Consider the following 288,358-nt stretch of genomic DNA (forward strand, 5'->3'; position numbering starts at 1 on the left):
CGTAATGTTTTATATGGATAATGTTCTGAGCTCTGGTATCAACCGAAACACAAAACGTACTTTTTTTAAATGGATCCGTATACGTTTCATAACTGCAATCAGTAGCTCTTGGAGTTACAGTAACAGTGTATATCGCTTATTATTAGTATTCACGTTGAAACGTTTTGCAAAAGGGTCCCAAAAACGGGCTAAAGCTGGAACGCTGTGCGACCAGCGTCGTTTATTGCGATGTAAACAACGCTAAGCAGAGATCCCATGCCATGCTTAGTCGTTATAGGCCGATGGAGCAAGAAATGCCTACGCTACTAAGATAAAACCTCGTTTCCTATATGACGTAGATACAGGGTCACCTGCCGCTGTCGCCGAGCGGTTGTAGGCGCTTCAGTCCGGAACCGCGCTGCTGGTACGCTCGCAGGTTCGAATCCTGCCTCGGGAATGGATGTGTTTGATGTACTTAGGTTAATTAGATTTGCGTAGCTCTAAGTTCTAGGGGGCTTATGACCTAACAGTCCTATAGTGCTTAGAGTCATTTGACACAGGATCAGCTATGATGTTTGTGTATGGAACTAAGTCATTCGCTAGTTTCTGGCGTATCGAATGGGACTTAGAAAAGGTTTTTCAAATGTGCGTAGGTTTCCAGGTCTTTGTGGAAACAACTACAATTTCGTTAAACAGTATTCTATTACCATTTCGACAGCATTTGTTTGACATTAGTCTAAGTTCTCGTCGTTGGTGTACATGTCTGCTTGCAACAAATGTTGAAGCAGAAATGACCTGCCGATAGACAGCACACTTCCTGCAGTGGAAGGGCTTGATACAAAGACGTAACCTGGCATTATCGTGTTTACAACGCAATAGCCAATTTCTACCGACTTGCTTTTCAGGTTTAGAACATTTCTCGGATTATTTTGCGAAGAGTTTCAGCCTCAAAATTTACAACCATTATACCAGTGTACTAGTATTTTCAAGCGCTTTCCGATGCTTTTAAAAAAGTATGTCACTCTGTTCAAAATATAGTACTTGCTTCAGTATCTCGATATATACAAGAGTTAGGAGCATTTATTTCACACCGAAGGACGTACCTCATAGCGTACTATCAGTTGCCGAAAGCTTCCTTTCGATATGTAAAACCGTTTACGAAATAAAATTGGTGTTACGTTTTCCGTGACTCACCCTGTATAATGGCAAAGATTGTGTGTAAGAAATAGAGAACTATGTGTCCTTTTTCTGTCTCCGACTCGTAGCTGCGCATCTGCTTCAACGTAAGAGAGTAGAGTTATGACGTCCTAAGCAGTAAGAGACCCCTCATTTTTAAACAGTCTGCTCCTGAACTGACTTGTGGAAACCAAAGATCTTAATAACTACTATCAAATTTCTATATAAATCACTCCCTTCACGAAAAGGATTTACGCCTTTCATTGTTGTGCTTTGTCACATGACAATTACATCGTTTCACAATAATACCAGGACTTCCTTACTACTACTGCGGTTACAGCATGCGCAGCATGGTGGATACTGTGCTCTTTTTGTACAACATACAAAGAAAAACTGTTTGTGCCACTTTCATAAATGCAGACAATAGGAGTAACAAAAAAGCATTATAGTTAGAGAGCTGCAGTACCCAAATTGCAGTCGATGTATTTAACAATGTGGTAACTGAATATTTAAATATAAATACGCCAACTGAAGATGGTAAAAATCCCGAAACGCATATTGGTGGAAATAAAAGTAAATAAAAGCCTGACCGGTTGCGAATTTCATAAATCAATATAATCGTGAGCCACGAATTTGCAAAACCAGTAATATGGATAAAATAATGTTTTGGACACACCGCTCCATCATGGGGTAATCAGATGGAACTTAAACGCACATGAATTGCTCTTCGCCATGTCTTGGATAGTTTGAAGTAATTTTAAATGTGTTTTGTGGTAATAACAGACGAACAATTGCTAAAGATCGTATGGACGTCACGTCACCCAGTTGATGAAAAAAGAATTACCTGAACGAACATATATTTGTGGGTGTACCAAGCGTGGCCACCAGAGTATATCAGAGAAAAACCTATACAGTACGAAGTAGAAACACAGCGGAAATGCCGAGAGTACTTCTACATCTGAAGACAACAACAAACTGTCAAATCACACAAAAATACCTCGTATAATAATACTGAAGGAAGAATTCTAAGAATTGTAATAGTATTTGGTTCCGTAATATTTTTCGAGATATTAGTCAATTATGCAGAAAGTTATACAGTGACGGAAATGGGAACGTTACACTACAAACGGTACCAAACTGATTCTCCAGTATTTACATGATTTTAGGATATGTCAATTAAAATTTCATCCTTATGCAAGATTATTTTCAGCATAGAAAAAAAGCCATTCCTACAGATGAAGAATGGTGTAGATATGTGGTAGTTATTTGGTGTGTATAATAACATTACTGGAATTTTTCCGATGGACATCGCAACACATCCCCAGAATACTGGCACGTATACCTTATCGGTGTATTTGTGGTACTGTTAAAGGTCGAATCATGAGCATGAGTGATGGCACTAACATACCAACATATCGCTCCGGCACTGGGTGTAATACAATGATTGCAGGCCGGCCGCGGTGGCCTCGCGGTTCTAGGCGCGCAGTCCGGAACCGTGCGACTGCTGCGGTCGCAGGTTCGAATCCTGCCTCGGGCATGGATGTGTATGATGTCCTTAGGTTAGTTAGGTTTAAGTAGTTCTAAGTTCTAGGGGACTGATGACCACAGCTGTTAAGTCCCATAGTGCTCAGAGCCATTTGAACCATTTTTTGAATGACTGCAGAACAAAAAATGGTTCAAATGGCTCTGAGCACTATGGGACTCAACATCTTAGGTCATAAGTCTTCTAGAACTTAGAACTACTTAAACCTAACTATCCTAAGGACTTCACACACACACCCATGCCCGAGGCAGGATTCGAACCTACGACCGTAGCAGTCCCACGGTTCCGGACTGCAGCGCCAGAACCGCACGGCTACCGCGCCCGGCCAACTGCAGAACAATTAGTGACGAGCTGCGCTGAGTAAAACGGAGTAGCAAGAAGAGTAGGGACGCGTACTTCCCGAAAGGCTACTCCGTAAGATCATAGAATTGTTTAATTGGCTCATACGAACAGATGGATGACAATACCTGAAATTCGGTACAGGTAACAGGCAGTTCTCACCGTATGGAGCTGGGAAGAGAGTACTGTATCGATCTACTGGCGACCACACGTCCCTTGTACTAAAAGACTCAGAAGGTAACTCTGAACAACCCGTAAAAGTTTGTCGGTGGAATTCTGGTTTTCCCAAACACACTCGTCTCGACAAAAGCTAAATTAAAGGGAGAATCATGACCTATATTTGCTTCTACTCTCTCACCAAAATGCAAAACTCGCTAGATTAAACCGTTTCTTACAGTACTTTGTACGCCCCAGGAATCATAGATTGGGCAAAACAGAGTTTCTCTGGCCGAAGGATGAAGCTATGAATTATTGGACTGTGTCATATTAGCAGGCACGTCAAGGTGATTTTTCCCCTTTGGAATGACCATTGTGAAGTACGTTCGGCCATAAGACTGACTTCGTCTGTAGCGTCTGAGGATTATTGCCTGTATGTAGCAGTCACTCCTCCCACAGTTATTCGAGATGTTAGCCTCCACGGCAGTTGGACATTGTGTCACGCTTTGTTCCCTGTATACCTCCTTGGCTGCTTCGTGGTACGTTTGTCATTCAAACGCAGATTACCAAAGAAAGACTTAGTTAACGCCCTGACAACGACAGTGTAATTAAGACGGCACACCAACCGAAAATAACCTGAATAATATTGCGATTCTACGTGTATAAATTCAGATGATCGTTTTTAGGACTAAATCAAATTTCTCACAAAGAAAATGTTGCAGTTGCTTGAGTGGTATTTGAGAATTCAGACTGTCCCTTAAGTTTATTTTCGATGCAGACCAGAATTCCTGCTTATATAATGGACGATCAAAAACTTTCCATTTGAGGGAGCTGCTGCAGCGTTTATGCAACGTAGCGTGACTACGACGCGGGGCATATAAGCACCAACATGTAGACAAGGGATTAGTGTGGAATTCATGACCTTCTGAAGTGTGTATGGTGAATGCGGAAACGTGAGCGTTGTTATCAAATGCGTCCAAACATGATCAACGTGCCGTTATTCTTTTCTTGACTTCCCGAAGACAAACACCGGCAGATATACGTCGGGGAACAAAGAATGTGTGTGGGGCAGCGTGTTTGCCGAAAACTACCATTGTGGAATGGTGTGCCAAGTTCCGTGCACATCCTCCTATTGCAAATTTCGCAATGCGGGAGTTGCGCCAGCGCAACTGGAAGACACGCGAGCATCCGCAATATTGTCCTGATCTCTACCCATCACTCTTTCGATCCCTTAAGAAGGGCCTCTAAGGGTCGACAATTCCTCTCAGACGAGTATGTGTAGCAAGCAGTTATGGAGTTCTTCATGCAGCAACTCACAGTGCTTTACCAAACGAGTATCTGCAGCCTGATCCGTCTGTGAGATGATTGCCGCAATGCTCACTGTTTCTCATACCGATTCTGAACTGTACTGCTTTCGAACGGAAATTTTTTAATCATCCTTTATATAATACCTGCCAGTTTTGCCACATAGGGGGTTCTGTTATTTCATTCCAGTGTTTAGACAACTGATCCATATAATAGAATGAGAAAATCCGCTTCACTTGCCATAATTTATTGCGTACTGCAAGAGTGTTTCAGGTGCTACCAATTGCGAACAAGAGGAGGATCTACCAGCGTACAAGAATTATGGAGCTGACATACCAAAATGAAAGGTAACGCCGTGAAAAGTTCTGTACCCACATAATTACGGAAATATAAATGTGTGGCGTTCGATCAGTCAGTGATGCGAGGGGGTCACACCCACGACAAACAAACGCATGGGTCTGGAATAAAGAAAATGGCTCTGAGCACTATGGGACTCAACATCTGAGGTCATCAGTCCCCTAGAACTTAGAACTACTTAAACCTGACTAACCTAAGGACATCACACACATCCATGCCCACGGCAGGATTCGAACCTGCGACCGTAGCGGTCGCGCAGTTTCAGACTGAAGCGTCTAGAACCGTTCGGCCACTTCGGCCGGCTGGAATAAAGACGTAGGACCAGTAACTGCGGCGCCCGCCTCGACAGCAGTACGTGGCAGTGACTAGTGCAGCAGGCCAGGGAGCCAGGGGACCGAAATGGATAGCCGAGAAAGTACGGAAAGAGGGTCTGGCTGGTGCGTCCGATTACGTAGTGTGGTTCTCAGCATCGATACCAAACAGAAGTACGAATATAAGAATAAACACGGTAGCATACTAACACTGGTGTTCTTAAGCAATTTTGCCGGCTCTCCACCTCACTGGCTCCTACGTCAGTCGCTAGCTACCTCCCTGCTCAGCTGCACTAGTCGCTGCCGTGTAGCGCTGGCGATGCGGGCGCCGCTGTTGCTTGACCTACGCGTGATGGAGTTATTTATTTCTTTATGTGTTTTTGAGTTCATTTTTGTGCAGATCCTTCCGTCTTTGCTAGCGTCGTTGTTCAAGTCCCACGCATTTTTTTATTCAGTTAACAAGCTTCTCTCTTTCGGATGTGCGCCTGATCAAATATGTTGATCCGTGTAACATAGTCAGGTTATGAACATCTAATATCTTAATTTTAACTTGATTCACTGCTTTGAGAATATAGTGCGTACTGGAAACTTAGCTAGCGCACTATATTCTCAAAACAGTGAATTAAGTTAAAATTACGTGATTAGATGTTCATAACCTGACTATGTTACACGGATCAACATATTTGATCAGGCGCACATCCAAAACTGAGAAGCGTGTTAACTGAATAAAAAATTCTATTCAGTAGCCAATAATTTGTTATTTATTGCACGACCAGTTTAGGAGCCTAAAGCTTCATCTTCAGGTGCCACCAACTGCAAACAACAGAAGGAGCTACTAACGTACAGGATATGTGGGTCTGACATACCAAAATGAACGGTAAACCCCTCGATAATAGATGTACTCACATTATCATGGCAATATAAATACGTGGTGGTCTGGCCAGTCAGCCATGGCGAGGTAACAGCCACGTCAAATGCATGGGACTTGAACAACGACGCTATATCCGTAACACCAAAATTGCATATCACAGTATACAACGTCGAAAACAAATGAAAAATTGAAATATTTAATAGTTTCTATGGAAAATTACAAATTTTTACACTTTTAAATAATACAATTAAAGAATAAAATACAATCTGAGCCTATAAAATGAATAAAATATTTAAAATACAGATAGTGCTTAAGACATGAAAAAAACTTAAACAGGATAAGTAAAATGTGTCAGTGGTGACAAATTTTTCACGAGGGACTAACCCAGTACACTGGTGTTTGATTAAACTGTAGAGGACCAGAGATAGTACAAATGGTCGCCGAACAGTGAAAGCAAACAATTTCTGTTGAAGCCACTTTTTCTTCATTTATAATTCAATATGCTTCTTATTTGGGGTGTGACATGATCTCAGTTACTTCGAAGACATCAAGCTTGACGAGCTACAGCTACGGCCTTTTTGGAAGATATTAGTGACTACTATGACTCATAAGTTTTGGTCTGTAGTTATAATAACCGATGATCTATATATTACAAGCATTACCTGTTACTAGACCGTAAACAGCAGTGGTTCCACGTAAATGGCATAAATGTCCTTACTCCCTACCTTTTACATTTTTTAAGTTTTACATTTGTTTATCGTCTTTTAATTTTGGTTTTTCTATGAACTGCGAAAGGAGAGAGAACTGTGTTGCAGATTTAAAACATGGCCTAATTAATAATAACAAAAAAAGAATCTGACCAAAAGCAGTAGAAGTGTAAGGACAACTATGTGCGGAGTGTACAATGAATTCGCAGGAAAGACATTCAAAAACTTTGTGTTCTTGAACGAAATAAGTAATGAATCAAAATCGTATGTCCAGATTGTCTTTTGTAATAACAGTACCTAAGGATATGATAGGTAAACCACGGCTTAAATACTAAAACACATCTTTCAGAATTGGTTTTTCAGAAGCAGATCACAATAAGTTTCTATATTCTATCGTAGCTCTGCGACAAAACGACAGACATAGGCGTAACTGAGTACTGAAATGAAAGCAATTGAAGATACGTGATGCAAGAAAGTGTATGAAAGAAGAAAAGAAATTTCGACAATGAAAAAGTGTATAACGCTGATTGTTGTATCTACGTATGAGCACGACAAAAGAAAGCGTTTCAGCATTTCCCGAGTAAAAACGAGCACGACGCGCATGCACTGTACGTTACATGATGCCATGATAGTTAGTCCTCGCTAAACGAGAGGTTCTATGAGTTGTGTACACTCAAAAACAACGATGCAGTAATAATTGTTTAGTTGCAACTGTTCTAACTGGCCATGCTAGTTATCTTTGTACGCACTGATCATATCGTATTTGCTCAGCTCTCTGGGGTTCCTTACTTTTATCCAGTATGAAAAGTCAATGTAGCACACACTATGTAATGGAGCATTTAAGGCACACAACCACGTCCGAGGTGGGTCTGTAGTCCTTGACTCCTCATTACGAGTTATCGTCTTTGCCTGAGACGCCCAGGCTCGTTTTCAACCAACCTGAACAGGTTCTGCTCGGAGTGACAAAGCTGATGGTTCTCGAATGAGATCTAATCTATACATTGTTTACTAATTCCGTTATTGTGAGAGAAACTACGTCGGATTAGTTAGACTTCATACATTTGGGTAGAAACAAGAGATCTGGGGAAGGAGTGGTAGTAGAGAAGATGCCTCGACCGGGAAATGATAGTGTTCAAGTTGATGCAGGTCGTTGAAACCTAAGCTCTTAACCCTTTGTTTCCTGACGTAAGAAAAAATTTACTTTTTAACATTTTCTTTGAAGATTTTATGCTATTGTGGCCTCAAATGACGGTACGATTTTTTGTAAAATTTTATTTTATTTTTCACAAATTTTTTCTCTCCTGGTACTCAGAAGTACCGTCAGACTCCATGGACAAAATCACAACATGAGCAGAAAAATGCTCCAATTTTTATAACTTGTACTTTACTCCATATAAATATTAAATATTTTTACATTAGAAAATTAATTAACAGAAATATGATACTTCTGAATTTTTTTTTATTTTGGATGAATTTATTCTAGAGCAACTTCACAACACATAGTAACTTAGGTATACATTTTTGACAGTATATAAATATCACATATTTAGTGATACCTCACGAAATTATAGGAAACAGTTTTTTTTTATCATTGCACCACAAATACACTTTACATGTACTACATTGTGAATGTGGTCTCGACTGAATTTTATTTTTTGCACACATTTTGCATTGTCCTCTTTTACAACTGAACACTACAAAATGGTTTCCTCGGTTGCCAAGACGTACTTCCTTCGGAACAGAAAAGTTATCCTTCATTCTCTTTTGGGGAGTTACTTCATCTTTTCCAGAGTTTCTCTTTTTGAGATTTGGCGCTTGCTGTCCATTCATTAGCCCTAGTGCCACAGCACGCCTCAATTCCAGCAGTGGCAGTGCCCGATGTAGATAACTGAAAATGACGTAAGCATTGATAAAAGCAATTTCTATTGCTCCCCAGAAGAGACGGTGCCACCATTTCTTTGATCGCTTCTCAAGACCACACGTTGAACGTAATCTGTCTGCATGATCGACACCACCCATGTTTTCATTGCATCACATACAATAACTGGACGTGGTATAGTCATACTAGTTCCAACATTCTGTTTGCTTGTCACTACGCTCTGCTCAGTGCATGGAAGTTTGACGCAAAATACACTACATTATTTTCTCTCCAGTGAAATACTGTTGGGTCTAAAGATGACTCTCTGTGATTTGATTCCCCACGTTTTAGACATTTTTCTTTAGGTAAATTCCCTGACAAACCTTTCCTGTTTGTTCAAATTGTTCCACAGGCAAATGTATTTACGGATTTCTGTGTGAGAAAAAGTGGACAGAACAACTAGTGAGAGGTAACGCATTGTTGCTACAATAAAGTGTTCGCACAACCTGACGGTACTATTAAGTCCGCCTTATATTTTCCACTTTATCTCATTCACTTGTAACGTAATGCTTCAAATTATTATAAAAAAAAACAAAGAAGGTAAGTACGTACAATGGAAAACTCAACGAAAGTTTCAATAAATTGCGCACAAATTAAGGCAACATACAATCTTCTGTTTTCACAGCAGCGCGCGAAAAACAATTTCAAGCTCTGACCACCAGAGAGGTCTATGTATTGCACAATAACATCTATGAAACAGTAGAGCAGAGTTACTGTTACGTACCGACAGACTCTCAGATCACGAAACTGCTCCACGAGAAAATAATGAGAGTCAAAACTTACTGGTACTTTTAAGTACCGTCAGGCAACAAAGGGTTAAGCAGAATAGGTCAAGTAGTGTATATCTCACCGCTGCTGCACGCCTTCCTGTTCTAAATTTATACTCGTATTCGATATTCTATCGCTCTCAAAGTAAAAGGCATTTTCTTTGCTGATTTGCTAACTTACGATATAACAGGAAACACTGCTTTCAGGTTCTTTCCGTAATACTGCTTAGGATCGCTGGTAGAGTGTAGGCTGAGCCGGTCTGAAATGAAGAGATTACCGTAAGACCTGCGACCGCGCGCCCGTTTAATTAAGCGTGCCCTGACCTCCCCTCGCCCTCCTTCCACGTCAGCGCCCTCTCACTTTTTGCCTTGTTTTCCCCTGTGTCTCCGTCTTACCTACACAGAATATCCCTTACAGGTGTCCTTACAGATCAATATCGAATCACCACTTCTCCCGTTGGATACCTATGGCTTAACTAACGAAAGACCATGAGGTGGAATACAGTGGATGAGAACATACGGCAGCACATCTTGTTGAAATGATTTGTTACAGACTCTAATAGAATGAATACTTACGGGTAAAGTTACGTTCAAATCGTCGTTCGAACATCTTTATTTAGATGTCAGGACATCACTTAGTATGAGCAACACATTACCTAACCCATTACTTAAAAAATAAGACAGTTGGATCATATACAGTGTGCAAACAACTGTTAACAACGCACTTCAGTGGTGTAGAGGAAGTTGAGACGATCCATCTGATATGGGACACATGTCGTATACCAGTTCTGGAAACTACCTCCAATTGTTCTGCAAAAACCCTTAAACGTACAGTGAATGCGCGTCGTAGGGCATTTTCAATATTTCCTCGCTCTCTTCGCGCAAATTAATAGACCTAGACAAAAACGATCTAGACTTTTTGTTGGATAGTTAATGTAATTTAATTTTGTACCGGAATACGTCTTCGCTAGCGGCCACAGTTTTCGAGCTCTTGAAGACAAGCCTGCAAAAGCGGCCTCCAAACGCACCCACACCCCCACGCTGACCTCCACTCTCCCACAAAGGTCAGGATTTTTAGTATGTTGTACATTGCACGCTGTCTACCAGTGTACAAAAATTAGCGACTAAACGCATTATTTCCCATATTCGACGTTTTTTGGTCTTCACTGACTGGGCTATAACGACCCCAGCTTAGTCGTGCACTTAAAAATTGTAAAATTTTCATTCTTGTCTGTGACGTTTAGTAGCATAAAAGCAACTGTTAAACTGTTTTTTTTTCGGCTAGTCTCATTACTACGAAACTGTGCTTGTTAAGTTTGAGTTCAGATCGAATTGTAAACATAATTAGTTTTTATCTAACGTCTACAGAAGTCTTTTCCCTCATGGGAAATTTTAAATCAAAGTGTTAACGAAATACAAAACTAATTGTAAGCCTCTGTCCTAATAGCACAGTAAATGAAAGCCAAAAATGTCGAATATGGGAAATACTTCCTGTAACAGTAAATTTTTGTGTAGTGGAAGGAGGGTGTACCATGAACAACATACTAAATATTCTGACCGGTGGAGGGTGAATGTGGGGGGTGGGGATGCGTTTAAATGTCGCTTTTGTTCGTTTTTCTTGAACAGCTTGAAAACAACGGTGTTTAACGAAAACGTATTCCAGTGCAGAATTAAAATAAATTAAATTTCCTGAAAAGGAGGTTCTGCTTCCTTTTTCTCTAGGAATAATATTTTGCGTGAATACATACAGAGTGTATCGTAAATATTCGCACGACGCTCATGCGCTGTAGCTTAGGTGGTTTCTGTTGGGCAATGTCAGGTAGTGTCCGATATCAAATTGTTTGTCTTAAGTTTCACTACATCACTGTGGTAAGCTGTCAACAGTTGTTGTTTACACCATGTGTACAGGGTGATCGAGAACTCCAGCGACTAACTTTCAGAGGTGTTAGTGCAGACCAAAACAAGAAAAAGTAGCTGGTATCCACGGGTTCAGAAGTGGATGCCCTAACAGTTGTGAGCACATCGATACTGTGAACCATCTGTTCTATTGCAAGCATTTTTCTTTCCACATTTTTGGAGGTGGTACTGTCTAACAACAAGAGTGCCTAGTAAAGATGGGCTCTAAAATCCCTACCTAAGGAGCTATGAGTACTTTTTCAGTAGAAGAGATGTGTTTTACAGTAGTGATGATGAACTAGTCCTCACAGCTCTTTAAGGTGCGCATTTGGGAGCCCATATTTCCTAGGCTTTTTTTCCTGTTTTATACCATACTATCAACTCTGGAAATTTGTCCTAGTTCGCACTGTATACTGGCAAACGGTATACAGAGCTGCGTTTAATAAGGCGGTGATTTTACACACCGACTTATCACTTCTGAAATCTATCGTAGACAAGGGGGACTTGACTGAATAGTTCAGCAGCAACAATACAAGGGATCGGTATTCAAACTTCGGACACATATTTAAGTACTCTTCAAAATTACAGCACTCTGTAACATATGAATTATCAACAATGTTCTACATGAGCTGAAAACTGTTTGTGAGCAACAACATATCTAAAAAATTACATTGAAGGCTCTTCTCCAGGGAACATGTGTACCCTGTAGGAATAAAATCGAGTTAAGCGCATTATATTTGTTACAAATCACGGAAATTACTAAAGCACTAGAAGAATGCCGTTACTATAAAGAGGCTTGAGGGTTATATACATGATCGTGCCATTCAGATACATGTTAGAACTGATTTACGTGTGTTATTCTAGGTGAATCCTGAAATTGTTCCTCGCATTATGACATTGACTTTACTATTTTTTATCCACTACTACGATGAGAGAAATTAATCAAGCTTTCATGTATTATTATTATTATTATTATTATTATTATTAGATTCTATCCATCAGTGTTTCGATTCTACTGATTTTTCCAGTACACGTTTTCTGTTTATATAGTGATTTATTCTGCGTTCAACTGTAAATGGCACAAACGTAAGTCCAAGTCCTATTCCATGTACCCCTTAGTTCTCCTCTGTTATTCACATCGATGTCTCTGAGGACGTTGAGGTTGCAACGTTACGCCACAGCAAAGAAGTCTCTGTTACCAGAACTGCATCTGAAGATTACGAGTAGGAAACTCGTCAAAACGTTGCGACAGCCTGACGCCATGACTCGGGTGATAAACTGGGAAGATTCTATAAATGAGAATAAACATATTTTCTGGAGATCCTCTCTTTTTATAATTTGATTTATTTACTTCACGCCGGCCGAAGTGGCCGTGCGGTTATAAATGGTTCAAATGGCTCTGAGCACTATGGGACTCAACTGCTGTGGTCATTAGTCCCCTAGAACTTAGAACTACTTAAACCTAACTAACCTAAGGACATCACACACATCCATGCCCGAGGCAGGATTCGAACCTGCGACCGTAGCAGTCGCACGGTTCCGGACTGCGCGCCTAGAACCGGTGCGGTTATAGGCGCTGCAGTCTGGAACCGCGAGACCGCTACGGTTGCAGATTCGAATCCTGCCTCGGGCATGGATGTGCGTGATGTCCTTAGGTTGGTTAGGTTTAACTAGTTCTACGTTCTAGGGGACTAATGACCTCAGACGTTGAGTCCCATAGTGCTCAGAGCCATTTGAACCATTTACTTCACAACATATGTTAATATTCTTACGCCCTGGTAGTTCTATTGGTAAAAATTTACAGCGTAATCTACAGTGAATTCATTGGGTCATGGACACTTAAAAATATTTGAAAAGAAACTGGTAAGTAATCTTTGAAGAAGTTGAGACTTATCGCGTAAACGAAACTATTTTTAACAATGAAAACGGCTCGTCAACATATAACTGCTTTGCCTATGAACAAGCAGGTGAAGTGACTCATCACACATATTTTGCGGATTACAAATTTGCTGCTCCTTTTGATGACTGAACTTCCTCAGAGTCAGTCAGTTCTTCAGGACCCGTTGGATGTTTTACTGAAAGCTCCTATTGGAAAACAAATTATTAGAAAACTATATACCAACGATACATAAAGGTTTGCAAAGTAGTATGATTTTGTTTTGTGGGATCATGACTCTAGTGTATGTGCATCACCAAAGGATTAGTTCAACAATCACAAGATCGCCGTTGGGTATTACCTAAGATAGTATCCAAGAAGTCTTCATAATTCTACGAACAGTGCATATTCCTTATACGGAATTAATTGCGTATATTCAGTTAAGTAGGTATTGTAAACTAAACTGAAAAAAAGTAGTAAAATAGGGAGAACAAATTCTGTGTCATTTGCGAGTTCCATTAGCCATTGATCAACGACAACTCTTAGTACGAGTATTAATTTCTGTCTGGTTGTTAAAGTCGGCCGTTCTGAAATATTCTAGTGCTGTCACATCGTTAAAGGTATTTTTGTTTAATAATTTTGGTTAATCTCTTTACTTTTATCTGTGGATATAAATGCAGTGTACATTTATATTTACTTAATGTCCCTCAGCCCCCTCTCCCACCACAGGATGGCTTGCGTGTGTTGCACCACGGCGCTGCCAGGTCCAACGGAAGAGACCGGCGATCGACTGAGCAGGCAGACATCACGGCAGGCTGGCGCAAGAATCATCAGTGGTCTTGCGAAAGAAGTCGTATTCAGATTATGCAGTCACCGTTCGATTCACCGAAACAGCGAAGATGAGCTACCGTCACAGCACACCAGGACCGTTGTACCCCTCACATAGCGGAAGGAGTGTGCCACCAAGGCGACGTCATGGGTGCCCAACGACTAGGCTTCACATTCCGGTGCCATGGTAGGGAACGTCCTACCGTTTCAAACACGGCCAGGAGCCAGCTAACAGGGGCAGCCTACGTCGGTCAACATCCAGAAATGGATCATCAAACGGTCACTGGTGGACGCTGTCTTCATTCCCCGCGAGGCTGCTGACTTGTACGTTCCAGTTTGCGGATCAGCCGCTGGCCAACTTCCGTCCACTGCAGGCCGCCTACCGTGTGAGTCTGCGGTTCGTGCCAGGGCCGCTAAGCCGACTACTCGCTGTCTCCACGTGTGGGAAAACTTTGCTGCTGTTCATTTCGCTGTGCGAGCACACTCTTTGCCTGCGTTGCACTGACGGTGCCGTCCTCGCTGGTGTCCACGGTTCGACTCTGAGCGCCTCGGCGCTTCCTGCAGTGAGACAAACCTCTGCCGAGCTAATGCGGCCGACTTTGCAGAGTCTGTCCTAACGCAGCACCGACCGACTGCCTGGCAGCTAATGGGACGATGTACCGGGGAAGCGCTGATCGCATAACCTCGGCGCCTGCTAGTGAGGCGACGCCAAACGAGGACCATGACAAGAGGCCAGTCACTCGTCTCAACAAGCTTCACCGACCGAGACCAGCCTGCGCATTCCACGTGCTGAATGCCACCTGTCAACACCAAGACTGTTGTATCTTACGCTCACAATAAACTATTTTCCTGCCTGGACGTTAGACATACGTATGATACCTACCCACTACAGCGCTCCAACCTCATCCAGTGTGGAGAGGTGAAGGCCTTCCTGACAACTATTGGCTCAGCTCTAACACCCAGGAAGGTATTTGTGGTGAGTTCATACTAACTCGTCATTCTTGTAGCAGTTAAATGTACAACAGACTGCATTATAGATTAATCTGGCCTTGAAACATGATCCGATATGGCTCTGTAGTGTTAATTTCGCAACACCTCGAAAGGAAATGAAGAGGAATACTATCTACATTACTAAAATGCTATCCCGGAACCCGGTACCAGCTGCAGCGTTGCAGCATAAAAAATAGATTTTTAATGTTTTCCGTAATCACTAACTGATTTGAAAAATTTAAAATCCTGTCATTATCTGCTCATTAAGTAGTTTAACCTTATGTTAGGTGTTTAACAGAAAAAGGAAGGTATTACAGTTACAAACTGAGTGTTTGTCTTGAGGTAGTGCAACTGACGGCGTGTAAATTCCTAGATTCCATTCATTCAGTATCTGAGAATGACAGCTCTTACAAATTGCCATCAAACATTACACTTAACTTCAAACCTTTACTAAACCTTTCATCACTGAAAAAGTTTATCGCTTACAACTTCTCGCTGTCCACGTATTCGAACTTCAGCATCACGCATGTCCTTTTCATTTATTCCTTCTTACTACTAACTTCATCCACAACAAAGGTCCCAGATAGTATCCAAATGTACGACATATAGTTCAGAAGATATGACGTCATTAACATTTAGATGAGTGATGAATTAGCTTTTACTTAAAATGGAGCACAAATTCCTAGACTATATTCATAATGAGACTATTTGTGCAATAAGAACAATTAGCGACTTCCAACAACCTATGAGCATAATTTCAAACCTTTCCTAAATTTTGTCTTGCTTAAGACCTTAAACGCAAATATTTAACACATTAACCCATTTGTAAAGTAATCAAAAATTTGAAGCTGTTTGCTACATGGAAATTCGGTTCTTTAACGGGGCATTTAGCCTTGAACAAAAGTGGCTAGCTTCGAAAAGTGACGCAGTGAAGGTAAACGAGAGAAAAAACAGGAAAAAGGCAATTGCATGCGTAAATCGTCGGATAACACATAAGATATTACATTTGCTGGACAACGGAGGAAAATATAAAACTGCAGCAAATAAAGCCAGCAAAAGAGAATATAGCTGCCTTAAAAATGAGATTCTCAGCTCGTTCGAAGTGACGGATCAGTTTTAGAAACATGTATGAGTGTAGGAAAGATACAGGCTGCTTTTAACAAACTTAAGGAAATCGTTAGAGGAAAGAAAATGTATTGTATGAACATCAAGAGCTGAGATGGCAAGATAGTACTAAGCAAAGAAGAGAAGGCTAGACGTTAATTATTCGTGAGGACTTTGCACAAAATTTTCTGTCAACCGTGCATTTCTGCACCATAAGGTCACAAAAGTCAGGTCATTATTACTTGGTTCATAGAGGCTGTGGTAAAGACTGTCTGCGTCTCCACGCCACTTCAGACAGCACCAACGGTTGTAGCTGTAAGTAGTCCATTGACGCTAAAGGTTAGGCATCAGTAGGCTTTTCTGTAATAGAGCGTACAGCACACAGTGTCTACCAGTGCGTATTGATCACCCACTTGTGCACACGACAGGTAGCATAAGGGCTAATAACATCAGTTGATAGGGCTACGAGACTAATTGCAGAGAACCGTAAGAACGTAGTGATGATGATACTGTCCTGCTGGTTGTTTCTCTCTGTTACTTTTAGGAAACGGCAAACTAAATCCCGTAGGAAAGGGCAATGGCTTTTTTGCCGCAGAACTGTGAAGCGTTGTTTGTTCCCATTCATTACCATGCTTGACACACTTGATGCGCTACACTCAATTACAGACAATCAGCCCAATTCACTTCCGTGTTAAGTAACTGTTATTTGTAATGACGTCAGTCTAAATAATAGAGCATTTTTAAAGCAAATTACCTCTATTTCTATGTCATTCGCCGCCTTGTTTCGATGACAATAGCAACGATGTACATAATAGATTCACTATAAAATGAGACAGCCGTGTAGCATTCTTTCTGTGCGAAGCCTCGTGTTCAAATTCAATGTGGGTCCAAACTGTGCTGGTACTATGGACCAATTACTGTTAAATAACGCCCGTATCGTCGGAAACAAAGACTAAAAGTCTTAATTCATCTCTACTAAATGCTACACGAAGAAGGACAAGGTGTTCGTAGTTCGAATTAAGACAGAGGTCATTGTTGCAAAAAAATAAATTTATCAACTACAGGCATTAATAGAAACACAATGCTGCGAATATTGTTATTTATAACCAATCGTTCAACAAAGTATAAATATGAAGATGATTCACGACGATCCTATTCGCAAATGACAATCAAAATATGGCAAGTATAATAATCCACTTGATATATTTAAAGATAACTTGAGTCAACAAATGAGAAAGGAAATACAGATCATATTTCGAAATGTCACATCGAACTCAGTGCTTCTAAATGCAAGCAAATGTTGGAGCCTCAACCAAAAATATAAAGCAAGAATAAATAACTCACTGATGAGAGTTTTACATTCCCTAAATCAGGCGAAATATGGAATGAAAAATGAGGATAGAGAAAACAATAATATGTAGAAGAAGTATTGCTATTCACCAAAATATAACAATATGAATGGCGGCAGTATGTTCATTAGACCTCGAAGAAATTGTTCCCGCTGAGATGCTCCAAAATCTTTCTCACGCAAGAAGAGATTTACGACGTCCGTGGCAGCGATAAATTGAATAGCTTGCGCAGTCATAGGACGAGAAGTCAGTCAACAGTACTAAAGGATGATAACACTGATAATGATTTTACAATAACAAAATCTGTTCTGAAGCTACCATTGCATCGACATAGGTGGGCTCCAAATTGCGGCTAAATCCAACAGGAACTTATTGCGGAGTTGGGAAGAGTCTTGTGCAATCTAGTTTATAAATGAAGGAAAGCTAAACTAGATTACTGCAGGATCAGTGTTAAGACGAGTTTTGCAATTGTGGAATGTATTCCATATTCGATGGAAAGGTACTGAATGTTCTTATTGTCTTAAGGCAAAAGAGATGTTGAACGTTGCTGTTACTGTATGGTGTCAGTACTGGGATGGTAGCACAGGTCTCTGTATCTGTGTGTCCTGTGAGGCCTAGGCTATGAGAAAGCATGTATCCAGGCTCCAATCTACCAAAGATAATATATAATGTAATATTGCCTCGATCAGTTTGGGGAAATAAAGAAAAAAATTAAATCCTTGTGGTATGAAGGGTATTAAAGCCCCACTCTTCCCACATGCGAGTCAAATACTTCAGTCACTAGAGCACCTCGATCAGTAAAACAGGAGTCAAGTGAGGACAGAGGAATACGAGGAACTGATGTTGGAAGTTACTGAAACTTGGCAGACAGTGGGTACTAGCGACGTTGCTGAATTGCATAGTTAGTTGTGCAATATTACATAGGCTCGCAGAACAAAATCCTTAAAATAGTAAAACGTGTATACGTCTTCAGTATACAATGACTTTGTATTAATCATGATGCAGTCAGTATTCATGTCAGATGATACGTGTTTATTTGTTACTTGTATAATCTATACAAGGTAGTAACCATACTTTATTGAATGAATATGTTGAAATGTCTTCATAGACACCAGGTCACGATTCGAAAATACTACTGAATCAGTCAAAGAAGGAACTACAGATGCTCCTGGCTTCCGGGAGAGCAGGTGAAAATGAGTCTTACTCAATAAAATCAAGGTAATGTCATGTGACAAACTTTTTTGACAATACAAGTACAGGCTGTCGAGCAGCAGTTTGACAACAGAATGAATTATAAAAATGTTAGGACTCATGTATAGCTTTCATATATATCTGGACTAGGTTCTAACCAACATGACCAAGAATCACATGTCAGCATTTGCATTTAAAGTATAAATGAGGCATACTACCTGAAAAACGTGATATACTACTGGACAATAAGGCAATAAACTAAGACTCGTCGTTTGAGCTCACATAGGAAGCAATGATAAAGACGTTGCAGAAGAAGTCTGGAAAAGAAGAGAGGACATAACATTTCTTTGATGGCGTACCATTACAACTGGCGATCTACCTCGAATAGGACAAAAGATGAGTAACGATCGCATTATTTTCTAAGGAATCATCCAGCATTTACCTCAATCAGTTTAGGCAAATAACGAAAAAATTAAATCTTTGCTGTATAAAGGGTATTAAAGCTGCACTGTCCCATACGCGAGTCAAATGCTCAGTCACTATGGCACCTCGATCAGTAAAACAAGAGTGTAGTGAGGAAAGAGGAATGCGAGGAACTGATGTTGGAAGTTACTGAAACATGGCAGGCAGTGGGTACCAGCGACGTTGCTGGATTACGTAATTAAGTGTGCAACTGGTGAGGTGCAAAAGTAATATGCAGTTTAAGAAGAGCAGTGAAATGGATTCCAAAGACTTTATGAACGTGAGCTACTGAAAAACATGCCTAACAAGGGAAAAAAAAACGATGTTAACACCTGACGACGAAATCATTTAAGTTAACCCAGCAACCGGCCTCTAAAAATCGGGAATGGGAAGTGTTGAATCCGGCGAGTCAGATACGGGGACAATTTAACAACTCCAAATACCCGTGGCATCACATACATGCAGCAGGCAGGGCCACACCACAACTCACAGGAGACACGCCCTCTTCTGCCACGTCACGTCATGTCACATGGCGAGTAGCCTTTTACTGTTCGGCGCGATAAAACTGCCCACATAACTTTAATAATCCAGTGCCTTATTTACTCTATATGGTTACAACATACGCCTTGGCTGCCCTGTTGTTGGAGTATGGTGTTTGGCTGGAATTTTCATAACAGTACGACGGACTTGGGATTTATTCAAGTATATTATTCAGAATATTTCGTAGTGTTCGTTCTTTGTACGATCCCAGATAGCCAGAAGTTTATGTTGTGCACCGAAATCTTCACCTGTAACTAACTTGTCACCAGCGTTCTTGTTCAAATAAAGGTAACGGAAGCATCATTCCAACCGGAATCCTATCCATGAAACACTGTATTGTAATATGAGAAAAAATAAACTGATTTGAACACAAGATATAGAAGTTAAATGTTCATGACGGGACATCGGAACAGAGCAGTGGAAAGACAACAATAACAAAATCTGTTCTGAAGCAACCATTGTATCCACGTAGCTGGGCTCCAAAATATAGCAAAATGCAACAGGCACTTACTGGGGCGTTGGGAAGACTGTTGTGCAATCGAGTCTACAGGGTGTTACAAAAAAGTACGGCCAAACTTTCAGGAAACATTCCTCACACACAAATAAAGAAAATATGTTATTTGGACATGTGTCCGGAAACGCTTACTGTTCATGTTAGAGCTCATTTTATTACTTCTCTTCAAATCACATTAATCATGGAATGGAAACACACAGCAATAGAACGTACCAGCGTGACTTCAAACACTTTGTTACAGGAAATGTTCAACATGTCCTCCGTTAGCGAGGATACATGTATCCACCCTTCGTCACATGGAATCATTGATGCGCTGATGCAGCCCTGGAGAATGGCGTATTGTGGCACAGCCGTCCACAATACGAGCACGAAGAGTCTCTACATTTGGTACTGAAGCTGCGTACACAAGAGCTTTCAAATGCCCCCATAAATGAAAGTCAAGAGGGTTTAGGTCAGGAGAGCGTGGAAGCCATGGAATTGGTCCGCCTCTACCAATCCATCGGTCACCGAATCTGTTGTTGAGAAGCGTACGAACACTTCGACTGAAATGTACAGGAGCTCCATCGTGCATGAACCACATGCTGTGTCGTACTTGTAAAGGCACATGTTCTAGCAGCACAGGTCGAGTATCCCGTATGAAATCATGATAACGTGCTCCATTGAGCGTAGGTGGAAGAACATAGGGGCCCAATCAAGACATCACCAACAATGCCTGCCCAAACGTTCACAGAAAATCTGTGTTGATGACGTGATTGCACAATTGCGTGCGGATTCTCGTCAGCCCACACATGTTGATTGTGAAAATTTACAATTTGATGAAGCCTCATCCGTAAAGAGAACATTTCCACTGAAATGAGGATTGACACACTGTTGAATGAACCATGGAGGCCAATCAGCTGCTGATAGTGCCTGCACACGCTGTACATGGTACGGAAACAACTTGTTCTCCCGTAGCACTCTCCATACAGTGACGTGTTCAACGTTACCTTATACAGCAGCAACTTCTCTGACGCTGACATTAGGGTTGTCGTCAACTTCACGAAGAATTGCCTCGTCCATTGCAGGTGTCCTCGTCGTTCTAGGTCTTCCCCAGTCGCGAGTCATAGGCTGGAATGTTCCGTGCTCCATAAGACGCCGATCAATTGCTTCGAACGTCTTCCCGTCGGGACACCTTCGTTCTGGAAATCTGTCTCGATTCAAACGTACCGCGCCACGGCTGTTGCCCCGTGCTAATCCATACATCAGACGGGCATCTACCAACTCTGCATTTGTAAACATTGCACTGACTGCAAAACTACGTTCGTGATGAACACTAACCTGTTGATGCTACGTACTGATGTGCTTGATGCTAGTACTGTAGAGCAATGAGTCGCATGTCAACACAAGCACCGAAGTCAATTGGGCCAACTGGCGGTGAATCGAGGAAGTACACTACATACTGACGAAACTAAAATGAGCTCTAACATGGAAATTAAGCGTTTCCGGACACATGTCCACATAACATCTTCTCTTTATTTGTGTGTGAGGAATGTTTCCTGAAAGTTTGGCCGTACCTTTTTGTAACACCCTGTGCAAATGAAGGAAAGCTAAATTAGATCAGTGTTGAAATGAGTTTTGCCTTTGTGGAATGTATTCCATATTCGGAAAGGAATGAAATCAGCCGTTTCTTTATCGTATTACTCATACCAGCATCTGTATTAACCGATGTAGGGAATAAATTGCCTGAAGAGGATTTGAACCCCAATCGTCTCCACAACGATCTGAATGCTGTAAACATTGCACCATCGCACTGGTTCTGAGTTTTGACACATGTACGAGACTTCAATAAGCAACAGATTTTCATCTGGATGCGTGTTGGTTTTATTCAGGTTTCCAAGATATCATATTATTTCCCACTCTTTTGGCTCAAAATCCCATTTTTCAAAATAATCTCCATTCAATAGGACGACTTCACACTACCTTAGTGGGAGGGTCTGTATGCCCACATGACACCATCCTATTTGACGAAGTTGGAGCCAACGTCTCGCTGCATTAATAACCCCCTCATCATCCTCGCACTGCCTCCCATTGGGTCAAACAGATGGATGTCGGAAGATGCGAGATCCGGGCTGCAGAGTGAATGAAGGAGAACAGTCTAATGAAGTTACAAAGACGAGAGACGCCTCGTCCAAAGATTCACCGTGATTTTCTTCGCCACCAGGTATCCGCTGACATCCTGCAAGCGCCTATGAATATCTGCGACACTCTGGTTTTCCGCTCTCTGCTTGGAATGCACCTCCACTACAGACGCCATTTTGAAAGCTACGTGCATCGCCTCCACATGTCGGAACTTAATGGTGCCATAGGTGCTGAAGCGGGAATATTCCACGATATTCCAAAACAAATTCTACATTTTTTTCAACCGGCATTGGCTGAGAAAAGAAATGTGTTGCATCGCTTACTGAACACCACTCGTAAATTATGTGCTGGAGGGCGTTTTCTTTTCTCCAATTGATGTGCGAATGGTGCGTGGGTGGTGATAACTCATCGCTGAGTTTAAAAAATAGGTCAAATTGCTCTGAGCACTATGGGACTTAACTTCTGAGGTCATCAGTACCCTAGAACTCAGAACTACTTAAACCTAACTAACCTAAGGACATCACACACATCCATGCCCGAGGCAGGTTCAAATGGTTGAAATGGCTCTGAGCACTATGCGACTTAACTTCTCAGGTCATCAGTCGCCTAGAACTTAGAACTAATTAAACCTAACTAACCTAAGGACATCACACACATCCATGCCCGAGGCAGGATTCGAACCTGCGACCGCAGCAGTCGCGCGGTTCCGGACTGCGCGCCTAGAACCGCTAGACCACCGCGGCCGGCGTCCCGAGGCAGGATTCGAACCTGCGACCGTAGCGGTCTCGCGGTTCCAGACTGTAGCGCCTAGAACCTCTCGGTCACTCCGGCCGGCCTCGCTGAGGAGGGAAGTGTTACTTTAGAGAAACTTGACTTTATAAATATAGACACGCAGAAAAATAGAGCAAATGCATTGCATCTGTAGATCATTTGGTTGTGAGTGACTAGTCGCATTCGAGTACAGTACCATACCGTCTGACTAATGTGCTGTTCTATACTGTACATAAGAGCAGTACTCACGAAGGGGTGTCTCCCTCCATCCGACAGACATCTAGCACACAAAATAGCGGAATTGGAATGATTATATGCCGTCATCGTGGATCTTTAAGAGAATAAAAGGAGGCGTGATAGGCGAAGAAAGACGCCATGGTTTGTTGTTATTTGGAGCCATCCGCAACACACACATGGACATAGACATACAAAGAAAAGAAAAAAAATAGAGCAAATAAGTTGCATCTGTAATATATTTGGCTGTGAGTGAGTCGGTGCATTCGAGTACAGTACTATATCGTCCGACTAATGTGATGTTCTGTACCGTATATAAGAATAATACGTAGGACTGTCTCCATCCTTCCGAAAGACATCTAGCACACAATATAGAAAAATTGGGATGATAATGTGCCGTCATTGCGGATCTTCAAGAGCATTAAAGAAAGTGTAACAGGTGCAGCAGGATGGCTTGTTTGCTGTTATTACTAGAGCATCTAGACAATATTGTTACGAAATATTGGTAATATGGCTTGCATCGAAGATGTAACGCTCTTTTGAAGGATAAATTTAAATGTGCTTACATCCCCCACGTTTTGCGACGAGTTTTTCGCTATTTGCGGGTCTGTAGCACTGTCGAAAATAACGTATAAGTGGTTGAAATCGAGACTTCCGATTGGTAATATGCGTGCATAGTTGTATGTGTGTAGAGCTGTTAGCTGCTGACGGGTGCGACTCTAATGCGTAACTAGCTGACTGTTCGTCTATAAATTACGTTGTCTGGGATGCGCATTCTGTAGATGCGGGTAAGGTAAACTCTGTCAACTAACGAATAACTTATTACTGAGATAAACAAGTGCCCGATATCTACAGTTTGTAGACGTCCTGACATGGTCGTCGGGGGCATCAGAGTTGAAGGTGTAAACAAAAGTAGCAAGCTGGTAAGCAATAAGAGCATATACTTATGGGAAAAAACATCAGCGCAGCAGCAGAAATCAACTCTGTACACATGTCAGCTCCCTATTGCAGATCCCTACACAACTGAGTGGAGGTCAGATGATGGTGGAGAAGTGTGCCGTAGCAGTGCACAGAATTCTTTCCAGACTACGAGTATCCAAACTGAACCATTCGTTGAGTCTCATACAGGCACGAGACGAGTGTTGTCATACTTTCCATGATCTTGCATGCATGTAGATCATCGGGAATAGCGGAATTTTAAGGATTTTTAGTAGGCTGGTGTACAGGACACGCAAATATCCTATCATAAAATCAAAAAACGCATGGGTATGCCGGCAATATGACGATGTACATATGGAAAAATAAAAAAAATTGAAAAATAACATAAAATCGGTAAAAATCGATGAACACCTGGTATAATTACGACAACGTGATGGGAAATACGTAAAATTGAGGGAGATACGACGAAATATGTAAAACTGCGAATAAAAATAGCAAAATTACGTAACGTGTCTGGGAATAGATAAAATTAGAGAAAAAGTACCACAATGTATAGGCACACTCAAGACCGAGAAAATCTAAACAATTATGCTATGGCTGTATTCACTTTCAACTCTCCACCTCCCCCTGTAAACTATGTAGGTTTTCGTTACACATACTCCAACAAAGGCGACGTAAGTATTACACAGAGGCGCTATATTAAAGAATTCAAAACATACATATCCCAATCCGTAACTGTGTTCTCACACATGGAGTTGAATATGGATATTACCGAATTATGGCCGGCTCACACAAACAATGTCATTCCTTAAGTACTGAGGAGAAGAATCGATGCTTTTATCAGACTTAAGCCATTCCCTAGAGTGTTCTGTAGCAGAGTGGACCGATGTCTCACGTATCACTTTAAATAATGTGAGAGGGGTGTATTCGAGAGATGTGGTCGGACGAAATTGTTATATTATCCTATACATGAGCGAAACTATCTAACATCCGACCAGGACTTCTTTGTGCAAAAGGAATGCTACCAGAACTGTGGCGATTCTTCTGCAAACAGCAATAAGACGGTTACATCTCATCTGGCTACTGATCGTGCTACTTCTTCATGTGCATTTTCGTGCAGCAGGGTGCGGGTGGTACCTGAATGTAGGTTTTTCTTCGCTTCATTTTCTAGTGAGACGTAGCTGCATCCATCACAACTGATACTAGTACTAATTATAAGCACAACTGTTGCGGCATGTGTGATTGAAGGCATGTACGTTTCCGACTTAAAAGAAGTATAAATTCCATTAATTTCCTAAGAGACAGAACAGCAGTCTCCGGACCTTGTTCTAGTTAGTTTTTTTATCTTTGTAAAGTTTGTCACCAATGTGAGCGGGGAAGGAAACTTGCGTGTTGGTTGTATGTCTGATGTTAGTCAAATATATCCTGCATTAGAGTATTAAGAGCGCTGCATTCCGCACGACTAATACTTCGAAAACTGCATAGCATTAACAATATAGCATTTTAGGTGCAGAACCATGTAACCATAGGAGTGTGTGTTTATGCTCTATGCCCATTTCTCTCATGCTGGTACCTTCTTGGTGCTGACTCCAGACAGTGAAATAATGCTTCAGAATTTTTAACACGGTTGGTTTACGTGAAGTGTTTTTAACTCCATCCGTCTGGGGCGCCATCATGTATAAATCATACGTCTCTTCTTAACTGTTTGTTATATCACCGCAACACTCTGATATCTACTACACACCGATAAGAGATGCTAACCTCCTCGACACGCACACATCTAGAGATATCTTGTGCTTTTGTATGGTTGCCGTGGATAAGATTGGTGCTGCAGGGAGGATTGGTCAAGGGCAATGTGGGAGGGATGTATCAGTCTCCGACCTTATCCAACGAATGCGAAAATTCTCTGTGAGGCACATTAACACACGGAAAGATGACCAGTCGTAATAGTAAATTCTGCACTATGATCGATGCGCTGGGAATATGTAGAAAACCTAATTGCATCGGTATTGGACATTGAATTCGCAGTCTAGTAAACAGTACCTGCAAAGTAGTGGAGAGGTGATTTAGCGATCATACAGACATTGGGAAGCATTCTGCTGTGTCATTCGCTGGCGTTGAAACTACGGAACAACTGGTATACTTTGATGTATATGTTCTAATGGATGTACTGCAGAGTCATCCACCTGCATTCGAAATCTAGTATATGGTACTTGCAAAGTAGTGGAAGGGTGATTTAGCGATTATGCAGAAATTGGGAAGCATTCTGCTATGTCACCAGGTGGCATTGGAATTGCGGAACAAATGGTGAAATAGTTAAAATTGATCGCACTGTCAACTGTGGTGTGTTGCAATACGTAGTCCCATGTCAGCAGTGTTCCCATCCCGTGCGTCCACTGGTACGCTGTTGATTACTGCAAAATGATTGACAGACACCACTTGAGCCGGCCGAGCGGTTCTAGGCGCTACAGTCTGGAACGCGTGACCGCTACGGTCGCAGGTTCGAATCCTGCCTCGGCCATGGATGTGTGTGATGTCCTTAGGTTCGTTATGTTTAAGTAGTTCTAAGTTCTAGGGAACTGATGACCTTAGAAGTTAAGTCCCATAGTGCACAGAGCCATTTGAACCGTTTGAACACCACTTGGTTGAGATGGAGGGAGCCTTTGGCGGAATACTGGATATCTGCTACTTGTCATTGCGGAGGTTGGGATTAAATGTAGACGTCATCACCTTCAGACAGTTGTTTGAAAGGGTACCTCAATGCTGCAGACTCATCCTATTTCCATAAGCTGCGGTGACATCCACACGTTTTTTCTTTCACCAATAAGATAACAGTACCTCTGTTTATTTCTACTGCCAGGTGCGCGTTGCGAATGCATCTTCCAGCGATATCCACTACCCTCTTGCTGTGGAAGATGAGATTAACTGTATAGGTCATAACCTTCGAATAGCTGTTGGAAACACTTTACAATGCCGCAAACTCTTCCGGTTTCCATATGTCGCGAAAACTTCCATATTTTTGTCAATGATAAACATCACCTCTGTATTTTATTTCCTCCGACCTCTGTGTTGTGGAAACTGCATAGTATGCACCATGCAATGTTCAATTTTCTGTGAGAGCCAAAGGATCGAACCGTGTTAATAACGTTTTAGCACCTGACACAGGCCACGAAGTCATGGCAGAAAAACAAAGTGTATTGTGGTGTACAAAACTGTAGTCGTGCCCTGCTTGGATGTGTTACAGCCCAAAACATGATGTATTAGACTGCTTATGAAGGACCAATAAAAGAACTTTCTCTTGTGATTAATGGACTGCTAGATATGGTCTCCTTCCAGCACAGTCGACAAAACTTCACGCAGATCCGTGCAAGCGACTTCGAGCACTGCTCACGTGTTCCAATGCGGCGCTATATGTTTATGTAATATGCTCGATGTCAACATGCATACGGTATATGTTTTTTTCATATATCGGAAGAGAGAGATGCAGTAAAATCTTACAGGAGGTTCTATTATAAGGAGTGATAAAACTGATTAAAGTGTGGATGCTCTTAGTTCTCTCAAACTACACCAATTTTGCTCATAAGACGCACAAAACTCGGATGTATCTATTCTCATGGAATCATGACTGTTTTTATTATTATCATCACACTTGCATGTTTAGAAAAGAGGTGTTACCGTAAGTCCTGTGTTATTTCATGCTTCATATCCTCTAATTATTAAGTAGACACCACTTAAATTATAAATCTTTGTGGAACTGAGACTTTTTTTCCCGACGTGTGAGTAGATTGCGTGAAACAGGCTGTGACGGAGAAATTGGTCACAAAACTAGGACACAAGGATCTATTGTATAACAGAAAGTGTACAGACATGTCGATAGAGGGGAGTTTGTGGACCAAAAGTGTCAAATGTAAGCACGCAGACAGTAATTGGTTTTGTTGTAACCGAAGAGAGAAAGAGAGAGAGAGAGAGAAATGGTGAACTGTTGTAGGAGGCTTCATTACAAGACAGGCTCTCACTATTTGTTTCGTAAATGCCAGTCTGATATGGCTTCGCATTGGTAAAACGGCACTTGCCATAGTGTACAAAACAGCAACATCTTCTTGAATTATAGCGAGTTGTTATCGAACGTAAAAATGATTGGTTTTTTTTTGCCGACATGTGAGCGGATAGTGTGAATAATTGTATTCTCTGATGCTATTTCACATGTCTGATATGTTTTTCATACGCACTTGCGTGACAGCTTATTTACAGACAATAATTTGAATGCAGATACGCTTTCAGGTCGGTAATTTGTCCATCAAGCTGAAAGAAACTGCTCAACTTAGATGTTTATTCTCCTGAGTTTAAATTCTCGCTTATTCTTTACTCTGACGAAGTTTTCGAAATAACGAGAACATTCTGCGGCGATCAGTAGTTTTCTCAGCAAAATAGTGAAGATTTTTTCCAATTTTGTGCAGGGTGGACTTAGATAGGCCTCTGATCATTTGTAATCAGTGGTAGTGCATGTCACTGGATGTCGCAAAATAATAAGATGCGAATTGAATCTTCCAGTCAGACGTAAAAACTATACTGACTTTGGTCATAAACTAAAAGAAAATGAACTGCGCATGCTTTTGTGGAAAGAGAACATTTATTAACATCGCGATTGTGTCTTCTTTTTTGAAAGATGCTTGATTCTAAGAGTTGCGTTAATGTTAAATAAAAGTGTTCTGCATAGCAGAAAGACGGGACTATTGGAACCATTGGGATGTGCCTAGTCTGTGTGAGGTTGGTGTCACAGCTGCGCCCCCTGACCAAGGGGGTGGGGTACGGGGGCAGCGCTGCGCCGCTGTATTTTAGATGAACAAGCTGCACTTCGGGTGGCTCTCCATTTATTTCCTATTGTTTAGTTGATTATACATGCTTTTGTGTTGGCGAAGGATCATCGTACCATGCATTCAGGATCACAGCGATCTCATGCCACGCATTGCAGGCTGCTCCGACTGCTGCTGAGGAATACTCTTTCCACAGGTACAGTGGGGTCTACGGTCGTTTTAGACGAAGGGCTCTGTTTTCCAAGTTGTTGTTGCTCCATGAGGCGATCAGTCTTTCTGAGAAATACATTTAACAGATTGCAAGACGTGTCTTGTTCTTGTCTTCTGTCTCTCTGTGGCTGATTTCTGCAGACTGGAGGAAAAAAAAAAAACAGTATAGCAATTGGGCTGTGCAGCGATTCTGAAATTCACAGATAATGTCCAGAGTGAGGTGGAAGTTTAACCAATTCCTCTGAGTTGAAGAAGTGTTCATTTTTTGTATCCAGTATCAAATATTTAGGGCATATCTTAAGTTCTGAGGAAATTAAACCACTCGACGACCACGTTGAAGCAATTAATAAGTTGGCAATCCCTCGGAAATTTAAGGACCTGCTGTCGTTCCTTGACAAGGTGAACTATTATGTATCGCACGAATGTGTTAGCTCTAAGGACTTTATACAGCTCTGTGATAAGCACCCATATTGAACATGGAGTGGGGCAGTGTCAAGCCTGTTTGCAGTAGCAGCTGGCTCCTCCACAGAAGTTTCCGCCTTGACCTTAACCAGATCAGCTGTGGGACTGAGTACACATGGATTTCCCCAGTACCTTTCTTGGGGAAATGTGGTTGATACTGGTTGATACCCTGGGCAACTTCCCCTATAAAACATAGATGTCCACCACAAAAGCGAGATCCATCATCTTGAAGCTCAAGACCATACTTGGATAGAAGGTGCACCGATCATGCTGGTCTGTGATAAAGGCCCTTAGTTTGTGGCACCCGAATTCCAGGGGTTCTGTTGTGCAGTGCTATAGAGCAACTGAGCACTGTTCTTTGCGTCCAGCATCCAATTCAAAGGCAGAGCGGATGATGTGGGAATTTAAGACCCAAATAAGGAAGGCTGTGCAAAGCATGCTGGTAGAGGATGCCATTTTGCAATTCTTAGCCATGTACGGCACCACCCCGGTATATGGGCACAGTACGGCGAAGCTTCTGCGTGAACGACTACTTTGTAAGTTGTTGGATCTCTTGCTCCCTAGCTCCCAACCCCAGTTCCATTTCCAAAAGTGTGTGTTTGTTTGGGCACGCACGTTTGGGCCTCTACCGCGGTGGGCAGAACGGCTGATAATGCAACATAAGGATAGGAAACAATAAGTGTACGAGACCCAGGCACCAATTACGACCGTGATATGAACGTAGCCAGCCGTCACCTAAGGAGCCACTCCAGGGACTCAACCTATATGGACGGCGTCTGTAGAACACTAAGTGCCGACTACTCGATACGGCCCAAGCAGAGTGCGATGTATTCCTCCGGTACGCGGGTTTTGTTCTTCGAAAATCAGACACTGGAAATTAGTTCTAAAAGATGCATTCTTTATACAACCCATCTGCTCCGCATTTAGACACAACTGCTAATACGGGAACCTGGTATACGAGATTAAGGAATCTCCCGGTGTCGTTACTGTTGGGATTCTAATTACTGAAAGTACATACAGAAGGTAGTGCATGCTATGTTAAGACTGAAATATAGGTAATATTTATTAATGGGGCATCGAGAAGCAAACAGTGTGAGTAGTGAGAATGACGATACACACTAAGTACTAACACGAAAACGCCAGTTATATTTCTAATAACACTATCTGACATGGTTGTCTGAGTAAAGGGGTAAAGGGGCAGGTACTGCCCACCCCACAGATTCTAATAGGAAAGAACGAAGATTATGATGTAACATTATGTCGAAGAGGCGGGCAGTTGAATTTGTACACAAGCGCGGGAGGAAACCGATTGTTAGCTGTTCAATGGAGTAATCCTAATATTCATCCGAATCAACAGAGGGGAACTGCTGAATATCTCTATCAGGATACTCGGACAGGATGTGAACTCCAGCCTGCGAGTCTTGCGCTTAACCAATGTACCATCTCGCTTGGTGTACCTGATGCAGCAGTAAACAAAATAACACACACATCTCTGTTCATAGAGACGACGCAGATAATTCGTAGAATCAATGTCGTCATAAAAAGTGGAGGTTTCTAAAAATAATTTTAGTTCTGGATCTACAGTAACAGGGTTTTTATGCCAGATATAGTCTAATCGAAAGCGTTAGGTATATCGTAGTCTGAGAGTAATAAGTAACACATTTTTCTAACACTAGCAATTACTTTGAAGTAAAAGCTATATCGTAAATCTATCTGCTGCTGTAGATTTCACTCACCACGCGTGTAGTGAGGACTCTAATTTTAATGGAGCTGTAATAAAATCAATACTGAATAATTAGCAATGACAAAACTCGATGTCAGCCGGCCGGTGTGGCCGGGCTGTTCTAGGCGCTCCAGTCTGGAACCGCGCGACCGCTACGGTCGCAGGTTCGAATCCTGCCTCGGGCATGGATGTGTGTGATGTGCTTAGGTTAGTTAGGTTTAAGTAGTTCTAAGTTCTAGGGAACTGATGACCTCAGATGTTAAGTCCCTTAGTGCTCAGAACCATTTGAACCAACCAAAACTTGATGTTAGTTCTCAATAAGCTATTTAATTGACGTCGCATTAACAAAGCATTATTAGTTTTTCTTCCTCCATCTCATGTACTATGATTTCATTTACTGTTTTACATTACAGTATGAAATCTAAAGTTTATCAGGTGTTGGAAATCCTCTGCTTTCTGCTAACTACTTACCTTTTTAGTTCCATGTACTTTCCCTCCAGCTTTATTTTCAGTCAGTTAGTTCCGAATGATGTCAAACATAGCCATTTTCTAACAACTAATTGTATATTTAACAAAAGAACAGTAACAATAGTAGAGCCATACGATCCACTGCTGTAGGTTATCCATGCGAGCAGGCCACACAGCAACCAAATAAAAATAAATGAAACTAATCATTATTGGTGTTTTACAGGTTCCTTTACATATTTTTTATTTCCACATATGTATAAAAGACTACTAACACTTTTATACACATTAATACAAGATTAAGGCAAGCCTACTAGGAACGCGCTCAAAAATACACTCAGGAATCTTCTCATTACCTTGTATATACTCGAAGATTAAAGAAAAGAGCTATACCAACTTTCCTGCGAAGATGCAAAAAATAAATAAATAGCAAACTACAAAATGGGGAGACGTGAACGGAAAGCAATTCAAACAATATAAGGACGGAGAGGACAAGGCTCGTATTAAGGAGAATTGCCATGAACAGAGTAAGCGGGAACTAAAAATTTTATGAACATGGAAAGACTCCTATGACAACATCTATCCCAGATACTGGAGGTACATCTTAGTAACATTTCAAACTTAGAAGTCCTGTCTCGTTAAAAAGGCTTTCAGATCTTGTAGTTAACAAGTTAAATTGTGTTTTGTTAGGTAGGTATTGACGATGACATTTGACACCTAAGTAAGGGCAAGAGAAACTTCTCAAATTACTTACCTCAATATATCTGCCCTCCAATCATTATACAGTATTGAGTTTTCTGCCCAGATGACTTGTTACATTCGTACCAACAACTTCTTAACTTTTTTCCTGAGAAATGTCACATGTGTGGGAGAAGCATTTAATTAATTGTATTTTACGGAGAAACATCACTAGTTCTAGGGACGTCCCGAAAATGTATTCCACTCACAATTTAAATAACGTATTCTTGAAATAATTGAAACATATTTTCAGTATAGACCAGTTATTAACGAAACGGAAAATGCAAGTATTCAAACACGTTTTCCAAGTAAATATCTTTGAGAAAAGAAAATGGACTGCACTGTTAAAAGAACCTAAAATAACACTTTTTCACTCTACTGTTACATCTATACTTCACACGCCACCATTAAATTGTATATCAGAGGGAACGAATCCCCAGCACTACTTTGTCTGCACGTAGTAAATTAAATGAACGAGTGACGGGACATCCCCAAAAAAGTCCAGAGTTATAGCCACTATACCACAGGTACATAAGGGATGTAAAATATTAATCCTTTACACTGAGGTGCCAAATACATGGGATAGCGATATGCACATGTACTGATGGCGGTAGTGTCTTGTACACAAGGTATAAAAGGGCAGTGCATTGGCGGATCTGTCATTTGTACTCAGGTGACTCATGTGAAAAGGTTTTCCGGCATGATTATGACCACACGAAAGGAATTAAAAGACTTTGAACGCGGAATGGTAATTGGAGCTAGACGCATGGGACATTGCATTTCGGAATTCAATATTCCGAGATTCACAGTGTCATGAGCGTGCCGAGGATACCAAATTTCAGTCACTACCTCTCACTACGGACAACGCAGTGGCCGACGTCCCTCACTCCACGATCGAGAGCAGCGGCATTTCCGTAGGGTTGTCAGTGCTAACAGGCGAGCAACAATACGTGAAATAAGCGCAGAAATTAATGCGACAATGCGGCGAAACGTGGCGTTAATGGGATTTGGCGGCAGACGACCGACGCGAGGGTCTTTGCTAACAGCACATTAACATCTGCAGCGCCTTTATGCGCTCGTGACGATACCGGTTGGACCCTAGACGACTGGAAACCCGTGGCCTGGTCAGATGAGTCTCCATTTGAGTTGGTAAGAGCTGATGGCAGAGTTCGAGTGTGCCACAGACCTCACGACTCCATTGACAGAAATTGTTAATAGGGCACTGAGCAAGCTGGTGGTGGCTCCATAATGGTGTGGGCTGTGTTAACGTGGAACGGACTGGGTCGCCGGTCGCTGTGGCCGAGCGGTTCTAGGCGCTTCAGTCCTGAACCGCGCGTTTGCTACGGTCCCAGGTTCGAATCCTGCCTCGGTCATGGATGTGTCTGATGTCCTCAGGTTAGTTAGGTTTAAGTAGTTCTAAGTCTAGGGGAATGATGACGTCATATGCGAAGTCCCATAGTGCTTAGAGCCATTTTAACCATTTTGGACTGGGTCCTCCCGTCCAATTGGAAACTGTTACGTTCCGCTAAATGAAGATCATTTGCAGCCATTCATGTACTTCATGTTACCAAACATGTCACTGGGTCGCAATTGTTCCCGATCAGTTTGAAGAACATTCTGGACAATTCGACAGAATCATTTTGCCACTCAGATCTCTCGACATGAATCCCATAGAATACTTTTGTGACATAAATGAGACGTTAGTTCGTGGACAAAATCCGACACCGGCAACACTTCGGCTATTTTGGACGGCTATAGAGGCAGCATGAGCCAATATTTTTGAAGGTGACTTCCATCGACTTGTTGAGTCAGTGTTACATCGAGTTGCTGCACTACACCGGTCAAAAAGAGGTCCGACAGGATATCAGGAGGTATCCCATGACTTTTGTCATCTCAGTGTATGTCGGAGTGTATACTCCTGGAATTTTAAAAGAAAGGTTTTATTTGACTGCACTACACTTGGAAATAGTTGAATGTTTGTGCTGCTACCAAAGTTTGAATAGACAAACCAGTGACTCATCGCATGCCTAATCCTTTGTTTTCTCTGTCTGTCCTATTAAGAAGTATGGGAGGTGCTCATGATTGAAAGACTTCATTCACATAGCGGTTTAACGAAAGTTTTGAATGGCACGTGCTTGAATTACATTTCTTCTCATATACTTCCACTATGCAGGAGTTCGTTGTAAAACACACTGATTAGTCGAAACATTGTGACCTCTATCTAACGGGAAACTGAATTCCGTCTGATGTAACGGGCACATGAAATAGTAAGTAAACGAAGAAGGGGCGAATGGAGAAACGTTCTAGTGAAGATACGCGGCAGCAAATGGTGATACATAATGACATACGTGGCTCTTACAAGGGGCAGATTGTTATGGACCGGGGCCTCTGATCGAGTATCTCGCAAATGGCTAAGCTGTTCGGCTTTTCATGTTCTGCTGTTGAGAAATTATATGAAAAGTGCTTGAGGGACGTGCAACCACAACAGGCGACAAGGAGATGGATGTCCAACCATCACCACACAATGAGCAGGTCGAGAGCTTTCCTGTTCTATAAACCAGAATAGGTGGTGATCTGTCGCCGATCTGACGAGAGAATTCAATGCTGATGCAGGTACAATGGTTTTCTGGGCACATCGATCAACACACATTTCTGAACGTATGACTCCGCTGCAGACGACGCTACATGATATCACATAGACCCAATGAGAATTTCAGTTACGATTGTAGAGGGCGTGGGATCATCGAGATAGGTGTGTGGATCAATAGAAACGTGTCGTCGTGTCGGATGAAAGACGTTTCTCGTTACACCATGTCAATGGTCGAGTTCGGAAGTAGTGGAATAAAGCGAGTTCTGGCGCACTTTTGACATTAAATTGTTATGAAATTAATTGTGAAAATTAATTAACCAATGTTGTGTACATAATTCCGCGTAGTCAGCGCGTACGCAACTTCCCCACTAGAGCGTGCCCCGCTAAGCACAACAGAGCAGGCGCAGCGCTCGTCCATCTCCGCATTACGAGATGGCGCTGTCTTAGAGATGGACCAAATTCTGCTTCTGCCGATCCGCGTATTAATATGTAACGCAGCCAATGAGATTGCTGATAACGTAGAACCTTTTCTCCTCGCGGATCACACTCGCGCAGTGATACCTGAACGCGCGAGGTATTATAACCAGTGTACAGACCTCCAATTAGTCAATCTCCATTTGTCTGCACCTGTCTGTACCAGTCTACATTAGTCTGTACCAGTCTGTAGTCAAGTTTCAGTCTGAACCTAATAAGATTACCATATTCCTGCACATAGCCATGAAGAGAATTGTATAGACACTTTGTCAAGGATCAGAGATATGTGCAAATAAGGTTAACGTACCAAGACCAAAGGAACTTCAGATTGTCAATTATAAATAGCATCCAGAATCAAGTTAAGTAAGGTTTATGCTTGTTATTATTTTAATAAATGTGTGTGAAAATTAATCAAGTTCTGTTTAAAGTTGGTCACCGTCAATCTGCTACTCTAAAAGTGCAAGTGGCATTTCTATCTTCTGACCTAACGGCAGAAGATAAACACGCCACAATAAGACCACGAGACATATTGCTGACACTCACCTACTTTGCTAGAGTGACAAATCAAATAATCTGATGGTGTGTGTACCGAAGGTCTTACAGTACGCACACCACAACTGATCAATTAATTAATTAATTCTCTCACCCCTTGATGACGTCATGTGTTTTCCCTGACCGGAATATGTCCCCTTTCTCCCCCATGCCTCTGGGAAATCCCTGCCCCACTCCTCCCATCCCCCCCTTCCTCCCTCACAAAGAAAAAAAAGCTGGGAAATAAAAATTGTTATGGGACAATAGGGCATTTGAGCTACCTCCACTAAAGTAACTCCCCCTACCCCTGTGACCTCTCCCACCAGTCCACTGCCCCCCTCCCCCAATCACTGTAAATCATGGGAAACAGTCACTCTCAGGTTAGTGTACTTTATTTATTTTTAATGGGGAATGGTAATTATGTGATGGAGAGGAGGGCAGGTTATTTAATTAAGTAATTAATTAACTTACATATTTATTTGTATCTCGAATGGGCTACCTCCAGTTACCTAACTTGGAGATGTGTGTGTTGGCCTCGACATGCAGGGACTGACTGAGCTAGTTCGTACTAAGCCCACCAGATGTTGCTGTGGGTCTCTCCCACCCCTTTCCCCACTTCTATGATGTCACCCACCCCAGCCACAGTCCTTCCACTGGAAGTGATGCGGAACAGTCAGCTCCTGTCCTACTGCCAGAATGAATGGTTGGGTTATTGTGCCTTAATTATCTTTGGAGGGAAACTGAAGGAAAGATGGCTCCTAATTACACATCTATATGCATAATGCTACAGAACAAGTGCCTAAAATCTCAATATGGCTCAAAATTGACGATTTCACACAAAAGGTTTTATGCTGTCAGAAAATATTCACAATACTGCTTGAAACTATTGGCGGCCAGAGTCAGAATAAATAGGAACTCTGCATAGGACGCTGCCTTCACCTACGTGTTGAAATAAATAAATTGGCGGGAAAAAGACTCAATCTAAAACGATAAGTGAAACAGCCCCTAAACTTATACATGCATATAAATTATGGAGTGCGCTCTGCAGGATTCCTGTTAACAGAGGTCCAAGTAGCCCAGAGATGCTGCCTTCACATACATTGTGATGTTATCATGAAGATTCCATTTGAAGCAGTTTCCATAATTTAGGAGCAGGAAGAAGTAGAGAAAATGGTCAATGATGCTAACAATGCTGACTGGCTGAGAGCACAGGACGCCATGTTTCTGCCTGTCTTTTGTTTACTGTGACGGGAATAGTGTGCATGGTGCTGTTGTAGACAGATCTCAACTCTTCCAATATGCTGGTGCTCCTTTGCGTTTGTGCTGTTTAATTAACACCAGATTTCGAAATGAAGTTTCCAGTGTGGAAGTGTAGACTTAAGTTTGGTTTGAGTTCTGTAGTGAGCCGTCCGAAAATATACCAATTACACACTTTGTATTTCGCAAAGTTTAAGATACTTGCAGGTCACGCCATTGGTATGCATTACGACTTTGTGAGAGATACTATCAACGCGAAACTCAGAAAAGATTAGTTTCATTAATCAATCACGGAAAGGACGAATGCAGATGCCAAGTACAAGACAAGTACTGGTGAGGTGAGTCATGGAACAATTATTTATGCTCATCTTGGAGTGAGAACCGCGAAAGGGCACAATTTACTCTTTCAAGCTGACGCAGTAAACATTAAACAGGCCCTTACAAAGTTTAGTACCATGTGTGCTGTACGAGTACCTACTGTTCTATGATCCGGAAATATTTGTTCCAAGAGACACAGTTGTGAAAACAGCTAAAATTACCATGAAATCACATGTACCGTCTTATATAAATGTGTATGGCTTTAAAACGCCAGCAATTTATGATGCACAGCGGCGGATATGTTGTGTGTCCAGGCACCTTAGAACAGACTGCACGCGCAGGCGCCTAGCACTGGTCCCTGCTTGGTCTGATGTGGAAGGCAGACCATGCGTCCAGTATGCTACTGTAGTGAGCCGATGCTTTACGCGCCACACATATACAGTTTTTATTGTTGACGATATAGAGCAAGCTGCCTTCCGGGGCCAGCCGCTGAGGTTCAAGCAACGGCGCTCAACACAAACACTGGTGTGGAAATGTCCGAAGCCCCGTACAAATGATAATGTTAGCGCGCAATCCAATGTCGCCTATGAACCTTGCACTATCACAGATAATATCCTGTATGGTTGAAATAGGAATGAACCTATCACAGTGAAACACGGTACCCGTGGTGAAATTACGGTAATCTGTACCAGGCCACGTCACAAAAAGATCTAAAAAGGGCGCAATCGATTCTCAGAAACATAAGTTTGGTCAACGATCTCTACTTAAAAAGAAAATTCATGTATCTCGTGAAGTTGTTAAAGGAGCAGTCGACAAGCTAAAGCCGTTAGTTTAAGAAGTGATTACCAAATTGAGTAGGATGGCAATGAAGATTCTGGACCAATAATTGACTTTGACCTCATGGTCATCTATATGCAAGGGAAGGCATTGACCTTTTACCTTTGATCTTAGCGTTTACATTGGAGGCATTATGTAATCATGTCCCTCCCTACTTCTCTCCTTATCCCTCCAGCCAGTTACAACCTAGTTTTAGAATAAAACAGCCAATAAAATTCCACCATGGTGGAAACAGCCCAGTTGTGGTATATAAACCATCCTTTCTTTTCCGATCGGAACCTAGAACTTAAGCTATCTTTCAGCTGAAAGAGACCATCACAATTCAATCTTAACTTGCCTCTGCTGAAAAATGTCAGCATTATTTGTCGAAAATTATTTTTGCAGTACCTTCACATATAAAATACGTCATCAAAATACGCACATAATTAAAAATACCTAACTTGAGTAAAATGACACCAGGTCAAAAAAAAAAAAAGACACTGTCAATCGTATCTCCAGTGGTGACTACAGAAAATCGTTTCTGCACCAGCTCGCAAACTGCATCTGTAAATTTCATTGGAATCTATATATCACTCGCTATAGAACATGAGAATGAGTATAAGACATGCTCTCTAACAACAGTTAAAAACCAATATTTGCTGATGCAATGTGATTAGCAAAATATAATATGTAGTTACTGAAAATCAGTTTTACTTCTAATAATATTCCATAAAACATCAAAAAAGAGATCCAAAGATTGTATTTAATTGACAGAAGACTTATAAGTAGAAGAAAACCTATACTAAAAGAGATTGCCTACAGTAAACCTATTTTTTTAAAATAAGGAACGAAATAAAATTAACTATTGGTTATTCTCCTGTTGCTTCTTATCACTAATGGATGGCTGCACATGTAAATGTCCAAAGTTTGGTTGGTGTACCCACTTTCATAGTATAATGACCCTTTTAATTAATTATTTCGCACGTTATCGTGCTTGTCAAGTGTCAGCCCGGTATGAAGTGGATGGTGCAGTCATAGCGTTGTCAGCACACACCTCTTGACCTCCAGCAGCAGTATGGCGCGGACGGGCGCTCTTACGGAGAAGAGTGTGGGAAAGGTTTTACCACTTTCTATTTGCTTTAAATAAATATTTAATGGTATCTATTCTGTCCCAATGATGGTGGCAACAGCGTGAACGCATGGAAAGTTCCTTTGGTAGTTGTTACTGAACTTGGGCTATCAGTGTAACTTAGCAGTGTTTACATGTGACCTGCAGTGTGTGTCTTTTTACGTAATACTGACCTGTATTTCTTTAACTTCGCCCCTTTTTTCACTTGTCCACTACATGCTATTTTATGCTTGTCTAAATAGGGTTTTCCTGATAGTGACTCATAATATGTCAGACGTATTGTGCCATAAATTGTAGTAATAAAGATAAGGTCGATACAGATATAGAAGTAATCAAGTTTTTATTGAGATGGACTTACAAATCAGAATTATACCAATTAATAAGCCGTGCGGGGTAGCCTTGCCGTCTGAGGCGTTTTGTCCCGGTTCGCGCGGCTTCCCCCTGTCGGAGGCTTGAGTCCTCCCTCGGGTATGGGTGTGTGTGTGTTGTCCTTAGCATAAATTAGTTTAAGTTAGATTAAGTAATATGTAAGCCTAGGGACCGATGACCTCAGCAGTTTGGTCCCATAGGAACTTACCACACATTTCTAAATTGTCCAATTAAGACAAGATGGCCATATTGCGACGTAAATTAAAGCGGATAAGATAAGCTAATTGAGTAGGAAAGGAAATCTGGCAACCAGGTAGGAGGGCCTCATATGCCTCTGCCATTAAAATAATGCCTCATTTCCCATTTTTGAATTTCCACCACTCATACCTGATCTATTTTATCTGGAATGGAAGGGAGGGGCCGGCCGGTGTGGTCGTGAGGTTCTAGGCGCTTTAGGCTGGAACCGCGTGACCGCTACGGTCGCAGGTTCGAATCCTGCCTCGGGCATGGATGCGTGTGATGGCCTTAGGTTAGTTAGGTTTAAGTAGTTCTAAGTTCAAAGGGACTGATGACCACAGATGTTAAGTCCCATAGTGCTCAGAGATGGAGGCACGATACCTTGTCTGACCAACATTGATATGTGACTGATTGTTTGCTCATTTCAAGCGTGTGTCTTCTGACTGTGTCTCTCTGTACACTGTGAGGTTCCATCGCAAATAATTCAGGTTTATTTTAAAGGCGTTTCAATTTGTAATGGAGGGGAACGATAATATAAGAAGCTATGTTTCTTGATATGCACTAATACTTTCACTAACCTATAACAGTTCAACAGGCGTACAAGAAAAGCACGACAAATTATCGGAACCGGACTTTAATCTTCTGCACGCATGTCTGTTACATATCTGTTTTCTACGTCTGTCAGCACAATATGGGTCTTTATTGTATTTCGATAAAAATGAGGTGCGTACTAGATGTAAAATATGGAAAATACTTAAAACGGACTAAGTGAAGCTATCATGTAACGCGCGTTTACGAGGGCCATCTTTCTGATCGATTAGGCTTTTGGAGTCAGTTGCCGACATGTTTTGCTGAGCTGGTACCGGTGCTGCTCATGAAGGGTTTAGAACTTCTCGCAAGAAGGGTAAAACCTATGTTCGTCCTGGTCTGTAAATTCGTCCCTCCGATCACAGCCTATCTTCTCATTTCTGAGGCCGTTGGCGCAGTAGTGTCATGTCAGGCAACCTGAGCTGGGAAACGATATTACTTCGCTTCAGTTCGAAATACGTCGCCACTGCGTGGAAAAATTCAATTTGTTCGTGGTTTACAGAAAGGGATATGTGTGTAAATTCTATAAATGTGATTGCGTACAGCTACGACCAGAGGTGTGGAAAATAGAAAGTAATATGTACAAAGAATGAATCGACATTCTAGCTGTTACAGTCTCTGTAGATGAACTGTAGTAGTGAGACATTCTGTGTAGATACTTACGACTTATAAAGCTGTTCGAAGATTCATCACGTGTGTTTTCGTTATCATGGGGAAAAACTGGCAGCTGTCTTCATAGTTCTTTTTTTACGGTATTTGTGTAAATCACTATTCACGTTCCATAACTCTGATCGTAGGTTAATTCATTTATGAAATTCGTATTTCTATCACTATACTGGTGGACCACAATAAAATACTAATATAAACATTTGATTGTCATTTCAAACTAATTCACTGAATCTCTTGAGTCCTTCCCCCTTCACGTGATGTCTCAAATTGCTCTGAGCACTATGGGACTGCTGTGGTCATCAGTCCCCTAGAATTTAGAACCACTTAAACCTAACTAACCTAAGGACATCACACACATCCATGCCCAAGGCAGGATTCGAACTTGCGACCGTAGCGGTCGCGCGGTTCCAGACTGAAGCGACTAGAACAGCTCGCCCACTCCGGCTGGCCCAACACGTGATAAATATCTGGGTACCAAGAAATATATCGGTGAGGAATAGGCTTATACTTTAAAGGGCCTCATCAGATCTCTGTATGAATTGGCAATAGCCAAAACTAAATGTGATCACCAGTTTGGCTGCAACTGCTACACACTTGTTTATATTCTCATTGGTTTTACAAGTTCTTGGACGAACTGCTTCTAAACAATACATCAAAATTGTAATTCAGCATTCTGGGAATTGTATGTATTTCGCATCAGTTCATAAGATGAAGTTTCGGGAACAGTTCACTTACCTAAAATGGAACGCATCCATTAATCCTGATTGCTCTTATCACGCTAACTTTTTCCCTTACGGAATGCAAATGTAGTGGAGACGCACTCACGTCTCCTAGCTCGCTTTCGTCCATTTCGCTACTATCGTATGTGCCCTGTGCATACGTCTGGCAGGAAATGTATTAGCACAAACATTGCCATGCAACAGAAGCCGACAATGACGCTGCACATGTGGCTGCTTCGTGTGGCCGGTATTGCTACCGAGCAACAATTATGGCCTATTGTGTCAGTAATTTGTAATTTTTAAGGCACGTGTAACCGTACAATTCGTTTTGTGGTATCTTGTTTCAGGAAACTGAAGTATTCTTCAGAGACAAACTTAACTATTCATCACTAAAACTACAGTTATGAGTGTCAATTTCTACCATTTATCTGGAAAAGAGATCACTGATACGAGCTAGATACTCCATTCATTTGGGAAATGACCGTCGACGTGACGGTTCTTTACTGTCTTGTCACACGGCAGTGTGAAATCACTTTTCATAATCGCTGGTTGAGTGCTTGCTAACGCAAACACTCATTCCTGTAATCACAGGTAAATATTTACTTGATAAAATAGAACTATTTGTAGCACTGTTGCGTATATTTCTATGTAATGTCAACGAAACTATTCTAGCCACACGGAGCAACTCCTAACACAGCGGCTGCGCCCTTTGCGATACAACATTATTTAATACTAAAAAAGAGCTTTACTGCATTTATAGTGAGGTAGAGTGTGAATAAATGGACAAGACAATTATCTTAATCCTCTACATTTTTCACCCGGAGGCATAATTTCCCAGGAGTTTAGTTTCTGTGATACACACCAAGGAAAACAAGTCAGGTGTTTGAAGATTATGATTTCAAAATTCGTCCGAATAAGTACAATGAACTTTCCACGGAGGCTATTTTTTTGTAGACGTCTCCAAATTTTTGATGGTAATGTAGTTTTTGAAGGATAGCGCACAGGAAAATGGTTCCGTGTTGCACCCACACGCAAACGATGCACTACATTATCGTAACGCGTAGTTTCGAAAGCAATGAGACAGTCCTCGTACGTCGTGTTTCGCTCACTAGATTTTATTTACAACTCACTATTAGATTGGGTCCTAAGATCTGTTCTTTGTTAACTTAATAAACTGTTTCCTCTCTTCAATAGAAAGGAATTCCTGAAATAACTACACGCGGATTCGACAAATTTGAAACTTCTGTCATTTGGATAGATAATGACATGTTTTTTTTCAGTAACAGATTTATTCCGTGTTTAATATTCTTAATTTTGCAATTACATTAAATTCTAACAAAGGAGCTGTCACCGTAAATAATAATAACATATACCACAGTCAAAATAATAAACAAATGCCGTATCCTGCTTTATTAAGAAATGGAAGCATTTTATCCTATGGGTTAGATTCAAGCTGAGTATTGACATGGTAAGAGTCATTAAATTTTCTTTACTTAGACTACTGCAGCTACAACTCGTGTAGATAACAACAACACTGTCGCAAATTGTGGCGCATGCAGTGAGGCTTTGTGGTTACTGGCACGGTAGTTCATCCTGTGTAGTAAAAAAAATGAGTAAGTTCTCATCACGAAAACTCGAAAGGTGTCGTTCGATATTCTCAAGGAACCATTGACGACATAACAACAAAGAAACAGATCCAAAGAACGAAAGGAAAGAAAGGAAAAAAAGACCTTTAGAAATTATCCATTAGGATATCGGCGTAGTTTCCTGTCATTTTTGTAGTGACCGAAGGCGGAGGATTTTTCTCTTTGGCGGCCTCACCTCCAAGCAAGATCGCACCCGTTAGTTTCCCAGGTTGCGGCGGCTAGGTGATCGACTGGAGCTTCTAAACGGTGATGGAGAGCTTGATCGGCGTGTTGGGGAGCGTCCTCTCCACCCGCTAGCTTGCGGCGATGGTGACCTACGTCGTCCTGCACGCACATCTTCTTGTTCATCTTCGTCGTGCCGGAGTTGACGTCGCCTATGATCGGTCTGCTGCCTTCTGGCGCGGACGTCCTCAAATATCCGTCGCCTTTCTAGACAATAGCACACCACATGTCCCGGTCGTCCGCAGTGGAAACATACTGGTTGGTTATCCAGGGTCTTCCAGATGTCCATCTCCTTTGTTGCCCAAACAGCTTCCTCATGCGGCATTGTAGGAACGTAACTGCGCTTGGGTGTCGACTTTTTCACTGTTTTAAAGGGAGATGAAGGACGAGAGATTGGGTTCAATGTCTGTTCCACTTCCTCCCTTATGACATCTTGTAGCGTCTCGGTTTTCTGCTCATTGTGCAATCCAAGTGCCTTCTGAACTTCCTCTCTCACAATCCGACGAAGAACACATGTGAAATCAGTTTCTTCCTCAATCACAGACATCGATACGACGTTTAGAAGCCCTTCAAACTTCTTGGGAGTAATTCTTTTGTGATGCATTGTCTCTATATACTGGCACCATTTTATGAAGTCGTCTGCTATCGAAACCTCCTTCAGGAGTAGGGCTTGATACACGTCCTCAGCAACACCCTTCATGAGATGTGCAATCTTATCTTCCTCCTTCATTCTAGGAGCCACTATTTTACACAGCTCCAAGACGTCTTGAATTCAGAATGATACAGTTTCTCCTGGACGCTGTGCCCTGCGCTTTAATTTACCTTCGGCCTAGCACTTCTGTCGTTGTGCGTCGCCGAAATACTTGCGCAGTTCCGCCTGGAATACTTCCCAGCTTGTACACTTCTGCTCGTTGTTCTCATACCATTGCTTGGTAGTGCCATCCAAGCAGAAAAATACCTTAGCCAAACACACGGTGTCATCCCATTTGTTAAATTTGACTATACGCTCATATACCTTCAGCCACTTGTTTGAATCTTGGCCATCGTCACCAGAAAACCTGGCAGGATGTCTCGTGTGGTGGCACACAGTTGTTGTCATCGTAACGTCCTCTTCTTCTTCGGTGTCCGATAGATTGCGATCTGTTGAATATGGATCGAACTCGGGTTTCTCCCCACGTAAATGGCGGCTCTGTAGTGGCCTGATGGCAGCAACTGTGTCGTCGATAATGTGCGCTATTACAAGTTCCAATACCCAGCGCCTCCACCAGAATGATGTCACGTAGAAGAAGGTGTAATTTGATGAGTGACGAACACTTAACTTCACTTAACGAAGGTTTATTCAGCACTTGCACATACAAGACCACAGAGCGAACTGCCTCCAGCCCGAACAAAATGGCTCTGAGCACTATGGGACTTAACATCTGAGGTCATCAGTCCCCTAGAACGTATAACTACGTAAACCTAACTAACCTAAGGACATCACACACATCAATGCAGGAGGCAGGATGCGAACCTGCGAGCGTTGGCGTTAAGAGCATTTTATCAGCTTTTTAAATAGATATACTTTGCGTTTCTTTTTTATGGTTGTAGGTGTTACGGTACTTAACCTAGCAGCAACTGCTTTGTGTCGCTAATCCCTGTATTTTTCACAGTAAGCAATTGACACAAAATCCTAGGAAGTTCTGGTCTTACGTTAAATCAGTAAGTGGCTCGAAACAGCATTTCCAGACACTCCGGGATGATGATGGCATTGAAACAGAGGATGACACGCGTAAAGCTGAAATACTAAACGCCTTTTTCCAAAGCTGTTTCACAGAGGAAGACCGCACTGCAGTTCCGTCTCTAAATTCTCGCACAAACGAAAAAATGGCTGACATTGAAATAAGTGTCCAAGGAATACAAAAGCAACTGGAATCACTCAACACAGAAAAGTCCACTGGACCTGACGGGATACCAATTCGAATCTACACAGAGTACGCGAAAGATCTTGCCCCCCTTCTAACAGCCGTGTACCGCTAGTCTCTAGAGAAACTGAAGGTTCCAAATGATTGGAAAAGAGCACAGATAGTCCCAGACTTCAAGAAGGGTCATCGAGCAGATGCGCAAAACTATAGACCTATATCTCTGACGTCGTCCTGTTGTAGAATTTTAGAACATGATTTTTGCTCGAGTATCATGTCGTTTCTGGAAACCCAGAATCTACTCTGTAGGAATCAACATGGATTCCGGAAACAGCGATAGTGTGAGACCCAACTCGCTTTATTTGTTCATGAGACCAAGAAAATATCAGATACAGGCTCCCAAGTAGATGCCATTTTCCTTGACTTCCGGAAGGCCTTCGATACGGTTCCGCACTGTCGCCTGATAAACAAAGTAAGAGCCTACGGAATATCAGACCAGCTGTGTGGCTGGATTGAAGAGTTTTTAGCAAACAGAACACAGCCTGTTGTTCTCAATGGAGAGACGTTTACAGATGTTAAAGTAACCTCTGGCGAGCCGCAGGAGAGTGTTATGGGACCATTGCTTTTCACAATATATATAAATGACCTAGTAAATAGTGTCGGAAGTTCCATGCGGCTTTTCGCGGATGATGCTGTAGTATACAGAGACGTTGCAGCAATAGAAAATTGTAGCGTAATGCAGGAATATCTGCAGCGGATAGGCATTTGGTGCAGGGAGTGGCAACTGACCCTAACAAAGATAAATGTAATGTATTGCGAATACATAGAAAGAAGGATCATTTATTGTATGATTATATGATAGCGGAACAAACACTGGTAGCAGTTACTTCTGTAAAATATCTGGGAGTATGCATGCGGAACGATTTGAAGTGGAATGATAATATAAATTTAATTGTTGATAACGCGGGTGCCAGGTTGATATTCATCGGGAGAGTCCTTAGAAAATGTAGTCCATCAACAAAGGGGGTGGCTTACAAAACACTCGTTCGACCGATACTTGAGTATTGCTCATCAGTGTGGGATCCGTATCAGGTCGGGTTGACAGAGGAGATAGAGAAGATGCAAAGAAGAGCGGCGCGTTTCGTCACAGGGTTATTTGGTAAGCGTGATACCGTTACGGAGATGTTTAGCAAACTCAAGTGGCAGATTTTGCAAGAGAGGCGCTCTGCATCGCCGTGTAGCTTGCTGTCCAGGTCTCGAGAGAGTGCGTTTCTGGATGAGGTATCGAATATATTGCTTCCCCCTACTTATACCTCCCGAGGAGATCACGAATGTAAAATCAGAGAGATTCGAGCGCGCACGTAGGCTTTCCGGTAGTCGTTCTTCCCGCGAACCATACGCGACTGGAACAGAAAAGGGAAGTAATGACAGTGGCACGTAAAGTGCCCTCGACCACACACCGTTGGGTGGCTTGCTGGGTATAAATGTAGATGTACATGTATTTGTTCAGGATTATTTGCTGGAAAAAGGTCAAGTATGCTTTCGTTACCATTTACGCTTCGAGTGGGCTCATGAACTAATTGTTCAAAATAATTTTCTGAGAAAGCATTCAGTACAATTTCGGATGACGTTTTATGCCTGCCGCCAACTTTAAACGTATAATTTTTCCAGCACATCGAGGGTAGATTGAAGTCACCACCGGCTATAATTGTTTGAGCCGGGTACTTATTTGAAGTGAGACTCAAGTTTTCTTTGGACAGTTCAGCAACTATATCTTCTGAGTCGGGTGTCGGTAAAACGATCCCATTAGTAGTTTAGTCCGATTATCAGGTATAACCTCTACCCATACTCCCATACTATTTCACACGAACTGTCTACTTCAATTTCGCTAAAAGGCAAACTACCTCTGACAGAAATAAATACTTTACCACCAACTGTATTTAGTCTATCCTTTCTGAAGACTGTTAGATCGTTAGAAAAATTTCGCGTGAAGTTATTTCCGGCGTTAGCCATCTCTCTGTACCTACAACTATTTGAGCTTCAGTGCTTTCTATTTGGCCTTGGAGCTATGGTTCTTTCCCAACACAGCTACGACAATTTACAACTACAACACCAATCGTTTCTACAACTACCTTACTGTGTGTTACTTGCCCACTTTTAGACGGACGCTCCTTCTGTGGTTCCCTGAGACCCTCTAACCTAAAAAGCGCTGCTGCTGCCGCTCAGAGCAGGCAAAGCAGCAACTCAGCAACACCAGTAATGACTAAACAAAACGAGACGGCAGTACAGTAAAAATAGTCATAGAGAGAGATGGCACTAACACGGGCCACGCTCAGCTCAAAGACCATATAAAGAATTTCTCGTTACGATTGACAGAATATGAGTGTGTATGAATGGAGTGGTAGTGAAACAAGAAAGTGCTATAGTTGCTGATAATCACATTTCGTGAATTAACGGTTTTGTACATATGATTACCATTTACAAGAACAATAGTCTCTAGTTTTCGCCGTCAATTGAGTGACCAGCAATGCAGAAATTTATGCTGTCTTACATAACTGCGACTGAGGGGAGAAATACGGAACAATTGGTGTACTCAGATACCCAGAAACGATTATATATTTATCAAGTCTAACGAACAAAATGCAGCAACGCATGTGTGGACGACTTGGTTTGGGTGAAACTCAACCCTGGCAATGAAGTAGAATGCTCTGGACTGCAAGTATGTCACTGATATTGGAGTCCAGGGGGCAGTGAGCTGCTGGACAGTCTAGGATGAGGTCCAGTGACATATGAGCTCGAAGATGGTTGAAATGAAATACATGAAGGACATTCTTGACAGTGAGATGTCATCCAGAGAGGCGTTAGCTCGAGGAGGGTTGAGACGATGTGAAAGCTTGCGAAATGATGGGATAAGTTCCAGCGAGGTAGCAGCTCAAGGACAGTTGAGGCAAAGTCCAGCAAGGAGGACGCTCCAGGATGAACAATTGAGGGGTTGATGAGTGGGATGGCATAAGCCTGGAGCATGCACTTAGTAACGCATCAAGCTTATGCTTACAACGCTCAGCAGCCCCTCAATTGGAGTTCATACTTATACGCTCACCTCACTATGACTTGCCTACAACCTTGCTGGACCTCATTTCAACTGTCTGCGATGTTACGCGTCCTTGCACCTCGTCTCAACTGTCCTCAAGGCTACACTTCTCTGGATCTCCATTCACGTGAAACATTCTGTGCAATTTAGCGTGAATCTCAAAGACAAAATTAAGTTTAAATTCTCTAACTGCTCTAAATCAAAGTAGCTACAACAGACAATCCAGCATACGAAAAAAGAATAAAACTCACTACATACAAAACATTTCAAGGTTATAATAATTCACAAAACATTGTGATTAATTTTTCCGTATTGTTCCTTTTTTCTTTGCAAATGACGACTACTGAGATTTAAAACTCTTGGGCAAGTAAGTTTTTCACAAATACAGACTATGAAAAAGGAATCGAGCATAAACTATTAACTAGTATACATTGATAGAGTTTTTTGACAGTTATTGGTTCCCAGTTTATCGGTTTTTGATAGTTTATATCGAATCCCCGTGGTGTCTTACATGTAAAAAATACGGATTTCATATTAACATTCGCTCACACAAATGACGGAGGTTCTTGTAGCGAGATTCTTATTTTGACGAACACCGCAAAACAATATACTGACGCCATGACTTACACTTGCATTCCTTCTAAACAGCTCATTCATAAATAAATCTTATAAAAGTATTAAATATTAGGTAACATATACCACCAACAGATAGAACTTGAACCGGCAGGGATTCAGTATTTGGAGATTAGCGATTAACGAATAAAATTCTCTTGTGATGAAATTATGCTTGGCTTAACCGCCTGTACGTTTTATCCAAATTTACAACTAGACTAACATTCGGATGACTTGGAAGCATTGCAGTAAATATAGGGAATTTATTATGTAGACTTACGTATCGGATCATCATCTTAGCATTATTCGACAATCAACATTAGGTTCAGTATTTCATCACATTGGTGTAAATAGTATTTGCAGAGAACTTCGTACTTGATGTAACTTGTAGTGCCTTCAATAAAAGAGAATTTAGCCATCTCAGGTGAATTTACATCCATAAAACTGGTATTTTGAAACCATAAATGTACGTGGAAAATATACCTTGTTCCTACCGTTATATGCTATTACCGTAAAAGGACAGGCAATAATTTAAGTGACGTACTGTGAACCGTTCCGCAAGGTGGTAGGGGCCTATGAATGCCCTTCGCTGGGGTGTGTTTGTGTAGCGGGCTGCATTCAGCGCCCACGTCAGGCACAGCGGACAGCCGTCAGGTGCCAGGTCGCGGGAAAGCAGGCTGCCATAGGCAACACGCTTACCTCGTATCGACCCCCACAACCGACGCGGTGCGACTGAACACAACTCATTACTTAGTAAAACCACTATTCACTTTCAATGGTAAGGACGAGCTGACCTCCCCTATCATTAACAGAAGCAGAATGACGATATTGCTTCTACAACTTTTATTGTGTATTCAGCGTACCGTCTGAGTACTACAATCAATCACTCCTCCTTCCAGTTATTTTTGAATTGCGATCACTCCACACAATCGACTACAACGCTAAATTCATCAAGTGACAGAAATTCATTTCCAATATCCACATACACAAGACCTGTACCCAATGGCTCTTTACCCATGTTTCATAAATGACTGTTCCTCCTAAGCATTCCATTCCATTTTCCTTATGCGGGAACCCACATCCAGACATAACTTATGCAATATTACACCATTCCCACACCGCATCCCCGGGCTCCCGGGTTCAATTCCCGGCGGGGTCAGGGATTTTCTCTGCCTGGTGATGACTGGGTGTTGTGTGATGTCCTTAGGTTAGTTAGGTTTAAGTAGTTCTAAGTTCTAGGGGACGGATGACCATAGATGTTAAGTCCTGTAGTGCTCAGAGCCTTTTGAACTATTTGAACCACACCGCATCCAATGCATAGAACACCTTCGCCTGTCTTAGAACTCACGTAAATTGAATCCCTAATCCTCATTGTATTTCTCATTTATATGAGTACAGCCCACTTTTCATAGATCTTCAAATAATACACATACTTTTCCAAAACACTTGCAATCGTCTCCCCCTCTGAGTTTGTAAAAGAACTTCTATTATACACTCAATCTATCACTTGCACCCTACCCAGCCTTGAACGACATTCTCTCTGTATCATTTCCTGTATCCAGATACAGCCCTCCGATCATATTCTGTAAAAGTACACACCACCACAAATAGCTAAGAGAACTTCTCCCGTTCTAGAACTCCTGTAAATGTAAATCATTGCATGCCATTGTACTTCACATATATATAAACATGTGATCATCGTCCATACATCTCAAAAAACTTGACATTTCGGCTTCAAACCGTACTGTTGTTGTACGTTAAATTTTGTTTCACTGACAGAAGTGTAGAGTTTACAACACTTTTCAGCTCGCTATAGGCCATCTGAGCGTACTTCCTTTCTTATTTTTTGTTGCTTTTATTTCGTACCTTTGTCCCTTATTATTGGATATGGCATTGTAAATGTTAGAGGGTGGGCGGATGACGTTCCTGTCTCCATAAATTTTCCCCCTGGCTGGAAACTGTATACCCCGAACTGTCTGCGTGTAGTGTGATATTCACGTGAAAGTGTGCGAACATTTTATAAATGTCTGTTAACAGTGCAGCTGAAGTGAGATTTGGGTACCATCTCCGTAGGTGGGAAGCCACCTAAAAAACCACATCAGCCGGCCGGTGTGGCCGTGCGGTTTTAGGCTCGTCAGTCTGGAACCCTGAGACAGCCACGGTCGCAGGTTCGAATCCTGCCTCGGGCATGGATGTGTGTGATGTCCTTAGGTTAGTTAGGTTTAATTAGTTATAAGTTCTAGGCGACTGATGACCTCAGAAGTTAAGTCGCATAGTGCACAGAGCCATTTGAACCATTTTTGAAGCAGCATCAGTTCCGATTCGACTCGAGGCCAGAGCGCCTGTCCGAATCTCGGAAGCCGCGTGATATATGAGGTACTCTGGAGGTAAAATACTTCTCATTAAAATACTTCTCATCCGGATCTGCAGCCGGAGACTACTCGGGAGTATGATCTAATAAAAAAATCTGAAGTTCTACGGTCCGCAGTGTGGAATGGATGGTGCTGGTAGGCCAGAGAGAGAGAGAGAGAGAGAGAGAGAGAGAGAGAGAGAGAGAGAGAGAGAGAGAGAGAGGACGAAAAGAAATTGAAAGGTTGAATTTAGATATAGGGAAATTTGTGCAATGCGGTAGCAGGATGGTTCAAATGGTTCAAATGGCTCTGAGCACTACGGGACTTAACAGATGAGGTCATCAGTCTCCTAGAACCTAGAACTACTTAAACCTGACTAACCTAAGGACATCATACACACCCATGCCCGAGGCAGGATACGAGCTTACGACCGAAGCGGTCGCGCGGTTCCAGACTGAAGCGCCTTGAACCGCTCGGCTACCCTTGCCGGCTAGTAGCAGGATGGAAACCATATCTGGTTAGGTGAATACTGGGTTCTCTACATAAAATAAAATAAGTGCAACGCAGGAGTGGGTCTACGAGTGCACTTCAAAGAGTAAGATACACATTATAATGGAAGGCCAAGTAACATTTATTGAACACTGTACTGCACTTCAACGTGACACGGGTACAAGACACTATTTTTCATCATACGCACCAAGTCCCTGTAAACAGCGGTCGGAACGTTTAGCCAATCGTTCAGCACCTCGACGACAGAAATCCAATCCTTGATTAGGGAATCATTCGCGAACTGCTTTGTGAACGTCTCAATCGTTGCAAAATCTCCCTTTCCCCAGATGTTTTTTCAGCTTTCCGAAAAGAGAGTAATGGTATGATGCGAGATCTGGAGTTCCCGATCAGCATCGCACGCATCGGTGCAGCTGTGCTCAAATTATTGGCACCATTTCAGTATGACTAAACTCGACATTCCGTTTAATGTATACACCGCTAGAATTTCACGAAGAATCCTTGTGTAATTTAGCGTCTTTCCCAGAAGAAACGTATTGCCCTGCTTACTTCAAGTTTAGAGCACATTTCCATCTCACGCGCCATTTCAGTCGCACACTGTGATGCACCTGTCATCCATTTCGCAGCAGAACTATGTTTGCAGGAAACCCGGCCCGTGTACTCTCTTCTGACAACGCGCCACTCTCGTCCCGAAATTGTTTTAATGTGGGACGTCATGAGTAACTGACTCCCGGTTGCCGCTAAGTAATACAGTAGTCAACGCGTGAAGCGTTCAGTGAATTCGAAAGTAAAATTCTATGTACCGACTTGACAGAAAATTCTAGGAAGTTCTGATCTTACGTTAAATCAGTAAGTGGCTCGAAACATCATATCCACACACTCCGGGATGATGATGGCATTGAAACAGAGGATGACACACGTAAAGCTGAAATACTAAACACCTTTTTCCAAAGCTGTTTCACAGAGGAAGACCGCACTGCAGTTCCTTCTCTAAATCCTCGCGCAAACGGAAAAATGGTTAACATCGAAATAAGTGTCCAAAAAATAGAAAAGCAACTGGAATAACTAAACAGAGGAAAGTGCACTGGACCTGACGGGATACCAGTTCGTTTCTACACAGAGTACGCGAAAGAACTTTCCCCACTTCTAACAGCCGTGTACCGCAAGTCTCTAGAGGAACGGAAGGTTCCAAATGATTGGAAAAGAGCACAGGTGGTCCCAGTCTTCAAGAAGGGTCGTCGAGCAGATGCGCAAAACTATAGACCTATATCTCTGACGTAGATCTGTTGTAGAATTTTAGAACATGTTTTTTGCTTGAGTATCATGTCGTTTTTGGAAACCCAGAATCTACTCTGTAGGAATCAACATGGATTCCGGAAACAGCGATCGTGTGAGACCCAACTCGCTTTATTTGTTCATGAGACCAAGAAAATATCAGATACAGGCTCCCAAGTAGATGCCATTTTCCTTGACTTCCGGAAGGCCTTCGATACGGTTCCGCACTGTCGCCTGATAAACAAAGTAAGAGCCTACGGAATATCAGACCAGCTGTGTGGCTGGATTGAAGAGTTTATAGCAAACAGAACACAGCATGTTGTTATCAATGGAGAGCCGCCTACAGACGTTAAAGTAACCTCTGGCGTGCCACAGGGGAGTGTTATGGGACCATTGCTTTTCACAATATATATAAATGACCTAGTAGATAGTGTCGGCAGTTCCATGCGGCTTTTCGCGGATGATGCTGTAGTATACAGAGAAGTTGCAGCATTAGAAAATTGTAGCGAAATGCAGGAATATCTGCAGCGGATAGGCACTTGGTGCAGGCAGTGGCAACTGACCCTTAACATAGACAATTGTAATATATTGCGAATACATAGAAAGAAGGATCCTTTATTGTATGATTATATGATAGCGGAACAAACACTGGTAGCAGTTACTTCTGTAAATTATCTGGGAGTATGCGTGCGGAACGATTTGAAGTGGAATGATAATATAAAATTAATTGTTGATAACGCGGGTGCCAGGTTGATATTCATCGGGAGAGTCCTTAGAAAATGTAGTCCATCAAGAAAGGAGGTACTTACAAAACACTCGTTCGACCGATACTTGAGTATTGCTCATCAGTGTGGGATCCGTACCAGGTCGGGTTGACAGAGGAGATAGAGAATATGCAAAGAAGAGCGACGCGTTTCGTCACAGGGTTATTTGGTAAGCGTGATAGCGTTACCGAGATGTTTAGCAAACTGAAGTGGCAGACTCTGCAAGAGAGGCGCTCTGCAGCGCGGTGTAGCTTGCTGTCCAGGTCTTGAGAGGGTGCGTTTCTTGATGAGGTATCGAATATATTGCTTCCCCCTACTTATACCTCCCGAGGAGACCATGAACGTAAAATTAGAGAGATTCGAGCGCGCACGGAGGCTTTCAGACAGTCGTTCTTCCCGCGAACCATACGCGACTGGAACAGAAAAGGGAGGTAATGACAGTGGCACGTAAAATGCCCTCCGCCACACATCGTTGGGTGGCTTACGGAGTATAAATGTAGATGTAGATGTAGATAGCCAACAGGCACAAAAATCTACGGTCCACGTTAACAGCAAAAGTATTAAGGTCTACAATTTTGATTCCGCCGTTTTGCAATAGACGGCAATAGTGGAAATTACTGTCATACAGTAAGCTTGAGCATTTGAGAACATAACGCCATCAAAATATCAGTCGATTTTTGATTGCATCTTAAAGTTATTCTCGACTGAATGCGTCAACTTATGAGCCCAATTCTCGTCATCTGCCGGAGGTTTAATTTTCTGCTTTGAAATGAAAAAATCTGGGGCTGAGGCTCATAAAAACCTGGGTAAGACCTATGATCAGACGCCTGTTAGTGACAGAACTTTGCAGAAAATGGTTTCCATGCTTCAAGAATGGGAATTTTGACGTTGAAAACCGGCATAGTTGTGAAAGAGAGAAAGCTTTCGATGCTACTGCAACTGACGGGAACAATCACAGGAGATCGTTATCGAATGAAATTGATGTGTTTGAGCCGAACATTGAAAGACAAACGGCCACCTACAGCGATAGACTTGAAAATATGATTTTGCAGCATGACAGTGCACGACCCCATGTCGAAAACCCAGTCAAAACATACTTGGAAACGTTGAAATGGTACGTTATACCCCACCCGCTGTATTCTCCAGATATTCCTCCCTCTGACTGCCGCCTTTCTCGATTTATGACACACGACCTAGCTGACTAGCACTTGCGGTCATATGAACAAGTGCAAAATTGGATCGATTCATGGTTCCCCTCAAAAGATGCCCACTTTATACACAGCGGGATTTGTATGTTGCCCTAAGGCTAGGAGAAAGCAGTGGCCAACGATTACCAATACTTTGAATTGTAAATTTTTGGTAAGTTTTTCACAATAAAGTCTCTAACTTCGAGAAAAAAACAGCAGAAGCAAAGTTGTAGACCTTGTATATATGCCTACTAGCTCCGCAAATGATTAAGAGGTTGAGAAAGTCAATGATGAAGTAAAGGAAATAATTATGTATATGAAGGGAGACGAAAATACGGGGGAGTTTAGTCTGTAGTCGAAAGAGAGAGAGAATGTTACATTGATGTGGATCATGGACAGCAGGAAAGGAATGATGTGGTAAGTCGCCTCGTAGAATTTTAGATAGAGCACGATTTAATCGTTGGCAATAAACAGTTTATTATAATATAAGAAGTTTATGTACATGGAAGAGACCTGGAGGTACCGGAAGGCTTTATGTAGGTTTTATAATTGTAGGAGAGATTTTTATAAACCAGACTTTCAACTACAAATAATTTCTAGACGTAGATGGGTGCTCTGACCATTAATTACTGATTATGAAAATGCAATCTAGTGTTGAAGAAATGGGAAAAAGTAAGTATGTAAGGAAATGGGTTCTGGTTCAAAAAATGTTCAAATGTGTGTGAAATCTTACGGGACTTAACTGCTAAGGTCATCAGTCCCTAGGCTTACACACTACTTAACCTAAATTATCCTAGGGCAAACACAGACACCCATGCCCGGGGTAGGACTCGAACCTGCGCCCGGACCAGCCGCGGGTTCTGGTTAAGGGTAATGAACCAGAAACTTTTAAAAGTTTGAAAGAGATCATTAGACAATGAGACAGAGAATATAACACATGATGAATACGACACAAGATGAATAGGTAGCTTTACGAGATGAAATAGTGAAGACAACAGAAGAAAGAACTTCCAAGTTAGACACGGCTCAGCAAAATTTATTAGGTAGTCCCGAGATTTTAAATCTGATTGCTGAAAAGTGTATATATTTGCTGAACTTCTATATTATGACATCGAATATACATTAAAGTGTTATAGAATATTTCCTGAAAGTATTTGTTTGGAATGCAGTTTTATATTAAAGACAAAATGCACTATAAAAATATAGTAAACAGTGATACGTGAGCTTTTGAAATATTGTGGTACAGGAAAATACTGACCATTCTATTGTTAGATGAACTAACTGAATGGTTCTCAATTGTATCAGAGAGGACAGAAATATATGGCACAATTTGACTAAAAGAAGAGACGGATAGGACGATAGTGCTTGTTCTGAGGCATCATCACACTTTTGTCTATACTTTTAATGTGCTGCAGCAGAAAACACCTGATACCACAACGTATCGCCACATCGTCAGGACGAAAGGACATGTTACATGTAATAATGTAGGTGAATCTAACTCAGTTGATCAATGATGTTTTCTGCGCAGACGTTCCACTTCATGTGCCGTCTTAGAATTCTGGCTGCAAAAACAGTGCTCAGGTGACATAAATATTTAGGTGCATGTAGCGGAAATTATTTGGAAAATTGAAACATGATCGATAGATATTCAAATAAACAGGATGTGGGTAATTGTTGAATTAGTTCTGGGTGAGATTCAAACTATTATGTTCGATATTCTTCCTTCCTGGGCGGCGCACCTTTTAATGCATGATTGCATACACTGAGTGGGTGATATTTTGGATTGTTCTTTTAGTCTTTTAAGCAGTTCGGAAAAAATAAAGAATATAAATCAATCTTCTACACAATAACACATTTTCATAACGAGGTAGCTACAATTATTTTCTTGAAGATACAGGATACTTAACCAATTTTATGAAAATAGAATAGACTATGGTATGTCCTCCACACGCGTGCTAGGCAACTAAGTTAGCCATATTCCACATTAATTTATTTTTATGTAAGAAATTTATCAGGTTTAGTCCTTTTTACATTCTACGCCCGTATCTTCGTCTCCAGAACTCCTTTAGTTATACATTTTTGATAATGCTGTAAAAAAATGTTTCATAGTAAAACATTACCTAATTCTGCAACGCACACTACAATCTGTTCTGGGAATACACTCTCATTTCTTGATTCTGCTTCGTTTTTGACATTGTTTCGTGTTTTGAGGGGACGGTGCATGGATAATATAAGTAATGGTACACGCTACCCATAACTTCAAATCAACAGTGAGACAGTAGCAAACAGATGTTCTGAACGGGTAGATTCACGGCTACAATGAACACATCTAGTCCGAAATCTAATGAAATTATTCGATACTCTCTTGAAGACCCATCGTTTGTGCCGTAGTGACGTAGGTAGTGAGAGACAATGTATGTTTCTGTGATCTCACATGAGACAGAATCCCAGTGGGTGGGGGTGGAAAGCGGGGCGGAAGGACTTGATTACAGCGTGTGACAAAACAGAAATTTTATCTGATAAGAAAATAGTATTAACACCTAACTTTAAAATGAGGGAAGCCACAATCGGGATTCTGCGTGTTAAATAAAAAGACTTCCGCCAAGGGTGTTAAAGTTCTTTACTTAAAGGTAAGGAGCAGTTTTGCAGTCTTAGAATATATAGTCAGGTGATCTGTACATTAGAGGAATAACCTGTTTACTTTCTGAAAAACCGGTTTTTAAAAATCAAGTTATCATAATCACATAAGACCGCTAAGAATAGTTTACCTACATTTTCTTTTATATCTTCGTAGTATACAGGAAAAACAATTATAGCCAAGTCCCATCGTTCATTGTCAAAGCATTAAAAATCAGTAACTCACTGCAAAGCAATGGTCGAAGTAAAAATCACTGGAACCGAATAGCAGCCTGTAAAATGACGGCATGTCTCGGAAACTATGAAAAAGGGGAAAAAATCGGAAAAACAGTAGGTGCCATAAGAACATGCAATAAACAAAGCCAAATAAATGTACCCTAACGTCAAGAAGAAACCAGGTGAGAAAGCAGCAGCGCTGAATACATACCTTATCCGTAGATTGCTCAGGGAGTTAACACGGCATCAAACAGAGCTAAACCGACGGAACGCTGATATATGGCAGCGCGGGAAATGGCACACGCGCAAAGTTACAGGAGGGCCGAGAAGTGGGCACCGACGAGGACTGATAGTGTCTGTACAATGTTACTGAACTAATCCTGCAACAAGGAATATACTCACATCTAAAGGCAATGCATAAAAAATATGCTGCCAAAAGGCTTGTAAAGCGCATTTTTTTCAATGAGCGATAAATTTGCAATTCGTCCAAAATATTAAGTGTATTGCCCTTTCTTTCTTTATACAGTATCTGAGACTAGGAGGAGGATTCGTAATTGAATGCCCAGTTCCCTGTACGTAGGTGCTTAGGCAGATTTGGAGGCTGGGTTGTTAACGTGCTATTTAAAGCGTGACTAAAAATTTCTACAGGTTTGAAAGATGTATCTTGAACTACACCCACCACATGTAATTCAGTATATTCCAGGAGATTTATTTCTTACTTTCAAATCTCGACTTTTCTCTCTGTCTGAACCTCTGGCTATTATTTCTAGGAATGAAGTAGGCCGGAAATATGTTTTTAGGTCAAAATATTTACCATTCGTTCTGGAAACGTTGCCGTAGTAAGCTATTCTATGAAAAACCGTAAAATTACGGGAATTATCGCGCTTGGGGACAAGAGCAATGGAACCATCAAGCGATTCTCGGGCCCCAAAAGAAGTACGATTCCATTCTTGGTGTTTAAACGCTGCTATTAAGAATGTGAAACCGGTCGCGACCTTTCGATGAAGGGCTTTAACAGCCTGAGCAGAAGACTTTATTCAAAATAGTATCAAGCCTGCAATTGTGTAGCTAGAATCGGCGATTTCCGTTTTAGTTTCCTTTCGCACTATATTAAAACACACGTGAACTACAGAGGCAGTTGAATATAAAATTAGGATTATGCTGCAAGAGGTAATCAAGTAGTTTGATATGCAATATTCATAGCAGTACATTAGTTGACCTCAGAGCGTGTGTCAATTAATTACACAAATCAAAGCACTTACGTAATTTGCAGTCCAGATGTCGAAACACTTACCTTTCTGTGGTGTACGTCACATGGACTTCCCTGTCATCCAAAGTGGGAAGATTACGCGTGCACGTACACTGTTCAGAACAAAAAGCCACATTATGATACTGTTACAAATAGGTTTTGTTATTCTTATAAGTTAAACGATATATTTTACAATAAGCTATAAGATACATTGCCATAGATTCTACGTCGTTATTCCTGCAAAATTCAAAATATGGGGATATACTTTTTGCAGCAACCTAATTGCTAAAGAAGAAGTGAGAGAACCATAGCTTACTGGCCTCCTAATATGGGTACGTTCACCACACACGGCAAACACTGCATGGGACTTACATTATAGAGATTTAATGAGATTGTTCAAGAATACCCGAGGAATATTTTGCCTGTCGTCATGAAGAGCATCCTTCAAATTTGTAATTTGTTACGAACCGTGCTGATCTAATTGCAGTATAAGTTCTAAATAAGTTCTTGACCTATTCTATACCATTCAACTCGGTAGAGCATGCTGGTCACAGAACTCATGTGGTATACTGATCCTGTGGAACATCCTTCAAAAATTAAGTTCCACAGTATAGATTCTCAGTCTTCACAAGTGCGCATGCACTGCAGATCATGGCAGAGACGCAGAAGGAGGTCTTTGGAAGGGTTACAGGGGTGCAATTATCTACGAATAACGTCAGTAGGTTAATGATATGGTGAGCTGAGACAAGCACACGCACATACGCACATACGCGCGCACGCACACACACACACACACACACACACGCACACACACACATAGAAGCAAATTGAGACACACATGTGCACACTGAAATAAATCATGCTGACACCACATTTCTTGAGCTACTTTTGTGTGCTAACAGACAGTAGCTTAGTTGTACTAAAAGCAATTAACACTCATATGAGAAGGTACACAAATTATACGATGAAACATTATAAATTGCGAAACTGTCAGTTTTTGCGTCAGAGAGTATACTAACTCTAGTTATAGCTGCTCTAGTTATAGGTTTCTGATACTGTTCTATACTTCCCTTCTGTGTTCATTTGCAAGGACCGTCAACAGACTAACATGTAAACATCCAAAAAGAAGGCCGATCATTAAATATGTTTGCAACCGATGTAATAGTAAAGTAAGCAAGTACGTAATGTTGAACGCGTAATCGTAAACATCGTAGTGCCTTTCATTCCTCAGCAGTCGTCTGCGTGTATGACGGGCAGCACCGGTGCCGGAGCTGTAGCTTTAAATTCCCCGCTACGGTATCGAATGTTTAGTCGTATTCGTGATAAATGTGTACCGGTGTATGAGTTTTACACATTATTTGATGCAACTCATCTTCGTCATATCCAGTGATAATAAAAAAGTCATTTTTAATTATTTAATTACTACTTTTCAGGTGGAGCTGTTCTCAACTATATTCAACAGAGGAAGACGAAGAAATATTCATTTTTCAACATTTTTCACCGTAAAATAATGTGAATTAAAACAATCATTTGGTATTCCAGTAGTCGGCGATGTTAGTTTTGCAGGCGTTGACCATTAGTGAACTGAATTGGACTTATTTCTGTACAGTATTGTCGATTCCGAAAACTAGCGAGCCAACGCCACTACTCAGCTAAAGGACCTAGTATTAACGCCACAAATGAGCATAAATGTGAGGTTCATTTCTTTATTAGTTAATCCTTTCTAATGGAAAGTCAGAGTTTCTTTTTAAGGTAAAAATTTTCTAGTGTCTCACATATCATTTCCGAGGAAGCTTTCTTTACGATGGTCATTTCAAAAATTCTACATAATATAAAATTATGATTCAGTTTTTTTTTAATTTCACGAAACGACTTTCCAGGCCTTCAATCAATGTATTCTTTATTATTCTCAACAACAACGGCCCAGTGTTCCAGCAAGTCTTGTATTCCCGTTAGGACGCCAACTTTGTCGATATGCCTGAGTTCACTGCATCAGGATCCTCCACAACTGTTTGAAAACGTTTCCCTGATGATTATTTCTCGCATTTAAAATAAAACGAAATCTGACCGGTTACTGTCAGCAATTTAGTATTCACGGAGGAGGATTTCCCATCCATAGTTCGACAAAACTCTGCATTCCGAATGAGCAGTATGCGATCGTGCGTTATCGTGAGCGGAAGTGTCGGATCTTTGGCAAATGTTTCGCTGCAAGTTCGTGAAGTATTGCGCTGTTATTGTGGTCCTTTGGGGCACTCTTTCTGTTGCTGTCACTCCATTCGGTTCATGAGCCATCATCAGCTTGACTCTGGATTCTTGGCAACATAATTGAGTTGGCAGAGGACTATCAGGATTTTTCCACTGGTAGGACAGGCTCAAAAGCTCGAATCTGTGTTTCACCACTAGCAGAAATCCTGACCTTCCTCCGTCTCGCAGTCTTGAAGCAAATGTTGTGCGATTCTGTTTCGATTTGCTATTTGCTCTTCACTTCGATGATGAGGAACACATTTTGCAGCGACTTTTCTTTCCTATATTTTCTCGGCTTGATTCTTAACACCGAAAAGACAGACATATTTGCTTCATTTACAATTTTTCGCATGTTTTCGTCGATCTTCTCGCAAAATGTTCTCAATAATGACAGCGGAAGTGTGTCTTCATATCAGGTCCACGTGTAATACCAAAATGCAATTAGGACGCCCAGAAATTATAATAATGGGAAATTATGCAACGTTTTCAATTTTTTGTATGCGTTTACATAGTCTGCACGAATATAGCTGTAGTTGATGATAATGTCAATACCTCTCTAAGGCTGATCATTCCTAACATATTTGTAAAATATACGAGAGAGATACATTTTTAGAAAATTATTACGTCATTAATGATGTTCTTTAGAGTGTTTAGGCAAGTTTTGATCCCATTGTATGCACAATATTTCTGCACAGTCGCCTTATTCAGGTGCTGCGCGCTGTGTTATGCATACTCGCTCCTTAAAATCCAACCAGACTGTGAAGTATTGTTGGTGTTGCACCGCTATTTACGGTCGATTTCGACTACAGGCACCCGCTATGCCTTTTTACGCTAGCATGTTTTCCAGAGTTCACACTGTTACTTTATGAAAACCCACATTTAGTTAGCGTTTGCGTGCTTTGGTGGATGGGATCGTCCACGAGATCTTAATAAATTTAGCATCGTATCCAAAACGTTTTAATTTAAACCTATGTCCCGTTTTATTAGATTTTTCGATATCCTCATTTCGATGGACTCCTTAATTACACTGTCTCAAACAATTTGAATGTGCAACACGATATTGATCTCGTCTAATCTTATTTCCCGATTGCATCGGAGGCAGTGCTCTGTTACAGCTGAACCGCATTCTCATGGAAGGTGATGCACATCCGGCTTTCGAAGACATACCTGTAGCTCTTTTCAATATTACGAAGGAAACTGTTCTTCTTTGTTGAAGGGAGTAAACTCCACTAGATGTCATGCTTCTGTAGGGGTTTACGGATTTTTCGAAGACTGAGCCAGAATAAGATAGCTAAGTTACTCTTGGCTTCTCTTTCTATATCTCAGTCTCATCCTCTTCAATAAGCTACGTTTTTCTTGATGTGCATCCCTGCATCACATTGTACACCGGAAAGCGACGTTCACTGACATCTGTCTCCATGCCTCGTGACATCACCAACCGACCCAAGGAAAATCACAGATCTCGAACGCCGTGAGACAAGGAAAGGCTCGCTGAAGGATTACAAAACGTATTAACAGTATCCGAAGAAATGGGTACTCAGATAGACAAACTGAGGCAAAATTAATAACGCCTGACGAAGAAAGTGAGATTGACTTGTTAAAGGGTAGACCTGCCTTCGAGGCCGCTCTCGCTAACGTATGCCTGTGTCGTGGCTTACGCCTCCGAGGTAATCCGGTTCTAACCCTGGATGTGGATTAAGAGGAGGTTTACTATCTTTGGCCAGAAAAAAAGAATGTTCTTCGAGAATTTTTTTCTCTAGTCGTGTTATAGATATCAATGTCAAATTTGGTCAAAATGTTTATTGATATTTCCTCTACAAACTGGAATCTTTTCGATCGGAAATGTCAAAGAGCAAAGGCGGAAGTGCCATCGGAACGAAGCAAAATTTCGATGTAGATCTCCACGTGCGGTATGGCACAGGTTAGGCGGCTGGTCTGAAATCAAAACTGAGTTGACGTTAGCGAAGTATATAAGATTCTTTAGGAGCTGTACCTCGCTTATGTTATTTGGACGATAGGAAACAAAATGGCGGCCATTTGAAAAAAAGAAATAGGGTCGTTTTCATCGATTTTTCGACTTCGTCGCCCAAGTACAAATATATATGATTTATGGATCGGAAAAAAAGTGGTACAACTCCTAGACAATTTAGTTAGCTTCGTCGGGAACAAAGAATCATGTCAATCGGTTCTATATCTTTGAAGTTACCATACCGCGCGATAAAAGAATGTCGTTTCGAGAAAAACACGTTTCAAGTTTTGACTACATATAAATACAATATTATGCAACATACGTTCAATCTGCTATTCCGGGTCCATAAACTAGTCCTTCGTCTTCCCGATAGAGGGCGTTTTGCTCGATCTGAGCCATCCTGCGCTGCTCCAGAACCGCTCTTACCGCCGGTGACAAGCGGTTTCTGCCGGCCTGTGTGGCCGAGCGGTTCTAGGCGCTTCAGTCTGGAACCGCGTGACCGCTACGGTCGCAGATTCGAATCCTGCCTCGGGCATGGGTGTGTGTGATGTCCTTAGGTTATTTAGGTTGAAGTAGTTCTAAGTTATAGGGGACTGATGACTTCAGATGTTGAGTCCCATAGTTCTCAGAGCCATTTGAACCAACAAGCGGTTTTCGGCCGCTTGAATACGGTGGTCGTCCGAATGCTTGGCGAACTGCGTCGAATAGAGTCCCAGGGTGACGTCTATCGTTGTCATGGTCTTCAGAATTGCTGAATACCCTTCGTTGAAGCTGCTCACTGCTAGGAAGATCGCAATCTCCACAGTCTTCTCACCAAAATGGAAATGCTTGGGGGTTAACTTCCAAACACACGCGTTCAAACTTTCATTTGAATTTTGTGTGTTTCCTCCCAAGCACCGATACAATAACTCATCCTCTGAAAGAAAAAAAAAGCTGGTGCGTGAAAAAGGCCGATTTCAAGCAGGTGCATTTTTTTGTTCAACCGCCAATAAAAACATTTGCGTTCCGTATTCGGAAAAGCCGTTTCAGGGGTGGATTCTAAACACTGTTATCGATCCAAAATGCAATTAAAATAATCGATTTTTTGAACCTACCCTTAAATTTCTCTGCCATTATTTGGCCGGCAAGGTAGGGAGAAATGGTTGCCTAAATTTCTGGACCACACTTCTTCGCACCAGTGACGTGATTAAATTCTAAACCTCTTCGCATTGCTTCTTGTCAGGGGGCACATCACCCTGTCGATAGAGATCCGTCCGCCAGATGGCGACCTTCAGCTCGGCGAAACCCGTGGTGTTACTCGAGAGGAATATGCTATTGTTCCACAGGGTTTCACCATCTCGTACCATCATTGTACAACACAAAGATGGCACTACACAGTAGTCGCACCCATTACGCTCACTTACATTCTACACACAAAAAGACGACACAGCTCATATCGGCAAGGAAAGGGGCCAGTGTGTGCGGAGGAAGAACTCCCTTTCCGACAGGCGGCGGCTGGGCTGAACCCACTACCCTTGGGATATTCCAGCCACGTAAGAGTATGTTACGTTAACATTAAAAAGCAAAATTAACTAGTCCTACAAACTGATAACCTTCGACTGACGGAAGAAGCAGAAGATAAAAAGATCAACTACGTAATGCGCAACGTGTCTGTTTGATTAGCGAGAGAGCTTCGCACAAATTTTCTGCCTGCAGTGAGAGACGCTACAGAAAAGCCTTTTGAAAGGATTTATTTTTTAAATCCAAGAGAAACGCTCTGAGATAAGAAAAGAAACAAACTGCTTCGTCTGGCATTCATTTTGTGTAATGACTGCAACTTCTGCGAAATCCGGACTTGCACAGACGCAGGCATCATACATTCCAGCGGCGCAAAAGGGGAAGAAGATTAGGGTTTAACGCCCCGTCGGCGATGAGGTCATTAGAGACAGAGCAAAAACTCGAGACTGAGGGAGAATAGGAAAGAAAATCAGGTGCCTTCTTTTCAAGTGAACCATTCCGTCATTTACCTGAAGCGATTTAGGTAAACAACGGGATATCTAAATCTGGAGGGCAGGTGAGAATTAAAACCGCCATTCTTCCGAAAGCGATTCCAGCGCCTTTCAACTGCAGTACCTCGCCCGGTATTTTTGTAGTTCATGTTCTTAAAACGAATTAAGAAAGGTGGAATTCACAGGTAAGTTAGCGATGTTATTTCGCAGAAATATGATAGTCGACCTCGTTATGATCTTTAAAGAACGTTCCAAGTTCATATATATTAGTGATGCCACTTTTAATCCTGTCCTGCTTGAAAAGACTGTGAAAACTACAATGAAACAGTTAGCACCAATCGTAAATTCGTCTATGTATGTGGGAAGTGTAAATCGGCAATTAATAAACTTGCTGTCGAAAAAGGCCCAACTTTGTCTCTCCCTACAGCAGCCACATTTTGGGCGGCAGCCGGAGTATAGTCCATATAAAATTACGCGCCAGCTGTATGTGCTATCAATCAAGTACCAAGTATAGCCGTTCGCACGCGGCGCTAGAAGGAGAGCTGAGCTGGAATTCATTGTGAGCCGTATATCAGCGAGACGTATAGACATGACAGAGGCGGGCTTTTACTTGTGAATGCGGGGCCTTGGCTGCTGGTATCTGACACAGTGCCAGCCGCAGAAAGCAACGCATTGCGGACGTAGCACAGCGCCCGCACTGAACGGAGCCCAATATTTCAAGGCCCACTGAGGAAACAAAGGCAGCTTGTGCGATCACTGTAGTCTGGCGCAGCTCTGGAATTTACAGCGAAGCCCAGCCCGCGAAGTAACAGGAATCCGTTTTCCTTTCCCCGAGGTAGATTTTAAACTCTTTGATCACTGTATTTAGCATAATTAGGAAGTGAACTTGTTTCCTCAATGCATACAAAACAGTTGCATAGGCGGCATCGATATTTATAATTCGTATTTTGAAAATATTTTGAGACTTCATAAGTTTTTAGGAATCATACTAAATATCCCAGGAATCCAAAAGTAACACAAACAGCGGGAAACTAGTAACTGTTATCAGTAGCGTGATAAGACTTCACAGAAGGACACGTAATTATTATAATAACGTCAGGCATTACTGACAGAACACTCAAAATTTTATTAATCTCGTAGAAACTCTGTGTTGTTATTTAATCAAATTTTTGATGTATATAAGTAGGAAAGATGTGGACTCACTGGACAGATAAAGAGGCACTTTTATTTAATGGAAGCGTAGCCATAAACAAACCTGAAATGTTAAACTGAGACGTTACGTGTCTGAGAACAATTATGGCAATAAACTTTTCATTAATAAACAAGGTTCTATATACCAGTACCTCCATGCACTGTAAAAACCAAGTTTGTGTTTATGATTTAATCAAGCTAAACTATGGGCTTGCTAAAACAGAGTGCAATCTGAATACAACGTCCATAACGCAAAAGTGGAAGAGTGAAATAAAACTCAAAATCTCACTTTCTCTCTATCTATCTCCCTCTCGTTCATAATTGCACTGACATATATAGTGCCACTCGAACTATCAACTTTTCCGTTACTTCTTGGTTGCTAGGTACGTGCATAAACGAGCTTCTCCTCCAGCCTATGAAACCTCAATAGATATCGACCGGCCACCGTGACATTCACTGCCACTCGGCGTCACACGGTATCGAGGGAAATGTGGCCAGACCCCCCTGCCCCGGCCGTTTTGAGAACTTTCCAGACCTTTGAGACGCCACTGCTCGGTCAAGCAGTTCTTAAATTGGCATCTCGAGGCTGAGTGCACCCTTACCAGACCATCCATGGTGGAAAAATACTTGGCAGTTCCGGGAACCGAACGTGGGTCCTCCGCATGGCAACTATCTACGCTGACCAGTCAGGTATATACACTCCTGGAAATGGAAAAAAGAACACATTGACACCGGTGTGTCAGACCCACCATACTTGCTCCGGACACTGCGAGAGCGCTGTACAAGCAATGATCACACGCACGGCACAGCGGACACACCAGGCACCGCGGTGTTGCCCGTCGAATTTCGCTAGCTGCGCAGCATTTGTGCACCGCCGCCGTCAGTGTCAGCCAGTTTGCCGTGGCATACGGAGCTCCATTTTAGTCTTTAACACTGGTAGCATGCCGCGACAGCGTGGACGTGAACCGTATGTGCAGTTGACGGATTTTGAGCGAGGACGTATAGTGGGCATGCGGGAGGCCGGGTGGACGTACCGCCGAATTGCTCAACACGTGGGGCGTGAGGTCTCCACAGTACATCGATATTGTCGCCAGTGGTCGGCGGAAGGTGCACGTGCCCGTCGACCTGGGACCGGACCGCAGCGACGCACGGATGCACGCCAAGACCGTAGGATCCTACGCAGTGCCGTAGGGGACCGCACCGCCACTTCCCAGCAAATTAGGGACACTGTTGCCCCTGGGGTATCGGCGAGGATCATTCGCAACCGTCTCCATGAAGCTGGGCTACGGCCCCGCACACCGTTAGGCCGTCTTCCGCTCACACCCCAACATCGTGCAGCCCGCCTCCAGTGGTGTCGCGACAGGCGTGAATGGAGGGACGAATGGAGACGTGTCGTCTTCAGCGATGAGAGTCGCTTCTGCCTTGGTGCCAATGATGGTCGTATGCGTGTTTGGCGCCGTGCAGGTGAGCGCCACAATCAGGACTGCATACGACCGAGGCACACAGGGCCAACACCCGGCATCATGGTGTGGGGAGCGATCTCCTACACTGGCCGTACACCTCTGGTGATCGTCGAGGGGACACTGAATAGTGCACGGTACATCCAAACCGTCATCGAACCCATCGTTCTACCATTCCTAGACCGGCAAGGGAACTTGCTGTTCCAACAGGACAATGCACGTCCGCATGTATCCCGTGCCACCCAACGTGCTCTAGAAGGTGTAAGTCAACTACCCTGGCCAGCAAGATCTCCGGATCTGTCCCCCATTGAGCATGTTTGGGACTGGATGAAGCGTCGTCTCACGCGGTCTGCACGTCCAGCTCGAACGCTGGTCCAACTGAGGCGCCAGGTGGAAATGGCATGGCAAGCCGTTCCACAGGACTACATCCAGCATCTCTACGATCGTTTCCATGGGAGAATAACAGCCTGAATTGCTGCGAAAGGTGGATATACACTGTACTAGTGCCGACATTGTGCATGCTCTGTTGCCTGTGTCTATGTGCCTGTGGTTCTGTCAGTGTGATCATGTGATGTATCTGACCCCAGGAATGTGTCAATAAAGTTTCCCCTTCCTGGGACAATGAATTCACGGTGTTCGTATTTCAATTTCCAGGAGTGTATAAGAGATTAGTCTGCCAAAACTACATTTTTTTGATCAAGCAATAATTATGTATGCTGGACGTGATGTTTAGTCGACCGATCGCTGCTGGACAGACTTCTCCGTCATCGAACAGTTTTACGATGTGATAGTGAAAGGATAATAGAATCTAAGTGCCGTTTTACAATAAGAGATGCCATCCCTAGAACCCCCATGCAATGAATGGTCAGTAAAAGCTTGGCGAACAGCGTGATGAACAAGCCTGGCCCCTGGCGTATTCAGTTTTAATATAGCAAATTATGCATTTTATCTGTCTGTGTCTTACATGAGAGTGCGATAATTTAATATTTTGAAGAGCCTACAATATTTGATAATATTTTAGAGTAGTTTTAAGGTACATTGAAATGAAAATAAATGCAAGAGATTTTCAAAATAAGAGTGTGAGTCAATAAATAAGACAAAAACAGCAGAATACCGTTTATCCTTTTAATTGTCGTGACTGTACATATCTAGAAGGTGCCAGCACATGTCGCGTGGAAGGTAGCCGATACACAGTATTCCGCGGCCATTGATTAATTATCTGTGGTCGGACCTAGACGGCGAGTGTGCTGTGAGTATGTATCCGACTAAATAAGTGCCTTTGTTTCCCTTTCACACTTCGGGAGATAGTCAGAGCTTCATGTTTGTTGTAATCCAGCTTACTGCAGTGTCATTTCATATAAATGCTCCTAATAAACACATACGGTGTGAACCAGAACTCCATTAACAAACTTTCGTAGTTGGTAGAACAATAAAAAAAACTAAAAAAACATATCGGTAAAAAATGGCCTCAAAACTGAGTACCTTGAGAGCTATGAGGGGTTTTTCATCTTCACAATGTTAAAACAGATCTCTTTTTTTCTGAACAAGGGCTCATAGGAGAACGGCATTTTATTTACAACTTCCGATGTGTCGCGAAATTAAAACCACAGTGAATATCTGGTGAAGTATTGCAGAAATGTGTTGCGCAGTGTCTCTATTATGCCTGTCAATCGCATCACGTCGCACGTTTCAGTTCTGAGTGCAAGTGAACACGTAAGGATGCTTACGAAATAGTGTCTCCCAACAAGTGTGAAGTGCTGCTGGATGTTTCGCTTAATTTCATGCAGCTTACAAAACGTAACTATCATGTGTTACCTTCCACATGACAATTCTCGGCCGCATACTGCAGGTGTAACGAATACGCTCCTGAGCGTTTTCGATGGGGAGTGTTTGATCACCCTCCATACAGCCCGGACTTGGATCACTCTGATTTTCATATTGTCGCTCACATGGACCGCTGGGTATGAGACCAGCGGTTTGGCACACACATCAATCTGCAGACCAGCACAGGAAATTTTCGGAAATCACTGGCGACCGCCTTCTATGACGAAAGAACTGGAAAGCTGGTAGCATTTTACTACAAATCTCTAAGTCGAAGCGACAACCGTGTAGAGAAGTAGCTGGAAGGTGTAGCAAATTAAAGATTGTTTTATTTTCGCTGTGGTTTACATTCAGCGACCTATTGGACGTTAAATAAAGCCCTCGTATCTCTTAATGTATACATTTTAGAGCCCATTTATTAGGGTTTTACTATACAAACACGGAGACCAGAAATCACAGTCAAAATGATGACACACTAAGCCATTCCTCTTACGAAAACAATTTCGGAAGCTTGTAATGAAAATCAGAACTGGTACTGAAGACTTCCACCTCAATTTTCGTTCATTGACGACAAGGTCGTTAGATTTTGTTCCAGTTGTACTAAGACGATACAACGCATTAATATTTACTCTCCGTCGTATTAGATTGGTGCTTCTACTTAACCATTGCAATAGAAAGAGGTATAGAAATGAAGAGAGGAAAATTATTGTTCAACGTTTCGTCTGCGGCCAAATCGCTGCAAATGGAGTAGAGAAATGGGGCAGATATTCGGCCGGAGCTATTTTATATCTACTGTTCTGGTATTTACGTTATGTATTTAGGGACACCACGTAAAACCTAAGTCTCGAAAACCGGTCGAATGTTAAGCCCTACTTCTATAAAATACTATTCTGTACCTAAAGCTCAATGAACTACCTGTTACCACAGTCAAACAGAGCGATGTGGCGCAGTGGTTACGCACTGGACTCGCATTCGGGAGGACGACGGTTCAATCCCGCGTCCGGCCATCCTGATTTAGGTTTTCCGTGATTTACCTAAATCGCCCCAGGCAAATGCGGGGACGGTTCCTTTGATAGGGCACGGCCGACTTCCTTCCCCATCCTTCCCTAATCCAATAAGACCAATGACCTCGCTGTCTGGTCTCCTTCCCCAAACCAACCAACCAACCAACCACAGTCAAGGACTGGGAGAATATTTCATGGAAAATAATACATACAGCTTATGGAATTAAATATAGGTCACTTACAAGATACTTAATTCATAACATTATGCGTAACAAATAATTAGAGAGAATAATGTTCACTTGTACTATCTGTCCTACGTATTCAAGACGGTAGGTTGATGTGGTATGCCAATGATTGACTAAAACGTAAATCCGCCACCCTTCTGCGCAAAGATAGGGGTTACTGAGTACGGATTCAAAAATGGCTCTGAACACTGTGGGACTTAACATCTATGATCATCAGTCCCCTAGAACTTAGAACTACTTAAACCTAACTAACCTAAGGACATCATACAACACCCAGCCATCACGAGGCAGAGAAAATCCCTGACCACGCCGGGAATCGAACCTGGGAACCCGGGCGTGGGAAGCGAGAACGCTACCGCACGACCACGAGATGCGGGCGAGTACGGATTGTTTCAAACATTATGCCTTTACGCGTTCACTGACTGTCGATTCAGGAGGTTTGGGCACTGCACCAGCACATGGCGCATATCGTAATTTGCCTGTCATCTGTGATGAAAGAGCAAAATCCCTGTATATTCATGTATGACGAATTACGTTGCCGCCTCACGTCTGTTTTCCAAATACTTAATTCATACTGGGTTCACTGAAGAGCGGCATTTGATCTCACTGTTCATGAATCACGATCTGGTCAGCTCCAAATCTTCCAACGTACGCTACAAGGCATCATCTGAAATTTCAAAGGATTTTTGTGAGCCCTTACCCATATTACCTTATCAACCTAGTCAGATACATTCATTTTACGTTCTTTCACTGTTTGGCATGGTGTGGTATGCCTACTTCCCCTACCAATCTACTGAATTCACTATACGATCACATAAGATGCAATTCATTGTTCTAATGCATATCGCATTAGCAATTTCTACATCTGCCTGTACATATATACACTGTAAGCCACCGTACGGTGAATGGGGAGGGTGCCCACGTATCAATCCCATTCCTATTCCATTCGTAATTAGAGCGAGGCAAAACCAACTGTCTATAAGGCTCCGTGTGAGCCCTAATTTCTTTTTTCTTATCTTAGTGGTCCTTATGTGGAATATACACTGACGGCATTAGAAACGTTCTGCAGTCTTCATCAAGTGCCGAGCCTCTAAATTTCCTCAATAGTGCGTCACAGAAAGAACATTATCTTCCCTCCAGGGATTCCCATTTGAATTCACGAACCATCTCCGTAATAGCTGCATGTTAATTGAACCTACCGATAATAAAGTACAGAGTACTTACGGTAACAGCAATCGCTTCGGTGTAAACTGACTGTGGGGACGACTCCCAGGAACCGCAGTTGCCGCAGACGACCTCTCACTACAGCGCACAGCAGCAGGAGGAGTTACGAAGTCAGTACAATAACTAATGCTACATCGAGGAATATCTTGCCCGTGTTCCAACCATCCATCTCGCGACATCATGGGCGTTTTCTAAGTCTACGATTGTATGAATAACGCACCACTGTTCTCTGTTTGTTTTTTCAGAGGGCGTACCCTTATTCTGAGTGTGTTTATCCTTCGATTACACTAACTGTAAAAGAACTTCTAACTTTTTTGAGGAGTAATGTACACCTTCAAATGCGATTGGCTCCTGTGTAACTTGATGGATTGTTTAAATTTAAGAAACTGCCATTATCTGAGCTTTCACGTGTACATATTAACACAAAAGTTACAAGGATTACAGAAAAATACGGGAATCCGACGTAGAGTGTTATGTATTGTTTGAAGTCTTCAATATTTCTATGTGGTTTGATGTCATCAATTGCTTCAGTCACATTCTCTAAGTGTCATGTTATGGATTCTGAGGGGATGACGATACGATCCTGGAGAATTTCTCTTCAAGCCGTGCATTAGAGAGCGTCAACAATGGTCAGACGAACAAATAGTCGATTAACCACATCCCAGACAGATTCTATGGATATATCAAGCGGAATGGCAGATCGTGAAAGCAGTGGTACACGACAGGGTTCTCGCACGATCCTCGCTATATGAAGTCAAAAATGGTTCAAATGGCTCTGAGCACTATGGGACTTAACATCTGAGGTCACCAGTCCCCTAGAACTTAGAACTACTTACACCTAACTAACCTAAGGACATCACACACCCATGCGAGAGGCAGGATTCGAACCTGCGACCGTAGCAGTCGCGCGGTTCCAGACTGAAGCGCCTAGAACCGCTCGGCCACCGCGGCCGGCTATATGAGGTCCTCCGTTGTCGTTAAGAAATGTAACATGGCTTGTGAAATGCAGGACCATCGATTCTAAAATATCGGGACGAGATGATTGCCCTCAGTACATAGGACTTGGTGCCTCCAGTGTCACTTCAAGTCATCTCAACTGCTGTCTGCCCGCGACACCGTTCAAGAATGTCAGTTGCCATTTGTCGAATAACACGGAAGTGACTACACATGGACAGTGGAACGGATTCAACTGAAATTCGTCTGATGAGGGAATGAATCTCATGGTATTGTTGGGTGGGTGAACCTGACGGACTGTTCAGCTGCCTAATCGAAAACAGTTCGCTTTATCTCCCCTCAATGACCGTTTACACGTGTTGTATCAGAGATGTGTCCATTAACGACGTCCAATATGGAGGCGGAACGACTCGTCGACAATACCGCAATGTAGCTCTACGCATGGCACTAACGGCGTTCGCGTACCCAGCGGAGTGGAGAGCTCTATTTGTTTTGTGGACTGTTGAAGCCAAAGCCATGAAAAGCAATGGTATGCTTGTTTCTAGTACAGCCCACAACAGATGGCGCCAAGACCATCGACGCAGACAGGTCCACTACTGTAGACGAAGCTGTCCTTGTGGTCAAGTTGGCGGTCATCTTGCACTGCCGTTAAATTGCTTGGTCTAGTACCTGCGGATGATCCTCCTGTGACCCATGGTTCTACACACCCATCAGTGGAGTGACAACATTCGATGTCAAGATGTGACAAACTAGTTTATCAAACCACAAATCATTCTGCTCCGTTTGTACTACCGCTAGAGGTGACGCAGTGGTTATCACAGTGGACTCATGCTTGGGAGTACAGTGATTAGGATCTCCATTTGCCCATCCAGACTTCCGTAGATATTCTAAATAGTTAAAAAAGACAACGCAGAATTCCTCCCCTATACACCACCAAACCTAGGTCGTGTGCAGTCTTTTTCCAAATGATGACCACGCCTCTTGCCGATAGCTGACGTTGAGGAAACATGCTGGATCTTGTTTGTTTTAGGTTTTCGCTTTGTCTGACGTCTCATCTGTGAAAGACATTCCCTCTACTCTTATTGTTTTTTTCTGATCACACAATGCAGGGTGTTGCTGGGTCAATTATGGAAGCCACTTAGTCATCTAAGGAGCGGAAATGGAACACGGTTTAACTGCCAAAGCTGGCATTTTTCAGGAGAATGAGAAAACAATGTATCTCCGTTGATACAGGATGGGGCAAATAAAAGTGGCCTGGAGAGTGGATACGGTTGGACGTGAATGTATGCTTATAACATAACTCCACGACGCGCACACCACGTGTACACCCGCCACATGATCCACACCGGTCCAGAGCGTATGGCTGGCAGTGTTAGCGTGAGTGAAGTAGAGCAAAGAGGACGATGGTACTCACAGTGGAGCAGTTGGCGTTCACTGTGGAAAGTAACGTGACAACACAGTCGTGGGAACCGTATAATCAGTTGTTTGCTGAGAAGTTAACGATGTCAAAGTGCCAGCAAAGAGTTCAATGCAACGCTCAGTCCGAAAATAGCGTCAGACAGGATCTGTTTTGAACAAGTCTAGAAACATTCCGAAACGTGCCCGAGCACCAGAAAACGTGGCTGCAGTCCACCAGAAAATGCTTCATAGTCCTATCAAATCCACCCGACGCCTGTCTTAACACACCGTCATATCACATCGATCATGGAGACGAATACTCCACCTGGACCTGCACATGCATCCCTACCGAGTGTGTTTTTCATGCATTATAATCAGCAGATGCTCTTCACCACCTCCAATTTTGTGAGTGGCTATTCACCGAGGTAACAATGAATGGCTTGGTCATGGATCTGTTCTCCATTTCTGATGAAGGCTGGTTTCACCTGAGTGATTTTGTTAGCTCACAGAATCAAAGGTTCTGGGCAGCGGAGAATTCACATAATTTCCATGAAACACCATTGCATGATCAGAAGGTTGGGGTTTGGTGTGCAGTATCTGCACACCTCATTATTGGTACCATCTTCTTGCATCAGACGCTGACTTCGGCGCGTTACATTTCGAACATCTCGAAACCATTTGTGGCAGCATTAACGGAGGACGAGAAGACCTACAGGGTGGCGCAACTACTCGTGCAGCCTTCCGAACCTTGCAGCACATTTACACAAACCTCACGCCTGACACAATTGTTAGCAGATGTGCGGCTCTAGCTGGCCACCCAGGTCACCTGAGCTGTCAGTCTGCGATTACCTTGTGTGGGGAGCCCTCAATTCTAAAGTCTATCGCAACAACCCTTATAGTCTTCAAGAACAGCAGCGGAACATTTAGGATGAGAGTGCAGCAATTCTAGCACTCCAGCTTGGATCCGGATTTAGCAATTTGCTAACCAGAGCCAAAAAGTGCCCAAGAGATGAATGGTGGTCCCTTTCAACATCTGCTATAGTCAGATTAGTTTTCCTTTAGGTTCCCTTTCCTCTGCTGGGTTTCTTTACATCCTGCAACTCTGTTCTCCGAGCCACTTATATTTGCCGATCGTGTACATAACTCATCCGTATCCAAAAAACTGAGAAGTACTTTTATACCACAAAATTATGCTGCTCATCACCTAACCGCAAAAAATAATGAGACAAATTAGAAAATAAATACTTTGTTAAGAGTTTTCTAAGAGCCATACACGGAAACTCATTATATGTAAGTGCGATCAAGAAACGTTTTAGCAGTTGATTCTAGCAAAGAAGGAAAGAGCAACTAGAAGCCGTCAAGAATGCTGTTTATTTAAACAAATAGTGCTTTTACCGGTTTCGGACCGACAAGCTCATCTTCAGGCGGATGTTTACATTTGTGTAACATTCATTGTTGTTTACATCAGTTGTTGGCTGTTTTTAGCGACAAATAATGTAAAGAACAAATGTAATACAAACATGATAAGCTGTCTGAAGATGGACCTGTCAGTTCAAAACCAGTAACGACGTTGTTGATGTTGTTGTTGTGGCCTTCAGTCCGGAAACTGCTTAGACGCAGCTTTCCATGTTCTGTGCTGGTAGCCTCTTGATCGCCAAGTAACTACTGTACCCTGCAGTTATTTGAGGATGTTTACTCCATTAACTTCTTACTGTTCCTCTAAAATTCTTACTCCACACAACTCACTCCAGTAGCAAATTGACAACTCCTTGACGCCTCAGAATTTTTCCAATCAACCGATCCCTTCCTTTAGTGAAGTTACTCCACAAATTTCTTTTCTCCGCAATTCTATTCAGTACCTCGTCAATAGTTACATGATCCACCCAACTTCTTCAGCATTCTTCTGCAGCACCATATTTCAAAACCTTCGGTGATGTTATTGTCCGAATAGTACATCGTGCACGTTTCACTTCCATACAAGGCTAGACTCCAGGCAAATAACTTCAGAAAATACTTCCTCAAACGTAAATTTATATTCGACCTTTCCTTTTTTTTTTTTAGGAACATGGTTCTTGGAATTGCCTGCCACGTTTTACATCCTCTGTTCTCCGGCCATTATCAGTTATTTTAGTGCCCAAATAGCAAATTCATCTACTCCTTTTAGTGTCTCATTTCCCAATCTAACTCCTTCAGTATCATCTGGCTTCATCTGATACAGGTCATTACCCTTGTTTTGATTTTTTTCACGCTTTTCTTACATTCTCGTTTCTTAAAGACGCTGTACATTCTGTTCAACTACTCATCCAAGTGCTTTGCTGTCTCTGACAGAACTACAATGTAATCGTCAGAACTCAAAATTTTTATTTCGTTTCCATGTATTTTAATTCCTTCACCAAGTTTTTCTTTGGAATCATAGATTACTTGCTGATTGTCAGGACTGAGTAACATCGGGGACAGGCTACAACAGCGTCTCACTCCATTCTCGAGCACTGCTTCCATATAATGCACTTCGACTGCTGTCTGGTTTCTGTACTAGTTGTATATAATGTTTTGTTCCTTGTATTTTCAGCTTGCTGCCTTCATAGTTCCAAAGACTGTGCGCTAGTAACCATTGTCATACTTTTCTCTACATCCGCAAGTGCTCTAAACATAGATTTGCCTTTCCTTAATTTGTGAATGTCGCAACTGAATGCTACTATTAATTCAGCCCTAACATCCACAGTAGCAGAAAACTGTTAACCCTGCTATAGTTCCATAGTGGCGACTTAGTTACATGACTGTAAACAAACACATGTCTTGATGGGATGGTTCTATAACAAAGATATGACAACAAAATGAGAAATAACAAATAATATTTATTAAGAGTATGTTACAAAATGGTTCATAAATTTGGTGCAGTGTGATGCGTGGCTAATGATGTTCTAAACCTAATATAATGATATCGAAAAATTTTGTTGGCTCTTGACAGTCTGTGATGTCCTTCTGACTGAACGAAATTACGCAGAGGTTCTGGGTTGGTTCAAGTTCTCCACAAATAGCGACTGATAAGTCGGAAGGTAGTCGTCAGAGTACGGTATTACCATTAGGCGACAAAATACTTGTGATAGAGATATGCACATATAAAGATGCCAGTAGTATCGCGTACAAAAGGTACAAAAGGGCAGTGCATTGGCGGGGCTGTCAATTGCACTCAGGTGACTCATGTGAAAAGGTTTTCCGACATGATTATGACCACAGGAAGGAATTAACAGACCTTGAACACGGAACGGTAGTTGGATCTAGACGCATGCGACATTCCGTTTCGAAAACCGTTATGGAATTCAATATTCCGAGATTCACAAAATCAAGGGTGTGCTAAGAATGCCAAATTTCAGGCATTACGTCTCACGACGAACAACGCAGTGGCTGACGGACTTCACTTTGAAACGTTTCCTTAGAAAAATTATACATGACTGCTAAAACCGACACACACGCAATCTGACTTTCAATAATCCCTACAAGAGAATGGCCCTGACTAAATTAACCTATACGTTTCACAAATCACTTACCTCACAAAAACCTTCGTTACTCGAACTACTTAATACAGCTAGCGCCACTACTGCCAGCTAAATAAAAGATTCAAACTACTGAAGGCACTAACTACTAATAGACATAGTTAGCAAATGAGAGATTCTGATAGAGAACAAACAATGTACACTCCTGGAAATTGAAATAAGAACACCGTGAATTCATTGTCCCAGGAAGGGGAAACTTTATTGACACATTCCTGGGGTCAGATACATCACATGATCACACTGACAGAACCACAGGCACATAGACACAGGCAACAGAGCATGCACAATGTCGGCACTAGTACAGTGTATATCCACCTTTCGCAGCAATGCAGGCTGTTATTCTCCCATGGACACGATCGTAGAGATGCTGGATGTAGTCCTGTGGAACGGCTTGCCATGCCATTTCCACCTGGCGCCTCAGCTGGACCAGCGTTCGTGCTGGACGTGCAGACCGCGTGAGACGACGCTTCATCCAGTCCCAAACATGCTCAATGGGGGACAGATCCGGAGATCTTGCTGGCCAGGGTAGTTGACTTACACCTTCTAGAGCATATTGGGTGGCACGGGATACATGCGAACGTGCATTGTCCTGTTGGAATAGCAAGTTCCCTTGCCGGTCTAGGAATGGTAGAACGATGGGTTCGATGACGGTTTGGATGTACCGTGCACTATTCAGTGTCCCCTCGACGCTCACCAGAGGTGTACGGCCAGTGCAGGAGATAGCTCCCCACACCATGATGCCGGGTGTTGGCCCTGTGTGCCTCGGTCGTATGCAGTCCTGATTGTGGCGCTCACCTGCACGGCGCCAAACACGCATACGACCATCATTGGCACCAAGGCAGAAGCGACTCTCATCGCTGAAGACGACACGTCTCCATTCGTCCCTCCATTCACGCCTGTCGCGACACCACTGGAGGCGGGCTGCACGATGTTGGGGCGTGAGCGGAAGACGGCCTAACGGTGTGCGGGACCGTAGCCCAGCTTCATGTAGACGGTTGCGAATGGTCCTCGCCGATACCGCAGGGGCAACAGTGTCCCTAATTTGCTGGGAAGTGGCGGTGCGGTCCCCTACGGCACTGCGTAGGATCCTACGGTCTTGGCGTGCATCCGTGCGTCGCTGCGGTCCGGTCCCAGGTCGACGGACACGTGCACCTTCCGCCGACCACTGGCGACAACATCGATGTACTGTGGAGACCTCACGCCCCACGTGTTGAGCAATTCGGCGGTACGTCCACCCGGCCTCCCGCATGCCCACTATACGCCCTCGCTCAAAGTCCGTCAACTGCACATACGGTTCACGTCCACGCTGTCGCGGCATGCTACCAGTGTTAAAGACTGCGATGGAGCTCCGTACGCCACGGCAAACTGGCTGACACTGACGGCGGCGGTGCACAAATGCTGCGCAGCTAGCGCCATTCGACGGCCAACACCGCGTTTCCTGGTGTGTCCGCTGTGCCGTGCGTGTGATCATTGCTTGTACAGCGCTCTCGCAGTGTCCGGAGCAAGTATGGTGGGTCTGACACACCGGTGTCAATGTGTTCTTTTTTCCATTTCCAGGAGTGTATTTACCTTAATAGTGTTCAAAAGTCATTATATATATCAGTCCATGATATTCAATATTACAAATGTAGTCTTTCTGATGGACACACGTCCAGATCGTCCGCTCTCAAAATTCCGCCATCTCTCTCCCCCCATCAACCACTGCTGCGCAACGCTGCGCTCTGTTAACAGCCAACTGCCCAACACTACAATGGTGAATATTACTCCAACAATGCAAACCAACCGCAGCCTTCACACAGCACAGTCAGTGATTTTCATACAGAGTGCTACGTGGCGTTACCAATATAAAAACCTAAACAGCCTACTTACAAATTAACGACCGATAGCAGCGGCGCTTGTGTAGAGTTGTCAGTGGTAACAGACAAGCAACACTGCATTAAATAGCCTCTGTAATTAATGAGGGACGTACGACGAAGTTATACGTTAGGACAGCGCCGTGAAATCGGGCGTTAATGAGCTATGGTGCCAGACGACTGACGCCAGTGCCATTGCTAACGGCATGACATCGCCTGCAGCGGCTCTCCAGGTCTCGTGACCACATCGGTTGGACCTTAGACAACTAGAAAACCGTGACCTTGTCAGATGAGTCCCGATTTCTGTTGGCAAGAGCTGATGGTAGGGTTTGACTGTGGCGCAGACCCCATGCAGTCACGGACTCCGAGGTTCAACAACATAGTGTTAAAACTGATGGTGTATCCATAATGGTGTGGGCTGTGTTTACATGAAATGTCTTGGTACTTGTTAATATTCAGCTACTTGTAGACAATTTGCAGCCATTCATGGACTTCACGTTCCCAAACTAACGATGAAATTGTTACGGATGGTAATTCACCATGTCATTGGGACACAGTACTTTGCGAATGGTTTGAAGAAAATTCTGGACAGTTCGAGCGCATGATTGGCCCAACCACTTCATCCGACATGAATTCCATCGAGCAGTTGTGGGACGCATTCGAGAAATGAGTACGTGCACAACATCCTGCACCAGCAACACGTTCGCAATTATGGAAGGCTATAGAGGCAGTATGGTTCGGTTTTTCTCTGGAGACATCCATCGACTTGTTGAGTCCATGCCACGTCGAGTCGCCACACTACGCCGGGCAAAAGAAGTTTCGATCCGATATTAGGAGGTATCCCAGGACTTTTGTCACCGCAGTGTAAGCTGACAGCAGGCATCGAACGGTACTGTTTAGCTGCTGTTTCGTGACTACGGAAGTGTGCGCATCGTTTCGTTTTATTGGTGCCTGCCCGGCGGAAGAGTTTGCGTGTCGGCCAGTAAAAGGTGCGTGGTTGACAGCGTTCCCTATTGACTGTCCACACTACTGGCGGACGGACGCGACGTGCTGGATGAGGCAGTGCACAAACAGGAAGAGGTCTTCTTTTGTGAGTAGCACCCGGACGCACCTGCTTGGAACTGAGAGAAGCCAGGCGAGTGGTTGTGCCTGTGTGTTGGCGGCATCTTGTTGTGTATGTGTAGCTCGGTATACAACACCTAACCTATCTTATAAGATACGTCGTGGGGCTGGATTGCCTCATGTATCCCGACATTTCTTCGGAATTCAAAAAACAGGAAGCCTGGTGAGCTGTCAACAGCAGTGCTTCATCCTCAAAATCTTCCATAACATAGTTGGCCATAATGGTAGACCGGAGACGTCCTATTGCGACACCACCGAGTTGTTTAAAATACTGATTATTAAATAAGAAATATGTTTAAAAAATGCCCCAATGTCATTCTCAAACATGCTGCTGATAAGCTCTAATGAATCCTGTAGAGGCAATTTCGTAAATCTTCTGAATATGATGGTCACATTTGAGTGAGAGGTGCCCCAATTACGAAGTATGATATTTAGACAAATTAAGTAGGTGTTATGTTACTTACCATAGGGCAAAGAGGGAAAACATTTCTGTGGAAATTCGGCAGGCCTCACAGTGTTGGAGGAACTAGAGCCTGGTGGAGCAGGTCCTTGGTGGCTTTAACTGTAACAGAACTCCTCTCGTGGAGGTCTAAAGTTATTCTCCCAATCTTAACACATTCAGAGATCAACTCTAGACCTTCTCCAGATGAGTTTTATTCCGATTAACAACATCAATGGCCTGCGCAAACAGACTGTAGTCACCACGAGGCTGTACTGCCTACCAGATGAGTCTCCTCGTCGTCTGATAATGATAAACACTGGAATTCCCACCCATTTCCTGGTTAAACGTCTTATTTCGTTGTTGGGACCTCTAGTAGGCAGATGTTACCATCATATCTGGACTTTATAGGACACCCAAAGACGCGTAAACTACAACCGCCAGATATTTTGGTTAGCTTTGATGTTATATTTCTATTTAAAAAAGTATCTCTACATGACTCATTAGATCTTATCAGCAGAAAGTTTAAAAAGACATTGTGGTATTGTTTAAATATGTGCTTATCTAAAGTTATGTCTTATTCAGTAACTATTTTGAACAAGTGAATGTTGTCGCCGTGGGAAGTCCTCTGTGTCCCATGGTGCACTCCTATTTTATGGGAGATTTTGTTAAAAATACACTGCAGGTTAATAGTCTCCCACTTTCCTGCTTCTGGGGATATGTAAATTACACATTTTGGGTGTGGCCCCACGGAACTGAGTCATTACCTGTGTTACTTCAGCATCTAAACTCGCACAGTGCGCATATTCAGTTAGCCATGGGAGTGGAAATACACTCCTGGAAATTGAAATAAGAACACCGTGAATTCATTGTCCCAGGAAGGGGAAACTTTATTGACACATTCCTGGGGTCAGATACATCACATGATCACACTGACAGAACCACAGGCACACAGACACAGGCAACAGAGCATGCACAATGTCGGCACTAGTACAGTGTATATCAACCTTTCGCAGCAATGCAGGCTGCTATTCTCCCATGGAGACGATCGTAGAGATGCTGGATGTAGTCCTGTGGAACGGCTTGCCATGCCATTTCCACCTGTCGCCTCAGTTGGACCAGCGTTCGTGCTGGACGTGCAGACAGCGTGAGACGACGCTTCATCCAGTCCCAAACATGCTCAATGGGGGACAGATCCGGAGATCTTGCTGGCCAGGGTAGTTGACTTACACCTTCTAGAGCACGTTGGGTGGCACGGGATACATGCGGACGTGCATTGTCCTGTTGGAACAGCAAGTTCCCTTGCCGGTCTAGGAATGGTAGAACGATGGGTTCGATGACGGTTTGGATGTACCGTGCACTATTCAGTGTCCCCTCGACGCTCACCAGAGGTGTACGGCCAGTGTAGGAGATCGCTCCCCACACCATGATGCCGGGTGTTGGCCCTGTGTGCCTCGGTCGTATGCAGTGCTGATTGTGGCGGTCACCTGCACGGCGCCAAACACGCATACGACCATCATTGGCACCAATGCAGAAGCGACTCTTATCGCTGAAGACGACACGTCTCCATTCGTCCCTCCATTCACGCCTGTCGCGACACCACTGGAGGCGGGCTGCACGATGTTGGGGTGTGAGCGGAAGACGGCCTAACGGTGTGCGGGACCGTAGCCCAGCTTCATGGAGACGGTTGCGAATGATCCTCGCCGATACCCCACGAGCAACAGTGTCCTTAATTTGCTGGGAAGTGGCGGTGCGGTCCCCTACGGCACTGCTTAGGATCCTACGGTCTTGGCGTGCATCCGTGCGTCGCTGCGGTCCGGTCCCAGGTCGACGGGCACGTGCACCTTCTGCCGACCACTGGCGACAACATCGATGTACTGTGGAGACCTCACGCCCCACGTGTTGAGCAATTCGGCGGTACGTCCACCCGGCCTCCCGCATGCCCACTATACGCCCTCGCTCAAAGTCCGTCAACTGCACATACGGTTCACGTCCACGCTGTCGCGGCATGCTACCAGTGTTAAAGACTGCGATGGAGCTCCGTATGCCACGGCAAACTGGCTGACACTGACGGCGGCGGTGCACAAATGCTGCGCAGCTAGCGCCATTCGACGGCCAACACCGCGGTTCCTGGTGTGTCCGCTGTGCCGTGCGTGTGATCATTGCTTGTACAGCCCTTTCGCAGTGTCCGGAGCAAGTATGGTGGGTCTGACACACCGGTGTCAATGTGTTCTTTTTTCCATTTCCAGGAGTGTAGGTGGCACCTTATCATTCCTGCATGTAGTAGACCGACGGTACGCTGAAACGTAGTGTCTGCCACAAAACGACTAACACTGAGTAATGTTTGCAGGTCGCAAGCTGTCATCGCCCTGCGCAACGCGGTAGTGTCTCGCGTTCTCTGGTATACATAACGCATGTGGTCTCAGATGCCTACAGCCTGACTGGTGAACTATAAAAAACTATGAACGGTGTTCGAACAGAAATGTTATTCTGTTAGACAGATACGTATTGAGTTCCTATCAACGTGAGCTCAATGTACGGGTGTAAATGAATATGTGGAGACACACACTGCAACGGCATAATGTCTGGAAGCACATCTTCATTAATAGAAAGAATGCTCAAGAGACATGACAGCTAGTGTGTTTTCCGTTCACCATCAAAATTGAGGAATTTGTAGTGTTCGCTCTAAGACAATCTTGACCTTAAAAGACGTGGCGCGTATAGGTCTAATGCCAATGTTGGAAATCTTATAGTGGACAGACATTTCGAACCGTGTAAGAACGTTGTGTTGAACATCTTCGTCATACACCCTGGGCTGGCCAACCTGATAAATCAGCGGTACTGGAACATTGCCTGAACACGGGGTATCACATGTTTTACGAGAAGACTGTGAGGATACCATACATATCAGTACGGCAGACAGTCGTATCAACAGGGATGCAGGTTTTCAACTCAGCACTGCCTGGAATTCAACGAGGGCTGCCATTAAATAAAAACAGGAGAATGAAGAACCTCCGATTCATGACCGGACGCAGTGCATTGTTCAGGTTTAATTCAACTTGTACCCACAGCTGCGTTCGGTAGCACAGCCATTGCGTAATGCACACGCTCCAAAGAACGCTGTTCAGCTCGCCGTAGCGGCACTATGAGGACTGCTGCCATGCAACTATGAGCCCCTCCCGTCGCATGTGTATTTCTTGCTCCTGGCCTGATAAATTTCGACGGCGTCACGCTCTTATCATTAAACGCATCGTGCAGCAATAACAGCAACTGCTACCACCTGTAGTGATGTACAATGCTATCCGGCGGTAGACCTGAAAACTTTATTTGCAACAGATTAGGAAAGCCCGGAAAGTCACAACTTTTAATTTGTTCGAACCAAAGGTCTAAAAATATCGGTTTCCTAAAAATGGGAGGAAGAAAATAATGAGGCACTAGGTTTTATTCGTGAAAATACAAGTAATGAATTACATCTAAAACTGGGAGCTCCAGAGGGAATAACAACTTGGCACTACTGACCTACTGACGCATTATTGAAACACTTTTCTCGTGGTTTTGCATCTGGCTCGAGTCTAGCGTCATGCAACGAAGTTCCGAGAGCACAACAGCACTGAAAACGCGTTTTGTGAATAAGTGGCAGTTCCACTGCTTTCAACTTCGACTCTTCATTTATCGCTGATTCATTGACATGCACATCCTCTGTGTTAGAACGCATTAGCAACTTCATTTTCGGTGTTGGAAGTTCGACATACGATACTGGGTTACACTCCTTAGTCTATCGTATACTCGTTCATGACTGGCTGATTGCTATTGTTCTGCGGTAGTTAAAGGGAAGGCATATTCTCCGCACATACAACATCAGTGAGCTGTTTGTCATTTCCAGGGAAAAGGCAGACCGTCTGAGGCGCGTAGGCAGTAAGCTTGAATGTGAGGAGTACGTTAGAGAGATGGATGTGTGCGAACGCCGGCGCGGTAGCCACCTGTTGAATGCAGCGTGGCGTCCTTTGTACGGCTCACCTCACCGTATCGACAGCGCATTTTGTACTTCATGGAAACGCCTCGAACATCTCGTGTGAATAATACCAGCAAGCTTTTGTCCAAATGCGGCATTGTTTCTAGTTGCGGACATTGGATGTCGTACTGATCGAACTTCGTGATACAGCGGCTGCCAGATATGTAGCATTTCTACCTCTAACGTTACTGGAAAGGCAGTGCGTTGCGTGTCGTGTTCACGATGTAGAAAATGTTTACATAATTGTCGCACCAAAATAAATAATGATGTTACCTTACTAAGATCTCATGTTTTTCCAGAGCATTTGATGTACGAACGGACTTTAACAAAGTAAATTACAAACTATTCTGGCAGGCCAAGGAACTTTTATTGAATGTTGCCCTGCACTTTAGAGTGACACAGATACATGTCACTATTTTTTAACACAGTCACGTAATCTCTGCAAACAACATTCGGAACGTTCTAGCCATCGTTCAATTCCTTGACGACAGAAAACCGCTCATCGTCCAAGCAGTCATTCTAAAACCGCTGTGTGAACGTTCGCATTTCTGAAAAACTTCCTTCCTTCATATGTTCCTTCAGTCTAGTGAAAGGATGGAAATCACATGGTGCAACATACAACCCACGTCACCAACGTCTATGCGGCCTTGGTGAAATTTTTGGCACCACTTAACCACGGTTGGACTCGACGTTGCATTTGGTCAATGTATCGTTACAATTTCACTGTGAATCCGTGTGAAATTTAGGTGTTTTTTCTCACAAGTACGGTACTGTCACCTGAAGCCCAACTTCAGCGTACGTCTCCAGTTGCAGAGCCATTTCACTCCGACGCTGTGATGAATCTCTTACGCGTACCACAGGAGAACTGTCTATGCAGGAAACCTGTAACATGTACTCTCTTCCGACAATGCACCACTCTTATGGCGCAGTGATCATGATATTGGACGACATACGCAACTTTCTTTCTGAAATACCTTACTTATGATATATCTTATTAACGCCGCCGATGTTGGCCTCTTCTTGGGAAAGTATCAGTTCTTTATCACTTCGGGGCTCTTGACAAACTAAATCGACAGGATCCTGCACCTTCCTGCATTCCAGGTATATAAGATAATTGTTTAACATCTCCAACAGAGATGATGGGGAAGTCGAGGTGAAAAATTCTATATGGGACACTTGCGGCCTATCAGGGGAGGAACAACCTCAAACTGGCCTATAAAATTCCGTTAAGCGACAGCTCACGTGACGAGTACTTCCGTAGTGATGCTGTACACAAAACAGAGTTTTGGCCGAAAACACAATGTGATGCTAGTCCTGTGTCCATGGCAGTGGCTGGGTGCACCACTGTCAGAGTAACTCTTTCTGTTGACACTTTAAGGAAACTGGAACAATGATCACTGCGCTGACAGTTCGTGGTGGTTCAAATATCGTAGCTCTTTTCGTGTGGATATCTGTATTGCTAAAAACAGACCTATTTCCTAACACAGCATATGAGACGTGACTGTAATCCCCCACGGTCGAAGGAATAATACATGCGTTCTGTAGTGCACTCCACGCGGTACAGCTAAGACCCTGCATGCCGTCGAGTGCGCCCCTCCTGAAACCATCGATTCCTTAACTGCATGACAGTCATAGCATTCCGATTAACAGCAGCAGAAATATAACAGGAGTTCTGAAGTCTTGATAAGTCACGATCCTCCCACTCTTGAATTCTGACGGGTGTTAGACGTTTCTCATTCTTACATGAGGAATAACACGATATTCTCACAAACAGCCATCTGTCAAATAGGATTCTGAATGGGAAAGCAGCCTAATCTATCCCTATGAACGATACTTAGACGGAGTTATTGTCATCTACTTTCTGCGGTTGCCATGAAATTATAATCTTACGTTTATCCATGTGTACTCTAATTCGTTCCAGTTTGACATTTTTGCAAGCCGTCTTCATGCTGTTGCAATTTTAATTAGCAGCAGAATAAATTGTCTAGAAATTGCGGATTTTTAGGCATCTTTAAACTCAACAGTTATGTTGTAGGTATCCAGGGAGTGAACAAAAATATGGAAACACCACTAACAAAACACATTAACCTGTAGGGCAACCGCTGACATTCAAAAGAGCATCTTCTCGTAACGGTTAAATACAGGTACTGTTCGGTTTTCTAGGGATTCTTATACCATTATTACTGCAAATAAGTGACGAGTTCAGGTAACGATTTTGGAGGGGGATCGCGACCACGCACCCTTCTCTCCAAAGTACATCACAAAGGCTTAATAATATTGAAATTCGCTGACTGTGGTGGCCAGCGGAGATGCTACAATTCATTCCAATACTCAGAAAGCCAATCTTGAATGATGCGAGCTCTGTGAACAGCGGCCCTGTTGTCTTCGAACACAGGATTACCATTGGGGACCGAATACTGTACCATAGGACGGACCTGATCAGCCAGAACGGTCACATAACCAATAACCATTGGCAGTAATAAGTCCTAGCAGATTAACCATGGCCCCATGGTATACCATGATATAGTTGCCCAAACCAACAACAAAGCCTTTCCGTGTTTCACTCTTGGGGCATAAACTCTTCCAGAAATTGGAAACAATGTGGAACAAGACTCATCCCACCCAATTACACTCTTCCATTATTCTGTAGTCTAGGTTTTATGGTATTGACACCACGTCTTCCTGTTATGGGCGTTTGAATCACTGATGACCTTACATGGTCAGTCTACAGCTCTGTACTATCTTTAAGTCTCTTGTCTTCCCCATTCCTACATACATGGCATATGAGTATATCCAGATTCTGTCCCATTATGAAAATAATTTAAAATGATAACGTGGTCTAAATCCTCTTGTCTTACTCCATTCCCGATTATACTTTTGTTTTGGTCGACTGGAGTATTTAGTGAACCTATCACCCATCACTTACCAACCTGCAGGGTTCCAAGAATTCTGTTATGTGTATTATATTCCATTCTGTAATACACATAATATGCTTCATTCTGCCCCCCTCCCCCCCAATGAACCGTGGACCTTGCCGTTGGTGGGGAGCCTTGCGTGTCTCAGCGGTACATATAGCCGTACCATGGGTGCAGCCAAAACGGAGGGGTATTTGTTGAGAGGCCAGACAACCATGTGGTTCTTGAAGAGGGGAAGCAGCCTTTTCAGTAGTTGCAGGGGCAACAAAATCAAATGGCTCGGGGCACTATGGGACTTAATATCTGAGGTCATCAGTCCCCTAGAACTTAGAACTACTTAAACCTAACTAACCTAAGGACATCACACACATCAGTGCCCGAACCAGGATTCAAACCTGCGACCGTAGCAGTCACACGGTTCCGGACTGAAGCTCCTAGAACCGCTAGGTCACCACGGCCGACGCAAGGGCAACAGTCTGGATGATTGACTGACCTGGCCTTGTAACATTAACCAAAACGGCCTTGCTGTACTGGTACTGCGAACTGCAAAAAGCTAGGGGAAACTGCAGCCGTAATTTTTCCCGATGGCATGCAGCTTTACTGTATGGTTAAATGATGATGGCGTCATCTTGGGTGACATATTCCTGATGGAAAAATAGTCCCCCATTCGGATCTCTAGGCGAGGACTACTCATGAGGACGTCGTTACCAAGAAAAAATAAAACTGGTGTTCTACGGATCGGAGCGTGGAATGTCAGGTCCCTTAATCGAGAAGGTAGGTGAGAAAATTTAAAATGGAAAATGGATAGGTTAAACTTAGATATGGTGGGAATCAGCGAAGTTCGGTGTCAGGAGGAACAAGACTTCTGGTCAGGTGAATACAGGGTTGTAAATAGAAAATGAAATGGAGTAATGCAGGAATAAGTTTAATAATGAATAAAGCAACGGCAGCGCGTGTAATCTACTACGAACAGCATAGTGAACGCATTATTGTAGCCAAGATAGACACAAATCCCACGCCTACCACAGTAGTACAAGTTTACATGCCAATTAGCTCTGCAGACGACTAAGAGATTGAAGAAATGTATGATGAGCTAAAACAAATTATTCAGATAGTGAGGGGGGCACAAAAATTAAATACCCATGGGGGACTGAAATTCGGCAGTGGGAAAAGGAAGAGAAGGAAAAGTTGTAGATGAATATGGAATGGGGATAAGGAATGAAAGAGGAATCCGCCTAGTAGAATTTTGCACAGAGCCTACATTAATCATAGCTAACACTTTGTTTAAAAATCATTAAAGAAGGTTATTTACGTGGAAGAGGCCTGGAAACATTGAAAGGTTTCAGATAGATTACATAATAGTAAGACAGCGATTTAGGAACTAGGTTTTAAATTGTAAGATATTTCCAAGGGCAAATGTAGACTCAGACCATAATTTATTGGTTATGAACTGTAGACTGAAACGGAATAAACTGCGAAAAGGTGGGAATTTAAGGAGTTGGGATCTGGATAAACTGAAAGAACCAGATGTTGTAGATAGTTTCAGACAGAGTATTAGGGAACGATTGACAAGAATGGTGGAAAGAAATACAGTAGAAGAAGAATGGGTAGCTTTGAGAGAGGAAATACACTACTGGCCATTAAAATTGCTACACCACGAAGATGACGTGCTACACACGCGAAATTAAACCGACAGGAAGAAGGTACTGTGATATGCAAATGATTAGTTTTCAGAGCATTCACACAAGGCTGGCACCGGTGGCGACACCAACAACGTGCTGACTTGAGGAAAGTTGAGAACCGATTTCTCATACACAAACAGCAGTTGACCGGCGTTGCCTGGTGAAACGTTGTTGTGATGGCTCGTGTAAGGAGTAGAAATGCGTACCATCACGTTTCCGACTTTGATAAAGGTCGGATTGTAGCCTACTGCGATTGCGGTTTATCGTATCGTGACACTGCTGCACGCGTTGGTCGAGATCGAATGACTGTTAGTAGAATATGGAATCGGTGGATTCAGGAGGGTAATACGGAACGCCGTGCTGGATCCCAACGGCCTCCTATCACTAGCAGTCGAGGTGACAGGCATCTTATCCGCATGGCTGTAACGGATCGTGCAGCCACGTCTCGATCCCTGAGTCAATAGATGGGGACGTTTGCAAGACAACAATCATCTGCACGAACAGTTCGACGACGTTTGCAGCACCATGGAATTTCAGCTCGGAGACCATGGCTACTGTTACACTTGACGCTGCATCACAGACAGGAGCCCCTGCGATGGTGTACTCAACGACGAACCTGGGTGCACGAATGAAAAAACGCCATTTTTCGGATGAATCCAGGTTCTGTTTACAGCATCATGATGTTCGCATTCGTGTTTGGCAACATCGCGGTGAACGCACATTGGAAGCGTGTATTCGTCACCGCCATAATGGCGTATCACCCGTCGTGATGGTACGGGGTGCCATTGGTTACACGTCTCGGTCACCTCTTGTTCGCATTGACGGCACTTTGAACAGTGGAATTTACATTTCATATGTGTTACGCTCCGTGGCTCTACCCTTCATTCGATCCCTGCGAAACCCTACATTTCAGGAGGTTATGCACGACCGTATGTTGCCGGTCCTGTACGGGCCTTTCTGTATAAAGAAAATGTTCGACTGCTGCCCTGGCCAGCACATTCTCTAATTGTCTCACCAACTGAAAACGTCTGATCAATGGTGGCCGAGCAACTGGCTCGTCACAATACGCCAGTCGCTACTCTTGATGAAATGTGGTATCGTGTTGAAGCTGCATTGGCAGCTGTTCCTGTACACGCCATCCAAGCTCTGTTTGACTCAATGCGCAGGCGTATCAAGGTCGTTATTACGGCCAGAGGTGGTTGTTCTGGGTACTGATTTCTTAGAATCTATGCACCCAAATTGCGTGAAAATGTAATCACATGTCATTTCAAGTATAATATATTTGTCCAATGAATACGTGTTTATCATCTGCATTTTTTCTTGGTGTAGCAATTTTAATGGTCTGTAGTGTAGTAAAGGGACAGAAGATCAAATAGGTAAAAATACGAGGGCTAGTAGAAATCCTTGGATAACAGAAGAGATATTGAACTTAATTGATGAATGGAGAAAATACAAAAATGCAGTAAATGAAACAGGCAAAAAGGAATGCAGACGTCTCAAAAATTAGATCGACAGGAACTGCATAATGGATAAGCAGGGATAGCTAGAGGACAAATGTAAGGATGTAGAGGCATATATCACTAGGGGTAAGATAGATACTGCCTACAGGAAAATTAAAGAGACCTTTGAAGAAAAGAGGACCACTTGTAAGAATTTCAAGAGCTCAGATGTAAAATCAGTTCTAAGCAAACAAGGGAAAGGAGAAAGGTGGAACGTTTATATAGTGGGTTATACAAGGGTGGTGTACTTAAGAGCGATATTATGGATATGGAAGAGGACGTAGATGAAGGTGAAATTGGAGATTCGATACTGCGTGAAGAATTTGACAGTGAACTGAAAGACCTAATTCGTAACAAGGCCCCGGGAGTACACAACATTCCATTTGAACTACTCCTCACGTTGGGAGAGCCAGTCATGACAAAACTCTTCTGGTAAGCAGGATGTATAAGACAGAGGAATAGCTTTAGACTTCAGGAAGAAAGCAGGTGATGATGGGTGTGAAAGATACCGAACAATCAGTTTCATAAATCACGGTTGCAAAACCGCGTACTAATACGAATTCCTTACAGACGAATGGAGATACTGATAGATGCCAATCTCGAGGAAGATCAGTTTTTCATTGCGCAGAAATGTTGGAATACGCGAGGCAACATTGAACCTACTACTTATCTTAGAAGATAGATTAACAAAAGGCATACCTACGTTTCTATTATTTGTAAACTTAGAGAAGGCTTTTGATAATGTTGACTGGAATACTCGCTTTCAAATTCTGAAGCTAGCAGGGGTAAAATACAGGGAGCGAAAGGCTATTTACTACACGTAAAGAAACAAAATGGCAGTTATAAGAGTCGAGAGGCATGAAAGGGAAGCAGTGGTTGGGAAGGGAGTGAGGCAGGGTTGTAGCCTATCCCCGATGTTATTCAATCTTCATATTGAGCAAGCAGTAAAGGAAACAAAAGAAAAATTTGGAGGAGAATTAAAATCTATGGAAAAGAAATAAAAACTTTGAGGTTTGCTGATGACAATGTGATTCTGTCAGAGACAGTAAAGGACCTGGACAGTGTCTTGAAAGGAGGATATGACATGATCATCAACAAAAGTAAAACGAGGATAATGGAATGTACTCGAATTAAATCAGGCGATGCTGAGGGAATTAGATAAAGAAATGAGACACTTAAGGGGAGCCGGAGGTGGTCAAATCCAAAAAAATTACGATTCTTTTTTTGCTACCGAAAATTAATTGGAACATTCCTCTATAATGTAAACTTTGAATTATTGTTCTACTCGCCCTAGAAGTGGAGTTATTACCATTTTCCCCCACGCCTGCAGAGGAAATGGGCGGCCACTGAATGCATCTAACACCCTCTAGTGACTTCCTGGCGAACTGCTTGGGATTTTCTCGGCCTGCTACACCTACAGCGCCTAATGTTACGCATACAGCGAGTGTGGAAGGATTGGCTACACTGTTTTCTGTCACAAATGAAGCGCTAAGAGCGCGGAACATCGTCTCTTTGCTGTTTACCGTTTCGAATTATTTCAGTGTTGCGCCTGTTGTTGGTAGTATTATACTTCTTGTGTAAAGCGTTGTTCTGGTTACGATGCCACGTTTTAGTAACAGTGTATATAAGAAGAGGAAGAACTTAGGGAAAGAAAATTAACACTAATACCAAGTTGCGATACTACAATTACTGAAACAGTGCGTTCTTCTGCTAAGCAACACATGGCCGGCCATAGCCCTGTGACATCTTCTAGCAAGAAGCTGACTGGTGGAAGTGACAGATTTCGTGAATATGTTAGTGTCAGTTATGATATTAACGAAGTGTTCTGTGCAAAATGTGTTCAAGTGTATGAGTGGGACTAGAGCACTTTGGTTTAGCTTGTGAGATGAAGATAATCTGTGCATGTTGCAAGTATCAAGTGACTTTCTACAATTCATATGCCAGTCTCTTTGGTGAAAATGGACAATCTACAGTGTTTGATGTGAATGTTCGACTTGTGTATGGCCTTCGATCCATTGGAAAAGGGTCTGCTGCTGGTAAACTGTTTTGTGGTATTATGAACTTGCCATTGCCTCCAAGCAAATTTGGGTACTACTGTTAACTGATAGGATCCTCTGTTGAAGATGGGGCTTTGAAAACCATGAAGGAAGCAGTGGAGGAATCTTTAGAAATGAACGGTGGTTCTAGGGATTTGGTAGTGGCATTAGATGGTTCCTGGCAAAAGAGAGGTCATAAATCCCTGAATGGGGTTGTAACTGCTACTAGTGGTGATAGTGCAAACGTGATAGATGTTGCAATATTATCAAAACATTGTAGGTGCAAAAATAAAATCAAAGGAGAGCACAGTGGAACCTGTGAGGCGAATTTCAGTGGATCAAGTGGAGCAATGGAAGTGGATGGAGTGAAACAAATTTTTGAACGTTCAGTTCCCAGATACAACGTTAGGTATAAATACTAACTTGGGGATGGTGACTCCAAAGGTTTCAAGACTATAGAGGAACTGAAACCATATGGAAATGAATTTGTAGTTGAAAAGTTGGAACGCATTCGGCATGTGCAAAAGCGTATGGGTGCACGGATTCGAAGGATCAAACAAACTTTGGGTTCAAGTAAGCTCAGTGATGGAAAGACAATAGGACGGAGAGGCAGGCTTACTGATGAGGTGATTGAACGTCTACAGAGATACTATGGGTATGCTATAAGGCAAAATACTAGTAATGTTAGTGACATGCGAAAAGCAGTGTGGGCATTGATCCTTCATACTGCCTCTCCCAATGAATACCCTCAACACAGCCTGTGCCCAAAAGATTCCTGGTGCAAATATAATGCAAAAAAGGACTGGAATAGAAGGGAGAACCGATAGAGGTACTCAGGGTACCCTCCGCCACACACCGTCAGGTGGCTTGCGGAGTATGGATGTAGATGTAGATGTAGCTGTAGCTGTAGACTATGCTCACAAACATGTTTTGCCAGCAGCTGTGATAAATGCAATAAAACCAATTTTTCATGACTTAGCACAGCCAGAATTGTTGCACAAATGTCTACACGGAAAGACGCAGAATCCTAATGAGAGCGTAAACAATTTGGTTTGGAAAGTGTTTCCTAAAAGGATGTTTGTAAGCATAAAAACACTGCTTTTTGGCATTTATGATGCAATAGCAACCTACAACCCAGGGAACAGTGTGAAGTGTGAAGTTCTGAAGGTATTAGGATTTATAGCTGGGGTGAACACTGTACGAGCACTAAGAAATATTGACAGAGAAAGGATAAGAGGAGCAGAAAGAAGAGAAAGGCATATGAAGTAGGATGGAACAACAGGCCAGAAAAGAAGACAGAAGAGGAAGCTTTTGGAGGATGAAGAAGAAGACCCTGATAATCCATCCTATAGTGCAGGAATGTATTGAGACACTTTGATAGCCATTTCCCGTAAATTAGAATTTTTCGACTATAAGGAACATTTTCTCAAAATCCACTCAAGCTAGAGAGATGAAATTTTTATGCAGCGCTCCTAGTGGTCAAACTTACATTGTAACACAGCCATTTGGCAATATGTTCAGTACTTTCATTTCAGTTTAATTATAAAGCAATTATTTGTAAAAAAATTTGGGTCATTAATAAAAAAAAATAATTGGAAGGAAACTAGAAAAGATACTCCAAAATGCCTCTGTCATAACTGCAATACTAAACCACTCTATATGTAAAAAAATTCAATTTTTTCTATTTGGTAGTTTATTCATAAATGTTCCTCAAACTTAGTGATTTTAACATGGGCAGCATAGGCACCTCCGGCTCCCCTTAAAGTAGTAGATCAGTTTTGCTATTTGGGGAGCAAAATAAATGATGATGGTCGAAGTGGAGAGGGTATAAAACGTAGACCGGCAATGGCAAGGAAAGCAAGAGAAATTTGTTAACATCGAGTATATATTTAAGTGTCAGAAAGTCATTTCAGAGTATATTTGTATGGGGGTGTAGCCATGTATGGAAGTGAAACATGGACGATAAATAGTTACGACAAAAAGAGAATAGAAGGTTTCGAAATGTGGTGCCAGAGAAGTATGCTGAATATTAGATGGGTAGATCACGTAAATAATGAGGAGGTACTTAATAGAATTATGGATAAGAGGAATTTGTGGCACAACTTGACTAGAAGAAGAGATCGGTTGGTAGGACATGTTCTGAGGCATCAAGGGATCACCAATTTAATACTGGAGAGCACCATGGATGGTAAAAACCATCGAGGGAGATCAAGGAGTGAATAGGCTAAGCAGATTCAGAAGGGTGTAGGCTGCCGTAGATACTGAGAGATGAAGATGCTTGCACAGGATAGAGTAGCATGAAGGGCTGGATCAAATCAGTCTCTGGACTGGAGACCACAACAAGAACAACTACTTTACATTGTGCCCGGAGCTCTTCACCTGGGTCCCAGCAACAGTGCCTGTGCCACAATATCGTAACCAATTTCTGATACAAGATTCGACGTAGAGTGATTTGTCCAAGTTCGAGAAGTAACTTTAATTATAGATTTTGCCACTCTCTTTACGAAAGGCGTACCTAGTACATAAGAATTGCCATGTGAAGTGTACGAGGTGCTACGATAAATCCAGAAGTTCTTGGGACAGTATAAAAGATGTTGATGACATAGCAATCTCGAGTAAATCAGTACCAATGATAATTATCCAAATTACTAATCTAGTAATGCAGATAGGCGCATACAATTTATGCGTCTCTCATAGCTTTTAATGCATGAAAAAACCAAGACCATATTACAGACAATATTCTGAATAATTTGGCTAAGCGAAGAACGTTCCAGTCTTTTGACCACACGAATTAACTGACTAGCAGAAAACATCAAAAATAAATACTTTTTGAGATGTTAGACCGAGATCTGCCTTTCCTACAGACCATCATCATTGAGTTTGTCCCAGAGCAGGGCAGACAACCATCAGAGGCAACCTCATAGCTGCGTACACTGATACACTGAATTCCAAGGACGCATCGATGGAAGGGAACGTCATCAGACGTCCTGTGCATGCTCGGATGGGCCAACGGTGGTAAAAATTCGCTGTAGTTCTGTCTTTCTTTTTTTGAAAAAAATCGTGTCACTTCCTTGAAAACTGTAAGGAAACTATGTAAAACCGGTATCTTGGTAGCAGGACAGGAATTAATGGGATTCCAGTGAGCTAACCCTGAACTCTATCGTTCAGTGAAGTAAACAAAGAAATTGTGACTTCAATGCTTCCAGCATAGCGAGTAGAAGGGAGGAATTACGTTGTCTTCCCACACATAAACGCAGATAGTTTATGCTAGGTGGCATGGCTACGAACTACGAGCACCACTGTCGTTTGATACTCAGGTTGGGCCATTCGGCTTTATCGGATGGTGTCTGTTGAAATTTCCTGCGCTTATTTCGTGCTTTCCTTAAGGTGGTGTGTGTGAACGTTGCGCACGTGCAGACTGCGAGGCGAAAATAGTGTTAGGGCTTCTAGCTACTCGCATTTAAAGGTAAGGAAGAGGAAAACATGAGCATGTCTTTCTTTCCAGGCTGCAGGTGCGACAACAGAGACAGTAAAACGGAGTAGAATTCTTAAAATGGACGAAAGGAATTGCACGAAAAGGCTGAAAACGGAGTCACACATCTTTTGTGTGAGCTTCACATTTTAAAAAGTTTCTTACAGAAAAGTAAACTTGATTATCATCGAGGATAAATAAGTTGGAATTCCAAGACGAAGATGGCTTGTATAAGCAGAAGCCATTGCTTCCCAATTTATCGAAATATTTATCAAAAATATTCCATAAAACGAAATAGTCAGACAACATTCGCAATAGAGACGTTGTGGCAGATAGATGATAATCCTTTAGAAACTGTCATGTGTACCAGTATTTGTTCTAAGCAAGAAAAATTACGAAACGTGTCGGTACCGGTCGCATAATAGTTTCATTGAAATGAGCGGTTGAGTGTGCGGAACAAGAAATGTGCCATAACGAAATAAACTTCGGACAGTGAATGCCGAAATCAACCAGCTGCGAAAGAAGCTCGCAGATGAAAAGCGACAAATTCTTCAAGGAAATGAAAGCTGTAGGGTTTAGAGGTTTTGAGCCCATGGAATGGAAATGAGCAACTTAGTGGACGCGCTAAACTTTTCTTTTCCTAATGGCGCTTTATATAAAAACTTTGAGGCTCACAAAAACGTTAATTGAATTTGTATACATTACCCCCCATAAATGTAACACCCTGACTCCTGAATGATATTTCCAATCCTTAAGAGTAACTGTTTGAAGTTCCTTAAAAACATTAGAATCCTTATGGAAAACAATATTAAATCGATTCATTTCTGTACTGAGAGAACAGTTTAATCAGGCTCCATTTACACGTCATTTCGGCATCGTAAGATCTGAGAGTTTCAGCTACCACCAGTCACTACTACACCTTCTCATTTTGCAAATGTTCCTGTAAAACTCACACAATCATCCAGTGGAAACTGTGAAAATTAATTTAAATGTTCGTTGACGACACATGCAAACCAAATACGGTGGTCAATGGGACATTTCGAGCAGAAGAACGGAGACAAAGTTTTGCATCCGGAAAGAATAATTAAGAAAATTCTGTGCGCTGCACATACGTCCACAGAATCGCAATTAAATGCACAGCATATGCCGGAGATTACTGAAAGCAACTCAGAAAAGAAATTTTTGATTTTTCATACGTCACGTTACGTGGTGCATAAAGGAATAAAAGTTGCCAAACTGTCCTAAGTATTTGTGCGTTTTAAGTGGGAATTCGCTTGAAATGACACTCTTTTCGCTTACGTCTGTTCGAGTATATGGTACTTCTACAGGAAAGACATTGCTCACTTACTCACCGAAAGGCGTCTTGATTACTCTTATGCAGATAGAAATGCTATCCCGGTAAACCTCTGTCTCAATAGTTTATGGTGAGACATGTAGTTATGAAAGTGTGAGTGCTGGTGAAGGAGTACATGCGATTGTCACCCGTGATTTTCAAACAGCTGTTTGTTGGGTACGGTTACGAAAAAGGGAATATGTTCATCTGAAGTTTTTTTTGTTCAGAATCAGCAATACCATCTCCCAACAAAGCATGTAGCGTACCTTTCCTTCTGACTTACTCTGCATACAAAGTGTGCAACAGCTACACCAAGATGATGAACCTGACTATACGCAAAAGAAAGAGAGATGTGAAACTGAAAAAGGCTTCCTGAGAATTTGCACAGTATACTGGATCTTCGCCATTTGAAATTAATAATAAATCAATTTACACTCCTGGAAATGGAAAAAAGAACACATTGACACCGGTGTGTCAGACCCACCATACTTGCTCCGGACACTGTGAGAGGGCTGTACAAGCAATGATCACACGCACGGCACAGCGGACACACCAGGCACCGCGGTGTTGGCCGTCGAATAGCGCTAGCTGCGCAGCATTTGTGCACCGCCGCCGTCAGTGTCAGCCAGTTTGCCGTGGCATACGGAGCTCCATCGCAGTCTTTAACACTGGTAGCATGCCGCGACAGCGTGGACGTGAACCGTATGTGCAGTTGACGGACTTTGAGCGAGGGCGTATAGTGGGCATGCGGGAGGCCGGGTGGATGTACCACCGAATTGCTCAACACGTGGGGCGTGAGGTCTCCACAGTACATCGATGTTGTCGCCAGTGGTCGGCGGAAGGTGCACGTGCCTGTCGACCTGGGACCGGACCGCAGCGACGCACGGATGCACGCCAAGACCGTAGGATCCTACACAGTGCCGTAGGGGACCGCACCGCCACTTCCCAGCAAATTAGGGACACTGTTGCTCCTGGGGTATCGGCGAGGACCATTCGCAACCGTCTCCATGAAGCTGGGCTACGGTCCCGCACATCGTTAGGCCGTCTTCCGCTCACGCCCCAACATCGTGCAGCCCACCTCCAGTGGTGTCGCGACAGGCGTGAATGGAGGGACGAATGGAGACGTGTCGTCTTCAGCGATGAGAGTCGCTTCTGCCTTGGTGCCAATGACGGTCGTATGCTTGTTTGGCGCCGTGCAGGTGAGCGCCACAATCAGGACTGCATACGACCGAGGCACACAGGGACAACACCCGGCATCATGGTGTGGGGAGCGATCTCCTACACTGGTGATCGTCGAGGGGACACTGAATAGTGCACGGTACATCCAAACCGTCATCGAACCCATCGTTCTACCATTCCTAGACCGGCAAGGGAACTTGCTGTTCCAACAGGACAATGCACGTCCGCATGTATCCCGTGCCACCCAACGTGCTCTAGAAGGTGTAAGTCAACTACCCTGGCCAGCAAGATCTCCGGATCTGTCCCCCATTGAGCATGTTTGGGACTGGATGAAGCGTCGTCTCACGCGGTCTGCACGTCCAGCACGAACGCTGGTCCAACTAAGGCGCCAGGTGGAAATGGCATGGCAAGCCGTTCCACAGGACTACATCCAGCATCCCTACGATCGTCTCCATGGGAGAATAGCAGCCTGCATTGCTGCGAAAGGTTGATATACACTGTACTAGTGCCGACATTGTGCATGCTCTGTTGCCTGTGTCTATGTGCCTGTGGTTCTGTCAGTGTGATCATGTGATGTATCTGACCCCAGGAATGTGTCAATAAAGTTTCCCCTTCCTGGGACAATGAATTCACGGTGTTCTTATTTCAATTTCCAGTAGCGTATTAGATTACATGGGCAAATCTTAAAGTGGAAGCAGCAGCAACTGCCCAAGTTTTATGATGCGCTAGCCGTTCTTCACTTGCCACGCTTACTGCGCAGGCGTAGCGTCTGTCTCCAAAATGGCGTCGCAACAGGCAAAGGCTTTCGCTATGCTCCGCTTTGAGGTGTCCATATCTGTGATTACAGTGCAGCGTGAGTTTCGTGCATGGTTTAAGAAAAGCCCAGCACGCGAAAATAACATATATTGGTGCTACCGACAGTTTGTGGAAACAGGATGGTTTCGTAAGGGGAAAAATCCTGGTGGACCTCGTGTGTCTGGTGCAAACTTCGAAAGAGAGAGCAAGGCGTTTCATCGAAGTCCTCGCAAGTCACATAGTAAAGCAAGCAGGTAAGTGTTTGTGCCTAAGACTACGGTGTGTAAGGTTTTGTGTAAGTGGCTATTTTTGACACCATATGAAGTGGGATTAATGCATGCCCTAACAGAAACAGACAAAGCGAAAAGGTGGCACTTTCGTGAAGTGGTGCAGCTAAAAATTGAGGACACTGTTTGGGTTGACGCCACTTACCATATAAGTGACAAAGTGAACACATATTATGCCCATGTCTGGGGAAGAGTCAAACCACATACGATGATAGAGCATCATCTTAGCTCGAGGGTGAACGTTTTCTGCGCTGCGTCGTGCGAGAATTTGCTCGGCCTACTTTTCTTCGAGCAGCAAACGGTGACGTGTATCACATGTCAAGATATGATGGTCAGAGGAGTGCACCGTAGCCGTGACTGCCGGGAGAGCCTCGACTCGGGCTGCGTCGTCAGCAGCTAGAGCCGCACCGAGGCCGTCCCCCGACTAAGCCTGAGTCCTGCCGAGCGCCGAAGTCAGGCACCCGCTACAATGTTGCGGGCGCAAAACGAAACCTCTGCGGCCCTTCCCTTTGGCAAGCAGCTTTTTACTTCGCACAGTATTTACCGATACCGTTTCCCACCTGCGGCCTTATATTAAATTAACTCATGGCTGTAACGTCAGGAACAAGATGATTACCTAAATCTTTTTCGTTGTGTTAAATGAACGTATTGTTACGTACGAGTGAAAAATCTCTGTACCTACGATGCAGTGAAAATGGTTAATTTTATTTAAGGTCGTCCTACTAACTATCGAATGTTTGTGATACTATACGCGGAAATGACAAGCGTTTAAAAGTTTTTATTGACACACACGGAAGTTAGACAGTTACCACGCGGCAGAACTGTTCTCGTATATTATGAAACTTATCTTTTTTCTTATCTGCTATACCCTTCCCAAAGCAAAGTCTGGCTCCAGACTTTGGCCTATTAGGCAGACATTTTCTTAAAAAAGAATAGTTTCATGTTAGTACTTCAGGGACAAAACACAAATGTTTGTACTATGCAAGACTGTACTGAACCGTCAATTAGAAATTTTCCAGTTTGGGGAACCCATTTAAATTCCAGTCAGACAAACTGTTTCGACACCCCTCATGATTTCCTAGTAAAAACTGATCTTTCTTAGTACGAAAATGTCAAGAACATAATTAATGACAATATTACGAAAAGGGTAGACTGCTGCTCATTATATAAAAGAGATGTTGAGTTGCAGAGAGGCACACCAAAAAGGCTGCTAAACATGTGATGGTTCGAATGGTTCTAAGCACTATGGGACTTAACATCTGAGGTCATCAGTCCCCTAGACGTAGAACTACTTAAACCTAACTAACCTAAGGACATCACACACATCCATGCCCGAGGCAGGATTCGAACCTGCGACCGTAGCAGCCGCTCGGTTCCGGTCTGAAGCGCCTAGAACTGCTCGGTCACAGCGGCCGGCGCTAAGCATGTGAGCTTTCGGACAAAAGGTCTTCTTTGAAAGCAGATAATACACATCCATGCAACTCAAACACTGATGACCACTTTCTTTGGCCACAGAGGCCAGAACATAAATGAAGAACGTTTGAACAGACTTGCTCTGTCTAGTAATGAAAATCAGGTGCGCAATCTCTTGGAAGACACAACAATTTTTGCATCCACGTGAAGTGTAAATTAAAACGAGCAGCTTCTCGAAACTTCCGTTGACGCAAGTTACTGAAACTTTATAAATATTTATTACCGATAAGTTTTAGGTTCAGCTTAAAGACGGAGATCCTAATGCTATCAACTTAAGTGGTAACAAATTTACCACCACTCACGCACACGTATTTGTGCGGAAAGGCTTTTTTTCTTACACTTACGTAAAAAATAAATACATGAACAAAGTTCTCGGCGAAAGTAACTTGACACAGCCTTTAATTTCTGTGGGTCCTGATTTCAAAGTTATGTGCCATGTATAGCAGACACATCCTTTTCACCGAATTCCAAGGATGGGTTGAGCCAGTTAATTCCATGATGATAACTTGAAGGTTAATATTGTATACTAGAACTACCCATTGATCTGCATAAGGCGGGGGTTCGAACACAAACTGAAGACAAGAAAGACATATGAGGTTTACTGAAAACTTTCTTGCTTCAAGAAAAGAAAGAAATACAAATACACCTTCTGGGTGCATTTATTCCTGAGACAAGCAATCAAGACGTTAGAGATTTATGGTAACGAAAATAGGATGTTACTAAATGTATCCGAAACATGCAATGGTATTGCAATACACCATAAGAAGGTCATAAGCATGTCCGTAGACATTCCATTACGTTTATCGTTTGTGACTATCCCAGCGCTACGAAATACACTCTCACCAGAGGCATTAGAGGCACGTGTTCACAGAACTTTTCCTGCCATTTGAGGCAGTCTCGAATAAGTTGTAGCTCTTAGCTTCCGACACGCCAAAAGTGACTGTCCCTCATCTGGAATTCGCATCAACAGAAAAAAAATGGTTCAAATGGCTCTGAGCACTATGTGACTCAACTGCTGTGGTCATTAGTCCCCTAGAACTTAGAACTACTTAAACCTAACTAACCTAAGGACATCACACACATCCATGCCCGAGGCAGGATTCGAACCTGCGACCGTAGCAGTCAGCAGTCGCACGGTTCCGGACTGCGCACCTAGAACCGCGAGACCACCGCGGCCGGCCATCAACAAATACATGGACGCTTCATCGGCAGTTTCCTCCTCCTGCGCCCACCATGCAATTACACTCTTTGCACGTTTTGAAGACGTCGATTCTGAGGCTTCATCCATTGAATGACATTCTGCAAATAATGCAAAATTGCTACATTTAACATACGTGCGTTACATAGCTGTTTATAAATTTGGTGCATGTTCACATGAATCTACGACTTTTCTCTTCTGTACGATCAACTTCTGAGGTCGTCAGTACTGATAAAATATTTACTTAGCAAACTTACATTAACGTCTCATTTACCTTGAAGTGCACCACATGTGGAACTTGTTGCGTCATTAACATCTTTTCTCTCAGTTATCGAGAGTTTTTTCACATGACGCAACAATGGTACTACAAATATTGCAAGCAAATGCATTGGCTTCATTTTCATTTTTCCGTTAAGAAATTCCGAGCGCGAGCTTTTACCACTGTTGTTTCCTGCAAACATTTGACAATATTGACGCCCAAAGTCTTCTTTAAACACGATCTCTTATCCAGTTCTCGATGTTTAAAATACTTAACCTGATATTTAAATTTTCCTTTTTTACAAATGTATTGTTTTATTTACATGGGTGTGCTTGCCTACTGTCTGCCGCATTCTCAGCACAGTGTTCCTGCAGTTGGTTCACCCGTGGTACAAGCAACTGCAGCGTCAGACCACTGTCAGCTTCCATAGCCTTGGTACCCTCTTCATATACTTCGACAAAATAAATTAATTTTTCAGCTACCCGGTAATCCTAGGTCCCAAACAAGTGTACTTTACGGAATCCACGTACGACTCCAGCAACTTGTTCATGCTATATAAACACTGATTTCAGGATGACAAATAAAATAGTCCAGAGAGTCGCAACGTACTGCTTTACGGCGAACTGCAATCGCGAATCTTTCTCAAGGCCACTCCTTTTTAAATAAATTATGACATTTCTCGCTGCTTTCAAGAATGCAAAAATATTAGAACAATATTTCTGCAGCATTTTATGCTGAGGGTGTGCTGCGGAACTATGTTAAGCGATTGGTTGTTGCACCGAAAGCGTAATAATTTTCAGGTGCCTTTCTCACATTTTCCTCCTGATCGATAACGAACTTAACTGTCAAAAGATGGTTTGTAAATATCCCTAACTTGCTCATTTAGTTTGAATGTCCTCCTGTATATTTGTAACACTATTCTGCATACCATACGTGATTTCTGCAAGAATTCCCGTGTGACTGATACGCGTGACTGGAAGCGTAGTAAGAATCAAGTAATGCGATTTACTCTATGCGTCTGTCCACATGTCAGTTGTACCTGCGCATGCACTATCCTGGCATATCCTGCAACACTTGGCGCACCGTAGCCACTCGGTACTCACAGAATTTTTTAAATTTTTTTACATTGGGAGAAATTTATGATTGGAAAGGAAGCCTGTAATCGTGCTGAACGGAAAAAGATCTCCTACACATATTCTCCCACACTTCTCTTGGAGAATGGATTTTGCACTCGCTGAAAGGTTGCTACTACTACTGACCTGCCAGCCGCGGTGGCCGTGCGGTTCTAGGCGCTGCAGTCCGGAACCGCAGGACTGCTACGGTCGCAGGTTGGAATCCTGCCTCGGGCATGGATGTGTGTGATGTCCTTAGGTTAGTTAGGTTTAAGTAGCTCTAAGTTCTGGGGGACTGATGACCGTAGATGTTAAGTCCCATAGTGCTCAGAGCCATTTGAACCATTTGAACTACTGACCTGTTCCTTAAGAGAAACTTTGCCAGTTTTCAATTGTTGCATCAGGGTACCGGTAATCAACTATGAAGAGTACTTTGTTACGCTCAGAAAAGTAAAAAAAAACTACTTCAACGTATTCGTGGCCACAAAAACGCAAACGAACTTCTGCTTCTCTGTGGTTGCGCAAGGCCTCACACAAATTTGCACATCCAAGAGAAGCTCACAGAACTTAGTTGGACTCTTCTTCCGCATTTACTCTACAGCCTGGCACTCGCACCTTCCGACTTCCATATGTTTTGACCAACGAAGGATGCACTCAGCGTGATTTTCCTGTGATTTTCGAATGAGAGAAAGTTCTAGTTACTTCCAGTATGGCTAAGGAGTGGACCACTGACCACATCGAAAAACTTATAAAATTGTGCAGAGCTGTTTATGGATAAATAACCAGGAACGTACACGAAGAAGAATATAAAAAAATAGGGTATACGAAGAGCCGGTTGAAACATTTACAGAGGATGTTCCAACTTTGGACCGAAGTGTAATAAGAAGGTAGCTATAAAATTCGAGATAAAGGTTCAGAAAAGAGAGCAGAGCTTTAGAAACAAGTTAAAAATAAGGGAATGGTGAACCCAGAGTTTTCTGTTTCCCTGTTGCTTCCATTCCTGTTGACTCCTTGACTCGGCAGGGGACCCGAAAGAGTCGAAAGTGTTAACGGTGCATCGCGGCCCGCGCTCTCTGCTGCCGATCGAGTTGAGCTCGACTGCCCGACGTGCAGCAACGGAACTGAGCGCTCGGCCGCCGGTGGGCTCGGGTGGGTAAATGTGGTGCGTTGCACAGCTCTGGTGCTGGAAACCTGGTTGTCACCCCAGCTGAAGAGCAGTTATATTGAACTCATTTTGCAACTGGCCGGCGCTTTCTACCATTGTCACAGGAATGTACGAGACTTTCTTAGTGGTGTTCTTCACATTCTTGGACGTTCTGCGATAGCAGATAAGAAACTTCTGTCCTGGCCATCCCGCTCGCCGGACTAAACACCCTGCGATTTATTTCTCTGGACGTTTTTTAAAGACCGAGTTCCTGTACTATAAAGATGTCCTTGTCTCTTAACGAAGTGTGTGATCGGATAAAACAGGCACTGCAGGTAGAGTCGCGCTCAACCAAAACTGCAGTTCGGTAGTTTTGATACACTAGTAAATGACGTATTACATGGTAGGATTATTGGTAGCATTCGTAGGGTATGAATCTTAAATGCCTGTGTGAGAGAGAAACTTTTGTTTGGCACGTAATTAAAACCGCATCTCGTTCGTTGTCAGTCCATTGTTTCAAGATGGTTGAAATGTGTGTAAGAACTATAGGACTTAACATCTGAGGTCATCAGTCACCTAGACGTAGAACTGCGTAAACCTAACTAACACTAGGACATCACACACATCCATTCCCAAGGCTGGATTCGAACCTGCGACCGTAGCAGCCGCGTGATTCCGGACTGAAGAACCTAGAACCGCTCTTCCACAGCCGCCGGCCTCCGTTGTTTATTTTATATCCTTACAGAACATAAACTGCATTCTATAAATAATAAAAATTAGCTCAACGTCTTCCTTCTGCGCATTTATGCAAACAAAGGAAATACTTTTGATACAAGTAAAGTTTACATGCACAAACATTAAAGACTCTACATAATTATTGGTATTTTGCATCAGTGCAACGTTTTTCATCATGATAAAAGGTAAGACTTTCCTGTTATTTTTGGCAAGAGAGAAAGTCGTTTATGAATATGAGAAACATGTTTTATATAAGATGGACGAAGTAGTGACGCGATGATTTTTATGTTTTTTTGTCTTTAATTTTACCTTTCTGTGAGGGATTGTGTTTTCTAGCGCTGCATGATAAATCCGTTTCTTTGTTGTTTTTTAATGTTTACTACAACATCCCTCTGTTTCATGTTACAAATCAACAATTTTCGAATAAAACCTGAACCGAACACTGACAGTTTCAACTTTGCTATAAATACAGATTCTTTTGAAGTAACAGACAGGAGAATAACTATGTAGAACAAAAATTTTCCTAGGTTACACCACCTCTTGAACATACTCAGTCAGTTTCTGGACGGTTCACCGAATCCAGTTTCTACGGGAATCTAGAAAGACACTCAGTGGATACGCAAGAGAAGCGATCGAAATGAGGTAACGCTCAGTACGTCTGCAAAACACCTCACGTATTTGTAACGCAGTTACGATTTTAACTGACCAAGGGTACTAGGAAAACTGCCCTAGTCAATCTTTACTTATGATAGACTACTGTAGCCTATGGTAGTTTTACAATTATAACTGCTGACCATCGCGGAGGACATGCTACACTGAATATGGGAAGAATTTGATTACCTTCTTAATATGTGTCACGTGACCATGTGTGCTCGTATTGAAGGTTTGTGATTAACGCATAAAAAATTTGCACAGTTGCTGCTACGTATGCTGTAAAGTTTGCCCATATAGTGATAAATAAATTTATTATTAATTTTTGAAACCACACCATTCATTTATAAACACCCCATATTACATTATATGTGTGGCTGAACGCACAGGCCTATACGTATAGGATTGTATCAATACAGAAATGTGGAACGATGTGTGTTTTTTGATTATTATTATCACACACTATGAAATCTAAGAAACCGGGTTTATCAGTGGATACCAGCATGACGGATTCTCTTACAAGATATCGTATATCCAATGAAGTCTTGATTTTGGTGAATTGATGCCTATTATAGCGGGATGACATTATGGCTGGGTGTGGGCGGCGGTTCTCCGCTGAAGATAGATGTAGGTGCAGCAGCAGAAGAAACTACGTAGATAAAAGGATTTCCTATTACTGTTTCTTTACAGTCATCGTAGTTTGATGCTACCAGCGTCAATGGCGCGTGAAGCGAATATGTCGTTCAGAATCAGCTAGTACGCCGAACTCCGGCGCGGGGCGAAGGAAACGAGGCGGCTGCTGCGTAAAGCCGGGTTTACCTAGGAGCAGGAATTTTCCGCGGAGTCATATGTAACGCGCCCGTTTTAGTGCATCGGCCTCTCTACTGAAATAAAATAGTAAAGCTGCTTTCCCACAGAATGTGAAATGTAGTGCATCGGCAGGCTGATGTGACCGAGTGGTTCTAGGCGCTTCAGTCCGAAACCACGCGGCTGCTACTGTCGCATGTTCGAATCCTGCCTCGGGCATGGATGTGTGTGATGTCCTTAGGTTAGTTAGGTTTAAGTAGTTCTGAGTCTAGGGGACTGATGACCTCATATGTTAAGTCCTATAATGCTCAGAGCCATTTGAACCATTTTGTAGTTCGTTAGCGCTTTACGTCAGGCGTGACAAGCCGTCTGGATCCGGACGAGTTTAATGTGTTGTAAGCCGTGTTCTAGAGAGGAAATTGCTGCAAGCCGGGTAAATTTCGAGTGCAAAATGGCTGCATAGTATACTAAAAAGCTAAAAGTGCGTCTCACTGTCTAAAAAGACGAACTGTTAATTAACGCAATATAAGAAACATATTTCTGACTGTTACTGTGCGCTTTGCGTAAGTCTGGAGCAAATAATCCTCTTCTTGATAGTTCATTATAAGTTTAGCTACCAGCAATCCCAGGAGATTTCTTTTGTTTCAGCCGACGGGAACTATCAATACTACACGTTATATTAGCACTTTTGTTGAAGCAAAAATTATTTGTTTGAGCACTGTACACAGGAAGCACGTGTGAAATGAACGATTAATGCGCTCACGGTTTCTTCTTCTACAGAAACAAAAATGCGGAAAGTATTTAAGGTCTTGTCCTGTTCACGCTGCCCAGAACTCCTGCTCTTAGGAAAACCTGGCTTAAGGGAGTGCTCGCGTTTCTCGGCCGGAGGCAATGCTGAACAGTCTGTCTGGTAAACAAAAGAAAAGGAGGAAGGAAGCTAATTCTGAAGTTTTCGGTAGGACTAATGAAGCTTCCGTCCTCTTACAGTTAATTACTACTATTGAACAGAAGTGGACGTTTACCTTCGATCCGGAAATCAAGCTGCAACCCCCTCTATCCTAATCACCATTCACCACGAAACGGAGGAAAGTTTATACGGATGGTTCAAAATTCAAAGAAATGGTTATCGTTTTCTTTGATATCTAGAATGCCGTTATGGTAAGTAGTAGTAATCCAAAATATTACAAAAAGGTTGTGGAAAAAATATATGAACGTGAGTGAAAGGAATTTTCTCAGTTGTGAAGGAATGGATGGTTCTTGCTTCAGGGCAGTACGTCAGCTAACAGCGCTTCATGAATGAAGCGCGTTTGGCTGCATGAAGCGTCACTTTCTTCAATTTCTCCTTCACCCCCCTTATTTCCCACTTTTCTATGTCCGAAAATCAAATTTGCATTAAGGAATTCATTTTACAGAAGGATTATACAGAAAGACCATACAATGAAAACAAACTAGGAGATAATATTGTCGAAAGGGAAGAGCAACGAGTTGAAGATTAGATGGACAATAAACTACGAGAAGAATATGATAGATCGTGAGAAGGCGTTAAGTCGAAACAAGACACCTGGAATACTTGACATTCCCCTAGATGTACTAATGTCTTTGGGAAGACCAACCATTACAGAACAATTAAACAATTTGCTGCTCAAGATGTATGAGACTGAGGAAACATCTTCATTCTTCAAGAACATCGTAATAATTCCAGTTTCAAAGAAGGTAGTCATCAGTTTAATATGTCATGGTTGCAAAATACTCACAAACAAATAAAGAGAGTGGTGCAGTTAGACTTCGGGGAAGATCAGCTTGGGTTAGACGACAAGCTGAAGAAACATCAGTTGAAGTCAGTTACCAGTTACTGGAGTACAATTGATATTAAATTTTACTCCCAGTTTTTAGAATTTCGTTCTATTCTAAAAATCGTGACGCAGCCCACGATAGACTAATGTAGAAGGGGGGCCAATCGCTGAACCAAATAAAAAATAGTAAAAGAACCAGTCAGAGTCCGCCTTTAGTTTGCGGTCAGCCACAGCGCTACCCTATACTCCACTCACCTGATCCATCAGTCCGTGGTTCCTGCTATTGATTCCTCCCCCTTCTACGATGTCGCGGACTGCGACATGATTTTTGGAACTGAGTGAATTTCTTTGTATCGGGGGAAAGCTTCATATGAATAATACACCAGTATCATGGAAGTGACTTAACTTTTTGATGTAACTAGTGTTACGAAACCGGTCGTGCGTTTTAAATAAAGTAACCATACAGCTGCAGCGGTTTATTTTACTCAGCCTCACGCTTTTTGACTGTGTATATCCGTTGAATAAACTTTTGTGTTTCGCGTGTGATTGTGTGTTCCATTATAAGCACTCAACTTTGTCACGAAGTGTCGCTCATGCTATGAGGGACTATCACCACCCAAACAAAAGCAGCAAATTAGCCAGTTTTTATCAGTGTGCAGAAACCAAATGCAGAGTATGAATATATTCCTTCACGCAACGCATGGCACAATTGAAATGACCCGTAGTAGGTAGAAATTAAGCTCAGTAACTTGTGCAAAAATCAATCCTGCTATAAAACATGTGAGCATCAGGCACTCATTGTTACCTCTGCACGGCTCATTTTATAGATAGAATCTAGTGCTTGGCCACTGCACGAAACGGAGACTCATCACAATAAAGCGGCACCTTACAAATGCACTCAGTTATTTATGGAGTCAAGATTCAGAGATAAAGTTTTATTTTCCTAATCAAGGGAATAATTGACAACAGTTGACAGCACGGTGTTCTCACAAAAAGACACATATTAAATACGACGAAATGGATGTACAAGATGCAATAAAAGTTAGTTAAATAAGAGCCTCTGAGGAGGTGAACTGTGCTACTGCGTGAGAGAAGTTTACATCTTCCAAATACAACATCTGGGTTCCAGTGTGAATGAACGAGAGGCAAGAGGCGACTATCAAAAATCGAAGTTCTTTCCAGTCCAACAGCATGATTCCCAATCTCAACTCGGACGGGAAAACTGAATGCTGCTGGCAGTATGACGAACAATAATGTGCCTACACCCATGCAGCGACAGGGGAACGCAAACAGAACTTCTCACTGACGTTGGACATAAATATCCAGTTTCGTAGATTGATATTGGTTTTGAACAGCATCTCCCAATTAGTTAGTAACGTTCGGTCAAAGTCTAGTGATGGGGACAACACTTCGATTATACAGTCCGTAATTTTTGGAGGGAAAGCAACGAATTTTCTCACGCTGGAGTGGCAGCGGTAGGCGCCACCTACTGATGTGGAGACAGAAAGGCAAATTTCACGCTCAAGCACGCACAAGCGGACGCTGTGCCGTTCAGCGGCACCGCCACTGTGGCAGACGGATTAGCGCCAGGAGCTGACCACAATAACAGTTCTAGAAACAGTACCTTTTCCGCAAAACTTGTCGCCACCCACGTATCTGCTGTTCCCTGCTTCATCTTAGACATGGTGAAAGCCTTCTGCACATCCAACGGCGAACTGTAGCGCACCCAGCCTCTCTCGCTTTCCGCGAGAAACCGAACAGCTTTCCACTCACAGCAAAAGTACAAAGCACACAGAATAAATTATCGAGTAACTTTAACACAGCTGAAACCAAATCGTGAAGCAATATGTGGGAGCCTTGTTATGTCATTCTGGAAACTATCTGTGTAGAGTGTACCTCGTACAGAAGTGAAATGTAGGAAGTAAATAGCACAGAAAAGACGAGAGTAGAAAACTTTTTAAATGTGGGGGTACAGGTTTCCGAAGGTTAGATGGAAAGATCAGGTAACTTATGATAATGTTCTAAGCCAAATTGGGAAGAAACTAACCCGTGCACAACTTGACTACACACAGATAACCTAATTCCCGTAAATTCCGGCGAGGGTGACAATGAACTCTGCCGCCACGTTCAAACACGTCCAAGATGTGTCCGATCGGGTTCATATTTGGCGATTTGGGGTGCCAGCACACCAATTAGAAGGCGCCACTGTGTTTCCTGAACCACTCCATCATATTCCTGGCCGTGTGGCATTGCGCATTATCTTGTTGAAGAATGCCACTACCATCAGGAAACATGAACATCATGAACCGGTGTACTTGGTCTGCAACCACTGTATGATACTCCTTGGCCGTCATGATGCTTTTCACGAGTTCCACTGGACTCATGGATGACCCCGTGAATGTTTCCCAGAGTATAATGGAGCCACCGCCAGCTTGTCTCCGTCCTGCATTACAGGTGTCAACGAGTTATTGCAGTTTGCGATGTCGAGGTGTTAACATTGGCACATGCGTGGGTCGGCGGCTGCGGAGGTCCAGCGTTAGCAGTGTTCGGTGCACTGAGCGGTCAGATACTCTTGTACTCTAGCCAGCATTAAAGTGTGATGTCAATTCCGCCACAGTTCGCCTCCTATCTTATTTTACCAGTCCGCCCAGCCTTCGACGTCCGACATTTGTAATAAGGGGTGCCCGTCCAACACTATACCGGCTGGACGTGGTTTCTCCTTGGTTTCACCACGTGTTGAAGACACTCACCACAGCACTTCTAGAAAACCCGAAAAGTCGTGCAGTTTCCGAAATGCTCGTGCCGAGCCTTCGAGCCATCCCAATCTCTCCTCGGTCAAACTCAGATAGATCGCGTGCCTTCCCTATTCTACACTCGAACAGCACGCTCAGTGCTTGTGTCTCACTAACAGTCGTTGCTGGTCAGGTGACGCTGCTATCACCTGTTCTGTCTGATTACTGTATATTCTGAGCAGTTCAGAAATAGTCGGTTTGGTAATGGAGAGATCTGTGAGATTCTGGAGGGAGTCCGAGACTCTACTACAGGAAGGACACTACAGTGCATCTAAGTTGTAGTAGTTATGCAGAGATGAGTAGGCTTGAAGTACACAGAGTGTCATGGAGAGCTTCACAGAACTACAACTGTAGACCATTACAACAATAACTAACTAAAAGAGTAAAATACCTCCGTCCTCTGATACAATCTGTCATAGGACAACCACCTGCTAACCACCTAACCGAAATTTCACAATAGAAAAATACTTTTTTTTCTCTTTCAGTAGGAGAATTACGTATCTCTGCAACTACAAAGCGTAAATCTCATCCATCTTCGCTTGATGTAAATCATGTCTGGATTTCCGCTCGTCAAGTATCGAAAACTTTCCACCAAATGCTTGACAACCATGACTTGCGCCTTTTTTCTACATATTCTCATTTTCCCCGATACTAGTCCATTAACTGATCAGAAAATTTTCATTGCTCCTATGAGCCATGTATTTCACTTAACTATTTAATTGTCTAATTTTCCCCTAGCTCATAATTTTCGTTCGTTGCAGCGCCTACCATTAACTACACACCTATGCGCACCAGAAGCCCTCTTCCATTGGAACCCTGGGTACTCTGGTCCTCTGGTCTAGCTGAAACTTTGATTCACTGGGAATGTTTATTTTCGGCTGCTTGGGGACAATTTTCAGCCACTCATGGACTTCATGTTCCCAAACAAACATTGTAAACAATTAGAGCGAATGATTTGGCCACCCAAATCGCCTGACGTGAATCCCATCGAAGATTTGTGGGACGTAATCTGCCGGCCGCTGCGACAGAGCGGCTATAGGCGCTTCATTCCAGAACCGGGCTGCTGCTACGGTCACAGGTTCGTATCCTGCCTCGGGCATGAATGTGTGTGATGTCTTTATGTTAGTTAGGTTTAAGTAGTTCTAAGTCTAGGGGACTGATGACCTCAGATATTAAGCCCCATAATGCTTAGAGCCATTTGAACCGTTTTGGGAACTAATCGAGAGGTCAGTTCGTGCACAAAATCCAGCAGCAGCAACGCTTTCGAAATTACGGTGGCTATAGAGATAGCATGGTTCCATATTTCTCCAGGAGACTTCCAACGATTTGTTGAGTCCGTGCTATGTCGGGCATAAAGAGGTCGGGCACGATGTCAGAAGGTATCCTAGCCGGATGTCACCTCAGTGTATAGGTACAATAATATCTCGTTATGATTACCCCTCCGCATTCTCCACTTCCCCTTCTCGTCCTCCCCTCCCCCTCCAGTCTTTTGTGCTATTGTTTTCTATTTGAACTATCTCACATTTTACGTGATGTGTTGTTACCATATGACCTTTCGTAGACAGTAACTTATTATTTGATGTCATTTCGTTAATTTTAAATATGTACACAGCTAAATGTGATCTATTTTTAATGTCATAATTTTAACTTTAAGGCTTTAAACAAATTTAGCATAATGATGTCCATTGACTGTCGCACAACCTCCTCACTCGTACTCCTAGTGCCTCCTTACCCCGAACTTTCCGTACGTTACACTCGTGCACTAGCTGTACTTTGATGATGTAACACTAAATGACGACCGCCTTATAGAGCATGTTTTAATTAATATGGTGGTGAAATTTTATAACTGACTGACGCCTTTCGGCTATATTTAACGTACCACTGCCACAACATGATTAACTTTTTGTGATTGTAACGAGGTATTGTAATTAATTACGTACATAAACATATATTCATATGTTTTCATTGTTATGACTACCACAAGCTCTCTACCTTCTCCAGTACGCCGATGACACTGCTTTCCTCGCACTCTTCCCCACACTCCAGAAATCTCAACGACCCCTGCAAATCTACCTATCCATCTCAATTACTTTACCTCCTGTTATAACCAACAGCTTCTCAAGATCAACCCTTCCAAAACCCAGTTAATAAATATAGGCCGAATCAAACCAGCAGCACCTTCCGTCTCCCTGACTTCTAATTTACAATTTACAATCTTCGTATCTCGTTAACTAATACACTAAAATATCTTGGCAAATAACGTGGAAACGTGATCTACTAACCATGCTACAGAGAGCCAGCAATAGACTGAAACTACTGACAGCCATAATTTGGGGATTACACGCCTCTAGTATTCTCCACAATTACAAAATTCTGATACAACTCGTCCTCTGCTATGAAAATGCTGCATGGATCTCCACCCCCATCATTGTTCTATAAGTTACTCCACATCCTCGAACGCCACGCACTATATCTCGCTTTCCGCATTCGTTTACCTTCCTCCACATGGATCCCCTACTATCTCATCAAATTCCCACCTCTTCTCTCCCACTTGAAAAACTCCACATCTCTTATACTATACGCGATTCCAATAACCTCATTGTCTCCCCTCTGACCACCAACCCTGGTATGCTGCCACGCCTTCACATCCCTCCGTCCGCCGGCCGTTGTGGCCGAGCGGTTCTAGGCGCTTCAGTCTCGAACCGCACGACCGCTACGTTCGCAGGTTCGAATCCTTCCTCGGGCTTGGATGTGTGTGATGTCTTTAGGTTAGTTAGGTTTAAGTAGTTCTAAATTCTAGGTGACTGATGACCTCAGATGTTAAGTCCCGTAGTGCTCAGAGCCATTTGAACAGATCTGAGCCCTCCGTCCCTACACCTACACACACCCCATATCTTATCCCAACTCAACTTAAACCAATTCCCTCTCCCAGACAGAGATCCACCCGGATATTTTTCCCTCCTACCGACTTCACACCATTCCCACTCCACATCAGGGCTTCTCTCAGTTTTGGCCTCTCCATCTATCCCCATCCATTTCCTCTTGTAACCACTACCCTACTCACACTATACACTACTCGTCACCCTCTGCCATTCCTACCGATTGTATTTCCCATTATTCACCTCGGCATCTACCTATCATCAACATAGTTTCCCTACCTAACAGACCCATATCTTTTTACCCACACCCCTCACCTCTATGGTTTATACTCTCTCCTCCGGCAATACTTCTCACACTGTGCAGATCGTTCAAGTTTTAAGTGAAGATGCAGTGCTCCAGTATTTTTTACTAAAAATTTTATCTTCCTGTGATGTGGTTTCAAAATGCACATATTTTCGTTTTTTAACTGTTAATCTTTGATTTTTGTTTTAAAATAGAAAAACAGCGTTACATTTTATTTCTAAGTCTCAGTATGATTTTCTTAATTCTCTTGGCTGAAGAGCGTAATATTGTACGGCTGACTGCCGACCCCGCTATCCATATGCGATGAGGGGGATGAAATAACAATAAAGGAAAACAATTTTCACTGTTTCGTTTGCAATAATCCTACAGTTTTCACTCTAGTTCCCAATCCTCGGATGCTGCCGCGCCTTTACGGACACATCCGATCAACCATACGCCTCCACACTCTCCACATCTCGCACTCCCAGATCGTGAACTCCATCCAGACGTTTCCCCATCCTGCTAGTTATAAGTCCATTCCCACCCATTTCGCCTTATCAGGGCTACCTCTCACTCTCCTCCCCACATTTCATTATCCCTCCTTCCCCATCTGTCTTTCTTTCTCCATCTCACTTTTCTCAACAACTATTAGTCTTACGAATAGCCTCCACTACTACAACCCCTCTTCTGTCCCATCAGTCACTCCTACCCAATCGATAATTGTACCAATCCTCCATCCTTATACCACCACATTCGTAAACCCATCTCACCTGCCAATCCTTACCCCTTCAACAACAGACTCCACACCCCAGGGCAGGTCCTTTCAGTTTTTAGTACCATGGAAGTGTTTTCTTGAATATATTTGTTTCGGCATCAGGTTTTAAATGTTTTTAAATATGCTGTAATTGTGTTTCGTTTTACCTTTTATTATTGTTGTAGTTAAATACAAGTGCAAGTGCAAGAAGTCCTATCTCTCGTTTATATAAAAACTTTCAATTTATTTTAACCTTTAAAAAGTTTTTAATTCATTCTAATATATCACGTTTCTGTTTCTTGTTTTTCAGTCTCATTTATAAAGAGCTGGTTGACTGTACCGCTGACAGCCACCCCCACTCTCCCTACCCCGCCCATATGGGCGTGGGGGGATGAAATAACAATAAATAAAAAATATTCACTGTTAAGTGTTTAAGCTGCCACTATCTTCTTTTGAAGAAGACGTTTTGTAAGCGCTGGAAACATGGTAAAGAGATTTAAATAAACCTTCCACTTTGCAACTCATTGTCTGTTTACCCATTCTACAAGAAGATTTGATCCTACAGTTGCTCCTCCAGCCACGTAAAAAATTTTAAAATAAAAAATTAATATATCCAAAAATCAATAACCTTTATATTTCACCGCAGAACCCTTAATTCTCATATTAAATATGTATGAAATACGTATTTTGAAGATCACTGTTCTCATTACGTTGCCGACAAGAGAACACTACACCACGATAAATCCCGCCCGTAAGAGCGGTCGATAGCATAATTATTTGAAGTACACTCTACGGCACTCATGCCGGCACGTGGATGCGCATTTTCATCGCTAAAATCGGACTAAACACAATATTCACGATGTTGCCGTTCCGTAAGCAGTGGAAATCGATAAACAAACATGTTTCGAGTTATAATATTGCAGCATTAAAATATAGAGCGTTACTATGTTATATTTGACTAAAAAGTACATACAAAGTTCGAAGATAATTTGCCGTCGTGTCAAAGCTAAAAATAACAGTCGTTGATGGTTCCATCTGCTGCAATTACTCTCTGATTAAATTTCGCAATTCACTTTACGAATTAAAATCCTTTGCAATGTGACATGTTACACAGTAGCTGTTAGCCAGATCGGAAGCTTTCCCTTCTTTTTTATTGCTATTTTTCTCAACTTCTTTAGGTTCACTGCTTAAGCAAAAAGCGAACGATACATATGAAAACGCTGTGACATCCTTTTTCCGTTACATGGGTATTTCACGATACGATATTTGAAAACACAGATGTGTCCATTCTGTTCCCTGTCACATTAAATATGATTATCGTGAGGTTCTATTCCTGCTGGTATCAAGCTATAGCCAAAATATGGAATAATTGAAAGTTCTTCTACGCTTCAATAGTCATACACCTTGCTAAGAAATTTAAAATTTCCAGTGAAATTCGTTCTTTCTCCCCTCTTCCTTCTCCTACTCTCTCTCTCTCTCTCTCTCTCTCTCTCTTTCTCTCTCTCTCTCTCTCTCTGTTTCGGTTTCATGGAAACACGGGGACTGGATATTTTGTGAAAATAGTTTACCTGAGAAAAATATTGTTCTAATTACTTTCAAGTAATTTTAGTAAGACAAGCAGAAAAGAAAACACATTTTATTCGCCCGCATCTCGTGGTCGTGCGGTAGCGTTCTCGCTTCCCGCGCCCGTGTTCTCGGGTTCGATTCCCCGGCGGGGTCAGGGACTTTCTCTGCCTCGTGATGGCATAGTGTGTCCCATAGTGCTCAGAGCCATTTTTTGAACATTTTATTCATAACAATTTTGCGTTAATTTGAAATATCCAACGAATCTGATAAGATTGGAGTCTTCATTCTTCTAAAAAATATTTTCTTGGCAGTTTATGTGTGAAGATTTCGTTTAAAGTAACAGTAGCCTATCAGTAATCAGAACTAGAGCTGCACATGCAAGACTAGAAACGGGAGAACGTGACCTTAGTCAGCCGTATATCCATAATTTATAATATTATCAGAAGTTGGATTTCACGTGTACCCCTAACTGTTTGTAGTTTATATGACTTCTGCATACATGGATTGTCTGCCAATTTGTTCCAGATGCATGGTACTGCCTGTAGACGATCATATTTTACATGGTACATATTTCAGAAGAGGATGGTTAGACAGCATATAACTATATTTAATTACCTACACACCTAGCTATATAGCTAACTAACAGATATATCATGCCAAGTACCTACGTATCTTAACGTTATACGTATAGTAGAAATACAACTGTTAAGGAACAGAGATTTTCACACACTGTTTTTCAGGTCCCAGCTCAAGTTTTTCAGAACACTGTTATTAACGTATAGATACTTGAATACCTGTTCTGTTGTAAATAGAATGCATTTAGGACTGTATACATTATACGTAACTTCGTTATTATACAGGGTGTTCGAAAAACCGCTTACAAACTTCAGGGGCTTGTAGAGGGGAGTGAGTACGTAATACTTTGGATAGGAACCCATGTCCGGAAACGTATAACGTTTCCGTTCTACGACGGTTTTAGTTCGGGTGTTTAACTCATCTATTCTGTTTGAGGAGTTGCTTTAGGCGTGTGCAGTACAATTATTAGATAAGAATTCGAAAGGGAACACAACGAAACACCCATTTAGCAGTTAAATACATTTGCTTGTATTAACACTCAAACGTTACGTCTTTACATTGTTCCAAAACTAAAAATGAATCCAGCATACTGCACGTACATAACAGTACTGATTCATTACAACAGCGGCTCGATATGGCGATACCAACATTGTTACAGACACAGCACCTAAGGAGTATGTTCTGGTACACACTCTCCGTCCCACATGGTGTCTCCTCAGTGTCTGGAGCAGCTATCAGAACTCGTGCGAGCAGCTCTTTCTCTGACTCAAAAGGAGTTTCGTAAACGAAGTTTTGCATACGCCTCCACAAGGAGTAGTCCATAGCGGCTAAATCCAGCGATCGCAGCGGCCACGCGGTTGGACCACCTCGGCCTATCCACCAGTCGCAGTACAGCGTCATTTAGTTTTACTTACGTGTGGGTGATGCTACACGTTCCAGTCAAATTTATAAGACCACCGCCTATGTTCGAAGTCAACATGAAATAACGACTCATAGATGGCAGGTGGCAGCACGAGGAGTGGAGGAAATATAAAATCTGACATGGGGACACGGAAAACAATGCAGATGTTGTTATGAGGAAACGAAGCGATTTATCTGACGTACAAAAGGGCATCATCATTTTATTTTGGATCAAGGATGGAAGTATTTACGAAACGGCTAAGTTTGTAAACGGCTCGCATGCTTAAATTATACCGTGCATGGGAAAATGGCGCTTTCCAAAACTGGCATCGAGGGAAACTGTGGCGTAGTCCTGGCCATGGATGACAGAGGTGAACTACGGCTGCTGAGATCTGTACAGGCGAATGGGTGTGACCAACTGACTGGCCAAAGGGACGAAGAGACTACCAGCTGTGTCTCCGCAGCGACCATTCAGCGAACGTTTCTGCGTATGAGCCTCCGCAGCAGGAGTGCATTCGCGGAGACGAAGACACGAATTTGCACGCCGGTACCACAACTGGACGTCCACTGACTGGCGACAGGTGGCCTTCTTAGAAGTATCCTGTTTTATGCTCCATAGGACAGATTGTCGTTGGCGTGTACGGCGCGAAACGTCTGAAAACAAACACCCGCATGGCATATGGTCTGGGGGATATTTTCGTGGCATTCCCTGGGTGATCTGATCATACTGAAAAGTGCAATGGATCAATACTTATATTCATCTGTCCTTGGGGACCATATCCACCCTTACATTCACTTTGTTTTTTTCTCGGCACGATGGTATCTACCAGCAGGACAATGCAACGTGTCACACTGCTCGCAGCGTACTTGTGTGGTTCAAAGAGCAGCAGGATGAGCCCAACGAACTCCCCTGGCCATCAGAGTCCCCGGATTTAAGCCAAATCAAGAATCTGTGGGACCGATCGGGCTGTTCGTGCCGTGGATCCTCAACCGAGAAACCTAGTACAGCTGGCGACGGCAATGGCGTTGGCCTGGCTCCAAGTTCCAGAACCTCGCTGTCTCCAGCATGTCTCACAGCGGTCCGCGCTGCAAACAGTGGTTATTCACGACTTTCACAGGACAGTGTAGCATCGTAGATCCCAGAGAGACAAATTCAACCTTTTTTTCAGGGAAATTACTATATTTGGATCATAATATTTTGTCATACCAATAGCTTTGTTATCCGATAGTTCGTGATGTCGTACTACAACAATGAGATCATCACATCCAATAAAAATGTACTAGGATGTCACACTACCACAATATCGATTTTTAAAGGGGTGCTGAGGAATTGTAGCTTTTTATTCCATGTACTTCACGTGTATCCTATGAACGTTCTTAAGAGGAAAAAACAAGATAAATAATATATTTTATTTCTTACGGGAAATATAGCAGAAACGAAGAGAGAACATTTGAATTGTTAGAACAAAGTCATCCTATCGGAATATGTTCAGTAAAATGGTTCAAATGGCACTAAGCACTATGGGACTTAACATCTGAGGTCATCAGTCCCCTAGACTTAGAACTACTTAAACCTAACTTGACTAAGGACGTCACACACATCCAAGCCCGAGGCAGAATTCGAACCTGCGATCGTAGCAGCAGCGCGGTTCCGGACTAAGGTGCCTAGAACCGCTCCGCCATTCCGTCCTACAATGTTCAATGAGAATTACAGTTCATCGTATGTGGAGAACTTTCTATTAGGAAAAAAAGGGTAAGATGCAAGCATGCAGTGAGCAGAACCAGCGAAATAAATTATCTCGAAACCTTTTCTTATATTCCGTATCTCCTGATAAATTGCTAGTGCTTGTTAAAATAAGTCACTCTAGAATTTGTCGCGTTTAACACTCAAATGATTTCCATCTGTTCTATGTGCTATTTCAACGGAAAATTATACTCGTGGGATCACAGAAGAAACACGAACATTTGTAGCTTGATTGTTATGTAACATCAAGACAGCAGCCTTGTTCTTCAAAGAAGTCTCTTTTCCCAGGGTGAAACTATCACGTCACGGGAATCTGAATGAATGGATAAACGTTACTGAGCCCATCAGAAGCCATTTTCGTTGAGGCATGCTGAACATCATAGGCAATGGACTACAAAAGTTCGGAATGGGATTTTGGGAGATTGTGAAACTGGTCCTTACTTCATTGTAGGAGTACACATTAATATTTGCACAATTTCTTACTGAATTGCTGCCGGCTGTTCTAGAGATAGTATTACTTGTGGTAACTCCCCGACGACCGCCTTAGCTCTTTTGTTAGTTGTAGTTAAGAAAAGTGCCAGCCAGTTAAGAAAAGTGCCAGCCAACTCTTTACAGGTCGCTTGACGAGACGTAGAGGGATTATCCGTTGGCCTCCAAGTTAGTTTTCATATAATGTTGCTGGACTTTTCATTGAGTTATGAGTATAGTAATTTCTCTCAAAGTAGTTACCGGAATTCAGAGTCTGAAACACTGTTGAATTCTTGTAATTGACCCTAGATTACTAAACCCCCGTAAAATTTACGTTCACAGCTGGTACTAAATTGCGGTTCCCACTAATCTCGTGTCGTTAGTATAATGTGTGAAACAGGACGTTTTGCACTTATTTTGTGTGTGGCTTACCACAAGAGACCTTATAATTGTAATCACCAAGAGCATGAACTATAAACTATGACGTCCTTCGAATAAAATATGGAGTAGTAACATGTACCAAGGTTTATAACTTTGTAACATTTTCCCCACCTTAAATATTCTACGGTGAAGAACGGAGATACTACGAAGATGATTCAAAAAGTAAATAAATATATCCTCTGAGGGAAAATATTTATTCAGACAATCAAGTAGATGCACTAAGTTATTACGGCACTGGTACGCATTACTTGTCTAAATTATCATCCAGATTGTCTATGTATTTGTTCCATCGGTAAACTAAGTTGATGAAAGCTAAACTACAGAAATTAGAGTTCAGGTCTAGGAACTCATTATCTGACGTATGATCTCTCGTCAGAGATATGGAGGATGGACAAAAATTTGAAAAAAAAAAACACAATACATTACTATTCCTAATGTGGTGTAGGAAAACCACTGACATTCCAGTCGTCTCGGAATGCATAAATACGACTATAGTATGGTTTTCATGGGAATCTTAGAGCATTCTTCCCGCATAACAGTGACAAGTTCAGTTAAACAATGATGGAGATGGATAGCGATCACGCACCTTTCTCTGCAAAGTAGTCGACAAAGGCCAAATCAATGTAATCTGGTGACTGTGATGGCCAGAGGAAAAGCGACAGTTCGGTCTAGTACTCACAAAACCAGTTACATACGATGCCAGATGTGTTATCAAGGACCCACTCATATTGTAATATAGCATCACGCTTAGGGAACAAATATTGTACCAAAGGTGGGCTTGTACCATAGGTGAACTTGCCCCCCGACCGCCATGAACCTTGCCGTTGGTGGGGAGGCTTGCGTGCCTCAGCGATACAGATAGCCACACCGCAAGTGTAACCACAACGGAGGGGTGTCTGTTGAGAGCCCACACAATCTGTGGTTCCTGAAGAGGGGCAGCAGCCTTCTCAACAGTTGCAAGCGCTATATTCTGGATGATTGACTGATCTGGCCTTGTAACACAACGAAAACGGCCTTGCTGTGCTGGTACTGAGAACTGCTGAAAGCAAGGGGAAATTACAGCCGTAATTTTTCTCGAGGGCATGCAGCTTTACTGTATGGTGAAATGATGATGGCGTCCTCTTGGGTATAATATTCCGGGGGTAAAATAGTCCCCCATTTGGATCTCCAGGCGGGGACTACACAGGAGGATTTCGTTATCAGGAGAAACAAAAGTGGCGTTCTACAGATCGGAGAGCCGGCTGCTGTGGCCGAGTGGTTCTAGGTGCTTTAGCCCGGAACCGCGCTGCTACTACGGTCGCAGGTTCGGATCCTGCCTCGGGAATGGATGTGTGTGATGTCCTTAGGTTAGTGAGGTTTAAGTAGTTCCAAGTCTAGGGGACTGATGACCTCAGATGTTAAGTTTCATAGTGCTCAGAGCCATTTGAACAGATTGGAGCGTAGAATGTCAGATCCCTTAATCGGGCAGGTAGGTTAGAAAATTTAAAAATGGAAATGGATAAGTTAGATATAGTGGGAAGTAGGAAAGTTCGGTGGCAGGAGGAACAAGACTTCTGGTCAGATGAATATAGGGTTGTGAATATAAAATCAAATAGGATTCATGCAGGAGTAGGTCTACTAATGAATAAAAAACAGTAACACAGATAAGCAACTACGACCAGCGTAGTGAATGCATTATTGTAGCCAAGATAGACACGAAGTCCACACCTGCCACAGTAATACAAATTTATATGACAACTAGCTCCGCAGATGACGAAGATATTGAAGAAATGTATTATGAGATAAAAGAAAATATTCAAATATTTAAGGCAGACAAAAATTTAATAGTCATGGTGAACTGTAAGTCGATAACAGGAAAAGGAAGAAAAGGGAAAGTAGTAGGTAAATATGGACTGTGGTTAAGGAATGAAAGAGGAAGCTGCCTGGCAGAATTCTGCACAGAGCACAACTTAATCATCGCTAACACTTGGTTTAAGAATCATGAAAGAAGGCTGTATACGTGTAAGAGGCCTGAAAATAGTGAGATGTTTGAGATGGATTGTATAATGGTAAGAGATATTTAGTAACCAAGTTTTAAATTGTAAGACATTTCCAGGGGCAGATTTGGACTCAGACCACAGTTTATTGGTTATGAAGTACAGATTAAAAGAAAAGAAGCTGCAGAAAGGTAGGAATTTAAGAAGATAGAACCTGGATAAACTGAAAGTACTAGTTTCAGAGGGAGCATTATGGAACAATTGACAAGAACGGGGGAAAGAAACAGAATAGAAGAAGATTGGGTAGCTTTGAGAGATGAAATAGTGAAGGTAGCAGAGGGTCAAGTAGATAAAAAGACAAGGGCTGGTAGAAATCCTTGGGTAACACAAGAGACACTGAATTTAACTGATGCAAAGAGAAAATATAAAAATTCAGTAAATGAAGCAAGCGAAAAGGAATACAAACGTCTCAAAAATGAGATCGACAGGAAGTGTAAAATCGCTGAGCAGGGATGGCTAGAGAGCAAATGTAAGGATGTAGATGCATATATCACTGGAGTAAGATAGGTAGTACCTACAGGAAAATTAAAGAGACTTTCGGCGAAAAGATAGTCACCTGTATGAATACCAAGAGCTCAGATGGAAAACCAATTCTAAACAAAGAAGTGAAAGCAGAAAGGTGGAAGGAGTGTATATAGGCTCTATACGAGGGCAATGTACTTGAAGACAATATTATAGAAATGGAAGGGGACTTAGAAGAAGATGAAATGGGAGATATGATACTGCGTGAAGAATTTGACAGAGCACTGAAAGACCTAAGTCGAAACAAGGGCCCGGGAGTACACAACATTCCATTTGAACTACTTATCTCGTTGGGAGAGCCGGCCATGACAAAACTCTACGATCTGGTAAGCAAGATGTAAATGACAGGCGAACAGCCTTAGACTTCAGAAAGAATATAATCACAGCAATTCCAAAGAAAGCAGGTGCTGACGTGTGTGACAATTACCGAACAGCTTCATAAGTCACGGTTGCAAAATAGCCTACTAAGACGAATTGTTCAAATGTGTGTGAAATCTTATGGGACTTAACTGCTAAGGTCATCAGTCCCTAAGCTTACACACTACTTAACCTAAATTATCCTAAGGACAAACACACACACCCATGCCCGGGGGAGGACTCGAACCTCCGCCGGGACTAGCAGTAAGACGCATTCTTTACAGACGAATGGAAATATTGGTAGATGCTAACCTCGGGGAAGATCAGTTTAGATTGCGTGCAAATATTGGAACACGAGAGGCGACATTGAACCTACGACTTATCTTAGAAGATAGGCATTTGTAGTCTGAGAGAAAGCTTTTGACAATGATGACTGGAATACACTCTTTCAAATTCTGAACGTGGCAGGGGTAAATTACAGGGAGCGAAAACCTATTTACTATTTGTAAAGAAACCAAATGTCACTTATAAGAGCCGATGGGCACGAAAGGGAAGCAGTGATTGGGAACAGAGTGGGACAGGGTTGTAGCCTATCCCCGATGTTATTCAATCTGTGTATTGAACAAGCAGCAAAGGAACAAAAGAAAAATTTGGAGTAGGTATTAAAATCCAGGAAGGAGAAATAAAAAACTTTGAGGTTTGGCGATGACATTGTAATTCTGTCAGAGACAGCAAAGGACTTGGAAGAGCAGCTGAACGGAATGGACAGTGTCTTGAAAGGAGGATATAAGATAAACATCAACAAAAGCAAAACGAGGATAACGGAAAGAAGTCGATTTAAATCTGGTGACGCTGAGGGATTTAGATTAGGAAATGAGACACTTAAAGTAGTAAATGAATCATGCTATCTGTTAATCAAAATAACTGTTGATGTTCGAAGTAGAGGATATAAAATGTAGACTGGCTATGGCAAGGAAAGCGTTCTTGAGGAAGAGAAATTTGTTATCATCGAATATAGTTTTAAGTGTCAGGATGACCTTTCCGAAAGTATTTGTATTGTATGTATTGTGTATTGTGTATGTGTATTGAGTGTATGAAAGTGAAACATGGACGATAAATAGTTTAGACAAGAAGAGAATAGAAGCTTTCGAAACGTGGTGCAACATAAGAATACTGAAGATTAGATAGGTAGGTAACGTAACTAATGAGGAAGTACTGAACAGAATTAGGGAGAAGAGGAATTTGTTTGCCGGCCGCTAGGCGCTACAGTCCGGAACAGCGCTGCTGCTACGGTCGCAGAGTCGAATTCTGCCTCGGGCATTGATGTGCGTAGTTTCCTTAGGTTAAGTTAGGTTTGAGGAGTTCTAAGTCTAACGGACTGATGACCTCAGCGTTAAGTCCCATACTGCATAGAACCATTTCAACCATTTTGGAATTTGTTCCTCAACGTGACAAGAAGAAGGGATCGGTTGGTAGGACACGTTCTGAGTCCACGAAGGTATCACCAGTTTAGTACTGGAGTGAAGAGTGGAGGTTAAAAATCGTAGAGGGAGACCAAGAGATGAATACAGTCAGCAGATTCAGAAGGACGTAGGTTGCAGTAGTTACTGGGAGATGAAGAGGCTGGTACACGATAGGGTAGCATGGAGAGCTGCATGAAACCAGTCCTTGGACTTAAGACCACGACAGTAACTGGTGGAATTGATCAGCCAAAATGGTCACATAATCCTTGGTGGTAATTGGTAGTAATGCGGCTTTTCCAGGTAACTATGGGACTAATGGAATACCACGATGTGACTGCCCAAATCGTGACGAACCCCTATCGCGTTGACTCATGAGACGAAAATTTGGCCAAAAGGTGGAAAGAGTGTGCAACAAGACTCATCCGACCGAATAACATTTTTCCATGGCCCATAGTCCATGTTTTATGTGTTCGGCACCACATTTTCCTTTTACATGTATTTGAATCCCTCATGAGTGGTTTTTTAATTCCATATCTCCATACAATTCCCTGCTTCTATAGCTCTCTTAGTGCTGTTTTGATGCTGACAGGGTTCACGATTGCGATATTCAGTTCTGCAGTGACTTTTGCAGCTGTTGTCCTCTTATTTTTCGTCAAAATCCTCTACTTTTACATTTCGTTACGATCACTCAACATATACTTTCATTCGCATTGTGACTTAACGGGCAATGTTTTTTTTTTTCCTGTTCAAATGATTCAAATGGCTCTGAGCACTATGGTACTTAACTTCTGAGGTCATCAGTCCCATAGAACTTAGAACTACTTAAACCTAACTAACCTAAAGACATCACACACATCCACGCCCGAGGCAGGATTCGAACCTACGACCGTAGCGGTCGCGCGGCTCCAGACTGTAGCGCCTAGAGCGGGTCGGCCATCTCGGCCGGCGCGTTCCCTGTATGCGGTGTAAATCTTAGATACGGTAAATCCTTGAAAACCGAACACCTAGGCTACAATGGTTACAGAAGCATAAATAAACAATCAGCCCACGTTACAATGGACTGATCTCCGATATACTGCACACACAACTACACAGAACATTTTTCTGAGAACGTCTGACACTGCAACGTAATGAGAACGTTGCACACATGCCTTTCGTGGCCAAATACAACAGTGCAATCTTCAGGCTTGGTTAGCATATGCATTTATGTTCAGACATGCAATATGGCAGTGTTTCCGTATTTTGTTCTACCCCCTGTATTTTGAGTACCGATATATCGGTATCTACTTCGGCTTTTCAAACGGAGTTACAGTATTTTTGCCTCTAGTGTTGTAAATCCCAAAGAGACGCACTGAACCAGTTTTTCGGGAAATTGTTCTATTTGATAAATACCATTTCTTATGAATACCACATCGACAGCTGTCTTATGCAGAAATTTGTGATTCCATACCAAAATAAATGCCTGTATGACACTGATGCTTTCTTTGCATCAAGTGTCACACGATTAACCTACTTCTGCTTCCTTGTTATATACAGGGCAGTAATGGGGTCAACCTTTTCCTGGTGACACATTAAGTGGTGAAATGGCAACCACATTCGCTTGATTTTATGGCGTATCCAGTGTATTTTGCACTAAATCCATTACAGTACGCATCAAGCCTTCTCGTTACTCGTGAGCATGGCAGCTGCTCGAGAATAGAGCAGCGAGTAATTCGTGGCTCGAGCACAGGTGCCATCGAGCGAGGTTACTCGGTCACACTCGTAGCGGAAGGGAAATCGGCCAAGCATGGTAATCAAAAGCTTACGATGAAAACTGCACGTACAATGTTTACACGTGTGATTGATTCATTCTATCACCAACATAATATTTTGATCTTTGCATTTTCGTGCTGTCTTGTTTGCAAACATCGTAGAAGCAGGAAATGGTCACACGATTTAATCGTTGAGCATGTGCCAAGAAGTAAAACTTTCTTCCTCTCTTATAATCAAACGCAAGTCAATTCATAGCTGTTTAATGGAAGAAATAACATTGTAGTTAAAGTAAAGACTACTAGAGTAATGAATGATCAAATGTAATTAGTTAATGCAATTGATGCTAAAAATAACGTAACACAGTAGACGACATCTATGGGTCTGGAACGCAAAAATCTATTCGTAACAGAAACTTCTGAATACAAATCTGTATATTATATTTATCTGAAACAAGTGGAGGCTGTTTACACAGATGCTTTGTGTTCCATCTCGTTTGATACGATTTTCTTCACAAAATAATGTCTGTGCCCCTCTTATTGTTATGAATAAACACAATGCCATTGAGTTGTTCTGGATCGATACAGCAGCGCTTCTCGGATTCAATTAAGCATTCCCTGCTCAAATGTCTTTCACTTGCAGCGTTCCTAACTGAAATTCAGGAAATTTCTTTCGCCAGTTCAAAGAGTTTCGGGAAGACATAAGCATTGGCCTTCCACCACAAGAAACGTTCTTCACGTTATCACCTTGGGTATACATATTCAAATATTTTTCAAGTTGACCTTTGTGTTTAGAAGTTGACGAATGGCAGCTTCGAAACTTCTTCATGTGAGAGGGCATGGGATCTATGCTCTCTTCATCACGACGACACTGTTTAGATTCTGACGATCAGTTTGATAAATATCTTCTTTCTTCTCTTCATTCTGTACTAAGAATTTCCTTGAAATAAGGCATAAAATCTGTAGCCATGTAATGAGTATCCTGTAGTTCGTTTACTACTTTTTCTTTTAGGCAGGTTTCTGTACGTCCTTTTAGCAATTTAACTGCTGCATTGCTATCTTTTGACGTTTTTTTTTTTTTGTTTTTTTTTTTTTTTTTTTTTTTTGCCTCCAGACCGGAACGTTTCACGTATCCTACAGTTCTACACACTGCCTGGGTGGTTTCATTAATGTCAGGCATTCTTCACTAATGAACTTGTCATCCAATGTGTGTCTTAACGCTCTGTTTATACAGTGCATTGTGCATGGCAGACGTTTGTGGTGTTGAAGAGCTTTCCTTACGTTCGGCCCTTGATCTGTCACAAATATCACATTGTTTAATTACAGGATATATATATATATATATATATATATATATATATATATATATATATATATATATATATATATATATCAGACTATTTTTCACATTGCTCTGTCAGAATGTTTTTACTCGTTTTTCAAACGTCGGGAAACTTGGTTGTGAGGAGCACCTTCTTTCGCAGTTCTTATCAATCCTCAAAGTCTACAATACATCTACATCTACATGATTACTGTGAAATTCACATTTAAGTGCTTGGCAGAGGGTTCATCGAACCACAATCATACTATCTCTCTACTATTCCACTCCCTAACAGCGCGCGGGAAAAACGAACACCTAAACCTTTCTGTTCGAGCTCTGATTTCTCTTATTTTATTTTGATGATCATTCCTACCTATTTAGGTTGGGCTCAACAAAATATTTTCGCATTCGGAAGAGAAAGTTGGTGACTGAAATTTCGTAATAAGATTTCGACGCGACGAAATACGTCTTTGCTGTAATGACTTCCATCCCAATTCGCGTATCATATCTGCCACACTCTCTCCCCTATTACGTGATAATACTAAACGAGCTGCCCTTTTTTGCACCCTTTCGATGTCCTCTGTCAATCCCACCTGGTAAGGATCCCACACCGCGCAGCAATATTCTAACAGAGGACGAACGAGTATAGTTTAAGCTGTCTCTTTAGTGGACTTGTTGCATCTTCTAAGAGTCCTGCCAATGAAACGCAACCTTTGTCTCGCCTTCCCCACAATATTATCTATGTGGTCTTTCCAACTGAAGTTGTTCGTAATTTTAACACCCAGGTACTTAGTTGAATTGACAACCTTGAGAATTGTACTATTTATCTAGTAATCGAACTCCAACGGATTTCTTTTGGAACTCATGTGGATCACCTCACACTTTTCGTTATTTAGCGTCAACTGCCACGCCACACCATACAGCAATCTTTCTAAATCGCTTTGGAACTGATACTGGTCTTCGGATGACCTTACTACACGGTAAATTACAGCATCATCTGCGAACAACTTAAGAGAACTGCTCAGATTGTCACCCAGGTCATTTATATAGATCAGGAACAGCAGAGGTCCCAGGACGCTTTCCTGGGGAACACCTGATATCACTTCAGTTTTACTAGATGATTTGCCGTCTATTACTACGAACTGCGACCTTCCTGACAGGAAATCACGAATCCAGTCGCACAACTGAGACGATACCCCATAGGCCCGCAGCTTGATTAGAAGTCGCTTGTGAGGAACGGTGTCAAAAGCTTTCCGGAAATCCAGAAATACGGAATCAACTTGAGATCCCCTATCGATAGCGGCCATTACATAATAATACTGGATGTGACAGTCCGATAATGTATTTTGCAATACTTGTCATTCCGAAGATCGCACGTCACAGAACAATCGTTCTGGTCAATAGCTTTCCCTGCTTGAGGCAAGATCTCACTTCTCACGTGATCGGCAGTATCTGTATATGTCGAGAGACATTTTTCGGAGAAGGTAAAATCTCTTGCGCTCTCACTGTCCCATGCTTGGCACCAATATCTTTTAATCCTTGTGAAAGGCTAATAAACTTATCTCTATAAACAATGTTGAACGGCCGTGGAGCAAACGCACACATTTGCATGCACTTCTCCCAGACTCACTCCTTATCTTTGTTGGAAACTGTTATAGACGTCTAATGTGTAACACTTTTGCACGTATGGCTTTTTCACGCCTGTCGTGATTCCTTTGTATACGGGACTGAACTTAACCCACAGGGTCACGGATCTTCCTTAGCCACTATCTGGAATTAGAAATAGCAGAAGTAAACATTTGTCGTGTCGAAAACAGCCCCTATTTTTTCTCCTTTCTCTTTAAAACAATGAAGGATTTTTTTCGGAAACTATAAGCCAAGAAAAGTATATCCAAAAATAATGTCCCATGATTTAAATTATCACGTCATCACATATGTTGCCGAATGCGCTGAATGTGCAGTTTTTTGAGGAACCATCGTGTCCCAATTTCAAAAGTGGCGGACTGTTATTTCAGTAAATTTTATATCATTCAGATCTCCATGAAGTCGACGGAACACATTTACATTCACAAAAAGTACTACCCATTGTATTTTATTTTGTTTTTAACAGTGACTTTCGTCCGTGGCTGAGCATTTCAGCTTTAGGTGGAACTAAACTAAATGAAATTTGTCTATGAGCGAAAGTAATGCATCAGCTTTTATAGTTTGTAATGTGCACGTCCAGCGTCCTGGCTGTCTGGCGTTAATCGTGTTTTCTAAATCTTTGAATTAAATGTAAATAAACTTGGAATCGAAGTTCGAAAATCACAACACAGATTCTAAATTGTGTCGTATTAACGTAATAAAAACATACTAGACAACGAAATATGTTACTACACATCACAATATTATTAGACACTAGTGGCTAAGGACTCTTTGATAAGCTTTCTTTCAGTCGAGCTGATGGCTCTTCAAAAAATTGCCCATTCAGAGAAATGCGTCACATATGTCATGACGTGATACTTTAAATCATGCATTCAAAATATCTGGTACGGACTGATTTATTTCCACTATTAAATGATGGAAGGCTTAGACAGACGTAGTGAATACTAGAAGTAAGTACGAGATCAAATGAAATTTAATTTTACTGGCTTTCTCGGTCAGCAAGTGGAAGCAATTAGCAGAATGGCCGGCCGATGTGGCTGAGCGATTCCAGGCGCTTCAGTCCGGAACCGCGCGACCGCTACGGTTGCAGGTTCGAATCCTGCCTCAGGAATGGATGTGTGTGACGTCCTTACGTTAGTTAGGTTTAAGTAGTTATAAGTTCTAGGGGACTGATGACCACAGCAGTTGAGTCCCATACTGCTCAGAGCCATTTGAACCATTTTTTTAACCTAAGGACATCATCCACATCCATGCCCGAGGCAGGATTCGAACCTGCGACCGTAGCAGCATCGTTGTTCCGGACTGAAGCACCTAGAGCTGCTCGGCCACAGCGGATGGCTATCAAGGAGTTCCGTGAGGTTTAGAAAGTGGCTGGGTGTTAGGGACAACAAGCTGCAGACTGCGAGACAGACAGTCCATAAGTGACGTTCCTCTTTCCAGTTTCACAGACGAGATGAAGTCTCATTCACACGTATGTATGGGTTTTCATTCCGGTGAGAGGATCCATCCTTTGCTGTGCCTGTACCTGTAGTGCTGTAGTGTAGACGTCTCGATGCGTCACATTTTAACAGAGTTCATTTTACGTTCTGACGAAAAGACAGCAGTTACGTTGATTTGAGACCTCCCTTGATTTTATATGACGACAGTATAAATATCCTACGCGTTTTAAAATTTTGTGAATTGTCCAGACTCGAGTCTAAAAACGTTATGTTGGAGGATTAAGTGTGTTTCAAAGCGTCTGTCTCATACATTTTTAGTACTGTGATCAGTCAGCCATGATTTCTGCTGTACTGTTTTATATTGTGTCATTTCTCCTTTAATACATAATTTAAAACCGACAAATGAATTGATTATACATAATGTTTGAGAGAAAGTTTGTGACTGTCATCTTAGTTTTTAGGAAAATGCTACATTTTCAAATCAAATGGCTCTGAGCACTATGGGACTTAACATCTGAGGTCATCATTCCCCTAGAACGTAGAACTACTTAAACCTAAATAACCTAAGGACATCACACACATCCATGCCCGAGGCAGGATTCGAACCTGCAACCGTCGCGGTCGCGCGGTTCCAGACTGTAGCGCCTATACCACTCGGTCACCCCGGAAGGCTGCCAAATTTTCAATTTTTTTTCCTTCGAACGAAACTCATCTCGTAACGTCTTTTAGTATGGGTGACTAAAGAAGAGGATGTCGTGCACCTGAAGAAATATATCGTCATCATTATAACCATCACTGATATCATCGTCGTCGTCTACGTCGACGATATTTTGGTGAGTGTTTCGATTTCATGGTATCATTTTCATCACCTGTTATAGACTAATGGCGTTCTAATGTTCAGTGGATTCTGAGAAATTTTTGCTTCTGGCCAAAGCCGATTACTACCTGAGTAGTTTTCTGTTCATCTGTTCTTCTTGTGAGCCTTGTCGTGTTTGCACTCGTAGCTGTGTGTACTATGTGTAGGTTTTATTTGTGCTCGTAGTCCTTAACTACATGTGGGACACCGTTCCAAGCATCTTTCGACGGTTTCGAGTTACTGTCCACACGAAATCTAAAGGAAAAGAAGGACGATTAGGTTTCATGGTCCAGTCGACGATGAAATCCTTAGAGACGGAGCAGATGCAGAAGTACGACAACGACACAGGAGAGGATTCGGTCATGTCCTTTCCTTTAGCCTTTAACGACGCAGGTAAACGACGATAAATATAAATTGGGTTTGTCAGGTCAAGAATTTAAACCTCCCAGTTATACACTCAATTCTTACTACTGGGCGATGTTCGCGATGAACGTAAAAGTGGGCGTTAATTCCGTTAAAAATATGTTAGCGATACTGTTGGAAGTTTTTAGTACTCAGTGGAACAGAAAATCTGCCGACGAACAGTTGTCGCTTAGATGTAATGCGTGGATGAAGGACTCAAAACAGCAACCTGTAAAAAATTGTTAGTGATATGAAGATTTTTCGTGAATACAGAACAAGAACCGTGTTGAAACGAGAGGCCATATTCTGAACCTTGAGCCTTCTGTAAAATGGTAAGCTTTTTAATGAGTGTTATTTCCGTAGTTAATATATGTATTACCAAATATAATCCAACGCCCATGTAAAGAATTTCCAAAGATAATCCCCGCAGCCGTTAGAATTTCTTGCCATAAAGCATTCCAGCCCTGGACACAAGCCAAGTTTAATAAAACACCATCTTCATGGCTTAATTTTAAGGAGTTTTGTACCTAATAGGTGGATCCAAAGAGGTATTAGTGTCTTACATACAAATCTTAGACCACTGCCAATTTGTTAGAGACTGTGAGATCTTTACGTGCATGTAAATTCATAATTGGCCCACGTCACCTCGCTTACCAAATCCAGCGTCAAACTGGTATTAGCGAATATCGTTATTATAGCATTACTTATTTCAAAATTATTCAATATTTAGCAGCAGCCCCATAAAGAAAAGGACATTTTTTAAGAAGCAGAAGTCAGTTCCCGATGCATAATACCCATTTATGCCTTCAGATTTCACTGGAATTTCTTAAATCGACCTTAAACTAAAGCTATCCAATTCCTCAGTCTAATAGGTAAATCTGGATAGTTAACCCTAGATAGGATTTTGTAACCTAATCTTCAATCATTATTCATTGGTAGGGACTGTGAGGAAAGGGACGCGAGCAATAGAATAATGATACAGAATGACACTACTTCACTTTGAAATTCTGATTAGATTCTGCGTGATGACATGAGGATATTAAAAAGTCCATTGATGAGGTAGGAGAGTGGATCAGTATATTATGTGCGTTGAAATATCGTACGAAAAGGTACAGTTGGAGATCTGCAAACAAATTCGTTGTTCTTGGAGAGGAACACGATTTCTATGTAAAGTAACTCTAAATGGAATTTGAATATCTACAGCGGACGCTTGATTATCTATAATGTGAAAGACATGTTTAGACCCAAGTCTCATTTCCGTATAGTCTAGCATTCTGTCCTTATGCCGATCTTCACTTAGTTAAGTGTATGCTGCAACTATTTAACATAAAATGCGTACCAGAGGAGAAAAACCTGTAGTTTTCTCCCGTGCTAAACTTTTTAGGTCTTCATACTCGTTGAAGATTCTTAAGCATCTACAAATATATACGACTTGCATTTGAGTGAGGTTTCCGCCGGAGTGCCCCAAGGCTCCGTCCTCTCCCCCCTTCTGTACCTTTTGTATACGGCGGACATGCCCCCGCCGTCACCCCCCCCCCCCCCCCCCCCCCGGCCACCTTCTCCAGTTTGCCGATGACACCGGCTTCCTTGCCCTTGCCCCCACCCTGCAGCGCTCCCAACACCTTCTCCAATCCCATCTTGACCGATTCACCGCTTGGTGCAACCAGTGGTTGCTCAAAGTCAATCCCTCCAAAACCCAGGCGATCATTGTAGGCACAACCACCCCTTCCTTCCGCCTCCTTGATTTCTATCTCACCGTCTATGGCCGTCCTATTGCCCTCACTCCCACCTTCAAGTACCTTGGCGTCACACTCGACCGTCGCCTCTCCTGGACCCCCCATCTCCGGACAATCCAAGCCAAGGCACTCTCCCGACTCCGTCTCCTCAAGCTCCTTTCGGGCCATAAGTGGGGTCTGGACCCCTCTACCATCCTCCACACCTATAAATCCCTCATCCGCCCTATCCTTTGCTACGCCCATCCGGCCTGGATCTCCGCCCCCCCCCCCTACCTTTTATAAATCCCTTCAGATCCTTGAACGCCATGCTCTCCACATTACCTATCGCATCTGTCCCCCTCCCCCACGCGGATCCTGTACGATCTGATTCCTTTCCCCCACCTCCTCCTTTTCCTTGAAAGTATACGGATCCTGTACACCTCCCACAAACTCGACCCTCCTCACCCGCTTGTCTCTCCCATCCTCTCCCACCCCTGCCCGCTGCCGCGCCTGTATTCCCACGTCCAACCCGGTCTCCATCTCTCCACCCTCCTTTCCCAAGGTGGCGTCCACCAGCTCCCCCTCCCTGATGATGTCCTCCTCCCCTCCATCTACTCCTCCTATCAACTTTGATCCTCTCCGCCCCCACTTCCTGTGCCCTCTCCTCTTGGCACCCTCCCTCCCTTATCTTTCCTTTTCCCCCATCCCCTTTCACCACCCCTCTTCCCCCGGGCTTCCCCCCCTTCTCCCCTCCCCCACCGTATTTTTGTCTCACATTGTCTTCATTTGTATATTTTGTGTTTCTCTGAGGCCAAAGAGCGTTGTAGTATGCTGCTGCAGGCCTGCCTGTAAACAGGGTTGAAAATAACAATAAAGAAAAAAAATTTGAGGTTTGTACTTCCATCTTTCTCTTCTCTGAGCTGGAGATACCAAATATGTGTGAGAGAAAGTACCGTTATTATTATGCACTTTCCTGCATGAGTTGAGTCAGGGTAGATGTGTTAGTGTTTTGAGAATTACAAGTTCCTGCAAATTATGTTGCAAATGATATTATTCTACTTCTTCATGAGCTGAGCAGACACCATGTGGTTTGGCAGGTTACGCTTTTGGAGAGAGTCCACCTCATCAATCGTGGGCAATATTTCCCCCTACAATGTAACTGCCTGGAGCATTAACACAGTTCCAGAAAGACGTGCATGATGCGGCATTCATATGTGCTGTCAGGTCTGTCACCTGACTATTACGGCCCTTGCTGACATGAGCAAATTTCTGCCTCCTAAAACAAAACTAGTTACTGTCACGAATGATGATGATGAAATGATGAGGACAACACAAACATCCAATCCCCGGGCCGAGAAAATCCCAAACCCCGCCGGGAATCGAACCCACAGCTATAGACGAGCACGTCGAGTTTGAATATTATTGCAGTTTATTCAATGTTTCAAACAACTTAAGCGCCTCGAGATGTCCGTTGAATCTCCGCCACATGTGTCTCAAGTACTTTTCCACAACTTTGGTGCTGTAGGTGCATCATAGATTTCTAATAATGTGGAGATACGTCCCGAAGTATTCAGTTTCTAATCGCATAAAGTTTTAATTTTAATTTTCAAAAACGAAATAAAAAACGAGAGTTCTGTCATCGCCGTCCATTTGGAGGAATGCATGGAGGGCAAGTGCCTCTCCACGAATCTTACGATTAGGCGACATTAGTCATGTGCTATGATCTGTCCAAATTGCAGCCACCTGAGAAAAGATGTAAGCGTTACTGTGCACAGAACGCTTCAGGAAGCTGATATGAACGTGAAGCGACCGACATTTGCGCTCTCAACATTGCCCACTTTCTCGTTGGACACACCATGCATTATGACCTCCAGATTAATGAAGGTGCGCTTTCTTCGCAAAAGTATTCCAGTTCATTTCGGAAAAGTAATAGCAGAGATGTTTTGGTTTAGCGAGGAACTGATACACGTCATTGTGCAGAGTCAATCCCAACTCAGCCCACAAAATTACGGAGGCTGTTCAAGGATATTTAGCGAGTTTTTTCATATGCGGGACACGTGATCTACGGTTGCTCATTTCAGAACAATAATGTATTTATGATTTTGCGATTTGTATCCCCTATTAACTTTTTCGTAATACGAAAAAGCCAGTAATATGTAATCACCAAAAAGTGAAACGTAAGTCACGGTATAATGCAGCAATCCTTGTGTGCAAATTTGCTATGATGTGTCTGCCATCCCTGTGGGAACAGGTCAACATAGCGACGTTGTGACGCTCTTCAATTACATTTAACCCATACACGACGACCGCATCAGTTAACTCTTCGTCAGTTAACATATCCAACTGCAAAATAACTGATAATGGTAGATGTAGACGGGATATAACACGCAAACTGGAAATAGCCAGATAACATTTCTGTAAAAGAAAGGTTTATGTAGACGGGATATAACACGCAAACTGGAAATAGCCAGATAACATTTCTGTAAAAGAAAGGTTTATTAACACCGAATATAAATTTGAATATTAGGAAGTCTTTTTCTGAAGGTATTTGTGTGGAGTTTATCCTCGTACAGAGGTGAAATACGGACTATAAACAGTTCAGAAGAAGGGAATAAAGGCTTTTGAAATGTGATGATACAGAAGAACGCTGAAGATTAGATGGGTAAACAAAATAACTAAATTAACTGGAATAAGGAAAAATCTTCTCAAAGTAGTGAATTGAAGCAAGCTAGACAGAAGACGGATTACGACAACCATAAAACGCTAGCAGTTTATTTTGCGATGTCAAATTTTAAATGAAATTACTTAGTATGGAAAAGGAATTACGAAGGGACTATCATTTCTGTATCTACATTTTGAGAACATTCTGTGAGAAGAACAAATTAACGTACATCAATATTATATGTTATGTGTGTTAAATGCTCCCAGAGCTGTGAGGAGTATCGACATGGCTTTGCAGACTGGAAGATTTTACCTGCATGTCGCTTCTAACTGGCTGTTACAAAACAGCAGTGAGATAGAAGCCAAAATTTCACTGTAATTGTTGTTGAATTTGTAACTCGATACTAATGAATATTCCTCATGAACCTCTGACAGTCAGTGACCCTCTTACGTGTGCCAGGAGAGCATCTAAGGTGTCAAGTCTATGTTCAATCCGTAAGAAAACTTGCAGATAGCACGATACTCACATAAATTGCCTCATAAGTGAGGAATAGTTACAGCTCATACATGAAAGCAGTATTTAGTATTAGGCTATAAAGTTTATTTCTGTGAAAGCTCACTCTTTAATGGCTATAGCTGTTACAAATCATTAGTCATTATCCATAGCCCATAAACATTTCTTAGCCGATGGTTGCTTCTGTGTATTGACTGAAATAAAATTTATAGTTAAAAATAATGCGCTCACTGATGCTCTTATCCAATAACTTGGAAAATGTGAACATGAAACATTAGGGTACCTTTCTAGCACGAATACTCTTTTACAATTTGCATGCATTTGCTAGGCTGAATTTTCATGAAACTTAATCAACGTGCTGCGGAAGCGAACTTGAAATTATCAACATACCACTGGCGTTATTCTTCCATCTCGAGCTGTTCACTGCTTAAGATGCAGGAATAACTACTCGGAGCAAGCAAGAGGGAATAGGGACACTATACAATTAGCAAACAATTCCAGTAGTAATTAATAAATTGATCGGAAATGTTCATGAGATTTCCTCTGCAGGAAGCGTTTCGCCGTCAGTAATAAACAATTACGTACGATGATTTCTACCACGGGATAGCTTCTTCCTAGTATCAGATGACATGTAAAATACACAGGTTGTATTTAAAGGGAGATGAAACAAAATTTACGCCATAAAATTCATTCTTGAATTCGGATATTGTATCTTACATTTCTGTGGCCTAGTACAGTGATTACAGACGCTAAGTATTTTACTTGAACGACAACTGAAACTTCTGTAATTCAAACTTATGCATTATCATGATTATAGGCTACAAAATCAGTTTTACATCAGCGTTTTATATTCCTCGCGTTGGTGGCTGTAAATACGAACGTGATTATCACTTACCACAAAGTATTAATAATAGACAGGACAACCTAACTGCTGCTCTGGGACACGGAAGAAATACGTTGACCATCGTTTATTGATCCGTGTCGGGCTGCTTGTCAGAAACGGAAATGTTTATTCGCAGAAACTGCAAACTGCATGGGAAAACATCAAATCAGTTGAAAGTTTTACCTTATGTGATCTCATGAAGCTATAAGGCAAAATAGAAGTCACAGTTGTAGCACATTCATGAAAATCGCAATACCTAATTAAGCATATGACACAATTACTTCAAGCAGTCTGATAAATATCATTCTTATGTCTTACTTCAGACCGTTGGAAGCAAAATTCTGCTAACTTGTAAAGATATATACACTTAAGCAAAATTGAATACGTTGGTGTCCATAAACTAAGAAATATTCACAAAATATGGTGATTCACATACTTACGTGTTGAACACTACGAAGTTCTGAAAACGTACGATAGTTGGTAACTCACTAATAAGAAATGGAAACACACAGTATGAGAAAAAATTAAGCGAATTTGAACTGTCAGTTTCGTATAGCTCATATAACTTCAAAACAAAATGTGATTAGCTACAGTAACAAAGTAGCACACATTTTGTGATGTGTTATACACTTTTTGATGGTTTCTGGAAACTCCACGAAACGTTAGCGCCATTAATTTTCAAAAGCTGCTCTCAGCGCAGCAGCGGTCGCTAGAGGACACAGAGAGCAACACGAGTGACGAGAAGATACCAAACATAATACAGAAACTAGTGATGAGATCAGTAGCAACTGTGTAGTACGGCATTGTCACCTTTAAGATAAAATTTTCGATTTTTGTGCCAGCATAAGGGCTTACGTAGGAATCTTCACCCCTTCAGACCTATGAACTCACCATCCACTGTGAAAACAAACGAACGTCTCCTAAACATACACTGCCCTCCGTATACAGACGTTATTGCTTTTGAAGACAACCTATATAAGAATGTTTGAAGTCCAACATGAACCCGGACTCCACCAGCCAAATTTAGAAGGTTCTTTCGAAAGTTTTTCAGAGTTGTAGGGTAATTCCAATTCGTTTCTTACCTTACAACATTTACTTTTGTGTCTATGTGGCACTGAAAATATCTGCAGAACGATGCAGATGTCGACCGTATGTGCTCCTTTTATTGTCTGGAAACCAACTTGTGGCTTGTACTCACTGTAGCTGCTGCTGACAACAGTAATGGCCACTTTACTCTCTTCCTTCAGGCTTGCAATCAGGAGTACTCGAATTTCTTTTCCCGGCAGTGATACTAATAAAAAAAGATGTTCAAATGTGTGTGAAATCTTATGGGACTTAACTGCTAAGGTCATCAATCCCTAAGCTTACACACTACTTAACCTAAATTATCCTAAGGACAAACACACACACCCATGCCCGAGAAAGGACTCGAACCTCCACCGGGACCAGCCGCACAGTCCATGACTGCAGCACCTTAGACCGCTCGGCTAATCCCATGTGGCTGATACTAATACATCAGAAGTGATACACGGCAGTGCTGTTGTATTCTGGTCTTCGCGCTGAGGATTACTGTGTTGCAGCTCTCGACGCTAGTCTACGGTGAGAAAGTCTCAGCATTGTTGCAACCCCCAGTGTTCACGCTACAAGAGGACACGAGTCAGGAGGGCTGAAAAAGAGCACTATCCTGCTTCGGATCACCTTCAAATTTCGTCGAATGGCTTTTAATGGGCCCTGCTGGTTCCAGACTGAATACCAGAGCTCAGATTGTGCTCACACAACATTCCAAAGAGTCAGATCACGTTCAGTGGGGCTGCAGCCACACAATGGCCTTACGTTAGAGCTGAAACGTCATTGGGATGCCATTAGTGTCAAGCGTTGAGAAGAACATCGTCCTGTTTATCGTCGCTCTGCTAACTGTCGTTTTCGACCTCGAAATGTGTGGGAAACAACGCCCCAAGGGAAGCGGTGGTTCCGTTGACATCCTTTATGCCACCTCTTGAGGTCTTTTCGTCTCGATTCTGAGCGGCGTTGTCTCTGAAACATCAAAACATCTTCCTCGGCCAGTCACCCCCTCCCCTCCACCTCCCCCACCGCCGTGATATCAATGTTGGGTATCGCGGTTCTGATCTTCATCGCAGAGAAGTCAAAATAAAATGTGAAACGTGGGTAAGAGAGGGTGTGACCTCCTTTCCATTGTGCACCTCGGTATTTTATGTAGGAACGGTATAATACCTGCTTATTTGTTAGCAAAATGTGATAGATAAAGGATACGCTGAGATTGTCTCGTTTTGCACTGATAGCCTGAGGCTGCTACCGAGGTAGAATACTGTGTGTGGACCGCAATCAAGATATCTTTACGAGCGTCATTCCGAAAGAAACACACAATATTTTGTTACACACAGAATCACTTCTCCGTACTTTTGATAGGTTTATAGTTTACAGTAAATTGATACATTCTTGAGAAACAAAGTGTTATTTTACAACATAACCTCCCTTCCTTTCAACTTTCTTACGTTGCCGTGGGACTATGGTCTGAATACCTGCATGGTAGAAGTCAGGTCCAATAATTTTGAGCCATTGTTTAGCAATTTTCACGAGCGAGTTATCATCTTCATATCTCGTTTTTCGAACGGATTCCTTACGTTTACTGAAGAGTTGGTAAAGACATGGTGTGAGTGTTTCAATATTGTCTAAATTAGATTTTTGATGTCGGTGGTGGTTTTCTTATTGACAATTGGCCGGCTTTGTCATGAACAGCAAAATATCCTGTTCTGACCGTTGTTGCCGAATGCGACACATTCTGGCGTGACGTATCTTACCGGTTGCCACATATGTGTCAGAACTGATTGTGGAACCGTGTTGCATGATATCTATAAGTAACAGTCCTTCTGAATCAAAAACCACAGTAACCATCACATTTCTGCAGGTTTCACGTCCCGTCACATTTCTTATAAGGAAGTGATATCCAGAATTCTCGTACTGTTCCAAAAGTTCTCTGCAACACTGACTCCCACATTTCTTTGTGGGCATCCGTCAAATTTCAAGGAAGTCATCTGGTGCAGACCTTTTCCGATTTCAACTGTCTCAGTATTCTGCACACACTCATTTCTCCCGTTACCACTCGGATTGACAGTTCGTTCACTGTTAAGCCTCTATCGGCCAAAATGAGACAATTAATGCGCTGCACATCGTTAGGAGGCTCTGCAGCGCTCGGTGTCCCGTTGCATTTGAGATCCAGGGTATTGCCGTGCCAACTTTCGTTAGGAAATCTGCTTCCCCAACGATTAACTGTAATGAAATCAGCAGTGTCGTCCCCATACACTTTCTTTATTCACTTTTGAATGTTTGTCACAGCCTCACTCCCACAACACAGGAGCTATACAACCGAACGTTGCTTCAGACGTGGATCAAGTGCAGCAGCCATCTTAAAGGAGTGCTACGATAGTGCGACTTCTGGAAACAGGTTGAATTAAATTTTGACCACTACGGGGAACACGTTTCTATAACCTTTTGTGAGTGACAGAGATGCAGAACAAAAGTTTGATTTCTGAAAGAAGAAGTGCATTTCATTTGGAGTGACCCTCGTAGATTAGGCTACTCACCATCCATCTGTATAAGAGACCCTGGAATCAGTGATCAGTGTAAGTTGCAAACAAATGCCCCCCCCCCCCCCCCCCCACAAATGAGGTGATTACATTACAGTACAGTAGTCAACTGCTGAAGCAGCCGCAACACAACGGCAGAGTTCGAAGCACTTCCAAAACGTAGTGGAACTCACATGATGGTAGATAAGGAAAGTTAGTTAAGACCCATAATTAAATGCAGTAAGATGTTTGTCGCAAATCTGTTTGTATACCAAAAGGATAAGCTAAATGGAAATGTAAGGCGTGTTATTGTCACAGTCGACAAGAAAGATAGATCCACCGGGATAGCAAGTGAAGTTCCATGCTAGATTTTAGGCCAATATTCAGTATGGAGGATGGGAATAAATTTAGAACTGTATCTTTCTATCGACCAACAGACTCACGACGAGATAAGAAAATCTCATCTCGCTAATACACAAGTTCTCCAATCATGTCGTCATCAATGGAGGAAATCTTAATTATCCAATAATTGATTGGGAAAATTAAAGTTTTTTAAGTAGTAGTGAACATCCTGCGAAACAGACTAAATCCTTTCTCCGAAAATTACGTTGAACAGGTAGCTCCTTACATTCTATCGAACATCAACCAACAGGCATGACCTCTTTAAAGATGTCTGGCACCAGTAAACATCAGACATGTTAAGTAACAATGACGACCGAAGTACAACGGGCAACTAAAGCAAGTATACAGTTTCACATGTTCAGTACACATGGTAAAGAGGCAGAAGTGTCATATCTCAAGGCGAAAATTAAAGCTTTTAACTCTGGGTAGCTCTGGGAGGAACTTGAAATATTCACCTCTGGGCAATAACATGTATAAGAACTATAGTGTACCTTTAGAAATGTAACTAACTAAGCACTGGGTAACATGTATCTAATAAAACAATTCTTGATTGGACTGAACCCTCTATGGTAGACAGCCTCTGCAAACAAATATAGGAAGAAACAGCAACTAATGCACAATAAGTGTAAAAAGAGCATAACATCTAAGACATGTTAAAGGATCCGCAAGGCTGTCGAAAGGGCACTGCCTGACCCCTTCAGCGACTACCTTCATCGCAATCTTATCGAAAGATCTGTCACAAATAAAGAGAAATTCTGGTCGTAAGTAAAGACTGTCAGTTAGTATCCAGTGGCCCATGAACGACGAAGGAGCTGAAACTGAAGGTATCGAAGCAAAACTGGAAATTCTGAACTCCGTTTTTAAATGTTCCTCCACAAAGGAAATCTTAGTTTAGTTTTCACACTACTGCAAATATCAGTTATTTTATACATGGCCACACGGAAACTCTAACAGACTCTGTACAGATTCTGCGTCTGAGTTAGCCTCATTTTAAAATATAACTTGCCGTAGATTCCTCAAATAGGAACGTTTCCCAGTTGCTGAAAGAGAACACAGTTCACGCCCTTCTAAATGGGAGCTGGAAGGGCTTCTGTCCAAAATATTTTACATCCTTCTGTTACAGAGTCTTAGAACGTTGTCCGAGCAGTGAGGTCGTGAACACGATGACCTCAGTCTATGCCAACCAGCATAGAACATCTTTCATACGAACCCAACTTGCGCTTGTCTCACATTACATCGTGAAAGCAAAGTAGGCAGTAGTTCATTACTTCCGGTAAAAACATATGACTGAGTAGCACGACAATGCTTGTTTGCGAAAGTATGATTACTTTGGATAAATGATTTTTTTGGCAGCGTGGACACAGCATGTTTTCTTGGCTGAGTAATCACTAGTTTTCATCCTGGTACAAGGACTGGTCACTTGCTTTAAGTGTTACGAAATGTAAAAGTTCAGACTCGCAGAACACATAAACGGAGTATCCTCTGATTTCAGTATTTGTAAGTCACAATTTCAATGCATCAACTCGTACAAATATTTGAGGGTAGCAATTCGTACGGATTGTGAAACAGAATGATAACGAAGGCTAAATATTCGGTAACGCAGGTGTTAGATTTTCGTTCATTGGTAGGATACAGAGAAAATGCAATAAGTCTGAAAAATGGATTGCTCATAAAACTCTCGTGCGATCTATCTTGGAAAATATTGCTGATATGTGTTGGATCCATACAAATAAAACTAAAAGTGGATCTAGAACATATGTAAAGAACAGCAGCCTGAATAATCACATTCCAAGAAACAATACTAAATGAGGTATTTAGAAATTTATTGCAAACACCTACAGGGATATCAGAGATAATAGTAGAATAATTACAGCGTCCTCAGTACTAATGAAGCAATTTTCTTCCCGCGCTCCACACACAAACCAAACGAGAAGAATCCTCAATACGAAGGGCTTCAGAAAGTAAGCTACACATCATGGTGGCACGCCAAAAAAGATTATGAATGGTGCACTACAATTCATGGAGACACGTATACATAAGATATGTGACACTGCTTTTTAACATAGTCACCAAGTCTCTCTGAACAACGATAGGAACATTCTACAAGTCGTTCAGTTGATCAATAATAGAAATCTGCTCGTTGGAACCTCTGCGTGAATGTCTTTATCGATGGAAAATCTCTGCGGCCCAAGATACTATTTCAGCTTCCCTAAAAAATGGAAATCGCATGGTATAAGATCTGGAATTCCCGTGCATCACCAACACCTGTGCACCCTTGATCAATTGTAAACACCGTTTCTGTACGAATGGACGTGATATTGCATTTGATTCATATTTCACCAAAATTTCACCGTCGCTGTGTGTGCAACTGAGGCTTTTGCCCAACAATCGGACCGCCCTACGGTTTTCAGCAGTGGTGTGCGTATCCAGTAGCTGCGTCATTTCACTTCTACACTGAGGCACTTGTTATCCGCATTGCAGCAAAATTAGGTCTACAGGAAATTCGAAACATGTACTCATTTCCGAATCTTGTTGCGCAATGGTCTTAGCGTGGGACGACATGTATAATCTACTTTCTGAAGTCCCTATGTATGTAGTACAGTGAGAAGTCCTCTCCACCACGAACGTTTTAGAGTTTTGCAGACAATAGGTATGATTTCCGATGCGGATATCGACTATCGGAAAGCAGCTGAGGTTTAGGATTGCACAACTGTGTGAGTAACGTGCTCCTTTAGCTAGGTGACGAACTGCTGACTTACAGAGTGAAATATTTCGAAGCATGCAGCAGGGAATGCGGCACAGACAAATCTCATCCTATTAGTCGTTGCACAAACCTTACCCTCACCACCACCACCACCACCACCACCACAACACCAACAACAGCAACTACCATTACTACTACCACTACTACTAGTCTCCCTACTGAACAACTGTTGGCTATTATTCCACACACCGACCCTACTCCCTCCACCCAATTAACTCAAGAGCGTCGTCATATTCCATCCACTTAAATTTCAGAGTTAGCTTTTGTTGTGTGGATAAAAATTGATGTTTATGTACTTTTTTTAATTTTGGGGAGAGTTGCTTAAACTGTACAGCTTTTGAGATTTTACTTATTACAGCCTGAACAAGAAGTTTCAAAGTTATTTAAGCAATGCCATCCTCAACTATAGGATATTGTTCTTGGTATATGATTAAAAGAGTAGGGAATCTGAGAAAAATAAACACACAGTACTTAATTTTTAAACATCTGTTAGTGGTACAAAATATGAATGTAATTTGTACCGCTGGCTCCATAAACTGTACTGCTCTCATGAACTATGTCCCTGAGCTTAGAGAAAAGTACTAATCTACGTTTAAGAGAAATGTTCCCTATTCTAGTGCTTATATCACTATTTGCAGGCATCTCAGTATAATTTTCCCCCATTACCCCACCATGCACAAATTGCATGAGACCATATTTTTTATTTCATGCAGATGATCACTTGATATTCTTCGCACAAAACCTGCTACACCATTGCCCTGTATTACGAATGAGCGTATGAAGTTGTTTATGCGCAGTCTGCAAGCAGTTCATTTCCACATGTGGAGCTGTAGTTTTAGATTTCTTCTTATTGGTTTCTGTTAGCATTTTTTCCCAGACTTTGTTACATTGAAATTATGGTACAATATGTTTCATTCTTAGTGGTCGAATCTAAGTTTGTTATGCCCGACGTGCTTAAACACAACATCATTTCTTCAAATGTAAGAACATGTGCTTCCTATTCGTTTCAAATTTCGATAGACAACATCTTACTGTGGTCAAATTTTTATATCCCAGTTAGCATTACATTTTTCGGTTTTATTTTCAGCATTAATCTTAATTTTTGGGTTAGGCACATTTTATATGTGAGCACATCCACAGGTACACTTAAATGCAATTTATTTGTGCTCTACTTCCTTGACGTCTTGCTGTTACCATACTAAAAGGCAGCAACTACTTAATTAATAAATTAATCTATAAGCATTATATTGCACTAAAAAGCTAAACGCATTTTTAAAGCTCACTATGCGAGCAAGTTTCTCAAATTGTACCCGTACAACATCGGTAAGTTATAGGGGCACATTATGAGCTATGTCGTCATTTTCTCTTTGTCAGTTTCCTACAAACGAACCACAACGAACACAGAACCAGGACTGTCTGAAAACTGAGGTTATATCGTGCATATTCACTCATAAATAAAACATTATGTTGCCACTTATTTTGTAACAGCAGTTCTCTTCACCACTTACAGAAAACGATAGACGAGAACTTCAACAAAATCACCGCTGTCTTCAGACGATCTGTTCCTCAACTCACTGAGCTTATACCTGACAATGTGGCACAAAGAAGCACATAGTTCATGCTAACCTCACTAAACGTCGGTTAGTACAAGAGCTACAACTTTTATAGCAATTCTCCAAATTAGGAGCCGGTGAAACAGGCAACTCTTCCCTAAAAACAGGAGTTTCTGAGGATTGGTGAAATAAGTTTGATCGCCATTCATATTATAAAAATTAGGTGAAAGTATATATTTAACTATGCATTTGTGTATGTTCCTCATCTCCTCCTAGAGCACAGGGCCGATTTCAACCAAACCTGGTACACATATAACTCACTGTCTGAAAAGAATCGCTGTGAGGGTAAGAACTACCCACCCGTGAAAGGGTTTGGAGTGAGGGTGTAAAAGCAGTGTAGCACACGACGAGTGCATACCCATTATTTTTCCATCCAGTATCTGAGAAGACAGCACCTAGTGACTTGCAACAAGCATTACACAGAATTTCAAAACTTCACGAAACCTTTTGTTGCTGACAGCCCCAACAAAATGATGAAAGCAAATGCTTACTGCAATTTTATTTTCATTTATTTTATTTTATATTATTATTATTATTTTTTGTTGCTGTTCATGCAGTAAAACTGCCGCATGAAGAACGACGTTTTAACTTATTACTTCTTTACTCCCGACAATATTTGCGACACATTCTGTAGACAGTATTCAAAAATACCCCTGAATGTACCAGCAAACTTATATCAGTGTAAAATACGTGGTTCATGAGATACGACGTCACAAACACTAAAATATTGAAAAAAGTCCGTATCATGCATAACGTTTACATTTATTTATCTTTCTTACTAACTCTATTCGAAACAATTTTCGCACATAGTATTCACATAAGCCGTCGAATGTACCAACACAAATTTATCACTGTACGACACATACATCAGAAGATACGAAGTCAAATATTGAGATGTGCGAAAAACTGCTCCATCATGCATGACGGTTTAATTTATTAATCCTGCACTGCTAACTGTTTTCACAACAATTAATTTCGCTCACAGTAGACATACAAACCACTGCAGGTTTTGCAAAATTATATTACTGTATAACTCACAGTTCAGGGGATCTGACGTCATAGCTGCAGGCTAATATTCACTACGTGCGAAATTTGTGTACAAATAAGTGTGAAATATTTAAAATATGTGAGAAACATATTTGACATGTAGGTACACGTATTACACGATCCAGTCAAAATCCTGAATAACCATCGATTGCATCGCAGATGTGTAGGAAGATAGTCAATGTGGTTCTGTAAGGTACCGGAGCCATGGAGCCATGCCAGCTTACGAGTAAGTGCCGCGTCCAGCTGTGCTATGTTTCTCAGTTGAGGATCCATGGCGTGAATAGCCCGATACAGGTGCTCCCATAGATTCTCGATCGGGCTTAAGTTACGGTGGGTGGGGAGAACGGTAAGCTCATGCTGGTACACTTCGAACTACGCACGTATAATGCGACCTTTGTCACACGTTGCTTTTTCCTGTCTGTAGGTGCCGTCGTGCCGAGGAGAAAACAGATTGCATGTAGGGGTAGACACGGTTCCTAAGGATAGATGCATACCTGTGTTGATCCACTGTGCGTTCCATAATGACGAGATAACCCAGAGAGTGCCATGAAAACATTCCGCAGACCATTAAGATCCCATCTGAAGCCAGTCTGTTTGGTTTGAGATGTTTCACTCGGCTGTGTGATGGAGCATAGAACGAGATCCATCTGAAAGACCACCTGTCGCCACTTAGTGGAAGTCCCATTGCGGCACTTTCTTGCAAATTCCAGCCTTGGCACCCAACGAACGGCAGCCTTCATTGGTGCACGAACTAGGGGCCCATTGCTGAGGCCTACAGGCAGCTACGGTAGCAAACGGTAGTTGAGGAGACACTGTTAGAAGCCCCTTGGTTCATCTGGGCGGTAATTTGTTGAACAGTTGGACGTCTATTCGCCGGTACACATCTCCGCAGCCATCGTTCACCCCTGTCATCTAAGGTCATTGGTGCACCACAGTTAACTGGGCACCAGTTCCGGGATGGCGCTGTTTTGTCATGCACGGTAAACTTTAACACGGCGGCATGAGAACCGCTTACAATCTTAGCCGTTTCGGAAATGCTTCCACACATGACCCGAAACCCGGTGATCGTTCCCTTCTGGAAGTCAGATAAATCGCTCCTTTTCCGCATTACCACAACGACTACACTGTTCCCGGTCTCTCAGACACGCTGTATATAGCTTTCACTGTTAGTGCTGCCGCCTGTCATCTGTGAGTGGTGACTGCACGTTGACGTCGAAAATAGGCGGTGGTCACATAAATGTGACCGGACCGTCTACTTACGATCTGGAAAGAAATACTCTTATGATAAGAACCACCGTCATCTTGCCTCTTATTACGCTAAGGGCGATTACGTGGATTGAGGAGGGGCAAATAGAAGATGAATTAACAGAGAAGGGGAAGGTGGAGACGGATTCAGGTAGCGGGAGTAGAAGATGAACACGTAGAGTGGTAGATGCAATAGACAGAGACAGGAGAGAGGAAGAGATGGACGGAGAGAGAATGAAGAGGAAGAAGTGGACTAACAGATGAGGGAAATAAATACATACGTGAGAACAGCGGGTACTCAGCTAGTGTGGAATAAAATAAGTGAGAACTACCAGTAAAGTACAAATAACACGAGTTTCATGTAGTTAATTTTTTTTTTGTTACCGCGCGAATTTATTCAAATAATATGAGTGCAGAAATACCATGAACGGGATAACGACTAATTTTAGAACTTCTAGGTTAAAGACCGAACATGGAAAAATGCGTACTTAAATTGTATAGAGTGTTCCCTAATTAATTCACATAAATTGTGGGGTAACTGATTAAGCCCAGCAGTATACCATCTGTCTCAACTGAGTTAGAGCTAGGGTGTGTAATAAACTCGAAGTTGACAAGACGTTCCTTTCTTCTTTCTTTCACGTGGAATGATCGTGCATTAGTATTGCAAGCACATTTTCCGTCAAATAATGCAAAGAGCCCGTTGTCAAAATGTTATCTGGACTGTAAGGTATTAACTTAAAGTGTATCGTGCTGGGAAAAATAGTACTTGCAGAAAAAAACAGGTTGGTTCCTTACACTGCTACTGATTCACTGCGAATTCAAATGGAACATCTTTCAGTTAAGTCGCAGAAAACTGTGCCATCGTGTGTGCTTTACGAAGCGTTACTGCTTTTTGGCATTTCACGTGATTGCGAATGTTCTTGTTCATTCTTTTATAAACTCCTGTGTGGTGCCTGAAATATTACTGCAGTGGAGATACTGGTACTATTGCAGAAAAATGCGACGGACCATAAAGGAAGCTTGGAGGTGCACGCAAGAGCAGCTCAGTGACGGTGGCGCCACAATGGAATTAGGAAGAGGAGTCCTGCGACACCGGTGCCGCCGGCTCCGAATCCTGATTTGATTTCTGGTTCGAGTATTCGGATTTCCTCAGCTTCAGCTCTCAGCTCAAATTACAGACTTGCTCTCCATCAAAGATCACAGTCGGCTTCCACTGCACAGGCGCACTCCTCCAGAAATATTGCGTTGAAATCAAATTTTTTCCACTTCACTGACGCACGCCTTTACAAATATTGCCTTGAAACCATACTTGAGAAGGCTGGTGCTAGGATCACTGTCATATTACACTTCTCGAGACATTAGGTACATGCCTTCTGTTTATAACTCCTGGAGATATCAGTATGTTCATTTCCATGTAATTAACTAGAACGGCTTTTAATCAGCTAGGCATGTGATAATAACTGTTATATATGTTAATTCAAACTATAAATTTATCATACTGCACATCTGATTGCGTGTGGGTAGTTTGAGCTGAAGGTTTTGAATGTAATCTGTAATTATATTAAACGGATATCTGCAGTCGCTGGACTGATACCACTACTATTACGTGCATGTGACATACGTAGAGGATCAACACTTTAAAAGACTCTCATGTGCAAATGATGTGTAATACGTAATCGAGCAATAGCACATCTTTGTTAAAGCAAGAAGCGGATAATGATTTTCTTAAAAGTACGTATTTTCGTCATCCGTGCTAAGGGCAAAGAAATGTAGTATTTGGGATTATACTGCTAACACTTCGCTTCTATTTATGGGAGGTGAAAATTTTCGCTGAAGACGTTTAGGGTGTGACTAAGTGGAAACTGAAAAAGCAGAGTAGGCTAGACAAAAGACGAATGTCCAACAGAAAGAAAACGAGCATTCTATGGGCTCTACACAGAGTTACTACACAGAGTTACTAAGGTAGTGATACGTACTACCTCTCCAGATAGTCATTATGGTATTCTAAGTATTTGTTCGATAGATACCGATCTGTCGAAACTGACATAAAATAAATCGACGCCCACGTGTAGGACCAATTTAATTATTGGATGTTTTTACGGACCACCGATTCCACTGTGATGATTTTAGAATCGTTCAAAGAAAGTCTACGGTCACTAGTGTGGAAATACCCAGATCATGCAATATTAGATGGAGGCGGCTTTAACCTACCAAGTATAGACTACGACGTCTATGGATTAATTGCAGCGGGCTCAGAAAGAGAGTGATTTTCGACATGTTTTCCAAAAACTGTACTGAGCAGTTAGTTCGACTTCCCACACGCAGTAGGAATATTTTAGGCCTTGTAGCTACAAATAGGCCTGACCTAATATACGGTATCAGTACAGAGACAGTGGTTAGCCACCATGATGTCATCATAGCGACTTTGGTTACGAAAGTTATTAAATCTATCACGAAGGCCAGCAGAGTATTTCTGCTGGAAAGAGCAGACAGACAATTGTGAGCATCCCACTTAGATGATGAATTGACAACATTTAGTTCCAGTACAATAGATATAGAGCAATTATGGACAAAGTTTAAACGGGCTGTAAATCATACTCTGGAGAAAGTACACGCCGAGTATATGGATGAAGGTCCGAAAAGAACCCGAACAGCTTAACAACTAAATTCGAAAAATTCTGAGGAAGCAAAGGCTGTTGGACTCTCGGATCACAAGAGAACGCTCAAATGACGACAGTAAAAGCTCAAAAAGGGTCGAGCATCTGTAAAAGATCGATGTGCGAAATTACAACTACCACCGTCATACTTTAGCAAAAGATCTTTCCGAGACTCGAAAAATCCTGGTTCCACGTAAAATCGGTAAGTGTATTTAAGACTTCCATCCAGTCATTCGTTGACCACTCTGGTGTGGCAGCAGAAGATAACAACAGTAAAGACGAAGTTTTAAACTTCAAATTTGAGAAATAATTGACGCAGGAGAATAGTGAAAACATACTGTCGTTTGATCATCGTACAGACTCCCATACGGATGACATAGTACGAAGCATCCCTGGCATAGAGAAACCACTGAATGATTTAAAAGTGAATAAAACGCCAGGTCCTGATGGACCCCCAGTTCGGTTTTGCATAGAGTGCTTTACTGAATTGACCCTTTACTTAGCTTGCATTTATCGGAAATCTCTCGCCCAGCGCAATGTCCCAACCAAAAAAAGGGCAGGTGATTTATGTATTTAGAAAGGGGAAAAGAACGGACTTGCAGAATTACACGCCAATATCCTTAACATGGATTGCCGCAGAATACTTGAACATATCATCTATTGGAATATAATCAATTTCTTTGACAGGGAAAGCTTCTGTCCACAGATCTCTTCGGTTTTAGAAAGCATCCTCCGTGCAAAATTCGTCTTGCTCTTTTCTCAAATGCTATCCTGCGAACGATAGATGAAGGAGCAACAGGTGGATTCCATATTACTACAGTTCCGTAAAGCATTTGTTACGATGCCACGCTGCCTATTGTTAACGAAGGTACCAACCGAACGGAATAACTTCCCAGATACGAGGGTAGCTCGAAGACTTCCTTAGTAGCAGAACTCAGTACGTTGTCCTCGACGGCGGGTGTTCTTCAGAGACAAGGCTATCGTCAGGCGTGCCCAAGAGAAGTGTGGTAGGACAGCTCTTATTTTCTGTACACATAAATGTTACGGCTGACAGAGTGAGCAGCAATCTGCATTTGTTTGCCGATGATGCTGCGGTGTGAGGGATAGGTGTTGTCGTTGAGTGACTGTACGAGGATACAAGATGACTTAGATTGAATTTCTAGCTGGTGTGATGAATAGCAAGTATCTCTAAATGTAGAAAAATGCAAGTTAACGCAGATTATTAGAAAAACAAACCCATAATGTTCCAATACAGCATTAGTAGTGTCTCGCTTGACACAATCACGTCGATTAAATATTTAGGCGTAACATTGCAAAACAATATGAAATAAAATGACCATGTAAGCATCGTAGTAGTGAAGACGAATGGTCGACGTATTATGAGAATTTCTTGAATGTGTGGTTCACCTGTAAAGGAGACCCCATATGGGACACTAGTGCGACACATTGTATTTGTGGTCCGCATCAGGTCGGATTAAAGGGAGCCGTTGATGCTATTCAGAGTGAGGCTGCTAGATTAGTTATCGATAGGTTTGACCAACACGCAAGTATTAAGGAAATGCTTTGGGTGCTCAAACAGAAATCACTGGAGGGCAGGCGGCGTTCTTCTGCGAAAATTAAGAAAAGTGACATTTGAGTGTGAGTGCAGAACTATTCTCCTGCAGCCAACTTACATTTCAGGTACGAACCACGGAGATAAGATTAGAGAAAACAGGTTTCGTACATGTCGACAGTCGTTTTCCTTAGCCCTATTAGAGAATGCAACAGCGAAGAAAGTGACTAGTAGTGGTACTCGTATAGGTTACCCTCCACCTAGCGCCGTACGGTGGCTTGCGGAATATGTATGAAGATGTAGATGTAGATGTAGCAGATATAACAAAAGCCTCCTGAAGGTCGGCTTCACTTGTAAAGTGCTTCTTTACGTATTTCTACAAGTGCTTCTTTACCGGTCCGAGGAGACGAAATTTATGGGTGCGTGATGTAAGCTGTAAGGTGGGTTTCCTGACACAGTCTATCCGAAACTCTGGACCAAATCTCGCGTAATCGAAGCCTTGGCGTTGGGGTTTAATTGGAAAATTGTGGTAAGTTCTATGGGATCAAACTGCTTAGGTCATCGGCCCCTAGGCTTACACGCTACTTAAGCTAACTTAAACTAAGGACTACACACACACCCATGCCCAAGGGAGGACTCGAACCTCCGACGGGGGGGGGGGGGGGGGGGGGGGGAGTCAGTGCGAACCTTGACAAGGCGCCCCATGACCGCACGGCTACCCTGCGCGGCAGTTCGGGTGTGTTCATGTGGCCATGTAACATTATGATAGTTTTCGAAAGTAATTCCGATTTTTTTTCCATTCAGTCGTCTTCTGCGACCGATACAAAGTGGATCAATAAGAGGCAAGCATCCATGGTGTGAAGAAATCGACCACCATCACTTTCGTAGGGAATACAAATGTTTTCAACTTCTTATGGGTGTAGAGACGAGGCTGAAAAGCGGTATCTCTAAGGCCTAGATGCGTCACATCATGAATCCACATTTTACCCCCTGGCATGGTAAAGCGCACCAGTAAAACTCCATTGTCTGGTAGTACAATAAATGCTGGCCAGAGAAAACATTCGCTTGGCTTTATTCTCGCCTGATAAAGGTACATTACAGAGTGGCCCTATTCGACAGGATTTTTAGGATGATGACACGTGGACATCAATTATCTACAGCAGTAAGAATCAATTCTCAAAAAACTCGAAAACATGGCCTTTAAAGCCTGAAAATATTCGATGGCTGCTAAATATAAAATGTTTCTACAATAATAGTAAATTCACTGGTCACGGCGCGTGTGTTGTATAGGCAATGTAATCGTGTGGGCTCTAGTTCGAACCTCACTAGCAGCAATTGCTTTGGTATTAAACGTTAAATCGGACTTTTATATTATAACATTTTTTTCGTTACTAAATCGGCAGGAATACGCGAGTATTGGTAATAAATTAAAATCCGAAACATCAGACTCAAAATTAATTCACTATAGTCGACATAGGCAACGGGTTTGCCGCATTGGTAACACCAGTTCCCGTCAGACCACCGAAGTTAATTGCTGTCAGGCTGGGCTAGCACTTGGATGACTGACCATCCTGTCCGCCGAGCGCTGTTGGGCAGCGGGGTGCACTCAGCCCTTGTGAGGCAAACTGAGGAGCTGCTTGATTTAGAAGTGGCGGCTCCGGTCTCGGAAACTGACATACGGCTGGGAGAGTGGTGTGCTGACCGCATGCCCCTTCATATCCGCATCCAGTGACGCCTATGGGCTGAGTATGATACGGCGGCCGGTCGGTACCGTTAAGCCTTCATGGCCTGTTCGGGAGGAGTTTAGTTTTGTTTTTATAGTCGACATAACCGTCTTGATAGATTCGGAAACTCCGGAGTGGCCGTGCGATTCTAGGTGCTACAGTCTGGAATTGCGTGACCGCTACGGTCGCAGGTTCGAATCCTGCCTCGAGCATGGATGTGTGTGATGTCCTTAGGTTAGTTAGGTTTAAGTAGTTCTAAGTTCTAGGGGACTGATGACCACAGCAGTTAAGTCCCATAGTGCTCAGAGCCATTTTTTGATTGGATAATGAAGACAATTCTCATTTGTTGTTGCGTCTCCGTTGCACATTTTTGATTAGATTACGTGTTTAGATCATTGTGGATCATCTTCAGATCTAACAAGGGTACATTCCGGTCCCGGAAATTCTGATCCGCATGGGACTTCGCAGGTTGGTAGTTTTCCTCAAGGGTGTCCTCTCATAGAAGTCTTAACGCACACTACCGAGAAAATTCCGAGGAAAAGGGCTCTAAAGATTTAAGTGTAGCTCATGAGTACCCCACAGAAATACCATTTCATGACAGATGCGAAATAGCTCAGTCAGTAGCGTGCTAGCATATGAAGCTTAAATAAAGTTAGTGAACCAAAGTATTATCAGTTAAATCATAAATAAAATAATCTTGTTGATGAAATGGCTATCACAGGATGCTAATCGATCAATGTGCGTTACATTCTATAATGCCACTTCATTTCTGATTTTAGTTGAGATTGGAGCATTCTATAATGTGAAATAGTGTAGGAAGTTCTACAATATTGTGAATTAAAGACATCGCGAAAGCATCAGAAGCTGCAGATTCATTATACAGTGAACTGTCGAAGGTTATGTTAAAAGATGCGGTTCTTTGTTACGAAAGCTTACTTGGTGGTAATAATTCGATTGCTTCGGATTCTTCAACGCCAATTTTTCGTGAAGGAATGTTGATGGGTGAAGAAATTTACAGATGTACTATGGACATGTTGGCTGAAAAAATACTTGTGACCAATGGTGAACTTGCTCACGAAAATCAAAACTATGAAGGTGAACCTTTCAAAAAGAACGAAGACACAGCTCGTCGGATGAATATGAAACAGAAGAAAAGAAGGCAACAGAAGTAAACCGTCTTTCTTTGGATTACAAAATTAAGGATGATAGTATCGCAAAGCCTCACCCCACATGGAAACTACAAACATTAAAAAAGAGGATACAGCCAGTTAAGAAAGAAAGAATATTAATTCCAGTGGGAATAAGAAATAAGGGAAGGAAGCAATGAATTCGATAAGATGCAGAAATCAGTTCCTGGACGTATGATCGTTTTGTTTAAGCCCAAGAGAATTACCGGTAAGTGACTACAAGGAATTTACGACAGTGGGCTTTAGCAGCAGCACAACAGTTTTCAGATTTTGAATTTAAATCTCCTGATAGCTAGGTTCATAGATTCAAACATAAGCACGGGATTCGTCAGCGAATAGTGTCAAGATTTGTTTAAAGAAAATAAAAAGCGATGATCGAAGAAACCTTGGCTGCTGCTGACATTTTTCTAATCCACACCTTGTAACAAATACCGAATTTCTACAAAGATTTGGTTGTCAACACTGACCAGACAGGTATGTATTACAGGGTATTTGGAAATTCATTTTACTTTCTATTTTTACGATTCTCTGACAAAATACTTCAATTTGGGTTGTTTTTTTCTTTCCAGGATATCAGTATCAGTTGGTGTACAGCAGGACTCCGGCTGTCAAAGAAAGCAAAACTACTTACTTCAGGCAGGCCTGACTGGCCGTGCTGTTCTAGGCGCTACAGTCTGGAACCGAGCGACCACTACGGTCGCAGGTTCCAATCCTGCCACGGGCATGGATGTGTGTGATGTCCTTAGGTTAGTTAGGTTTAAGTAGTTCTACGTTCTAGGCGACTGATGACCTCAGAAGTTAAGTCGCACAGTGCTCAGAGCCATTTGAGCCAACTTACGTCAAAAGCCACGACTTGAAGTGACGCACATATACACCGTTCAATATGCTGTCACTAATATCCTACCTCCAGTGTTTGTTTGTTTACTAGAGGCAACCGGTAACTTTGTTCCCCCCCCCCCCCCCCCCCCCCCTCCCACCAAGTTCAGAAAACGGTAAAATAATATGAGGAAATTTTACAAATGTTGTAATAATGTCTTCTAAACCTGGGAAGCTTGAGACAGAACTGTATACTGACTTCCTCAAGCGGTGCCTGAAGTCTTGTGTGGGTCAACTAAAGTTTCTGTTAATTATCGACTTTTGGCGTGTACAAGCAAGGCCTGCATTATACGACGATATCTTTCAGCAACACGATAAATCCCCAACACGTACAATTAAAGTGACTTCTCCGAAATGTACTCCACTTGTTCAAACATGTGACGTATATTTTTATAGACAAGTAAAAAATCTGATAAACCGTATACAAAATTGCGCTTATCTTATTGGAAATAATAGAGAAATAAATTATCATCAAGACTGAATAGAAATACAATCAACAGTCCACCATGAGTAGTCACCTCCAATTTTTAAGGAAATGATCCGAGATACCTGGTATGCTTCCAGGCTTTTTGATGAAAGACAAGGTTTCAGGAATGTCAACGAAGTATGTTATCAGCTGATCCTTTTTTATTAAAAAAAAAGAAAAAAAGTACGGTTTTCCTATAAACACTCGTCCTTCATAAATAGAGCAAGTGCCAAAATATTTTTATTTTCAGTGTTGATGACAAATATATTTTGGTGCTTACACATATAATACAAAATTGACAAATGAACATGATATGGTAAAAAATTTATATAATGGTAACTCCTCCCAGAATTTTGTGAAAGTGGAAATTAATTTACCTCCATTAAAATGCATTTGAAATTATTCAACTTTTTAAAAAGAAAATATTGATGGGTGTAGTTCACATTTTAAATAGCTGCGATAGTCGTTTCATAAATAAAATAAAATTATTTATGACTTAATTGATAGTACTTCAGGTAAATGACATAATTTAACAATTGTTATAATTTTTTAAAACAATAAAAAAAATGACAATCTAGCACTCTACCTACTGACCAGCTTCACTCATCTACTGCTGCAGTCCTTATGACCCACATATGAGATGTGTATGAGCTACGTTTGAAACCTTACAGTCCCTTTTTTCGGAATTTTGCGCATAGTGGGCTTTAAGACCTCTATGTTGTCACCCTTCAGGTATAGTAGTAACTTGCAAAGTCTCATCCCGACGTGAATTTCCAAGACTGCAAGGTCCCCTTGTAACGAGGCCCAAGACAAAAGACAGGCCGCGGCGATTATTACGTCACGAAGGTAGCCCTGAATCGCTGTCTCGCTCAGCTCAACAAACAAACTACGCTTCTGCACCTGTTAACTCGTAATTGCATATTTACGTTCAAATGAGAATTGCATCGTCTACCGGAATCCGCTATTATGGAGTCTTATTGCTTATTATTCCTACAACTATCGAAAGTCCATATGCCTACTAATAAATTGTTACGACTGTACTAGTTACAATAAAATGTTATCGGTTGCATGAGGGACTACATCTTGTATTAAATGAGGACTGTTAAGTAGTAGAGACTTAGTGCTGTAAAAGAGCTGTTATGTCATTTGTGGTGTCACCGCCAGACACCACACTTGCTCGGTGGTAGCCTTTAAATCGGCCGCGGTCCGGTAGTATACGTCGGACCCGCTTGTCGCCACTATCAGTGATTGCAGACAGAGTGCCGCCACACGGCAGGTCTAGAGAGATTTCCTAGCACTAGCCCCAGTTGTACAGCCGACTTTGCTAGCGATGGTTCACTGACTTCTACGCTCTCATTTGTCGAGACGATAGTTAGCATAACCTTCAGCTACGTTATTTGCTACGACCTAGCAAGGCGTCAGTATCGGTACTATTGATATTGTGAATCATGTACCATAAAGAGCGACGTTCTCCATTAATGGATTAAAGTTAAGTACTCCACAAGCTACGTCCGTTTTTCTCAATTCTAATTCCCTTGTCATGTTCCAGACCTCACGCCAGCCTGCGTGATCTGAGACGCGTGCATTTCGGCCTCCTTTACTACACGGTTGGCTCTCCTGCCAACCACAACATTGGCGACGAGAGTAAAAGTGTTCTTATCGATATTGCCCCGATTTACTTGTGTAATGGCTTCGCCACAATCTCCAGATGTACTGTCCGAAATTTATCGCTTACAGAATCAGCAGACGCAGTCCTTACTGGATGCCCTTGGACAGCTCGGCCAGGGTCAACGTGCTATGCAAAACGATGCGGCAGCAGCCGCTTCACCGCTAACGCAGTCACAACACGCTGTTGCACCAACTTTTCGTCCTTTTTATGCTGCACTGGAAAGCTGGACGGAGTCGTCACGCCAATTTGGATTCCATCTCGCCGCCTACAGAATTCAAGGTAACGAGCGGCAGCCATTTCTGTTGTCTTCCGTCGGCGTGAATACGTACCGTGTGATGGTCAAATTATTTCCCCGACGCGACGTAGCAACTCTGTCCAACGAAGAAATTTTGTCTGCATTAGATGCATATTTCAAAGAATCAGTCAATGTAGTTACCAAACAGTACACCTTCTTTCGTACAAAACGTACAGCAGGTCAGGCTAATCTGGAGTGGGTTGCAACCTTGCAAGGCCTTACTAGGGATTGTGCTTTTGAGTGTCAATGTGGACTCCCTTATTTAGATACTATGGTACGTGATGCAATTGCACAGAACGTTTCTGATGTTCGTATAAGGGAACAGATTTTGAAACTAGTCAATCTCTTCCTTCAATAAGTGATAGACATATTGGATCGGCAGGACACACTTGACTTTGCTCAGGAATCATTTGAAACTTCGCCAGCAGTGTGTCACGTTAACCGGCCCGCCGGGCGAGCTGCACGGAGCAGTAAACAGCCCTCGCGCCCGGCCGCGCCGCTGCCGCCAGGCTCTCAGCAACGTGTGCCACGCCAGCACACAAATGCAGTGATCAAATCATGCCCGCGATGTACTACTAGACATTCCCGTGAGAATTGGCCGTCACGCCATGCTATTTGCTTTTATTTTAATAAAAAAGGACATGTTCAGAGTGTTTGCCAGAAAAAGCTCAGATCGGAAGCTCAAAACCAATCCAGGCCCTTTGCTTCGAGCCGGAATCGGAATCGAACCAAGGATAGTCAGGCTCGCGAAACTTCGCCCATGGAAATTCATGTAGTTCATTCCACTCCGCGCAGTGCCACTCTCTCTACCAGTAACTGTGTTCGTCCCAAAAATAGTGTGCGTTGACATCGCCGGAACCCCCGTCAAGTCGCAAGTAATTATGTACCAGTGTCAGTTCACGTTGCACGAGACAGTCGCTCTTGTCGTTAGCAGGACAATAAACTTTTTGTAGACTTGGACATTAACGGCAAAGTGATACCATCCAGCTCGATACCGGAGCTGCAGTTTCCCTCATCAATCAAGACACATACAAACTGCTGGGCACACCTCCGTTGCGTGCCGCAAATGTTCAGTTAACAAGCTATTCAGGGCAACGTATCCCTGTGTTAGGACAGTGCAGCCTTCTTGCAACATACAAGGGACAAACAAAACTTGTGACATTTTACGTCCTTCATTCTTTTTCTGCAGGGAACTTGTTTGGTTTAGATTTATTTCAGTTGTTTAACTTGTCTATAGTAAATGAGGTCCTATCAGTGAACCAGACTGTGCCTTCAGACAGTGTTTCTCGTCCATGTGAAGAATTTGCAGACATTTTTGCACCGGGCCTGGGTTGCGCTAAGAACTATAAAGCACATTTGGAACTGAAAGTAAACGCGCAACCGAAATGTTTCAGAGAGCGCAATGTTACCCAGGCATTGCGTGATGAGGTCTCGAAAACGTTACACGATTTAGAATCACAAAGTGTAATTGAACGTGTGCAGGCTTCTCTCTGGGCATCACCCTTAGTCATTTTGCCAAAACCATCCGGCGAGTTGAGACTGTGTGTGGACTTCAAGGCAACAGTGAATCCACAACTAGTGATTGCAACTTTTCCTTTACCCCACCCGGAAGATCTTTTTGACAAACTGTGCCCGGGTACATATTTTTCGAAGTTGGACCTAGCAGATGCGTACTTGCAAATACCGGTGGACGAAGAATCCCAGCGCGTTTTGGTGGTTAACACGCATCTTGGTTTGTATCGATTCAAACGACTGCCATTCGGGTGTGCATCCGCCCCTGCATTGTTTCAGCAATATCTACAACCTGTTTGTGCGTCGGTCCCTACTGCAGCTAATTATCTGGACTATAATGTGATCTCTGGAAAGACGGAAGACGAACATTTGGCCAATCTCAGAACATTATTTCAGGTCTTGCGACAAAATGGTCTTCGCTTGCGGAAGGACAAATGTGTTTTTTGCTCGGGACTTACCATACCTGGGACATGTAATCAATTCTCAAGGTATACATCCCAGTCCCACGCACCTTAGTGCCATACAAGACTTGCCTTCGCCGCAGAATTTGAAGCAGCTGCAGAGTGTGCTGGGAAAAATTACGTATTACAATAAATATGTGCCGCATGTCTCTTCCATTTCAGCTCCGCTTCATCGCTTACGCCGTAAAGGTGTTCCGTTCGTCTGGACGACGGATGCGAACGGGCCTTTCGCCAGTTGAAATCGGCGTTGCTTTCCAATACTTGCCTTACGCCATTCGATCCCCAGAAGCCCCTTTTGTTGATGGTGGATGCATCAGATTTCGGGATCGGAGTTGTGCATGAGCACAAGGATGGATCGCACGATCGCCCTATTGCCTTTGCGTCCAAATTGCTCTCCTCTGCGCAAAGAAATTATTCACAGATCGAGGAAGAAGCATTGGCTCTCGTATTTGGTGTTACAAAGTTTAATGATTTCTTGTATGGTCGTCACTTTACCTTAATCACAGACCACAAACCTTTGACATCGCTTTTTCATTCGACCAAGCATGTACCTCCACGTACTGCGTAGAAATTCATTCGCTGGTCTATTTTCCTCTCGCAGTACAGCTACGATATCTTGTATCGGTCCACTGCTAAGCACGGAAACGCCGATGCGTCGTCCCGCTTGCCTGTTGCTGAGGATAGGGCATTCGATTCTTCCGAACTTGCTTGCATGTTCATTGATGCGGAAACCGATGACGTGGTCGAATCGTTTCCGATTTATTTTCGTCGTTTAGCTACAGCCACAGCTGCCGACCCTGTCCTTGCTCCCGTTCTGCGTTTTGTTGCTACGCAATGGCCCTTGTCAAAGTCACGGATCGGGGACCCGTTGGTCCGCCGATTTTTTGCTCACAAGGAGACTTTTTGTACGACGTGGTGTTTTGCTGTTGCGATCTGATAATGATCAGTCCAGGGTCGTGGTACCACGTTCGTTACAGTCCTCTTACAGTTTCTCCACAAAGGACATTGGGGTATAGTGAGAACGAAACAACTTGCTCGTCAGCACTGTACTAGGTTCGGAATTGATGCCGCGATTATGAATATGTGCTCTTCTTGCATGGTGTGTGCCGAACAGCAATCAGCACCACCGCGGAAATTCTTTGCATGGCCAAAAGCCACTTCCCCTTGGCAACGCTTACACATCGATTTTGGTGGTCCATTCTGGAATGCTCGATGGTTGGTTGTGGTAGATTCATTCAGTAATTTTCCTTTTGTTGTCCGGATGTCTTCCACGACGTCATCTGCCACCATCCAAGCGTTATCCGCTATCTTTTGCATTGAAGGTCTTCCACAGACAATAGTTTCCGACAATGGCCCACAATTCATGTCCGCAGAATTTCAGTCATTCTGCAAGGCCAATGGTATTAAACGTCTGACGTCCGCGCCGTTTTCGCAACAGTCAAACGGTGCCGCTGAACGGTTGGTCAGGACTTTCAAGTCACAGATGTTGAAAGAGTAGCATTCTCGGGAGGACGCGTTATTGCTCTTTCTGTCCTCGTATCGCTCTCAGCCCCGAGATGGTCGCTCGCCGGCTGAGTTGCTCCACGGTCGCCCTCATCGAACCTTGTTGTCTTTGCTACATCCGCAGCATCAGGTTCCTGTGCAGCGGCAGACACCTGCTTTTGCTCCAGGCGACGTTGTCTACTATCGCCACTATCGAGGTTCACGGCGTTGGCTCGAAGGGCGCATTCTTCGCTGTCTCGGCCGCGCTATGTATCTTGTTTTGGGGGCCTCTGGTGAGGTGCGTCGGCATCTCAACCAGCTGCGCCTCTGTCGTCGCACGGGATCTGCCTCTCGCCGTCTTCTTTCAGCGACGGTGCCGTCCGGTCAGCGCCCCGGGGACCCAACTACTGGCTCTCCTCAGCCCCAGGTGTTGCCGACGCTGCCTTCCATTTTGCCCCATGGCGACGCGCCGCCACCGCCGCCGCCGCCGCCGCCGCCGCCGCAGCAGCAGCAGCAGCCGCCGCCGCCTGTTCTCCCGCCGGTGACGCCCGCAGTGGACGCGTCGCTGCACCCGCTGGGCGCCTCCCTGGGTCACGCACCGCCGATCGCTTCCCGTGACCAGTTGTCCTCCGCCATGGAACTCTTGCCCGCTCCGGACCATATGTCGTCTTCGCCCGTCGGGTGCCCCGGCCCGATGGAGGTCGACCCTTCGGCCCCTCATGTCTCTTTACGGTCGCATACACCGCATGTTGGCGTGCACCCTGGAGCAGGTTTTCAGGCCTTTCCTAGTTCCCCCGGTCCGAATGGCACGGTGCGGGTGGCACAGCCTCGCCTGTCGATAGGCTCCCCACCTCGTCGCATACGTCAACATGCGGTCCTCCCCACGGCGGGCGGAAGCCTTATGCCACAACCGTACGCCGATTTGCGGGGGAGGAATGTGGTGTCACCGCCAGACACCACACTTGCTAGGTGGTAGCCTTTAAATCGGCGGCGGTCCGGTAGTATACGTCGGGCCCGCTTGTCGCCACTATCAGTGATTGCAGACAGAGTGCCGCCACACGGCAGGTCTAGAGACTTCCTAGCACTAGCCCCAGTTGTACAGCCGACTTTGCTAGCGATGGTTCACTGACTTCTACGCTCTCATTTGCCGAGACGTTAGTTAGCATAACCTTCAGCTACGTTATTTGCTACGACCTAGCAAGGCGCCAGTATCCGTACTATTGATATTGTGAATCATGTACCATAAAGAGCGACGTTCTCCATTAATGGAGTAAAGTTAAGTACTCCACAAGCTACGTCCGTTTTTCTCAATTCTAATTCCCTTGTCATGTTCCAGACCTCACGCCAGCCTGCGTGAGCTGAGACGCGTGCATTTCGGCCTCCTTTACTACACGGTTGGCTCTCCTGCCAACCACAACATCATTTATGCAGAGCATAGATGTTAAATTACAGCTACTGCACAGTTGCAGTAGTAGTAATCACTAACACTCTATAAAAGCAGATTTCAGTAGAATATGCAGTTCTCGCTGGAACGTAAACACCCAGTTACGAGTTAACAACGCATTTCTTGTGCTGAGGTGAGCGAGCAAGCTAGCTCAGGCTAACCTTCGCGACGTCCAGGCGGGTCGTGTTGTGAATGGTAACCTGATCAGAGACAAGTAGGCGGTTCCCCGTGGTCCTTGGTAATGCATCAGAAGTAACATGGACCCGAATTTCGTACCTGGATGAAGTTCGGTCGGTCATCGCTGCTCGCACAGTGCGTCAATATCTTGACTTACGCAAGCACTACGCGAACGTCCAGCACCTAGTCTACAGGTAAGGGAATTAGATTAGATTAGCATTTGTTCCATAGATCATGAATGAGACTTCGTAATAATGTGGAACGTGTCACGTTAATAAAAGGTGTCTACACGAGATATTACATTACACAAAATATTACATGACACTTAATATTTTGAATTTTTTTTGTGGCCGTTGGGGACATTACCCACTTGCTATATCCAAAAATTCATCAAATGAGTGGGAGTTGCCATTGAGAAATTCTTTTAATTTCCTTCTAAATGCTATATGGCTTTCTATCAGACTTTGGATGCCATTAGGTAAGTGACCAAAGACTTACGTGGCAGCATAATTTACCCCCCTCTGAGCCAAAGTTAGATTTAACCTTTAGTGAAGATCCTCCTTTCTCCTAGTGTTGTAGTCATGTACAGTTCTATTACTTTTGAATTCGTTCAGATTGCTAATAACAAATTTCATAAGTAAATATATATATTGTGAGGCTTCAGTGAAGATCTCTAGCTCTTTAAATAAGTGGCTGCACGATGAGCTTGGATGAGCTCCAGCAATTATTCTGATTACACGCTTTTGTGCAAAATGAACACTCTTTTACTCAATGGTGAGTTATCCCAGAATATGATGCCATACGAAAGCAGAAAATAAAAATAGGCGTGGTAAGCTAATTTACTCATATGTATATCGCAAATATTTGCAATGTTCCACAGACGACTGCAACACACCACAGATACACTGTGCTCAACATGCGCAGCAATTTGTCGGTACTTGTATCCAGCTTCTCGCAGACCCACGCTGGGACTCCATTCAAATGATTGAAGTTGTTCAACAGGAGTACGTACTCGTCGGCAGGGAATGGTTGTACCCTAAAATGATTGTAACTGTTTTTCAGTTACTACCTGCAGACTCAAAACTGAGGGCACACAGAAAGGCCACCTGAGCGTCATCTGAGCGATGATGATCACGCCGCATAAATCACTAACACAACAACCCCTCAGTATGCACACATTACATCCTGGTGCCACTGAACATAGTCCTTGAGGGTGCTGCATTTTCTTTTCCTGCAGTGTATTGTTGAACTGCATAATTCAGTGTATTTCAGTTACTCGACCTTGGCCTTTCAGTTTAAGCTAATGTATCTCATCACTCCCCATGAAAGAAAAACCCTGCGTGCATCGTTTCTGTATGTCGTGTACATCGTTTCTCTACGTTTGTGTATGTTTGGTTCAAATGGCTCTGAGTACTACGGAACTTAACCTGTGAGGTCATTAGTCCCCTAGAACTTAAAATTACTTAAACATAACTAACCTAAGGACCACACATACATCCATGGCCGAGGCAGGATTCGAACCTGCGACCGTAGTGGTCGCACGGTTTCAAACTGTAGCGCCTAGAACCGCTCGGCCACTCTGGCCGGCTTGTGTATGTTTCAGCATAAAATGTTTACAACAGTATTTCGAAAGTCCCATAACCACATTGTGCGGCCATAACGAGTTTGAGTGCGATGGTACATGAAATATACATAATTTTAAAAGTGACATGCACCCCTACTAAAGGAGCTAGTGATATCAATTTTATGACAAGTGTGACACCTGCAGTGATGAGCACAATGACGATGTTCATTATTTAAACATACACAGTTGCAGAGACCTGTACGTGCCATCGATGCATTTTTTTGTAAAGTAAGTTGTAATAATCCTATGATACCTTAAAATCTCTCTTACTTTTACGTTTAATTTTTAACTGATGGCAATCGTACAACGAAGAAAGAAAGAAATGATAGCTTCAGGAGGGATTAAACAATTAATCGCAGTTGCGAACCCACCCTCAGTCAGTCATTTCCTCTTAATTTAAGACGGTCTATTTTGCTATTTGGAGGCATGATAACTACACTCTCTCACCATCAAACTATAAATATCCATTTTATGACTTCCCTTTTCCTCGCTGCCGTATTACTAACTGAATGTCCACAATAATAAATCATCTATTGCGTCTGTCTTTTATTCCTTCTACACTGTTCAAACAACATAGTGACAGATGTAGCTGACCATTAGAAAACAGAAGAAATACTGAGAGAAGTTAATTGTTAATGGTTTAACTTAAAAAACTGCGTCTGGCCTCTCTAATTTTACAGTCTGTTTTTAATGTACCAAAACTGTTGATGAGGTGCCTTGTTCACAGTTTTGATAAACGTGACTTTTGGGGCTTCACATTTGATTTTCATCATACCCGTTTGTCACACTTTAGAGACTTGAAGTTTGGTTCATAAAATCTTTATTTCTTGTAATGCATTAATCATCACCATAGCCGAAACATCTGTTCTACTGGAGCAGCGACAGCGTTTGGACGTCTTTACTCTTCAGCTCCGCCGCAGCCCTTTGAGCGTAGCAGTTAGCTTTTGGTGTGGTATGTGTTCATTTCTGAGGGTACGTCAGTGAAAGAGCCGCCTTTGTCTATCCATATGTGGTATTTTGTTTGGTGGCGAATTCGCTGGCTTTTTTATGTCCATCGCAACCAGAGTGATTTCACTGAAAGCTATAGTCAGTTTTGCGTTTGATAAGACCATCCATAATGTGTAGCCATGTTCTCTCGAAATTCGTGATTGGTTAAGGAAACGTTCGATATTACTTCAGATCAGTTTCACAGCGCATATATTTACACTGATCTGCCGAGGAGATCCGTCGGAGGATATGAACCTCTTCAATTCTTGTTTCTATCTTTGGCAAGCTGTTTCGCCGATCGTGTTCTCCGTTATATATGGGGAAAAGTGGTCTGCAGACTTGATGCTAGGATGGTATACATAAGGAACGATGCGTGTTCGATTCCTGTTATTTCCTCAGACTTTTTCTGAGCTAGGGAGTTCTTGAACGGGTTCCACTGCGCCTCGTAATGAGAATAGGTGCTTGACGAAACAGTAGGGTGAGCGGGATCCACCTGCAGACAGTAACGACTCGATGAATTTGGAAAATGCTGATCAAATGTCCCACGATCAGAGAGCACTTCCAGTACTACCTTGTGGATAACAGTCAGCTAGCCCTAACAGACCTAAGCCCTAATCCTTGAGTGGCGTTTATGTTTTTAGTTAGAGTTCATGGGGAGCGTCATCGAAACAAACAATTTTTCTTCTGTTACGCAGCGCGGGATTTGCCGAGCGGTCTCGAGCGCTGCAGTCATGGACTGTGCGGCTGGTCCCGGCGGAGGTTCGAGTCCTCCCTCGGGCATGGGTGTGTGTGTTTGTCCTTAGGATAATTTAGGGTAAATAGTGTGTAAGCTTAGGGAGTGATGACCTTAGTAGTTAAGTCCCATAAGATTTCACACACATTTGAACATTTCTTCTGTTACGATTACTGTAGCAGCAAATGTAGACAACAGAGGAGATGGTGCAATTAACACAGAATGAACGTCCCCATCATCCTCAGCAGGAGAATTTTAAATTCATTTAGCTGAGTACCATGGCTAATTGGATGCAAGGGCGCATGGAAATGAAGATAAACCGTCCGTGGTAAAAGTAATCATCTAGTCATGGTGTGCGTCATACCTCTAACTGCAAAGTCACCCTGAGCTACGTCCTAATGGGACACTGCCCATTAATATCAATTAATTCATGGATTCGTACTCTGGCTGGTGAACCCACCAATCTCTGTGCATGTTGCTTAAAAATCACGGTTTCCCACCTTTTATCTGAGCACATTTCATATGTTGACGAGAGGGCAGAAGCAAATTCAAGTGGGGGACCTACCGTTATTTTATCAACGGTGAAACGTATGTGCCAACTTCTCAAATATTTTGTAGTATCTGCACTCTAACCTAAGCTCTTCAGGTGAAGATTTTAGTGTGCTGCAAAGTATCTCTCATCGTTTTTTGGTCCAGAGACCTGTTACTCATGTATGTGTGCATCGTTTTTGGTCCAGTGACCAGTCAACCGTGTGTGTGTGTGTGTGTGTGTGTGTGTGTGTGTGTGTGTGTGTGTGTGTGTGAGAGAGAGAGAGAGAGAGAGAGAGAGAGAGAGAGAGAGAGAGAGAGAGAGAGAGAGAGAGAGAGAGAGATTGTTAATTGATTGTTTTCTCTAATTTCTGTCGTGGAATTTATATTATTCTCCACTTCTAATCACAGCCGTTTGTTCAAAGCAAGACATCTACAGCAGCATTATCATCTTCAACTGCGCTTATTATCTTGATGAATACATGCGTAAGTATAACAGTTACTCAGAACTGAAAGAGAAAAGAGAAGATGAGATTTCATTTGTTACAGTTATTCATGTCAAACGTAGAGGAAGTCCACACATCGTTTTGATGGGAAATACCTGATCCACTTTCATGTAACCGAAAATTCTTTGTTGTTTGTCTGCAGCGTAGTTATTCGTAAACATATATTGGATTAACGTACCGAATAAGTCTGTAGGCAAACATAAAATCGTTTGTAATAACTCCAAGATCATGCGAAACCAACATACCTCAAAATGCTTTTACATTTTAAGAGCAATACCACAGAATCAGCTGGTTATTTTTTGTATTTTGGGGCATTTGAAGACAAGAACTGGGTGTGCAGCTGAATAAATAAACTGAAAAGTAAAAACTGCTTTGAATATGTCTGGGAACCATTCTGAATAACTAATTTTGACGTAGGGTAGCAAGATAGAGAATTTTCAACGAAAAATTCATCAAAGATAATAATCTGTCGCCTGTCTGCCCATACAGACTTTCATCTCAAGATTTCTTGGAAGTCACAATAAAAAGTCACAAGAAAAAGTAAGAATCAGAGAACAGTCTCGAGCAGAAGACATGATTATGAGTGTAATGAAATGGAAATATACGTGATATCGACCTGTAGCCAGGTGCATAGCTGGTAGACGGACATCGGAATTTCTGTTTTCAATTCTAAGAATGAAAGGAGCATCGTAACAATGGCATAACAGAAGTTGCATAGGTGATGTTAGAGAACACGAAGTAACCACACGAATGCGTATGTTTCAGTAATATAATTAATGGAAGATTCGTTTGATTTATCTTTCCATACTAGATTATATACTGTTTACAATATTTAAGCCTTGAGAGATCTCCAGAATATTTGGCGCCAACACTTACCTCCATTACCAGATCATCTATTCCTTGATGTCTCAGGACGTGTTTTGAAGGCTAGCGCTTCTTATGGTAAAGTAGTGCCGTGAAGGTCTTCCCTCTCCCACTCTCCATTTCGAAAGTTTCCACTGTCATTTCTACTGTCACCTTGTCTGCACTGTTTGTCGTCCATATTCAGCTTCCATACAAGGCTACATTTCAGGAAAATACTTTTATTAAAAAGACTTACTAACAGCTAAATTTATATTCAACTAGCAGAGTACCTGGCATTACCCGGGTAAGTATTTATTCCAGTCTTCTATTAGTCCATCTCCTCCGTAGTCTCTCTCTTTATATCTTTTCCTTGCCATTCTCTCTGTCCATCTCCTCCTCCCCTTCCCTGTCAATCTCCTTCACACCTTCTTTGTCCATAGCTTACACCCCATTTTCTAAGTACATCTCATACTCCTCCCTCTCCCTGTCCATATCCTCTTCCCCTCTCTTTATCCATCTCCTTCTGTTTTCTTTCTCTGTCGATGTCCTCCGCCCTCCTACTCTCTCCATCTCCCCATCCCCCTTCCTCCATCCAGCTCCATTTCCCCTTCTCTCTCTCCATTACTTCCTCCACCCTAACTGTGTCCAGCTCTCTCTTCCCCATCTTAGTATCGCCATCTCCTTCTGCCCCACCCATCTCTGCCCTTCACCCACAACCCCATAGGAGTTTAGTCATTCTTCCACCCATACCAATTCTTTCCTAACAGTATGTCATAGATGTGCTACATTTGATTGAGATCGATCCAGTGCTTTAGGGGAAGCTTTTTACTCGCCGTTTCACCCATGTACGTACATGTCGCACATATTTCACACACGTTTAACACTTTTTACACATATTCGTAAGAATATTTCAGCTTTAACTCCTATGAACTTCGTCTGCAGTTTCGTTTTCACGCAGCTCAATGTTTATGGTGACATACATATGTAGTACATGCTGTACAGTGATCTAATTTTGCAGGTACGTCCGAAGGTATATGTTGTAATGTTGAAAAATACAAGAACGGTGACTGTAGATTATTGTTACAATGTTCACCTTCCTATCTGTTACGTGGTGCGTTTCATAAAAATCCCTATCCACCTAGCAGGAACTCTACAGATTATGAGGGTATATCTTTTTACTCCCCTAAAGTCACTAACTCTGGTCTGTTTACCTCGCATTTTCTAAAGTTATCTCGCAGATCTCCTCCTGATGGGCTTCTTCTCCACATAAGTGAAGAATTCGATGTGCGAACAACAGACTGTGCTACACTGAAGTAGCTGTGTGGGAGAAAATCCAGTACTACGAAAAGAAGTTATAAGAACATAGGATGCCACTTGATTTCTATTGATTAACGTTTAATCAAGAACAGCAAGTAAGATCCATATTATGTTCATTCATTACATCATATTACACAGAAGCTACCTATGTCCAGAGCACGGCAGCAGGACACAGTTTAAGGATTTCCAATAGTTCAAGATTTCAAAACTTCACACAAGACCATTCAGCGAGACACTATTCAAAACGATAAATGGTTTTCGGTAATTCGTTGCAATGTACTGTCCAAAAAAGGTGTTGTCTTTGATCGTGCCTGATATAAAACTTCTAGTGAGTTGTTATACACACAAAGGTTTTATGAGGCACTTTTAACTGCAACGGATAATTATCGTCACCGTATTTCATTTGACTGTCCCACTGTGTATTGCCTTCCTTATACTCTATGGAAGACTCATAGTGAGTTATAGCAGCAGTTTGGCATCTGCTTATTCACTGCACACTTCCGGTTAGTTCATCGTCTTCCACCATTAACGACCAACTTAAAATGTTCTTCTCACTTACGTTAATATTTTAGTTAGTATCTTTATGAAATTATTTTTAAACTTCTGTCAGTGCTACTAATCATGATGGTATGGCAAGAGGAACATAGCTGTGCTCAAATAATAAATATGAACAAACAACTTTTTACTGCTTCGCCCCAGGCTCAGTATGTGATTTCTGGCTATCTCGTCAGTACAACAGCCTATAGTCACCGCTAGCACACGCGTTCTCATGCTCTGAAGTTTTCTGCAGCAGAACTCAATACTACATTCCTGCTAATGAACGTTCTTGTCTGACTGATGACAAGGAGAAGTTAAATAAAAATGTGATGTGGGCCAGAAATGGGGCAGAAACTCCATACATCCTCCAACAAAAATTTATATATTTTTTATTTTTCTTGGATTTCCAGAAACATTTAGAAAATTTTAAAAAGTAATAAAAACAGTTACTTCCGATCCTACTACAGCGTTATTTGACTGTCACATTTTTCATTCCTGCTATTGTGTTCTCAATACCAGTTCCTCCCTACTGCTGAAATTACAAACCCACAAATCTTTAATTATAAATAGTTTTGGCTCCTTGCATTGCAATACAAATTTAATTTAGTTAGTAAAATTTCATTTTGATATACATTTGAAACAATAAAATCTTTTTGATTTACAACTCACGACACCTCTGCAGCATATTTGTGGGTAATATCTTTCGTGGCTGTTGACTGAGTCTTCTATTGATTTACAGGTGCTTTATGCCATAGTAGGTCGCATCCATATTTCATAGCTCTCATACAGTTTTTTTATGTGTAAGATACAACAAAGAACACAAATATTAGATACATATACTAGATATATTCTACATTACACTGTTCCTGAAACAATTACACAATTACTACTTTTATAAAAGAGAAACATAAAATTGTACTAATACACATGCATATGTCTTATTTAATAATTGAATTCATAAATTTCCAGTAAACTGACTTTTTAGTTTATCAACACTGGATGATGTCTTATGGCTCGATGCACATCACACATCGATTCACCTTCCACATTGCACTATGCTGTTTTACAGGTGCCATACCAGCTGATGTGCTGTCAGCTCAGTGGACAAACCCACATTGAGCACTCCTCAGAACTGCTGTTAGTCATTAGGGTGAGTTCGACAGTCCATGCCACATCCTTACACTAAGTGATTTAATCCATTCTTAAACATGTGTAAAGCACACACTGTGAACCACGTCACATTTGTGCAAGCACAGTATTAAAAATGAACTTAATATTACTGCTTTCTAGTATTTAGATTACTTATTGTCCTTCTTTATTTCTGTATAACTCATGGGTAAGTCAGTCTCCCAGCGTGAAACAAAGCTAGTAATGCTCTATTTACAAAAACGTGCCTGATATCTGTGGCATAGTAGACACATTTGTTCTGAGAGTCGCTAGTTCCATCCCATTAGAATGACCCATAAAAATTTTTTTTTGTGTCCTTATGTTTCATGAAATTCCTTTATCTCATTATTCATTTTTGAAGGCTTTGTCTTTGCCTTCACCAACACATCTCCTTCTCTATAGAATCTGGCTTCTTCCCTTTGTTGTACGTTTCGTTTCTCTTTTCTGCTTTTTCTTTTAACCTGTTTAGTGTGAGCTGTCTAATCCCATTCCATGACAATTGTGTCTTTGGTGAAAATGTAGTGATTTGTTCAAACATGGCCTCTATCAAACTTGACTTCATGAGGTTATAGTTCCAGTGCCGAATGTAGCAGGTTAGGTTAGTGTTGTTTAACGTTCCGTCGACAACGAGGTCATTAGAGACGGAGCGCAAGCTCGGGTTAGGGAAGGATGGGGAAGGAAATCGGCTGTGCCCTTTTCAAACGAACCATCCCGGCATTTGCCTGAAACGATTTAGGGAAATCAAGGAAAACCTAAATGAGGATGGCTGGAGATGGGATTGAACCGTCGTCCTCCCGAATGCGAGTCCAGTGTGCTAACAACTGCGCCACCTAGCTCGGTTGAATGTAGCAGGTCATTCATTATTCACTCGAAATCGTTTAAATATTTTCCTCAGATTGATTGTTTCTTAGTTCAATAGACTCTTACCTCCTGCATCACTTTCTCTGCCTATTTGACAATATATATACTGAGAGACAGAGAGAGTTAGAATGAGAGTGAGAGTGAGAGAGAGAGAGAGAGGTATTATCTGTACTTATTTTAACGTATACTGCCATACTTTTGACACAATTTGTGGCCCATTATCACTAAGGATATTTATAGCTTTCCAACATTTTTACAGTAATCCTTTCCTGTATTGTTTCTCAAAGGATACAGTATTAAATACTTAAAAACAACATCGAAAGCTAGTAACACGCTACTGCCTGGAAACATCCTTAGAAGTCCACACCAACAATTTCTAATATGGAATTCATAGTAATTTTATATATACGTCCTTTCATTGGTGATTTAAGTCTAGCTTTCGTGTACAATTCACGTTTCTCCAATAATTACCTCACCCTGTGTACCATGTATTTAAATATACTTGTTTCCAAGAATTTGTACATGTTTTGAGATCATAATGGCCACAAGCAAGATAAATGTCCTGTATAAAAATTCTCAATGACATGTTCCAGTAGACATGTTTTCCAATCAATTTTTCTTGATTGCCCTAGAGAACAAAACCTGTCCTTAATTATGTAATACTTCTGCAATTTGACGTTGTTTGCCACCTACAATTTTGTCATAACTGTTCTTAGAACATCATCATTCTGTTCTCTCTCCATACTTTTTAGGAATCTCTTCACATAGCTTTCAAATGAAATATTTTTAACACCAATATATTGACATGTTTTCCACTGTTGTTTTGAACGATAACTTTATCCATACCAATTGGCATATGAGATAATGCAGGTAGCAAAAAATTTTATTTTCCTGGTTGGTAATTAATTTTAAAAATATACTCTTGTGTCACTACACTCCACCTTCTAAATCGACCATGAGTCAACTTACAGTCTTGCAAAACTGACAGATCTTTATGATCTGTGTAAACTGAAACCTTTCTGCCCAGAAAATAATTTATGAATTTATCAAATATCCTTACAAAGGCCAAAGTCTCCCAATAATTCATTATTCTAGTTATGAAATTAATTGTTTCATTCACATCCATTGGAGTTCCTTATTACATGGAACATTTTGACTGGAGGTCTATATTCCGAACTATCTATAGAAATGCTCATGTTTTTAGAGTAATGTGGATGAGCTAGCGTTAGTGTTCTTCTTGTTTATATTGTTCTGTTCAAATCTAAGGGATATTTTTGTAGTAAATTCTCATAACGTCAGTGCATTCATAGGTTGAGCATCTGCAAATTTTCTATAAAATTTACATAATCCAATGAAAGCTGTAAACAGTTTGTTTCTGGATTCTGACGCCTCCTTAACTGCTTGTATTTTTTCAGTTTTTAACCTAATACCATATGCTGAACTGATATGTCCCGTAATTGTATTTTTTTGTACAAATTCCGATGTTTTTAGCGATAACTTTGATTTTATTCTGAGGGAAGTACTCAACGTATGATCCAAAGCTTTATGTTCTTTCCAACTATCTGCCATAATCAGCACATTATCCATGCAACATGTCACTTTCGATAGTAATCCTCACCTGGTACACCATCTAACATTGTGATAAAAGTTGATACAGAAATATTTAGCCCAAAGCGTACCACATTAAAATGAAAACACCATCTCATGTAAACAAAATCTTCAGCCACTGCTCTCAGCAGAAACTGCCCATCAGATCATTACTAGTTACAGTCTGAATGTTATTAAACTTTTGAGCCAGCTCCTCTAATATTTATGGTCTATCCATTTGTTAATAATTTTGTTTATTGCTCTCACAGCCAGTGTTATTGCTTGTAGGTCCATCTTTCTTTAAGATCAGTACTAATAGACTACAATATTGACTCTGTGACCTTTCAGTGATATTCCAGTTGAACACACCCTTGATTTCTTTGTCCACCACTTCCCATTTTACGTCAATGATATGTGGTGTCAGTTTAGATGGACTATGCCATTTTACTTCGAATCTGAATACATAGTCCCTCCTTAAACCAGTTCTACCTGAAAGTACTTATTACATGTTCCTTTAGCGTCATTCTTAGTGACTCACTTTCATAAAGTCCTGTACTTTCCACTTGCACAACTATTGAACTAATAATGTCATCAATCTTTTCTCGAGATGCCATTAAATTTAACATCAACCTACAAACATCATATCCACTGTTCTCATCTATATTATTTTGCAACAGATCTGTCACTGAACATGGTACAAGTCATTGTTTCACCATAATCTCCATTTGTCACACCTGCCTCTCCTGTTATTCCATTTCCACTTTCCTGAGAGTAGTGATTAACATTATGCTTTAGTACTTTAACACGAACCTCACTATGTTTATCCTTAGGGATCACACATCCCTAAATAACAACTTTTCTTCCTCTCTACCTTTGCTTACCTTACCAACTTCTCATTCAAAATCTACCACTGCACAAGTCTCTACTAATCGATTAATAGCCTAAATTAATTCTATGCACAAACCAAGAATGACCATTACATTAAACCTCCTATCGTTAATCTCAATTAGTGTCATTTATTGGTTCTGTATGAACTTATTTTTACCATCTTTGCCTAGAATAATACTCTTACCATGTATTGGCAATTCTGGAATATCACTTCCCTTATTTAATTTCAAAACAGCTCCTCACTTATTGCACAAATGTCACTCCCTGAATTTAGAATAGCAAACACTTCTGTACTACGGAATTGTACCTTTAATTAGGGTTCATAATTTTTATTGCCCTCTTTCACTTCTTCAGATGTTAAATCTTCCTTAATGGCATAACGCTCCTCGCATCCCAAACAATTAACATTGTCAGTCTCCTGTTCAAAATCACTTCACAGCCAGATCTTATCAGAACTTCTAATTAGTTTTCCTGACTCGACCTGTCAATTCCTTCCTGTCACCAGAATTTGACAGCTTCACTCTCTCCACTTCATCTTTCGCCTCTCTTTGATATTGTCCATTATAATTGTGGAAATATTCATGGTTCCATATACCTCTACTTCTAGCAAGGGTTCCCCTGCAGTTGTCTCTATGATCGTCTCTTTTACGATTTCGATTATTCTGTCTCGACCCATTATCTCTCCATCCTTCTCCATGTCGACTTACACCAGACAAAGAATCCAGCTGTTTTAGGGCATGTAAGGTACCATCAACACTACCTTTCCGAATCTGTAGTACTTTTTCTTGCGTAACTGCAGTTAATTTTACCAATACAATAGAAGTTAAATCCCTTTCCTCCACAGTATTATCTAAACGTAAGTCCGTTTCTCAATAAGTTTAAACGAATTCTTTATAACTTTGACACCCACTCTCAACAAATGTCTTCCCATGAAAATGCCACTGCGCACAATATTACGTGCAGTGTTTGACAAATATTGTTTAAGAAGAGTCCATTCTCATTCCCCACGACAGCACATCACCTGCCAACCTTCTACTTGCATATACAATTTTCTTTCCTATCGTCCTATTTTTTTGCTTATTATATTAAAAATGGAACAGGATAAAAGCTTCTTGAAAGCTGAGGGAACATCCATAACCAAAAAAACTGTCATCTACTATACAACAGCTTCCTACTCCAGTCTGATTAACTTCCTGAAATACCATGTATCTAATCGCTCTCTTATGCTACTTTCATCTTGACCAGATTACCGATTTAATTTCTGATATTAACATCGATAATTTCAGTTACATAGGCATTAATGTATTTACCTTAATTACTTCACCTCCTCTATTATGAGACTGAGATTTGACATTACTTATTTCAAAAGTGTTGTCATGAACATTTTTATTTATTTGGAGAATCCTTTTATTTTCATTGGAGCATATCCATTCCTATACTTTCAATTCTGTTGCCCTCAGTGAACTGTTCAGCTCAGCAGTTCTAGTACTTGTCTTCTGATTCACTGTTGTAAACATTTCTTTCATTAAGATCATTGCAGCCTTAAATTTAGACAGTTCCACCCTGACATCCTTTTTAATTATTTACAAGATTTGGTCAACTGATCAATTCGCTCATTAATTTTCTTTGACACATACTTTCTAGTTTGTCCCACCTCATTAATAGCTTCATAATTTTTCCCTAAGCCAAGTTTCATTAAAGTCATCAATTTTACTAATTCTCCTAGTCAGTCTCATATTATTCGTATGATTTGCTTTTGATATATACTAAAGACTACACTTTTCTGGTGCTCGAACACTAACATCATCATCACTAGTTTATAAGTCGTTTGCTTCAACCTGACTTACACTGTCATCAATTCATTGTTCCCAGTTTACTCCAACAGAGTCATGATAAGCTACATAATGTTTACTCAGTGATACTGAACTGCTGTCATCATTACCAATTAACTCATTAGCATTGTTTTCAGCAGTATGAGCATCTGCCTGCATAGTGATCACATTACCCAGTTTACCAATAACTAATTCATTATTATACTCTTCATTGCTATCAAAATAGAAGAAGCAATGTGGACCTGTTACTGACTCACAAAGTAGAAAAAAATTAACTTACAACATTCTTGAGTTAAAATTTCTTAAAATTATGATAAAAACCCCTTTCACTGATAGTAATGTAACCACACCTTACACTGGAAATTGCAAAGTCAAGCGCCACCTATACGTTGACACCTAGTCGAGAACCTGAGCGTTGAAAACCGCGTCCTCGACGACATCCCTGCCAGACGCCTGTAACCATTGCCACTGATGTTCAGATGTGGTGTCTCAGCCGCCGCTCTGCATGCCGCTGAATTTGTGGTGGCAATGACACCGCTGTTGATCTGAGTTGTCAGCTGTTGGCACACCACTTCCATCATCATTGTACTTCAAAATGCACGATCCATCCTATGTCCATGTCTACACTCTCCCTGTTTTGTTTGTAGTGCCAACTGTTTCATCGTAACAGCTTCTGAACTATTTGTCCATTTATTTGTCGCCAGAACTCAATGTTCGAAACTTCTATTAATAATCACTGTTCATATAATGACATTTCATGAAATGCTTACAGCTACTTTCTGATTCTGACTCGAAGAGCAAATTGACGAAAATTCCAGGATGTAAGCCAAGATTGTAGTTCTGTCATCTCCCCGAACCAAAAATTTATCCATACTCAGAAACGAAATTTTCATCTAATTGCAAAATAAACTATTCATTTAAAGTTAAATACACTAAACATAATTTTTACAAAAAAGGTCTAAAATTTATCCAAATTCAATGATATGAACTATCTTTACTTGTTTCTCATCTCTATAACTAAAATTTAATCCCACAATTTTCTCTTATTTTTCATTGTCTTCTGAAAACATTTTAGTATAACGATCTGGAAGAGCAATTTTAAATTTATTACCTAAAAGTCATAAAACTTTTTCACCATATTTAGTTGACAAAAATTCTGCTTTTGAATTACTGTAAGATTTATGTTTTTTCAACTCTGATAATTTACTGAATACTTCTACACAACCATTACTATAACTGTTAAGATCACTTACTAGATTTTCAATGCTTTAAATTTCGTTAATTTTGTTTTGGTTCTATTTATATAGAGTAAAATTTAAGATTTCCAAATTCATAAAAATCTAATGTTTTCCATTTTTATCTTCTCCATTCATTAACTTGTTCTAATTTTTTATTAATTTATGTAATTAAAATTTTTCTGTGAGCATTCTATATTGTGAATCACAGGACAAATTCTTTTTACCAAAAAAAAAAAAAGGTTCAAATGGCTCTGAGCACTATGGGACTTAACATCTTAGGTCATCAGTCCCCTACAACTTAGAACTACTTAAACCTAACTAACCTAAGGACATCACACAACACCCAGCCATTATGAGGCAGAGAATCCCTGACCTCGCCGGGAATCGAACCCGGGAACCTGGGCGTGGGAAGCGAGATCGCTACCGCACGACCACGAGATGCGGGCATTCTTTTTACCATACATAATAACATATGCAAGTTTATCATTAAAGGATGCACATAATTTCATTGTTGTTTCTTGAGTAGTCACAACATACATTCTTCTAGACATGTGAAATGGATAGGATAATTTTGAATAAAGTTGAATGGACTTACAGACTTACATTTTCATTAATATTTAATTGGGTTATGCTTTTAAAATTCCTATGGGTATTATAAGAATTTAAAATGTATCTGATGGATGAAGATTCCATAATTATTGAGGAAAATTTTCATTCCATCCATTTTTAAATTGATTTTTTGTAATTTAATAAAGAAAAATCATTTAACTGATTATTTTCTCGATATGTTTAGAAAACAAAGAAAATAAAGTATGGTATATCACATCCTGTAGAGTTGTAATAAATAGTAATATCTAGTTCAACATTTCTGTTTGCATTTAATCTAGCAAATTCATTTTTCTGTAGTTCAAAGAAAGACATTTAAATTTTTTATTTTTGCAAGCATACTGTTATCATTATTGGTTGTCCAGTGAAGAATGGAATGTTCTTGATCGTTACTTGAACACCAATTGAAAATTACTGTTAAATCTCCTTCTTACACAATTTCTTTATAACCTTCAAACATCCACCAAATGATTCCAATTGATAAAGTATTTCATTTGGTTTGGTTTGGTTTTAATTTTACCACTGTTACGAATATGTCCTTCCATGTTCATTTCATTTGACAGACATGAAGTTAATCGAATAAGAGAACATTAAAAAAAGATGTTCGATTCATGATAAAATATTATTTCCTTTTTTAATTGCAATAACATTGAAAAATTTTGATACATAATTCCCAATTGGTTACACATTCGATTTACCATCATGAAGGTGGCAGGGGTAAAATACGGGGAGCGAAAGGCTATTTACAATTTGTACAGAAACCAGACGGCAGTTATAAGAGTCGAGGGGCATGAAAGGGAAGCAGTGGTTGGGAAAGGAGTGAGACAGGGTTGTAGCCTCTCCCCGATGTTATTCAATCTGTATATTGAGCAAGCAGTAAAGGAAACAAAAGAAAAATTCGGAGTAGGTATTACAATCCATGAAGAAGGAATAAAAACTTTGAGGTTCGCCGATGACATCGTAATTCTGTCAGAGACAGCAAAGGACTTGGAAGAGCAGTTGAACGGAATGGATAGTGTCTTGAAAGGAGGATATAAGATGAACATCAACAAAAGCAAAACGAGGAATTAAGTTGGGTGATGTTGAGGGTATTAGATTAGGAACTGAGACACTTAAAGTAGTAAAGGAGTTTTGCTATTTGGGGAGCAAAATTACTGATGACGGTCGAAGTAGAGAGGATATAAAATGTAGACTGGCAATGGCAAGGAAAACGTTTCTGAAGAAAAGAAATTTGTTAACATCGAGTATAGATTTAAGTGTCAGCAAGACATTTCTGAAAGTATTTGTATGGAGTGTAGCCATGTATGGAAGTGAAACATAGACGATAAATAGTTTGGACAAGAAGAGAATAGAAGCTTTCGAAATGTGGTGCTACAGAAGAATGCTGAAGATTAGATGGGTCGATCACATAACTAATGAGAAAGTGTTGAACAGGGTTGGGGAGAAGAGAAGTTTGTGGCACAACTTGACAAGAAGAAGTGATCGGTTGGTAGGACATGTTCTGAGGCATCAAGGGATCACCAATTTAGTATTGGAGGGCAGCATGGAGGGTAAAAATCGTAGAGGGAGACCAAGAGATGACTACACTAAGCAGATTCAGAAGGACGTAGGTTGCAGTAGGTACTGGGAGATGAAGAAGCTTGCACAGGATAGAGTAGCATGGAGAGCTGCATCAAAGCAGTCTCAGGACTGAAGACCACAACAACAACAACAACAACAACAACCGAAAAATCTGTTCCATTTGTGTGACTAACATCAAATGTCATATAAAGTTCTAAACAATTAGGATGGATGTAACCACCACCAATATTAATATTAATTTCTTTTTCCTTGTTATGAAGATTTAAATTATTTTTTGTTTTCTCATTAAAGGGAAATGAATAAAATTGATAACTCTGATATTGCTTATGATTTATTAGGTGAAGAATTTCTTAATTCATTTGCAACACAATTGGTGCATAATCCCCATTGAACTGAATCAATTTATCATTTTAACTAGATACAGTTACTTCTAAATTCTGAATAATATCAAAAATTGGGATATTCCGTTCTTTTAAATTTGCCATGCTTTCTTGCTGCTTCTGAAAGAGCAATCTGACCCATTTTTTGTACCAAAGTGTATCAGTACCATCTCTTATTAATTGAATTGCCATTGATACTATTTCTCCGAAATCATTCCACTTTTCTATCCTTACATGGTCAGATCGGAAGAAGTGGTGACTGCCTCATAAAAAGGCATTATGGGAATTTTTTGAGATATACTTTGCATTTGTTTGTGATGGTTGTGGGTGTTACACTATTCAGCCTAGTAGCAACTCCCTTGTGGTCACTAATCCCAGTATTTGTCATAATACTGTTTCTCCAGGATTATTTGTTGCTAAGAGATCAAGTATGCTTTAGTAACCATTTACACTGCTAGTGGGCTCATGAACTAATTGCTCAAATTAATATTCTGAGAAAGCATTCAGCCATATTTGGTATGACGTTTTATGTCTGATTCTGGCTGTAAATGTGTAATTTTTCCAGCAAATCGAGGTTAAATTCAAGTCACCACCAACTATGTACAAGAGGGTACCTATTTGAAAAGAGGCTCAAGTTTTCTTTTAACTGTTCAGCCACTATATCACTGTTAAACACTGCACATATATTTGATTTATCAGTAACAGAAATAATTTTACTACAAACTGAATTTATATTATAGACTTTGTGCTGCTAGCCACACTTCCTTCACAACCAACCAGATGGTTTCAATTTCATCCAGAGAAACAGCTGTTCTATCTCCATACCACATACTCTTTGCCTTCCTAATAACTTTCTGAGCACCTGACAGTACTGTTTGTAATGGGCTACTGTAGCGTGAATTTGACTACTTCTAACATTTTAATATAATTTATGATATCCTTATCCGACGAGTCAGCCACCTGGGCTGCCTACTACCGCTAGAACAGCGTTTAGAACGTTCTAATGGAAAGCAACTCTCAAAGAATGTGTGAAATGTGTTAAGGAAAGGATTATATTTGTCATCTATGTTATCGGCATTATAAACATCCTGCCACTCTTGTTCTTTGACGAGGTCTCAAAAACTCTCTATTGTTGCTGGATAAACTTCCCTCCCCGTGAACCATGGACTTTGCGACTGATGGGGAGCACACTAACCAAAACAGCCTTGCTGTGCTGGTACTGCAAACAGCTGAAAGCAAGGAGAAACTACAGCCATAATTTTTCCTGAGGGCATGCAGCTTTACTGTATGGTTGAATGATGATGTCTAAAAGGCCATTCACCCTTTTACTAACAGAATGCCCATCTAGTAATGAAGGATGAATAAATATGTCTATGGCTCCGCTAGTGTTCCCCTAAACCCTAGCTGGAAACAACACAGAATGCTTCAGATCATATGAATTTAGAAGTTCTATCAACATGCTTTTTCTTGCACCATCATAAACAAAATTTCTATAGAAATCACCACATATAACTAATCTGTGGTGAATCAAGAACCCTCTGTAGCTTGAGCAGAAATGATCTGAACTCAGTAAGTTAGAAGTTTAGTTTCACTTAATTCTATGCTCCTGCACAACATTCGAATGTCGTTGAGTGCAGTGCCGTGATACGTCTGTTGACTCAAATGGAATACTGCTATTTACGCACATAACCACTTACCCACTCTGCAAGGAACTCCTTGAAAAACAGTTACCTAATCTCTATTTTGGTAAAGAACTCTGAATTATTTATTTGATGCTTCGATATACCAATAATTTCAGAGTCAACATCTATAAGCAGTTCACTAACTTTATCTCTAATATCTCTTACAGAAATTTTTCCATGAGTTATCTCACCACCACAAGCTACACTGTCACCTATTGACCTTACCAGCCTTTCCTTCCCATACCTATTGTGGTGCAACCCATGCCTAGTGAAACCCAATCTACTGACAGACCAAACTGGCACAGATGAAATGTGACCCATGCCCTCTGCCATCTGCGCCATCTGAAGGGTCCATGTTAACATGCCTAACAGCTGCATTAAGATGAGGCTGATCATGATGCTGAAACAGTTGCACGAAATGCTCGTTAGTGCCACCAGTTTGAGTGGCTATCATTGCGAGGTGACAGTCTACATCATGTTCCCTGTCGCTATCAAGACTGTTCCCTGCTCCTCCCACTATCACTACCTGGTTCTCCTTCGTGAAATTCCTCCATAACTCACCTGTGCTGTCAGTCACATGAGACAGTGCTGAGGACTGCTACATGTTCCTCACATCTACAGCAACAAGCGGCTTCTCTCCACTCTACTCTGACTGTTAGTGAAATCTTTTGCGCTATTCGCAAATTATAACTGTCTCAATACCTCCTCCTCCTAGCTGCCTTCTTGCCAACTGCCATTTCCCATTCCCTACCACCGTTCACCCTCCTTGACCTATGTAGTTCCTCCTTTGCATGTATTAACAGCTCCTGAAGGGCAGTAAAGATTTTAAAGAGTTAATGAAAAATATAATATGAATCATTGGCCAAGTTTTAATGGATTAAAAGCATCTGTTGTTGAAGAGGTTAACAGCACATTGAAAAAAAAAGATGTGGAAAAACTTTGCTCTTCAAGTAAGTTATTAATCATTGGCTTAATTCCTGAATTAATTGATGGATCTAAAAATACAGTATATTCAAGAATAAAAATGGAGCAAAGATGCAACCAAAGAAAATTAAAAATAATAATACTGAAAATTCTTTATATAAAAAATTTGGGAGATACTATTAGCAAATAGAAAATTAAAGGTAATGTAGGGATAATTAAATTGAATGGATCTTTGAAAAGGATATACTGCCCACTGTTCAACATAAACTTTTGGAAGTGTAGATACTCAATCTAATCCAATAAAATAAAAATTGAAAGCTTTAATTGCAAACAAATAAAAAGTATTTCTTATAAAATGAACTACTGAAAACAAATTTGTCACATGTTCGCCTTGTTTAAAAGTTTTAAATAACAAAGGTAATAAAAAATATATTAAATTGCCAGGTTTCCATTATTCACACAGTAGTTGGGCAAATAAAAGTAATGCAACTTTTTAAAATGTTAATAAAAATTTTATATGTAAGCAGTGTTAGTTATTGAAAATTTAAACATGTTTAGTATTGAATATAATTTTTAATATGCTTTTTGTTTCTTTAAGGATGACAGAGTAAATTTTGACACTCGAATAAATGTTAACAAAAATGACTTAAAGTTGGAATTGCACGAAAATTTTAAATTTGATTTAATGGAATCATATGGTTTAGATTCATTTGGTGTTTAATATAAAGATATTTATGAATGTTACTTAATAGTGAAATATGAATAAAGTACTTGGAAATGTAGTTATATATTCTAAGAAACTGTCACTAGATTAGTTATATCATCACACAATTGTTCTCTTGAATAATCATTCAATGTATTTAAATAATGTCGATGGAAAATAATTCCTAAAGTCCTTTCAATCAATATAAATTTATTGAGCTTGAAACATAATTAATTTTTAAAAATTTTTGCACAAGTTAGATGTCAATTTCTGATGATATCTATTTCCCACATGTTTACATCGTTTTCAAATAACATAATATTCATAATTAGAAAACATGGAATCTCAATATAACAAAAGTTGGTCTTAAATTTGAGTCATCTGTTTGAGGAGCAGCATTCATTCATTTCTTTCACTTGAAATTTCTAAAGATCTATCATATATCCAATCTGATATTTTCATATAATCATTCTTAATTTCATTAAGACCTTATAAATGGTATATTTGACCATTATATAGTTGTTTCACATTCATCTTGATTTTATATTGTCTATATTTTCTTAGTGAAGGTAAAATATTATGATAAACCGTTTATTACATTGTTTTCCTTCTTACTGTTTGGACTTTAAAACTACAGAATAAAAAACCTAATCCATTGTGAAAATAGTTGATCTTTAATTTCCTTTCAATAACTCCACATTGCAGGAACCTGATTATTCTACTATAGTAGTATCATTGTCATTATAATGTTTGAACACTTCGTCTGCTTTTTTATGTCCTACAGGTGTATCCACATCTTTTGCTTTACACCATGATTATTATTTTCATCAATATTTATTAAAACTTTTTACTGTTATAAACAAGTTTATTTTCTACATCTACAAGCGACTCCATATATATATAATAAAATACAAAATACTTATATTTTTTAATTCTAAAAATTCTTTTTCTCTACAAATGAAAAACGAATATAAAATCATTTGTCCATTGTGAAAACGAGAAAACATTTTATATAGAAATTAAAATAATACAACTGAATGCACCTTCAAAATTGGGTTGCATTAATTCCATAAAAAAGAAACAAACAAAAAAGAATATAGGAACACATATAAACATATAAAAGAACTTGTCAATAACTGGGATAAGAAATGATTTACTTGTGAAAATTGTAAAAAAGACATTAATTATACTTCTAGATGTATTTAACGTTGATGAGTTCAAAAATTTAAAAATCAACTTTCAATTTTCAAAAACCCCCCATGAACCATGGACCTTGCCATTGGTGGGGAGCATTCTGTGCCTCAGCCATACACATGGCCGTACCGTAGGTGCAACCACAATGGAGGAGTATCTGTTGAGAGGCCAGACAAATGTGTGGTTCCTGAAGAGGGACAGCAGCCTTTTCAGTAGTTGCAGGGGCAACAGTCTGGATGATTGACTGATCAGGCCTTGAAACATTAACCAAAACGGCCTTTCTGTGCTGGTACTGTGAATGGCTGAAAGCAAGGGGAAACCACAGCCGTAATTTTTCCAGAGGACATGCAGCTTTACTGTATGATTAGATGATGATGGCGTCCTCTTGGGTAAAATACTGCAGAGGTAAAATAGTCCCCTATTCGGATCTCCGGGCGGGGACTACTCAGAAGGACGTCGTTATCAGGAGAAAAGAAACTGGCGTTCTATGGATCGGAGTGTGGAATGTCAGATCCCTTACTCAGGCATGTAGGTTATAAAATTTAAAAAGGGGAATGGATAGGTTAAAGTTAGATATGGTGGGAATTAGTGAAGTTCGGTGGCAGGTGGAACAGGACTTTTGGTCAGGTGAATACACGATTATAAATACAAAATCAAATAGGGGTAATGCAGGAGTAGGTTTAATAATGAATAAAAAAATAGGAGTGCAGGTAAGCTACTACAAACAGCGTAGTGAATGCATTATTATGGCCAAGATAGACACAAAGCCCATGCCTACTACAGTAGTACAAGTTTATATGCGAAGTAGCTCTGCAGATGATGAAGAAATTGATGAAATGTATGATGAAGTAAAAGAAATTATTCAGGTAGTGAAGGGAGACGAAAATTTAATAGTCATGCGTGACTGGAATTCGTCAGTAGGAAAAGGGAGAGAAGGAAACATAGTGGGTGAATATGGATTTGGGGCTAAGAAATGAAAGAGGAAGCCGTCTGGTAGAATTTTGCACAGAGCATAACTTAATCATAGCTAACACTTGGTTCAAGAATCATAATAGAAGGTTGTATACATGGAAGAATCCTGGATGTACTGAAAGGTATCAGATAGATTAATAATGGTAAGACAGAGAATTAGGAATCAGGTTTTAAATTGTAGGACATTTCCAGGGCAGATGTGGACTCTGACCACAATCCTTAGGTTATGACCTGTAGATTAAAACTGAAGAAACAGCAAAAAGGTGGGAATTTAAGGAGGTGGGATCTGGATAAACTGTCTAAACCAGAGGTTGTACAGAGTTTCAAGGAGAGCATAAGGGAGCAATTGAAAGGAATGGGGGAACAAAACACAGTAGAAGAAGAATGGGTAGCTCTGAGGGATGAAGTAGTGAAGGCAGCAGAGAATCAAGTAGGTAAAAAGACGAGGGCTAGTAGAAATCCCTGTGTAACAGAAGAAATATTGAATTTAATTGATGAAAGGGGAAAATATAAAAATGTAGTAAATGATGCAGGCAAAAAAGAATACAAACGTTTCAAAAATGAGATCGACAGAAAGTGCAAAATGGCTAAGCAAGGACATCTAGAGGACAAATGTAAGGATGTAGAAGCTTATCTCACTAGGGGTAAGATAGATACTGCCTATAGGAAAATTAAAGGGACCTTTGGAGAAAAGAGAACCACTTGTGTCAATATCAAGAGCTCAGATGGAAACCCAGTTCTAAGCAAAGAAGGGAAGGCAGAAAGGTGGAAGGAGTATATAGAGGGTTTATACAATGGCGATGTACTTGAGGACAATATTATGGAAATGGAAGAGGATGTAGATGAAGACGAAATGGGAGATGAGATACTGTGTGAAGAGTTTGACAGAGCACTGAAAGACATGAGTCGAAACAAGGCCTTGGGAGTAGACAACATTCCATTAGAACTACTGACGGCCTTGAGAGAGCCAGTCATGACAAAACTCTACCATCTGGTGAGCAAGATGTATGAGACAGGCGAAATACCCTCAGACTTCAAGAAGAATATAATAATTCCAATCCCAAAGAAAGAAGGTGTTGACATATGTGAAAATTACCGAACTATCAGTTTAATAAGTCATGGCTGCAAAATACTAACGCGAATTCTTTACAGATGAATGGAAAAACTGGTAGATGCAGACCTCGGGGAGGATCAGTTTGGATTCTGTAGAAATGTTGGAACACATGAGGCAATACTGACCTTATGAGTCATCTTAGAAGAAAGAGTAAGAAAAGGCGAACCTACATTCCTAGCATTTGGATACTTGGAGAAAGCGTTTGACAATGTTGACTGGAATACTGTCTTTCAAATTCTGAAGGTGGCATGGGTAAAATACAGGGAGTGAAAGACTATTTACAATTTGTACAGAAACCAGATGGCAGTTACAAGAGTCGAGGGGCATGAAAGGGAAGCAGTGGTTGAGAAAGGAGTGAGACAGGGTTGTAACCTCTCCCCGATGTTATTCAATCTGTATATTGAGCAAGCAGTAAAGGAAACAAAAGAAAAATTCGGAGTAAGTATTAAAATTCATGGAGAAGAAGTAAAAACTTTGAGGTTCGCCGATGACATTGTAATTCTGTCAGAGACAGCAAAGGACCTGGAAGAGAGCAGGTAAACGGAATGGACAGTGTCTTGAAAGGAGGCTATAACATGAACATCAACAAAAGCAAAACGAGGTTAATGGAATGTAGTCAAATTAAATCGGGTGATGGTGAGGGAATTAGATTAGGAAATGAGACACTTAAAGGGGTAAAGGAGTTTTGCTATTTCGGGAGCAAAATAACTGATGATGGTCGAAGTACAGAGGATATAAAATGTAGACTGGCAATGGCAAGGAAAGCGTTTCTGAAGAAGAGAAATTTGTTAACATCGAATTCAGATTTGTGTACCTGGAAGTCATTTCTGAAACTGTTTGTATGGAGTGTAGCCATGTATGGAAGTGAAACATGGGCGATAACTAGTTTGGACAAGAAGAGAATAGAAGCTTTCGAAATGTGGTGCTACAGAAGAATGCTGAAGATAATGTGGATAGATCGCATAACTAATGAGGGGGTATTGGATATGATTGAGGAGAAGAGAACTTGACTAGAAGAAGGGACCAGTTGGTGGGACATGTCCTGAGGCATCAAGAGATCACAAATTTAGCTATGGAGGGCACCGTGGAGGGTAAAAATCGTAGAGGGAGATGAAGAGATGAATACACTACGCAGATTCAGAAGGATGTAGGTTGCAGTAGGTACTGGGAGATGAAGAAGCTAGCACAGGACAGAGTAGCATGGAGAGCTCCATCAAACCAGTCTCAGGACTGAAGACAACAATAACAACATTATCAAAAAGATAAAGATAGATATTATGAAAAAGTGGGAAGTATGTATGGAAAATGTTTTTGGAAAACATCAAAAATGATCATATAAGGTAATAATACTAAAAACTGACTACTTTTTATTTTAATTAATCTTCCGTGCAAGTATTTAATTCCTGTAAGAAATCATTGTTGTCATCAATGACTTTATTTGAGTATAATTTGTAATAACCATATGGCAATGTACTGACTTAATCTTGTAATGTAATGTGTTTATCATAAATCAGAACTTAAAAGAATTTCACTACAGTTAAATGTATACAATTCATGTTAAAATGATCTTCTTAAACTTATTTTTCTATTTTGTTTTATTTTGTTAACAAAATAAAAAAAACTTTTTTACAACTTATTTCTTAATAGCTTAAGGTTTTTGTCTTTTCTTTACACTAACGTATTAAGGATACAATTTCGATATTATTTTCATTAATTACTGTGTGTGTCAAAATGTCAGATCCATTATATAACCTTGTATATATGTTTAAATTTTTAATATCGAATTTGTCGAAACTTTTTTGTTCAGTTATAATCTTAATCAGAAATAGTCTCTTTACTAAGTGTCAAATAAATCATTCTGTTTGGGGGAAATTGGTTTCTTGTAATTTTTCTTCAGAAACCAAATATTCATTAGGATAATTATGTACTTTCTTTAATTATTAAAACTAATCGTTCAGCTTCAAAGCCTTTTGGAAGGTTAGATGATAATTTACAGTACGTCAGGCCATAAATTTAAACATATCGAAACATCTTAATGTTAATCCATCGTCAACAAATATTATCATTATTAACAATTACAAAAGTTATTAAGCTTGATTTGAAAGCAGAAGCCTTCGCATAAATTCCTTTAGGTGATTTGAAAAAAAATCGTTACCATCTAGAAAATAGATACCTGGTAAAATTTTCTGATTTTTTGTTTCTCATATTTAACTACAAGAAGTTATCGAAAATAATTTGCATTATCATTATTGATATTTTTCTCTGATCTAATGATAAGAGTGTTTAATTTTTGCCTATTAAGACTGGTATATTTTTTAAACTTTTCGTTTAACAGATTTTGGAATGATCATCTAAGGGGTTTTACTCAAATCGTCATCAGTATTATTGATTTTATCATAAGATTTTTTGATAAACGCAATGTCTTTTATTAAGGGGTAGGACTTCAGTCGGGCTGACTTTGAGCAGGAGAGGCACCACAGGTCATTTTAATTCCCACTGTCTATATTTTTACAAGTAAATTCATAAAACTTTGTCAGCATGACCAGGAAGGATTCAGGATTCACACTCATAGCAGTGAAGTTCAAAAACATAGCAAAATAACGTTTTTTACATGTGAAGTTTCATCATTTTTTCACTTACTATTGGCTGCATTTGTTGCTATAGGTACACTTTTTTGCATAAGAAAGAGAGAATGTTCGATGAATTTTGCTCAGTATACAAACCATACTTAAAGGTGTCTGAAACTCTAGAATCTATTTAATATATCAAAAAATGAATGACCTGTTTTAAACTTTATGTTTAGAAAAAAATCAAATATTGTAGTTAATTATCTAAATTTTTACCACAGTTTTTAATAGATTTGAAACATTCTAGAGTTTCATACGCCTGTAAGTATGGTTTGTATGCTGTGCAAAATTCGTCAAAGAATCTCTCTTACTTGTGAAGAAAAATGTACCTACAGCAACAAATGCAGCCAACAGTAAGTGAAAAAATGATAAATTTGCATTTCAAAAAAATTATTTTGTTATGTTTCTGAACTTCCACTGCTATGAGTGTTAATCCTGAATCCTTAATGGACATGCTGATAAAGTTTTATGAATTGATTTGTAAAAGTATAGACAGTAGAAAAAAAATGTCCTGTGGTGCCTCTCCTGCACCAAGTCGGCCCATTTCACGTCGTACCCCCTTAAGTTTAGCAGATTTATTACTATTTTCATTTTACAGATTTTATGGAGATCTTTTAAAGATTCATGTTCAGTAAATTATCTTTATCGTTATGATTAATATTTGTATCAGAATTTACAATAAGATTGGTAAATTTTACTTTATTAAATTTTTGAGCAATGTTTTTAAGTTTTGTTTTACAAATTGGTCGAATTTATTTTATATTTTTATATTTCATTTCTATGTTCTTCATTTCTTCCTGCAATTTTCCTTATCAAAATCATCAATAAATTCCATCCAATCTTGTCTAGTTTCATTTAAATATCAATTTTCTCTAGAATAATTTTTTAATCATTATAACTTACTGCATACAATCCTTTACTATAATTTTTCGAAGTTTTGAAATAGATAAGTAGTGGTGTATATTTCTTTTTGCTTTTATTTATATAGGTATAAATATAGATTTTCAAAACTAAAACATTTATAGTTGAAATGTATACATTTGAATTTTTTAGTTTAAATTTCAGTCGATGTCTGGTTACCTGCCATTAGGAAACTACATGCACTCAGCAGCAGTGATGTTATTTATAAATTACAAAGTGCAGTAATCAGTATTCAAAGAAGTTTGACTGACTACTGAGCAACAAGGAATGGACACGAACTGGAATTAGAAAATAGTGCTTTAATAATGGCTAGGCACTAGCCAAAACCTGGATTTGATAAATAAAACCTGCGAAAAAGGACGACTGATTGATGTGATCTATGAATTATAAATTTCAAGTGATGTTATAAGTAGGCAAGGTTTGTCAGATCCTATTTATAAAGAGAAAATTTATTAGATTTTCAACATGGCAAATGATTTTTGGTAACTCATTACACCATACCGTTGAAAGAGCGTGTTGCATGTTTTCATAACCGATATAAAACTTCTAGTGAGTCGTTACATACAGACATTTTCAGAGTCACTCTTAATTACGACGAATAATTATTGGCATCGCATTCCAGCTAACTCGTTATACTATACCATTCAAAGCTCGTGTAGCATTTGCTCATATCTGATATAAAACTTCTAGTGAATTGTTACACACAAGCGTTTTCCGAAGCACTATTAATTGCGACCAATAATTATTGGCATCATGTTCCACATGAACGTCCCAATGCATGCTGCCTCGCTTGTACCACGTAGGAGCCTTTTAACAGGTTATGGCTACAGTTTCGCTCATGCTTATTCGCTGCGCACTTCTGAGTGGTCCATCGCCTTCCACTTATAACATAACCTGAAATGTTAGTTAATGACTATGAAATTATTATAAGCGTTCTCTCAGTACAAGTAACTTTGGTAGTAATGGCTGCAGGAGCACAGCAAAGTTCAAATGATAGATGTTAATTAATGACATCGTACTGCTTCGCGCCACGCTCCGTATGTGATTCATGGCTGCCTGGTGCTATGCTCCCTACCATGCCACTACCAATTTTCTTGTCCGACTGGTAGCAAGTAGATGTAAAATAAAAACCTAATGTGGGCGTAATGTGTAGTAGAAGCATTACAAAGTGAAGACTGTCAGCAAAATGGGTAGCTAATACAGTGAGTGGTAAAGAAGAAATATATTATAATGTCGTGCCTAAATACGGCAGTTTTACTGCGAGAACCGTGAAAATGTAGTAAGTAATTAAAGTATTTTCTTTCATAATTTTGTGTGGCGTGTCAGTCAAAAAAGTTTGACAAATATTTGTAATTATATGTAAAGTTTTCTACGAGTCACTAAATGCTCTTCTTTATAGACAGTGAGTGATATGTTCACCATGTTTGGCGGAAAACTATCCAGTAGTTTAGGAAAGACTCACATACATCCGCTTTTATACTAAGTACGGATTTGGATGTTAATATTCATTCTTCTTCAGAAAACTATTCCTGCTACTCCTAATGCGGTACTATCTGTGTATCATTTGTCTAAGCGAATTTCCTCAGAATCGCCTGATGTAATTCGACCGCACTGGGTCACCCTCGTTTTACTTTTCAAGATATACATCTTATGACCGATTGTGAAGACAAAATGTCTTCAAGTGATCTTTCAGCTTGTTTGTCTTTTCTGCCAGAATTATAACGCAATGTGCAAACTTTAAAAGTTCTTATTTCTCCCCTCCTCACTACCCCCAAAAAAAACGAAATTTACCTGTCGTATTCATCGTGTTTCTGTACATCTTATTCAAGGTAAAGATTAAATAAGATTTGGGAAATATTAAAAACTATTTATTCTTCGTTAACTTCTGGTTCTCATTTATGTCAACCCACACTTAAAACAGCGCTCTGTTTTCCCTAATAAATTGTAGATAACCTTATACTCCCACTAATTTATCACTGCTACCTATAGAATCCACCCTACCCCCCCTCCCTTTCCTCAATGAACTGTGGACCTTGCCTTCGGTGGGGTGGCTAGCGTGCCCCAGCGATACATGTGTAGGTGCAACCACATCGGGAAATATCTGATGAGACGCCAGCAAATCTCTGGTTGCTGAGGAAGGGCAACAGCCTTTTCAATAATTGCAAGGGAAACAGTCTGGATAACTCACAGAACTGGCCTTGTAACATCAACAAAAGCAGCATTGCTGTGCTGGTACTGCGAATGACTGAAAGCAAGGGGAAACAATAGCCGTAATTTTTCCCGAGACCATACAAGTTTATTGTAGGCTAAATGATGGCGTTCTCTTGGGTAAAATATGCCAGAGGTAAAACAGTCCCCATTCTTATCGGCAGATGGGGTCTACTCAGAAGGATATAGTCAGCAGGTGAAACCAAACTACGTTTCCACAGATCAGAACATGGAATTTTAGACCCCTTAAAGGGTGGGCTAGAAAAATAGAAAAGGGAAATCAACAGGAAGTTAGATATAGTGGGAATTATTGAAGATCTGTGGCAGGAGGACCAAGATTTCTGGTCACTTGAATACCGGGTTATAAATACAAAATCAAATAGGAGTAACTCAGGAGTAGGTTTAATAATGAGTAAGAAGATAGGAACGAGAGGTAATCCACTATGAACAACGTAGTGAACGCAATATTGCAGCCGAGATAGGTACAAAGCCAACGCCTGCCACAGAAATACAATTTTATATGCCGTCTACCTCCGCAGGCAATGAAGAAATTGAAGAATTGTCTGATGAGATGAAAGAAATTATCCAGATCGTTAACACAGACGAAAACTTAATTGTGATGGGGGAATGGGATTCGATAGCAGGAAAAGAAAAAGGGGGAGAAGTAGTAAGTGAATATTGATTGGGGGCAAGGACTGAAGGAGGAAGCCGCCTGATAGATTTTTGCACAGAGCATAATGTGATCATAGCTAACACTTGGTTTAAGAATCTTGAAGGAAGGTAATAACGGGTAAGAGACCTGGAGACACCGGAAGTTTTCAAATTGATTATATAATGGCAAGATAGAGACTCAGGAACCAAGTTTTAAACTGTAAGACATTTCCAGGGGGCAGGTGTGGACTCTGACCACAATTTATTGACTATGAACAATAATTAAAACTGAGGGAATTTGAGGAGATGGAACCTGGATAAACTGAAAGCATCAGATGTTGTAGAGAGATACATAGTGAGGTTTAGGGAACGATTGACAACAACAGGGTGAAGGAATACAGTAGAAGAAGAGTGGGTAGCTTTGAGATATGAAGTAGTGAAGGCAGCAGAGTATTTTGTAGGTGAAAAGATGAGAGCTAGTAGAAATCCTTGAGTAACACAAGAGATATTGATTTTAACTGATGAAAGGAGAAAATATAAAAGTGCAGTAAATGAAGCAGGCGATAACGAATACAAACGTCTCAAAAATGAGATCGACAAGGAGTGAAAAATGGCTAAGCAGGAATGGCTAGAGGACAAATATAAGGATGTAGAAGCTCGTGTCACCAGGGGTAAGATAAATACCGCCTACTGGAAAATTAAAGAGACCTTTGGAGAAAAGAGAACCATCTGTAAGAATATCAAGAGCTCAGATGGTGAGCCAGTCCTAGGCAAAAGAGGGAAAGTAGAAAGGTTGAAAGAGTACCTGGAGGGTCTATACAAGGGCAATATGCTTGAGGGCACTATTATGGAAATCTAAGGGGACGTAGATGAACATGAAAAGGGAGATATGACACTACATGAAGAATTTGACAGAGCACTGAAAGACCTCAATTGAAACAAGTCCCCGGGAGCAGACAACATTGCATTTGAACTACTCATAGACTTGGGAGAGCCAGCCATGACAAAACTCTACCATCTGGTAAGCTAAGATGTATGAAACAGGCGAAAAACCTCAGACTTCAGGAAGAACATAACAACACCAATTCCAAAGTTAGCAGGTGCTGACAGGTGTGAAAATTACCGAACTATCAGTTTCATTAGTCACGGATGCAAAAGACTAAAAAGAATTCTTCACAGACGAATGGAAAAACTGATAGAAACTGATCTCGGGGAAGATCATTCTGGATTCCGTGGAAATGTAGGAACACACAAAGCAGCGCGGGCCCTACGAATTAGCTTAGACGATAGATTAAGAAATGGTAAACCTATGCTTATAGCATTTGTAGACTTAGAGAAAGCTTTTGACAGTGTTGACTGGAATACTCTCTTTCAAATTCTGTAGGTGGCAGGAGTAAAATACAGGGAGCGAAAGGCTATTTACAATTTGTACAGAAACCAGATGGCAGATATAAGAGTTGAGGGGCACGAAAGGAAAGCAGTGGTTAAGAAAGAGTCATAGAGTGTTGTAGCCTATCCCTAACGTTATTCAATTTGAACGTTGAACAACCAGTAAAGGAAACAAAAGAAAAATTTGGAGTAGAAATAAAAATAGAGGGAGCAGAAATAAAAGCCTTGAGGTTTGACGATGACATTCCAATTCTGTCAGAGACAGCAAAGAACCTGGATGAGCAGCTGAATGGAATGGATAGTTTCTTGAAAGAAGGATATGAGATAAACATTAACAAAAGAAAAACGACGATGATAAAATGTAATCGAATTAAATCAAGTGATGCTGAGGGAATTAGATTAGGAAATGTAACACTTAAAGTATGAGGTCGGCTATTTGTGGAGCAAAATAACTGATGATGGTCGAAGTAGAGAGGATATAAAATGTAGACAGGCGATGGCAAGGAAAGCGTTTCTCAAGAAGAGAATTTATTAACATCGAGTATAGATTTAAGGTCAGGAAGTAATTTTTGAAAGGATTTGTATGGAGCGTAGCCACGTATGGAAGTGAAACATGGACGATAAACTGCTTAGACAAGAAGAGAATGGAAACTTCTGAAATGTGGTGCAACAGAAGAATGCTGAAAATTAGATGGATAGATCAAGCAACTAATAAGGAGGTAGTGAACAGAACTGGGGAGAAAATTTGTGGCACAACTGGATTAGGAGACAGGAACGATTGGTAGGACACGTTCTGAGGCATCAAGGGATAACGAATTTAGTACTGGAGTGAAGCCAGGAGTGTAACAATCGCAGAGGAAGACCAAGAGATAGATATACTATCAGATTCAGAGGGATATAGTTTGCTGTAATTATTCAGAGATGAAGAGGCTTGCACAGGATACAGTAGCATGGAGAGCTGCAGCTAACTAGTCTATGGACTGAAGACCACAACAACAACCTTCATAATCCTAAAATATGTATTCTGATCAAAGTAGTAAAACCCTTTTTTTTTAAATACAAAAATACAATATACACTCCTGGAAATGGAAAAACGAACACACTGACACCGGTGTGTCAGACCCACCATACTTGCTCCGGACACTGCGAGAGGGCTGTACAAGCAATGATCACACGCTCGGCACAGCGGACACACCAGGAACCGCGGTGTTGGCCGTCGAATGGCGCTAGCTGCGCAGCATTTGTGCACCGCCGCCGTCAGTGTCAGCCAGTTTGCCGTGGCATACGGAGCTCCATCGCAGTCTTTAACACTGGTAGCATGCCGCGACAGCGTGGACGTGAACCGTATGTGCAGTTGACGGACTTTGAGCGAGGGCGTATAGTGGGCATGCGGGAGGCCGGGTGGACGTACCGCCGAATTGCTCAACAGGTGGGGCGTGAGGTCTCCACAGGACATCGATGTTGTCGCCAGTGGTCGGCGGAAGGTGCACGTGCCCGTCGACCTGGGACCGGACTCCAGCGACGCACGGATGCACGCCAAGACCGTAGGATCCTACGCAGTGCCGTAGGGGACCGCACCGCCACTTCCCAGCAAATTAGGGACACTGTTGCCCCTGCGGTATCGGCGAGGACCATTCGCAACCGTCTCCATGAAGTTGGACTACGGTCCCGCAGACCGTTAGGCCGTCTTCCGTTCACGCCCCAACATCGTGCAGCCCGCCTCCAGTGGTGTCGTGACAATCGTGAATGGAGGGACGAATGGAGACGTGTCGTCTTCAGCGATGAGAGTCGCTTCTACCTTGGTGTCAATGATGGTCGTATGCGTGTTTGGCGCCGTGCAGGTGAGCGCCACAATCAGGACTGCATACGACCGAGGCACACAGGGCCAACACCCGGCATCATGGTGTTGGGATCGATCTCCTACACTGGCCGTACACCTCTGGTGATCGTCGAGGGGACACTGAATAGTGCACGGTACATCAAAACCGTCATCGAACCCATCGTTCTACAATTCTTAGACCGGCAAGGGAACTTGCTGTTCGAACGGGACAATGCACGTCCGCACGTATCCCGTGCCACCCAACGTGCTCTAGAAGGTGTAAGTCAACTAGCCTGGCCAGCAAGATCTCCGGATCTGTCCCCCATTGAGCATGTTTAAGGACTGGATGAAGTGTCGTCTCACGCGGTCTGCACGTCCAGCACGAACGCTGGTCCAACTGAGGCGCCAGGTGGAAATGGCATGGCAAGCCGTTCCACAGGACTACATCCAGCATCTCTACGATCGTCTCCATGGGAGAATAGCAGCCTGCATTGCTGCGAAAGGTGGACATACACTGTACTAGTGCCGACATTGTGCATGCTCTGTTGCCTGTGTCTATGTGCCTGTGGTTCTGTCAGTGTGATCATGTGATGTATCTGACCCCAGGAATGTGTCAATAAAGTTTCCCCTTCCTGGGACAATGAATTCACGGTGTTCTTATTTCAATTTCCAGGAGTGTATGTGCGTATGACGTTTTTCAATTCTGAGAAGCATGGTAGGATCAATATTGCGTCGCGTGTGGGCATTTCCCCTAAACCAAAACTGATTCTTGTGTCCAGGTTGATTTCAATCAGTTCTTCCATTCTTCTACAAGTTTTCGTGTTCGTATTATTTTGCGACCATGAGTTATTAAACTGATGGTTAGGTGATATTTATACCTTTCAGTGACTGGCTTCTTTGAAATGGAGTTATTACATTCTTCTTGAAGTCTGACAGTATTTACGCTGCTTCTGTCTTTCATACCAGGTGGAATATTTCTTCTGTAGATCTCAAAAATTTTGCGGGAATGTCATGTACTGCTAGTGCATTATTTGGATTGATGTCTTTGAGTGATCTGTGATATAGTTCTCGCAGTATCAAATCTCCCATCTGAGCTTCATACACTTCCTCTTCTCAGTTCAAAAGATTCTTGTGATGACGAAAATCGCCGTCGGCATATTCTCGTTTGACGTGAGGGAGCAGAAAGAAGTCCTTATGCAATTATTCAGGCGAATACCGGCAATGAGACGTTATTAGACGTCTTTCTCCGTCAAATAATCACTCGTTGATGTGTTGTTTGATATCTTGCATTGGAATGATGCAGTGTTTGTGAATGTTTCTTCCTCATTCCATGAATTTTACCAAATACATTTTACTATACTATTCAATATTAATTGCTCTTCTATCGTCAAAAGTAATGGCCCGTGATATGTACAGTGTAGCGAAAGAAAGACACTTTGTAAATAACACCTTGCGTAATGTTATGGTATGAACGGTCTGATTCCATCTACCATGAAATTTATAAGTTGTTGTATTATAATGCAATCTACTATTGAAGTTATATGTCAAAAATATTCAGAAATTTGTTATATCTTCCAACTTTTTATGAGCGAGACCAATACAAAGACATCGGTCTTGCATTTTACTATTTTTTTTTAATTTTACGAAACAGATGCTCTCGCTTTCCTTGATAGTAAAATATACATATTTATTTAAACAAATAACGTTGCGTTTCGTTTATTCTCGCTGGTCTGTTGACACCCCATTACGCAGCTCTTATATGTTATTTGAAACCTTGATTTCTGTTCCAAATGAAAACAGTGTTCCCGTTTGGTTGCATGTCTTCTGTCTTAAAACCAGTTGCTGTTCCTAATTTCACCTTGAGCGAAACTTCAAAGGAGAGGGACAGAAGGACCGAAAGGCCGCAGCTGTAATTGATAATAGCGTAGTGTTAGGCGCAGATAAAAACAAAACATTTTAAAAAAACGCTTTAAAGTTATTCGACTGCACAACAGCAAAAACTGCTTGCTTTTGAGGGCGATGGGCGATGACGAAAACACGTACAGATGAAGGGAAGCATTAGGTTTCATTGTGTAGTACATACTGTTCGGATACGGAATAACGGGACTCTTGGCGAATAACGGTAATAGTGGATTAAATGCCTTACTTCTCCAACCATATTGTAAACATGAATTTTGGAAAATAATTTTTAGAAGCTCGCGGCGACCGCAGAATGCTGTTGGCGTGTGCATAAAAAGTGCACATCAGGCAGGGAACTCTCACGCCGGAAGCAACAAGTTGCCAATAATATATTCGTGACGCTGCGTATTGCTCCGTTGTCGGTCCGTTCTCGCTCCCTCTTACCTCTAACACTGCAATTACATTCACTGTTCGTATCATATATTCATTGTGTAAATCGTAAATCTCACTCACACAAACCACATACCGGCTGTTCCCCGTAACGATGACAGCCCCTAGTATTTTAAAAAGTCTTACTGTATCCAAATGAGATTATCGGTAAGTGATACTACACAGTGTAACGATGTCGGTTATACTCGTGCATTTTTGTGTACTACAGGGATTGGATAAAAATGTGGAAATACCGGGATAAATGCATGCTTGAACGTAAATGCAGATGCTAGCCAGGCCTGCGGGTTGCGCTGTTTCACTAATCATATTAAAACGTCAGATTTTGTAGAATTTTGTGTTAAAAACTTTAAAATCTGTTTCTTACTGTGATTTAGCTTTAGTTTATTTTCGAAAAGCCATTAACTTAGGTCATGGAGTGCACTATTTTAAACCGGGCCAATGTTGCACTCTACATCCTTTACTACCAAGCTACTGTCATCAGCAAACAGAAATATCTTACAGTTACCCGTAATAATAGAGGGCATATCATTTATGTAAATAAGGAACAGGAGTGGCCCCAACAGTGATCCCTGCCCCCCCCCCCCCCCCCCCCCACTTCACCGTACCCCACTCAGACCCCACACCGCAGCCATTCTCAACATTCTGCTGTCTGTTGCTAAAGTAAAAGGTGAATCAACTGTGAGCTACTACCAGTATTCTGTAATGGTCCAACTTCTGGACCAATATTCTGTTATCAAAACAATCAAACGCCTTAGTTAAATCAAAAAATATGACAAGCGTTCGAAACCTTTTGTTTAACCCATCCAGTACCCCACAGAGAAAAGACATTATTATGGTAAATACCTCAGCACCTCAAGGACTTTACAGAGAAAAGAGAATATAACATTTCAGTTGTTAAACGACTTCTGAAGCCGAGTTGTACATTTGATAGCAAATCGTGTGATGTAAAATGATCAATTATGCTTACGTGCACAGCATTTTCAATAACTTTAGCAAACACAGATGGCATAGAAATTTGTTTAAAATTGTCTACATGATTCTTTTCTCCCTTTGTATAAACCGGATTTACTACAGAGTACTTTAATCGTTCAGGAAACTGACCATTCCCAAAGGAGAAATTACAAATTTAGCTAAATACGGGTCTAACATATACAGCACTGTACTTAAATATTCTGCTGTGCACTCCATCATATCCATGAGAGTCCTTAGTATTCAGTGATTTAATTATTGTCTCAATCTTCCGCTTGTCTGTATCACAGAGGAGTATTTCAGAAACAAATCTGGGAAAGGCATTGGCCAAGAAAGTTATATGATTCCCTATTTCTGATTTACCAGTAACAGCAATATTTTTACTACGAACTGAATTTATATCGTCGACCATGTGCTGCTGACCAGACACTTCCTTCACAACTGACCATATGGTTTTAATTTTATCATGTGAAGTAGCTATTCTATTTGCATACCGCATACTCTTTGCCTTCCTAACAACATTTTAAGCACCTTACAATATTGTTTGTAATGGGCTACTGTAGCGTGAATTTGACTACTTCTAACATTTTGATATAATTAATGATATCCTTACCCTACTAGTCAGCCACCCGGGCTGCCTATTACTGCTAGTACCCCGTTTAGAACGTTGTAATGGAAAGCAACTCTTAAAGAGCATGTGAAACGTGTTAGGGAAAGCATTATATTTATCATCTACATTATCGGCACTATAAACATCCGGCCACTGTTGTTCCTTGGCAAGGTTTAGAAATATCTCCCTTGCTGTTGGATTAATTCCCTACATAGTTTGTAATTATATGCGATATTTGTTTGAGTACAAAAGACTTTTAGTGTCAAAATTTGTACATCATGGTCTGAAATGCCAGTTACCCTTTTACTAACAGAATGCCCATCTAGTAATGATGAATGAATGAAAATATTGTCTATGGCTCTGCTCTTGTTCCCCTGCACCCTAGTTAGAAAAACCACAGACTGCATCAGATCATATGAATTTTGGAGATCTACCGACATCCTCTCTCTTTCACCATCATATACATAATTTCTATTCAAGCCACCATATATAACTAATTTATGGTACTTTCTACAAAGCTAATCAAGATCCCTCTCTAACTTGATCAGAAATGCTCTGAAGTCAGAGTTAGGAGACCTATAAAGAACAATTAGAAGTTTAATTTCACTAAATTCAACTGCCCCTTCACAATATTCAAATACCCGTTCAGTGGAATGAGATAATACGTCTATGGACTCAAATGGAATACTGCTTTTTACGTACATAGCCACTCCCCCACCCCGCAAGGAACTCCCTGAAAAACAGTCATCTAATCTGTATCCTGATAAAGGAAGCCTCTGAATTGTCAACTTATTAAGTCGTGCTCCGATATATCATAAATATCAGAGTCAACATCTATAAGCAGTTCACTAACTTTATCTGTAACACCTATTATATTTTGTTGAAATATCTAATTTCTTCTCTACTTGGAAACATGACATTCTCTGAATGTGAGCCCTTAGTTAGAGCGACATCCTTAAACAGGTAAACTATCGGCTGAATTCTATCTAAAAAAGGTGCAGCTATAACACCAACTAATACAGAAATATTTCCATGAGTGATCCCACCACCACCCACTACACTGTCACCTATAACCTTTGCCAGTGTCCCCTTCCCATACGTAACGAAACCCGATCTACTGAGACACCGAACTGGCATCACTGAAATGTGACCCCCAGCGCCGCTCAAGCCCCATGTTAACCCGCCTAACAGCCGCATTAAGATGAGGTCGATCATGACGCTGAAACAGTTGCACGAAATGCACGTTACTGTCACCAGTTTGAGTAGCTATCTTTACCAGGTCACCACCTCCATCATATTCCCCGTCCATATCAAGACTGTTCTCTGCTCCTCCCACTATCACTACCTGGTCCTCCTTCGTAAAATTCCTACATAACTCCCCTATGCTGTCAGTCACTGGAGCCAACCCTGCACTAGGCTTCACAATGCTGGTGACCTGGTACTCACTCCCCAACCTTTTCTGCAACTTCTGGCCCACACTTCTGCCGTGCGAACTACCTAGCAACAGAGCCTTCATTTTTCTGTTAGACTTTGCAACTGACCTAGGCCTCCTAACTACATGTTCCCCACATCTACAACTACAAAAGGCTCCTCTCCACTCAACTCTGACAGTTGGTCAAATATATTGCATATTCGCAAAGTATAACTGTCTGAATACCTCCTCCTCCTAACTGCCTTCTTGTCAATTGCCATTTCCCATTCCCCACCACCCTTCACCTTCCTTAACCTATCTAGTTCCTCCTTTGCGCGTTGTAATTGCACCTCAAGTGCACAGATCTTACGCTCCTCCTCCTATATCAACTTATTTCTACTACAAAACTATGCGTCTACGTTACCTAAGTTGAGTTACATTAGTAGAACTATTTCTAGAACTAACAATAGCGGTCTCGAAATTCTAGTATCAATACTACACCACAGCTAATATCAGTACCAACAAAACTTCTGAAAATTATTAGCTAAAACCGGGAACACTCAACTAGGTTAAAATACTGAATGAAAATTTTACTGAAATATTTCTGTAGAAAGAATAAGAAACGTCAGCTGAAAACTAAAGCACGGAATTTACCAAACGAATTCAACGCACAGAAAACTATAAAAAACACAGCGAGCGAACGGTTCCAGAAGTTTATTAAATCGTTATATCGCCACAAACAGCATGAAACACCGGTTAAAACTATTAAATTTAATAACTGTATAACAGTGCAGAAGTGACTTTGTCATTACTTAGCTTTATAACCTCTACAGCTGGAACTGCACGCCGCAAAATGTAAGCACAATGCTGAGTCGTCAGGCTTGGACGAAACGTGGTCATAACAGTGTTCTGCATAATTGTGAGTCATTATGTAGGGGCTACGTGTATTCGAAGGTGGGCACATTGTTGGTGTTTGGATAGTGGATGTATCCGTAATCAAGGTAGCCGAAGTGTTAAGTGTTCCAAGTGGCACCCTATCGGAGATTTATATTGCATACAGGAAAGTCGGATGAGTATTTATTCAAGTTGTTTTCAATTCCTGGCCAAGTTTCCATCCAAAGATAGAAACACGGCAGGTGTTCGGTAATCATAAAGGTATTCCATGGGCCGCATGATTACTCTGCAATGTCGAATGACTGCCAAAGATTATGTGCCCATTTTGGCTGATCAGGTCCACCGCATGGTACAAGATTGGTGATGGTGTGTTCGAGACGACAGGGCTCCGGTCTACTCAGTTGGCATCGTCCAGCACAGGTTTTATGAGGACAACAATAAATTTTAGCATCTCTCCTGGTCACCACACGCACCAGATCTCAATATTATTGAGCCTTTATGGCCTGCTTTGGGGAGAACAGTGCATGATCGCCATCCACCTCCATCATCGTTTCCTCAGCTTGCCACTGTTTTGGAGGATGAATGGTATAAGCTTCCCTTGAAACTCACTCAGGACCTGTATTTATCCATTCCAAGACAACTGGAAGCTGATTTGAATGCCTGCACCGTATTAGGAATGGTAATGTGCTGTAATCGAGTTTTTTCCATATTTTTGTCCACCTCTGTATATACCGGAACAGTTGTCCGTTGTTTCATCTGCAATGGTATTCGATATTTCTAGAACGGAAGAAATAGCGATGTATGTATTTCAGTGTTGGTAGTCAAACTCTTAACGAAAATTCGTGGACAGTATGTTATCTGTGATTCTTAAGTCTCCAGCACCATTAGGTTCCAATTTCATTATTAGATATTAGTAACTGGAACGGAACTGTTTCCACATACTTCTACCTCTTTCTACCTTTATCTAGGTTGTCAAAAAATTACAAGTATTAACAACAGACAAAAAGCCTACTATAATTGTCGTGGAACTCGTTCAGATGTCTTCAATTGTTGATGAAATATTAAAGTGTTCGCCATAGCCTTTTATTAAGCACCCTAATCAACAAAATCGACAGGACGAGTTACCTTGCGAGTGTTTCAAGAAATTAATCAGGCAGAGATATGCTGTAATCTTGCTGCTGTTTCACATTAGCCATTATTATAACTTGTGAATAAGTTTCAAGAGTCAAAGAATGAAAAAAGTTATTAAAAACAGGTCAAATGTTTTCTGAAATGATTTGCCTAAAAGTAAGAAATAAAACATTGTAGGGAACGTTTGACACACTTCATTTGCTGTGCACTGAATGAAGGTCAAATGTTTCTGCATTTCATTTTTCACTTTTAAACAAAAGATTTCAAAATATGTTTAACCGATTTATTTTTCAATTTTTTTTATTTTCAAGTTTTGCTCATGAGACACGATCTTATTGACACATCATATGCTTCCCTTTCGTCTTCTGTTCTCGAAGTGTCCGGAAGTTAATAATCGATTGAACGGAATCCTTTCTGACGGTTAAATATCACAGAAATGTTACGTTTATCCCTTGAACAGATGAGCCTTTTGAACTTCATTTACAACCGTAACCGTGCAAGAAATATTTCAATTTGCCTCCAATATCTAATTAAGGTTTCCTGAACTAACCTGATTACTTTCAAGCAATTAATTTTTTTTTTTTTGTTTTGCAAAAGTAGACCTCACGATGATCAATATGATGCACTATTTGTCCATTTTTACCACTCATCGTTTGACTGTCAAAATTAGGACAAAAACCCATTGTGTAATTCGCATGGAGCCTTTTTGTCGTTCCGCTGAAACAACTGACCAAGAATGGGACCGAATACGGGCCTACTAAGCAGCAGAGAGTTTCGAGCAGTAGGATGTTCTTTAAATATCTGTGTTCTCTGTTCAGATATGTAGGTTCTATGGGAAATAACTAAACAAATTTTGTGAGTGTATATCTCAGACCCAAATGGAGGAAAACGTACAAAACGCTTCAGAAAGCCCTTTGTTTTTGAGATATTAATAAATATTTACAGTCTACTCACCTGAAGACAAAAGCCGTACGCTGAAGTTTGTAATTGATAATATTTTTTTTACATCGTTCACTGATATTGTTGATTAAAGTCCTACTGCGAAGTCATTCATAATGCTTCTATACCTATTGTCTGCCATGGGAGAAATGTTTACACAGTTATGTACATTTGAGCAGTATTTCTCGAACATTTGACGTGATACGGTAGTGAGTTAGGACGCTGATGACCATTCAGCTGAACACCATAAATCCCATATTTTCAACAGAGTAGTGAGTTCACTGACACATTTTCAGTGTAACGATGGCTTTAAGAATTTGAAGAAATGAAGGATTTTTGTACATACGCCTATGTGGACGTATTGTTTCTTACCTCTAGGGTTTTTAAAAGTATTTCTGATGAGCGTAAGTAATATCTCTATATTACTGATATAATGTGTTGCTGTACATTTCACGGAGGAGTCTTCTTTGAGTCATGATGGTGTTTGAATTTGGTGCAGCAGTCACTCCTGGAGTGATGAAAATCCACTCGCCTACCTCGTTTAATATCATTAGCAACGATTTTCCATGAACTTGCACCCTTGAATTGTACAAGATCGGGTAATAGGATGCTATATCCCTGCCACCCCATTGGAATATGCACTTTAGTTTGTCTTCATTCTAAACGTGTTGGCATATTTTTAGATACTGTACCTCTCGTCTTCTACTTGAGGGTAAGGTTTCAACACAACAGAGCACCCTCATCGTTGGTTTTGGACGTGATCCCTTGCTCATGTGGAATGCCAGACTTCAACCATTCTATTTTTCCTATAGTGTTACATGAAGTCGTTTGTATGTAAAAGACTGGTAGAAACTGAAATGCCGAGCTGCTTGCCTCGTTGTATAACGTGAACCAATTCTATTTGAGAGACGAGACAAAATTTTATGGGCCATTGTAACTGAATGACTTAAGACTGACGTTGAACAGTTCTTATGAGCCCAACGTGTTACTGTAAGGTGTAATTATGAATATCAGTTAATGGAAAGAACTAAATATTCCTTTCTCACCATGAATTATTTACCTCAATGTACCCTGTATAGAATCCTCTACCATTTGTATAATTATGATCATAACGTTTCGGGACATGGTATAAATCTAGCGTGACTTCACAAGAACTACAAATTCAGAAAGGGGTTCTCAAAGTCTCTAACCAACATAATGTCCTGTGTCAAATTGCAGACTCAGGCAGCGCTGTCGCAAAGCTCGCCACGTCGACATCAACACGGGAATCAAATAAAGCCGTCAGTGGGAATTACGTTCAGCTTGCGACGTGACACCGCGCCTCTTTGCACCAGGCGCTTTTCATAAAATATCCGCAATGATGGTCTTCATTTTATCAGGAACGTTTCTTAAGTCCTCCGTCTAGTGGCGAACTTCATCTACATAGTAGTGATTTAGTACAGTCCGGTCTACATCCGAAATATTTCTCGCTGATCACGCAGATAAAAATGCAAGAAATGTGATTTCTCTATACTATCTCATTTTCAGAAAACTACATTGTTTAGCTTTTCGTGACTAGCGATGTCTGCCGATAAATGGATTTGCAGTACTTAAGGATAACCACATAAATTGTTGATTTCTCATAATAAATACATTAAAACGCCAGTAACTTTATCAATTATGTACCGTAAATAATTAATTTGCAGAAATAGAGTACAAATTCATCAGAACTTGTGAAGAATGACACAACCTTATTTTCATCTAATTTCTAATCAAATGCGAAGCTGCAGTCTTCAAACTTAAACTAATTGTTGCTTATTATAGAACTTATGGTACTGACACTCACCAAGAGTAGAGTGTGGCAGTTATATCACATCTGATGGATACTGCGCAATTTTACCGCGAATAAAATGTTGAATATTTGTGCGGCACTACAAAAAAAAGCGACCCACGACGAAGGAGTTATTACAGATAAACAAATGATTACGATTTCAGAAAAACTGAGTGATTTATTCATGATAAACGGCTTCACAAATTGATTAGTAGATGAAGTTAATAACGTGTTGATACGCCTGTGGCCTAATGCAAGCAGATATTCAGCTTGGCATTTACCGACAGAATAGCTGGATGTCCTCCTGAGGGATATCGTGCAAGTCCGGTGAAATTGGTGTCAGATCCTCAAAATCCCCAGCTGTTTGGAGGACACTACCATTAATTGTCCACACCTCTTAAATTGGGGAGAGATCCGAGGGTCTCGGGACTTAGCAAACACGAAGTCAAAAATTAGAAACTCTCGCCATGTACAGGCGAACATTATCTTGTTTATACGTAAGCCCAGGATGGCTTTTCATAAAGGGCAACAAAACGGAGCGTAGGATATCGTCGACGTACCGCTGTGTTTTAAGGATGCCGCGGATGACCACCAAAGAGGTCCTGCTATGAAACGAAATGGCACGTCAGACTATTAATCCTGGTTGGTGGGCCGTATGGCTGGTAACAATCAGTTTGGTATTCTATCGCTGTCTGGGGCGTTCCAAGACACGTCTTCGCTGGTCATCGAAGCGAAACTCGTCACTGAAAATAATTCCATTCCAATCAATCACATTTCAGGCCGAAGACGTGTCTGGAGAAGCCCCGCACAGCGGTAGGATACCAACCTCACTGCCGCTCGCCATGCGACCTGGCAACAGGGAGTAATGATGTAGGGTGCAATGTCATTTCATAGCAGGACCCCTTTGATTGTCATCCGCGACACCCTTACAGCACAGCCGTGCGTCGGCGATATTCTGCGCACCGTTTTGTTACCCTTCATGGCAACCCATCCTGGGATTACATTTCAGCAAGATAATGCCTGCCCGCTCACGGTGAGAGCTTTTACCGCTTGTCTTCGTACCTGCCAAACCCTGTCACGGCGGGCAAGGCCACCGGATCTCTCTCCAAATCAGAACGTTCGGAGTATTATGGGCAGGGCCTTCCAACTAGCTTGGGATGTTGACGATCTAACGCTCCAATCGGATATGATATGGCATGATATCTCTCAGGAGGCAATCCAACAACTCTGTTAACCAATGTACAGCCGAATAACTGCATTAATGGACCAAGCGTTATTGATTCGCTGTGTTTGTGAAGCTCTTCCTTTAGAATAAATCATACGATTTTCCTGAAATTATTATCATTTGTTTGTTTTTACATGTATATTATATATGCTTTTTTCCGTCCTCTTCGGATAATTCCTTCGTGGTGGGTCGTATTTTTGTCTTAGAGTGTAATTTCCATGCTCGACAGACTGTAGTAGGTTGCTACCATCCACCGGAAAAAAGCACCTAAGATCAAGGCTTAACGTACCTTTCACGAGGAGGTCATTACATTCGGACCACAAGCTCGGATTTGTTAAGGTTAGGAAAGAAATCGTGTGTGCGTTTTCAAAGAAACCATTCCGGTAGTTAATTTAAGAAGCTAAGGGAAATCATGAAACACTTAAATCTAGATGGCCGGACGAAGATTTAAACAATGCGTCTCATGAATACCAATCCCGCGTCTTATCATTGCACCATCTACTGGAGGAAGATCTACAAAGAAAGACACGTCTCCAATGACGACGCTATCCACTTAACGTCATACTTTTAGTTGACTTTTAGTTTGATTCTAATTGGAATCACAGTAGGAAGTCAGTAAGCCTAGTAAATCATTCATCACACTCTCTATCTATTATGTTAACTGTGATAGAGCTTATTGTTTGGTAAATTGGCCATGTTCTGTTTGACAACTCTACAGTGACTCACAGAGTATAACGTAGCTTAAGATGTAGAACAATCTGTGACTGTTGGTTTTTTTTGCGATTTATGCTACTGTAGTTCAGTACAGTTCATTGCATCATTCACTGTGTACATAATTCCAGTATGCAGAATACGGTCAACATCTTTGACTATACAGTTGCAGTCACGCAGAATACTGACTTGTCAAATTAATTCTAAATCTAGCGACACTGATGGGTAATTAAGTCATAGACTCCATAGACATTAACATCACATCACAGATTGTATTATTTACCGACACATGAAACGAGTCTAGTAGGATGATGTGCGGCGCACTATTTATCGTGGGCGAATTCGACCATTTCGATTCATGGAAATATATAACGTTAGTTCTACATCCACGTAAAATCCGAAGTGGTGTCACTTCTGTAATGAAGTTACGAAGCTTAATTGTAAGACAAAATGCTCTGTCTTAAGCTGTGCGAAATATCTCGACTGACATGTCGTCCTCACTCTCTGCTCTGCTCACTCATCTATGGTACTTCCCATAGAAGCTGTGAAGGATTTCACCAGCGTGTAACGTGCGCACCTTATCCAAATAGCTGAACCTTATGAGGTTTCTCTTCTTCTAGGCAGAGTTTTATTTCCTAAATTTTACATTTTATTGAGACGCTGCACTTAGCATAAAAAATCCGCTTCCTTAAGCAGCACTAGAATACAGCATCAGCGAATGATAAACAGTTTCCAAATGGTTCAAATGGCTCTGAGCACTATGGGACTTAACATCTGAGGTCATCAGTTCCCTAGAACTTAGAACTACTTAGACCGAACTAACCGAAGTACATCACACACATCCATGCCCGAGGCAGGATTCGAACCTGCGACCGTAGCAGTCGCGTGGTTCCTGACTGAAGCGCCTACAACCGCTCGGTCACGGCGGGCGGCTAAACCGTTTTCCACGCAGGCATAGGTAACGGATGGGCCATATGGCACAGTAGTGAATCGTTGGAGTGAGGAGATGTAAGAGAGCCATAAGAATAGGCTGACCAGATTACAAAGCAAAAAAGCCGAGAGACTTCTGTTTCTGCTTTATACCGAACTTCAGTACTACTCCTATGCTTACGTTTCTTTTGAAATTGTTAACAGGCCTATGGTGATACAAGAGCTGAAAAACCATAGCAAGAATGTATTTTCAGATTGTGAATTGGAAAGGAACATGTTGTTACATCACACATAAATAAAATTCTTTTCTTCAGAAATAAAAATGGCTGATGTAAGCTTGTTATTGTAATAGCCTGCATATTTTTTTGTAATATTTAGTCACTTACTAGGTATTTGGGTACAATTTCCTAATCCTAATAACTGTGTAACATTCCTTATCGGTAATTACACATTTCATACTAAAATGTAGGATTTCGTTGATTGCAGACTATTTGACAAGCGTACTTACACGCGAAACAATATCCAATGAGCACTGCCAAATGGTTCAAATGGCTCTGAGCACTATGGAACTCAACTTCTGAGGTCATTAGTCCCCTAGAAAGTAGAACTAGTTAAACCTAACTAACCTAAGGACATCACACACATCCATGCCCGAGGCAGGATTCGAACCTGCGACCATAGCGGAGCACTGTTAACACACGTTGCATCGCTCACGTTCTTCGCAGAATTAACTTCCTTACGGCTGTAGTTCCGTTAAATGAAAGGGTTTAAGTGATGCTCCTTTATACTTCCTTGGTTTTGGTTTTACTTACCTCGAGGGCCATAACGTGGAAGGTCGGCAAGTTAGAGGCGGGGGTAGGTATATGGGGTATAGTGAAAATTTATGTTTCTATAATGTTCTACTTCCAGTAAACTTCATTTTCCCAAATTTTTAACTATATGTGAAATATTATTGTACGGATTTTGTTTCTCGATTGAAAATGAGACAATTATATTTTCTGAATGATTTTTCTCGTGACACTCGGACACCTATGCGAAAACCTGGACTGTCTCGACAAAACCGGGAGGTCTCGTAAGCCTTCATAAGAAATAATCTTCCTTGGCGATCTATGCGTAGTAGAACCACATACACTCACGCGCTGATCTGAGAATTTTCTTTCATGCAGTAAATATTAAACATTAGAGTCAGCCTTTGGCATATTACGTGCTAGGAGGACCCTAATTGTTATTAAAGCTTTAATACCACAATGCCACTACATAGTAAACCTGTTAAATCTGAAAACCATTGAAATTTATTCAGCTACCAATCACATATGAGCAGCTACAAAGTTTTACGAAATATGCACGAGATTTCTGCTGCTCGACAATCTAGTCAGTTGGCGATAGGGTAGAATCCAATACTGTTCTGTGCACTATTCATCTGAACCGTGCTGTGATTTTAGTACCTTTTGTGCTAAATTGTTTTAAGTGTTTAATTGTAAACTGTTATAAAATTTTTGCTATTAAATTCACCATAATTGCATCCTGGGACTTAGTCCAAATAGATTAGCTACCTGCACTCCCAATTAATGGACGCACGTCGTCTGCTTACATTTTCGAACACATCCAGTGCGCTATAAGAACTACTTTCAGGGACAACATCGACGAAACATGTATGGAGAACAACAGGATGAAATCCTACGCGCAGATTCATTAAGGCAATTTAAGGAAGGGTCGACTTTTGCAGTCTCAGGTGGGAAGGTATGACCAGTTGTACTGCACGTCACCTATACCGCTCTCTACGGACTTGTGACTAGACTGGGAAACTTTTATGGAGGTTTGGTACCACGAGAGAATATTGAAGCCTGCCACTTGACTAATGAGTATCTGGAGCGCTGTCCATCATAACTTTATTCATATCTTCTCTTCCTCGACACTATGATACGTTGAGGTCTTATTTTTGAGAGTGCTTAATTTCATAATATGTTGGAGTTACTAATTTTCTTATTTTCAACTACATTTGTTTTCAGAATGTGATGATGTTTCACTGTTACGAATGTGTGGCTGTCTGTGTACGCCACTCCACGTCATATACAGAATAAATATGTTTAATTACCGATTATTATTTCACGCAACTGGAACTCTTCGCGAATAATAGTATGCTCTTTAAAAATTACATTACACTGCACAATTAGGTTCTTGGTCGTCTCCCGTTGATTCGTAATGGCGAGGTCTTCTATTGTCCAGCGGACACCTGAATGCTTAAGACGTTTTCTGGTTGAAGCTTACCTCGTGTTCAAAAATTCTAACGAATTAGTCAACGCGTTAAGCCATATTTTCGATCAGTTAGAATTAGAAATGTAAATTCATGTATAAGCTGCAATGTAAAGTAATTTAAATATTTCTTGGCTATTTAAGCGACTCTTAACTATTAACTGAGAGGCAGTCGACCGAAAAGATCTCCATAATCACAGCTTCATATCTTTATAACAGTTAACCGTTCATATTTTTCTAATTTGTGTCTAACTTTTTGTGCTTGATAATCATACAACTGCAAACACAGAAAAACTCTGTGACTTTACCAGATTTAAAATACCGATGTGTTACTGCAGCTCTCTTAATGTCAGAACACTATAGCCTAGTAAAACTTATTTTATTTTCTTGTCCAGCTTAAAGAGCATTATGGGACAAGTTCTGCAACTTATTTTTATTACTGCACTGTGCTTTCCTTTTTATCGCTGTAACTTTCTCCAAGTACAGCTAAAAATTTAGTGTAAACTTATTAAGTATATCTTAGATTGAATACTATGACTCAAAACATGTGTAGCTCTACAATGGAACCTGCACTGAGTATGAAGACATATGCAGAATGTCCCAGGGAAGTTTTCATTCCTTTCGGCAAGTTAACCTTATTATTGACCAGACGATAACTTATTAATTCTTTCACATCTTATGTTTTTAGACACTTCAAATAGACACTTCACTGGTCAGAAAGTCTTAAAAGCTTGTAAGTGTGTTAGCAGGGAATGTTTTTCTAATACATAATTGTTAAGAAAAAGTTCTATAAATTGCACTATTTCATAGTTATTTAGCATTCAAGTTAGCCAACGAGGCCGTCCCGCGTACAAATTCAAACAGCCTGCCAGAGGCGTTGTCGCCAAAAGCGTTCTTCGTTTGACTTCCTCACATCGAACAAACGTAGCTTTTCCTCTTCTAGCTTAAATTTATCACTTTCGGAGAAAGGTACATTTTAAGTGGTAATGAGTATGTCAACAAGTAGTAACTCAGGGAACCACAGATGTCTGCTCACTACTGCATTCTAGGGCGCGCAGGTGCTCAACGACCTGGTTGGCTAACTTCAGTACGAAATAACTCGGAAACTGCGGAGAGAATCGAACTTCCTTCATAACAATTGTTTCTCAGAACAGTGTCTCCTGCAACACCATTACAAGCATTTCACACTGTTCCTGACCAACCTGTATATTTTCCATCAATTTTCATCTATGCAAATAGTCAAATGGCTCTGAGCACTATGGGACTTAATTTCTGAGGTCATCAGTCCCTTAGAACTTAAAACTACTTAAACCTAACTAACCTAAGGACATCACACATATCCATGTCCGAGGCAGGATTCGAACCTGCGTCCGTAGCGGTCGCGCGGTTCCAGACTGTAGCGCCTAAAACCGCTCGGCCACTCCGGCCGGCGCAAATAGTCACGACATGCTCTTAACACAATAGGTAAAGTATTTTCATTAACTAATTAGCTATTTAGATAGTAAATGTGATTTTACTTTTGCTATAAAAAGTATGCTCCCATAAGATTCAGTTCTTTCTGTTGAAAAAATACAGTCACATATAGACGCAGCAAATCTGACAAGAAGTTATGGATAAAAAATTTGCAAGGGGGAGTTTTCGGTTATTCTTATGGCAACACGAAAGTGAAGCTGAAAAATCTTTACCAAACGTTTCAGTATCACATAACACAGTGGGAAACACGAACTAAGAAGTATATGTTTTCATCGGTGCTAAATATATTTAAACGGAAAACTTTGCCTCTTTTCTTTATCGACGCTCAGTTCCGTTAAGAGTTTGATAGCTGCTGACTGGTCCGTGATTCAACTTGCTACAGTTTTAATAAGACACAACATTTATACGAATTTTTCACGGGTACATCTTACTTTATTTGTCTCTTCCGCAAGGGTTCTGCTTTCTGGAGATCAACAGCAAGTGATGAGTCGAAACACTACGACCACTTGCGTAATAAACAGATCCATGTTTGGAACATAATACAACAACAGTTCTGCGTGGCATGGTTCCGATAACTCCTTGGTGGTCAGTCTCAAGTACCACGGTAGAGTCACAAACGGTCCATCGTGCACGTACTGCCAAACTGCATTAAGCAATTAAGAGTCTAATTTTGCTTAACAGTGTTGATCCGTAAAGATCCAAGGATACAGCGTTGTCACGGTATTACAGGTGGAGACATGTATTGCAACTGCGTCGTTCTTCGAGGCCACGTTACAAGCCCTACAGTAACGCTGAGGAGTAGACAGGTCCGGAAATGAAGCAGGTCACTGGCCACGACATATGTTGTTAGCCTTTCCCAGCGTGATGCTAGCCAATTGGGTTACTGCTAACTGGAATTACTTTTCGTTTCGACCCTTCTGCGTGCGACGCAGCCGCCAGAAAGAAGAAGCACGACTTCCAATTTCGAGTGCTAATCGTGGTGCGTAATTGCGTAGCTATTTTCGTCTGTCGTAGGTATAAGTACGGACCTCAATCTGGCTGTTGGAGCACGGCCTCCTCTAGGCTCAGCGGCTTGTCTGCAGCTTTAGATATATCAGTCACTAACTTCTTGTTATTACATTTATGTGCTGCTTCAGATGTTGCCAAATACTCCTGCAAACCAAGTTTCTTCTTCTTCTTATCTATTATACGAGCAGAACGTTTATGTCAAAGTCGGTGAATCTGTGAATACAAAATTACATTACACCTAAAATGGTACCAGTCGTTCTTTAATATTTGTTCTACTATGCTACGTACGTTACCTTCCTAAAACCAGCTGCCACTTTCCACTGCTTGAATCAGTTTAATTTAAACATTAGCTTAGCGGTTTATTTTAAAGGGATGGTTGGAAATGCTTAAATCTTACATTTAGTTTCTCTCAGGATGTGCATATTCTTGAAGTCGACGGCCTTTGGAGGTAGTATGAGCATTTTGCTCGTGTGTGCAAAATTTAAGGACGAAAGTAAATTTAGCATATGTCACTGTCAAGTAACACAGCCAAATGAAATTTGGATCATACATAAAAAGAACTGCTATAGAAGGTAACTGAAAGAAATGAACGATGAGACGAACAGAAGTGACTCTATTATTCCAGGACAATAAATACACTAAAGTTACAGCGATTTATGATAGTCCTCTGGACATTAAAAACGGTGGAACGTGGTTCTTTATAGGGAGCACGGTCACCACGATCAGCAATAAAATTTTTGGCGGGCCTGGTGGCCGAGCGGTTCTAGGCGCATCTACATCTACATCTATACTCCACAAGCCACCTGACGGTGTGTGGCGGAGAGTACTTTGAGTACATCTATCGGTTCTCCCTTTTATTCTAGTCTCGTATTGTTCGTGGAAAGAAAGATTGTCGGTATGTCTCTGTGTGGGCTCTAATCTCTCTGATTTTATCCTCATGGTCTCTTCGCGAGATATACGTAGGAGGGAGCAATATACTGCTTGACTTCTCGGTGAAGGTATGTTCTCGACACTTCAACAAAAACCCGTACCGAGCTACTGGGTGTCTCTTTTGCAGAGTCTTCCACTGGAGTTTATCTATCATCTCCGTAACGCTTTGGCGATTACTAAATGATCCTGCAACGAAGCGCGCTGCTCTCCGTTGGATCTTCTCTATCTGTTCTATCAACCCTGTCTGCTACTGATCCCACACTGGTGAGCAGTACTCAAGCAGTGGGCGACCAAGTGTGTTGTAACCTACTTCCTTTGTTTTCGGATTGCATTTCCTTAGGATTCTTCCAATGAATCTCAGTCTGGCATCTGTTTTACCGACGATCAAGTTTATATGATCATTCCATTTTAAATTACTCCTAATGCCTACTCCCAGATAATTCATGGAATTAACTGCTTCCTGTTGCGGACCTGCTATATTGTAGCTAAATGATAAAGGATCTTCAGTCCGGAATCGCGCGACCGCTAAGGTCGCAGGTTCGAATCCTGCCTCGGGCCTGGATTGTGTGATGTCCTTAGGTTATCTGGGTTTATGTAGTCCCATAGTGTTCAGAGCCATTTGAACCAATTACACCCGCTGTTTGATGTGAATCCCTTTTTCCGTGCTGCACAATGTAGCGGTCATCTGCTCCTCCAGTTGACAGTCGTCGACCGCCTATTCTTTTTTGGGTAGCAGTGTCTGTGGTTTAGAACACATGATGCACCTGAAAAAGTGCTGTGAGTAATACCAAACTGCTTGGCTACGCTCAGCACATATCGTCCTCCATACAGTTTCCTCGTGTGAAGTCATCCAAATGTTGGCTCTGGGCCCTTTTGGAATGAAAAACAACCCCACAGAGCACCGCAATCCATAAAGAAATGTATTCGCAGTTGCGAACATGAGCCACTTTCAGTATATATTGGGAGACGACAATGAAAATGTTTGCCGGGCAAGACGTGAATCCGGATTTTCCGCTTTACGCGAGCGGTCGCCTTAAGAGCTTCAGCTACCCATGCACGAATCACAGCCAGATTCAAACTTCCATGTGTCACTATCTACACTCGCACGTTACGTATATGTCGGAAGGAACATTGCAATGTCTTTGTTAATAAAACAGGTATTGCTATTTCGTATTTATTCACTAATACTAGTAGGCCCTTGACTGTGAATACGCTTCTTGGTCGGGAATATACGAACGTACGAGTGCAAAATGTGAGAAATGAACAGCGACATATGGAAGTCTGGGTCTGGCCGTGATTCGTGCACAGATATCCGAAGCGGTTAAGGCGACCGCTCGCAAAAAGCGGGAAATTCAGGTTCGAGTCCCGGTCCGGGACAGATTTTCACTGTCGTCATCCAAATATACAGCCGAAGGTAGTTCATACTCGCAACTGTGGAAAAATTTCTTGTAGTCCCTGTTCCTTCTGACATGCATGCATGTCTGAAAGAACATTGCATCGTGTTTCTTGATAACACATGTACTGCTATTTCATATTCGCATCGTAATTGTTTGCTGCGTGACACACACTGTGTTTTGCCGTTGCTTCAGCTGCCTCGTATTGCAAGGTCAGCCTTATTTGACGCTATAGTCGCATTAACCTCGCGCAGTGTTACGTCCATCATTCTGTGCACGACTGGGCTACCTCTCCAACATGGTGCCGCACTTCCATTCATTTTCACGAAGTAGTTAATATCTTATATTACTGTTCACATCTCGTCCCTTAATTTTGCAGAGCTGTGTCTTTGCTATACAAGTTTTACATTTTTCTACTGATAATTCCGGTTACCACGGTATACCATGAAATTGACCTAAACAGACGCCAAACAAAACATTTTCGTATTGCGGTTGCGTTGCAGTCCCTTGCCTTCCTCAGTGGACTACCAACACATTGTGCTGACCACCCCGGCAACGAAGTATTTCTTAACATTCTTCCACCAAAAATTACTGCCTCAAGAACCAAGCACGTTTTCAAGATGTTTTATTGTGTGTTCAGGTGCTCTGTTTTTCTGGTATTTTTTTAAACAGTACTTCCTTCTTTCTGATTGTCACAAACGTTTATATCCCTCAATAAAACAATCAAACACATAAAGCTGATGCCATTCGCTTCTTTAGTTACATGTACATTCTATTACGTAGGTAAGTGATCAGTGTACAGGGATGATGATGATGATGATGATGATGTTGGTTTGTGGAGCGCTCAACGTCGTGGTCATCAGCGCCCGCACAAGTTCCAATCTTTCCATTTCCTGTCTCGCCACTACCCGAATGATGATGTGATGAGGACGACAACAAAAACATCCAGTCCCCGGGCGGAGAAACTCTCCGACTCGGCCGGAAATCGAAACCGGGAACCCGTGATCCAGAGGCAGCAAAGCTAGCATTTTTCATTATAATATATGGTTTTGGGGTTGGGTTGTTTTGAGGGAAGAGACCAAACTACGAGGTCATTGGTCTCATTGGATTAGGGAAGGATATCGGCCGTGCCCTTTCAAAGGAACCATCCCGGCATTTGCCTGGAGCTATTTAGGGAAATCACGGAAAACCTAAATCAGGATGACCTGAGGCGGGATTGAACCGTCGTCCTCCCGAATGCGAGTCCAGTGTAATGTATGGTGTCTGCAAACACATATTTTTATAGAAGTCGAGGAAAGAAACTGTTACAATTATGTTTTATGTAGGCATATGGTGAACACTGTTTAACAAAAGCGCCTCTGGCGAAGCTACTGAGGCATCTGAATGGGGACTATGAAATTTTAAATTCATTCTGTATATTTTTGTTTTACTTGTATTTATTTCCGTATCGAAATTAGTAGGAATTGGAAGGTTAATAAGGTAATGAATAAGGAATAATAACAAGGCAGGCAAATAAATTTATTGAAAGAACTCGATTAGGAAGGAATTAAAATTTTAATTTGTATGAAACCAGGTGCGAGTAATTCCGCTCCGAATTCGTCACGGGGAACCGCAGAGAGTCGACCGCGCAATTCTTGCTTACAGCGAGGCGCAGTACAGGGATTTGTTTGGAGTTTTCGGAATTGCAATGTGCTTCTGGATTTGCACAGCTGCACAGATGCAACGATTCATAGCATAATTATTTATTAACGTTCTCTACAGATTTTTCATGCTATGTTATCGTATGCGTGGTATGCATTAAAATTAATTCCTGAAAAAGAAATATTTGAAAGCGTAAACTAAGTCCGTTTTCCGCCAAATCTTCTTGAAGGAAGTATATAGTTGCGAGGAGACTATATTCATTAGATGGTCTCTTGAGTATATTTGCTTCGAATGTTTATATTGGAACTACCATTCATATTGTTGTTCGAAGGAAAGTGAGAACATGGGACAGACCAGGGGAAAGAGCCATTGCAATTCAAGTCGTTTGAGAAATGCTTTGGCCTACGTTTATTGTTCGTTATCGATTATCATGTTAATCCTCCCATTTCTACCAGTTTCGACACGAAAAAAAAAATACAAATGAAAAAAAATACTACAGAAGAGCTTGCGAATCTAAAAGGGATTTTCCACTGAGCTGCCAGATGTCTTGTTCGCTATACCAGTGGCGTTTTCGTTGAACACTCTTTACCTTATGGATACATGAGCTGCAAACGTTACAGATTCTTCCTTCAGTTTCAAAGAAAATACGCGTTTGTGAACCCCACATACGATGATGAAATACACTTAATCTTGAGTTATCTATCGATTCTGTGAATTTCTGAATCGATTACGCGTCATGAAATATACGGGCTGTTCTCTCCTGAAAACGGAGGTGTGTTGAGGCAGTGTGTGTTACCGTCTTTCGTTTTAGGTTGTAGACAAGCGTCCTGCCTAATATGAGTCGAATCGGTTGGCCGTGTCTCAGGCATTCCCCATTGTCACTATCTTGATGGCAATGGAGGAACTACTTGAGAGATAAGTAGCTGCTTCAAGGTCTGTTAAGCTGACAACGGCCGGGAAAGCGATGTGCTGCCACAAGGCACCTCTAACTGCGTTCAAATGACGCCGTTGGCAAAGGACGACACGGCGGCTTCTCGGCACCGAAATTTCCGACAGTGATGTGTTACCTTATCCGGGTTCCTCCCGCATGGTTAAGTGCAGTGAAAATTATCAAGTTCTTGGAGGCTGGTTGCTGCATCACTCATAATCTCATTTACTTCTGTACAATCTTAAATTCTTCAGTGTTTATTGTTCATGGAGTGTAAGGTGTTTTTATTTCGCTTGGATCTTTCTGGATCATCCTTGAGTTACGATACAATTCAAATATACCATTATTATTTGCTTTCAGCAACCATTAGTCAAATGCGGAGTGGGCAGTGGCTATTATTGTTACCTATCAGACATTTTGTTTCCGTGGGTAGATCGTCAACTGCATGTTTCAACCCTATTTCTGAAAAAGTTACTTTCATTCAAGGGTAATGCAGATCACATGTCCTTCTAGTGTTGTACTTGGGAATATCTCTGTTATTCTAAAAACTTAGGTGAACTGCTGATAAAAAATTTCATAAGGGAGTAAATGTACTGTGAGGCTGTGGTTAACATTCCCAGTTGCTTAAAGAATTACCTGCAAGATGTACCTGTCTGAACTCCCCGCATGATTCTAATTTTTTCTTTTGTTCGAAGAATATCTTTCGCCTAAGCGAGGAGTTACATTAGAACATTATCGCATAAGACATCAAACAATGAAAATTTGCATAATAAGTTAACTTATTGATTTCTATATAACACAAAGTTGGCATTTATTCCTAGAGCAAAAGTAGCACAACGTAAACCTTTTTAGCATGTCTGCTGTATGGTTTCTCTAGTTTAAGTTTTTACCAGTACTACGCCTAAAATCTTACAGTTTTTCCACCGTTTATTATTTCTTGTGGTGTACAAAGTTAATAGGAGATGGGATATTTTTGACAGTACAAAACTGAAAGAACTGCTTTCTTCAAAGTCTAACGGTAGCCCATTTGCGCAAAAGCATTTACTTACTTTCAGAAAAACATAATTTATTATTTTCGCTGTTGATGCTTCTTTGCTAGGTTTCACAACAGTGCATGCATCATCTGCAAACAGGACTAATTCTGTCTCCTGCTTCACATAAAGTGACAGATCGTTAACAGAAAGCGCGATCAGTAGTGACCCAGAAATGGTCTTGGATTACAACAGAACTAAAGAGGCAGGTGATGAACTCGTTCAACTAACAAGTAATTATGTTTGCAAACGCAACAGTAACCGATGTGAACTATCATATTCTACAATATTGTAGACGTTTCTGCATACAAGGCCTCCAAGTTGGATCACAAAAAATTAACAATAAGGACGGTGTTCTTAGAAGAATTTAGAAAATTTCTCATAAAGCAACATATAGCATCAAGAACATGTCATCCAATGTCGGACGAGTCATTGTGGACTACCAAGAATATCTAAAAACTTGTAAATACTATTTCAGTCTCGGAGTTCGCCACAACAGGAAATAGATTATAACTTGCACTCGGTAAATTATGTCCAAAGCAACAACAATAAGACGAACTTGTGTCGAAACTGTAACAGACATATTTGTGAAGCTACCACCATGTACTTGTGATAAATTAACAGCAACATTGGGCTGCAAATTAATATAACATACACGTCTTAATAACTTACCTGCGTTGCACTACGAATAAATTGTGTAGAAATAACGATGCATTACTATTATTGTTATTATTATTTGAAACTGATGTTGAGCTCAGTACAGTGATTAATAATAACGCAGTTTTTCAGTGATTGAATTTTTGGAGTTTTATTTTCTTCTTTGTGCCTAATTTAAGTGATACAGTAATACTGAATCGAACAGTTCTGGCAGAACAGTAAGAATAACTTCGTGGCATAATAATACTCTCTGCCATAGACCAAAGTAATTTAATATTGACAGAGATTTATCGGGCTGTTACAGTTCTGTATTCAGTCTGCGCATGCGATGTTTTAGTCACTAATAGCGATCTAAATTTCCCTATTATCTAAGGCGCCGTTTAAGTTCAACACACAAAATAAATTACGAGAACAATGAGAATGATGCTGTATAAAATTTCTACGACTTTATTACCAAATGAACACATAGGGTGTACTTGAAGATTCAGAGACAAATGGCTTGTTTAGGAGAATGATCTTCAGAAATGTCAGAAATATCGGTGAATATAGAACACAGTTAACAAATAGGATACATTTTAAAATTCAGAAACGCCCTACACGTTACAATCGTTACATATCTGGTAGGTCTGATTTTTCTGGAGCACGTAATTGTGTGAATTACGATCACTAGGGATTACTTATTCACAACCTTTGAGGATGCTGCATCGCTACTCTACATTACTAAGGCAGGAGGTTAATTCTTGTTAGTTTCTATGTTACTGTCTTTTTGCAATTATGTTTTATTATTTCGTCACCGTTGCACTGCATTTGAAACTGAGACGAGCGACAAGAGCATCTTTCGATATCTATGCAAACATTTTGTGCAGATGATTAATGTTATACTATATGGACCGTAAATGGCTCACCTCGTAACTACTAGGGTTGTAAGTGCTCTGCTCGTTACCTTATGTGGCCAAGATGGGATGCAGCTTATTGGGCAAACGTATTCCAAAGAGACTATAACAATATTCCAGTGTGTCCATTGTCGATGTCTTATGAATGACATAAGATTCGTAGAGCAAATTCCAATATAAATATAGATCCACAACGAAAGAGAAATTCAGACATCACATGCAATTAGGCATGGAAATAAAACCAATGACGACAAGTGAAAATTTGTGCCGGACCGGGACTCGATCCCGAATTTCCCGCTGATCGCGAGCTGTCACCTTAACCACTTCGGGTATGCAAGCACAATTCTCGTTCAACCCAAATTTCCTCAAAGCCTCGCTCGATTCCTGCAAGAAGTCGAATGCAGTGTGCATCCTCTTTGAATATATCATTATTGACCGTCAAGACGTATATATTTTATACCACACATATAAAAAAATATGGATCCTAGTTTTTTTTGCAGAAATTAGTTACACTCTAAGAGTTGTTTATAGCCGTTATTTTGCTACTCACTGGCAACGGGACAATGATAAATGAAAATGCTGCTCAGAAACGATAACACTCGGTCACTAGGATGAACTGGGTACTGTAGAATCCGTGTGATGCATATCACTAATCTAAGTGGAAGTTAACACCAAAAGCTTCTAAGTGTGATAATCGGGTTAAGCTGGAATGGGCATTCAACTTAGTGTATTCCTACCGGAGCGTTTCATGTCGGATTACAAACAAATAAAAAAGCATACAGGACCCTTGGCAACCATTATTAAGCAATCCTCTTGTTCACGTTTCCTGCAGTGTTATCAAGTGATATGGTCCAAATCGTAGCGGTATAGAATAATAAAGTTATGTTCGCGTATTTCGCAGGTTAACTTCCCACTACCGATGGCCAGTAAAATGGCTTTTTTCAGATGCGGAACACTACAACATACATACATTAAGTACCTGCTACTGAAATAAATATTTTCCTTAAATGCTGAATATCAGTCAGAGAGTGATATTTCATATGAAACAAACGAACCTGAGTCTATAGGTGTTCTAAAGTAGCAGAAATTGATAAGAAGCACGCAGCCTCTCCCAGGGAAGGCTTGGTCCGGCTTGGCAGCACAGCTGCTGACCTGCCCCAGAGCTATGTCCAACCTGTTGCGGGGACTCTAACAAGTTTCACAGACATTCTCGCTTCTCAGACCTGGTTTCGTCCTTGGTCATCAACGAGTGGACCAAAGCTGCTAAATGATTTAATCTGCCGTAACTACTAACAAAAGATTATTCAGAGCTTAAGCTACTGAAATATTTTTCACGAGGTTATCACAAGGGCTCAGTCTTTGCAATGATAGCGATTTTATAGCATTACGTCGGTTGTAATCTCTGAAGTTACGAATGGCGTTCTGGAAGTTCATAGCAGCGTCACATTTGTATAAAATATTATAAACAAATACAGGCATCAGATAATGCAGAGACCTAAATAATTTATCATTTCTTTTAATCTTTGTCTACAGCACAGTCTTTTCAAGTTTTCCTTCTACAGTACACACATACTGTAACCGTGACAGGACATTTCGATTCTAGAGGAACTGGTCTTAAGTTCGTAAGGTTTACTTGAACACAAGGATATGCTGGATTTTTGAAATGAAAAATTTCTTAAAAAGGACGTCACTATTGCTTAAAATTCCCTTCATAGAGTACAGCTGTTGGCTTTATGATGCATTATTGAAACCTGTTTTTCTTTAAACGGAGATACTTACGTACTTCCAAACATATTGTACAGTATCAGCTGGTGAGATAAAAAGAAGTATATGAACTATTAGTTGTAGGATCAGAGAGAGGATCGCAAAAACAAATTAAAATATATGAAAACATTTATCGCATTAATGCTTTGTACAAGGGTAATGGTTAGTTACTGTCATAGATGTGACAAACAATAAGCCTGTGAACAAATATCAAACTCTGGATGTTACCAAATTTTAAGCTGGCTGTACAGAAGTAAATGCGTAATTCCTGTGTTAAACGAATTACCAAGAGATAAGTAGTTCTCACCTTTATTTTAATGAATACAGATTCATTCACACAAAATAAATTTCACAGAAGAATATAAACAACGTTATTGTTAACCCCACAACCATTTGTTCAAAAGGAACTAATGGAGGAACAGCTCTTTTTAATAGCAATCCATGTGTCTCCTACCTTCATTAGTATATATTTAAGATATTCTCGCATGTTCTTAATAATACCATTATATACACATGGTTTAAATGATAATAATACTGTAAGCAAGTTTTGGTATAAAATCGCTACTAATTTTTGTAGCAAAAATATCAGTAATTTAACTTATGTGAGCTCTGTAATATATTTGACTTTGAAATTCTTAAAAGCGAAGGATAGTCTTCTTTTGGTAACCAGCATGCTAAATTACAACACTGTTTACAAAGTAGTAAATATTTCCCAGCATTGTTTTACTATGAGCAAATGTCTTAATGTCTTACATGCTCGGAGTAGCATAGTTAGATGTTTTAGGACAGGGCAAATAATAATTAATCTTGCATGCGAATAAATTATTATTGTGATGAATTCTAATGTCTGAATTTTGTTCTATGGTGGCTTATATTTTATACAAAAATCAGACGTTCATATTAGCAACCTGTGAAAAATAAATTTGGCTCGTAGATCATATAAAATTTTTTTCACAATTTGAAGTCTGAATATTCTGGCAATGTAACCTCAAAAACTTACCTAGTGTAGGAATCGAAATTAATATGTCGTCAACATTATGTGGACGATATTCGTCTGCAAAAAAAAAAAAAAAAAAAAAAAAAGCAAACTAATTTGTTACCTGTAGAATCTTTTTGCAATACCTTCCTCACCATTTCTCTTCGACACCTGACTCGACTTTCCTTACATACTATTCTCATTATTCAATCTCAATAGAAATTTTCAAATATAATCAGAGTATTCGGTTTTTACTGATTTCGGATGGACATTTTATAGTACTATAAATCTGTGAAATACGTAGTCGGAACAGGGTATGAATTATTACTTAAAATTATGGACGCCAGTGACAAAAAATGTTATAGCTTGATTTTCAACGTACACGAAAGATGTATATAAAAGATGCTCATTCAAGACGTCGTTCTCGATCCACTACAGGTACTTGAGTGTTATTCCATCAGACTTCAGGGGAAAAACAGAAAAACCTGTACTGCCCATGAATGGCAGAGCCTCCAGGCGCATTTCAGACATTTCCGTTGGTACGCAGGCATATCCTCAATATAAAATAAATTCTAAAGAAATGAAAGAAAAATAATTGAAACAGATAAAGATTAACAGAATAGTGTTGTATTGATGACCAGATTTTTTTTAGAACAATAGTTTTATGGATAGCTACGTAGTATATTCTTCTTTTAATTTTCAGCACGATTCCATTCTTGTCAAAAGTTTTTAGATGAACAACACAAAGACACTAGTGCTTAATAATAGCTTTGGTAATGGTCTGAATGACTTCAGTCGAGTTCCCAACAACAAAATACGTGAACTTCGCATTGACTGCAGACAACTGTATCAAATAAAATGTAACAGTGTAATTAGCAAACTTAAGAACTCATTACCAGAGAGATGAACGGAGATGTGGCGTCAGCGGCATTGTAATTCATGAACCAAATATGTTAGCCGGACATTACAGCTTGCTAATGAAGAAGTATTGAAGGAGCAAACTCCCAACTGGAGCTGAATACAAGTTAATTGATGTAGGAGAATAGTTTAAGCAAGTACCTCTGCACTTTCTTTTGGAGATATTATTTTCTTGGGATATCCAATCGGTCTGAACAATCCTGCGGGTAAGATTGTTTACTTTGTCAGTAATCAGTTAGAATCGAAACTATGAAAAGAGCTACAGAATTTTCATTGAAGTTCGATAAAATCACAAATGATATGTGGAACGTTTAAACAGGATTGAAATCAAATAGTAAAAACTGTGTTTGCCTCTCATGGAGTTAGTTCTTGTATCAGGCACTTTGAATGTTATGTAGAATGGCTTCACACATTAAAAATATGTCATTACAATTAAATATTAATTGTAGCATAAAGGTTATTGTTTCCAGATTTTACAAAATAAAGAAAAATATTTGTACTTACGGTAGGCTGGCAAAAATGAAAACCTCAATTCTCTACAGGTTAGCCAAAGACGCACCGAGAATTAGAGAGGTTTCATGTTAGATTTGAAAGGAACACTAACAACGCTTTTTGCTGTATTAGTTTGAATTCTTAAACCGTAACAAACTGACAATTACTCGCTGTAATATACTTACAACACTTAATGTTTTACATAATCACGGACTATCCAAAATCAGTAGCTAATTACGTCCTACCAATATCGTAAGTGGTAAAACCTGCCATTCGGACACCGCAACAGTAAGCAGCGGGTAATTAATGTCAAATTCAAAATAAGTAGGCGTCAAGCGTGAGCAATCACACGAAAGGGCGTGTAAACTAATGTTCATCAAACACAGAATGTTCCAGAATATTTCGTTGCAGCCACATTGCTTGCTTCTTGGCGTGGAGCATTACTTATGATTTTTGAACCTGTGTGCGAGTTTTACGTCTCCCAATGACTAACCGACAATGCGATGACGCGTTTTGTGAAGGAAAATAATTAATTTATACACTGCCTTATTTTCATCTTCACCCTGTGAGCTGACTTACATGAATTTCTGCACACTTTTACAAACTCTAACAAGAAAGCCAATGTCTAAATACAAGGGGCTCCACTTTTGGAGAGAGAAGATGGCAAGTAGCTGTCGTTCCAAAGAACAGTCATACAGATTACTGAATGATGTCGATTTAGTGATGCACACATGCGACTACACACTGACATAATATCGAATGATACTAGAGTTTTGGAAATCTCCAGAGGCACGCTGTTCCGCGAACTTAAATCAAGGCAGAACTCTGAAACGAATTAAGCGTCTTGGGAAACTACTGCGCTAATTACCTCAGTTTGTTCCCTTAAGGGGCGTGCTCTGTGGAAAGGAACCACTGAAAGAATATTATGCGGTGGAGTTTTAGCGGTGGAACGAACATTTGCGCTCTTGAGCGGGGCAAGACGTCGACTCGTTCATGCGGTCGCCAACGCACGCAGCAGTCAGTTCCACTACGTTGCATCGAAAAGACGGCTCGCTGGCAGCCAATTACAGTCCTCAGACAGCCCAACAAAAGCTAAATATAATCTCATTGAGTGTTTGGCTCAGTAGAAAGAAATGTAGGGGTGCAGCGCATGTGGCTCATTTTGCGTGGAAAAAAGAGAAAGAGGAGAGAGAAGTTTTTGTTTTTGTCTTAGAACTCTTTGGTAGTAATACTTAACACTCCGTAAGTAGTGTATTACATCTTGAAACCTAAAATCAATACTCATCGTCTCAGGTGAATTATTGTGTCAGGCATATGGATCTCCCGATTACTATTTTTCTGCGAACTGTAAAGGGTGCAGACTGTAATTCCGGTTTCTATGCAAATGAAGGAATGATCGTAACAAGAATTTCACGTATATGGATCGATAAAACATACAAATTTGAATACCTTCATTTTGGAGAAAAGGGAAAAAAAAGAAAAAATCTAATCAGTTATATATAGCTGATAGAATTGGACGGAAAAGTTAGCCTGAAATCCGTGATCAGCTGCAAGAAGGAGAAGGAGAGGCGAGGGAGAGAGCGCTACACGTGCTGCGAGGCGCTTACCTCGCAGAGGCGCTGGCAGCTACGCTAGAGGCCACATGCTGCCCTGGCGCGCAGTCGCCCCACACTGAGCGCGCCGAGCGCCGCGCGACTCCTTGAAGCGACGCTGCGCGGCCGCCGCCAGCCGACCAATCAACGCGCAGCCGCCCCTGCACCTAGCCAATCGCGGCCGCGGCTACCCACGGGACGTCTGATGGTCGGCTTTTTTTCGGGTACCCAGCAAATCCCACTTGCTTCGGCTGGCCAATACAGCATCTCGTCATACTCACGGCGTCCCGTGAATCGATGAGCTCGACACCGAATTGTCTAGAAATATATTCCAGTATCGAGAGATGAAGCAGTCGCTTCGCGTTGCGCATTGTTATATAAACAGCTGCGAAACCGGAGGTGCCGAAAACGAACAGAAAAGAAAGGAGCACTCGAGAAAAAATTTCCGTCTTAGTTCTATCAGAACTGTATTAATAAATCTGCATCACTGAAAATCGCTCGCAATTTTCTATGAAGTATCACTCGTGACGTGCGACGTACCTTTCCTCCCTTTTACTTACGTCTAATGAAATGAAAGTTCTCATTAAATGCCCCTATCAAGTGCTAATAAATACAGGAAGAATTATTTGTATTAAAGTATATTTCCATTGATCTAGTAGTATGCAGCAATACACTATTAAGACAAATATGCGTTGAAACGTTGTTCAATGTAACAATACAAGTTCTGAACCCTGAATAATTTTATTCAAACTAACTATAAACAAATTTAACAAAATATTTTGACTTGTGCATCATAAAGTTTCAAACGCTGCCCAACATACGATAAATACAATATACAACTCTGGACTAAGTATCGATGTTGTTCAAATGTTGGCAACAATCTTTCACTGCATAAAATCAAGGAAAACCCCGAAAATAATGAAATTTCTCTCTCAAACAAACTTCAAATTCATTCGCAGAGGACAGGGATAGCCGATAACTCGAGATGTTCACTCACATAGCCATGGTTTCTTCACATGTTGGCAGCGACAGTTGATATCTTTTCCAGTTGTTATGTATCTGTACTTCTCATCTCTACATATCTATTCTCTGTAGTTACAGTTAAAAGAAAAAAACAGATACACCGTTCAAATATACAGTATACAAATGTCTGTAATTTCACGGCTGACATAGATGGAGGGAAATATGAGATGAACGACAACAAATCTCTCTTTTCGCGTATGATAATGTGAAACACGAACAATATATGTTAGGCAGATCAAGTTCTAAGGAAAGTTGAACTTGAGTTTATAGTTTCGATTAAAGTTTTAACTTACGTTGAATACTGAAGAATTGCCGTCGTGGAGTGCAACATAACGTACAACGTTGATGATTCCAACAGAAGACCCCTAACACTGCAAATGGCAGACAATACGTGCAGCACGTGCTAATCAGCTATAACTGTTACTAACAGCCTCAGTGATACTAATTCCACTGCTAGCCGCGCGGGATTAGCCTAGCGGTCTAGGGCGCTACAGTCATGGACTGTGCGGCTGGTCCCGGCGGAGGTTCGAGTCCTCCATCGGGCATGGGTGTGTGTGTTTGTTCTTAGGATAATTTAGGTTAAGTAGTGTGTAAGCTTAGGGACTGATGACCTTAGCAGTTATGTCCCATAAGATTTCTCTCTCTCTCTCTCTCTCTCACACACACACACACACACACACACACACAATTCCACTGCTAATACAATAAGGGCTTTTCCGCAGGCTGTGTCGTTTACTAGGATGTTCGTGAGTTTCCCAGTAATTTCACTGTATAGTGACAGGAGTTCCTGCGTTATCCCATGGAAGCGAAAGCAGGGTTACCACAAAAAAATCAGAGAGCTGAGAAGAGGTTCTAAGGAGGACGAAGGCCTTCACAAGAAGAGACATGTTTGTTAACGATGATATAAGAATAGAATTAAATATTTTCTGCTTGAATGAAAAAATTCAGAAAAGTTTTGAGAAGGAGAGACACACGCAGAGACACAGCTCATGGAATGCCAAGTCACATTATTACCCAGAAGAACCTGAACTACAAGAAGAATGGGAAAGAATATACTCGAAAACCTCGGAAAAGTTGAGAATGATTGATTTTCTGAGTTCGGAAAGTGCAAACAAAATAAAGCAGTAACACGCACAGATTAACTTAGTATAAATATTAAAAATATTTAGGAGCAACGCTAGAATAGTTTTTGAAATACCCTGATGGAAAACAAATCGCAGCACTAAGAAGGAGTTGTGTGACATATACGAAAGTTGATAGGCGTTTTTCTACATCTGAAAGATGTTACCGATGCAAATTTCACAACAGTTGCATATGAGTGGCACCAGTAGCGTCACTATACGAGTGAAAATCAGGTTTGCTTTAAATACAAACTGTAACGGTCGTGAGCGTTAGTTACCTTTGCGTTGGACGTGGTGAGTTGGTATTAGTCAAGAATGCCTTTAAGGAGACAAATACGCCATTTTTTCCATCAGCGTATGTCATGGCACACAGGGCTCGGCATACACGATACCATAACAGGGAGGCTCCGTCTCAGCTTCCCAGACCCCGCACTGGAGACTGCTTTTGTTCAGAACGGAGTCCACTCAGTGAATTACAGGAAATCTACTTTTTTGTGTGACGATAAGTGAGTACTTATTTAGGTATCATCCATCTTTTTAGACGTTGAATTGTGGTCCATCATGTTTGAAGTCTCGTTTTCTGGGTTGATGATTTGAGTGCCTCAGTCGTTTCAAGGAATCTGTTTCCCAATTTCAGTAGCAATGCTCCATGCTAGTAGCCAGTAAGAGGAAGAATTTAAGATATTACTACTTTGGTCCTTCATTTTGAATGGTGACTGTATAGAGTGACGTGACAAAAGTCATGGGATAGCGATATGAACGCATAGAGATGGCTACAGTATCGCGTACACAAGGCATGAAACACCAGTGCACTGCTGAAGCTGTCATTTTTACTCAGATGGTTTATGTGTAAAGGTTTCCTACGTCATTATGACCGCACGACGAGAATTAACACACTTACAGTGTCGAATGGTAGTTGGCGCTAGACGTATGGGACATTCCATTTCGGATACCGTTAGGAAATTCAATATTGCGAAGTCCTTAGTTTCAAGAGCGTGCCGAAAATACCAAATTTCAGGCATTATCTTTCAGCATGGACAACACAGCGGCGTTTGCGTAGAACCGTCAGTACCAACATACAAGCAACATTGCGTGAAATAACTGCAAAAACCAATATAGGACGTATGAAGAACGTATTCTTTAGGACAGTGCGGTAATTGGCTGTAGTAGCAAACGGCTGAAGCGAGTTTCTTTGTTAATAGCATGGAATCGCCTTCAGTACCCCTCCTGGGCTCGTGGCCGTATCTGTTGGACCCTAGAAGACTGGAAAACCGTGGCCTGGTCACATGAGTCACTATTTCAGCTGGTCAGAATTGATGATAGTGTTCGATTGTGTCGGAGACCCACGTTTTCAGCAAGGCACTGTGCGAGCTGGTGGCCGGTCGGTGTGGCCGAGCGGTTCTACGCCCTTCAGTCTGGAACTGCGCGACCGCTACGGTCGTAGGTTCGAATCCTGCCTCGGGCATGGATGTGTGTGCCGTCCTTAGGTTAGTTGGGTTTACGTAGTTCTAAGTTCTAGGGGACTGATGACCTCAGATGTCATGTCCCATAGTGCTCAGAGCCATTTCAACCAATTTGCGAGCTGATGGTGCCTTCGTAATGGTGTGGGCTGTGTTGACATGGAATGGACTGTGTCCTCTGGTCCAAATGAAATTGACCGGAAATCGTTATGTTCGGCTACTGGGAGACCATTTACAACCATGCATTGAATTCATGTTCTCAAAAAGCTGTAAAACTGCCACCGGTCCACAGTTGTTCGCGACTGATGTGAAGAAAGCTCTGGACAATTCGAACGAACGATTTGTCCACCCACGTCGCCAGACACGAATCCCATCTAACACATGTGGGACATAATCGGCAGGTCAGTTCGTGCACAAATTCGTGCACCGGCAACACGTTCGTAGTTATGGACGGCTATAGGGACAGCATGGTTCAATATTTCGTAAGGGTACTTCTAAAGACTGCCGGCCGGTGTGGCCGTGCGGTTCTAGGCGCTTCAGTCTGGAACCGCGTGACCGCTACGGTCGCAGGTTCGAATCCTGCCTCGGGCATGGATGTGTGTGATGTCCTTATGTTAGTTAGGTTTAAGTAGTTCTAAGTTCTAGGGGACTGATGACCACAGCAGTTAAGTCCCATAGTGCTCAGAGACATTTGAACCATTTTTCTAAAGACGTTTCAGTCCATGCCACTTGGAGTTGCTACACTACGCCGAGCAAAAGGATGTCCAACACATTATTAGGAGGTATCCCATGACCTTTTTCACCTTGGTGTAGACATGTTTTACGGGAACTCATGGAGCCAGGTCTTTCGTGCAGTGATATATAGGGTCTCCCAGAAATGTTGTGTGTCGTTGCAGAGGCTATATTCAGGAACACTTCGAGGTTAGGAACCCGTCTTCGGAAAACTCATCCAAAGAAGTTAGAAAGCGTCGAAATTACAGGCGTTGGCGCCTGCCACTGGTCCCCATGCTCGACAGCATACGCGATTGTGTACACCGACGGAACATCTCGCCATGTTGTCTGTTATTCTGGGATCGCGAATGATTTGCACGATCGCCAGTGAAGAAAAAGGAGCTCGTTGCTTTGTAGACAGGCCTTGTCTCCTACGAATGCCGTGCTCTGTTTGTTGCCTTGGTGGATGAAGGTTTAGTACACGGATTTCCGTCTGCAGTTTATTTTTTATTCCTTGTGACAGAAACACTGGAGATCCTAGAGCGTTCAATGATAAAAATAAACTGCGGGTGGAAATCCGTGTCTGAAACCATAATCCACCGAGGCAACAGAGCATCGCATTTATAGGAGGCAAGGCCTTTCTACGCAGGATCTGGCTGCATCTTCTCCTCTGGCGATCATGACAATCAGTAGCGAACCCTGAATGACAAATAACATTGCGAGAAGGCCTCATACGATTCGTCAGTGTACAAAGTCACATTTTCTCCCGAAGGAAGGGCCTTGTGGCAGGCACCGGCTCCTGTAACTTCGGCGTTCTGTAGCGTCGTTTGATGACGTTTCCGGAGACGGATTCGTATCCTCGATTTCTGCCACAGGACATCCTCTACAACCCATCGAAGCTTGTCGCAGCATTCCTGGGTCACCACTATTGCGCACATTTAGCAACAATTTCTGCGTCCAGATGGAGAATGGAAGCTCTGTGACGATCTATAACATCATTTACAGTACAGATTAAACAGTTTTATTGCTAAGTTGCTAATTTCATAAGGTACGACACAACTTACAGGCTTGTAACACTGAAAGCGAATCCTATCTGCCAAATTTTCATATAATTGAGAAATGAAGGCTAGGTTGAAGGGAAACTGAAAATTTCGTGGTCTGACAGGTATTCGATTGTGCGACCTTTGTATTCCATGCACGTGCTTTACCACTCCAGCAGCACCGACATCATGTGAACACACACAATCCTCACAGCAATCCAATCTGTGTCCGCCGCTGTTGACGCCAAGGTGAATATACGGCACACTGTAAATCTTTATAAAACACTTATCAGAAATATCACTTGTCACGAATCGGTAATGCTTTGCTGAGGGTCAACCCACCGCAGTATGGACTCACTCATCCGATGCCACACCGCATCACTTCTACATGCACAGAGATAATTTGAAAAAAGTTACAGATACAAATGGTAAAACATTATAGATTATTCAGATTACGAATATATATAACCGATTCAAACTAGAAGTGTGGTGTAAGGAGTCCATGATACATTACCGAACGATAAACACATTTTTTCTTCACACAGGTCGATGGCAGGCAAAATAGTTCGTTAGACACTGCTAGCGCTAAATGAGTGAAGTGTGAATCGAGTTCCAGTTTGGCGCTCGTCGAGTCTGGGCGGAGCCGTGAGCTATGCTGTGTGTCGTTCTGGCTGACTGAGTTCCCGCCGCCCTGGGTTGATCCTCAGCAAAACATTACCGATTCGTGACAAATTATATTTCTTACAAGTGTTTTATAAAGGTTTACAGTGTGCTGTATGTTCGCGTTTCGCGTCAACCGCGGCCGCCACACATTAGGTTGTTGTGAGGAATGTGTGGGCTCACAAGTGTTATAGCGTCTGAAGTAATAGCTTGGATTTTGACATGTGATGAGATTATCCGTGCTTAGAAGTGTGAGACGAAAGTAGTGTCCGGGTCATATTGTGTCTAGGCAGAATATATAAGTCAAACTGAGTTGGTGTTGGTTGTTGCAAAACCCTTTATCACTAAATTCTTTGTTTGTGTGGCCTTATTGTCCACAGTTTCCGTACAGTTCCTGAGCCTGTTATTGTTCCATCGTTTTAACTAGATGAAAATGCGTATTTTTCCCATTAGACGCGTTTCGCACTATTGAAGTAAAGCATCATCAGTGGTCTGTAATTAAAGATATTTACAATTTAATTTGTTTTTAAATCTGATGGTTTCAACTATTTTATACAAATTAAAATGAGTTTTCGTAAACTGGTAATAGAGGCCAACTGGCTTGAAAAGGTGTCATTAATTTATTCATTTGTGTTGTCATATTGTGCATAGTTGCTTTACAGTTCCTGAAGGTATTTTTCGTGCAGCCGCACTCTGATTAGAAACAAATTTCGAAGTAGCTAAATCCGATTAACACTTATCCATTATGTCACGGTCATAACAAACAGTCTCCTGTTTCGATTAACAACAATCAACGTCATATTAATCGAGAGTGTTTCAGGAGTCGCCCTTAGAGTAAGGAGCCAGGTTACAGTTGGTGTCTCATGACAGCACCACAAGGTGAAGACAGTTCGCTACCAGACGCAGCCAAGAATGAGAGACGTCGGCGAAGACAAGCTCTCAACAAGTTCCATACGCCGCCGCTGCTGGATATCCATTTACATCAGAGCGCTGCGTCGCTTGGTGTCACCAACACTCTGTGACAGCCGACTAAGACAGCAGCTTCAACACAGTCCAAACCCATCAGAACCAATTTTTATTGGTTAGAACTGTGCACCAAAGTTTAAAATGACATGTAAATTGGCCCTTGACTGTGCTTTAGTACTGTTCAAGTACGAACATCTCTTATTGTAATCGGCGACAGTAATATACATATACACTCCTAGAAATGGAAAAAAGAACACATTGACACCGGTGTGTCAGACCCACCATACTTGCTCCGGACACTGCGAGAGGGCTGTACAAGCAATGATCACACGCACGGCACAGCGGACACACCAGGAACCTCGGTGTTGGCCGTCGAATGGCGCTAGCTGCGCAGCATTTGTGCACCGCCGCCGTCAGTGTCAGCCAGTTTGCCGTGGCATACGGAGCTCCAGCGCAGTCTTTAACACTGGTAGCATGCCGCGACAGCGTGGACGTGAACCGTATGTGCAGTTGACGGACTTTGAGCGAGGGCGTATAGTGGGCATGCGGGAGGCCGGGTGGACGTACCGCCGAATTGCTCAACACGTGGGGCGTGAGGTCTCCACAATACATCGATGTTGTCGCCAGTGGTCGGCGGAAGGTGCATGTGCCCGTCGAACTGGGACCGGACCGCAGCGACGCAAGGATGCACGCCAAGACCGTAGGATCCTAAGCAGTGCCGTAGGGGACCGCACCGCCACTTCCCAGCAAATTAGGGACACTGTTGCTCCTGGGGTATCGGCGAGGACCATTCGCAACCGTCTCCATGAAGACACTGTTAGGCCGTCTTCCGCTCACGCCCCAACATCGTGCAGCCCGCCTCCAGTGGTGTCCCGACAGGCGTGAATGGAGGGACGAATGGAGACGTGTCGTCTTCAGCGATGAGAGTCGCTTCTGCCTTGGTGCCAATGATGGTCGTATGCGTGTTTGACGCCGTGCAGGTGAGGGCCACAATCAGGACTGCATACGACCGAGGCACAAAGGGCCAACACCCGGCATCATGGTGTGGGGAGTGATCTTCTACACTGGCCGTACACCTCTGGTGATCGTCGAGGGGACACTGAATAGTGCACGGTACATCCAAACCGTCATCGTACCCATCGTTCTACCATTCCTAGACCGGCAAGGGAACTTGCTGTTCCAACAGGACAATGCACGTCCGCATGTATCCCGTGCCACCCAACGTGCTCTAGAAGGTGTAAGTCAACTACCCTGGCCAGCAAGATCTCCGGATCTGTCCCCCATTGAGCATGTTTGGGACTGGATGAAGCGTCGTCTCACGCGGTCTGCACGTCCAGCACGAACGCTGGTCCAACTGAGGCGCCAGGTGGAAATGGCATGGCAAGCCGTTCCACAGGACTACATCCAGCATCTCTACGATCGTCTCGATGGGAGAATAGCAGCCTGCATTGCTGCGAAAGGTGGATATACACTCTACTAGTGCCGACATTGTGCATGCTCTGTTGCCTGTGTCTATGTGCCTGTGGTTCTGTCAGTGTGATCATGTGATGTATCTGACCCCAGGAATGTGTCAATAAAGTTTCCCCTTCCTGGGACAATGAATTCACGGTGTTCTTATTTCAATTTCCAGGAGTGTATTTTCATTCAAGTTTACACGGACTGTGTCTAAGTATTCTATATTAAATAGTTGTTGTAAGATGAGATAAAATTTTGTGTGCGTTGTAGTACCAGCTCGACCTCCTCCTGAAGTAAATCTAGGCTCTCTGTGGCATACAAATATGTTGACGATGATGTTTGGTTTTGCAGTACAGTTTTATTCCCTCGTCCTGTAGAGAAATGGCGGCGAGAATACTGGCTTAGTGTGGATGGTCCTAGCGTTCCGCTGGTCTCAGCGGCCAAAATAAAAACTGTGTCTTCTGTCTAATATAAAGTGTTTAACCATGTCTGAGCCACAGGGGGAACAGTCTCTAAACTAAATTGTTCAATTTCAGGCGCAGCCGATTGGACGACTGCTACTCAGTGTACAGTAGATGATGAAGTAGCAGTCGATGTTAGCCCTCAATAGCTAGTTGCTGCACCTAAGTTTCGTCACTTTAATAACAAAGAAGAGGACTGGTCACAATATCGGGTCTAACTGGAAGCACACTTCACAGCATTCAGCATTGAAGTTATGGCGTGCTTCGAATTTTTTCTATGTACTGTCGGAACAGAGGTTTACGGTTTGTGTTTAAAATTATTTCCCGACTATCGGGCGGATGATGTTGATTAAGAGGAAGTCGTTCGAATACTCCACATCCATTACGAAGCACAGATTCATGTATCTGCGACGAGATTAAAATTTTTTCGTCTTAAGATACCACCCTAGCAGTCTATAAAACAAAGGACTGCTGAACTCAAAGGGCTAACAAAACACTGCAGTTTCAAGTGTTCTTGTGGACTGAGTTATAGTAATGTTATGTTCTGCGATGCAAGTACCCAAAACTAACGTATCAGACGTGCGCATACACACTAGTATCCTAAAATTGAAGATCCGGATATGAAAATAGTTTTTTCAGTTGAAGAATACTGGGCGCAATTTTGAAGCTCCGTCTATTTCTCTTGTTCATAGGGCACAAGACACTAGTCTCCAGTTTATGACAGTGTTAAAGTGAATAAGGCAGGGCTCAGATTAAAAGTACAAGGAAAGGTAAAACCTTTCAGTAACATGCTGCACGAGCAGTTTTTCAGAATATGATGAAGAAATCTTGTCCTCGGTGTTTTTTTTCCAGTCATGATGGAAAAGCTCGTTCTTGTGATCATACAATGTGTTTAAAGTGTTATAAATAAGGCTGTGTCCAGACAGTCTGTTCACACTACAGTCACGGCAAGCACTGGTCTACCGAAAGGCTACAGGGGAGCTGTCATTAAGTAAATGTTGTGACAGCACTAACATTATGGTCAGCATCAACGAAGGCTTGCATTACACTTCGCGGAAACCCTATGTTGTAGCCCAAAGACAGAAGAACAAACTTTTTGCTGAATTAAGAGTGGCTTAAAAGACGAATAATTTCAATTAGACATTATTGTGTCTGTTTCTCTAAGCAATACACACATCTATGAAATGAATCCTCCCCCCATGAACCATTGACTTTGCCGTTGGTGGGGAGGCTTGCATGCCTCAGCGATACAGATAGCCGTACCGTAGGTTCAACCACAACGGAGGGGTATCTGTTGAGAGGCCAGACAAACGTGTGGTTCCTGAAGAGGGGCAGCAGCCTTTTCAGTATTTGCAGGAGCAACAGTCTGGATGATTGGCTGATCTGGCCTTGTAACAATAACCAAAACGGTCTTGCTGTGCTGGTACTGCGAACGGGTGAAAGCAAGGGGAAACTACGGCCGTAATTTTTCCCGAGGGCATGCAGCTTTACTGTATGATTAAATGATGATGGCGTCCTCTTGGGTAAAATATTTCGGAGGTAAAATAGTCTCCTATTCGGATCTCCGGGCGGGGACTACTCAAGAGGATGTCGTTATCAGGAGAAAGAAAACTGGCATTCTACGGATCGGAGCGTGAAATGTCAGATCCCTTAATCGGGCAGGTAGGTTAGAAAATTTAAAAAGAGAAATGGATAGGTTAAAGTTAGATATAGTGGGAATTAGTGAAGTTCGGTGGCAGGAGGAAAAAGACTTCTGGTCAGGTGACTACAGGGTTATAAACACAAAATCAAATAGGGGTAATGCAGGAGTAGGTTTAATAATGAATAGGAAAATAGGAATGCGGGTAAGCTACTACAAACAGCATAGAGAACGCATTATTGTGGCCAAGATAGATAAGAAGCCCACACCTACTACAGTAGTACAAGTTTATATGCCAACTAGCTCTGCAGATGACGAAGAAATTGATGAAATGTATGATGAAATAAAAGAAATTATTCAAATAGTAAAGGGAGATCAAAACTTAATAGTCATGGGTGACTGGAATTCGGTAGTAGAAAAAGGGAGAGAAGGAAACATAGTAGGTGAATATGGACTGGGGCAAAGAAATGAAAGAAGAAGCCGCCTGGTAGAATTTTGCACAGAGCGCAACTTAATCATAGCTAACACTTGGTTCAAGAATCATAAAAGAAGGCTGTATACATGGAAGAAGCCTGGAGATACTGACAGGTTTCAGATAGATTATATAATGGTAAGACAGGGATTTAGGAACCAGGTTTTAAATTGTAAGACATTTCCAGGGGCAGATGTGGACTCTGACCACAATCTATTGGTTATGACCTGTAGATTAAAACTGAAGAAACTGCATAAAGGTGGAAATTTAAGGAGATGGGACCTGGAAAAAATGAAAGAACCAGAGGTTGTACAGAGTTACAGGAAGAGCATAAGGGAGCAATTGACAGGAATGGGGGAAAGAAATACAGTAGAAGAAGAATGGGTAGCTATGAGGGATGAAGTAGTGAAGGCAGCAGAGGATCAAGTAGGTAAAAAGACGGGGGCTAGTAGAAATCCTTGGGTGACAGAAGAAATATTGAATTTAATTGATGAAAGGAGAAAATATAAAAATGCAGTAAATGAAGCAGGTAAAAAGGAATACAGACGTCTCAAAAATGAGATCGACAGGAAGTGCAATATGGCTAAGCAGGGATGGCTAGAGGACAAATGTAAAGATGTAGGGGCTTATCTCACTAGGGGTAAGATAGATACTGCCTACAGGAAAATTAAAGAGACCTTTGGAGATAAGAGAACTACTTGTATGAACATCAAGAGCTCAGATGGAAACCCAGTTCTAAGCAAAGAAGGGAAAGCAGAAAGGTGGAAGGAGTATATAGAGGGTTTATACAAGGGCGATGTACTTGAGGACAATATTATGGAAATGGAAGAGGATGTAGATGAAGATGAAATGGGAGATACGATACTGTGTGAAGAGTTTGACAGAGTACTGAAAGACATGAGTCGAAACAAGGCCCCCGGAGTAGACAACATTCCATTGGAAGTACTGGTGACCTTGGGAGAGCCAGTCCTGACAAAACTCTACCATCTGGTGAGCAACATGTATGAGACAGGTGAAATACCCTCAGACTTCAAGAAGAATATAATAATTCCAATCCCAAATAAAACAGGTGTTGACAGATGTGAAAATTACCGAACTATCAGTTTAATAAGTCACAGCTGCAAAATACTAACGCGAATTCTTCACAGACGAATGGAAAAACTAGTAGAATCCGACCTCGGGGAAGATCAGTTTGGATTCCGTAGAGATGTTGGAACACGTGAGGCAATACTGACCCTACGACTTATCTTAGAAGCTAGATTAAGGAAGGGCAAACCTACGTTTCTAGCATTTGTAAACTTAGAGAAAGCTTTTGAAAATGTTGACTGGAATACTCTCTTTCAAATTCTGAAGGTGGCAGGGGTAAAATACAGGGAGCGAAAGGCTATTTACAATTTGTACAGAAACCAGATGGCAGTTGTAAGAGTCGAGGAGCTTGAATGGGAAGCAGTGGTTGGGAAGGGAGTGAGACAGGGTTGTAGTCTCTCCCCGATGTTATTCAATCTGTATATTGAGCAAGCAGTGAAGGAAACAAAAGAAAATTTCGGAGTAGGTACTAAATCCATGGAGAAGAAATAAAAACTTTGAGGTTCGCCGATCACATTGTAATTCTGTCAGAGACAGCAAAGGACTTGAATGAGCAGTTGAACGGAATGGATAGTGTCTTGAAAGGAGGATATAAGATGAACATCAACAAAAGCAAAACGAGGATAATGGAATGTAGTCGAATTAAGTTGGGTGATGTTGAGGGTATTAGATTAGGAAGTGAGACACTTAAAGTAGTAAAGGAGTTTTGCTGTTTGGGGAGCAAAATAACTGATGACGGTCGAAGTAGAGAGGATATAAAATGTAGACTGGCAATGGCAAGGAAAACGTTTCTGATGAAGAGAAATTTTTTAACATCGAGTATAGATTTAAGTGTCAGCAAGACATTTCTGAAAGTATTTGTATGGAGTGTAGCCATGTATGGAAGTGAAACATGGACGATAAATAGTTTGGGCAAGAAGAGAATAGAAGCTTTCGAAATGTGGTGCTACAGAAGAATGCTGAAGATTAGATGGGTCGATCATATAACTAATGAGGAAGTATTGAATAGGATTGGGGAGAAGAGAAGTTTGTGGCACAACTTGACCAGAAGAAGGGATCGGTTGGTAGGACATGTTCTGAGGCATCAAGGGATCACCAATTTAGTACTGGAGGGCAGCGTGGAGGGTAAAAATCGTAGAGGGAGATCAAGAGATGACTATACTACGCAGATTCAGAAGCATGTAGGTTGCTGTGGGTACTGGGAGATGAAGTGGCGTGCACAGTATAGAGTAGCATGGAGAGCTGCATCAAACCAGTCTCAGGACTGAAGACCACAACAACAACAACAACAACATGAAATGAATGGTAGCCCGCAGCTAAAGAAGCCTGCTTCTGTTTTGTCTCCTTATAACATACACATAATACCAGTACTTTGTAGAGCATTTCTTTAGCGACTTCGTGGCGATAAACAGTGTGTCTCATTCCAGTCCTAGGTTCTAGAAACAGTGCAATCAATTTTTGGTTAGACCTTTTTGATTTGTTCTACATGTGCAAACAAGAAAATGAGTTACAAATTTGTGTTTCAATGCCTCATTCCAATCTTTCTGACTTGAGTAATACATACAGTAAACAGAATCAGTCTAGGAAGGGCTAAAGATGTTAAGGCGGACGTTACTGTCAAAGACAACGCGCAAACTGTTCAGAAATTGCAACGATGGAAGGGCAATGGGGTGATTCTGCAAGCCAGTGGGCATTCCTCTTCATTACACTTGTAACACTGTCAGGAAACTTACGTTTGTCTGCTGATTTCAAAGCCACGATAAACCCACAAACTGCCGTGGATTCATTTCCTGTCCCACGGCCGGAGGAATTAATGAACAGATTAGAACAGGGCAGATATTTTCCTGGTTTGATTTACGTAATGCATACTTACAGTTACTGCTGGACGAGCAGAGCAAGGAATGTTTCGTGATGGATACTCACCCGGCATTGTTCCAAAGCCTACAGTACGAAAGTGCTTCAGCACCTGCTATTTCTCATTGTTTTCTGGAACAATTAAGAACCAAAATCCCTTTATCTACAAACTACCTACATGATATTGTTGCAGTGGGTCGTACGCCTGATGAACATTTGGCAAGTTTGAAATTTTTGTTTTACGTCCGTTCTGGTGCTGGCTTAAAGTGTAACAAGGAGAAGTGATCCTTCTACGGAGAACTTAAATATTTAGGACATGTCATAAATGCACAATATGTTCATCCTGACCATTTGAACTCGTCTGCGATTAAAGATTTGCCAGCATCCTGTAAGACAGAGTCGGTCAGTAGGCGCATCAAGCTCGCTCGTTGCTCGCGAACATGGCAGCTGCTCAGGAGTGTGGCAGCGAGTTACGCGTGGCTCGAGCAGAGGCGCCCATGAGCGAGGCGACACCGTTATACTCGTAGCGAAAGGGAAACCAGCCACATGAGGAATCCAAGTTCTACGATGAAAACTGCACGTATGATGTGTACACCTTGGATGTACTCATTATTTCACCTTCATAATATTTTGATGTTTACATTTTCGTGCTATCTGGTTTATAAACACCATAGAAACAGAAAAAAATAGTCGATGGATTTGTTCGTTGAGCATGTACGAAGAAGTAAAACTTTTCTCTGCGACTGTCAAACTCAATTTACGAAGTCACTTCATAGCTCTTTAACGAAATAAATAACATTTTTATACTTAAATGAAAAATAGGATTAAAAATACTTGAATAATAACTGATCTAATGGAATCAGTTAATGAAGTAGAGGTTCAAGATAACTTTACACAATACATGACATCTATGTGTCTAGAATGCAAAAATATGTTGGTAACAGAAACTTTTGAATACATAACTGTATAATGCATTTATCTTATACAAATGGAGGATATTTACACAGATTATTTGTGTTCCGTCTAGTATGATATGATTGTTTTCACAAAATAATTTCTTTTTCCTTATTATTGTTAGAAGGTAACAAAGTGTCACTCACACGCTTTGTCTCGATACAGCAGCGCTCCTCGAATACATTTAAGTCTGCCCTGCTGAAATTTCTTTCGCTTGCAGCGCTACTAACTGGAATGCAGAGGATTTCTTTCGCCACTGAAAAGAGCTTTGGGGAAGGCACATACATTGGTCTTCCACCATGACAAAACTGGTGCATCCGTGTCAAATACTTCTCCAGCTTCGGAACTTCTTTAAGGGAGAGGTCATGGGTTCTTCTTTCTCTTCTTTCACAAGTACACCAAATGCCCACGGCACCACAAAAGTATGGCCGGTTCATTTTCAGCCTCCAGGTCATTTGTGGCCTCTTCAAAGCATTCAAGGAATTTAATTATGCCCTTTTTCTTGAATGACACGAATCCGACATCGTGTATATTCTATTCCATCTCGTTTCAACATCTTGATGGAACGGTTTTTTATAATCTTGTAACCAAACCGGAGCATTTCATATATCCTACAGTTCTACCCACTACCTGGATGGATTAGTAAGTATCAGTAAATACTTCTGTACGGAATGTGTCATCCAGTGTGTGCATTAACGCTATATATAGGCAGTGTACTGCGCGTGGTAGCCTTTTGTGGTGTTCAAGGGCTTTCTTTATGTTCGGCACTTGATCTGTGAGAAATGTTACTTTGTAGAGTTCCAGAGAAGATATATACATTATATACATCTCAAACAAATTTTCACGTAACTCTGTAATATTTTCACTCGTTTTTGAAACGTCGGGAAAATTCGTTGTGAGGAGCACATTGTTTCTCAGTTCACATCCGTCTTCAGAATCTACAATAATACTACATGTGACAGTTAGATAATGTGTTTTGCGATAATTGTCAGTCCTAAGATCCCAAGTCATGGAAAACTAGGTCTGGCCAATAGCGTCCCTTACTTGAGGCAAGATCTCACTTATCACGTGATCAGCGATATCTTGTACACGTCAAGAGACAGTCCTCGGAGAAGGCAAAATCTATTGTGCTCTAACTGTCCCATAATTGGCACCCATAACTATTAGTTCATGTGAAAGACTAAGAAACCCACCTCTACTAACCGTTCATTGCTACTGTTGGGACTCCCATACCCAGGGCTATGTGGGTCTTTAGTTTTTATTAGGTTTACAACACTGAACCTGTGCTGCGTTTCGTGTAGCTTCTTATATTTCATTGTAATGAAATTTGATTGTTGAGTTTTGGTTGAAGCGCATTGTCTAGGAATGATTTTAGCATATTTGGGTCTGCCAGAACCTATGGCAACAAGGAGGTAAGCTCTGTGTTGTTCTACAGGCCCAGAGTAGCAATGGTGGTATCACTGTTCATAACAAAACTACGAGTTTAGTACACATTCAGAACATTGACTTAGCGTATTTATTTCAGGAGAAGGCTAGAAATGGACGAAACAATAGATCTATGTAAGTACGTGTTGCTAAATGAAATCATTAGTGAAACACCAGATGAAGAAGTTGTAGACTCAGACTGTGAACTACGTATTAGTGAACACGATACAGGCAATGAAGGAAGTAGGGTGACAGTTATAAGAATACGAATCATAATAATTTTTTTCATAAATTGGTGCAAGATATTCCCTATCCTCATATCAGTGCTTGGTGCATTATACTGTACCACATATATTAGATTTGAGGGGAATTGCGAAGAAGAAAAGGACAGAAATATAAATGTGGTGGTAGTTTCTCACTCATGAAATAATGGATGAAGTCGTGATATGTTGTAACCTATACATGAAGACTACTTATCCTAAGTACTCTTGTACACTGTCCGTCATTCATGAGGTATATGGAGTTGAAATTGATGCCTTTATTGGTCTAATATACTTTGGGAGAGTACACGTGGTTGGTAGGGTAAATTTGGAAGTACTGTGGGACAGAAATGGTACAGGATTAGAAATGTTCTATTCTACAATGAACGTATAGAGTTTCAAGATTCTGTCACAGTGTGTAAGATTTGACGATAAGTCATCTACTTCCGAGAGATGGAAAGATGATAAAATGGCTCCTATATGAAATTCGTTTGTTCACTAAAATGCGGCTGGCGCACTATCCTCTTCGAGAATATGTGACTATAGTTGATATGCTTGTAAAATTTCAAGGACGATGTAGTTATCGAATCTACATTCCTTCCAAACTTAGCACATACTGAATGAAAGTGAACAGTCTAGATTATGCAAGAACAGCTTACACCGCAAGTTTGGAAGTTTATTTGGGATACCAACCAAATGGATGCTATAAAACGAGTGGCTGCATAGCTACTGTTGTGAAAAGGTTGTGTAAATACACAACAGCTTACTCAAATACAAAGCAAAATGGGGGTGCCTACTTTATATACACAACATAATTCAATGTCAAGCATTTTTTTTATTCCCAATCAGTAAAAAATAGGAGAGAGAAGCAAACTGGGCCTAAGAGAACCATCGTAGCGAAGGTGCTACAAGCGAACACAGTTGAACGGGCGTAGTGCCAACGCAGAAATTTGCACACACTTGTCCCTGAGTGTCTCTTTATCGCTGTTTCTAGCTGTTGTAGCTGTCTAATGTCTGATACTTCTACACGTATGTCTTTTCACACTCTAGGTGCTTCGCTTGTATACGAGTAACGCTTTCTTCGGTACTGAACGTAATCCACAAGCTTATAAGTATCCCTTTAACCACAGTATGGAATTAAAAATAGCCGTAATAAACATGCGTTCTCTAGAAAACAGCTCCCATTTTTTCTCGTTTCTCCAACACAGTGAAGCATTTCTTTCCGGAAACTATAATGCAACAAAAAGTGATTATTATTCCCACATTGCCTCAACTTCAAATCTGGTGAACGATCCCTTCAGCATATTATTAACATGATTCAGATCTCGATGAAGTCTAGGGAACACAGTTTCTATTTCCGTTCGCAAAAAGTACTGTCTATTTTATATTATTTTTAACAGCGACCTTCGTCCGTGACTGAGCTTTTCAGCTTTATGTGGACTTATCTTAAATTAGACATGAGTGAAAGAAATGCATCAGCCATTTATAGTTTGCAATGGGCACGTCCAGCGTCCTGGCTGTCTGGCGTTAATCGTGTTTTCTAAAACTCTGAATTAAATGTAAATAAACTTGGCATCGGACTTACAAAAACACAGCGCAGGGTCTAAATTGCGTCCTGTTATTGTAATAAAAACACACCAGATAACGAGAAGCTGCGCTACAAACCACTGTGTTATTAATACTTTAAAACAGAAGGCAGTTGGGGAAATTTAGATTTTAATAGCTATAGAGTGTTTGATAAACTTTCATTCAGTGGAACTGACGCCTCCCCAAAAAAACTGCGCAACAGCGAAGTGCGTCATTAATTAATCCATTTTACGTGGTGGCGTGGTAGTTTGAATAATGTATTTAAAATATCTGGTTGAGAGCAGATTATTTCCATTATTAAACGCAGATCATATATTTCACAGTATGACTTAAACAGAGGAAGCGAAGACTATAAGTGACTACGAGATCAAATGAAATTTAGTTTCTCTAGCTTTTTCGGTCAGCAAGTGGAAGAAATTAGCAGCATTGAATGCAAAAGCTTTTTATTCGGTATAGCGTCTTTGGATCACTTACTCCAAAGCATATATGATACGAGTGCGCAAAGTCCGCATTCGTAACAACATTCGCAAATAAACTGAAAGCTCTAGTAATATACTACAAGCCTTTATACCCTCAAAAAATGGTTCAAATGGCTCTGAGCACTATGGGACTTAACATCTATGGTCATCAGTCCCCTAGAACTTAGAACTACTTAAACCTAACTAACCTAAGGACATCACAGAACACCCAGTCATCACGAGGCAGAGAAAATCCCTGACCCCGCCGGGGTCGAATCCGGGCGCGCGAAGCGAGAACGCTACCGCACGACCACGAGCTGCGGACTTTAACCCCTCAGTTCAGAAAGAAAGAGACATGCAAGTGAATCTTGAACACTCCTACTTGACGTGGCTGTAAGAGAAAGCTTCGGGAAAGTCCGATAACATTATCGTGCGCTCCTCGTTCATCTAACATGAAATGACACGAATTTCTAGTGTAATTAAACTAGTACCTTGAAGGTATCCCAGCAGCAACTAACCCGGCTTGTTCCTAGTCTGTCCGGCAAGAACGGTAGTCCCGTCTAACATTTGCATAACGTCTCGTTTCTCCGTTATATCCCTGTAAGAAACGGCACTAGGGTGCCTACGAGTCTGACGCGTGTGGGGGAAGTTCATAGCAGGCTCGCCCGGCCACATTGCCCCGCGTGGCTGCGAGTACGAGTCACGGCGGTAACGAGCTACGAGCAAGCCTGCAGTCTGAGCTGACCGACTCTACTGTAAGATTAAGAAGCTTCAGCCGTCATGAGGAGGATGACATACTACGTTAAGCTTATTGCATACACTGCGCAACTTGCTGCTGCGCTGAACCAGCTGCACTTGAAAGGTGTTCGATTTGTGTGGTCCCAAGTGTGTCAGGACGTATTTCAGCGTTGTTAAGTGGTCGTTGTCTAATTCATTTTCGTCCCTCCAAACCAGTATTTTTAGCTGCGAAGGCAGATATTGGAGATGCGATCTCCCATAGAACTGATACATCTAATAGCCTCATTGCTTCTGCCTCGAAAACTCTCAACAAAGCACATTGCAATTATAGTCATTTTGAAAAAGTGGTACTTGCATTTATCTTTGGCAGATCTCTCCATATTACTAGACCATTAGAAATTAAGGAATAAAACTTTAACGAAATTTATTTTGTTTAACACAAATACAATATCCAGTGGAAACTCAATATACACTTTACTAATTTAGCGAGAGGTGTGAAACTTGTTTTCTGGATTCAAAATTATCTCAATCTGTGTCTCTAATTATCTACTGTTGGATTAAAATATCTTCCAAATGTTCGTCTCTGATATTTCTACTGCATTTAGACTTTTGAAAAATATCATCAAATAAGATATTTACTCACACCTGTAACTAGTACCACACGCAAATAACAAACCTGTTGCAAACTCTTTGATGTTTCAGATAATTTCCTTCTGAAAGAAAGTTTTGAAACTAACCACTTGACTTTCATGGTATCATCATCCTGCAAATCAATGATTTGTATTTGGAATGGTTGAACACCTTTCACTTCACTTCTACAAACAACAAGACTAGAGAAGTATGAGAATGCTTTATGAATTCGTTCAGAGACACTGAGTATCAAGCAAACATAGATGTCTCCTCTTGTAACTAATTTGATAAATTACAAACAATATTATCATTAACAATTTGTTGTCCTGCCATATCTTCGGTTGGATGTAGTATTATGTTAATAATTTGTACACCTTCAGATCCGTCTAATCATAACCAAGTAAAATAAATTATTCTTGCGATTCACGTTTCGCACTTATTATTTCCGCCGGCCGCGGTGTTCTAGCGGTTAAGGCGCTCAGTCCGGAACCGCGTGACTGCTGCGGTCGCAGGTTCGAAATTAGCCTCGGGCATGGATGTGTGTGATGTCCTTAGGTTAGTTAGGTTTAAGTAGTTCTGAGTTCTAGGGGACTGATGACCACAGTAGTTAAGTCCCATAGTGCACAGAGCCATTTGAACCATTTTTTAACTTATTATTTCCAAGGCTTCTTCAGTTGCAAATGCTGTTTTTCTCCTGATGTCTGCCATACGAAATTACCTTTTCACAAAATTAAGGAGAATTATCTTCAGTTCTAGAAGCCACTGTATTTGTTGAAAGAATAACTGATTTACATTGTTCGATTTCGTCAGGATTCAGTTCTTCTCCTGTAATTAAAATGCATTTCTTTATGTAATCACTTTCAGTGAATGACTTGCCTTGTTTGGCGATTTCATTATCAATTCGTAAACTATCTTTCGTAATGTCTGCACCTTCCTGAACACCTTTCCTAACAATGTTTTGCTGGAAACCAAGCCCAAGTTTCCATGTTTCGAGTTTATGTTCACGTACCATGTCCGTGAATGTATAAAACTGGGTATCATGACTTTTCGTGGTGGTGGCGAATATTGTGTGATTCAAGAACAACAGTGACTTCGTTACTGACAACACACGTTCGTTTGTTGTCTTTCTCTATAAGGAAACTTTTCACGGGTCACGTTTTGTGAAAATTGCGACACACAGAATCCAGTTTTTTGGTTTTAGTTGAATCGGACATGTTGTACGCGTATTCGTATATATGGAAGAAAACTTGTTAACACGATACAGCCAGGAAGTCACAGTCAGTTGCAGGCTCTGCGCCCCTGGAGGCATCTCTATTGCAGTGCTATTTATCAGCAAGTGAGGGCAATGCTACTAGCGACCCCTCTTAAAAATTAAAGGAGCCGGAAGACTTTGGCGCTAACTTTAAAAAAAATTCCGGTGAAGCGCAGGTCGGATTAAATACCTTCGCTGGGCGGATGTGTTCCACGGGCTGTGGTGTTACCAAGTTCCACCAAAATCTGTAGGTTCGAAAGTTCTATTTATTTACAGATCATCGGCCTTTAAGGGCTTTGTTCAGTCCGTCCAAGCCTGTCCCAGAACGGACAGCTCAAAAATCGCAACGTCGAGCTCTGTTGTTGGCTAATTATCAGTACAAGTTGTCTTACAATCCCACTGAACATCATTCAAATGCAGACTTTTTATCTCGGCAATCGGTCGGTACCGACAGAGCGTTTTATCCGTCTGGGGAATCATGATGCTTTTAGGGTAGTTTTGGAAAACGTGGTACAAGGGTACCCACGTAATGAAAGAAATTCCCCACCCAGTAGTGTGTCGCTACATTTAACATCGTCACGCACTATCCGTCCGGTCAGATGTTCTGCTACTGAGTACAGAGAATGACGAAGCATTCGTCGTGATTCCTCACTCCTTCCAGTGAGAAGTTTTGTCATTGTTGTTCCAAGGTCATTTGGGCGTGGTTCGCACAAAAAAATGCACCCGCCGTCATTTACTTCCCAGGTCATGGACGCCCAGGTTCATCAAATGTCCTCTCGCTGCAATGTTTGTGCAGAGCATCAGTCCGCTCCGCCACAACACTTTTCCAGTTGCCACATCCCTCGACAACGTGGCAACGCATTGACATTGTACGTGAAATGCATTCGCAGTTGCGGATACGAACAACCATCAGCTGTATAAGAATACGACAAAAATGACAATGAAAGTTAGTACCTGATTGGAACTCGAATCCGGATTTCCAGCTTTACGCGAGCGGTCGCCTTAACGGCTTAGGTTACCCGTGCATGATCCACGGCCAAACCCAAACTTCCGTATGTCGTGGTTGATTTGTCACAACTGCTCTCGTACACATTATATATTTCTCGTATAGGTGGTGGGGACATTGCCCGTTATCGGCGGATAAATACGTTATTGCAATGCCTCTGCTGTTAAGAAGTACGATGCAACGTTCCTTCGGACATGCTTGCAAGCCTGTTCGAAGGAACATTACATCGTTATTCTGAACAACACAGGCAATGTAATGTCGTATTTGTCTGCCGATACCACGCAGCGACTCTCAGTTAAAACGCCCTCCCCTGTATGGGAATTACATAATATATGTAAAAGTGCAGGTTGTGACGCAGGAATGATGACATTTGGTAGTTTGGGTTTAGGATGACTCGTGCATTGATAGCGGAAGCGGTTAAGGCGACTGCTTGCGAATTGCGGGAAATACGGGTTCGAGTCCCTGTCCGGTATATATTTCCTCTGTCGTCATTACATTATACAGCTCATGGTTGCCCGTATTCGCAATTGCGAATGCATTTCATGACGGCTATAATCGCCGCAGTGCCTGTTCCTTGGGACCTACATGCATGTCCGAAGGAACATTTCATAGTACTTCTTAACAACATAGGCACTGGAATATCGCAGACATTTATATGTGTTGGTGGTAGACGCTTGGAGTAAATATCCTTTTGTAGTCTATATCTACATCTAAATACACACTCCTCAAGCGACAGTATGGTGCGTATCGCAGGGTACAGTGTTCCACGATTAATCATTCCTCTATCTGTTCCACTCGCAAACAGGACAAGTGAAAAGCGAATCTTTATTTGCCTCTGTATCAGCTCTAATTTCTCTTGTGTTCGTGGTCCTTATGTGAATTGTACGTTCGCCGTAGTAGGATCGTTTTGCAGTCAGCTTCAGATTGTCAGTAGTGATCCTCGAAAGTAACATGCCTTCTGTCCAAGGATTCCGATTTGAGTTCCTGAAGCTTCTGCGTAATACTTACATGTTTATCAAACCTACCGCAACAAATTTATCTGCCCGCCTCTGAACTGCTTAGATGTCTTGCTGTAATCAGACATGAGGGAGGGAAGGGAAGCGGGCCCACATACTCGAACAGTATTCAAGAATAGGTCTCACAGTTGTTCTACATGCGGTCGCCTTTACAGAGGAACTACGCTTTCCCTACTCTCGCGATAAACCCCAGTCGACCATTGACCTTTCTCACTGCAGTCCTTACATGATCGTGTCATTTCCTATTGCTTTACTACGTTGCCCCTAGATATTTAATCAATTAGCGCACTACTGGTACTGTATTCGAACATCATGGGATTGTTTTTTCTACTGATCTGCAGTAACTTATATTTTCTACTGTTGGAGCAAGGTGCCATTCATCACACCAACCAGAATTTTCGTCTAACGTAAGCCATTTTGTGTCCTGCGACATACATTCAACGACGACAGCTTCTCGTACACCACACCATCATCAACAAACAGCCGCAGTTTACTGCTCACCCTGTTTGTCAGACCATTTATGTATATAGAGAATAACAGTTGTCCTATCACACTTGCATGGGGAATTCCTGACGATACCCTTGTCTCTGATGAACCCTCGCCGTCGAGGACAACGCACTACGTCCTGTTACTTAAGACATCTTTTAGCAACTCACATGTCTGGGAACCTATTCCGTATGCCCATACCACCGTTAACAGTCTGCAGCGGGGCGCTAAGTCAAACGCTTTTGGGATATCTAGGAATATGGAATCTACCCGTTGCCCTTCATAGATAATCGTTCGCAGGTTAAACTGTGACAAAAGGGCAAGCTGAGTTTCACTCGAGCGAAGCTGTCTAAAATGAGTGTACAGAAATTTTTCCATTTCTACCAACTTCATTATGTGCGAACTGATAATACGGTCGAGAATTTTGCAGCATAGCCGTGTTACGGATATTAGTCTGCAGTCTTACGACTCAATTATACCATTCTTAAATATAGATTTCATCTGCGCTTTTTTCAGTCGCTTGGGATTGTAAGCTAAGTATGTGGGCAGTGTCACTGAGTACTCTTTGTGAAACCGAACTGAGATTCCATTGGGACCTGGAGAATTATTTGTTTTCAACTATTTCTTTTGCTTCTCTATGCCAGGAATGCCTATTACTATGTCCTCCATACCTGAGTCTGTGCGATAGTCAAACGACGGTATGTTTTTACGATTCTCCTGCACGAATAATTCCTTCAACGTGAAATTTAAAACCTCAGCTTTTCTTTTGCTATCTTGTACTGCAACATCATGTTGGTCGAGTAACTGGATAGAAGCCTTCGACCTGCTTAGCGATTTTACGAAAGAGAAGAATTTTCTCGAGTTCTCGACTGGATCCTTTGATAAGGTACGATGATGGCAGTTGTCTTTTACTGGCGAACAAATCTCTAATTTTTGCCTACCGTCATTTGCGCGTTTTCATTTGCACCGACAGTGCAACAATCCCCGTGACATACACCACTACTGATGGTACTTTATTTGCTTTGTCTTCTGTTTTCTGCGTGAAAGGTCTTCCTCAGATCTTTTCTGAACTTGGTAACTACAGCTCCTTTTACCCTTAGGCTAACAGTTAAGCTGAACAGTTCTTTCGACGTTCAAAAGTCACGTGGAGAAACTCTGTTTCTCCCACACACAGGAGCAAGCCTTAAAGATTTTTCTTTCCTCCTACCGCTCCTTGCCACCCGACCTAAAGTCGCCAGCAGACTTACACTGAGGTGAAAAAAGTCATGGGATACCTCCTATTATCGTGTCGGATCTCCTTTTTCCCAGCAGTTCGACGTGGCATGGACTCCCCACGTCGTTGGAAGTCCCCTGCAGAAATATTGAGCCATGCTGTCTGTAGAGCCGTCCATAACTGCGAAGGTGTAGCCTGTGCAGAATTTTGTGTACGAACTGACCTCTCGATTGTATCCCATAAACGTCCGACGGTATTCATGTCTGGGGATCTGGGTGTCCAAACCATTCGTTTGAATTGTCCATAATGTTCTTCAAACGAATCGCAAACAATTGTGACCCGGCGACATGGCGCATTGTCATCCACAAAACTTCCATCTTTGTTTGGTAACATGAAGCTCATGAATGGCTGAACATAACCACTTCCAACCAATGATCGGTTCAGTTCGACCAGAGGACTCAGTCAATTTCGTGTTAGCAGGCCCTCACTATTATGGAGCCACCAGCAGCATGCGCGGTACCTTGTTTGACAACTTGCGTCTGTGGATTCGTGTGGTCTGCAACACACTCGATCCCTACCATCAGCTGATACTGACTGAAATTGGCACTCATCTAACCAGGCACGGTTTCCCGGTCGTCTATGGGCTAACCGATATGTTCACGAGCCCAGGAGAGGCGCTACAGTCAGCTGTACACAAACGCACTGGCGTTAGTCATCTGCTTCCATTGCCCATTAACGCCAGATCTCGTACCCACTGTCTTAACAGATACGTTCTTCGTACTTTCGACATTGAAATCTGCGGTTATTTCAAGCAGTGTTGCTTGTCTGTTAGCACTGACGTCTCTACACAGACTGTGCTGCTCTCGGTCGTTAAGTGAAGGCCATCCGGGGTTGAGATGTAATGTCTGAAATGTTGTACTCTGGGCACACTCTTGAGACTGTGAATCCTGAAATATTGAATTCCCTGACGATTTCCGAAATGGAATGTCTCATGCATCTAGCTCCAACTGCCATTCCGCATTCAAAGTCTGTTAATTCCCGTCGTGCGGCCATAACCACGTCGGTGACCGTCCTACATGAAGCATTTGACTACGTAGGACAGCTCAGCCAATGCACCGCCCTTTTACCCTTTTAGGCTTTGTGCACGCTATACCACCGCCATCTGTATGTGTGAATATCGCTATCCCATGACTTCTCTGAGCTGAGTGTGCTACACGGTCGTCACCATACCCTATTGTAACTTCTGCGGCTGCCGCGGAGACGTCTCGTCCCATTGGGTCATATAAAGTTTCAGCACGGGACGAAGTATTCGTAAGAGTTATTGTCAAGAAACAGCGTCGAGATCACGACACCATCACACACGGTTCCTCTGGGCTGCACCGCCGTCAACAGAACAAGCCGTGGCATTCTCATGTTAGTGATTCTGCAGCAGAATTTTTGCCCACAGACCCAGCTGCTAGGTTCCGCAACAACAGTCTTCTTCGTCTCTCCGCCCGTCCCTGTCAGCACCTTCCAGAGCAGTGCCGATGGGAATCGACGTCGCGCCACCGTCACCGCCGACGCTGCCGCCGTCTCTGACGAAGCTGTCGGTCCTGCAGCCTGAGCCCATGTTCATGGATGGGGGAGTACACCCCGTCGCCGGTTTTTTGGCCGGTGTTCCCGGTCACTCGCAAGGTGGATACTGGAGTGCGGACAGGGAGCTACATGGGCTGTCATTTCCTCACCGTCGTCACGTGACCAAGCACTACATGTCGTCGGTGCAGAGGTTTGCGACGGAGTAATGTGATGGCGCCCGAAGAGTGAGGTGCCAGGTTACAGCTGGTATCTCACGACGGTACAGCAGCCTAAAGACAGTCGCTGGCAGAAGCAGCCACTAATAAGAGGAGTGTCGAAAACACGCTAAGAAGAGGTTCCACACGCCGCCGCTGCTCAAGGTCTACTTACGTTAGAGCGCAAGCCGTTCGGTTTGCTCTGTGATGGTCAATTAAGAGAGCAGCACCAAGAAAGTTCAGATTCGGCGGCCTAGTGTTATTAGCCAGAACTGTGTACTGAAGTTCCAAGTGACTCTCCTTCAGTAATAGTCAAGTACAAACAGTTCTCCCTGTACTCAGCGACAGTTATAATCAGATATTGTCATTCAAGTGGACACGTAATGCTACTAAGTTACGTATTTTATGTTAAAGAGTTAGTGAAATAAAACAGTGTTAAATGTGTATTGTAGTAGCCGCACGATCTCCTCCTGAAGTAAATCTAGGCTTACTACGACAGACAAAAAAAGTGTGGAGTATTTGTCATTGCATGTCCATGAATTCTACTCACAGCGTTCTGGCTTGACATTAGGCCGTGTCATATCTACGTTGCTTGTCGCCGCGAATGTGAAAGTATTATCAGTGATCATCTAACTGGCACTGCAGTTTCAGATACGTAAAATTTGGTTCAGGAATTGTTATCTCATTAAAAATAGGCATAACTAGTATTTTACTCCGATGGTAGTGGCTATGTGCTACGTGTGTTCGGACTTATTTACTGAGTAAAGGACGTGAATTTTACAAACTCTGAACTCACATCTAGACCAAGCAATGTTCAGTTTTCCATTTCAGCCAGTTTTAGCTGTCACAAAACAAAAAGTCATGAAAAATTGTACTGTTTCTTCTTTTCTCACTCCTTTTCTTTATGTGTACAATCTCATTGTCAAGTGTAATATATAACAAATAACTGGTCACATATCTAAAGCCCGTTAAAAGCGTATTTATGATAAAGGGATGGAATTTTTGAAATGATTTTGTAATGCCTGAAGCTAACATATTTTTATTTGGTGAACGATTTTACATTTTCTGCCTTAGGCATCTTTAAATCATCTAAAGCGGAAGCATCACTTACGAATTTAATTTTCGAACAAGTCGTATCCCGAGATATACTAGAAGCATTCTAACTTACTTCATGGAAGATTCGTTAATGGTGTATAATGCCATGTACGTCTTTTCCTTATGTTTCGATCATGAGTGCATTTAATTATCTTAAACGAAATTAGAAACATTTTTTCATTATTATGAGAGCAGTTGTTGCAAGGCTGGAACATATAGCGTCATCTTGAAAGTATATACACTAGGAAGTTTATAATTATTTCACAGAAATTCCTTAATCGTACATTAAGCCATACAGTACTTTGTTCTCAGCACTGTTTAATTATGTAAGGAAAACACGACAGTTAGTGAAAGCAGCCAATCTAAATTTTGCTGAAAACATAAAAGACGTCACCAATCAAATAAATGATATTAATGTATCCCTACAAATGATCCATAAGTTACAGACAGGTTAAAGTCACGGACGCAAAAAAAAAAAAAAAAAATAAATAAATAAATAAATAAATAAAAAAAATGAAATCCATTTAAAAGATGAATCGCACGGAGTTTTAGAAGGAATAAACAGACCAGTGAAATGGAAAATCCGTAGACAATTTCCACTATTTCTACGACAAAGAATTATAGAACTATAGACCACATTGTTATCGTTATACCTATTAACGAATATGACTGTGATGCAAATGGTTATGCAGCAGTAAAGCAGGTCATGAAAGGTTTCATTTGAATTTTCTTGCGTCTCAGTACTTTTTATTACTCTGTTGTGAGATCACACACACACACACACACACATATATATATATATATATATATATATATATATATATATATATATATATATGCTCCAACCGTAAATTATACACCAAAGCTTTATTTTAGCTCAAATACACACATCAAAAAAGATTTTGCATCATCCCGATTCCCAAACCTCCTGAAGATAGATGTTGACTGTGGATATTTTATCATAGACACAGTCCCTTTGACCGTTCAGAGATGTCACTAAACTCGCCCAAAGATGTAAACAACCATACATGAACAGCGCCTATTGGACGGAGGGGGCTCGACAGCAGATCAGTTCCAGTCAATCCACCAGGAAGGAGGTACACGGCTCGTGTTGTCTGTAGTTCATCCATGCCCAGACGGTCAGTACCGCGGTTCGATCGTGTACGCATTGTTACTTTGTGCCAGGAAGGGCCCTCAACAAGGGAAGCGTCCGGGCGTCTGTGAGTGAACCAAAGCGATGTTGTTAGGACATGGCGGAGACACAGAGAGACAGAAACTGCCGATGACATGTCTCCCTCAGGCCGCCCAAGGGCTATTACTGCAGTGGATGACCGCTACCTACGGATTATGGCTCGAAGGAACCCTGACAGCAACGCCACCATGTTGAATAACACCTTTCGTGCAGCCACAGGGCGTCGTGTTACGACTCAAACTGAGCGCAATAGGCTGCATGATGCGCAACTTCATTCTCGACGTCCATGGCGAGATTCCTCTTTGCAACCACGACACCATGCAGTGTGCACAGATGGGCCCAACAACATGCCGAATGGACCGCTCAGGATTAGCATCACGTTTTCTTCACCGATGGGTGTCGCATATGCCTTCAACCAGACAATCGTCGGAGACGTGTTTGAAGGCAACCCGTTAAGGCTGAACGCCTTAGAAACATTGTCCAGCAAGTGCAGCAAGGTGGAGTTTTGGGATGGCATTATGTGGAGTCGACGTACGCCGCTGGTGGTCATGGAAGACGCCGTAACGGCTAAACGATACGTGAATGCCATCCTCCGACCTATAGAGCAACCATATCGGCATAGCTCCCATAGGAACAAAGCGAGTACAGGGGTTGAACGAAAATAAGGAAACACTGCAAGAAATGCATGCTGAAATATAAATGCCGAACTAGTAATTCCTGCAGGTTGTGCTGTTTTATTTGTCCATTAACGGAACCTGTGCAGTATCCTCAATAGATTGCAAATGTCAGTCATGGTCAAACAGTGTTCTGCGTACCTGTTAGCGCGTTACGTCGGAGCTAAGTGAATTGTCAGCGCTCGTACTGTGGGTGCTTCCGAAACCAAGATAGTCGAAGTGTTTCTTGTTTCAAGGGACATTGTGCTGAATATTTATACCGTATATAGGGAAAGCAGAAAAACTGTGGTTTCACCGCCACACACCACACTTGCTAGGTGGTAGCCTTTAAATCGGCCGGGGTCCGGTAGTATACGTCGGACCCGAGTGTCGCCACTATCAATGATTGCAGACCGAGCGCCGCCACGCGGCAGGTCTAGAGACTTCCTAGCTCTCGCCCCAGTTGTACAACCGCCTTTGCTAGCGATGGTTCACTGACAAAATACGCTCTCATTTGCCGAGACGATAGTTAGCACAGCCTTCAGCTACGTTATTTGCTACGACCTAGCAAGGCGCCATATTCAGTTACCATTGATATTGTGAATCGTGTACTGTCACGAGCGACGTGCATCATTAATGGATTAAAGTTAAGTATTCCACCAGCTACGTCCGTTTTTTCAATTCTAATTTCCTTACCATGTTCCAGATCTCACGCCATCCCGCGTGAGCTAAAACGCGTGCATTTCTGCTTCCCTTGGTACCAAGATGTTGGCTCTCCTGCCAGCCACAACAAAAACATCATCCGCCAAGTCACCACCCAGACGAACTTGTGTCTTGAGCGATCGTGACATACGGACGTTGGAGACGATTGTGAAGAAAACTAAGAGAACGGCAGCCGCTAAAGTCACTGCATAACTGAATCTCGCACTCACGAATCCTGTCAGCAGCGAAACAAAACGAAGGGAGCTCCACAAGCAGGAAATTATAAGACGAGATGGAATTCGAAAACCATGTGTGATGAAAATGTCTGTAACAGGACAACGTTAAGCTAAACACATAAATGTGGACTTTGGAGCCGGGCGGTGTGGCCGAGCGGATCTAGGCGCTTCAGTCTGGAACCGCGCGATCGCTACGATCACAGGTTCGAATCCTGCCTCAGGCATGTTAAGTCCCATAGTGCTCAGAGCCATTTGTACCACTTTTAACAATGCTGTTATAAGAAAAAGGAGAATTAACCAACACGTTCTGTCACACATCTTGTGTCCGGCTGATTGCTGCTGACGGCAGTTCACGCTGGGCAAGGTATACGTGGCAAATTACGGCGCTAAAACAGTCGAATTGTAAAAATGTAAATTGCTCGAAGGGGGTGGGGGGGGGGTAGGGGAGGGGGTGAACTTGCCCGCCATAGTTGAGAGCACGATGACTTCGCGTAATGACATTGGCCTGTTTACACGGCACAGCATACAAGTTAATTACAGCTCTATTACCATGCACAGGGCGCACGAGAGAAATTCGGGATCGAGTCCCGGTGCGGCACAAATTTTCATTCTCGTTATTGCATTCTACAGCTGATGGTTGTGTATATAAGAAATTGTGAAAACATTTAATGTATTTCATAACGGCTGTAGTAACCACAGGCCTTTTCTTTTGGACATGAATGTATGTCCAAAGGAACTTTGCATCGTATTCCGAATAACACAGACACTGCAATATCCTGATATCAGTATTTGTTGGGCTCATTAAATCACTGCCCTCCTACTAACAGAGGCCATTTTTATGCTCAGATCAGCCCTCTACTTCGACAAATAAAGAGTGGGTTGTGGAAGGACTTTTAATATTTACATAGTTACGTAATTATTAGGGACGAGATTTTAATATGTTTCCTCGTTATCAGTCAGACACATTGGAGTTTTAATTTTAATCTCCATCTCTTTATTATATCCACACACACATTCTCGAGTTTTAATTTCAACCTCGATCTCTTTAATTTTCATTGCGACAGGGTACACAGCTGCGATTAATTCTTTTAATCGATTTTGTGATGGCTTCAGCTGACATTTTCTCTGTTTGAAGAGCTGTTGTACAATGTCGGCCTTAGTCCATTTTCAAGTATCTGAAACAGAAAAATTATACACTGAATGCATTAGTACCACTTATGAAGTATGCCTTCGAAGAAGTCATATCCCGACATATACTACAAGGGTTATTACTTATTTGATTGAAGATGTTTTAATTACAGCTGTATTTAATTCTCATCAAAGAAATTGGAAGCACATTTTTGATATTATGGAAACACCTTAGTTTTGGAAGTTGTTTCAAAGCTCTATATGTACGAGTCGATGCCTTTAACGTACGTATGCTAGGAAAATTACAATTATTTCACAGATTTTCGGTAATGTCACATTAATCCATATAGGTTGTTGTTCTTATGTATCTTTTCATTACGGTCATCGTAAGTATGACTGCATATAATTTATATTAAAAAAGTTTGAAATACAACGGATGGACAAAAAATGAGTGCAAAATGGAAACACCAACGACACAACACATTACCATGCGTAATACGGCGTATAAATACCGCTGGTATCGAAAACAGCTTTCAATCGTCCCGAAATGATTAAATACTGGTCCCGTACGGTTTTCAAGGGTTTCTCATTGCAATTCATCCTTCAAAGTAGTGCTAAGTTTAGGTAACGATGATGGAGATGGATAGCGTTCACACACCATTCTCTGCAAAGAAGAACACAAAGTCTCAATAATATTGAGATGTGGCGATTGTGGTAGCCAGGGCAGATGCGACAATACATCGTCGTGCTTACATAATTTGTCCTGTAGGGCGTGAGCTTTGTCAGCAGGGGTCCTGTCGTCTTGGCACACAGTGTCATCATTGACGAACGAACGTTGTATCATTGGATGGACCTGATCAGCCAAAATGGTCACATAGTCCTTGGCAGTAATGCGACCTTAAAGAGTAACCCTGGGGTCCAGGGAATACTACGATATTCCTACCCAAATCATCAACGAACGCCCGCCATGTTTCACCGTGGGACGTAAACTTGATCAGATGTGCAACGAGACTCAACTGACCAAATGACATTTTTCCGTCGCTCCTGGTTCAAGTATTTCAAATGGCTCTGAGCACTATGGGACTTAACATCTGAGGTCATCAGTCCCCTAGAACATAGAACTACTTAAACCTAACTAACCTAAGGACATCACACACATCAATGCCCCAGGCAGGATTCGAATCTGCGACCATAGCAGTCGCTCGGTTCCGGCCTGAAGCGCCTAGAACCGCTCGGCCACCGCGGCCGGCCAACATTGTTATTATTAGCAAAACCCGTCAATTCGCATGAGTGCATCTCACCTCTCCAACGCAACATGATGGCAACAGCGAACGTTGTACTGCTTTCATGCAAGACTTAGAGAATTAAGGTATGTATTTTTTCACAGAAGCGCTGACCTATGTGATCAAGCAATATCTTTAGAACATTCTTTGTACACACTGTATACAGTGTGTATCTCCTAAGAGTCGCTAGGCGTATTTTCTCTGGCGTTTCTTTTTTGCACTTTTTAGCAGGAGTAAGTCCAGAGATAGTGCTATCAAGTCTTTTAAGCGACTCACTATCCGCGGAAAGTGTCGGTTTGTTTCCAGTCGGAAACAAAATGAGTTTTAAAGCGAGATTTTACTTCCACACTCGATAGAGCGGTCCCAGATTAGTGTAATGCGAATTAGTTTCATTGAGATGTCTTTTGTACTCCAACAGCGACAGCATGACAATGGCCCGATACCGCCAGGCATGCAGCGCTACTAAGTCACTGCTGTTTATTCTTCGCGTTTTACTGTCCCTGTTAATATACGTTAAATAAACAAATCTCGGACTTGATTATTTTGGAGCCCTCTGTCGAATGGGCACGTAATATCCCGATTTAAAAGTGGTTTTGTTTGTAATGCGAAACTAACTGAAGCTCTCTGTTGACAATGTGTATCGCATGAGAGACATGAGGAGGAGGAATTGTTTGGGGTGACTCCAGCTACACAATGCAAAAACGAAATTGTAATGCCGAAATATCAGAGAAAATGCGCATGACGGCTTGATATGTTTAACGTGTTTATACGTAGGTTTTGTTGTTATCGTTACGGTACGTGTTCTGATGCTGGACGAGGACGTGCACGTATTCTCTGATGTACTATTGCCTCGAGAGCGGCAGCCACTGTTCGCAGGACATTTTCCCGATCTCCGGTTCTTTGACTGTGCAGCAGCACTCATCTGCAGCCCAAGGAGCCCCTAATCCAATCAATGCTGGCAGAGCTTTTGGACCAGAACATGAAGTTGTTCCACAACCTGCTATTGCCTGAGGCACAGCAGCAGCGTTCTGCATGAAAACATGACTGTCTATCTGGACTGTCAAGCAGTCAGAAAGAATACAGATTGACAGTAAGTGGCTATGAATGTAATGGTCGGTTGTAGACTGGCGGTATATATACGCTGATCTAGCTCCACCTTCGACGTCGTTTTGTCCAACCTGCAATGCTGGATCTGTCCTTCAAAATGTGTGTGTGTGCTATGTTTCTATTGGACCAAACTGCTGAGGTCATCGGTCCTTAGGCTTACACATTACTTATTTAACTTAAACTAAATTACGCTTAGGACAACACACACACCCATGCCCGAGGGAGGACTCGAACCTCCGACGAGGGTAGCCGCGCGAACCCTGGCATGACGCCTTAGACCACGCGGCTACACAGCGCGGTTATCTGTTCTTCAAAAGTCACGCATGCGATCTACATATTCTGCTGCTCGCTACGCGCAAACTGTCAGGCATACAGAAGACTGAACAAGACATTTTGTAGGAAATTTAATGTAGTTAATCAAGTACTGCGATACGTTTTCCTTAGAGGCCGTAGTTTTCGAGTTATTCGAGAAAAACGTCCAAACGGACGCACTTCCATTCTGACTCTCAGCCCCCACCGATCAGGATTTCTAGTACGTCGTTAACGGTGCTCACTCCTACCACCGTAAAAAAATGTGTAGCTGGAAGAATTATTTCCGCCATTCTGCATCTTTTGGTCTTACACGCCACAGGGATAATTGACCACTTACAAATTGAAAATAGAAGTTCGTATAAGCTACAGCAGACAGTTTTGTGAATTTTATCAATCAAAAATAAACAGTTATATCATTGTATGTGGCAGGCTTTCAGACTACGATACTACTGGGCTTGTAAGAGTTAACTATGGATCGAACTGTCAATATAATTAATTTTAGCGAAATAGGCGACCATGCTGGTGACGAAATAGACCAATCATTAGAAACGAATTAAGGTCGAACATAGGAAATACTTCTTGCAGTCGTAAATTTTTGTACGGTGGTAGGAGGGACTGCCACGAATGACATACTACACTCCTGGAAATGGAAAAAAGAACACATTGACACCGGTGTGTCAGACCCACCATACTTGCTCCGGACACTGCGAGAGGGCTGTACAAGCAATGATCACACGCACGGCACAGCGGACACACCAGGAACCGCGGTGTTGGCCGTCGAATGGCGCTAGCTGCGCAGCATTTGTGCACCGCCGCCGTCAGTGTCAGCCAGTTTGCCGTGGCATACGGAGCTCCAGCGCAGTCTTTAACACTGGTAGCATGCCGCGACAGCGTGGACGTGAACCGTATGTGCAGTTGACGGACTTTGAGCGAGGGCGTATAGTGGGCATGCGGGAGGCCGGGTGGACGTACCGCCGAATTGCTCAACACGTGGGGCGTGAGGTCTCCACAGTACATCGATGTTGTCGCCAGTGGTCGGCGGAAGGTGCACTTGCCCGTCGACCTGGGACCGGACCGCAGCGACGCACGAATGCACGCCAAGACCGTAGGATCCTACGCAGTGCCGTAGGTGACCGCACCGCCACTTCCCAGCAAATTAGGGACACTGTTGCTCCTGGGGTATCGGTGAGGACCATTCGCAACCGTCTCCATGAAGCTGGGCTACGGTCCCGCACACCGTTAGGCCGTCTTCCGCTCACGCCCCAACATCGTGCAGCCCGCCTCCAGTGGTGTCGCGACAGGCGTGAATGGAGGGACGAATAGAGACGTGTCGTCTTCAGCGATGAGAGTCGCTTCTGCCTTGGAGCCAATGATGGTCGTATGCGTGTTTGGCGCCGTGCAGGTGAGCGCCACAATCAGGACTGCATACGACCGAGGCACACAGGGCCAACACCCGGCATCATGGTGTGGGGAGCGATCTCCTACACTGGCCGTACACCTCTGGTGATCGTCGAGGGGACACTGAATAGTGCACGGTACATCCAAACCGTCATCGAACCCATCGTTCTACCATTCCTAGACCGGCAAGGGAACTTGGTGTTCCAACAGGGCAATGCACGTCCGCATGTATCCCGTGCCACCCAACGTGCTCTAGAAGGTGTAAGTCAACTACCCTGGCCAGCAAGATCTCCGGATCTGTCCCCCATTGAGCATGTTTGGGACTGGATGAAGCGTCGTCTAACGCGGTCTGCATGTCCAGCACGAACGCTGGTCCAACTGAGGCGCCAGGTGGAAATGGCATGGCAAACCGTTCCACAGGACTACATCCAGCATCTCTACGATCGTCTCCATGGGAGAATAGCAGCCTGCATTGCTGCGAAAGGTGGATATACACTGTACTAGTGCCGACATTGTGCATGCTCTATTGCCTGTGTCTATGTGCCTGTGGTTCTGTCAGTGTGATCATGTGATGTATCTGACCCCAGGAATGTGTCAATAAAGTTTCCCCTTCCTGGGACAATGAATTCACGGTGTTCTTATTTCAATTTCCAGGAGTGTAGATGTCCTAACTGGTGACAGATGAGTGTGGGCCTGAAGGTGCGTTTAAAAGTCACTTTTGTAAGTTTTTCGTGAGTAACTTTAAAACCGTGGCCTCTAGCGAAAACGTATCCCAGTACAAAATTTGGTTACATTAAATTTCGCATTAGAAGGTCCTGTTTACTTTCTCTATAGGACTAATAGTTTGCGTGGAGAAAGCGAGAGTATAAAAATCCTGTACTTGGTTTTTGAAGGCCAGATATAACACTGAGAGTTGCAAAAGACTACAGGAACCTGAGGAAAGTGTACCACGTGGTTATAATTAAACTTCCCCTATTTCACACGTCATGACACGGAATCTTATAACCACACGAATATCAAACTTGGTAGTATTAATGTCCACAGTATGGGGTGCATGATTTCCATGCGTCACGGCCCCACCGTCCAGATGTAACTATGGCCACCAGGTGCCGTGATCAGTCATCGTGATTCTTAGTCTTACACAAATGACCAGTCGCAGAGTACTTGTTGACGAGTCAACATGAGCTTCGACAAAAGGAGCAGGGCATTATTGCTGAAGCTTTTATCAAAACAACAGTCACGCTGCAGCTGCACTTCGAGAAAATCGTCAGCTGAAAGGATTACGGAAGGGTCCTCTTTCTCTGCCTGCTGTGCGGAGCGTGATGAAGAAGTTCGAATCAACGGTAGCACTGGTTGTCGCCCCGGGAAGAGGCCGACGACCGGTTGCTCCAGAGGTGGTTGATGAAATCGCTGTTGCTATGGCAGACAACGCTGCGCGAAATTCCCGATCGTCAGGCAGTGCCCGTGCTGTGACATTACAGTTGAACATCCCGTGGCCCACTGTACGGAATGTGCTTTGAATATTCACAAATGGTATCCGTACAAGATCCATATCGTACAGCAGCTTGTACCACAGGACGCACAACCCTTTCTCCCAAAGACTGAATTTGACTAGGGCTGGCCCTGGACCATCCCACGGACAGACTAAGCTCCTTTTCTCTAATGGATGAGGTGACCACAAATCTACACCTACAGTCACTGTGCATGAAGTTCCTCTGTATGATGAACGTGTGGCTCCACGACTATGTTCATCATCGGCCCTTCTTTTTCGAACAGGTTGGTGCTCAAGGACCAAAGAAGGGCAGTGTGGCTATATAAACTATCGAATTATTTGCGATCGTTTCCAAATGCTTGGCCGACACGATCACCTGATCTCAGTCCCTGTGATTTCTAGTTGTGAGGCTACCTGAAGGACAGGGTTTATTAGGGAAGCACTCACACATGTACTGATCTGAAGCGCAGCATATCAAGAGACGTAGGCACCTACCTATTGACGTGCTTCGTTCTGCTGTGCAGAATGCAATCGTAGGCATTCAGAGCCTTATTGACACTGGAAAAATGGAAATGTCGTGTGGCTAGGGCCTCCCGTCGGGTATACCGTTCGCCTGGTGCAGATCTTTCGATTTGACGCCACTTCGGCGACCTGCGCGTCGATGAGGATGAAATGATGATGATTAGGACAACACAACACCCAGTCCCTGAGCGGAGAAAATCTCCGACCCAGCCGAGAATCGAACCCGGGCCCTTAAGATTCACAGTCCGTCACACTGACCACTCAGCTACCGGGGCGGACTATGGACACTGATGAGCGCCTTTTGTAACAGTAATGGTACCGGTACGTAGTGGTATGATGAACCGTAGCAGCTTATTAAAATTGTTTCAGTTGAACTGATTCTGCAATATTTCTCTTGCTCATTTCCTTGACATCAATGCTACAAGTTTCGTACTTGTACGATAACTGGATCACATGTTATAACGTGGTAAATAGAGAAAGTTTAATTATAACCACGTGATATATCAGTATGGACCGCTGAAAAAAAGCATATACATTCATCTGACATTACCGATATCGTTTTATGCAACACGCAACGTTATATCTGGCCTTTAAAAACCTATGAAACTGTTTTTTGCTAATCCTATTAACCAATAAGAGGACATACGCTTGTAGTTTCTTAAGTGTCAGCAGATGAACATGCAACAGTAGAGTCCTGTAACTGTCAGCTGTATCGCGTTTTTGAGTTGATAGGTTGTTAGCTTTGTTTGAGCAGTATGTAAATTCCAGAATGAGATTTTCACTCTGCAGCGGAGTGTGCGCTGATATGAAACGTCCTGGCAGATTAAAACTGTGTGCCCGACCGAGACTCGAACTCGGGACCTTTGCCTTTCGCGGGCAAGTGCTCTACCAACTGAGCTACCGAAGCACGACTCACGTCCGGTACTCACAGCTTCACTTCTGCCAGTATCCGTCTCCTACGATTGAGATGCATCTGGAATTAAATTGCGAATTGGGCTGGAGCGCCATCATGTAGCAGCCACAAAACCCTTCGAATCACCAAAGGCACTTCTTCCAGCAGGACAGGCAAAGTCACCTGCAAGAAAGGCGGATATTTTTGGTCTGTTAGGCGACGTGGAAGGAAGACTGGTCCCAAAATATGGTCGCCAGTTATCCCAGTTCACACATTCCGGTTGTACCGATGCTGATGATTCGCTGTCATTATACCATGGGGGTTCTTCATTATATCTAACAGAGGACTGTTTTGAAAGCTGAAGATACCACTCGAAGTAAAGGTGGCCTCCTCTGTGGATAGGATGGATGACACAAATCCTGGAATCGTAGTTTCCTGGTGAAGAAACCAGTGACTAAACTGCTCCCGGTGTGGAAAGTCTGTAGCTGGTAAACCCTGTAACGCTGTAAGTGCTAAGGGTAGTAACAATCATCATGGAGAATGTTCCACTCGGTCGTCTGGCTTACCCTGGTCTGGCAGGCCAACTGCCTGCTACTGACACAGCGGTCGCCATCCACTGTGTTATACACATTTTCGCCAACCGGTGTGGCCGAGGCGCTTCAGTCTGGGGCCGCGCGACCGGTGCGGTCACAGATTCGAATCCTGCCAAGGGCATGGATGTGTGTGATGTCCCTAGGTCACTTAGGTTTAAGTAGTTCTAAGTTCTAGGGGACTGATGACCTCAGATGTTAAGTCCAATAGTGCTCAGAACCATTTGAACCATTTTCCTCCAAGTCTGCTGTCCGCACATTTCAGGCACACCCTCCACGATTTTCTACTTCCTGAAACGACGCTGTCTCAGACAACCGGCGAAACACTGTTGCACACATTGAATGCTCTGGTTGTTTTGGGCGGGGATAGGTCGCCGATGACATTGCAATTCTGTCAGAGACAGCAAAGGACTTAGAAGAGCAGTTGAACGGAATGGATAGTGTCTTGAAAGGAGGATATAAGATGAACATCAACAAAAGCAAAACGAGGATAATGTTATGTAGTCGAATTAAGTTGGGTGATGTTGAGGGTATTAGATTAGGAAGTGAGACACTTAAAGTAGTAAAGGAGTTTTGCTATTTGGGGAGCAAAATAACTGATGACGGTCGAAGTAGAGAGGATATAAAATGTAGACTGGCAATGGCAAGGAAAACGTTTCTGATGAAGAGAAATTTGTTAACATCGAGTATAGATTTAAGTGTCAGCAAGACATTTCTGAAAGTATTTGTATGGAGTGTAGCCATGTATGGAAGTGAAACATGGACGATAAATAGTTTGGACAAGAAGAGAATAGAAGCTTTCGAAATGTGGTGCTACAGAAGAATGCTGAAGATTAGATGGGTAGATCATATAACTATTGAGGAAGTATTGAATAGGATTGGGTAGAAGAAAAATTTGTGGCACAACTTGACCATAAAAAGGGATCGGTTGGTAGGAGATGTTCTGAGGCATCAAGGGATCACCAATTTAGTATTGGAGGGCAGCGTGGAGGGTAAAAATAGTAGAGGGAGACCAAGAGATGAATATACTAAGCAAATTCAGAAGGATGTAGGTTGCAGTAGGTACTGGGAGATGAAGAAGGTTGCACAGGATAGCGTAGCATGGAGAGCTGCATCAAACCAGTCTCAGGACTGAAGACCACAACAACAACAGGTCTCCTGATACAACCTTGCTGCCCGCCGCGCCTTGCAAATTGCCTTTCCGTACGTAAACACCATGTCGGCAAGCTCTCGGTTCGAATACGGAACCATTGTGTACAGCGCTGTATCACATTCACTACAAAGTGAGACAGCAAGAGAAGTGAATCGGACACAACATTACCAAATACCATGGCAAGAGAGTGCGCTTAGGGCAAGACGTATGAGGAACAGTACCACCCTCTATGAGGAAACCATGCAAACTGTATTTGTGGCTACATGCTACACCGCGTATTGTACCGCAGTCTCTGTAACAAAGTACGATTGACAGATGGGCTCTAGCATGGAAACCATGCATTTCCGGACGTACGTTCATTAGACCTTTATTGTTCCGTAACCTCTCATCGATCAATCCCTAGAGTTTGTACACGGTGGGAAATATCACCTTGTATAATTGAATTTATGATGGCATTCATAGAACTGTATAAATAATTACAAAGTGTTTGGAAAATTGAGAGAATAGAATATAGTGACCCTAATAAAAAAGAACGTTGGCTACGAGAAATTAGGTTAGAAACTTAAAAAAGTCGAACCAAATGCAGATTGTGAAATGGTTCTAAAGAAAATTAACAAGCTTCGAAGCGCGTACATAAAGGAACTGAAGAAATTTCAGCAGTCAAAACGTTCTCGATCGGGTAGTCATGAAGTGTAGGTTCCAACATTGTGGTATTATGATTTGCTATCATTCCTACGAGATCAAGAATTGCCACGGTCATCAGTATCAAACATGATCGAAAGATGACATGTTCCTTCAAAACATTTTAAAAGCAGCTTCCTTTTAAAATTATTTATGTACTTTGAATAAGTACAATATGAAATCGGCAGAGTGTTACTCACCAGAAGAATGATACTACTTCCTACAGAGCACTAAACAATGTCAGTTTGTACAGTTTTAATTACGGCTGTGAGGACGGGGCGTGAGTCGTGCTTGGGTAGCTCAGTTGGTAGAGCACTTGCCCGCGAAAGGCAAAGGTCCTGCGTTCGAGTGTCGGTCCGGCACACAGTTTTAATCTGCCAGGAAGTTTCATATTAGCGCACACTCCGCTGCAGAGTGAAAATCTCATTCTGGAAACATCCCCCAGGCTGTGGCTACGCCACGTCTCCGCAATATCCTTTCCTTTATGAGTGCTAGTTATGCATGGTTCGCAGGAGAGCTTCTGTAAAGTTTGAAAGGTAGGATACGAAGTACTGCAGAACTAGAGCTGTGAGGACGGGGCGTGAGTCGTGCTTGGATAGCTCAGTTGGTAGAGCACCTGCCCGCGAAAGGCACAAAGTTTTAATCTGCCAGGAAGTTTCGTGACGTACGTCTATTTCACTGTGGGTACGGTAAACCAGTCTAGTGTCTACATACACTTACATCCGAACAACTATCAGACTGAGAAGTTAACTTATTGTGCACGCATGTCGCTGATTCTTTGTGTTTTATGTGGATTCTGAGGCAGTGCCATCACAACAGCATACTGCGAAGTATTATTCTGTACTTTGCGTGTATATGAAAGGTTTTGTGACTGATATATTCAGTTTTCATGTGAGTATCCCAATTACTATGATTTATGCGATTTGCATGTCACTAAATTTGAATAAGAGTGCACTGCAGCAATATACATGCCAGCCAGGTGTGGTAGCTGACATACTTTGTCAAGGCTAGTGACCCTTCTGTGTATGTCTTGCGAAGCTGCCATGTTGATAATGGGGCGGGATGGGGGGGTTACAGTAGCTCATGAAATACACTCAGTATAGAGCTGACCAGCTCATTGATATACTAGTGCCCTACAGCTCTCTATGTTAATTAGTAGGCATGTGTTGAGATGAGCTGACACATACATGAACGCAGGACACATGTTATTCCAGTATTTTGGAGAAAAGTAATTATAAACTGGAGTTTTTCTTGCCTATCTGAAGGGGTGTCTGCAGTGGGCAGCTAACTTAGCAGTTTTGGTGGGTGTGGTGGAAATGACATCGACAAAGGGTGATCCATGAGTTCGGTGGGGATGCCATGTTATAGGATGAATTAAGCTGCACATCATGGAGCTTATTTTACTGTAGGTATCAGTTCAAACTGCGAGGATATGAGAGACCACCATTGTTTATGCTTTTTAGTGTTTACAGCCCCTTCATATTTCTTTCTACAACACTTTATGGTGGAGGCAGTGCCTCTAATCATGTTACATCCAGTGATGGAAATATTCAAAAGGAGATGTGTTACCTTAATGATATGAAGGTAATCATAACAATTTCTTTACGTTTGCACTTCAGTTGATTCCATAACTTTTTACAGCTGGTCATACTTGAAAAGGACGACATGTAGACACGCCAACGTTATTTTCTATGCACCCACAGTGAAGTAGTACAACATCTTCAATATCTTGTGTGTAGGGTAAGTTTTGTAGTTATGAATAGAAGTTAAACACACACACAAAAGATCAACCATAGGCTGTAATATGTCATACCACAGTGTCTGGATATGCTCCTTACATAATTAGAACTATAAACAAGTAGCTAATAGTTTGCATTTGATACACTGGCTTTTTCTTTTGTTAAGACCTATGAATTAATATTGCTTGATGGCATTGTCGTAAAAATATGTTTCCCCTGCTGTGTTAATATAAGACTTGCATAGTGGAATGAGATCTGGTTTACACATGCGAGTAGAGAGAACTTTCGTTCTGACAGGCTTGGTCTTGCAAAAGTAATTAGCCAGTACCTTTATCAATCAGCGGCTCAGCAGAAACGAATGTTTGTAGGGACAGAAAAAATGCAAATTGCCTAACAGAGTTATTACTTCGAACAAATCTAACACACATGATCCCTAATGCATATTAACAGTACCAAAATATGTGATGTAAATGGGTTACACAGTCTCGATATTTGTGTAGTGCTGATAAAAGATGTCCAGGACTTTTCTGCTAGATACAAAACACATGAATTATCCTGATATTGGCTACTATTTTTGTGTTCAGTCACACATACAAGTCACCTATAAAAATAACAGCCACCTGCTGCAAGTTCAACTGTTGGCACTTTAAAAACTGTGAATGTGTGTGCTGTCATTGGTTAATAGCGCTTAATATATATATATATATATATATATATATATATATATATATATATATATATATATATATATAGTCATTTTGTGACCGACTATTTTATTAATAGCCTCTCATTTTCATGCTATATTCATCGTCATTGCTTGACAGTGCAAGTAAACTGTTGTGTCTTGATGTGGAAGGCTGCTGCTGTGGCGCAGGCAACAATAGGTCGTCAAACATCTCTATTCCCTAGTTAAGTAGTTTTGTCAGCATTGGATTAAGGGCTCTTTGGGCTGCTGCCAGTTGCTGCTGTGGCCGTACCACTTCACAGTCACATAACAACAGATCCAGCACGTCGGGAAGACATCCTGTGGACAGTGGCTGCCACTGCTGAGGCAATACTATATTGAAGGACATGTCCATGATCTGGTCTGGCACCAGATCAGGGTCTATAATAATAACAATAGGATGTAAGTATATATACAGTAAATATATATAGTGCATACAAAAATTGTAATAACGTTATTAGTTGATCACAGCCTATTGGATCATCTTTAAAATACACATGGAGTGGTTCTGTAAGTCTTGTGTGGAAGCAATGCAACATTAGCTGCTGCCCACACCCTGCATTGGAGTGCTATTCCACGTGCGAGAAAATTTATGGGTTTTGCTGGTAATAAAGATATTGTTATTTTTATTTATAATAATGGTAATGTTATAACAAAAACAGTATTGACAGTTTCATTGTGTCTCACCTCATTTGTCCAGATGACTGTTTTTGGCGGTGGTTCATGCTGGAGAAACAGCAAATGGCCAGCAAAAGAACTATATAAACTGAAATTTTTTGAGGGATAAAGGTTCAAATGGCTCTGAGCACTATGGGACTTAACATCTATGGTCATCAGTCTCCTAGAACTTAGAAGTACTTAAACCTATCTAACCTAAGGACATCACACAACACCCAGCCATCACGAGGCAGAGAAAATCCCTGACCCCGCCGGGAATCGAACACGGGAACCCGGGCGTGGAGCGGTAAAGGGCTGAACTTCCAAGCCATTAGCTGATATCATAATGAATTCAAATAACATTATTGGACTGTTGAAATAGCACCGAAGGCAATGTAATATGAGCACTGCCAAGATATGTGGAAGGCATGGGGACATGTGTGGCACACAATGTGTGGGGCATGGGGTGGGGATAGCCTTCACAGGGCCATGACTTGATGATGTCGTGGCCTAAGGGCAACTGTCTGGATATGATGATGTTAGATTTCCATTAATTCTGATGATGCTGTTCAAAATATAACAAGCCCAACTGGCTAAGTACAGGACAGTGTATCACATCTTCTGGGAATGCTGATGGTAATGTCGGCGATTCTGGGAATGCTAATGATGATGCCAAGAACTCTTGGACTTGTTGTTTCATTGTCCTCCTCCTTGTGTGGCACTGCTATTAATTAACACTTTATGAGCTGAAATATGTATTTTGGGGACAGCATGCGGTGGACGATTTTCATTAAACCAGGAAACAATGTGTTCTCAGATTATATCACAATCATACTCAGATGAGAGAGATCTTATTTGAAACGAGTAGATGAGGAAAAGTACCCCAGCTGAATCAGTTTCATGAATGTTAAACACGTCTGTCGCTTTAACATGCTGGCAGTGTTTAGTTTGTTTCACGTTTTACTCTGATGTAGCCGTGTGTATCATCTGGGATTGGGAGGAGTGGTTTTGTTTGTTCATTCAGTGCTGCGTAGCCTACTCTACTCCCACTATTCCCTGTAAATTTGTGTGTGTGTGTGTGTGTGTGTGTGTGTGGGTGGGTGGGTGGGTGGGTGGGTGGGTGTGAGAATAGTTTGAAGTTTCATACAGTATGGCCAGAGACCATACAAATGTGTATTTGTATTACCAAACTTAACTTGGTAGGTGGGAAGCGTACGTACAATCTAGAGAGTTTTTCGATCAGTGACGGGGAGGGAGTTAGGCTAGTACATGACAGGAACTTTGTAGATATTCCGCTGCTGCATTGTTGTTAACATTCCCCACCACTGGTCGTGGAGGGATAGTCTGCCCAAGGGTGCTTTCAAGTATTCATCCACTGCGCGCTGTAAATAAATGACACTTGTTGCACCGATAAACCGGTAAATGGAATAAGTTTAACTTTGGATTATTATTTCAGTAGGCAAGTGATCCATGATGTCTTTTATTTGCATAGTTTCACTTAATTTCGTGTGGCGTGTGAACTTATTTTGATAGTAGAGCCACCATCTGTGTGGTTCTGTCCTATAATGCCAAAGTATCCTTAACGTATTGGTTGATAATTAGATTTCTTTTTCGATAATCAACTTCTTGTTTTCGGAGTCACAAGTTTCAAATATCTTGACATGCTTGTCTTTGTGTGCCTTGCAGTAAGATTTGACCATTAACTTCGTTAAGTGCTCGAAAGTTCGTTGCTATTGTTAAATGATGTTGCTCAAATTGGAGTCAGGCACGTCAGCTGAATTTAAATTCATTTTCCCATTTCTTGAAGATAGTGTAAACTTCGGCGTTAAGGCACCTTGTGCTCCTCAGTATGATACTAGAGTTAGATTGTGTTGCTCAATCTGCAGATCATAACCACCGATTTGTGTATTGAAATTCTCTTAGTTCCCCCATTTTTTGAAGGCAATGTAATTCTCGCTCTTCAGCCAACATGGTGTCTCGAGTCTCGTGATTTTGGATACTCGTGCCAATCACTTTATGAGGGTCATAAACCTGACCAAAATTACTACCTATTTGTACACAAAAATTGTTTTGTAACTGATATGAGTATTTTTTAACCCATTTTACGTGTTCAATGTAGAGCCATCCCCGCCCGGCCTTATGTGTGTCCCAGCCTCTCTCGATATCTTTCTGGGTATTCAAATAATAGTATGTTATGGAGTAACATGTGTTCATATGTAAGTGGTGTCAGGGCTCTCCGCTCTCACGTTACCTAAAGCTGGGTTTTGTACTTTGTGTGTCTTCAACTGTTTTGTCAGTTTACCTTGTGCAAGGGTTTGTTAGGGGACCGTTTATGGAAAGATTGACTATAGCGTTCAGCCGTCTGCTTGACAGCATACCTCTGTAAATATACGATAATGATATACAGAGAGGTATTTTCGATTACCATGCTTAAGAAACACATATTGTGATTATCAGACGTGACTCTATTAAAAACGTATCCCATGTAGCACTATCACATTTTCTAATCTGTCCTCTATGATGTTTCTGCAAACTAAGCCTAACTCAGATTCAGAAAATCATTTATCGTCCGTGATGTGACCTTTCTCATGCTTATCATGCCTATTGCAGGGTAAGACAGTTTCATTCTAGTTATCCGTTGCGCCTAGTAAAAAAAATAACTTCAATTAATGGTCTGGTTCTATGACATGAACCTAATTAACTTGATGGGCACACAAGCCTATGAATATGCCATAGACGAATCCGAATGCCATCCCAGTCAATTCTAGAGGTGTGAATAGAGACCCAAAAATAACCGCTATCAAGGAGTACCTTTTAAATAAAGCAACTAACGAGACATAAAAGACCACCAATCTTTTCGATGTCTATATAGTGACATTGATTAGCGCCATCTTATTATCCTAACTCTCAGACATCTTCTTCTCACAAATTCTGGTGGTACCTAACATTAAGTCACAAGTTATTCTGAACATACATCTGACGATCCACTATCTTTATATATTAAAAATAAAAGTCACCCATCATGTTTTTGACTGTATTTAAAGGCTAATCTCATGAACTTCTGTAGTGATTTTGATACGTTTTCCACTAATACGTAGACTGATTTAAAAGGAAAGTCTATGTGTAAAATTTATAGATGTTTCGTGCAAATTGGCTGAAATATGATGAATAAATATCCCGCGCGGCTTTAATCTGTCTACACGCGAAGGCTAATGTAAGGAACAGTTAAGGAATTTTGAAACGGTTTTCAATAATGGGCATACTGATTCATGAGGAAAGTATAATTCATTACCGCTACGGCAGACACGCGTCTGTCAGCAGATACATATTGCTACCAGAACGGAACGCTAGTATCTTTCAATTCCCTGTCCCAAATTTCCGTGTGACCTGCCTGCGGATTCGTCTACATCATATTCACAGCCTTGTATGCCCATCAGATTAAATAGGTTCATGTTATAGAACCAGACCAGTAATTAAAGTTATTTCTATTATTGGGGGCAACGGATAACTAGCATGAAACTCTCTTGCGATTCCACCCAATCCACGTTGTATGACGAAGAGAGAGTACGTGATGATCTGGTACTGTTTATTTCCCAGATACAAGCGTTGTTCAGACTGAGAAGCGTTTAGAGGGCCAAACAAACGAGTAGTTTCTCTGCATAAACACGTCATATTTGTTTCACTGCCCTCAAGATAGTATACGAAACTGGGTATGTGAGACACGTTGAGGGAAAGCCACAGAGCAGTCAATTGAGTCATCCGGTTTTGACGATACTGTGAAGATAGCCATATAACTGCGATACTAATTTCGCACTTGCTAGAACGTCTAGTTAACATCAGATTCAGGGGTACATATTCCGTTATAGGTCTGCAAGTAAAAACATTCTTTGTCTCTGCAGTAATCAAAGCAGCACTCGATTCAAACTCAGAGTTAGGGTTGCTATTTATCCTACAGCGAGTGCAGATAGGTCGTACTTTCCACGGAACACAAACGGTCTCGCTGGTAGAAGATGGTTTATGGAAGTCCATCAGCCGAGTGGGGAAGCAACGGTTTAGGCTGCCGAGGCTCCCTGAAATACTGAAGAAACCTGTACGACTGGTATACACTAAGGAGTTTGCAGCTGAAAAAAATTTGGGAGGTCCCCAGCTTTAGCACAGAAGATGGCTGCGAGTCAGGCCCTTTAGTCACATATGGCCAGCCTAATCCCTTCATGCTGTCTAGCGTTGATCTTCTTGAGATACGTAGACCTCGCTGATCATTAGCCAGTGTAGCCAAACTCTTAACAAAGCGAACTGACACACATCCCACAGCATAATTTAAAATCCTGAAGACTTTTGGTGTGTTTCAGGCAGCCTGTTGAAATTATAAAGAATTTAAAGTGGGATCCTTGTTTCCTAAAGATTTTTGCTCAGGAGGTGCTTTCCTAATTTTGGTAGCTAAGAAACTGCAAAAATGTGGGAAATTAAGGAGATGGGACCTGGATAAACTGAAAGAACCAGAGGTTGTACGGAGTTTCAGAGAGAGCATAAGGGAACAATTGACAGGAATAGGGGAAAGAAATACAGTAGAAGAAGAATGGGTAGCTCTGAGGGATGTAGTAGTGAAGGCAGCAGAGGATAAAGTAGGTACAAAGACGAGGGCTGCTAGAAATCCTTGGGTAACAGAAGAAATATTGAATTTAATTGATGAAAGGAGAAAATATAAAAAATGCAGTAAATGAAGCAGGCAAAAAGGAATACAAACGTCTCAAAAATGAGATCGACAGGAAGTGCAAAATGGCTAAACAGGGATGGCTAGAGGACAAATGTAAGGATGTAGAAGCTTATCTCACTAGGGGTAAGATAGATACTGCCTACAGGAAAATTAAAGAGACCTTTGGAGAGAAGAGAACCACGTGTATGAATATCAAGAGCTCAGATGGCAGCCCAGTTCTAAGCAAAGAAGGGAAGGCAGAAAGGTGGAAGGAGTATATAGAAGGTTTATACAAGGGCGATGTACTTGAGGACAATATTATGGAAATAGAAGAGGATGTAGATGAAGACGAAATGGGAGATACGATACTGCGTGAAGAGTTTGACAGAGCACTGAAAGACCTGAGTCGAAACAAGGCCCCCGGAGTAGACAACATTCCATTAGAACTACTGACGGCCTTGGGAGAGCCAGTCATGACAAAACTCTACCAGCTGGTGAGCAAGATGTATGAGACAGGCGAAATACCCTCAGACTTCAAGAAGAATATAATAATTCCAATCCCAAAGAAAGCAGGTGCTGACAGATGTCAAAATTACCGAACTATCAGTTTAATAAGCCACGGCTGCAAAATACTAACGCGAATTCTTTACAGACGAATGGAAAAACTGGTAGATGCAGACCTCGGGGAGGATCAGTTTGGATTCCGTCGAAATGTTGGAACACGTGAGGCAATACTGACCTTACGACTTATCTTAGAAGAAAGATTAAGAAAAGGCAAACCTACGTTTCTAGCATTTGTAGACTTAGAGAAAGCTTTTGACAATGTTGACTGGAGTACTCTTTTTCAAATTCTAAAGGTGGCAGGGGTAAAATACAGGGAGCGAAAGGGTATTTATAATTTGTACAGAAACCAGTTGGCAGTAATAAGAGTCGAGGGGCATGAAAGGGAAGCAGTGGTTGGGAAAGGAGTGAGACAGGGTTGTAGCCTCTCCCCGATGTTATTCAATCTGTTTATTGAGCAAGCAGTAAAGGAAACAAAAGAAAAATTTGGAGTAGGTATTAAAATTCATGGAGACGAAGTAAAAACCTTGAGGTTCGCCGATGACATTGTAATTCTGTCAGAGACGGCAAAGGACTTGGAAGAGCAGTTGAACGGAATGGACAGTGTCTTGAAAGGAGGATATAAGATGAACATTAACAAAAGCAAAACGAGGATAATGGAATGTAGTCAAATTAAATCGGGTGATGCTGAGGGAATTAGATTAGGAAATGAGACACTTAAAGTAGTAAAGGAGTTTTGCTATTTAGGAAGTAAAATAACTGATGATGGTCGAAGTAGAGAGGATATAAAATGTAGACTGGCAATGGCAAGGAAAGCGTTTCTGAAGAAGAGAAATTTGTTAACATCGAATATAGATTTGTGTATCAGGAAGTCGTTTCTGAAAGTATTTGTTTGGAGTGTAGCCATGTATGGAAGTGAAACATGGACGATAACTAGTTTGGACAAGAAGAGAATAGAAGCTTTCGAAATGTGGTGCTACAGAAGAATACTGAAGATAAGGTGGATAGATCACGTAACTAATGAGGAGGTATTGAATAGGATTGGGGAGAAGAGAAGTTTGTGGCACAGCTTGACTAGAAGAAGGGATCGGTTGGTAGGACATGTTTTGAGGCATCAAGGGAGCACAAATTTAGCATTGGAGGGCAGCGTGGAGGGTAAAAATCGTAGAGGGAGACCGAGAGATGAGTACACTAAGCAGATTCAGAAGGATGTAGGTTGCAGTAGGTACTGCGGGATGAAGCAGCTTGCACAGGATAGAGTAGCATGGAGAGCTGCATCAAACCAGTCTCAGGACTGAAGACAACAACATCAACATTTGAAATGTAGTTGGCCACCTAAGGCGGATAGTCTATTGGGGTTACACTTATTATACTTCCTTAAGGGACATCACTTTCTCGCTCAAATCATCCCGATAAACTTTACAAACTGGGTTTCTGGAGAAATGGAAACTAGCAAACGTTCACGTATTCTTCAGAGATGGCGCTGTGCATCAATAGTGAGTGCTGTACACTGCACTACGCTATCACTCTTAAGCTAACAACTCCTGAACTCCGATTCTATATAGCTGACAGTCTTTCATCTGACCGGATCCCATTATATTTGTTGGATGTTATATAACCCTACGATTACTATTGTTAGTACGCTTTTACCTAAATAACACAAATGTCTCAATATTGCCACGTATAACTATCTCGCTAAAATTTAGTTTAGCTTCCAAATACAGTGCACTATGGGAGGGTAGCCCTGTTAAAGGGAAAAGCTAATCAATAGAGTTGCCCTTTTTACAGGATTTGACCGTGTGTGTTTGTCTAATGGATAAGCAAATCAGACTATTCAATTATTTTCCTAAGATCTTAACCAGCGGTTACATAGAAACGCAGTACTAATAGTATCATATTGAAGCGAGGACAACTCAGTTCCAAGTTCATTTAGTGGTTAAAACATGTACTAACGGTCGCCAGCCTATCAAGGCAATGAAACGGTTATGTAGTGTAAAAGCAGAAGTATGAATTTTGCCTACTTTCTTGCTATTGTTTAAGTTGCTTCTTTAAATAAATATTACTCTATGTAAACAACATTGGACTGCACCCTTAGACATTATGTTTTTAAAAGAGAAAAACCCAGTATGTAACTTCAAGAAAACAAAAGAAAATTGGCTGTCGGAGACCGTTGGAAAAAGCACTTTCCGTAATGAACAAACTTAAATACTAAAACACTCAGATACTAAAGCACACACATTTTATATTGAACATTAGGCTTCAAGAAAACCTCTTTCTTACTGGAATTTCCTTTCAAAAGCTATTACTCGTAGGACTAACTCTGTATTGTCATTTAACTGATTCTAGTAACTTGGCTTCACTCTGACTGAATTTTATGTAAGAAAACTTTCACTATAACACTTTGCAAGAGTCAAGAAAACTTATAAAACAAGGATTTTTTCACTTTATTTCTCTTTAATGTACTAAAGCATGGACGTGTTATTATTCTAACTAAAATTCTCATTACGCCTTTCAGTGAAACAACTAAGACAACTTTTTGCACAAAAACAATTTAAATGGTGCCTCTTTATATTAACTTCGCACCTCATAAGTCTGTAAAACAAGATACTCGGATTAATCAAACACTAAGAAGGAACCCTATATAGGTGTCTGATTATGATGAATTAACAAGTTCAAGAATGGTTATTTACTAATATAACAGTTTAAATTAATTGTTCACGCTGTAAAAAAGTAAAATATCAAAAACGAGCCGGCCGGTGTGGCCCAACGTTTCTAGGCGCTTCAGTACGGAACCGCGCAACCGCTACGGTCGCAGGTTCGAGTCCTGCCTCGGGCATGGGTGTGTGTGATGTCCTTAGGTTAGTTAGGTTTAAGTAGTTCCAAGTTCTAGGGGACTGATGACCTCGGATGTTAAGTCCCATAGCGCTCGGAGCCATTTTGAACCAAAAACGATCTTATCTCATGGCTGTAGGCTTGCGTGTGACGAACGATTATGACGGCTACACTACCCACAGTACGGCTTGCAAGTATCTTGCTGTATGGGCCCAATTTCTCTTCTTGGCGTCGTTCAGTTTACATACAGTAGCCCAACAACTCGCAGCTATGCCGTAAGCCGTTTGCAGTCTTCATACGGGGCATTTTTGTGCAAATCTGCAGGCGAAGTTTCTTCTGCTTGACTAAATCACTGATGCCTACAGCCTGTGTGAGTTACTTCCCGCGCTTGCTCTGGGTAGCCAATTCGCTCTTGCTACCTTTTCCACTGCCCACAACCACTTCTCTTTCAAACCAAAGCACGCAACTTTTACATAACACCTATTTGTCACGTTGTTCCTAAGCGCTGTGCCGCCCCATCGACAATTGTGTCGTAAAGACATTGAAGACAAAAACGTGGAACGAAAAGTGAATCTCACGACGAGATAAATGTATACGACCCTTATGTAGTTCACCGACCACATAGGAGGCGTAAAATATGCATGTTTTATAGTAAATAATAAAGTTAATCGTAGTATCAAGGAGTGAACTATTTAAGAAATAACTTCTATGATATTAATAAGGGAGAAGAACGCTCCTAGATTGTTCCTATCTTCCCTCTTTTTCGCTTGTTTCTTATGTTAAGAAGCATACATCTTGTAGCACGAACGTAATGTAAGCATTTATGTTGTTAACCTTGTTAATATAGTACGTAAAAGTTTGTATTTGAGTTATTTCGATGTATAGTGAGCCATCTGTCATGTTTCTTGCATTGAATTAATTTTACTTAAGACGTTTACAGCTCCATAACTTTAACGGCCGCTGCTTCAACGGACGCCATTACGCGTCGATCTAAAAAGAGAAGCCATAGAGGAAAGGCAGAGACCGCCCGCCTTAACAATTAACAAACATTTCTTCACAGCAATGAGCCGCAGTGGACAGCAACATTAGTTTTAAGATATTACTTTTCAGCTTACGTCGAGAGCCATGATTCGATTGCCACAGCCCGAATATGATGCCAAAAGGCGTATTCTACGAGTGTTGTGTGTGTGTACAGTAACTTCAATGTTTGAGTCCTGGAAATGGGTACACAATCCTAATTTACGGCATTCCCTCCATGGCCCTTGAATATCCAATGGCACATGGGCAGCCACCTCCACGCTGCGAGTGTAGGTCAGGCCAGTATTTGATAACTTTTAATTTTAAACCCCATCCGCAACGCTGTAATCCTCCGACATATCGAGCAGGGGACTACTCGACGCGCCAGCGTGGCCGTGGCTCGAGCAAACGCTGCTCTACTTTTCCAATTAGAGTAAGTGTTCAGACGTAGTACCAGAAACTTCGATACACTTAGTGAATAGCTTTTCAGATGACAGGACAGAAGCATATCTGCGGGAATGTCAGAACAGAGTTTTTTAAATTTCTTTATTCACAAAACCTTTGTAATTATACATTCTTAACCCACTTCCTTATGTGATTAGTGGGTCCTAAAACTTTATACAAAACACTGATTGCAGCTCATTACAATTTTATTAAGTGAGCTACAGTCAGAACTAATTAACAATGGGCAACTTACTTATTATTATTTATATTCTCTTTAGAAAGCTTACCTATAAGTAGTCTCTACTGCCTGTAGCGTCACAGGTGTGTCAGCAATGTACAAATCTACTTATGGAGCCTTGCTCATCGAGCTAACCCCAATGAGCGTGCCCCTAACACTGTGCAGGCCAAGGATGTTAATCGCTGCAGGTTCCTAACTAAATTTCCTAATTCTAAGTCTTACTACCTAATTCTATTTTATGTCATATCGGGTGCTTGTCCTATATCGGTGTTTTTGTACCCCACTCCCCCTAGTCCTGTACGTGGCGGATTCCAGGCTGTAAAGAAAGTGGGCTTGTCCACGCACAGGCGGTGTACGAATAGGGCACTGGACTCAGTTGGTATTAGATATGTCTCAGATTGTTAATTAATTAATGTCCCTCAGATATTGTATCAACAGTTTTGTAACACCTCGTTAGCCAATTTATTCAGAGTTTGAAAAGTGTCTTCTCGTGTAAGTAAGTGGTAAGTATCATGGTCGGGTAGTTGGTCTCGTAATGTAGATGCTACAGCATTGAAAAGGGGGCACTCGTAAACCACATGGTCGGGAGTACCCTGTGATGCGTCACATTCACACGTGGGAGTAGGCCTCTTCCCAAATCGACATAGATATGTCGAGTAGGGCCCATGACCAGTGAGAAAGTGGAATAATCCCCGGGTTGGCTCAAAGTATTTCATGCCCAGTCGTTCTCTAACATCCGGTAGGAATTCAAATGTTCTACGAACTTTTTCTTCTGCTTCCCACGATTCCTGTCACAATTGCTCACCTGTTCCCCTTGTCTCACCCTTATCCTTAACCCTAATGACTAATATATCCTTTGTTTTCGCAGTATCCCCTTTTTTGGCCCAGTGCCACGCAGCCTGTTCTCTGATTTTTATGTCCAGGGGGCAGAGCCACATTATCACTAATAGGGCGCACCCTGGAGATGCCTTGTAGGCCTCCACAGATCTCAATATCATATTTCTTTGAACTCTTCTCACTGTCATGGCGGGCACTACCCTCGTGAACCTGTTCACCCAGACTCTCGAGCTGTAACCCACCAGTGGTGTCAGGATGCTACTGTGGTATAATTTTATGAGATGAGGAAGAAGATGAAAACTTTTATGTCCTATGGAGATGAGATTGTTTAGTGCTTGAAGGGCTCTCTGGATTACGGAGTCAATGTGTTTCCCGAAGTTCCAGCTTTCGTCAATGATGATTCCCAGGTACCGCATCTCACGTCGCTGAAGAACCGGTGAGCCCTCAATTCTCACAGTTGGATATCTGATCAGTTATCCTTTTAACAGAGGATATGTGGATTTGCTTGGCGAAATTTTCATCTTTGTGTTTTGGTACCATAGTTGTAGTTTATCTATAGCCCTTTCTATTTTGGGCTCTATGTCCTCTCGGCTACGGCCGCCAGCCAACAGGAGGAACTCATCCGCATAGGCTATCACGTCTAGCACTTCTTGACTTTGTTGTAAGTTATCCAGTAATGGCTCCATGTCGATTTCCCATAATAGGGGACCTAAAATGGAACCCTGGGGGGGGGGGCATCCGTTTGTTAGATTTTCCCACTCTCCCGATAGGGCATGATAGCCAGACATCCCAATTCTCGCAATAGCTCGTCAGACAACCATATAGCGGCCTTTGACACTCTTTCTCCCACAAGCAGGCTGTCGAAGGTGCCAGTGATATCCACATGTTGCTAACGGGGTAGAGCCACAGACCTCAGCCACCAGGGCAATTGCATCAGATGCCGATCGCCGAGGCCTGATGCCAAATTGCCCGCTGCTCAACCCACACAGTACTCGCTGTGCAGCAAGTCTGTCAGCCAGCAAATAATATCTTCCTAAGCAGGTCCAACAAACATATAGGTCTGTATGATTTGGTTTCTGCCAGGTTTTTGTCAGGTCTTTTTTCTGATGATCACAACATTTGCAATTTGCCAGGTATTCGGGAACTTCCTCTGTCTGAGGCACTCATTAAATAGACGAGTGAGTGGTACAATTAGCTGGGAGGAGGGGGGGGGGGCTAAGGATTGCATCACCTCCGCCACAATACTGTCTGCCCCGGGAGCTTTACCTCTCTTCAGCGATCTTATGTGGGCAGCCATCTGCTCTTCAGAAAAGGGATAGACTGCCGTATCATTGTTATAATCGCCAAGGTCATCATATCGTAGCTGCCGTTGTCCTTCAGTTTCCCCATAGGCACTATCGTCAGGCAACAGGTACTGGAGGAGGACCTCTGCAGTCTCCAGCCAAGATTCCGTCATCCCGTCCCCATGCCTGACTGTTGACAGCTCCATAGGAGAGCGGATTTTCTCTCTAACTGACTTATAAGGTGTAACCCATATCATAACGCCAATTGATTCAGGACATAGCTCTCCCAGCTTCTTGTCCTTACCGCTGGTAGTTCCTCTTGGAACCTCTGCTTGGCCTCCCGATACGGCAGCAACCATCTTTGCTGTTCCAACCAGACGACACTGCGCTGGTAATGCCTCCTCAGCCTTCTGACAGACCGGCGCATGTCCTCCACTTCGGCTGACCATGGTGACGGAGAGGCCACCATGGCCTTCCTCCTAGTTGGTACAGCTGCTTTCACCGCTCTAGTTATCACACTCACCAGTTCCTCGGCTCTCTCGTCCACGTCTATGTCCTGGTGTATATCACCCTCTGGCAAAGCACGAATGTCGCACTCCCTCGCTAGGCGTTCCCAATAGCTCTTTCATAATTAATTTGCACTTCCCACCCCATGGCCCAGCGGCACTCTTTATCATCTAGGGTGAAAGTTATGAGATTATGGCCGCTAGTGGTGGCATTTTCTTCAACCTTCTAACGTCGGATAATGTTGACTGCGTTTGGTGTGACTAAGGTCACATCAATGTTTGTGCCTTGTGCTTCTTCCGCTGCGTAGGTAGTAGGGCTGCCGG

Source organism: Schistocerca gregaria, chromosome X (assembly GCF_023897955.1).
Source record: "Schistocerca gregaria isolate iqSchGreg1 chromosome X, iqSchGreg1.2, whole genome shotgun sequence".
In the NCBI taxonomy this organism is placed as follows: domain Eukaryota; kingdom Metazoa; phylum Arthropoda; class Insecta; order Orthoptera; family Acrididae; genus Schistocerca; species Schistocerca gregaria.